Source organism: Amphibalanus amphitrite, unplaced genomic scaffold (assembly GCF_019059575.1).
Source record: "Amphibalanus amphitrite isolate SeventyFive unplaced genomic scaffold, NRLGWU_Aamphi_draft 000599F_arrow, whole genome shotgun sequence".
Taxonomy (NCBI): Eukaryota; Metazoa; Arthropoda; class Thecostraca; order Balanomorpha; family Balanidae; genus Amphibalanus; species Amphibalanus amphitrite.
The window spans coordinates 6,114-217,579 of NW_024882093.1; the positions used below are offsets into that span (position 1 = coordinate 6,114).

General features: G+C 49.8%; 5 protein-coding genes across 14 annotated transcripts; 2 read left to right on the forward strand and 3 right to left on the reverse strand.

Moving 5' to 3' along the window:
* Positions 1 to 489: 489 nt before the first annotated feature.
* LOC122394558 (transducin-like enhancer protein 4) lies at positions 490 to 21,016 on the forward strand (the record flags this gene model as incomplete). Its single annotated transcript, XM_043391515.1, has 10 exons — positions 490 to 603; positions 1,082 to 1,110; positions 2,904 to 3,002; positions 3,948 to 4,075; positions 4,546 to 4,697; positions 9,586 to 9,692; positions 13,759 to 13,820; positions 17,407 to 17,656; positions 17,959 to 18,582; positions 18,908 to 21,016. Coding segments are annotated over 10 exons (1,673 nt in total), but the record flags the coding sequence as incomplete, so codon positions are not given.
* Positions 21,017 to 35,858: 14,842 nt separating this feature from the next.
* LOC122394560 (protein groucho-like) lies at positions 35,859 to 151,497 on the reverse strand. Of its 8 annotated transcripts, none has more exons than XM_043391520.1 (13): positions 150,373 to 151,497; positions 89,810 to 89,910; positions 88,333 to 88,396; positions 88,043 to 88,087; positions 86,847 to 86,984; positions 83,279 to 83,530; positions 73,124 to 73,180; positions 59,358 to 59,474; positions 56,108 to 56,359; positions 51,047 to 51,235; positions 49,506 to 49,585; positions 37,617 to 38,490; positions 35,859 to 36,864 (listed from the first exon to the last, which is right to left on the reverse strand). In XM_043391520.1, exons 1-13 carry the CDS (start codon positions 151,006 to 151,008, stop codon positions 36,757 to 36,759), a joined length of 2,913 nt encoding a protein of 970 aa, XP_043247455.1. In that variant the 5' UTR covers positions 151,009 to 151,497; the 3' UTR covers positions 35,859 to 36,756. The 8 variants fall into 8 exon arrangements, with proteins under 8 accessions (XP_043247455.1, XP_043247454.1, XP_043247456.1 ...); XM_043391519.1 differs by having other exon boundaries at positions 51,047 to 51,244; positions 150,373 to 151,330; XM_043391521.1 differs by having other exon boundaries at positions 49,506 to 49,582; positions 150,373 to 151,326.
* A 3,317-nt stretch (positions 151,498 to 154,814) lies between these two features.
* Positions 154,815 to 158,736, reverse strand: LOC122394559 (macrophage mannose receptor 1-like). The gene is made up of 3 exons (XM_043391516.1): positions 158,544 to 158,736; positions 157,882 to 158,328; positions 154,815 to 155,602 (listed from the first exon to the last, which is right to left on the reverse strand). Exons 1-3 carry the CDS (start codon positions 158,676 to 158,678, stop codon positions 155,168 to 155,170), a joined length of 1,017 nt encoding a protein of 338 aa, XP_043247451.1. The 5' UTR covers positions 158,679 to 158,736; the 3' UTR covers positions 154,815 to 155,167.
* Positions 158,737 to 161,840: 3,104 nt separating this feature from the next.
* On the reverse strand, positions 161,841 to 174,044 carry LOC122394565. The gene is made up of 10 exons (XM_043391532.1): positions 173,715 to 174,044; positions 170,600 to 170,692; positions 169,844 to 170,357; positions 167,953 to 168,173; positions 167,427 to 167,563; positions 166,445 to 166,635; positions 163,742 to 163,863; positions 163,251 to 163,409; positions 162,584 to 162,701; positions 161,841 to 162,230 (listed from the first exon to the last, which is right to left on the reverse strand). Exons 1-10 carry the CDS (start codon positions 173,742 to 173,744, stop codon positions 162,025 to 162,027), a joined length of 1,791 nt encoding a protein of 596 aa, XP_043247467.1. The 5' UTR covers positions 173,745 to 174,044; the 3' UTR covers positions 161,841 to 162,024.
* A 3,945-nt stretch (positions 174,045 to 177,989) lies between these two features.
* On the forward strand, positions 177,990 to 198,206 carry LOC122394566. 3 transcript variants are annotated; one of them, XR_006258895.1, is made up of 3 exons: positions 183,441 to 183,565; positions 189,894 to 190,736; positions 196,060 to 198,206. XR_006258895.1 is itself a non-coding variant. In XM_043391533.1 (2 exons), the coding sequence occupies exon 1, from the start codon at positions 184,207 to 184,209 to the stop codon at positions 190,246 to 190,248; it is 6,042 nt and encodes a 2,013-aa protein (XP_043247468.1). In that variant the 5' UTR covers positions 183,947 to 184,206; the 3' UTR covers positions 190,249 to 190,736; positions 196,060 to 198,206. The 3 variants fall into 3 exon arrangements, 1 of the variants encoding a protein (XP_043247468.1); XR_006258894.1 differs by lacking the exons at positions 183,441 to 183,565; positions 189,894 to 190,736 and adding an exon at positions 177,990 to 178,574; XM_043391533.1 differs by lacking the exon at positions 183,441 to 183,565 and having other exon boundaries at positions 183,947 to 190,736.
* The last annotated feature ends 13,260 nt before the right edge of the window (positions 198,207 to 211,466 follow it).

The window sequence follows — 211,466 nt, forward strand, 5'->3', positions numbered from 1 at the left end:
ACTGATTTTTCCTATTGAAAACAATTTGACACATTTGTTTGAATCCTGATCGCCCTTTCTAGAACGATTGTGACAGGTGAAATTTGATCACCCTGTGGCCATGTGAAACCCAGGTCACACAGATTAACCCCGCCCTCTGATGACTGGAAACTGTTCCCACGCTGTTTCGATAAACTTCCGTTACGACCACTACCGTCACAATCAATAATATACGCTCGTTAGTGTGTGAGAGCTGGGAACAGTGATGTTAAAGTGTTGTGTCCTGATTTTTCCTCCAGTCTGTACTGACTCTTGGTGACCTTTGTGAACTTTGATGACCCTGGTGATCCCTGGTAGCCTAAGGTTTTAGTGAACCCTTCTAAGGGTCGTCATACCTATGTGTATGTAGGTCTAGTTATCCCTGGGGACCCTGATGACCCCCTGTGACCCCTTGTGACCCCTTATAACCCCTGGTAACTCCTTATGACCCCTGGTGACGGTTTGCCGCAGGTCTCCTGGGTCTGACCGGCCTGGCAGGAGGTCAGGCAGGTCACCCAGCGGCCCTCTCCAACCCGAAGCAGGACAGCAGTCGGGACGAGACAAAGACCTCTTCCACAGTGACAGGTGGGCGTGGCAGCGCCACTGGCTCAGGCGTCACATGAGACCATACAGTGATGATGACAAGTTTACTAAGCTTATGCCTATGCGGGATAAGACGGGTCTAAAAGAATGTAAAATGATATATGTTATAAATTTATGCATAGATGAGCCTTCACTCGATGCATTTTCAATGTCCCGACAAACGATCTCTCTAGTGTGTGTCATTAAAACGCAGGGGGTGTCCCATATCCATCCCAACCAGCTGACCCGACTCACTCCATAATCTTTATGATAACCTTTATGACTGGTACGCCGTCACTGTCATCTTGCTTCAAGATAACTGCGGCGCCAGCGACCGTGACGCGGCGTGTGTGACGCGTCGGATTCGTCACAACAGAAGCGCCACAAGTGTTGGGCTGAGTTACAGCCTGTGACTGATGTGTGTACCCGTCCCTGTGACCTTGAAAGTGAGTCTGACACCAGCCTCGGTTTTTGTCGGCAGGTGGTGGGCTGAATTCAGATGACAAAAACGTAAGTGCCTTCATGGTAATTGTGGGGTTGCTTGTTTCGGTTTAGCTCTATTTTGTGTTCATTGAGTTTTATTTTTTCGGGCTGGGTGTTTTTCTCGTGTGAAATGATACGGAAGAGGAAGTCTATGAAAACCGTTCAAACACAATCAGCATCACAGAGGCTGTTGTGTTTTATCATTCCATTATCATTATCCATTTGTTTTATCTCGATTCGAAACAAATTCACGCTAAGGGAATCCTCAGTTATAAATGCCTTCCGAACTAGCGAATGCCAGGCATTCTTCCATTATTTTTAAGCTCAAGAAGGTTCTACGAACATTGCACTGGAGTGTTCTTGACTGGAATGTTATGTGGTGTCAATTATTTCAAGAAAGTGAGAGCGATCGTCCTGAATCCACGGTTTGTGGTTTGCTTATTCTCACATACCTTGTGGGTATAGGGCCTGACGAGAATGATCTCGCAATGAACGAACGAAAAGAGATAGATGGCATTCTGCAGCAGGAAAGGTTATTTGCGGGATGAGGCTCGCTGTGTGGAATTGCTGTGTGTTGCTGGGAAGGAGCTATGCAGCCATTTTTAGTCTCGACACATAGCCCGTTTCCCTTGGCGACTGTTACGTTCGTGCCAAGAATATGGCAATTCTCAATATGGGGCCTCAGCCAATCCATAACCGTCATCTATTCGGCGGCTAGCCTCTATCTCCGAGCGGAATCCAATCTTCATCCCTCGATTCCCTCCCGGTCCATTCCTCTCAGACGTCCCGCCGCGACGCCATGCATCAATAAACACACGGTCCAGTATGATTTGCTGGCCTCATCTCCGCCGCGTCTCGGGCACACTTCGCGCCGCTCCCCGCCGCGCGCGCCGTGTTCGCCGCCACAGCGGATGCGGCGAGCGTGACGCACCCCGCTGCGCCACAAATGCCGCGCGCCGCGCCGCGGGCGCTGGCAGCCTCTAATGGCCGCTCCGTATTAATCCATTGAGCGCGGATCGTGCGTTAATCGTACGGCATCCCTCATGCGGAGCAGTCATCAATAACACACCCACCGCGCTCGGGACATGATTCAATTACGTGGCCGGCGGTGGTAAGGCTCGGGCTCAGTAAGAGTGCGACTCGGTATGGAGATCAAGAACGCTGGGGTGCCCGGAAAACCCGCTGCCGATGCACAAATTAACGAGGGGTGTGGGGTGAAAGTAAAAGGTCGCTGGGAGATTAAGTCTTTGATGGAACGACTCCGCGAGTAAGGATTGTAGACAATTCCATGGTTTACTTGGGTAGATACTTTTTATTTGTTACAGATACCCACCCACCCGCAAACAATTGCTGGAATTTCTTTTAACATAATTGTTGCTGATGCAATGCTAGTGGATGTGGTATCAACAATCGAAACTTAACACACTTTTATCAAGTTCAGTGGCCTACATCGCACCCTCGCTTTTACCGATGAGTAGCTCCTCGCCTCGAGTCCTTTGTGTCGGCATATGGGACCATAATACACACCCAGACGTGCTACGCGTCCCGGTGGCCTCACCAGCACTATCTATGGGCAGCGACGCAAACTAACCGCAATACCAGGGACGGGTGATGGTCTGAACTTGTCACAGCCTGTGTTGGAGTTGAAAGCCGTTTTAACCAAGCCAAAAACAAAGAGATGCTTTAGCTTAACAAAATCTACGTTCTTAGAGGCTCTTAGAAAGCTTTTAAAAACGGTCCTAGTCGACTATTTAGGCATGGATTAGCTACCAAATGTGCGTAGCATGTCTAATCCGTCATACGTTATTTGTGCTTTGCAGAGAAATCCTTCAGTGTCTCCGGCCACGCGGGATAAGTACCATCGTAATCGCAGCCCAGAGACAGACAACAAACGCATGAAGAAAGAAGAGAAAACCGAGGTAAGTAGAACTGCGAGCAATAATCATAAAAATACCAACATACGGGTGGCACCATAAAACATACGCATTATGTAGCTTATTCCCTATAACGTTTTGAATCAGACATGTGTTATGCAACTGGTAGGAATTCGAGGAGCCCAGAGAAAGCATAGAGAGGAAATACGAGATAAAACGAAACTTTTTTTTCTCCCGATTCTTAGACCTTCATGCATGTTTCTCGTCGCTGGCGCTGGTCGTTTGTTTACCATTATCGACAGGTGGTCGATTGCCGCTCACCACACCGCCCTGGCCGGACCAATTTCACCGCATGTCACCCCTGGAACCACTACACTTATCTACCCGCTTTAAAATCTACCTGTCTTTACACGCCAAACAGAGGCGATAGTGGGTGACTATCTAATCGGCCCTCACTTCGCGCCCTGAACAAATCCAAACAGACACCGCCGCCTGGCCGGGGTCGGCAAACGCGCCATAAATCACGGACATATAGCCGGACTTATGGGTCTTCGAGGATGTCCATAAAACGACCAGGATATGTGATGAATGGTTTGTCAAAGGTCGTATATGGTGCAGCGACTGTGACCCATGAACGTCAAACAAAGACAGGCGATAACAATACGCCACATTGGAGCATTTATGAAGTGGGCACTCACAGAGTTCGAGGGTTTGAGAATGGGCGCCGTCAGTCATCTTTGAAAACTTTGAGTGCTAGCCAGGCGCAAACTCGGTGGGTTATTTCGGTGATGAATATATTAACCAGCGTAAAGCAGATATTTTGAAGTCAGTCTGCAAAATCAAAGTTATGGTTCACAGTGGTAACATACCTTCCTATTTTTAGTATAACCCGGAACCTCATATTTGACAAGTTATCTTATTATTTTTAGGCACTTCCTTCTTCGCAACATGCCCTTGCCTGATGTAACCTGTGTGACCTTTCCCCCGCAGGGCAGCGAGGGCGATAAGAGTGACCTTGACCTGGTGGTGGATGACGCCAATGACGCCACCAGTGGGGGTGTGACGTCACCCAAAGAGAACGGCCTCGAGCGGCTGCACCCCAAACGAGAGCCTCAGAGGTCAGTCACTAGGTGGCAGCACTGAGGCATTGACACGAGAATGTTTTGCCTTTTTGTTAGCTTCGAAATGCTTCCCTTATCATTGTGTTTTTCAATAAACAGTCTCTGTTAGGGTACCTATTTTTATTGCAGCACATGCTCTCTCTCTCTCTCTCTTCTCTCTCTCTCTCTCCCTCTCTCTCTCTCTCTCTCTCTCTCTCTCTCTCTCTCTCTCTCTCTCTCTCTCAATTTCGAATCGTTGATCTGATAAATGCCAAACACGATGTCCTGTGAAGTTATCAACGCTTCGTGTGCATTATGCTTTGAGGAATTCGTCAACACCCTTGATTAGTCAAACACCATGTTAGAGATTCCTAACGTGTTTGATATTTGTTTAAGTGAAGATGTCCTGACTATCAACACTCGGAGAACAGTCCTGCTGAGCACTCCTAATAACAACGTGTGTCTCCCCCCCCCCTGTCTCTCTGCAGCCCCCACAGCGGCACGTCCTCCAACGCCAGCACTCCCTCGATGAGGAAGATGGAGGACAAGCCGACCACCCCCAACTCCTCCGCCTCCACTGGAGTGGCCCCCGCCGCCAGTCTGGTCAACGGAAAGCCGGTCGGCAAGGCGCCGCCCATAGGTGGGTCAGGGTACGGGCGGTCACAGAGCAAGTCACAGGGCGGGTCATAGGTCAGGGCACAGGTCAAGTAAGAACTTACTTGTCAGTTTACAGACTAGTGGATGGAAGAGCGCAATCGCAGGGATGTGCTTTGGATGCATTCACCTACATGTTCAGGATTCGTTTTGGTCGGATGATCTCCTGGTTAGGGCTGTGGATAACCTAGGGCTTGATAAATCCAGTGATCCATGAGTAGCCACCATAGTAACATGCAATGATGCGATGAGTTTGTCAGTTTCATTTCATTTTTACGAGACATCCATGAAAAGGCGATCGTGCTTTGAGTGTGTTACAAACCCATTTCACGAAAGGAGAAGACTACATACGCCAATGATGTTTACTCGTATGTGTATTATGAACTAGCGTGGATAAAGTCATCCCTGTACTGTTACCAGTTGCCGTAAGATATGTAGCTGCATGCTAACATAGTCCATAAATTCCCTCAATTTGCATGGACTCGGACATCTCTAAATCGTGTTGGTGTGTCAGCATTTCACATCCGTTGGACAAAGGTATCTCATTTGTAGACGTGCTATTCACCGGTGGGAGTGACAGGAAATTAGTTATGGACTAACCTGCATAATCATATTTGAACGTAGCCCATTGCTGCACATTATTCATAATACTGCACTTGTCAAAACTGTCGTGACGTTATGCGCGCGCCATACTATTTAATTCATAGTTCCATGTACCTCAGACAAAGTTCTGAGCTCACAATTACTGCAGACCCTAGTCGCTGAATACTTGATCAGACACCTCCTATGACTGCCCACTCCGGCACTGCCGAATGGAGCGCATGAGAAATGAAGGCCTGCATTTGCCAATACCACTGGCCCGCTCAGATTAAATGATTTAGTGAGGCACTCGTGTGGAGCGGCCGTATGCAGTCGCAAGAGCACGCCGTCCACGATGTCAGGGAAGTGGAGCGGTAATTTACAGCGAGTTTACTCGCAGTTACGGCTGCATAAGTCACATAATGATCGGCCGTATGTGCAGTGGCACGGCAACACTCGCACGCAAACACGGGTTCACTGCCCCCCCCCCCAACTCCAACCCCTAGCATAACCCCGGCGAGTGAGCGTATTGAACTGGCCGCTTAAAGAGGCGAGTTCCATGTTTATTGCTTCAGTTGCGTCTTGCTTAAATTGCTGTGCTGGAATTGCGGAGTACACACATTACCATGATGGCAGTAATTAAGGCTACGGAGGAGAAATGTTTGTTCAACATATGCATTATGCACGCTATTGGACAAAACAAAACCAGGCTTGTTTTCTGACACCGATTCACTTCGTTGAGTGATAAGTGATTTGGCATCAGTGTTGCAATTTATAACTAAAATATGTTATAATTTCAACCTAATTTGGCTGTCATAGTAGGCTATTCCTTTATTCACATGTAACAGCTCACTTTACGAGCAGAACACATGGAAATGATCCATTGGGACCGGTCTTTGAGCAGCACTCATGGCCACCCCATTGTCCCATATACGCTGACAGGGAAGCCGAAACACCAGCCCATCCGTTCAAGAGCTCTTGCATCTAACGTTTCCTACATGCCCTCTGGGACAGTTAATTTCACACCTAAACCCACTCGCTGACAAATGCAGGCGGTCCCAAGGTCCTCAAACTAAGGAATTAGTTCACTGCTCTATTTCACGCTGGGTAGAATCCATGACATGAGGGATCCCCGAAATGTCATCACTGAATTGGCTCCGGAACTTTGTGCTTTTATTGTGATGCATTGACGTGGAAGCAAGGCTTTGTGCCGTCTAACCAGGCCAAGTTCCACGCTTAACGTTGTTGCCGCGCTCCTTCCGCCTGTTTCCCATTAGACGCCATTACGCTCCACGAATGGACCATTAGCCCACCGCGTTAATGTTATCGTTAATGAGCGGTGACTTGGTTACAGTTGTGTTGCGTGTCGCAAATGGTTAGCCACCCCTGCTACCCCCCCCCCCCCTCCCCAGGCGCGATGACGTGTCTAAAGCCAGCTAGTCCGGAGTGGTGACACTAATGGACTGCACAAGGCTGCAATGGCCACTGCAACTGCAATGTCAATTTGTTTAAGGAGTATGCTGATTGCATGGCTGGCGATTGCAAACTTTGCCTTAGCCGCTCAATACCGGACAAAGTTGAAGTTCAAACTGAAGTGTTCAGCTATTTAACATCACTATTTTAAGTACCAAACTGTTGTATTTGCGTGCAAAACTGCTTAAGGGCAGGCTTGACGCCCACTACCAAATTCCTGGTAGGTTATGAAGTTGGTAAGTTAAATATTCACCCAAGTATTTAATATCACGTATATGAACTCATTACTATTAATGTCAACAAAGAGTTGAGTAAATAGTGCAAGGAACACACTCAACCAATATGGCGAAGCAAAGTAGTGACATCCCCCTGCACTCAACCCTCTCATAATCCACGCACCCAAATTATGGACGTTGTCATGGCAACCGGCCTGCGGCCGCGACGCTCCTGCCATCCGATGTCAGCTGACAGACCTGAGTGGCTCGTACTCCACAGTATTGGCTGGCTGACCTGAAATCAGCGCTGTTCGCTGGGGCTCGACGCGCCGAAATTAACTGCCAGACCACTAGCCGAGATCTGTGGTGCCACTGGGTACATTGGAGGCATTGGAGACAGGCTAGAGATGATGATAAAACGGTGCCGTTTAGTGTCAACTTATCACAGTATAGCTACTGACACATGACAATAAGTTTATATGCTTTATAACGCTTATCCACAAAGGTAGGATAAACATTTGCATTGCATTGCAGTCCTAGCAGAAACACTTACACAGCTGCTAGTTAACCCGCGACCGCCTGGGAGGGGGGGTCGGATACGACCCCCCCCCCCTCCGTTTTTCTTTAAAACTCATGAACCACTTTCGCTATCTACTTGAAACTTGGCATACCTTCTTCCCCATCAATTTGACGTCTCCTGTGCAATTTTTGAGAAGAAATTTCCAAATTTTTTTGAGATATATCGATTTTAGTGATGTAACTACATGGCGTTTTTAGTCAAAAAGTGGTAAATGTTTAAAAAAATCGCCAAAAATCAGGGTTTAAAGCAAATTGCAAATTAAGGACATGAAAAGACGCAGCTCAACGAGTTCTTTAAAATGGCTATCTCGGATTTTCCATAAAATGCGTTTTTCACCCCTAAAAATTCAAAAAACCACATTTCTTGGAAAACAGCTAATAAAATCCAAAATTTTGGGAATTTCCAAAAAACCGGAATATATGTTGTAGAGCTCTATTAGAACATTAGATGCCCCAAATTTCAACTTTCTATCTTGACTTTTGACCCCCAAATTGTAAAAAATAGCTCCAACATGCATAGGGCATGGTGACGTCATAAGCATTTTCGTGAATTAGAGGCACTTCTGAACATCGCATGTGAAAACAAATGGCACCACTAGATTCCTGGGACAAAGCTCGTCTAGAAAAGTGTATTTCTATGTCAAAAATAAAAAGTTGAAAAATTGACTTTTTTTCTTAGCCCTCCTTTAGTTATGTAGGGTATAAACGATTTTTTATGCTTTCAATGCACACTTATCACCAGCACAGTGACTTGGGGTCACATATAACCATTACCATCGGATTCGGCGTGAAAAATAAGCCATAAAACATGTGTCGCACGCCCATGTAGCAGAAATTGAAAACCGTGACCTTTCGTGACCTGACCTGACCTTGATCCGTACTTAGTATGACCCCTATACGCACATGGTACCTTCACTAGGCCTTTGAGGTCATTTTTGGTGAGTTTCGAGCAGCAGCTATCGATTCCGCTGTCCGTAAGCCTAATCATGCAAAACCCCTGAATTTGACCTTTGACCTGACCTTGACCCGAAAGTTGACCTCAATCTTAAAATCTTAAGAGTGCTTTGGGAAGGTCTCGTAGAGACCTTTCGAACGCCGCCTCGCGGGGCTCGATACGACCATTGGTTCTCGAGATAACAGGGGGGGGGGTCGGATCCGACCCCCCCCCCCCAGGCTGTCGTGGGTACGGAAATAGCCCAGGCGGTGCCGGGTTAAGCACGAATGGCAGCCTGTGTTTCCGTACAATGACACACAAGGCAATGACACATTAATGCCACCCACATCTGTAAATTCGTCATTTGTACTATTCACAAAGCCAGCGGCCTGACCGATATCGCAACGGCACCACGGCAGCCACTAAAATTGTCAATTATATATTGAATATTGATCCCAACTCGCCCTGATCAGACGTCCCAGGAACCACGATGACTAGCGAACGAGCAGCCTGTCGCCGACAATCTTCTGTCGCGGCCAAATATGTCGGCCCGCGGCGCCGCCCCAGGGGCAGGAAGTGACCGCTTCACTCAGCGAACACGGTGTCACCGGGCGCAGCGCGAGGTCACGGGGGCAGCACAGTCGGCGGCAGTTGTCTGCGCCCCGGGCGCCGGGTGCGGCCGGCCGGCTGACCTCTGTGACCTAGCTGACCCCTGCTGACCCCTGGCGGGTCCCAGTGACCCCAGTGGCTGAGGCGACAGCTCTTACGCGGTAATAGCGTCTGAATGAGTCGCTCAGCGATGGGACCTCGCTAATTAAGATGGACATGTTTCATGGAATAAACTCGTCACCATTCCCGCTTAATTACTGACATGAAAGTTAAGTGGTGGTCTAGTGGGATGCTGGTCCCTGAACCTTACTTCACTGATAATTAGCAATTATACCGTATCGTGCTGGGCTGATATTTAGTGGCATTATCTGATACTCGTAGATGAGTGGCAAAGTGCCATACTATCTTCCACTAACTTTATGATCACGGCGCTTCCAGTAACTCTATGATCACAGCGGTCTCGTAATTTTGCTACTTGTTCTCAGGTCCGTTCGGACCGTTCAACCTGCCCGGATCAGCGGCGGCCACCTCTGAACCGTACAACTTGGCCCCCCACGGAGCAGCGGCCGCCGCCAGCGCCTACCGCGCAAACGTGAGTACTGCAACCTGTCGTCCCTTGATCCTTCGTGTCGCCCCCCCCCCTCCCCCGGACTTAGACACACGGGTTGTTGCCGCCGGCGCCTACCGCGCAAACTTTAGGTAGATTTTTCCCTAGCGAGATGGGAACGGGGCAAGTAAGAACGTGTGATATCCTTATTTAGGTACTTCTTTATGGATGTAGCTGGGCAGCTTAGTGCGATGTCAACATCATCTTAAAGTGGTTCAGTGAATGCGTGACATCTGCCAGCAATAAAAGGACATCATGTGGGGACAGCATAGCCTGCACATTCCACTCCAGCGCGGATCACAGAATACGCGAGTAGAATCTTGTAATCCGTGATTTCAGAGCTCCCGAGTGAGCGGCGTGTGTGTCATTGACGGCCACGCTGATGACACACACGCCGAAAGAGAGACTCGTGTGTGTCATCAATGCAAGTATCGGTTCCAATTTCCAAAGAAGCGCTTGCGGCGCACTTATCAAATCCGCCCCTAGATGGCAGTGTGAAAAGCGCCTGAATGTAGACTGTGCCGCTGAACGCGTGTAGGTTCACAATCCTGCTCATAGGTGGCAGCAGCAGTAGACGCCTGCGTGATACTGTGCCGCATGGCCCGGCGGCGCGGGAAGTCGTGACGGATAACCGCTGCTTTCAGTGTTTTGTTAAATGGATTTGGGCCATGAAGGGAAATGTCAATTTGCTTAAAATAACTCGTCTTATTACTTACTTGTCGTTTTGTTATGTATAGTCGACTACAGAATGATGTTCCACTTTTCACAGGCAATTATTTGCCTGGAGTGGTAGGCTGTGCCGCATCACACGGGCTGAGTTCACAAATTATAGCTTTGTCCCAATGCTCACAATCGACACGCTTAATTGCGTGATAACGGCACAACTTAGCGCTCCGGTCAATTGATAGCTTCTGAGGAGTGGAACATCATTCTGTAGTCGACTATACTCAGCTATTCGGCAGCTCGTCGCTGAACTATTGAAATGAAGATAAGAAGTCAGAGTTTTTGTCGCAGATAGTAATAAGCCACCATGACTGGCCCCTGCATTGCATCAACCAGCTCCATCCTTCGACATATATATCTACCTCTGGTGGACTCTGTCTACCGTTTACCCCCTCCCCTCCCCTCCTCCCAGCCGGGTGAAGGGTGCGCAGCTACATCCAATCCGGCGGGCTAATTCAATTTGGGCGGCCGGAGCCGGCCAGCCATCGTCGGGCCCACTCCAGGGAGCAGTTGGAGCGACCCGGCGACCTGCTGTCTCCTCTCGCTCTGACACACCATGGCCCCTCTGCTCAACGGATGGTCCGTCCCTCTATCTCATGTCCCAGTACTATTCGTACCTCCAGTCTCCAGCACCAGGGATTTCCACTCTTTTCACACCGATGGATTATATCATCACCTTCTTCTGTGCTCTTCTGTGCTATTCTACTGTAATAACAAACGTTGCTTATATCGCACTCCCACATCCACTATCCTTTCTCCCTTCTTTCTTTCTTTCTTTTCTCTTTCTTCTTTCTTTCTTTCTTTCTTTCTTTCTTTCTTTCTTTCTTTCTTCTTTCTTTCTTTCTTTCTTTCTTTCTTCTTTCTTTCTTCTTCTTTCTTGCTCTCTTTCTTCATTCTGTCTCTCTCTTTCTGTCTCTCTGTCTATCTGTCTATCTGTCTCTGTCTCTCTGTCTCTCTCTCCCCGTCTCTGTCTCTCTTTCTGACTCTCTCTCTCTCTCTCTCTCTCTCTTCTCCTCTCTCTCTCTCTCTTCTCTCTCTCCTCTCTCTCTCTCTCTCTCTAACCTGTCTCTGCGACTTCTCTCGCTCTGTTTGGAGCTCACCCCGACCCTAATAGCCGGGACAATTCAGACGAGCTGTTCGGATAGGAAGTTGTTCGTTCGCCTGGCAATACCCCCGGGGGCCAGCAAGCAGGCAGATCCGCTCCGAAATGTCAACCAGAGCCGGCCATGGGCAGCGACATATCGCACGGACTCCTGGGTCTTGTTGTTTGGTTAAATTGGATAGAAGGTCGGTACATGTTGCATTTGCCGTAAATGGAAGAGCAAATACATAGAGCTCTCTTCAGGTCTTATTAGAGTGACCATTTAGCTTCCGTGCTGTGCAACGTAAAATAGCATATCGCATTTCCAATGGAAGCATCAAACGTATTGCAAATACCATTAACCCTCGCTCGCACATGCCATTTTCCCATCCTAGAACGCACATGGGGGGGGGGGGTGCCACCCTTAGAGCTTAGAGATAGAGCTTAGCGGTAAAGACAAAAAGATTCTTTGGGAAGAGACAAATCCAATGATACCCAGTTTTACCTTCTCAGGTCAGTCATTGACCTTCCAGGTCAGGTCAAACTAAAAAATGTTGCTGTTTGGGTCACCGTTGGATATCAAGTGCGCTGATTATCATATACCGATGACGATGCCGTTTTCTGGTGCCAAGCCAGCTAGAACCTCTTTGTCACTACCCGACCAGGTTTTTGCTGCTGAGGTCATTTCAGGTCAAGTTAGGTCAAGGTCAATTATATGTGTTTGTATGTCCGTGTGATATGATGTGTGCACCGATTGTTTATGTGTCCATATTACATGAAATCATGATCTGAGAAGCTTTTACCAAAAATGCAGTAAAAAAAAACTTCACAAAAGGTAATTTCCGCTTGCCTAAAACGCAATTATCTTAGATGACCTAGGTTGACCTTGACCTTGACCTTTACATCTGTACATCGTCGAACAACATGTTCCATGATAGGTTGGAAGTAAGACTGGCAAAAAAGGCCGAAATCAAGGTGTCAAAAGCTCACAAGGCCCATAGCCAACGCAAGATGTTGAGAATTGGCCATTTGGGTCATAACATGACTTGAAAAACAAGGTCATATCGCCGAAACCAAAAACCACAGAAACTTGAAATTTTCAGTGGACATCAAGAAAGGATAGAGGAGCAGCTATACGAAAAATCAGCTCTCTAGCTCTACAAATGTTGAGTGCAGAGCAGAGAGACTACCTGGGGGGGGGGGTGGCAACCCCCCCCCCATGTGCGGGCGAGAGTTAAGTGTATTAATTTCATTTGAGATTTGCTTTAGATTTGTATGTGGCCTTAAGAGCAAAACAAATTACAAAATACGCTTCAAGAGATTTTAGTTCCGTTTCCAAAAATAATGTTATTGTGCTTATAAGTTGCCCTTGCCTAAAGTCAGCTTTGCAGCAATGCTAGATAGACAGATATGCCTTGTTCATAACCGCAATCATGCAGTCACAAACCACCAAAGTCCGGTCATTTTCCGAGCCCATGAGCCGTCAATGGGCCGCGCCTGATTCAGACCGGTTCACTAGGGAACTGAGCCGGGTTCACGCTCTACCCACTGCCATGAACCGTGCGCCGCCGCTCTGATGACGGTTTGTAATGCGGCCCGTGTGTGTCAGAGTTAGAGAGAGCCACCGGTTCCCAGCGGCTGATGGGCTGTCATTAGGTGATTTGTAGTCGGCGTGGAACGGTTGGCCGGCTCGTTCTATCCGCTCGGCTGTGGGTGGGACTTGGTAGCATAGCAGGCACCGGTTTATAACCCCTCCAGTCGTTAATGTGCGGCGATGATGTATAATTTGCTCATCAAGCAAAGCTGACTGCCAGTGGCATCACACGGTTGGAGTAGCGCCACCCATTTCCGCGACTCGTTATGAGAGCTCTCCACGGCGTAATGCCATGCCTCCCTGCATAGCTCTAACACCAAAATAGGCATTGATCATTGCTATGTGATTAGTTTTATTTTTAGAACATGTTGGCTGCATGCAACTTCTTATGAATGGTTTCACAGCAAAGAATAAGCGCAATTCAGTGTACGTAATCTTTGCCTTTAACTTGCATCTTCTTTATCGATCTATGCTCTTTTTGTCCCCAACTATATATTAATTTTCACCGCGGATGGCAATCACAGAACTCTAATATGTGTATAAGATAACACGTTTTATTGACAGCAAGTTGCCACGCTTTCCCGCACAGGCTTCCCCGCATTCATGGACGATCATAGATGGAAAAAAAATCACAAATGTTTCTTTGTTTTCAGAATGATCTCAATTTCCACGCAAGAGGAGCGGGTCTAAGCGGCAACATACCGGGAGGAAAGCCGTAAGTGTGCTCTTATCCCATATCCTACAGCAATCCATTGTAAGTACGTACGTACGTCATACAGCCATCATCTCACTGACACGATTTCTGTGGTTGGTAATTGGTTTTGCATTGAATTTATTGCTGATTTGTTGATGACTTCTTTTCTACCCTTGCAAGACGTGACAACAGTCCTTCTTCGCTAGTCTAACTGCGAATATATCAATTTAGAATAAGATTACAAAGAAAATGCGATAAAACTCAGTGCCATGGTATGACAACCTTTTACCTGCGCCATTATTCTTGGGAGTTTGCTTGACGCATACATATGCTTTAATCGAAAATCATCCATCATATATGATAACTATAATGCAAACTAGCGAACAGACCGTTCCAAGCAGCATGCATCATACTAACATAATTGAAAAAGTCGAACACCCTGTCATTACTCTGGAGACCGTTGCTGATTGTAATTGATAAACGCAGCCCCAAATAAGTAGCAAAAACTCTCCGAGCACCTGCTCGTTAACTGCGGTGGGAGTCGATGAGCAGCCAATAGTCGTCCTGGCATCTCGAGCGTGCCCAATCAGACAGTTGGACTGATGCCCAAAGAATGAGCCGAGAATGTGCCAAGACCGGGCGCCGCGGGGCACTGGGGACGGTGACGGTGTCGTCGGGGGGCACACCCCCTGTCAGCCCCACGTACCGCCCTCAGTTTGTGTCGTCTGTGTGTCTGTCTGTCTGTCTGTCTGTCTGTCTGTCTGTCTGTCTGTCTGTCTGTTTGTCTGAGTGTTTGCACGAGTATGTCTAATGTCTGTGCCTCTCACTCTCACTTTCCATCTCCCTTTCTCTTTCCTCTCCCTCTCCCTCTCTCTCTCTCTTGTTTTCTCTCTTCTCTCTCTCCCTCCCCTCTCCCTCTCTCTCCCTCCCTCTCCCTCCTCCTCCCTCCCTCTCCCTCTCCTCTCTCTCCCTCTCCCTCTCCCTCTCCATCTCCTTCTCTTTCCTCCCCATCTCCCTTCCTCTCCCTCTCCTCTCCTCCCTCTCCCTCTCTCCCTCTCTCCCTCGCTACTGACCCCAGCTTCCTGAGCACCAATCCAATCGGTCCGACCAGCCAGGCCATGTTGTCCATGGTGCCTGGGGCGTTCCGGGCGGTCACCGCGCCACATTTGCCGTCGGCTGTCTGTAGGTGCGCCGGATTGGCTGCTCCGTCGCCAGATAGGTCGACGAATGGCGCAGTCGGTGACAGGGGGAGGCTGATGGGTTGGCACGGGGTGGATTCTTGGCCAGCTAATCTGTCTTCTGAGTAACTTACCGTGTTGCCAGGGAGGTTGGATAGCTGGTAGGATGTATTATCGTTGACTGTTGTTTGTCAGGCTGTTTACTGACTGGTTGTTGGGGTTTGGTTTTAGGCTGTGCACTACAAGGGTGATTTTTTTAACTGTTAAAAAGTAAACGTCAATGGTGGTCCCTAAATCGAAAAATCGCGTGCAAAAAAGCAATGCACGTGATAGATAAATCTGGGACATTTTGTATGGTGTCATCATTTGTCCCTTTTGACCGACGGCCTCGGCCCCAATGGAGCCTGAAAATGTCCCACCAATCGGGCACGCATGGTCCACCGCCGTTCAGTAAGGAACGACACAAAACGATGATTTTGAAGCATTGAGGCAGTTCGAAGCATACGATGATCAAGGAGATACCTCAGAAAGACGTTAAATAACGCATGAACAAGCTTGTAGTCATAAATAACCTTCAAACAGTCCATCTGGCGTATGAGCAGCTTTTGAAGAATCAGTCTTCAGGGAGAAATAAAAAACAGCGAATCAGACACCATCAGGGCCGCCAGTATCAAAATCCTCGACCTGCCCTCCCTAAACTTCTAGTTTTTGGGCCCAGCTATGGCAGATATAACAAGAAAACAGTGGAAATATCTGGCAGAGCTGAAAATGGGCGATAGGAGCCTTTTCAGTCCGCCTAATGAGTATGGGAGTCCATGGTGCTGTTCAACACGTGCTCAGGCGGGCTGATTCGTGTCGGTAACTTCAAGCACAAGTAAAATACACGATGGACGTTCCTTCGCATCGTGTCCGCATGAAATCAAAATGTCCCAGCATGCTTTTCATCCTGGTATATAATTTTGAAGATATATTTGCATTTTAACCCCACTAGACCTCATTACCTTTTAACAAGTAAAAAAATCACCCTGTATGTTTGGCGTTGTGATAGGCATAGGTACGACTTAAAACCTACTATAAGATCGAGCCAGGAAACTACTTAGCTGATCGAATCTTATTTTTCCTGCTTTCCGGCTGATCTAAATAATTTTAAGCAATCCTTCTATCCCGCCCCAAGCCATGTAATTTGATTTCAATTTCCCAAGTCTGTGTATCGTGGTCTCCTTTCACTAATACCCCTCCGGGGATGAACCGCCGGCTCGTCTCGCCTCAGATGCGCCATTCTCGTCTCGGCTGAACGCTCCTGTGACGTCACAGGCGTGTCCCTATGACGTCACTGACGGAAATATCCGGAGGGCGCTTGGCGCACCGGCGTCAGGCTGTTGACACGCGAGGAATTCTCTGTGGACGGGAGGGCCGTGCTTACGCTAATGATGAACTTTTTGTGGCGATAAGCCGGAAATAGAGCGGACGATGGGACACATGATCCTGAGTTACAGTGATAACTGGGGCAAAGAAACTAGCAAAAGAACACTTCTGTGAATGGAGTGAATGGATTTATGGCGATTCAGTGATATATTTACTACTTTTTTCTCTTTCGCTGCAAACCAAAAAGGAATCCGAAAGTTCGATTTGATGCACATAAGAACGAACCTACAACTATATACCTACTTATGGTACGTACATACCAGAAATCGTTAACAATGCGTGCATATTTGTATCTGTTCATAATCGCTAAATTACTAATCGTCGAACGGAAGAGAGCGGGGTTGTGGGAAAACCTGAACTAAACTTTTCCATTTACGCCGCTCCTTGAGGCTGCTCGTGGTGCTCATTGTAAGCTCCAGGGTGACTCACATCGAGCTAATTAGTGAGACTTTAGTGGCACAGGTTTTGGCCGACCGGCGTATAATTCGGTGATTTAGGTGATATGAAGCGCGAGCGAATCGAATGAGGCAGTGAGCGATGATGGCTCCGGAAATGGATGGCTGTCCCAATGAATAAGAACAATACCAAGCTAGTCATAGTTAATGGTCATTCTGAAATGTATACATATGATAGGTTTTTAATAACAGATACTCTCATTTGTGCTTTTTATATCGGCAAGCTTCAGCCTCTCGCAGCCATTATTCAGTGTCGTCTTCTTTCAAACCGTTTGAAAACTTGTTTCGATTTGAATCTTTTCGATTTATTTCATTCATGCGTTGATTCGTTCCATGTCCATCTATCAAAGAATATCCATTCGCTCCCCTCTATTCATCCGATCAGGACCTGCTTCTATTCATCTCTCCCTGCCCTGTAGTTATTAATTTCCATTCTTTTTACAAATCCTACTCCCCCGCCTCCATTTCCCTTTTTACTCTGCCATTTTTCACACCGCGTTTCCTTTACTCTGCCGTGCTGACAGTCTGTTTCCCGTTTCCCTCCCTCAGGGCGTACAGTTTCCATGTGTCGGCGGACGGTCAGATGATGCCCGTGCCGTTTCCCACGGACGCCCTGCTGGGCCCCGGCATCCCGCGCCACGCGCGCCAGATGAACACGCTCAGTCACGGAGAGGTGGTGTGCGCAGTCACCATCTCCAACCCCACCAAGTTCGTCTACACGGGCGGCAAGGGCTGCGTCAAGGTCTGGGACATCGGACAGTCCAACGCCAAGACGCCCGTCTCGCAGCTCGATTGCTTGGTGAGTACGATAACCTATGTCGCAGATGGGAAAAAGTGAAACACATTCCGTATTTCATTTACAACAACAAAAAAAAACAGAGGTATATTTTACTGTGGAATACCTCATACTGAAAAGTACCTTGGCTTCGAACGTTGCATAAACATTTATCTTATTTGTTGTTGAAAAAGTCAAATCGCTGCCAAACTTCTAACAGCAGCGCATCTGAAGTTACCTTTAGCTGATGCCTGACACCCTGTTGCTGAGACATACGAGTTGTACAGCGCTGACGGTAGAACGTTGCCACTGTTTCTCGTCTCCAGCAGCGGGATAACTACATCCGTTCGGTGAAGCTCCTACCGGACGGTCGAACTCTGATGGTTGGCGGCGAGGCCAGCACTCTCAGTATCTGGGACCTGGCCGGGCCGACTCCCCGAATCAAGTGCGAGCTGCCCTCATCTGCGCCGGCGTGCTACGCGCTGGCCATCTCTCCCGACTCGAAGGTGTGCTTCAGCTGCTGCAGCGACGGCAACATCGCCGTCTGGGACCTGCACAACCAGCAGCTGGTGCGCCAGTTCCAGGGGCACACGGACGGCGCCTCGTGCATTGACATCTCGTCCGACGGCAACAAGCTGTGGACGGGCGGTCTGGACAACACGGTGCGCTCGTGGGACCTGCGCGAAGGTCGCCAGCTGCAGCAGCACGACTTCAGCTCTCAGATCTTCTCGCTGGGCTTCTGTCCGACCGGCGAGTGGCTGGCCGTCGGCATGGAGAGCTCCAACGTCGAGGTGCTGCACGTCAACAAGCCCGACAAGTACCAGCTGCACCTGCACGAGAGCTGCGTGCTCTCGCTCAAGTTCGCTCAGTGCGGCAAGTGGTTCGTCTCCACCGGCAAGGACAACCTGCTCAACGCCTGGAGGACGCCCTATGGCGCATCAATATTCCAGGTATGTGTGGTGGTCATTACTAATTTTGCATGCGCTGCGCACGCCACACGAAGACGACATGAGCTGACTGATACGATTAAAAGTGGCTGCCATGTGTCGATTATTATAAATTTAATGATGTGTTCGCTTCTTGAATAAAACAATAACTTTGTCGAGCCACCACAAGTCCTAGGAAACGTCAGCCAGTTAGTTTTGTTTGAAGTTTCTCTAGGTTATCAATAATACAAGGACGACTAAATCTAGACAGTTATGAAATCATTCTTCATTAAGCATTTCCTTTTAATTATTTATTTTATCTAATTATAATTCTGACTCGCTTTCCCAGTCGAAGGAGTCGTCGTCGGTGTTGAGCTGCGACATTTCCGCCGACGATAAGTTCATCGTCACCGGCTCCGGAGACAAGAAGGCCACCGTCTACGAAGTGATATACTAAGACAATCGCCGCCGACAGCGCCTCTGGTGGCCGAGCGGCGAACCTCATAAGTGATAATGCGCGAGCCTGGTCTTCACTCTAGTCAGGACGTATATGTACAATTCTCACCGGGAAGGGATTCGAATCAAAATACGTCCTATTTTTGTGTGCTGGTGTCGCGGCGTCGCGGCGATTTCTCGGTATATGTGCGAGTGTGTGCGTTTGCGGGCGTGTATACTATGTGTGGTATACGTGTACGCGTGTATCGCACGTGCACGTGCGTTGGGAGACATTTCTCGTTATTTACCTTTCTCGACAATGATCGGTGCGTCGCTGTGTGTGTGTGGTGTGTGAAGGGTGGGGCCTGGTGTGGCCGAGTCAATTTTAGTCGCTACTCTGTGTGTGAACGGTGCCGCCATTTTGCGATTGGCACTGTGGTCAGGTCATGGAGCCGACTCGGTACAAAGACTGGCCGATTTCACATACATACACTAGGTGACTGCTGCTTGTCCGCGCGTGTACCCAAGTGTGTGCAGAGCACGGGCTAAAACGCGTGGCAAGTGAGTCTTCTAACTTGTTCCAAAGCACACCGAAACTGAGCGCATATGCCGGATCGATTAACAGTCAAAGATCGCATCCCGATTTTTGTTACGAGCTCGTGTCCGTGTGCGGCGGAACTGTATGCGTGTCTGTGGATGTAGTTCAGTGTGCCCTTGTCCGTCCTTCTCTCCCCGTCTCCCCAGCCCAGCACCCCCTCTCTCAGAAGTGGTGATCGTAGAAACAGTACAAACCCGATCAATCGCCGCGTTGAGCAGCAGCTGATTCGGTCCCTCTCTGCAGTGGCATTAGATACCATAGAGCGATGGCTCCGTATAAAGTAAGCAAGTCTGCCCAAAAGAGTCGTACCTTCGCTATTCGCGTTCTCGAAAACTGCAAACGCGGCAGCATCACATGCATTACGGCGTCATTGAAAAGGAGTGGTACATTAGCTTTATAAAGCAGTTCCTTGTGATGCTGATGGAAACATTCTGAGCGTCGATGTTGGCGGAAATGCGAGGAACATAATATTGATGCAGCATTAAGTACTGTCGGCTGCGAGAGTCATTTGGAGCTGTGCCCTTTGCCCAATGGACCTCGCAGTGTTTGAAATTATTGAAGTTGCTGAACAAAACTGCTAAAGATTCCTTCAAATAGTATAGAAAAGCAGCCGATATTGAAACGAATTCCAAGGTGTCTCTTTTGAGCTTGGAGAAGTTTGCTTGTGCCCCCTTGCAGCATCTCATATCACCTTTTTGGATTTGTCAAAGAACTTGCTGGAAAATTATGGTTTATTTTTTGTTGTGTTCTTCTGCAGAAGCATAGCCACGGCTATGCAGAAACTGGGGTTGTAAAGGTACTGAAACTGACAAGGTATGTACTTGCCATTTGGTTTGGCAATATTTACAGAGGGTAGGTAATATCGTTTTTTTTCAGCTGTAGTCCCGTCGTAACAATGCATATAATACCTTCCTCCAAATTACCTCCACGAATTACCTCCAGATTTAGCAACAATGCTGATCAATCGCGTTTTATTCAGCAACAAGTTTTCATCAGGTGAAACGTTTACAAAAGGTGCCATTTTTTGTTAATTAATCCCCACGATCTAGTGCGACGCCAATGATCTGAATGGTCCCTCATTACTGCATTATTTTCATTCATTCAAAACCGTCGCATCACTAATTGAGAGCGTTCATTACCGCGTCCTGTAAATAGCCCGAGAAGCAAGACCGACGGTCGTCTGTTACCTCCACTTTGCATAGAGGACGCCAGCTGCCATTGTCATTTGCCGAGCGGTCGCCCCCCTCCTCTCTCCTCTCCCATCCTCCTCCTCCCCTCCGGCGGTTGGTCGGTAAATATACCCTCCCCTCCCGCCCCCTGGTCCTGGCACCCCCCGCCCGCAGATTGTTGATGTTATTTTAGATGTGTCGCTGGCGGCTGCCAGCCGCGACTGGTCGGTGCCAATAAAACGGAGACACACCACAACGCCGGGCGTTTTCCGCGCTGAACGCAGGCGATGGCGGGCGATGGCGGGCGATGGATGAGCGATGGTGGGGAATTCGGAGCACCGGAGACGATCCTGGCGCGCCGCGCCGATCGCGCTCGAGGCTCCCGAGAACACAATCTTCATTCAGACGTGAGGGACTCGGATTGTGCTGAGGCGTCCCAGACGGGGGTTGGGGGGGGGGGGGGGGAGAATGTCACGGGTCATCGGTGGCACCAGCTTCAAATACCTACCGCGGACCCGTCTCTGAAGATTAGAACTCATCACACGTGGGTCATAGGGGTTGTTCCTGTATTAGCGCTCATTCGGCTCGATTGCTTCACTCTGTGACTGGGTGCATGAGCACGGATAACCAATCACAAATCGAATCACACCCCGGGCCAGTAATTATAAGCCGCCCTCAGTCGTCCGCCGTCGCTACACAATCGATACGGCAGGCGGGGCAGCGCCGGCGGGCCGGCCGGCGGTTAGGCCGGAAATTCACAGGCACGTGCCCGTCAGTCCAAATGGAGCTCGGGCCGCCCAGTGCCGGCTGCTTTGAATTGGTAAAAGGTTTCTTTTGATGGTCTGGTTGAGTTTGCAGAGCTGCGGCCAGCAGCGGCCAAACAGGCAGTCTCGGCGAACTGACTGGGCCAGCGCTCCGAGTGGCTCGAGCTGTCAGCGACAATCCTTTGTTCGCGGCCGGGCCGGGCCACCGACCACCGTCTCCAGCCGATCAATACCAGAGCGAACCGGGCCGGTCAGACGAGCTGACGCGACCAACAGCCATTGATTGGTTGCGTGCAACCATCTTTTTGGGTGTATTTGCGCAAAATGCTATTTATTTTGTTGACTTACACGGCCCACGTGGGTGTTACCAAAAGCGAGGCAGCTCATTGGTTGACCACCCCACGTGGGTTGCACCGATTGGCTGTCAGGAGAGCCAATGGGAGTTCGCCTAACATCTTCCGATAAACCCACGTGGGGTCTCTGCCTGAATCGTAAACGAATGGAGGAGAGGAAATTGGGAATCTAGCCGGGTGTATCTACGCAAAACTTGGCAGATGGAGGGTTCGTTCAGGAGAGCGGGTAGGCCAGCGGGAGGGGTCGGGTAAGAGAGAGGGAGGGAGGGAGAGAGGGGAGGGAGGAGCGCCAACGGCCCCGCGGCGGAAGCGCCGCCGGCGGTCCCTGGTGGCGTCTGCAGAGGCCCCGATTACCGGGGTGGCGACCGCCGAGGTGGCGCCACTGCCGGGACCGCCGAGACCACGAGGACCATTGGACGGTCCCAGTGTCACCGCTGAGACCCACACGCCGCCACCACCGCCACCACAGCCGCCACAGCAGCCACGGCCACTCCGGCGGCGGCGCCACGTGGGGCATTCCACGTCAAATCGAACAAAAATCGGCTGTTTTGCACCTTACCATCAGCGATTTCATTATAAATTTGTGAGCGAGTTCCTGTGTGGCTCCGGACATTACATTGATGTTTTTTGCACATTCTGACCACAGGTCTTCTAAATATAGGGCATCAAATTTTTACAAAATGTTGCATCTTTATATTTTTGAACGACCATAACTTTGGTTGTACTTGTTTGATTTGAATGAAATAAACCTTACTGTTTAGGTAATTTCTTAAGCATTTGTTTAGAACTGCACTAACTTAAATATATGACCTTGAAATTTGCTTAACTCTGTTCTTAAGCACAAATATTGAAATAGCAAAAAACACGTCACCTTCGATTTGGCTCATTTTCATATATTTTATTGCCTACTATATTCTTAACAACCTGTGAAAAAATTAGAGTGGGCCATTCATAAGTTTTGAAGAAAATTGCACATATGCAAACGTATGTTAGCACGCGCAGTGGAGGGGGAAGAACAAATTTCGCCCACCCCTCCTGTTTTTCGCCAATATCTCATAAGATTAATGCGAAATTAATTATGGCTACCTGTCAAGAATTGAATTGGGCATCTCATCGTGCAAGCAATAAGAAAATCGGTTCACAACTGTTCTAGTAATAGCGGTGTAAAGTGAACATCCTGTCGCCGCAGCAACGCGGCGGCTCGGCAGCCGGCGCCGACCGCTACACGCCGCCTGAATTGTAGACTGTGCCGGGACGGAACGGAACGGTTCCGTCTTTACATCGCGCTCCCTACCGCTGATTACCTTCGATTCGCGTCAAATTTTGTGAGAAGACTAAGAAATGTACAGGCAATCTTATGGCGAAAAAATTTTGAAAATCGGTTGGTAAACAATTGAAATATGAACGTGTAAACACAAAATTGTGATTGCTGCGTTTCCCGCATCGGCCGAGCCCGCCTCAGCCGGCGACATGTTACTCTTAGCAGGCCTCTAACTGCCATATTTATTATTGGATTAACTAGAAATTCCCCATACATACTAAAAAATGTATGTTCTTTCGTATAGTGGAGATCAAAAGACGTGAAAATATCGTAGCGTGATAATGTTTTCGTTGAATTTACTTCATGATGCATTTCCACACGGCTCAAAATTCACCGCAAAATACCGTTTGCCTGAGACACTTTTACTATGGAACGTGAATGCTTGACTACGATGACTATGCATTTCCATTCTCGCAGAGTTTGGGATATCGCTAATCAGCAATCATTCATTTCAGAAAGTGTACACAAGCAAGCATGTCTTGACTCTGTCTTTCAAGGTCACGCGCGGTTGCGTGATGTTGATGCATGAAAACGGCGTTTGCCGCGAAAGTTATGAATGGCCCACTCCAATTTTTTCACAGATGGTTAGGAACATTGTGACGGACATAATATGTAAAAATTACCCAAATCGAAGGGGACGTGTTTTTTGCTATTTAAATTTTTCTGTTTTAATTCAAGGTCAAATGCATTTCAAGGTCACTTCAATTTAATTTTATAATTAAAAATCAAAGCCTTATCAATTGCCTATAAGACCCTGTTAATATCATTTTGATACCAGAAAAGGAACCAGAGTTATAGCCATTTAAAAAATTGATGTGTGGCATTTTTCGCTATATTCGATGACCTATATCTCAGCGATACGTTATCAAATTTTGAAAATATTATACGTAACTCAGTTTTGAACCATGCCCAGTCTGCCTACAAATTTTCAGAAAAATCGAAGGGGATGACGGATTTCGGTGTTTGATTTGACGTGGAATGCCCCACGTATCTCCTCTGAACAGGCCTCGGTCGGCCTTTTTACGGCGGCTGCTCTCCGGTCGCCCGCACAGCGGTAACCACTCCGGAATGGCGGCGACGTTCCCGGCGGTTCAACACGCCTCAATCGCCACATCGCGCCGCCTGCGCCGCGATCGCTTCTCCAATCAGCTGACGCAGCGGCGGCGTTTGTGGCGCGCGGCGGGTGAAAGGAGGCGAGGAGCGGCGCGCCACGCCGTGAGCGCCCGATCTGACGACCATGAATCACGAACGAAGGGGGCGCCGGCGCCGGGCATTGTCGGAGCGTTTCGAGCGGGCCGGCTGACCTTCTAGCTCCTCCCCGGGCTTTTGGGGCCGCAGCGCTCCGCGCCAGTCATTCAATAGAATAGATACAGCGGCCATCAAAATACATTGCTAATTGGACTTTAGAGTCGGTCCCAACGTGTATGCCATAATAACATTAACCTCTCAGCGCCCCGTCGAGCACTATTTCTTTTCAGGCCGGCTCGTCGGGCGGAACAAAAACTCCGAGCGCTGATTGGGTGAGCGCCGACCAATGAGAGGGCTGCCCGGTGCACCCCACGTGGGGCAGGCCACACAACACGGTCCGCGTGAAATGATTCGGAATGGAGCTGAGGACCCCAGGGAGGACATGATTTATAATAGGGTCAGCTGACTAGTCTGGGCCGGGTGACGGGGAGGGGGGGAGCTGGGGTAAGAGGCAGGGGACCGCGCCGGCGTGGTGAGGGGGCGACGGTTTCCGGCTAGAGTACCGCGCTGAGCCACGCTCTCAGATCGATGAGCTGCTCCCGCCAACCGCCAGGTGGCAGGTCGACTGCCCTGCACGTGTCCTGGGTCATGTCCTGTCCGATTGATTACTTATTCTGCCCCTCCCTCCCGACATCGGGCGGGGAGACGCGTCTCCGGCTGGAACCGTCAGGGTGGCACCACGCATCGCCGCGGTCTGCGGTAGTGCGCCACAGACGCCACAACCGCGCCACAACCACCACCGCGCCACAACAGCCACGGGCGCGCCACCACTGCCGTCACAGGCGTCCGTCGATGCTCGCTTCCCACGCACAATAGCCGGAATAATGGCCTTTTTACTGGTGCACGCAGCGGCAATTTTCGAATCAGCCGGCCCGTGTAATAAGGATGGAGCGTGACGGTCGTTCTCGCGGCGCTCGCGGCGCTCGAGGCCTCGCCAGATCGTCGAGCCGGCCCGCTGCTCGGTGGAGCCAGCCCGAGGCGTTTTTGTGCGGCCAGAGCCATTTGTTTTTGCTGCCGACGGTCCAGAGGCCGGTCTGATGGTCGTTTGTTTTCGTTAGAGACCGGCCACCTCCAGTGGAGAGATTTACGGTGAGCGGGTCAGCGCGGGACATGGTCATCCAGTCATTGGCGAGGTTCGATGGTTTCCGTCTTGGTACTCGATAGTTTCCGGTCTACCGGTTCGTGGTTCGTGAGTGAAGTACGGAGTTTTGGACGAGATATGTTCAATCAACAGGCTCCGGAAGGGCATACAATCGGACAGAACGAACGAAAAAACCGGCGTGTAGCTGCTGCTGACGTAGAAAAGTCACCCCTGATGGATTTGATCGAGTGGACTCTTCGCGTGCTCGCCTCTCAGTTGAAGAAGTCCTCGAGCAGCCGGACGGACAGAGGCGCGTCGCGATCGAGTGAGTCCTACTCGAGTCGAGTTCAGAGTCCGCCGACTCACTCTGTTTGGTGAGTAAGCGGCGCGTAAGTTTGACCGGCCTCACCGGCGCCGAGTCATCATTGACCAGTCGTCTTTGAGCAGTAGATCTACCGCCCGGGGGCTCGACAATCGGTGACTCTGGGTGACGTGAATCCGAGAGTGATCGCTGACGGCGCCAGAAGGTATTAGCAGACCGATACTGGTGTGATATCTGCTCCGTGGCGGACAGTGCTCCAACTCAAATGCCTTGCTTGTCCAACGTCTGCCAAACAAAACATCGGTTAGGTTTTGTTGCCGGAGCGGCGGGACTGTTTGCTAGACGCAAAAATGCAGCAGCTGTGTTAACAGCATAGCTGAACGAAGAAACTGCAACGACTTTGATCTTCCGAAAATCTACCACCTGCACATTTCTGCCAAATTTTGACACATCCAGGCAAAGTGAGGTTGGCATGTTTTTGGAGTCGGGTACATTGTCTTTAGCAACGGAACAAAACGGGCCCGCTGCCCCGTTAGTTGTAAGGTGTTGTTAAACATGAGTGAGGCCACCAATGGTCTCGAACAGACCACATGTGTTGTCATAGGGGCCCAAGTGACTTTAGAGTGACCCGTGACATCTCAGAGTAGCACATGTGACCTCAGAGTAGCGCGTGTGACGTCAGAGGGACAACATGTGACGTCAGATTGACCTGGTAAGTGTCTCAAATTGACCGCGGGATACATTCAGCATTGTTGCACAGATTTGAAGTAAGTAGGGCTGTTAAATCGTGACAAACGAATCTACTGACAAATTTCTCAAGCAAACCTAGACACTCGAGGCATGCAAAATATGCTTGAGATTATAAAAAATGCACCGAACACAAACACAGTTACAAGCACCGCATAGCCGTTTTCCTTGAGAGTGATTGGGCACCGGAAAGGTGACATGAATTAGGAAAATTTTCAGCCTGTAAGCGACACTATGTTTACTTACTTTTCAGTCTGCGAAAACACTGTTAGTAAAAGATTGTTGGTCTTGGTACCTTTCGTTAAATACTACATTTAGGCATTACAGTCCACTGTTTTTAAATTTGAAGCGACGTATTGCGTGCACCTTAACGTTCACAAGCCGCTATGGCCGCGGCTTACATTGTTTCTGTTATCTGTTCAAATCCAGTCGAAATTAGCGTAATTTGATTCCATTCTGGCGTATTATGCAGCCTTTCCCCCACCAGTCGGAGATCATAAGCTCCCCTCGCCGCCGTCGTCGACTCCGTGGCGCGCGGGGCCGCCGCGAATGCCGACACGATCCGATTGTGTGCCGCTATGAATCAGGATTACCCGGTTGATCCGTCGGCGCCCGGCCACTGGCTGCCAGGCGGCTACTGAACGTCCGGTAAGGGCGCCGGTAAGGGCGCCATGTGAGGGCGCCAGCTGGGGGCGCCGATCGAGGGCGCCGATCTGCAGGGAGCGCCGTCGTCGGGCGAGAGAGAGAGAGAGAGAGAGAGAGAGAGAGAGAGAGAGAGAGAGAGAGAGAGAGAGAGAGAGAGAGAGAGAGAGAGAGAGAGAGAGAGAGAGAGAGAGAGAGAGAGAGAGAGAGAGAGAGAGAGAGAGAGAGAGAGAGAGAGAGAGAGAGAGAGAGAGAGAGAGAGAGAGAGAGAGAGAGAGAGAGAGAGAGAGAGAGAGAGAGAGAGAGAGAGAGAGAGAGAGAGAGAGAGAGAATTGGCAACAGAATTGAATTCGTCTAAGTCATCTTCGTCTTAGACCTTAGCCATTTTTACGTTAAACAATACGTTTAGGAGCAGTACGTTTACTGTTTAGTCATAGTCCTGGTGCTCACCATCTAGGAAGCTGCACTGCAGTAGAATCAGCAACAGAAAGCCATTCGTTAAACGAAATACGGACAGAAGTTTTTTCTTCAATTTCACAGCAAGAGTTATGCTTTCGTGCAACGTCATGCTTTCGGGAAACGATGCTTACCAACAGTTTCTTACAACTGGCAAACATGTTCGCAAATTACTTGAAATTCCCACCACTCATAAATTCGTTGAAATAGCATCTACCTAACATCGCACAGCTTCTGAAAACGTTGCGTTCGGTTGTCCTGGGGCCCTCTGGTACCGATGAAGGGCAGTGTTCAGTAGAGCTCCTTTCGTGTTCGCCTGGCGTGCAGTGAGCGGCAGTGAGGCTCTCACTCAGTGCGCCACCAGGCCTCAGCAGTTCCCGCAGCTTGTTTGATAAAGCCCAGGAGTGGGCTTGTAGACCAGTGCATTCTACAGCCACTTGAGGATTGCACGCAATCTTTGCATGGCGGATACACGTGCACTGCAAGAGGGTGACAGGCCCATCGAGACGCTTGCTCCCACTTGCTCAAGAGTACCGGCTACTTCTGGCCTGCAGATGTGAGCGAGGCACCTGACTAGCTGATGAATGTCTCCGCCGTGTCCTCAAACAGCTACCTGTGCCGGTACGGGCAGGCGTTCACTTCTGGTGGTTAAGCTGACGTGGTATTATAAAACACCGGTGCACGTAGGCTTAAACTGCACGCCAAAGGCGGCTGGGACGGCTCCTGTCAATAAGATGAATCTACCGACTCCAGAGGCTGCGGTCCTACCAGTGGCGTTAGTAGGTGCAGTGCGAATAGCCAGTGTCTCTCCACATGTTTCAGCATATTTACATTGTATTTAAAGACAAAAATAGCTCCTGAGCTTATTTCTCTTCATATGTATGATACAAGACTAAGGCCCCGCGGACAGACCTCGAGGCCGGCCGGGACTGACCGACACTCGTGGGCTTACCTCTCCAAACACGTGTGACGCCAGCACTCATCAGCGCGATAGACATTGTTTGCGCAGCGTTCTTGTCATTATAGAGCAGCGAATGCAAGCGCGCAGTCACACACACATGCACAAACACACATACCTAGGCACACAGGCACACAATGCATGCATACACAGCCACATGCATGCACAGGTATGTACCTACCCAAAACCTAAGAATATGCATGCATGCATTTGCACTCACGTTGCATCAGCAGCAAAACGCCCAAGCAGTCTTTAACTTGTCAAAACTGATCCGAAAAGACATAGGCATCCTGCCACTTGCGTCTCAGAGAAAAGCTTGTTTTATAGGTACTGACTGACATCCATGATTCGCCGCCTGCTGCATTAATCAGCGGGTGTCATGAGCCGGAGCTATGGGACAGGACGACAGGGCTGTTGAGTCAGTGAGTCGAAGCTTCAATATGTCACAGCTCAGTCATTGAGCTGATGATAGGACAGGCCTGTATACGCTAGATCCTGGGGACTTGGGGAGGTATTCGGGCACTTGCCACTCCCGAGGCAACCCAAAGCGATTTTTTATCAGAAAAGTTTGTTTTAAGATGTACAGCAACGTGCATAGGTACGAAAATGGATACTCCTTTGCGCACCGTTCTCACCTACACAGTTCGCACCGAATCAAACCTATTCACACTACCGAATGCTTAGTGACTATGTGACTGTATATAGGTACCTATAACTGACTATGCGCTATGCAACACTGATATACATCAGTAAAGAGTTTGAGATTTATATAATGCAGCTTGTGCAATGCACATTGTGCATCCGTGTGTAACACTGACATGTGGTAGTGCCTGGGTGGATCCCGTTATTCCATTAATAGCCGCCCACATAATCCCACGTGGATTGATGCAGTTTGGAATCATAGTGTTGAAGCACAACCATCAAGGAAAACGTTTTTATCGAATCGTTATCGACTACTGGATTTCGCTGCATCGAAACGACCAATTAAAATCAGCTTTAACAACCTAGTAACACCTGGGCTGAAGGTGATATCAGATCAGTGTCACCACCAGCCGACACACAATAGGTGCTCACACCAGCTCTCTGATCTCATAACTGCGATCGGAGATGTCAATCTTGCACACGCCGATGCTGATTTCGCAACATGGTCGCAAAACTATAATCAGTAATCACCGAGTAAAATGGCAGGGATGGCAGTGATCCAGGATCTGCTGAAAATGAAGTAGACTATTGATTTCGATGTCAAGGCATCGTTTCTCCAATCATCGTCTGATTCTGAGATGACGTCAAGATCATGTCGATCAAAACGTGAGTCATCATAACTCCATCGGTAGTCCTCACCGCTCCTGTTTTTTATTCATCCAGTATTTGTATTCCAGTCGAGCCGACTTTACTAAATGTGGCGTCTTCTACGCACACTCAGCCGTTCACATAAGCTCTGACTTTTTATGTGAAGTTGCCAAACCAGCCCTTCTGGCCTTAGCGCTCACTCCCGTGCTTACCTCCCAGCGATGCATGTCATCCATTTGGCCATTTGAGGCCTGCCCTCGGCGCCGCCTGCCCGGTGCCGGGCGACGGCTCCTGTCCTTACGTCCTCAAACACGAGGCAGTGCCGAGGGCAGACGGTAAAGGGGCCAGGGCCTCCTCTAAGGATTTTTCACTGGGTGGGCAAAATTTTCGCTACTTCCCCTGCCCAAGGGTGGATCCAGCCACTGTTTTGGGGTTCAACCAATTTCATAACCTGTTACCGGGGGGGGGGGGGGCGGGGGTGAGGCGAAATAAGCAGTGCCGTTATTGGAAATAAGATTATAGTTTGCAAAGTTAACGTTTGTCGTATGTTTTATGGTTAGCAATGCTCGAGCGATTCGTTCCAGAGTTACATGTACAGCCCTCTGCAAACTGCGTGGTAGGTAGGTATTCTTATTCGGTATTCTTGCTATTTTGACAATGCACCAGTTTTTGTGACCTTGTAACCTGACCTCGGGTCACTGGAACCTAAAACTCCAAGGCCAAGTGACAAACAGATGCTCCAAGTCGTGTCTTAAATTTGGTAGCGCTACGTGCTATAGAACTCACGCTATCAACGAAAAACTCTGGCATTCGGTTGCCGCTAAACTGTTAGTCCAATTTTCCCCTGACCTTGTACCGGGTTTGTGACCTGGTGACCTGACCTGAAAAGACTAGAGACCTGAAATTTTCAGGACAAGTGCCAAAAGGTTGCCCCAGAGGGTATGCGAAATTTGAGCGCCGCCGTTTTTACGTTATTTGTGAAAAACCTTAGGGGGGTGCATCAACCCCTCTCATCGGGCGAGGGCTAACTAACATAATACATTGTAGTAAAGGCTACCCGAACCGGTAATGATTCTTGCTTATTTGTTCAGCTCAGCCGTATTAGAGATTTAGCTGGCTTTGTCCATGAATAACAATATCGGCAGGGGCGTAGCCAAGGGGGAGGGGCCACGGGGGCAATGGCCCCCTCCCTTGAGCGCAAAACGCGCCATGGGAGGCCCCGGGATATTTTTTTCAAACACTGGATAAAACGTCTTTTACTCGGAAGAAAATTGATATCGAAGTTTCATTTCTCTGGCCTTCTGATGACCCAATGGGCCCCTGCACTCATCCGATGACCCCCGGTTTTCTGGGGCCCCTGGTCGCCTAGGGGGCCCCGGTCGCTTGAGGGCTAGTCGCCTGGGGGCCCCTGGTCGCCTGGGGGCCTGGTCGCCTGGCCCCTGCCCCCTGGTCGCCTGGAAGAACGTTTGTCACCTGCAGTGGCATAGCCAATGAGGGGGCCAAAGGGACCATGCCCCCCCTGGAAGCCAGGGGTCCTTATTCTATAGGGGCCCCTGGCTGACACAGTGGGCCCTTGGCGACGCAAAGGCCCCTGCGGCAGATCCTTTGACACAGCTGAGTAGTTATACTTTGGCCAAGAGAGCCCCAATTTTAGAGCCTTGGGGCCCTATTGAAACCAGGGGGCCAGTTGGATGGGATGGGTCCAACTTGGGTCCAACGGTGTGTAAACAGAATCAATGCGTTCCGACTGTTGGTCTGACCCTATATCGGTTTGAGGGAGCTCGGATCGGATCCACTGTCGATTTGAGAGGGCCCTATCGGTTTGAGAAAGCCCTCAAATGCCCTGAACGGGTCCTTAGTTTGTCTAAGAGAGCCCTCCGTCGGCATGACTGGGCCTCTGCAAGTGCAAGGAGGGCTTTTGTCGGTCTTAGTGGCCCTTAGGCGGCTTATATGACCCTCAGACGGCTTACGAGGCTCTCATGCGCTGTAGGGGCCTCTGACGGTCTGAAGAACCCTCATCCGACCTACGGGCCCTCAGACCGCCCTCAAAACCGACTGGCGACTCTATGAAGCTATTCGTGGGCCTATCTAACAGGGCCCATGGACTGCTCACCCCCTAAGTTCTAATATTTTTGTTAATAAATATTTTTTCCTATTTATTTGGGCCCCCTCCAAAAAATATTGGATGCAACCAGATGGCTTTTTGGATTTTGAGGGGGTTATCTTGGGCCCCTGTGCGTTTGGCCCCCTCCTTGAGGAAATCTTGGCTACGCCCCTGAATATCGGGCAACCAGAAAACTTTTTTGACCTTCAAACAGCATCCAGTTTGCTTAAGACCAGAAAGGTAGTACCGGACGTCCGGCCGGACCAGAATTTTTGCATTTGCTTCTGGGTGGGCAAATCGACGCCACTGGGTGGGCAATTGTGGTGACTGGGTGGGCATTTGCCCACCCAGTGGGTATGTTAGAGGAGGCCCTGAAAGGGGCAAGGAAAGGAATGTGAGACGAGGTTAGGTGGCATGATGGGGATGGGGGCGGGTCGCCTCACCGCACAGCGTCGTCTCCTCTCGCCCCCGCGCGGCGACTGACTCTCTGTGAGGCTCCGCGGTCAGCCCGCCTCCCCTGTTTGTCACTCTAGGGTGTTATCACTGCCGGCGGCCCGGCCGTGTGTACTTTACTGCCCCGTTCTCCTCTCCCGTCCCCTCCCCGCCCCAGCCTCCAACCCACGATGGTCGCTGCGCCGGCCTCCCGTCCGTTTCCCGCTGGCCAGAACCTCAGTTATCTTTGTGCGATAACTAACCGTTACGCATGGTCGAATCAATACGTAAAAAATTATGATGCTTTGACAGCTGAGTTCTAATGACATTTGCCTATGAGGTGCAGCATTTCGAAGGGTTCAACTGAACTTAGCCTGTTCTCCCGATAGCGGGCCTGGTAGCTGTTCGTATCCCGTGCAGTGTGCACCGAACCCTACACCTTGTACCCGGTCACACGTTTCAACACATCGGTGACACGTCTGTTGTCTATATCGAGAGGGACACATCAAAGGGGCCACCCGCGTCCCCTTTGACCCGACCCGGCGCGCGGTCAGCCGACATCCAGTGATCCTCTTACTGCGGCCGGCACTGTAACCAGAAACCCTCACAGCCGGCAGGAGCTGCTCAGCACGGGACCGCAGGCTGCCGGCTCAGCACTGCCGAGCTGAGCTGAATAGCTGAGACTGAGTAGGCGGCGCGACCAGTAAGACCGGTCTGCGGTGGAGCGCAGGGCAAACCGAGCATCCACTCTGAGCGCGGCTAATAGCGACCTGGGTGCCGACTACCCGATTAGATCATTTTAGGAAGTATGCCAGCTTTGCGGGCAAAAGAGAACACGCTAATCCCGCACAAGCTCAAGCGGTTTTAGCTTGGTTCGCCGCTGTAGTTATTTGAAGAAGTTTTTTTTTTTTATAAATTTTGTCCGAACCTTTTGATGGGAAGGATTCACAAGGACAGAGCCACCGCTAAGCGAAGCTTGTTGCGGTGACCCTGCCCTCTACCCTCCGATCGCGCAATTCCGATTCTATGGCAGAATTTAGAGTCCAAAGTTTAACGTGCGCACAAAGCCGCGCACGGCCGGTCCCCTCGCTGACTTCGCCTGGCTACGGCCTGCCACCAACCGCAACCATACCTGTCAGGAGGCCCATAAATGTCGAGCGCCCGTCGCGCTTCGAACCCGGACTGTTATAACCGGGAACGCGTGCTCTCACCACGCGGAGTCCAACGCTCTAACCAACTGAGCTACGGGACCGGCTGACGTGGCTGACAAGTTCATACGCAGTGACAAGTGGCTGACAAGTTGACGTGGCTGGTAAAAGGGTCATCAAGAACGGCTCGGAAAATGGACAAGGATGTTCCCCCGAATCAAACAATCGCAAACGTGCACACACGTCATATCGGTGCTTAAATGCTAACATAACAGCGATAGCAGCCGAACAGCATGCGCAACATGCTCCTTTAACATTTAATTGGCGTGCGGACACCTGAAAAATGCAACATTATCAGGATTGTTCCCTGTCAGTCTCTTTTAAACTTCGTATTAGTTACCAACTTGTTTTGAACCATGTTTAACAAGGAAACTGGCCGAACGAAAACAACCAACTATCCCTCCACGTTTCAAACGAATTCCACCTAATATGCCGTGGAATTTCGCAGGTAAACCTCAACAACATATAAATATCGCCTGAATAGACTTCACCGACACGATCTTGAAACACGAGACCCGGGTTTGTTTTTTGGCGCCGTGTGCTCGTGTGCCGATCAGTGGAGTGTGTTGAACACGTCTCACGACACCGTCGATAGGCCCGCGCGGCGCCGGACCATCGCTCTATTCAATACCGCGGCGGCATGGCTGCAGGCCGCGCCGGTCTGGGTTGCATGTGACACGCTAGTGGTGTACAACAATAGCACGTGTTCAGAGAACAATTCTACCAGGGAGACGCCGGTTCAGTTCTAGGAGCGGCTTATACCGCCGTACTGGAAGGTAGGACAAAGTACCAGCTACGTGCTGGAAGCTTTTTTCTTTTTTCTCTCTCCTTGAGTCGAGTCGCGACTCGTGCACTCTTCAGTTCTTGTCCCCGCCATCGCCACAGTCATATTCGCCCCAGATCCCCCACCCCCACCCCCGTTCGGGTCACATCGTTACACATATGGCCGCCCGCCAAAGGCGGCAGTCACCAGGGCCGTTATCCTCCGCGCGCCATTCACTCCCCCCCCCCCCCCTCTCGACAGGCGGCTGGGTCTTTTTGTGTCGCCGCCGCGGGCCCAGCCGTGGTAATCCTCCCTCACCGCCGTCCGGCGTCGCGCACTATGAATGACTACCGCTCCGATTAGAGGCAGTCATAATGGCTGCGTGTAATGGGAGAGCGTGTGGCGGCGGCGGCGGCTCCCAACTCTCACTAATGAACCGTGAAAATCCGCTCCGCGGCGCAGCGCCGGCAGATGCCGGACACGGCGCGTCACGGCCGGCGGCTACAACAAATAGAGGACGGTCTGGAGAGAGAGACCCGGCCGAGTCCGACCATCTGGTGAAGGGACGGGTGGGCGACCGCCAGCTGGGACAGGAGGGACGGCTGGGACAGTGGGATGGTGGGATGGTGGGACAGTGAGGCAGATGACAGTGGGACGGTCAGTGACAGATGGGCCTGGAGGGACAGACAGGACGAACAAAAGGACAGCTCAAGCAAATGACACTGGGATATTGAGACAGACAGCAACTGGAAGACTTCGAACATGCAGATATGGGAAGATGTGACATTGTGCCCATAGTGTAACAGTGCAGCGTGACGTGCCGACATAGCATGCTCACACATCCCACACAGCACGCCTGTTCTCTGAATGATGCAAGCCTGCACGGCGTCCTGTAGTCATTCCAACCTCGGTTCCAGGAGCAGGCCGCATATCTGGACATGGTTCCCGTCCAGTCGAACACCGAACACGGCTATTATCTCAGTGACCAGCGGCTGACACCCATTACCATATGTCGCTGACAGAAGCGACCACTGCCCAGAGACGGTCTGCAGCAGGCCGACACATCCCGAACGATCTGTTCAGTGTCCGACAGCGCTATTTAGGCGACCGGAAAGTCTGAGAGGGCAGGAGAGCCGTGTTCGAAGTTGTTCACTGACACGTCCTTCTACCCGCTGAAGTCAGTTGATAAGGAGTTCGGAGGCATGTTGTAACCGTAAGAGGACAGCCTACCAATCTCGACCACTGGTGCTAGCTGCAATCTTGCATCTGCAGTGCATGGATGTGATGTGATAACCATGTGATAATGATGTGATAATGATGTGATGTGAGCGATTCGACGCCCTTGTAGCGACCCCAGCCATGGGTTGGGAGGCAGAACAGGCCCGAGAGTCCCAATGGAGACAACAGCGTGACTATGTTCACGGTTTATTTACATTCGCTCGGAAACCAGCGCGCCTGCCTATGTCAACTGCCGTCAGGAGATCCAGCAGTCCCGTGCGCTGTGATACGCCCCCAAATAGCGCCGCCCAGACCTCTGTACATATACTTTACACCGGCGCTTACACCCCCAAACACACTCCCATTCTCACCGTCACCCGTCCGGGCAGACGCTCTCACATTCTCACAGCATTCGCTCACGTCGACATAGTTTGTACTAGCACTGAATGGGAAACAGGGCGTCAGGTTCGACCTAACCGGGTCGCTTCGACAACAGGTCGCACCCCGGTCCGACGGCTCTGGGTTCTCTGTGCATACAGCCTCTGACACGCCACCACACCAAACACCGCCCGTCCAGTAACCGATAAAACGTAATACCCAGACCATGGCACGATGCGAGAGACCGTCCCGCTCCTGGAGTCTCGCCTGGTTCCGTGGTCGTGTGTGCCGGCCGCAGTCAGACCAAAAAATCAACTGAGAGATGTCGAACCAATATGGTCCGAGCACAAGTGACACACAAACGGCACTCAGCGACCAGCCGGACACTCCGGGACACTCAACACTCTGGAACACTCCTCCAGAGACCTCCAGCACGGAGTGTCAAAAACCAATCGCAACTTCGCATCCGCGGAAAACTCTCCGAGCCATAAAGTTGTCGATAACACAGTGCTCAAACAGTACGTCAAGTGCTCCAAACATCAAAACCGTTGTGCTGGCACTTCCTCGCACACAATCACCCACCAGAGCCCACGTCACTTCACTGCCGGTCACAACGTCACAATATCGGTCATATGACGTCAGAGTATCAACGAGCCAGCGTCGGCTTTTGTGACGTCATCACACATTGTCCGTCGTTCGCCGCACGCAGTTTTAAAAGATCACTTCGTAGACGGTGGCCTTCTTGTCTCCAGAGCCGGTGACGATGAACTTATCGTCGGCGGAAATGTCGCAGCTCAACACCGACGACGACTCCTTCGACTGGGAAGAAGAGACACGAGGTTGTTAGATAAATGGCAACTGCGGTTGGATCTGAAAACCGCTACGTTGCACTTCCAAACAGATATTAAGAGGATTATACCCGCTGAGTCAACAATCAATCATCGCTGCACTTTCTCGGTGATAGCGCTAGTATTTAATTTCTCTGTAAACGATAGAGAAAAAACCCAGTAGTTCCCACCTAAACACAATACAGAGAGCAAACAGCCATTTCTGTTCATCAGTCGGCGTCAATTATTCGCCAGTTAACTCTTCCATTAGGCCGCGCTCGCTCGGTTTGGCCATAAGGCACACCAGATGTTAGCCGGCGGGACAGCAGCGGCGGCGCCAATTGACCAATCAGAGCCGTATCGGCCTCCAAATTGACCAATCAGGGTGCGCTATCACAGATTGATCGGCTGTGTTAATGCTCGCCGGCCGGCAGTGACGAGCCGTTTTAACGGCCGGCCGGCGCCACTGGCGGCGCGCCGCTCATTAGGTACAAGGTTTCGCCACCAGCAGCCACGGACAAAGGCACGCCAGACAAAGGTCGATTCAAAGAAAAACCGGAGCTCGATCGATGTTTTAGAGATATGAATCGACGTTATTAGAGGGGGAGGCATCCTCATTGAAATTCCTCTCGTGTAGAGGCATCGACTGGTTTGAATTAGGGGCGAGGATATTGTGTTCGATAGTGAATAAAAATGTAGCTATTTCAGAGATAAGCCTTTATAACAGGAAGCGCCGAGACTCACCTGGAAAATAGAAGTGCCATACGGCGTCCTCCAGGCGTTGAGCAGGTTGTCCTTGCCGGTGGAGACGAACCACTTGCCGCACTGGGCGAACTTGAGCGAGAGCACGCAGCTCTCGTGCAGGTGCAGCTGGTACTTGTCGGGCTTGTTGACGTGCAGCACCTCGACGTTGGAGCTCTCCATGCCGACGGCCAGCCACTCGCCGGTCGGACAGAAGCCCAGCGAGAAGATCTGAGAGCTGAAGTCGTGCTGCTGCAGCTGGCGACCTTCGCGCAGGTCCCACGAGCGCACCGTGTTGTCCAGACCGCCCGTCCACAGCTTGTTGCCGTCGGACGAAATGTCAATGCACGAGGCGCCGTCCGTGTGCCCCTGGAACTGGCGCACCAGCTGCTGGTTGTGCAGGTCCCAGACGGCGATGTTGCCGTCGCTGCAGCAGCTGAAGCACACCTTCGAGTCGGGAGAGATGGCCAGCGCGTAGCACGCCGGAGCCGAGGAGTTGAGTTCGGCCTTGATCCGGGGAGTGGGTGAGTTTAGATCCCAGATACTGAGAGTGCTGGCCTCACCACCGACAATCAGAGTACGTCCATCAGGTAGGAGCTTCACCGAGCGGATGTAGTTGTCCCTCTGCAGACACTCGAGCTGCGAAACGGGCGTCTTGGCGTTGGGCTGTCCGATGTCCCAGACCTTGACGCAGCCTTTGCCGCCCGTGTAGACGAACTTGGTGGGGTTGGAGATGGTGACTGCGCACACCACCTCTCCGTGACTGAGCGTGTTCATCTGGCGCGCGTGGCGCGGGATGCCGGGGCCCAGCAGGGCGTCCTGGGGGAATGTCACGGGCTGCAGTTGACCATCGGCTCCGACGTGGAAACTGTACGACCTGGCGACACAAGAAGACACGGCGTTACATGGGAGTCACACCACATAGCAACACAGTGTCACACGGCGTCACAGCAATGCGAGATGTGACAAGGCGCAGCGACACAGCACACTGCATCACGAGTGTCGTGACACAGCACACTGCATAGTGTCACATAGTGTCACGACGCATAACACGTCATCACAGCCTTACATACAGCGTCACACGGCGTCACATAGTGTCATGACACATAACACAGCTTCTCACAGTCCATCGTCACACTGCCGCCGGGGACGCATCAGAGCGTGACGGACTCCAAGCGTGACCACCACCGCCGCGCCGCCGCCGCGCCGCCCGGTGAGGTGACAAGGTCAGGAGCGGCCGCGACCGCCGCCGGGCAGCTTCCCGATCATTAGACTCCGCTACAGCCGCCAGCCGGTGGGCCGGAGCCCCGCGGCGGCGGCAGTTGTGGCGCGAAGGTTACAAAAGGTGGCGCACCATCCGACGTCCGGGAGGGTGGCCTCTCGGTCTGCTGGACGATATATTCGTGGACTGGGGACGGTGGCTGACATTGCCCTGAGAGCGGCCAGCAGGCCTATTGAGTTGGACTTGGACCGGAGGATGGCGATCAGCACAGCCCGTCGAGATCGGGCCGCGATACGGGCCTCGACCAGCCCGCCGAGCTCACGTGCTCCGAATACCTGACCGCCTCCCTCCCTCTCCCTACGCCCTCCCTCCCTCTGTCTCGGATATGTATCGTTTACGTCGCGCTGAATGCCAATTAGGCGGTACCAGTTCTGCTGTTCACTCACGGCCGGCGGCGGTCCAAACCCGCCCACGGTCTCACTGCCAGAGAGTGTACTTGAATTACGTCCGCGGCCGCATCTGCTCGGGAGCTCCCGTCGAGATATGAAGTTCCCAGTTCCCACAGCGGCGGCCCGCGGCGAGGCGGCAGCTGGCTCGCGGAGCTGGGCCGCTAACCGCTCTGGGGACCGCCCCGGGCGGAATTCAGGTCACGTCTGGAGCGGTGACCGTCTGACGAGGTCACCCAGAACCGCCCCGGGCGGTGATTATTGGAGGGAGGTCACCGCCGGGGTCAGGCCGCCGCCGACAGTGCCCGCAGGCAGCAGAGACAGACCACTCAGGTGGTGAACGCTGTGGTTACTGCGGTGGCTGCTGCGGGCGGAACCGTGCTTCCCAGGAAATCAAGCGGTGCTCTATTGGAGCATGGCTTCCGAACGAACGATATGACGGAGCACCAATTGGAAAACCCAGCACCAATTGGATTCAGCAACACGGAACTACTGTCAGACTCAGGTCCATGAGGTCAGTCTCATCTCACATGACCATTCATCAGACCTCCACCTAACAAAGTCGAGTCCAATTGCCACGTGGTCCATCCAGTCACTGAACTGCCTCCATTCGACACAGCCCACATCACGTGACCCGCCACACTGACCGCACCCCGGGTCACGTGACTAAACGGCGTCACACCGTGCACGTTACCTCATTTGTATTCATCTCGCTGTCTGAGCAGCACCAGGGCGGGGGCGGGGGCGGGGGCGGGGGCGGGGGCGGCGCTCAGCAGAGACGGCGCTAATTAAGTGCAATCATCGCGCGGTAATGGCTGGCGACTGGGACAGCGGGGTGGCAGAGACCGCCCGTGAGCTCCCTGGGGGAGGGAGAGAGCGCGAGAGGAAGAGCAAAAGAGGCCGGGAGGGAGAGCGAGGGATAGGGAGAGGGAGAGGGAGGGAAGAGCAGTGTTAAAAGCTTTGTACTTATTAATTATCAAAAATTACAGGCAATTAGGACGACAGCGCACGGAATGAACCGGCCATCCCCCTCCATTTGCTCCACTTTGTCACCGATGACGTCACGTTCACCAGCAATGACGTCACCTATTGGATGACCACCGACGACGGCGCTGACCTCAGAGCGCCCCTGGCAGCCGAGCTGCAGCGTTCATCCAATTAGCGACAGCCACGGCGGCTCGTCTAGGGACCGCGTCACCTCTCCCCACGTGGGGGGGGGGGGGGTCACGACCCCCCACTGGGAGTCGTCTGGAGGCCAGGCAGTCGCACCGCGACACATACACCATGATGCAATAGTTCGGCAAAGCGGGCAGCGGAGACCATGACAAAGTCAGCAACGTGATCAGCCGGGCAGAGCCGAACACGGAGCATGCTAAATAATTTTGCTTTTATTAATTGACTTCAATTAAAGAAATGAAAAACCGAGGGCAATACAAAATGACGAAATTATCGGGTAATAAAATTGTCAGATCAGTGGGGGCATTCCACGTCAAATCAAACACCGAAATCCGTCATCCCCTTCGATTTTTCTGAAAATTTGTAGGCAGACTGGGCATGGTTCAAAACTGAGTTACGTATAATATTTTCGAAATTTGATAAAGTATCGCTGAGATATAGGTCATCGAATATAGCCAAAAATGCCACACATCAATTTTTTAAATGTCTATAACTCTGGTTCCTTTTCTGGTATCGAAATGATATTAACAGGGTCTTATAGGCAATTGATAAGGCTTTGATTGTTAATTATAAAATTAAATTGAAGTGACCTTGAAATGCATTTGACCTTGAATTAAAACAGAAAAATTTAAATAGCAAAAAACACGTCACCTTCGATTCGGGTAATTTTTGCATATTATGTCCGTCACAATGTTCCTAACCATCTGTGAAAAAATTGGAGTGGGCCATTCATAACTCTCGCGGCAAACGCCGTTTTCATGCATCAACATCACGCAACCGCGCGTGACCTTGAAAGACAGAGTCAAGACATGCTTGCTTGTGTACACTTTCTGAAATGAATGATTGCTGATTAGTGATATCCCAAACTCTGCGAGAATGGAAATACATAGTCATCGTAGTCAAGCATTCAAGTTCCATAGTAAAAGTGTCTCAGGCAAACGGTATTTTGCGGTGAATTTTGAGCCGTGTGGAAATGCATCATGAAGCCAAAAATTCAACGAAAACATTATCACGCAACGATATCTTCGTCTTTTTATCTTCACTATACGAAAGAATATACATTTTTGAGTATGTATGGGGAATTTCTAGTTAATCAAATAATAAATATGGCAGTTAGAGACCTGCTAAGAGTAACATGTCGCCGGCTGAGGCGGGATCGGCCGACGCGGGAAACGCAGCAATCACAATTTTGTGTTTACACGTTCATATTTCAATTGTTAACCAACCGATTTTCAAAATTCTTACACCATAAGATTTCCTGTACATTTCTTAGTCTTCTCACAAAATTTGACGCGAATCGAACGTAATCAGCGGTAAGGAGCGCGATGTAAAGACGGAACCGTTCCGTTCCGTCCCGGCACAGTCTACAATTCAGGCGGCGGCTAGCGGTCGGCGCCGGCTGCCGAGTCGCCGCGGCGACAGGATGTTCACTTTACACCGCTATATTACTAGACCAGTTGTGAACCGATTTTCTTCTTGCTTGCACGATGAGATGTGCAATTCAATTTTGGACGGGCAGCTATAATTAATTTCGCATTAATACTATGAGATATTGGCGAAAAACAGGAGGGGTGGGGCGAAATTCACTCTTCCCCCTCCACTGCGCGTGCTAACATACGTTTGCATATGTGCCATTTTCTTCAAAACTTATGAATGGCCCACTCTAATTTTTTCACAGGTTGTTAAGAATATGGTAGGCAATAAAATATATGAAAATTAGCCAAATCGAAGGTGACGTGTTTTTTGCTATTTCAATTTTTGTGCTTAAGAACAGAGTTAAGCAAATTTCAAGGTCATATATTTAAGTAGGTGCAATTCTAAACAAATGCTTAAGAAATTACCTAAACAGTAAGGTTTATTTCATTCAAAACAAACAAGTACAACCAAAGTTATGGTCGTTTAAAAATATAAAGATGCAACATTTTGTAAAAATTCGATGCCCTATATTTAGAAGACCTGTGGTCAGAATGTGCAAAAAACATCAATGTAATGTTCGGGGCGACACAGGAACTCGCTCACAAATTTATAATGAAATCGCTGATGGTAAGGTGCAAAACAGCCGATTTTTGTTCGATTTGACGTGGAATGCCCCAGTGGGAACCGGGCGGTTTATGACCCTCAGCCTTCTACGAAAACCCTGATAAACAGGTGTTCTCACGGACGATTTAGCTAGGCCCGTTATGACGCGCGGCCGCAGGCTTGCAGACCACACTGTCAAGGTGGCCTGCAAATACCTCCCGATTGTGGCTTTATGCATAATACAATAACATTCATTAAAGTAATCCTACTGCGATAATCATGTGTTTATTTGCTAAAGATCCACCGAGCCTATTAGGGCTTACTACTACTAACAGCCCACAAGGGTAGACGAAATCCTTCAAAACCACGAAACACTAAACAGCAGACAGCAGCAATACGAAAAATACACTTTCAGCGAAATAAGCAGCATAAAAAGAAGTCGCAGAACCAAAAGCTGCCACAAAAGTAAACGCCAAGTAAATGTAGGCCCCTATTCAGCGTAATTATTTAGCTTCAATGCATGCTGAAATATACCGAATATCTACCAACTACATCATGTTGCAAAGAAGGTAATTCGCAGAAACCAACAAGTTGGTCAATGTATAAATCCTTAAAATAGGAAACCACATACCTACAGTTAGTTTCACATTCAATGGGACAATCTACAACCGCTTCAAAAGCTTATCATCTACATTTATGATAAACCGACTGAAAAATATGTCCATTTTTGTGAGGTCCAAGCGATGAACACGACTATAAACTCTTCACAACCTTTAACTGGCCAAATTTCACCACAAAATCCCCATTAACCCTCGAGTTGAAGACGGTATAACATTCCACGCCACAAGAGAAGGACGGTGTACCTATGCAGGAAACTCGGGGTCCACGTAACTTCTTGAGCGTTGAGGATCATAGGGAGGGCGCACTAAAAGTCCTGCAGTAGGGCAGAGGGCGGAAGGGGGGGGGGGGCGGAGCCAGAGGGGGCACAGGGGAAGCAGTTCGTGACGTGTTGTGATAACATCAACCTACCAGACGTCATTAGCAAGAGACGGCGCACGGCGACAAAAAACGCACCCCATTAGCATACAGAGTAGGTCCACCCCTCCCTAGGCGGCGCCGACCGGGGCGGCAGGGTCACGGGAGGGTCAGCCGCGCCGCCATATGTGGTCCAAAGGTCACTGATTGACAGTGAGGTCAGGTGCGCGACCACCAATCCCCCCCCCCCCCACACACACACAGCGGGTCCACACGGGACCAACGCTGCCATCGCGCGGCGGGCCCAGTCGTGGGGCAGGCGGGCTGCCGGGAAAAGTGTGGTTTACACCGCGGCTGTCGGCCGAACACGGTATGACAGGTGTTCACAGAGGCTCACAGCGCTAAAGACGTGTTCACATCTGTCCGCCAGGGACGGCGACGGGAACCAAGCCGAAAATCGTGAGACGCAGACGGCCCGGAGGTAGGAAAGGCACCTGCACCCCTGTTACGCGTTTTGTGTCACCCCGACGCCAAAACGGGGGACCCGACGCCAAAACGGAGACACTGACCATGACTCGGAAGCATACAATGACCACCCATTAGGTATATTTTAACCAGTCCACGCATGATCAGACAGCGCCATCTCAGCCACAGACTCACACTACAGACCGCAGAGCCACTACCTCATTCCACTCCCCATCTCCATCCCATTCTCCAGTAATCCACACTCTTCGAATATTCCATATCCATCCATCCGCGCGCGATCCTGTGCCAACTCCGAGGAATCTCGTCCCAATCTTCTTTTTGTCTTATCCCAGCTCTCACGCGGTGATCGGGTCGGCCCGGCTCTCTCAAACAATAGCGGACAGGGCTGGAGAGGAAGATAGTCCGAAGCACCATTGTTCGAGGGGCGGTTTGATGGTCCGGAGGCCCCACTGACCAATGACTGTCTGATTAGCGCCCCAGCTCAAAGTCTGAGGGCGGTAGGGGTTTGTGAGACTGACCGGGTGGGAAGGGAACCAGGAGCGGGGAAATAATGGAAAGGTATCGAGCCGAACGGACGAGGTAGGTAGCGGCAGCACCCGAGAATGTTGTTACTCTTTGTCCGGAGGCTAGAATCCAGAGGCTCAAAAGACAGGTGAAAGGAGAAACACCATGCGACAAAATGAAAAGAAATTGTGTCAAAAAAAAAAAAAAATCGAGCACGAATAGAAAATCAGGAAGGATGGGATCATGGGGATTTTTTTTTTTTGGCCAGCCACGCTGACAAGCTCTGCCTCTGCCTGAGACCTCGGTCCGATCCGAAGAAACCATAAGGACAAATAGAGACAGTCATTCATAGAAATAATAGAGAACCAAATAGACCAGACATCTGTCCATAGTGGTACAACAGGACAACTTCCACAGGCGGGTCTTAAGTAAATTCGGGCAAATATACCAGAGTGATCCTGAGGTCAGAGGTAAGGGAGAGATTCGGCCGCGTTAGATCCAAACAGGTAACACAATGCTTCGACCAGTCTTTCAGGTGTTTGCGAGCGACAGTGCTACTGAGAGGTCATCCAGTCCGAATTAGTGACGTCATCAGTTTCACAAACTTTCACTGCTGAATGCACACTACGGATGAACGAAGAAGGTGCACCCTCGTCGTCCTCTGAACCCCTCATGGGAGTTTCAGTCAATGGTGTGCTTAACCACATCACGATTTCCCTCTGAGATTCACCACAGCCATGCACCTCAAACAAGCTCCCGGCAGCTGGTTCCCTAAATATACCGGCAACTGTTAGTGGGTGGTGGGCTTCAGTAAAATCCCCGGTAGTCCAGAGCTAGCCGGCCGCGAAAAATACCAAAATCACGATAAGATACCGCGAGAACCAGAAAAAGATTCCCAACCGTTAGAAAAATAAACAAGGCTTCTAGCGGGAACGCAAACCACAGATCAAAATGACTATTTATTGAAGTTCTGTGGAGTTGTTTTTCACCCAGGAATAACAAAGCCTGGGAGATCTTCTATAGTTTCTTTTTAACATCAGAGCCGAGAGGATTGAATGCGAACTAACAACAGCCTAGATCGAAGTAGGAGCGTCGTTACGGATGTGATTATTTTCCACCAAAGCTGCAGTTTCCAAGAGCACTAAACTAAATGAGAATGAGTAGCCAACGCGGATGGACAAGAAACGTTTATGGACGACATTTCTGGCGGCAAACGAAGCCAGGTAGAACAAAAGAAAATAGAAAACAGACTGCTGATGCCAGGCAACGCTTGGCAAACATGAACAGTGCAAATGGTAGAGCCCAAGCGATAGCGACCAACAAGCAGCGAACAGCCTAAACATCACTCTAATAGCCCCGCGATAAGCTTGCATCGCGCATTGTCACCAGTGACGTCATCATCTGACACCACCGGACGAGCTGTGACGTCATTGGATAAGTGAATACTCAGTCGGTACACACTACACAGCAACACCGACAGACCGGTGTGGGTAGGAGCTATGAGCTGGGAGTGAGAAGACACACAGTGATCACCCAACATTCATAAAATACTGTCCTAAAATAGTACAACGGGCAACGGCAGACAGGGTCAGGGTTGTATACCAATCAAGTCGATTGAATTGATTGATTTGATTCAACGCGTATTTTGAGTTGATTGGATTGAGTCGATTGACTTTTCGAGATGACTGGTTGACTGACTCGTTTGACTTTAGCGACTGGTTGACTGATTTGATTCCCGAAAATTAGAGTGACTCGTATGATTGAGTCGATTGAATGGAAAGTTCAAATAAGTTTTAGTTGACGAAAAATAATGACACCAATTGATGACATCAAAGATCACAAAACTACACTGAAAACTGCTTGTCATCACAACTGCAATATGGGGTAGATGGCCAAATAAAGAACAGGGCCTAAACATGAACAGCCAACTTTGACTTTCAACTGCAATAACTGCTCCAATCCTGGTGATAGAACCTGGCGATGCACCTACCTACCTTTCTGCACTCAGCAGGAAACGCTTTTTTTAATCCAGATGATAAAGTGCAAGGCCCTATATAGGTACTGATAAAGTGTGATTAATTAATAATTCACATCTCCACATCTCCTCAGAAACAACCCACTGAACTCTATAAATATCTGAAACCCCTACAAAAATAACTGAAACAAAAGCGCCGTTTTCGTCTCGCTAATTACGTTTGCGTACCTAATTAATAGCTAATTTGCTGCATTGTTTAATTTGCAGCAGAACGTTTGTTGATCCTTTTCTCCCGGGAGCCTAAGCATAACATATTTAATATATTTCATTTTCCTTAAAATATTTTACCGAATATTATTAAGTGGTTTTATTTCAAATGAAATAATAATTAAAACGAAATTGGTGTTGTACAACCGATTTATTTTATGATGATCTACCATACTACATGATAATCAATGACGTCATCTTACCAAAAATCAAAAGACGTAGAATAAGGATTTATAAAAGCTTAGCATACTTATTGGCAAAACGTTTTCTTTGTTTTTTCGCAGTCGCACCGTGCCGTTTTCGCGTTTTAATTTTCCTTGTTCCTACTTCCTTTGTCCTTAACTTATCCTGTGGTTTCAGAGTCCCTGTCCTCTCCATTTCCTTTTAAATATATTTTTAATGCTCATCCCTATCCCCCAGTCCTAACAGTTTCAAATTGTATTGCAATAAAATGTTTTGAATTCTTCACATATAACCTATCTACCTTCGTTGGTACTGTTGGTAGCCAGTAACACATCTAGGCAGGTAAGTAGGTACCTACCTGCTTTCCTGCTGTCTTCATAAAGCATACCTAATGAAGTTGTCAAATTTTTAGCACATTTTCAACACTTTCATATGGTGTCAGTGTGGCATGAAACCTAGCTAGGTTCATTATGTTCAGGGTTCAATTCAGAAGAGCTCCGCATAACTCACATAAGAGACAGACAGGGGGCTTGTTCCAGCGCCTCCAGAAACCTCCAGAAAGCTCCAGAAAGCTCTAGAATCCTCCAGAGAGCGTTCCAGCGCCTCCAGAAAGCTCCAGAAAGCTCTCGCCAAAGCTCCAGAAACCTCCAGTAGCCTCCAGAGAGTTGGGAGGTCCAATTTTCTCTGGAGGCTCTGGTCTACAATTATGGCGCACATGTGACAATCCCGAATGTAAACAGAGGACTTTTGACTGATTATTTTACAACTTGAATGCAAAGAAAATTACATTGCTATAATTTTGTTAATGTTTCTAAATAAAATTGAAAACAAATTTTGCGTTTCAAGAAAGAACAATCATCATTCTTTTGGTATATGTGATGCCAATCTCCAGAAATCTCCAGATTGCGTTCCAGCGCCTCCAGTGAAACCTCTGGTAGAGCCTCCAGTCAAGAATTTCTACTGGAGGCGCTGGAACAGGCCCAGGGGCTTTACATGGGGTAGATGGCCTGATGACTTAGCTGGAATATGGCCAAAATTAAATTGACAACTTTTAGGTGAAAGGTGGTGAGTTGGGTTAAGGGGCGTTTGTTGAAGTCAACTACTGGGTTATTTTGCACCCATTAAATGAAACTTCTGCTCCAATTCTACCCATTGAACCTCAATATCATGATCCACCTGTCCATCACTAGGTATCCTTCCTTATTACATAGAAACTTTGAATGGCATGGCAATTTATAATTTTAAATGACAATATTTTTATGCTTCTTCTGTAGGTAGGTAGGTAGGTAGGTACACCAGACTGCTATGGACACTTTTCCAAGTTGGTGGGGCAAAAAAAAAAACCTAATGTATGTCTTGGTTTGAGTCGTTTGATTGAGTTGATTGATTCCTTTCATTGTCGCGTTTGAGTCGATTGAATCAATTCCCGAAAACTGCTCTGACTTGATTGATTTGATTGGTTTCCCAAATTTGTCGTGATTGAATTGATTGCTATTGATTGAGTCGTATACAACCCTGGACAGGGTGTCGACCCAATAACTATAGGTCAGAGATCAGTGATCCCAGCGTCTGTCGCCTGCAGAAAGGAGTAGCCATAACCAATACCAGCAGCATAAACCCTTGGAAGTACCAGAAACATTAGCTGCAGAGACAGGCGAATGGCAGCTCGACAGTGACTCAGGCTACGACTCATCACTAGCACAGTTGGGTTGCGTAAGAGTGGAGAGGATACATCGAATGCTCCTCTCCGGGCGGATAGGGGAGCGGCCAACAGCACGTTGCCATCAACAAAACAACGCGCGGAAACTGAAAAGGAAAGGCAGAGGAGCGGACGACTAAGGACAGAGGGAGGAGTCGCAGAAGAGCGGTGCAGAGACGGAGTGCAACGCACATCCTGATCTTGACGAATGCGGGTGGGGTCGGCCTGTGCACATTTCGGAGCCAAGTGCCAGTGCGAAGGGCGTACCCGGTTGGAGAAAAGAGGTGGGGAGGAGAGAGAGCGCTCGCCGCTGCAGACAGTCTCAGTTAGGCGGGGCGGACAGTCTCAGCCGCTGCAGACAGTCTCAGTTAGTCGGGCCCGGTATTGACGCGGCTGCAGTCTGCCGCTCCGTTTGTAAACACCATAATAAACCGGCCATCAGGTGAGATACGGTCTCGTTCTGTGTGTATCACACAAACCACTGCCACACACCAAACACACAGCAGAACGGAGCGCCCCCCCCCCCCCCCCCGGAGGCGGCGGCGGGGGAACGGCAGCGTCTACAGCTGGCTGTACGTGGGGTACAGTGCTGGCGGGATAACGTGCTGAACGTCGTAAAAGCGTGGTTTACAGGGGTGGTTTGACGACTAAAGTCAACACAGCTGTGCGGGGTGAGATCGTGTTGGCACAGGCATAGTGCCAACAGCCGCTGGTAGGCAAAGGATCGACTGCCATAAAAACAAGAAGACTAGGTCGAACAGCATAGAGGGATGAACGTTTGACGCATCTAAACAAACACACACCATCACAAAAGGAAAGTACAAGTGGCTGTCACCTTGCGCATATCTGACAACAAGCAGAGGCAGAAGTAGCAGAACAACCCCGCCAATACAGAGTCCAAGATAAAGACAAGCTAGCGATAAAGTTTGACTGCACTTACGGCTTTCCTCCGGGTCCGGTGTGGCCATTGGAGGGGATCGGAGGCGCGCGTACCGGTCCGTGGGCGTCGTAATTGACCTGCTGGGTCACAGAGGGGTCACCAGGTCAGTCGGGGTCACACACGGGGTCACACATCGAGCGCTGGTCATGACACACCACATTTAAACACACAAAAGCTAAAGCTACAAAACCTCCCCACAAACACGGTGGGGAGAATGACTGGTGAGAGGTCAGCGATCGGCAAATATTGCGAATGGTTCGTCCGTCCCCTTACAAAGGTTCATTTCATCGTTCCATTTTGCGTTCCTGACTTTTTTAAAACTCGCTCTTCCTCGCAGGGCTCCAGCGCGTGCGTTATTCTGAGCAACATTTTCGCGCGCGGCCGCGCATTTTCCCCGCCGTTTGGCCGAATTGGCGCGCTCCAACTCAATCTCTTCTGGGCCCTCGCGGGCACGCAAACAGCCGCCACGGCGCCGCCCCCGGCCATATTGGCGGCGCGCGGCCCCCAGGGTCCCGGGGCCATCGGCGGACCGGCACCGCCGGCAGAGCGCCCGCAGCCAGAGAGCAATCGATTCCACCCGCTAAGAACTCATTCTCCTGCCGCCCTCCTGGCTGCTAAGAAAGGCGACGAATTATTCATCAGGGAGCCGCTAGAGGCGAGGGAAAAATTGAATTTGGCGTGCAGATGAAGACGGCAAGATGGCGGATAGAGCTGCGGGAAATAAATGAGGCAGTGAGGAAGAGAAAGGGGAACGAGGGAAGCAGCCGCATCGCGCTTCCAATCTGGTGCCTCCGAGCTCTGACGGCTTTCCAAATGAGGTGCCACAGAGTAACTTATGAGAAAAGCGCCTGACGGGTAGCGCGGTTACTTGAGGAATAAGTATTACTGTCATCAAAACCTACAAAGACGTTTGTGACTCCCTGCAGCTATAAATGTCACAACACCATCAATCTTCCTCTAATATGCGCTGCAGCGCCACGGTTGTAAGCATTTGTTTAAACCAGCTCACTTGGCAAACATAGCACCGCTAGGGCTGCACACAAAGTGTTCCTAACGACACTGCATTCACCCGGGCGCCCTCCGAGGGTTCCATATTCCACCTCACCTACCGTCGGCGTCTAACAAACATCGTACTGGACCGGCACGTGAGGTTTCACTCTAATCACCCCCAAAGGACAAACACTCGCCTCCCTCAACACACACTTCACAGTCAAGGCGGCGCGGTGGAGCGAGGAGTGTAAAGCACGCTCTCAGCTATATGTATAGGACGTGAAAACCCGAAGCCTGGCAGCGGAACCGGCTTTGTGTCCGAAAGTATGCTAGCATGAATGTGGAAACGGCATGATTTTGCGAGAGAAAATCACTGAGTGTCACCATCAGACGCGATACCCGCTCTTCCCCCTCCACAGAAACCTCCATTCCTTGGGGTAACTCATCCTTACCCATCCTGGATCTTTTACTCCCCGGGTTCACAAAGATTACTGCAGTTAGTAAAGGATCGCTCTTACTCCCATAGCACTCTCCCTCGTGAGTTCACTTACCGGTGGTCCGCGCAGGTAGCCGGGTGCCATGGGCGGAAAGCCAGGCGCCGCGCCGGCCGGCAGGTCAGGTCGCTGTCCGGGCGCCATGTACGGAGGGTAGCCCACGCCCGGGGCGCCGGCCGCCGCCGCCTTCAGGCTGCCGTTGGGCGCCGATGTGGGCGTCAGGGACTTGCTCACCGGCGTGGTGGGCTTGTCGAGCTGAAACGGTGCCCACACACTGAGAGGGGACGGGCACGGAGCACGGACGTAGCGCGGGGGGGATAAACACTAAACAACCAGTTAATATCGTTACACAGAGTGAAGAAAGAGGGAGAGAGCCATAACGACCACCAGTCACGGCACACAGCTGATTGACACGAAAACAACGACACACGGTTAACCGCACGCGAAATATGACTGCCAAACACGACATATAATTCACTCTGTGAAAATCCCAAGATAGCCACATAATAAGCGCATCATAATTGGATTCATTGGTTTTTCCGCACGCCATTATTCAAATTGCCCGTGCGGAAAATAACGACGGCGGAGTGGCGGCGGTTTTCGCCACCACTCGACATTTCACAGGAAATATCGTCGCGCCACGGAAGAAATATGGGGCTCACCAAATGACTTGCTAAATCGATGCTACCGTTGCAAACGTCTCCAAATGCATTACTATAAGTGGCCGGGGCCGGTCGACCCCTATGGTGTACTCAGAGGCACTCGTTCACGGCAACTAGCCGCCACAGTTGAGCGGCCGACGGCGCGCTGAAGTTTGCACAAATGCGTCTCTGCCGTGCGAGGGTTGCTGGGGCCGGGCTGTGCAGCGCCCGGAAGCAGACTCGGGGTCCGAGTCACAGACCCAGGAGCTGGGACTGGTTTGGGTAGCAGTCTCGCCGAATGAATCGTCTAAAGAGAATGGATGATGTCCACCAGCGCATAAATTGTCCATCACTCACGAACAATATTCTTTGCTTGCGTTCAACTAGCACAGTGATAGCGTTACTTCTAATGCTTCATGCTTCAATCTATGCGCTCTTGTGCTGCAACATATGCCCCAATATGCGTGCTGTACCTATCTCTAATGTTTGGGAGGATTTTATATCAATGAGGCTCGAGCGTGAGCTGCTCGAGAAATGAAAAAAGATTTTTACTTGAAATAAAGGAGTCAACATGAAGTGTTAAACCGAACATGAAGTGTTAAGAGTGTTTAAACCGTTATTAAGTACTTAGCAATTTAAGCTGGTTTATTTATTAAGTATCACATTTATTTAAGATCTAAGATTACAAAACACAACGCGAGGATAGCAAAACTATAATAACATCTAATTTCACTTGCATCATCAAGCCCCCAGCTGGCCGGTATCGGTGAACCGCACAACAGGCGTTCCCCTGTTTAGCTTCCTCCCGCCCTCATCCAGTTATAGGGGTGTGTGGCGGGCGTGCGACACCAATTCCCACTTCCTGCACGAGTGGTGTGCGCGCTCCACGGCCTGGCCCCCCGTGGTGGGCACTGTGCACTGCAGCGGTGGCGGCAACAATGCACCATTGGCCCGACACGCCGTCGTGTTGAGCAGAACCGATCCGGAGGCACGAGCTGGTAAGGGCAGACAGGAAGGGGGAGAGGAAGCACCGAGCTCGATTTGGAACGGTTCGAGCTAGCGCCTGTTCAGGGAAATCAGAAAAAGGAAGTCGGAAGTTCGAGATGGAAAGGGATGGAGTTGATTTGGCAAGGAATAGACAATAGAAAGCGCGAAACTAAGATATTGTATAATAATTCAGAAGAAGGAGAAACTATGGTAGAGAGCTGGCACATGATCAGAGCAAAACACTGACATGGAAAACACCAATGGACGGCACTGACTTAGGGGTCAGGTCAATGAAGGTGTTGAACCGAAGACAAAGGTCAAGCCAAAGGTCGGACCATCGCCCTCACGACTACTGTGTGCCAGGTAGTTATCGCCAAACATATTCCCCTTTGTTTGTGTACGGGACCCGCGGTGTACACACTCTGTCGGCATGGCCGGCGCGGCGGGGCGTGGGTGCTGCATTTTTCAGGTAGACTAACGAGGCTCGCGCCGCTGCGTGTTTGGCGGCGGCAACCGGGATCAATAGGTCGGTCCCGCAGGGGGCACACCCACGCTTCAGCGCAGGGCACGATGTATACAGTCGAGGGTTCCTCCGAGAGACCAACGCGCGATCCGTGATGAAGGGATGGCGTGGCGAATGGAAGCGTCAATGGGTCAGCACCAGAGGGCGTTCGCCGGCGGCAGGCACAAAAACCCACGCTGTGTACTCTGATAACTACGCGTCAGCTCGGCAGGGTCCACGGTGTGACGTGTCCGTTTATTGCCGAAGTCCATTGGCACAGCGGCATAACGCTACCGAGTCAACACTGCAGGGGCAATCTTCGTCCGCTCTTTGCGTCAGCCACTTGGCGAGGTCGTTAGGCACACCCATCGCCGCATGTTGGCAGTGAAAATACGACCGGTCCCCCTCCCCCGGGCCATGGGCAGGTCGACGTCCACCACTCGCTGCGCCCATCAACCTCTTCGCCTATCGATTCGGCTTTGTTGGGGAGCGTCGGGAGGGGAACGTACTGCGTAGACCCTTCCCAAACATCATCACCGTCCGACGGGTGAGACACAGGGTTGTGTGTGTCCACAGAGCGACGCTATGTTCCTGACCACGCTCTTCCCTGAGACCAGGGGGCGGCTCGCTGGTCGCCAGCCCCGCTCCGACCGGCACAACAACCGACATCGATCGATGCCGAGGTCCCGAGAGGGCCGACCCGCCGCTGAGCACGGCCTATCGCCCTCGATCGCATTTCGCACTCTGCCACACCAGTTATCTGGCGGAGGAACACGCAGTGACGCGGCCCGGAGGCAGGGACGAGACGTCCGTCCGCGATGTTGGCGGGGTGAAACGATCGTTAAGCCGGATGACCCTCCTCGTCGAGGTCCGGCGGGCCGAGACGTCATGTGGACAGAGAGGTTTAGATCCTCGCTGTGATCCCGGGAAGGGAGAAGCACCTCAGAGGGCCGATACCGCGGAGAAGTACCTCGCGGGGCAGACATCAGTCAATCAGCTCTTCCCAAGGGCTGTCAGGACACTGTTTGACTTGACAAGAAAGCCATCAAAGCACCCTTACGGCAGGGAATTAGGGGTCTGGAATGGACGAGCACCGTCTGAGCTTATCCTTCTCGAGACGTTGGTCGGACATGTCTACCGTTCCATCAAGCCTTCAACTCCTTTAGCATACTACAGAGACATTATGCCACATAGCACACACATGAACTATCGTGTCCGACTCTCCAACCTCCGAGGAGTCCTGTTCGATCCCCTACCGGACTCAGCACAGCCAATATCGACACCTCTCTGTCCGTCACCGGGACGGTAACACACGGGGAACACGCCGCGCGGTGCTCCCTGGGGAACACCTCAGCCCCACCGGGTCCTGATGGTGATTGGGTCTACAGCGGCGGCCAACCCGACCACTCGCCGTAAACGTCACAGTGCGAAATCCGCCGGGTACGACCGCCATATCCGGCGCCGGCCGGTCGTAGGAAGGTGGCGGGGTCCAAACGGCGGCCGCCGGGGTCAGGCGGGGACTATTGGCTGCTCCAACAGAGACAGACTCCATTTGGAGGCTTTGTTGACCTGGTATTGAACGCCGGGAGGGAGGGTGTGCTCCCGGGGGTGGGGGTGGGTACCGACCCAATGCAATCACCCCCCCTCCTTCCCCCTGAGCAGGCCACACAGCAGGTGGTGTGTGCCCGGAGCGTTTTCATTAGTAAAACAGACCGTGGACGCCGCGTACACACGGGCTATCGCCTGTGGCGTGTGGTAATCGCCCGCACAAATAGCCCCGGGCGGTGTCCACACGGGGGGGGGGGAGGCACCTGCCGCAGGAGGGGAGGGGGGGGGGGTCACCAATCATGGTGACACCCGGCTGTATTCGCACCACGGCAGGTGACACACGCTTCCTTTGTCCATATCGACAGTGATTTGTGTGCCGTATTCATTAGAACATTTTTGATAATAGAAATGTGTGTCAAAGGCTGCTATAACCAAAATAATGGGACACATCTAGTTATACCCTAAATAATGAAAATGCAATACAACCCCAAATAAAGTATTATCAAAATCAAAACAAACTTTTATATGCAGCCAATAAGCAAGGATGCATGGCCACCAGGCTACCAATGCCACGAAAACAGGGCTGTGCACCCATTACAGAAAAGTGACGAATTGCCATCTGCAGCCGGCCGATGCAATGCCTCATCAACCCCACCCCGAAATCACTGCGCGTCCGGAGCGATTGTGGCCGCAGCCACCGTCGCTACCCTACAGCGCTGACTCGCGTTCCTAAGGGGACACGCGACGCCATTAAAGAACACTTATCGCCGACGGGTGGGTTAACACTGCGGCGATGGCACCCAACGGATTTACGAGTGTAGGGGAGCCCCGACTCTGATCTGGGAGTCAGAGCGACGGACAGATCAGACACAGAAGTGCTGTGTTCGACAGAAGGAAACGAACACGACAGACAATGTTGAACACGTTTGCAAGAACATCAACAAGCTCTGCTTATCACTTACACAGAGACAAGGACACGGCACAGACCAAGGTGCTGCATAAAAAGTTGAGCCGAGGATACAACCAAAGGAAACAAATCATACAAGTGATCGTAGGAGAAACATGTGATAATGTGCATATGAAGACAACAGCTAAAGATAGACCAAACTGCACAAGAAAACAGCTGCATAGGCGCCGGAAACCACAACTGAAACAAGTTCCTCAACACTGCCTCAGAAAGCAACGCTCGTGACTTTTCCTCAAGACCACCACAACTTCCTCTGGGTTGGCTTCCGTTGACAGATAGCGGCACAGCGACTATAAATGATACACTGCACAACCGGAGGTGTACACGGAGTCACAGGGGACGGTACACTAACCATCGGAAAGTGTGCGTTGTACCAGAGGAAGCGCGTACTGCATTACAGACCACACATCCCTTCCAGATATGCTCACCTCCCACCCCTCACCCCAACACCACCGTCCGGGGCCGCCACTTACCGACTCTTTGCGGCTGAGGCTGGGCGTGCTGCGGCTGCTGCTGCTCTGACTGGGAGGCCGCTCTCCTCCGGGAGGGGGCTTTCGGTCGTCGGAGGATCCAGCACCGGCCGCGCCGCCGCCGCCGCCGCCCGGTGCACCGTTCCGCAGGTCCGAGGGGCGAGGCTCACCGTTGTGACGTGGCGAGGTGTCGTCAGGTCCGGCGACGTCTACCACCAGATCTTGGTCGGACTTTTCGTTGTCGGACTCGTGATGCTGTCGGGGAGAGGGCGTGGTCAGAGAGGCGGTACGGGGGGACACGGGGAAGGAATTGTACCGCGCCAATGGGTTGTCAGTTCACCGCGTCAGCAGATAAAACGAAAGGTAGGGAGGGACAAAAAGACGTCACAGAAAGAGGCGAAAGCAAGACGACAGTTGGGAACGTAGACATCGTGCTCATCACAGCGAAATTGAAACCAGAGAATCCACCAGGATTTTATTGGTATTATGATGGGTATATATTTATATATTTATTTATTAAAATGCCACACTGGACAGTGTAACGGTAAATCCACAGCAAGGAGCACCTCATGCATCCTAAAACCTATGAACGATGGCTGAAAGGGCAAGCCACTCGCAACAGCACTCGTCAGCGTAAGTGCAGCTCCAAAGACGGTTCAACAGCAATACCATTACACTTATGTGGGTACGTACTACGTAGCTGGAGAACGCTATCAACATTTTACAAGACGTCTTTCAAATAAACCTTGTAAACATGAAAAGGATTTAGGAGTCATATGCATTACAACAAACAAGGTGGTGTGGGCTGGCAGCAAAGGAAATAAGCTCAAGGTACAGCGACAACAGGAAAAACGCAGCAACATGAACACGCTTGAAAAGCACGAACACGTGTTATCTACTTTTTACCAAACTTAGACACATAAAATGACATTGAAAACAACAAAATGTCACGTTTTATCCACTTAAGAAAGCTAAAAGATAGCCCAACACATGTACTGATAACTATGTCACATACATCACCTCACTGAATCGCTTCAACATCGGGCGTAAGATAGCAATGTCAGTCGGTTTGAATTCAAATTAATTGCCGCACTCTGACAGACAGAGACTGACAATCTCCAAGATCCAAATGCCTCACTCCTTCCAATCCGCCTGACATGCCACCCACCTCGCAATGTCACACTGGATAGACACAGCCATTTGTCTGGTTTAATCCGTGGCCTGTTTAACTTACGAGGTGCTGACCTTTGGAAGGCGCTCAGTGGAATACCATTTGTCTCATAAATGTCACGCGGCCGGTCTCACAAGTGGCGCTTTATCTGTCGCGCTGACAGACCGACATCGGGGCGAATCTGTCACACCACGCACACGCGATGACAGACGAACGCCAGCGAGAATCTGTCATTCTGACGCGCCGCGATGAGGCTCGATGACGTCCGATTAATGGCGACTTCATCTGCGCGACTCCTCGACGGAGTTTGATGGCCATCACTTTCAGCTCGACTGACGGGATATCGGCCCTCATATCACTGCCATCATGGCCGATACTTCAACTCTAATCCCGGCATTGATGACCCTTATCGACCGCTACCGTAAGATAGAGAGGCGTCACCACTTCAGCGCCTCTCGAAAGCCACCGCGCGGCGCCACCCATCTCGCACTCACCATGACATTTTCACATCGCTGGCGGATGAGCAAACAATCCCCGGGCCAAGGCTTCGTCACTCACCCCACGACCGCCTGGGCTTGTTTCATGTTTACCAAAGGCGTCTCAGCACATTTAAGCCGGCGGCCGACGGGCATTATCGGATACCGTCCGGTAAACATCGGTAACCCTACGCCGTCCAAATAATCCCCCCGTCGCGAGATCTCCAAGATAAACAGTAGCGCGTCCGCCGCGCGGCCGGTTAGCGCCGCGTGGTGCGGGCCGAACCCTCGGCTACTGACTCAGCGCACCACAGGCAAATGCGGCGCACTGGGTGACGTCACAGTCCACAGTACCGCAGCCAAACACGCAGAAGGGGTGGGCATTCCTCTAGCGGCCAGCGAGTCTCCCATTCCTCATCTGTCTTCCACTGACACGTAGACCGCGCGGTGCTCTCACATCAAACAGCTCGTATCTCAAGCAGAAGATGCTTCAATCTCCGCTGTGGCGTTACGCCCTCTTCAACTCTGAGCTCAAATCCCCACCATTCACAGGACGCCAGATGGGACGCCGGAGAATGGGAGCCATTCGCGGCTTCCAGCCGGAAAATGGATGCCGACAGCCCAATGACGTCACTGGGAAGCAGGCCGGCGCAGCGCTCAATGGACGCCGGTGTCACGTGACCAGACCTATGACGTCATAGGAGTCGAAAGAGATGAATACGCTCACGTCTGAGATGGTGGTATCCGCCCAATGGAATCGAAAATGAGAGACGGCTTCAGCTTTATGATTTGAAATGGACGTCATTGACGGATAATCTGACGTCTCGGCTGCCAAAAATTTCTCGAGAGATGATCTCTGTTCAAACTTCAGGCTTTACATTACAGTATAAACGAGCGAAAGCCAAGCCTTTCAATCAATCATTCTAAGCTAGCGATGGAATTACAATCGGCGATCTTCGAGTCTCAGCACACGTCTAAGCCCTCGTTGACGTTACAACGTGCATATGTTATGACCCCACGGTGCCACGCACACCTCCACCAGACAAGACAAGGTCACAGGTCACTGCCTAGTGCCTACGCTCCACTGGTCGCTGCCTACACTCTACTGGCCTACCGCGGGCGACCGCAGCATTCAGACGGTGGCCCCGCCGCCGCACTGACCACAGGAATGCGCCGTTCAGCCACAATGTGGCGCCTACAGCCTCTGAGACAGCCAGCTTCCCCGCCGCAGAGAGGTGGTTATACTTGGAGTAGGACCCTCGTCCGCAGTGTCGTGACTCAGGTCTACAAAGACACCCGTAGACGCCACAAAACACAGCAGTGGGTGACGTTACGTCAGGCTGGTGACGCCATAGTAGGAGATTAGGAGAATAGGTCCCCATGTCTGTGGTGCACCTAAAATCGCTGGCCGAATGGAAATCGATCACCAACTTGCAGACATTATGTGCTAGGCTAGCCCACCTGACTTTGTGTCCTTGTGTCGCCTAGTTTTGGGCATCAGATTCCAAGTGCGCCCGAAACAGACATTCACCCGTTTCCCACCATGACCTCTCCCAAACCTCTCCAGTCTATGCCCCACGCCTCCCAGCTCGGTGACACCACTGACCTCACGCTTGATGTTCTCCTTTCGCCGTTTGACCTCCGCATCCCGCTCGTCGGGGGTACGGGACCGCGGTCGGACGGGCTTTTCTCGGTCCCTGACGTCAGGGGACATGGATCTCCGCTGAAACAGGCAGAAAAAGAAGTCAGGCATGCCCACAGACATGCGGCGGCGACTGACCAACATCAGGGACAAGCGACTACTAAATCATGCAGATGTCACACGGCAATGAAAATTCGTGAAGTTCTGTAAATGATAAGCCGAAACTTATCCATTTGTGATGCAAACAAGTTATAACTAGCATAATTGAACCCTTATGGGATCAGTTATGATTTAATGATACGGACTGCGGATCACATCGCTAGGTAGGATGGGGGCGCAAGCAATTCAACGGCATGGAAGACTTCCTTGAGCTCGATTGAACAAGGAGCAGGTACATTCTGGACACAACGACCAAAAGACCAATAACATATGCAACGCCAATAGCCTGTGAGTTAAGCCAACAGCGTGAACCAGCCCTAATCGTTCTCATTCAAGAAACGCCACCTCCGGGTTCCCGCAGCACCTTCCACAAGGCCGACCCTCTAGGAATGGCTCCTGAAGAGCTCCTTCGCGGAAGTCATCATCCACAGCGACAGGGCTCCACTTTCGTGGCGCGGTGGCCGGCGACGCGGCTGTCTGGTTCCCAGTCGCGGTCGGCCCAATGGGTCAGCTCACGCAGGTCGACCACACGACCGCGGCTTTCGGCGCCGGCTCGTCACTCCCCGAGCGGTCGATCTGCGGTCGTCGACCACCCTTCGACGTGACGTGCACACAGACATCAGCGTTTCCGATGCGGTCGCGCTGTGGTCGCGTCACGGTTTCGGTCGCTCGAACGCCAATTACCGTTGGACATTTTCTGGGCGCCATCATGTGGTCGCGACGAGGTTGTTTGGCGGTTCATAGGCGGTTGTTTGGCGGTTCTCAGCAGCCACACGCCGCTCCATGCCGCTCACCGTTATTGCTTTGCACACGAAGTACCACGGTTACGGAGCATTCAGCTTGTCGATGGCCACCTCGACTACCCTGTCGGCCACAGAACGCCATCGACCCGAGCCGCTGACACTAATGTGCAGCCGCTGCCAACAGCTCGTTATTATTGACCACGCCCCGTAATGGGCGTGAGCTATTCAGCGTGGTCAGATGTTAATAGCGCCATAGACCGGGCGCGGAGCGGCGCCGCCAGCTCAGAGCTCATTAGCGGCACCGTGAGCTCCAGCGGTGCTCGGCCCGTGCGGTACCGGAGCGGCGGGATACTCCGCCCACAAAAACCCGACCCATCATCACAGCAAGCTATGGAGATCAGCCCGACCGGCGCACCAGTCGCAGGGCAGGGCCTCCCGAGAACCGACCCCGTCCCCGCCGGCAGCATTTCATACCACTTGTAGCAACACGGCACACATCTGTCGGCCTGCTCTGCCGCCATGTTCAACACGCCGCTGACGCCCTGCAGAGTCGTGTACCCATCAGCGCGCCGGGTCCGACCTCGCTCGGGGCATCTTGTACCCTCTCCCTGCACCGCAGAGCCGGTGTAGCTCGTTCGACCAGCTGTTCCCATCAGCGCGGTGCACCTCTCGGCTCAGATCTCAGCGTGCTGTGCAGCTGTTACAGTCATCGGAGAGCAACAGCCCGGGCCCGCACCGGTGCACCCGTCGAAAGCGCGATGTGCAACGCTACGTTACCACTGGGCGAGGTGCTACTGTCGTGTTACTAGCGCCGCCGCCGCGTTGCTCCAACCATACTCTCAGCACAGAGTGTGTTCCGGCCGTGTTCCCTGTATCTGTTGTGTTCTAACAGTAATCCTCAGCAACGGCTGAATTCTGGCTGTGCTCCCTGTGTTCAATCCGTGTTCCCCAGCCCCGGCTGTGCTCCAGCCGTGCTCTCTCAGCAACAGCCGAGTTCTAGCCCCTTTCCCATCGTCAGCTGTTCTCCAGCCGGCGTATTGCGACAGTATCCGTCTCAGTACCGAGGCCGGTTAGCTCTGAAAGCTGTCTCCCGACCGCCAACCGGTTCCCCGCGGCAGCTGCCGCCGCATCGGCCTCGAGCGGCCTCCAGAGGCCACGGAGGGCGCCCCGGCTGATAGCAGGTGAGCAGGCGCGGTGTCGGGGCGTCGCCGACATTCCACAGATTTTCCACAGAACGGCTGCGGGCCCCGCCGTCGCCGGCTCTGATGGTTCGGAGACGGCTACCCGCTGCCTCCTGACGCCGCCGCGCCTGACGATCGGCGAGACCCGCCAGTTCGGGCGACGGCTGCAGACTTCAGCATCACACTATGCTATTGGACACATTAACGCGCGCTCGCTGGCGCCCCGACTGAATGAGGTGTGTCATCTACTAGAGAGTGAGAGACTGCAGGTGCTCTGTATTTCGGAGAGCTGGCTGACGGATGATGTTCTCGACGGCGTTCTCCTCGTGCCTGGCTACCGGATTCACAGATGCGACCGATCTGGAGGCCGTCGAGGCGGTGGCGTCGCTATCCTTGTCTCCGAGGATCTCCGGGTGGCGCGACTGCACGACTCCAGCGACGGCGACACCGGCGTGGAGGCTCTGTGGCTGTCAGTCGGTGGTGCCGGCCGAGCTCAGGTTGTGGTCGGCGCCATCTACCGGCCACCGGGGGCGCTGACAGCCCGACTGCGTGATGTTCTGCGCGGACAGTTTGAGATGGCGCTCGCAGCGGGGAAGCCTGTATATATTCTCGGTGATTTTAATGTCAACCTTTTAGCCGGTGATTCAGCTGACTCTGTTCATTTTAACTCGCTTTTGCGTGATCTTAATATGTCTCAACTTATTACTGATCCGACACACCCACACCCAGTGCCCTCGCTTCTAGATCTAGTCATAACAAACGTCTCTTCTACCGACATGCAGGTCTCTGTCATGCCCCATCTCATTGCAGATCATTTCCCCATCGTCATTAGGCCCTTAGCTCCTAGACAGCGTCGTCCTCCTGTTAGCGTTAGCTCGCGCGCGTGGCATCGTGTTAACTGGCAAGCATTTTCTACCGATCTTTTACAAGCCAACTGGGGACCCTTTTACACTGCCGCTGACGTAAACGAGAAACTTGCGATTTTTGTACGTATATGGAACTCGGTAGCCGATGTGCATTGTCCTGTAGTGCAGAGAACCATGCGGCGTCCTGCCTGTCCCTGGCTGAGGGATGAGTTGGTCCGAGCGGCCATGGCGGAGCGGGACGAGGCGCGGCGAGCGTGGGCCGTCACACGCTCAGTTACTGATCATGACGTTTATAGGCGGCTCCGGAACCGAGCGAAGCTAGTTCTGTCTCGTGCGCGCAGGTCCTACTTAACAGAGTCTTTACACTGTGATGCGAAACATTTTTGGAATAGACTTAAGCGATTTGGTGCTAACCTATCTGCGAGAGGCTCTGCAGGCGCACAGCCACCAGACCGTGATGTGCTGAGCGCCGACCAGCTCAACGAGTATTTTGCCGGTGTCGGCGCTCGTGTGGCAGCTGAGGCCGCGCGGGCCGCGCAGGGGACCGAGACCCCCGCTGCCGGCCCGCGGCCTCCCAGGGTATGTGCGAGCGCCTTCGCCCCTCAATGCATAACGCTGCCAGACCTGATTCTGACCATCAGCCGGCTGAGTGCGTCGAGGGCTGTTGGGGTTGATGGCATTCCGATCGCTGCGATCAGAAGCTGTCTCCCTGCAGTCGGTCCGCCCATCCTTCACCTAATCAACTCATCCATATCCACCCTTACCTTCCCTGACGCATGGAAAGTTGCCATCGTCACACCAATCCACAAATCCGGTGACCCCAACCAGCCTGGCAACTACCGCCCCATATCCATCCTCCCATCTCTCTCCAAAATCCTTGAAAAGGTTGTGTGCTCTCAGCTCACCTCCTACCTCATCACTAACCACATCCTCTCCCCATCCCAGTATGCCTACCGCCCATCCCACTCCACTGAAGATGCCATACTCGACATTGTCGAATGGGCGGCTCGCAGGGTCGACGGTGGTGACGTTGCCGCGGTGACGTCAGTCGACCTGAGCAAGGCATTCGACAGTGTCGACCACTCGATGCTTCTGAACAAGCTCGAGTGGTATGGCATCTCATCCCGCTGGTTCAGCAGCTACCTCTCTGGCCGTTCCCAACTCATCCGCTCCTCAACGGCCCTCCCACTCTCCCACGGTGTTCCCCAGGGGTCCATCGTGGGTCCCATCCTCTTCCTCATCTTCGTCAACGACCTTACCTGCTTCCTCCCCCATGGCCGACTCATATCCTACGCGGATGACACCCAAATCCTGGACTCAGCACCCTCCAATCCCACTGGCATCCAAGTGCTGAAGTCCCGGGCCGAGGAGAACATTCAGCAACTTCAACGCTGGTTTAGCTTAAACAGTTTAAAAATGAATGGAGAGAAGACCTGCTTCACTCTTCTTGGCACTCAAAATTCAGTTGATAAAGTCAAAAACTTCACCCTTAACGTAGATGATGCAACTATTCGGCCAACAAAACACATCAAGGTGCTGGGTGTTCTCCTCGACCAAACCCTGAGCTGGGAGCCACATATATCCTCTATCGTTCGGCGGTCAAATGGAATCCTTATATCACTGTTCAAAATTCGCCATCACCTCTCCCCTGACATCCTTAAAATCCTCGTTCAAACCCACGTTTTTCCCCACCTCCAGTACTGCTCGTCAGTCTGGGGTGGTGCCTCCAAATCCCGCCTGCACCGGCTGCAGAGGACTATCCATCTCGCTGTACGGCTCGTCTCTGGTCTCCGCAAATTCGACCACATCACCCCCGCCCTCGGCGCGCTCGGCTGGCCCGGCATTGGTGAGGTCATCGCACGCCGTGACGCGGTGAACGTGCAACGCGCCTTGTACGCCGCCGGCGCCCCCGACTCGCTGCGGTCCATGTTTCGCCCGCGTGCCGCCGTCTCCAATAGAGTCACGCGGGCCACGGCTGCGGGCGCAGCTGTGCTCGACCTGCCGCGGGTTCGACTGGCGGCGACCAGGCGGCTGTTTTCGTATAGAGCCGCCGCTGCATGGAACGGCCTGCCGCCGGAGGTGAAGGCGACTGGTTCCAGGAGACAGCTGGTGCAGCACTTTAGATAGTGACTGACAAGTGACATGACTGATTTTAGATATTTTATGTATGCTTTTGCGGGTGTTGCTTTATATTGACGTGTATATTGTATGTATGTATATGTGTGTGTGTGTGTACCTATCATGTATTGACTGGGCCGTAATAGCCACTTGTGGACAAGCCCTAAATAAACGAAACAGACATCACACGGATGGCGCCCGGTGACGCCGCATGGTGCGACGGCGGACGGTGTGGACTGTCTCCGCGGGCGGGCCCACCCTGCCCAGCCGCGCGGGCCAACTACCGTGCGGATGCGGACACCTTGTCTAGACTAAAACGCAGACAAAATGTTCAAAGGCCGAGCTGAGATAATGGGCGGCGTGAAACCTTTGGAGTTTGGAGCAGTGCCTCTTCATCCGGCGAGTGCTAGTGAAGCCTCTCAGCTCACGTCAGCAGTGAGCACACCGACATGGGGTAGCACTGAACTCCTCGTCGGCCTCGGAACTAGAAGACATGCTGGAAAGATGTGAAGCTGAATTGCGAGCTAGAGTGAGTGGGAAAGGGCGGCTTCATACAGGGCCGGACGAGTGTGGTGCCCCTGCCGCTGCAGGTCGCCGTGAGACCCCAAATTCCACCGCCGGCCCTAACTGTCGCCACCGTCACGACTCTGACCGTGTCTCCATCGTTTGTGCCCGTTCACGGCACCGTTCACGCCGTCAGGTTTTACCGCCGTGACGGCCGACAATCGTGAAATCGCCAGGTGGCCACCGAGTGGCGAGTCGTGTTCAGACCGGCGCTCACAAGCGGTTTGCCAACGACGCCACAATTGCACATCAGGGACCCGGTGAGGGCTGAGTGGAATGACGTTCCCACGCGTTAGCGGCTACCGTGCGGTTCGCGCCGCCGGCTGATTTGTAGATAGCCGCCCCCGCCCCCGCCCCCGCCCGTCCGGCGGCCCGCCAGCGGAGCGTGACGTCACGGCTCACCGCACCGCTAATTGGCGCGTCGGAAGTGACGTCACCAAATAGTCTGACCCATGATGAACACACGCAGTCATTATACGTGAACACTGAACCATGCTTTACGCCCGACAGCTGGCATCATTATCATGCCAGGCGCGACACCTTCAAACGCCGGCTCATCTCGCCGGGAAAGCAAACGGGCCAGTAAGTCATTCAGACGATCATCACGGGAAGCAGCCGCGACGCCGGCAAATTTAGTGGTTTCCCAGAGCTCTCTGACGGGTGGCGAAAGCAGCCAATTGTGTCTGATGAGTGGCCTGCAAGAAAACGTGGCCACCGCGCCTGTGACAGAGCTCAAGTTCCGACACAGCGGAGGCTATTAATCTTGATAAGTCGCCGGCAGCGTTTGTGGCTGTCTCGTTAGCTATGGGCGGCGGCGGCGACTGCTGAGCAGAGATCCCGTGGTGACAGACCGCCGCAGTTCACGTGTGGTTGACAGACCGTCACAGGTCGTCCGTGGCTGACAGAATGCCTCTGGGCCGGCAGCTCAACAAACGAAGACAGCTTCTAAGACACACCTCGGCGGTGTACTCCTGCGGTCAAATTTCCGCCTCAGTGACCAGTAATTGGGGTGAATCCAGCCCGGCTAGGAGAGCATTGGTCTGAGTTCTGACCAACAGGCGGCAGGGAGCTAGGGCGAGATTTCAGCCTCAGTTGGCGATACCGTGAGAACCAGGCTTTCACAAACACCATTTTCACTCACACCATAGAGCAGGCCCCCCCCCGGGCACTCAGCCACTCAACTCATGACACTCCAGACCGGGCCACTCAGCAGTTGGCAGGCGGCTCTCCGAATCTGTATCGTTATCGTGTACAATTTTATAGCAGCGCGCTGGCCGGCCGGACGATTGGGGCCTGCAGTCGCGCTAGAGACCCGGACTCGACTCGAGTGGAGTCGAGCCGAATCGAGCAGAGTCGTGTCGCGGGGATTTGAAGAGGCTAGGTCACCAGATATCGAGAGGCGCACGCTCTGAGCGACAGAGCTGAGTGGTACTTTAAGTCCTGAAGAGACGTCCTCGCCGGTCGAGTCGACTCGGGCGGGACAATGTACACAAAAGCTGCACTGTTCTCGACGGCAAGGTTCCACAAAGTCGGTAATTGCCTCAGAATGACAAAAACTGAACAAAGGAAGAGGTTGAGTGATCGGGTGACTCAATGAAGAATTGTCGAAAGTAGGCATACAGTGAGAGCAACATAATTCTGCCTCAGAGCAGTAACCTATACCTACAAAAAGACTACACTAATGATAATGGAATACGAAATGCACATTACATATCAATGTAAATGGACGTTGAAACAGTAAATAAGGCTTCAGAAAACAAAATCGGAGCAGTCCACAAGTAACCCGTCTCGAGACCTTGGCTGTGACGTGTCGTCCTTCACGTCACGTCCAAACGCCACGTCAAATCACGTCACGTCATACACAGCCCGACCTGCACCAGCTGAGTGACAGTCTGCGCAACTGTCGGCGCCGCCACCACCCAAACAAACGGACCCAACATCGGCACCGCGGCGCCCGCGCCCTCCCCGCAGTGTAGGCTCCGACGCCGCGCCGGCGCGGGACACAGGCACAGGTGGTCGCTCACCCCCGACCCCTCCCCTCACCCCACCCCACCGGCTGAGGGGGGGGGGACGGAGCGCGGAAAAAAGGCGCCCCGCCGGCGCCGGAGGCCGGCAGCTGGCATCAGAGCAAACAACCGTCTGTCGCCGTCCCCCCTCTCCTGCGGTGCCGGGAGGGAGGACAGGGGGGGGGGGGGGGGTCACGCCCCGCGCGCACCAGGGACCCAGCTGTGACGAGCACCATACAGGCGGCTACAGATGGCTTGCGGTACCAGTTGGGCAAACTGCAGGGAGTTAATCTAAATATAGATTAATCAGAATTTAGATTATTCTATGCCCATATTTGGGCATTTGTGCAGTCCTCTGCAGAAACAGCTGTGTAGTGGCCAAGGAGTGACAGAATCACACCACTCTTTCACATAGCACAGTTAACATCTCAAACTGCCTCTGAAGCACCAAAACAGCTCTGAGAAAAAATTTGGGGTTCCTGAAATATGATGGGGAACATAATCTAAATTAAGATTAAAAATCCAGCCTCAATGGGTGAATAATCTATATTCAGATTATGTCATCAGCTGACTAATCTGTATTTAGATTACACAATCAGCTGACTAATCTGAAATTAGATTACATTCAGCTGGCCTAATCTAAATTAAGATTACATATCTAGCATCCAAGAGGGTAGGTATAAACATAAATGTTAAACCCTAGCATTATAATCTTTATCTGACAGTATAAGGCACTGGAACGTCACGTCCTGTGCAGGGAAATAGAGCCAGTCTAACGTAGAAAAGAAAAATACAGCACATTATCTGGCTTTCTGTAAGTATATTAAAGCTATTTTAGAAAATAAAACACAGAAATAAGCAAGCAATATTTATTTTTATTTAAGCTCAAGAGCCTATTCAAGGTATATAATGCCATGTGAATGTGGAATACCAATGACCTGGCCTAACAATGATATCGTCCCACGACTTTTCCTGTAACACTTCCCGCAACCACGGAGGCTACTCAGTTTTGGTATCCCTTGGGACCTACGGCACTTAAAGATAAAAAACTACCTAACTTGTTTGATTTCCGCAATGATGTCATGTATTGCAGCCCTGTTGGGCTCTGACTGGGGTTCCGGGGCTGGGGGCATGCAACTTTGAATAATTCATACTTCTGAGTTGCGGGTTAAAATACCCGTATAGCATTCAAAGCATTGAAAATATAAGCCAAAACTGCACCCCAAACCACAAACACACAGTCATTTCAAGGAAAAATATAAATAATCAAAATTCAGAATTATTTCTGGAAATATGACACCATAATACAATGTTTACATTTTCAGAGAAGTGTCGCGGCAACTCATTTCTACTCTCTCAGACAAAGGTTTATAATGAATTGGCACCAACGATTCAGAATGTGTTGATTGATGTCCTAAGTTGTCAAAATTAACAAAAACATGCCATGCCTGACAATATCTTGTAAAAAAAAACTAGGTTGAAATGACTCGGGGTGCAGCTGAGTCACCTTCATAACAAACGCACTCACCGGTTATGTACGCCAATAACGCATTAACGCCACACTTCTACCACCCAAATTTAATTTTGCTGGGTAAATAAGATGTTACCATTATTTTGGTACCACTTTGGCACCATTCCATCGAAAAATACGGGCGGGAAAAAAATTATTACTGAGAGGATACACGACGCCACGGACAGCGCTAGATCGCGGCCGTAAATCGCCGTAGCCGAAATGAAATAAATGCGTTGAATTATACGCATTTTTCGTAGTGGGATTGAATAATTGAATATTTCTTATCTCAGAACTGCCGAAAACACCTTTCTTAACATTTAATGAGTACGATAAAAAAGAATAAAAATAGATTAATGTATTAGCCCGTTCAGCGGTGACATTGACTATTCACGTCATAACTCCCAAAGTCCAATCTCAAATGTTCTGGCCAGTTCGCAATCTGTAGGATCGAGTTTTGTCTGTCACTCAACAAAAAAATATCGTGGTTATGAGCAGTTCTTCGATGGTTATGGGGGGTTTGAATGAGGACATGTCGGAAATATAATCTAAATATTGATTATCACTCCTTATATGGTCATCGCTCCGCCCATTTTGGTGACGTCATAATCTCAAATTAGATTAATCTTATTTTAGATTACCTCCCTGCAGTTTGCCCGACTGGTACGGTTCGATTCGGTCCAGTAAATAAAAAACACGTGGAATGATACGGTGTGAGCCAAATGATAAAGAATCCACAACAAGAGGCATTTTCCCAAACTATCTCAAGCATTTGTCAGAACCACATACTTCCAGGAATGTTCACGTCACGAACCCACTCACTTCGTGCGCATCACGAATCCCACGGAACTCACGGTCTCACTAAGACTCACACGGATTCCGAAAATTACAAGCTCATCTCACGCAACACACGCCACGGCAATTATAGACCAGGGACCCACGACCGGTCACCCTCCCGCACAATGACGAGTAATCACGTGCGATCACGTGCGATCACGTGCGTCCACGTGCAGTCACGTGCGGCAGGGCGTAAAGCATCCCCTAAATTCGCGCGCAGCGGCGGCGCGGCCGCCAGAGATCATTATGGCGCATATCGCCCCCTCGGGCCCGAGGGGAGGGGCAGCTGTTGGTAGAATCAGGATCGGTTGGGGTGCCGTTTGCCCTGGGTCCAATGGATCCAGTATCCGGGTCCAGGTGGCCAGACTGCTGGGGACTGGGCGGACGATGCATGGAGTATGGATGATAGGATCAAGAGGATTTAAAATAAATGAGCCCTTCGCCTAGAAATAGATCCAAACACCGATTACTGACGATAGTAAGCAGGGACGGTATTTCAATAAAGGAAACCGAAAGTTCGTGCGGTCATTTTCAATTTATAGACAGTGAGCGTTCTCAATTCTCAACCAGCAGCCAGTGAGAGTGCGCAGCACTGTGGCTTGCGCGGGAGGCGAGCCGAACGGAATACCCGTCTCCCGCTCCGCCCCGCCGACAGGGGACCGGATTCACGCTCGGGGCTCCCCGTTCCCCTCCCACCTCGGCATCCCCAGGGTTCCGTTCTGAGGGTGCCGTTCCGGCGCTGCGGTTCACGCCAAACATTGCTGCTCTCAACACGGCGACCGGGCCCGGCCGGAAACCCATGACACGCGCATCGCTCTGTGCAGTCACACCCGCCCGATCTACATATGTGGCATGCAGTCTTGCTGACTACAGAATGGTGTTATATCCCTTACAGGCCACCAGTTGAATGGAATGCCAGATATAACTCTTATCACATAATTGAGCGTGTCTCTGGTGAAAGTATGCACAAAAGGACAGGCTATGTCACTTAGCCTACGTGATAAGAGGCACATCCTAGCACTTCAGTCGACTGATGTTCTGCGAGTGTTAAAACATCACTCTGTAGTCATCTGTGCTGTAGCGAGGTCGAAAGACACCACCAGCCGCAGTAAGGCAGTGCCGACGGATCAGTGCGCCGCATTAGTCGACCCAGGGCGGGTCCGAAGAGCGGCGCCCGGTGCCGGCGTGCGGCTCCTTATCTGGAGTCCGGCAGGCCGGAGGCGAGTTCGCCGTCTTGTCGGGTAACATGTCCATCGTGTAGCCGGTAAAAGCGCCACAGTGTCGCCCGGCGATAACAAAACTGGTCTCCCCCCGCACCCCCCCCCCCCCGTCCGACAAACCGGTGACACACGGGTTCGGTTTCGGCCGATCGCGTTGTGTTACGTTCTGATCAGTACAACGCGAGTCTGGCTATTTTTGGCGGCGGACAGTGTCGCTAACACCGGTCAACACACGCCAGTCAATTACAAAGGGAGCACGAAATCGGTACAGGCGACGGCGTGCCGGCGAAAGTGGCGCGCTTTTTGCGCGGTTCGCCAGCTGATCGGGGCTGGTACAGCACGGTACTGTTTCGGTCTCTTCTGGCGCGCGCGCCTAGCCTCCCCTCAGCCCCCGTTTGTAGCGGCTTCTCATCTGTTATCACCCCTCTTTTTCTCCCTCGTCAGATTGTTGTGCCGTGCCTCGGTGAGCGGATTTGGTCGGGGCACCCGGTGATCCCCCTTCAAATCCCATCAGCCGCCGCCGCCGTATTCAGCCTCTGATCGGATGAAGCGTGCATCCGCTCCCCTCCTCTCCCCTCCCCAGAGGGGCGCCGTCCCGCTCCCACCGAGCTATCTCGTCCCTTTTTACACTTCACTTCAAAACTGATTTACAATGACCGGCGGGGGAGAGGGCAAACGGGAAAATTAGAATTATAGGGCAATTTATGCCGCACTAGCGGCCGGAGGGGAGGTCGCCGGCAGCGCGGGGGAGCCGAGGGGAGCCGAGGGGTGCGATACAGGGGAGGGTGAGGGGAGCCACCCCTCCCCTGACCCCTCTCCCCCGAGTGGCAGGGTGAACCGTTATCACGTTTCGTCAACACGACCCTTCCCTCAGCGGATCGAATCTCCCCAGAGCCGGGTATTAGGACAAATACGGCCGGAGGGGCGGCGGGGTGAGGGACAGAGAGGGAGGGGAGGAAAGGAGGGGAGGAGAGAGGGGTGTGCAGGTGAGACGGCACTTCACAATACCGTCCGCGCGAGGGTCCGGCCGGGGAGAGATTGGACACGGCTGCTCGGGGCGGGCTCGGTCCGGGAGGGGAGGGGAGGGGAGGGGAGGGGAGGGGAGACGGGGAGCGGTTTGTCACATGGCGCCGCCGAGGGACAGAGGGGACAGAGGGCAGGGACGGAGGGCGGTGGCAGCTGAGCAGACTGAGAGGCCTTCACGCCGCGCCGGCGCACACAAACACCGGCTATTATCTGTGCCCGGCGCCGAGCCGGGTCTCCCAGCCCCGCCACCAACCCGGGCCGGTCTCCCAGCGCCCGCCGCCGGCCGTAGCAGGGCCCACCTCCCCTCCCTCCCTCCCTCCCCGCTAATTACCCCCGCCAGGTGTCGCTCGGGACAGAGGCCGTTCCGCGACTCGGCCACTCACCAGCGCGAGCGATACCATCTCCGCCGGCGGCGCTGGCGGAGGTCCGTACCGGCCCGCCCCAGCCCGTATGTATGAATCCCACTCGGTAATAGAGCCCTCGAGCGCTCCGGCGGCGACCCTCAGCCGCTCGCCGCCCCTGCAATTAACCCGGCGGCCGCGGCGTTTACCGGCGCGCCGTTTTTGTGATCTCTTGGCGCGCCTGATGGATTGCGGCGGCCAGCGCCGGACGCCGCCGCTAGTTGCCGCGTCGGCCGCAGCGCGGCGCTGGCGTCGCGCCGGCCGGCCGGCCGGCTCTAATGGCCCGGTTTGTGGCTTGGTGGGGGTGCCGGGGAGGGGGAGGGGCGCGGGTAGCCCGCTGACCACTCGACGTGACTCATTTTACAGCATAGCCGGCCGCTGTTTTACACGGCTGAGCGGTGGGTGGCGGCCGGCGGCTCGAGACCGGAGGGGAGGGGGTGCGGACTCTGGTACGAGCACCGCATCGCTGACACCGCAGGGGGCTGGACGGAGTTCGAACGGCCTCCGCGGGGCGATGGAGGGGAGGGGTCAGTGGGGAGTCGGGTGGATCCGGCCGAGTGAGCATCCCTTCTCCGCCGGGAACCGCCGTGTTCTCTATGATCCCCCGCCCGGTAGCGCAAACAGACGGGTGAAAGCATCCGGCGCCATTGTGTCACAAAACGTTTCTTCATGACGCTCTCGAAGCGCGCGAGCGCCAAGAAGCGTCTCAGACTCTCGATAATCAGTCACTTTCACGGCTGTTTTCCCGCAGCCCGATCGGTCGCCTCCGCGACAGGCGCTGACGAAACACGTCGTCTGTGATCTAAATAACCATCTGCTGGTTCAGCGGCCACGCCGGCCGTGTGTTGACCACAGGACGCCGTGGCACCACGGGAAGGGGACAGTTGCGTCAGTGTCCAGTTCGGTGGTAGGACGGCCCGATGGCTCTGTATCTCGCCCCCGGCCACACCCAGAACACTGAGGACAAGGTGCGGACAGACTTCGGCCGTTCCAGCAGGAAGGGTGCACCCGGAGAGCAACTACCGCAGGGGTATCAACAATCTCTCACTCTCACTCACACTCAGGGGGGTACGAGTGAGTAGGGGTGGGTCACACTCACCACTGGTGCGGGACGGTAGCCGGCGGTGACGGCGGCCAGCCTAGCCGCGCTGCCAGACTGTGGGACAAACACAAATTGCACGTCAGCTGAGGCATACGCCAAGGGTCGATTGCTGCACGCTCACTTTTTGACGGCGCAGTTTGCCTACTATAGTTGTAAGCAGAACTTTCAGGTTGAACCAAGGATGATTGACTAACCAAATAATGAATACGCTCCACAAAAGACGGAATGATCCATTCTAACTGCAGAACCTGTGGTTAGCATGAACACTGAACAGTAAACATCATTGTAAAAAAAGGCACGATGAAATTCAAAGCGACAGTCACGACTTGTTACAGAGAAGCATTTCCAGAGCGTGCTCAATCGCTCATAGCTCATTGCATATCAGTTCGACATTCGTCTCGATTAATACTGGCATGAATTTGGTTACTTTCATCAGCCGAAGGACAGTTATAAACTGAAGTTAATCAACAGATCAGAGTCCCAGATGGAACATATTTACTGCCAAATCGCCATCCTGAGCAGCAATTAGGAGCCCAGAAAATCAAACACACGGTCATTTCCAAACTGTCATAGCTTCGACAGCGTGCTCATCCACCTGGGGACAGCGAGCCCGACCAGATGAATCCACAGACATCCCAACGCCGCCTAAGATGAGGACACCCGGGGACAGCCTAGCGTCCCCGCAGCTCGTCATGGATGAATTCACAGACATCCAACCCCGCCCAGACGGGGACACCCGAGCCCGCCTTCCCAGGGTACTGACGAGTGACGACGAAAGACACGCCTGTCGCCACTCGATTCCGAGGGAGCGTCCAACAGGCGTACACCAGACACCAGCCAAAGAAAACGGCCAGTAAGGGTCTCAGTACACGGAAAAAACTGGCGGCGAGACAGGGTTGAACCCACTCCGGGAGATGAAGGATCCAACACAGACCGTCCCACAAGAACTGTGACGGCCGTGGAAAAACAAACTCACCATCGGAAAGAGAGGCGTAAACGAGCCGAGAAAAACCTGGCGAGAAGCCCGGACGGGGGCAAAAGAGCAAACAGAGCATACAGAGTCGACACTGAACAGACGCCGCCCAACTGTGCACACAGCAGTCCTCCCTCCCCTCCCTCCACCTTCCGACCGGAGACACCGCCGGGTCGGGGGGTGGCACGGTCCGCCCAACTGACACACACGACACACGGACACTAGTCACGTGCACAAGGACCATGGTGGGTGACGTCAGCGACGACAGATGCCCGTCAACAAAGACGGACGAAAAAACGGCCGGCGGCCGGTGTCTGGTGTACCGGCGGCCGGCGGCCGGTGTCTGCTGCGCCGGCCGCCGGCACCACGTGGCTGTTCGCCAGCCGACGCCCCTTTGTCCGCGCCATCGGTCATTAATCACGCGCGTTCCCACATCTCGTCGGCAACAGGGGGCTCATTAAATCGGCCGACGGCCCCACGTCGGCCGGTCGGAGATCGGTTCGTTCGACGGAGCGGGGAGCCGGGCACCCCACCCTGAACGACCCAGGGCGCGCCGGAGCTGTTCCCGCCATCTGCGCGCTTCCCGGCGCGCCCACCAGGCGGCGCGCCGGTCGGCCGGCTGACGTCACGTCCCAAACAGGTCGGCCGCAGCGCCAGCCATGTTTATCAATTATTTTGTAGCGTGTGATTACGTGAGCTGAGCGGCGGCCAGAGCCCGCCCGCAGCGCCGCCGGCGGCTGGCGTTCAATTCCGGCGCACCGCACCAGAGCGTGACGCGGCGGTGACAGCGGCGGCGCGCGTGAAGACGGCCGCGCCGCCGGGCGTGACGCGTAACGCGGCCGTGACGGCTTCGGTGGTGGGCCGGCGCCGTGACCGGCCGCGCAGACACGCCGTGAGAGCGACTAATGAGACGTGCCGGGTGTCCCGGCGGCGACACGGAGCGGGGTCCAACGCTCGGCGCCGACCGAGACGTCAGGCTGAGGCCGCAGCCGCTGGACTGGCTACTGGCTAGACAGGTCAACAGGCTGACCAGTGACTAGGCCCCGATTCAAACCTACACTGCGCAGAAACGCGACGAGACTGCGCATAGTGGCGTTTTCCCACCCACGTTCAGGCTGAAAGCTTGGGACATCCCCTCCGCCACCTTGAGCCAGCGCCTTGCCAAGCGCCCCAGGGAACTTTTCTGCCGGCGAAACGAGCTCACCGGGGACTCGTTCATCACCCTGCCATTGAGCCCAAACATTCGCGGCGGCTCGGGTTTCTCTCACACCCTTCCAGTTCCACAGACGCCACCAGCAGAGGAACAGGATGCTAGGGGCAGAGTCGTTTAGCAGAGTCTGGTCGACGGCTCAGGCTGGTAACGCCCCATTCCACCCTTGCCTGACGTGCCGGATGTGAACGTTCATGTAGCCGTTCCTGCTTCATCTGAAGAGGTAATCAACCCGACGAATTATCCTCAATCTTCTTGCAGTTGCGCTGGCATTTGAGTCCCAGAGCATAGTGCTAAGTATTTCGTCCTTCGTTGATGCCTTTCTGCAGCCGTATGCTATGTAAAAGAGATACAAAAAGGAGCTTAAGGAGTTACCAAAACCACTTTCTTTTCTCATCCATTGGTCCTGAGCCCGTATGAATCTTCGCTCGAGCCAAAATGGTAAAGGCAATACGCTAGCCAAGCCAATATCACCAGTCCAGAGCCATGTCCTTTCCCAGAGCTGTCTTGGGTCACTTTCCCAGAATCCCTCCTGGTCTCAGCTGTCCATTGACATGGACCATCCCAAGTCCCGGGGGCGGTGGCTCGATCCACTTCCAAAGCCATCGCGTGTTCCCATCTAACGCGTGACCGAGAGTCTAACAAGACCCGGCGGCCGGCGGCGGCCCATCCTGCCTTTGTTTCCCGGCTCGGTGACCGTTTTCGTGTCGCCTTCTGACGGCCGACAGATGAGGGCGACATTCCGTGGGCGCAGCCGCCCGGCGGGACCATTCAGGGCGGCCTATCCGTCCCGTCGATCCCTCTCTCGATGGTGGCCGTCCGGGATATCAGTCGGAGATCGCGCGACGATGTCCTCGCGCGGACGGTCCAGTCATTTCTCTCCATCTCAGCCGGGCTGAGTCAGCATGAGGCATCATGTGGGTAGAGAGGGCAAAGTGGACGAGTCTAGTGACCAAGGACGGAACCTCGGCGCCGACCCAAGCTGTGGTCGGAGCGATGTCGGAAAGGGTCACCACTCACCACTCCGAAAGCTTTGTAAGGCTGTCGGGCGCACTGGAGGGAAGTAGCGATGACTCCGCACGGGAAACAAGGTCCGGCAGCCGCACGGCTAACGACAGGGTGGCCGGCCAGCGCACGGAGGGAGGTCCAGCGGGCCAGCGGGCGTGACTCTCCGCCACGGTCCGTGTGACGCTCCGTGACGGGCCGCGTGACGCTCCGTGACGGGCGCAGCGGAGCGTGACCACGCTGACGGCCGACCTTGGCTCGCCGCCCCCAGCGGCAAATTCGTGTAAATGATCACTTGATTAGGGCTTCTCGTCACGCGAATGAGCGAGGCTCGCTGCTCCTCCGGCCGCCGCGGTGAGAGCATGGGAGGGGAGCTGGAGCGGCACCATGCTCGAGTTACTTCGACACATGCTTCCCCTTCCCGCACCACTTCCAGCGGGGTCCCCGCCTTCCCACTCAGCTGACACCTGGTCTGTTTTCCGGGACATAAAGTGCCACCCTCGCGCCACCCCTCACCGACACCGGAGACGAGGACCTTCGCCCCACCGGGTCGGTCCCTTCCCGTCCCCAGAACCAGCTCCTCCCCCTGTAGTGGCGTCTTCCTTCCCTGAACCGCGTCTGGCGCCGGATGCCCTGCGCTGCCTCTCCGTCCCGACCGCGGGGTCCGCCACATTCCAACACCAGCGGCCTCAAACACCGGGGGAGCCGCCCGCCGCCATTCACGGTCCCGGGAAGAGTCGCGCGGACGGCTGGGCATCTGGAAGGCCTGGGGTCCCCTGCGTTGAGAGCACAGCAGACGGTGGGGAAGGGAGACGCTGATGGATCTGGGAAGGTTTACAAAGGGGAGGGCGACGGGCGGAGCAGGGAGGTCCCCAAGTAAAGAGAGAAGTCGCGAAACAGGAGAACAAGAGGGGACCAGAGGGGAAACCAACGGCAAAAGACGTGAGCTGTCAGACGCAAAGGGCGAGCCCCGTCGGGTGAGGGTGACGGGTCCCTTTCCGCTCCTCCATGGCCCCTCCCCTCGACCTCCGCCAGCCGGTCCGGCGCCGGCGCTCGGCCTGCCACAATGAAAGAGCTCCACCACACCGCTCCGGCACGGCGCGCCGGTGGCCGGAGACGGCGTTTTTGCTGAGCCACAGGTGTGCTATCAGGCGAATCCCCTGCGACGCCTGCCCATTGTCCGGTGCGACGCCACGGCCACCGCGGGCAAAAAGCAGCGCGGTTTTTCGGTGGGGCGCAGCGGGGCGGCCGACCGTATCGGTGGCACTAATCTACTTAGCGGTCTTCAGACGCGTCGTAGACGTGCACAGACGAATAGACGGGCGGACGGATCAGTTCGGGAGGAGGAGAGATGGGCACTGGGCAGCGAGTTAGGCAGGAAGACATTGATGTAGCTTTACACCGGATAAATAAGAAAGAAAAGATGAGTGAAGGAGATGATGCAGGGAAGAGTAGCAAGGGATAGTATTTGTTACAAAGTAAGGGATATTCTGTTGAAATGACACGATGAAAAGAAGAGAAATAAAGAAATGAAAAAGTAGCGAGGTAAGTATCGCGGCCTGTGAGTTGGGCGGAAGGATGGATGTTCTTGTAAAACAAGAAGGTACTTAACTTCTGTTGAAGAGTCCCGAGCCTCCATTCCAGAAGCTATAAATAAAAGAGGCACGGGTTCAACAAGGCAGTGACATTGTGGCAGCTCACAGCAGCTTCAGTTTTCCTAGCTCCCAACAACAGACTGTGTCCGTCACGCGCCTGCGCCTTGTGGCGAGAATAGAACATGGCTGTCATCAGTCAACCGTCTCTGAGTGACAGCCAGTGACAGGCGATGACAGATGACTCGATTTCCTACCGAGCGTCACCCGTCACGGCCCGCCCGTCACAGTCACCGGTATGACGCCTCTATACAAAGCCCCTGATAGCATCCATCAGACTCGTGACGGCCGGGAGCAGTCGGCTCACCGGCCGGTGCAGGGCACCAGCAGTTCGTGACCACGTGCCGGCGCACTTCGTGGCACACCGTGACAGTCCCCGCGCCAAAAAGGCGCGACACTGAACGGTCCACCACGTTCGGCGGACGCTCGCACAAAAGGCCATCGACTTCTGTGACAGCACGACAATCGGAGGCAATTCGCCCCACACACGACTGGCTCGGTCCTCGCCACTCGGGGCTGGAGAAGGGTCGGCGAACTTCACCAGCTCTACTTCAGGAATCTAGTTATCTGGTCGACTGTTTTCAACAGTACAGACTGGTTGGACAGCTCAAGTATCCATGCGTTCACTTTTCTTGCCTCTTTGTTTCTGTCCCTGTTTTTGCTCGGATCTACTTGCACGCGTAGTCATTCTCTTTTTGTCCTCTCACTTTTTGTTTCGAACACAGCCGTTGACGTAAGCCATATTAATCGGATTTGTTGTGGGTGGGTTGTAATCCTTTTGCAGCCACAGCAAGGCATGACTCAGGGTCATGCCACAGTGGACAGAGCCGTAGGTAAGCGCAGCAGTGGAGAAAAAAAAAACCCGCACCACACAATTAGAAATCATTCTTAAAATTATCATGAAGCGCATTGTCATCTTACTTAATAAATTATAAGTTGTCATCATCGCTGTGTCATGCCTTATGTGTCTTAAAGCGCCGGAACGGCGCCGCGTATCGACGTGAAATTTACTGGGCGCAAACTTTGGGTGGGGCGGACCATCGTATCAAAAGATGGGCGCAATCGGACCAGGGGTGCGCCGTCGGCACGTGCAAAAGGGCGCTTCCATAGGGATAACACGGGGCTGGCTGACATGCCGATCGGACGAAAATTGGGCCTGCAGCGCTCCTTTCTCGAGCTTATTACTCGGCGAAACGAGGTGGCAGAGACATGCGGTTGCCACCAATGGATAGAGGAGATATGGAACTAGCGTATTGACATGGTTTCATAGTATAGCACGCGTCACGTGCCAGGCAATACCTCCGGTTGTGAAAAAATGACCGATTTCGTGCATTACGGGAAGAAAATCGGTGCCGCTGGAAAACAGTTTGACGGAATGAAATCGGTGTGGTACCACTTTGCAGGTAAATGTACGTGCAATCAGAGGAAAGGAAATAAAAAGTGATGATCCGTACCATTTCCTTAATAATGAAAGATTTATTTGAAAATTTAATTCGCGTGGAGCGCGGTGTCCTTTACAACATCAAAACGTATTGAAAAAGCTTATAAATGGTTATGAAACCTACATATTCGGAAAGAGCATTCTTTTCTGACCAATATCCACCCAAAATATTATCAAAAAGTCAATAAACTTTTCTGAAAATGACTCAAGCATACGACCCTGTTTTGTTAACGTTACAGGTATTTTTCGACGAAATCCGATCGGTGGCTTATGGCCGGCAGGTCATTTAACTTTTGACAATAGCTATCAAACCATGGGCTGCAATGCACCACCCGCAAAGGGGAATTCCAAACACTGAAAATAAACGCCTACCAGTAAACAGCACATGATTGTACTAGGAATAACTCAGCTACTATTGGGCCGATTGCGCTGAAATTTGGACTGTGGGTGGATGGGGCGCTAACCTGAAGATGCATGGTCATTTGTAACAGGTAGGGTGGATCGATTGCACGTGCGCACGTGAGGGGTCCGCTTCTACATCTAGAGAACGGCTGGGCCGATTTCGCTCAAATTTTGTTCACTGTTGGGGACAATTTAGAAAGGTGGCTGGCACAAGTCATCTGGAGTCTCAGCTAGCACGTGCGCACGTGCAGCGGGCCAGTTTTATATTCTTACTTATATACCTACATGCCTACCATACAGCTAAATGAGGTAAGTAAACAAACTTAACCCTACTGGCATAAACATACAAGTTTTAACAACCAAACTAATAATCCCCTTAAACATATATCTCGAATCTATACAGTTATCGCGTAAACCTGTATTCTAGGCCGGCCGGCCGTGGTCACGCTTTTGCGAGGCTTATATCTCAGCAACCACTTGACCGATTTACATGCGGTAATTTTTGTAGTGTAGCTTCATTCTTTCTACCAAGTATTAGACTATTCCCGATGTACGTGGGTGACCACTTATGCACGTGCCACGTGCAAAACGAAGAGGTGCTGGTTTTGCAACAATTCCAATATCTCGGTAACTACTGGGCCGATTGCGCTGAAAGTTGGCATGTAGTCTTACTTAATAATGTGTCTCAATGCTTCTAAATCCTCTGCCGCTCATTCTCCGTCACTATCCACCCTAATCTGTGTTTTCATTTAAGAGTAGCGAACCAACTTTCAACACGGCATTACCGTACAGTATGCACTCAGGCGGCTATAACCGCCAGAAGCGACATTGCGGTACAGTATGCAATCAGGCGGTGATACGGCAGACGCGGCACTGCGGCACAGCGTCCATTCAGGCGCTTGATGCTCCTGCCATCTAGCGAGTAAAAAGGAATGTTTGGGCGGCTATGCGAGCTGCACTTATTGGGTAGGTATGCGCACTCGATTACCTACCTGGCAATCTTCAAGAGAACAACCTTTCACCATTTAAAGCATTAATAATATCCATGATATTGAAGAAACGAATGTGATAGAATACAATTAGAGTAGTTTACAGCGCTCATGTTAAGAACGTAGGTATGTTATGTTACGACTTACTGGTGGTTATAGGAATGCACTAGAGTAAGGTGGGCATAGAGCCTATGAGTAGGGTATGGGTAGGGGTGTATGTAGGGTATAGGTAGGGTAGGATATGTATATGGGTAAAATAGCGCTTTTTTGCGGCGTTCCCGATTGGCGGCGGGTGGGCGTGTGATGCGGGCGATTTTCATTTTTTGTGGCGTTTGCGGCTGGCGGCTGGCAGGCGGGCGATGCGGGCGATTTTCACTTTTTTGTGGCGTTTGCGGTTGGCGGCGGGGAGGCGGGCGCACGATGCGGGCGGTTTTAATTTTTTTCGAGGTGTTTGCGGTTGGCGGCGGTCGGGCGGGCGGTTTTCATTTTTGCGGCGTTTGTGGTTAGCGGCGGGCGGGCGTGCGATGCGGGCGGTTTTTATTTTTTGCGGCGTTTGTTGTTGGCGGCGTGCGGGCGTGCGATGCGGGCGGTTTTTGCTTTTTTGCGGCGTTCCCGATTGGCGGCGGTTGGGCGTGTGATGCGGGCGATTTTCATTTTTTTGTGGCGCTTGCGGCTGGCGGCTGGCGGGCGGGCGATGCGGGCGATTTTCACTTTTTGTGGCGTCTGCGGTTGGCGGCGGGCGGGCGGGCGCACGATGCGGGCGGTTTTCATTTTTTTTCGAGGCGTTTGCGGTTGGCAGCGGTCGGGCGGGCGGTTTTCATTTTTGCGGCGTTTGTGGTTGGCGGCGGCCGGGCGTGCGATGCGGGCGGTTTTTATTTTTTGCGGCGTTTGTGGTTGGCGGCGAGCGGGCGTGCGATGCGGGCGGTTTTTATTTTTTTGCGGCGTTTGCGGTTGGCGGCGGGCGGGCGCGCGATGCGGGCGGTTTTTATTTTTTGCGGCGTTTGCGGTGTTGTTTGCGGTTGGAGGCGGTCGTTTTTTATTTTTGCGGCGTTTGCGGTTGGCGGCGGGCGGGCGTGTTTTTTTAATGATTCCGTGTCCAAACTTTGGGATCCGTAGTGCTCCTCGAAAAACCATACCTACCTACTATACAATTAAATAAAGTATATATCAAACTCAACCCCACTTATATAAACATACAAGTTTTGACAACCCAACTAATGGCCCCATCAACAGTATCTATCCAAACGTACAGTTATCGCGTAAACCTGTATTCTAGTTTAATCCTTATAGACGAATTCTGAAATGTCATTCCAAACAAAACAAATCTGGTTCGCTTTCATGAATGAAATGACTAGCACAAATCGTGCTGTCAACATTCGCTCAGACCCGGTCAAAAGCAGCAATGTGTTGAATTTGACCATATCTTCTCAGCGACCATAAACTACAACCTCAATCAACAGTCAGCATCAAACAGCGGAAACTTAGAAACCGGCCTTCACATTTGCGCCGCCAGAATCTACATCGATAAATCTACAGCGGCACTACACCGCCCAACGCGGAAGAACTTTGTTCCCCTTCCGCTCGGGTGGGCTCGGGGCCGGAGCGGCCGTGCCGGGCTCGACGGGACTTGTTGCGGTGTCGGCATTGATCGGGGTCGGCCGAAAGGTCAGAGGTGAAGTCGGCCCGCCGCTAGGGCGACCGCCGGCACCACTCGACAAAGCAGCCTCGTGACCCGCCGCCACCAGCGGGATCTCCCGGGACTTCCTGACTAGGCGTCAGTGGGCGAGACGGGATGGGATATCGCTTCTGGAGGATGGTAGGTCACACTCGTGAGAGCTCTCGCGCGATTGCTCGGCTGTGCTGGCGATGATTAGTTGGACGAGGACTCGCTAAGAGCAAGATATGATGAAGTGGAAACTGAAGCAGGATGTTTGCGAAGAACAAATATTGACCACTCATCGTCTTGCGCCCAGGGCTGACTTGAGCAGCAAAACTTTTTCCCATTTTCTTGAAATTGTATCCAGATAAAAAAAAAAACACGAGGCAAACAAGTTTGAAAGATCATCACACTAAACGTTATTGCAGCAAACTTGTCTGAAAATGCATTCACCCAGATCCCTTCTTCGTCAGCACCAATCAGCATCGGTCGGGAAGACAAGCAACCTATAAAACAATGATGACTACCACCAGTCCCGCTTTTCATCCCACTAGGTCACCAACACCCAAACCCCCGCCACCTTCCAGCTACTGCTATGGGCAAAGATCCGTCATTCTGGACCACCCTCCCGCTCGGGGCCCGAACCCACCCAGTTCCCTTGACCCTCAACACCAGCTCAACATCCCCAGTCCCAAGCCCAATTTCCCTGACTCAAACCACCTTTCCTAGGCCCAAACCAGGCTCCCCAAACCCAAACCAACCCCCGAGGACCCAAGCCCAGTTTCTCCAGGCCCAAACCACCTTCACAGAGACCCAGACCCACCTGTCGTTCCTCCTCCTGTGCCAGCGCCGCCATCCTCTTGGCGGCCATCTCGGCCTCATGTCGCACAAACTCGGGCTTCATCAGCGGGTGTGTGGCGAAGCCGGGCAGCGAGGCGCTGCTCACGGCTGACTGCAGGAGTCCCGCCGAGGCCAGGCTGGTGGGCGGCAGGCCCGGCATCCCCGGCAGGCCGTGCGGCGGCACTGGCAGCGAGGGCGCGTGCGGGTTCAGCGCCTGCTGCGCGTGCATCTGTTGCTGTGGACAGAGAGGCGAAGGGGGAGGGTGAGAAGACGGCACGACGTTGCTTGCTGGTGATGGATGATGATTTCGCGCTTTGATGATCGGGTTCAACGGTGCAACAATCGCAAATCATGCAGCACTCTTGAGAGAGATGTCAAGCAGAAGTGACGACTGTAATAAGCGGTAACAGATGACACATTGTGAGAAGGAAAAGGAACAACGCAGTGAACCAAGGTGTGACAGGGACAGAAAGAGTCCGGGTGCGGACTAAGTGGACTTGATGAAGGGGCGGTCGCGAGAGCGCATTACAACACGACGATAATAGTTATAATAATTGGGAATTTCCCGCGCCACAACTACGTGACTTAATGACAACGCCCTGGGACGGGCAACAGTCATGGAACTTGATGGAAGAGGTACACGAAATCAGATGACGTTGCAAACATCATTGGACGTAATCAACTGCAACAGACCTTTCCGACAGACACCTTCGAATCTACAGTCCACAGCACCCTCGAATGCCAGCGCTCTGCTATATCCGGCAACGCCTAATCCGACTTCGGTGGTTTTGCACACAACGCAAACCAGCGCACATTCACGTCATTAGCCACACACGCACATCATCAAACATCATCCACCTCCGCACGTCATCAGCCGCCTGCAGTCCAGGTATGGAGCCGGGTAACTCCAGCTGGAACGGCCACAGTGCCAACGTGCGCGGGAGCTGGCGGGACTGCCAAGGGGCCGCGGTAGCTGACGTCTGAGGCCGCTCGGAGCGCGGCCAAAGACCACACCGGATACGCGGCGTTGTGCGCACACAGGAGATCGCTGACAGAACGCAGCACCGCTCTGCTGACGACCCCGGCCAGCCGGATGAGCGCACAACGCGCCACTGATAAATGCAAGGCAGCTGGCGCGGATGCTGCAGAGCCACAGATTGCATACGCCAGAAACGTGAATGGAGCCAAGGAAATGTGAATGAGGTACGTTCATCTGACAGTCGACTGGTAGCATACAATGAGTTCCTTGTTACCGATGTCTCTTGACTGCTCGGATATTTCAAGTATCACAGTGCAGATTACCCTAGTCTCAAGAGTAACAGCATCATCACTCATCCCTCCTCTAGGAATCCTGCCTTCTGGGGAAAACGGCTGGCCTATAACCAGAAGAATGACTAACTGCGATTTAATGTACTGGACGCTAGGATATCTCGCCCAATCGGATCTCAGCCGAACACGTCACATCATGTATTCCTCGCTGTCTTGTCTGGGACAGGGGAGAACCTGGACGTCCCTACACGAGGAGATGCCTATCTCCAGAAACACGAGATTCCAGTCCGGCGCTCCACATCTGAACAAAACCGGTGCGGCCAGCGCGGAAGAGCACCATCATCGCCTTGAATGTTATTTCAAGGCCGAGCGAAACCCTATCTGGTGTCTGATCGCACCCAATTCACACCACGTGAGCGCCTGTGAAGGCACTCCGACCCACTCCATTCCTCGAAGAGCCCGGGCGCTGTTACGTAGTTTAGTTCGTGACCGGCAAGTCGACGATCTGATTCAATCCTCGTAAGTAACTGCAAGCCGCCGCAAGCCGACAGAGATAACAGTGAAGAGGAAGACAGTTAGCACCAATAATGATTATCATTAGCTCACCGCCCCTCAAGGGCGGGAGGTACAAAGCGCGGACCTCATCGTACCTTTCCCACACCGTCAGATCAGCCTTCATTGCTCCAATACTCGCCATCGGCAGACATTTGACAGGCAGCTGCTAGGAAAACCGATACAATCTTGAGACGCCAGAACGCGCCGCAATTGCCACCGCCCTCGTAACCTCTGCGCCATAAGCGTCGCGATCGCAGCCGCATGCCGTCGTCGTTGGCCAGCGACAGGGAAAATGTCGATAATTAACATACGTTTCAACTGATAACCTGGTTTCGGCTCAGCCGGCGGCTGCTCGAGCGGTGCTGGGCCATTACGGGGCGGTTTACGACGCGGCGCGGCGCCGTAATCGCCGCTTATCTGGCCGCGACCAGCAGCGGCGGCGCGGCGGCTAATTCGGAGTGGCAGCGGCGGCGCAGCGCTGGATGTGCCGGCGTTATCGGTACGTATCGCCGGTGGTCGGGGCGCGGCCACACCCACCCGGGACAGGTCAATTGATGACCTGTCAGGCGAGGGGGAGGGGTGGGGAGGGCGGGCACAGCCAGACACATGCAGCCCGGCAGTGTGTACTTCTTTGGACAGCGCTACAGCGTTTGACATCAAGGCAAAGGAATGGCTCTAGGTTGCCGTGATGTTTGAACAGTTTTATGGGCTCTAGCGACACCACCTGCTAGCTCTGTTGTTAAACGTGTACTAACGAGCTTTGCAGTCTGCACGGCATCGTAACTTTGTTGTCGCCCGACTAGCAACATGCTCGTTGAGCTGCTATCCCTATGTTTCTCCCTCGGATCAGGCTAGCTCGTGTACCGCGCGCAACAATTTGTTCCGATCGATTTGCTTGACGCTAACCATTTACAAGCGCCGCTCCAAATGTCCGTGAATCACTTCAGACCCAATAATCCGTGACCACCAAGGACACCGAGGTATCAGGGGAGCGCAGAGCAGAGGGGGTAGAGCAGGGAGGAGAGGGGGAGGGAGGCGGCTCCGTCACGCTCTCAGTCACCAGCAGCCGCCCCAACAGTAGCAGATGCAAATCGGGCCGGCGTCCCTGGGGCCCTCATCATCCATCTAAACAGCGCGGCCCGCCAGCCGTCCCCCAGCTCATTGTTTCCGCTCGGCACGTCACCAGGAGGGGAGAGGGAGAGGGGGAGAGAGGAGGGGAGGCCACCCGATTGGTGGCCTTTAGTGAGAATGGTGCCGCCGCTGACAGGCAGTGCCGGAACCGACCGAACGGCCGACACTCGCCAGCCATTTGAATTGAGCACACATTGTTTATTTATCTAAACGGCCTGCGGTGTGCTGGACAGATCAACGCTTTTCCAATCATATCAACACGGATAAAGAGATGCCTAAGGCCTGTGGATGAACATTGTTCGCAGTCATAGAGGAAGAGGACAAACGAAGTCACAACTTACCAACTATTTGCCGGTGTGTTTTACACCTCCCATGACATCTCCCCTCCCCAAACACCCTCAACCACCCCACATAACCCTGTGACAGTCCGGACCGGTCGGCTCCGTCCACTTACGCCGATGATCTGGTCTCATACACCCCACATAACCCTATGATAGCCCGGACCGACCAATTCCGTCCACTTACGCCGATGATCTGGTCTCATACACCCCACACAACCCTGTGATAGCCCGGGCCGGTCGGCTCCGTCCACTTACGCCGATGATCTGGTTGAGTTCGGCCATGGTGACCTGCTTGGCCCGCTCCACCGCCGAGGCCACCTGCTGCTGATGGTCCTGGGACAGGAACGGGATCACCTGGGCCAGGATGGCGTTCAGCCGCTTGCAGATCTCCGTCTGAGGGAACAGAGACGGACAACGTCACACAGGGCAAACGTTACTGACGGGCAACATCGCAGACGGCTAACGTAAGAAAGGAAAACGTTACGAGGGCAAACGTGGCGAAGGGAAGTTACAAGGGCGAACGTCAAGAACCCAAATGTCACAGACAGGAGCAATCACGAGCTCCGGCGTCTGGGGCGCCCTTGCGCTGGGCTTTGGGCGCCCTGGAGCCGGGCTTTGGGCGCCCTGGAGCTGGGCGTCGGGCGCACCGGACCCGCGACAGCTGTGACGCCCCAGGCACCGAGCCTGCCCTCTCGGCAAGGTGGGTGTGTCAGGCCGGAGCTAATCGCCTCAGTCATTATTTCATTGGTAACTAACAGCCGCTTACTCGGACACGCTCGACGGTAAATAATTAAGTGGGCGGGTCGCTCGACAGACGACATGCATTATTGATACGGACAGGGCTACTGCACGCTGTAAAAGCTGCATACGGAGTCAATCCTCTCTGCAACTCACTGCATAATCTACGACTTCGCGGCGAGGTATTCACGACCACACGGGATAACCATTTCATCCTCATATGCTGCAGAAAAAGGAGCGGGGAGCCGTCCGAATGGTACGCTGAGCGCAGCATCCATCATAGCGCACTCAATGCCAACATACCTCGTATCTATGCAGGCCGCTGTCGAGCTCGCATGAGCTGACGCGCGTGCCGGTCATGCAAATTGGATCGACAACCGATCGACGATCGAGTTTCACCAAATAAAAACGGCCGTGATATCGATCACGGTGATGGGTTTTTCCGCCGCCGCTCCCTCCGCTGTGATGAAGTGGATCATGGGCTGGAGCGTTCCGAGGGGAGCGGGCCTGTCGAGGGGGAGGGGCAGGGGGGGGGGGCGGAAGGACGAGCCGCCGCCGCTCTGGTGCGTCTGTTGACCGCGCCGTCGGCTCGTGTTTGAGATAAATATTGACTGGACGCCGCCGGACGGTCGCGCGGGCGCGCCGCCCGTTTGCGCGCGACACACAGCGCGCCAGCGGTTTGCGCGCGACACACAGAGCGCGCCAGCACTCACCTGTTTGTGCATCTCGACGTTCAGGCCATAAGACATCTCGTAGTACTGAAACGGGCCGACAGATGGGGTTAGTGAACTGTGACACCGGCCATTTGTATTCGGGCGGCGTCCCGCGTCAGCACGGCTTTACGTCGTCGAGGAAACTGCTCTGGCACATCCAAACGTGAAAGTTTCGCACCGTCTCAGATAAGTGCTAGCGCCCACACGGAACTCGGTGTACGCGTGGCCTGTAGAAAAGTTTATTTTTAACCAAAACACAAATAAAAGGCGTCTGATGGCAAACAACTCACCATGACATAATGCCGCTGCATTTCCGTCTTCTCATTGGCCAGTTTTTCACATTCCAGCTTCAGCCTGCCGGGAACAATGATCAATTCAAAACAGGCGACTCATCGCGAGCCGCATTGACTCAGCAGACTACTCGCTATTCATTTTCAGCGAGTAAGATCAATGATCATGTAACTCTCAGCCACATGTACAGCCCTCTGCAAACTGCGTGGTAGGTATTCTTTTTTCGACAAGAACGAGAATAATGCGAATACTATGCTATCGGTCATTCGCAAATCGTAACAGGAAGACACGCGAGACTCCGCACCTTAGATTGGCATCATCACTGTATTCATTTTCCTTCTAGCTCGGCAACAAAATCCAAAAGTTATATTTGCCCCCAAAACAAACTTTTGCATTTTGTTGCCACACAAGGCGTATACTTTGTTTAGTGATACATCTAATCGAAGGAGTGGAGCATGGCGCATATATTTGCAGTGAGTTCTGACCGACTGATAGCATAGCCTCTGAGTTATTATCGGTTTTGTCGAAAAAAGAATACCTACCACACAGTCTGCTGAGGGCTGTACATACCTACAATGGACAGTGGATAGTGACCAGAACAAACGAGAAAGCCAAGCCACCGACACTACACACGAATCGACATCAAAAACCACGTGTTTGCATAACAAGAACTTCACACAATTTGGCGATTTTCGTGACAATTTTAGGTGCTGCGGCTGATTTAAGCACCATACGCACCTAACAAGCGCTACAGCCACGCCAGACTTAAGAAAATCAAACGACCCTAATTAGAAACCTTTCACTACCTCAGCCACTCCTCCCATTTCCCATGCCCAGCGTTCATAGGCTAATCGAACCCGTCTCCCACACACGCAGGAACCCGTCATTAGAGCCGCTCACCCCAGGAGTTGCCCATAGTCCCAGGAGTTACCCGCCAGTCCCAGGAGTTGGACATAGTCCCAGGAGTTACCCGCCAGTCCCAGGAGTTGTCCGTGGTCCCAGGAGTTATCCGTAGTCCCAGGAGTTGCCCGTAGTCCCAGGAGTTACCCGCCCGTCCTCAGGATTACCTACCCGTCATCCACAGGAGTGGGGCTGCCTGTCAGTCCCCGCCAGGAGTTACCCATAGTCCCAGTTGTCCGTAGTCCCAGGAGTTGCTCGCCCGTCCTCCTCAGGAGTTGTCCATTCGCCCCTGGAGTTACCCGCAGTTCCAGGACCTAGCCGCGCCCTAGCAGTTTTCCGCGCTAGGAGTTAGATAGGAGTTGTCTGCCCCGTCTACCCCGTTATTGCCCGTTCGCCCAGGAGCTGCCCACAGTCGGCCACACCACCCGAAATTCCGCAGCCCCAAGAGTTGCCCGCCACCTCCCCAACGCCCTTCTCAGGAGTTGCCCTCCACTTACCCCGAGAATTGCCCGCTCAACATCCCGGCCGTTTCCCGCCCACCGCCCTGGGTTTATCCGCCGTGGGACCGGTACTTACGCGTGGTACTGTGTCTGCAGAAAGTTGAACTCTTCCTTGATGCGGTCACATGTGTCGGATATGGTAAACTTGAGCTGGCTGGGCGGCTGGGGTGGCCCGCCCTGCGAACAGGGGCCACGTCGGACGCCGCCACTCAACACTCGACACTCGGCCGTCCACACTCCACACTCCACTGGACACTCAGAGGATCCACATCCCACAGCACTTCACCCCACTGCACTGGGTAATGTGGTTTCACCGCAGCGTGGCTGGTCAATAGAATACACGCACAGCGGTAGCATGACCGGAATCGGGGGTTAGCACTGGCATCACAAAATCTGGATAAAGTGGTTATCACAATCCCAAATACATCGGAAAAATCGTTCTGAGAAATATTATTCCTAACTGAAATACGCTCTAACGACCAGTAGGTACGGTTCGTCGACCGTTTGAAAACCGACGCCAAACGGAAACGGAAGCAGGGCCCAGCTGTTCCCACGGGCCCCAGAGCCATTCTCAGCGAGTTTGTGACTTACCGTTCCCGGAGGTCGAGGCGTCGCGTACATATCCACCGAGTTCCTCAGCACCTGTGAGTCGCACTCTCACTATCGCGCACTCGGGGCGCACCGTCACACGGAGCGACAGCGCACCGCACCACTCACCACGGCGTCGCTCGCAAGACTGGCGCTCCGTGCGCATTCCGGGCAACAGCTGACGGCCCGCCGCCGCTCGACCAATCAGCGCGCGCGGCGCCGGCCGTACCCCACGTGGGGCTACGACACACGGTATTTTTACATCTGGAAAGCGGCTTAGCACGGCGCTGTCGTGTCTGAGCGTTCCGAACTCTCAGCAGGAGGCCAACATGATCTGACAACCGACTACTTGTCCGTGGAGGGCAAATCAATTAATGACCGTTCGAACAGACTAACATGTACAGTAGGTCTACTAAAAAAGTCCCCCGCTCCAGAGGCGGCCGGCCGGCCGAACCCCCGGATTCCAGCCCCGACTCTATTGCGCAGGCCGCGGCAGCGACACGGGTCAGGTCGCGGCGCCCGGCGAGTGGGTCAGTTGGCGGCGGCCGGCCGTGGAGTGAGGACGCCGTGTGTGGGGCGCAGAGATGCCGCACTGCAGAGGAGGGGAAGATGATGACTCTGCACGATGCCGGAAATGATGCCTTTGTGATCTAAATTAGCAGTGCATATCCTCCTGCAAAAAACCTGCAGTGCATATCCTCCCTTGCCCCATTCCTATTTTATCATAATCCTTCAATAATCTGTAATGGCCATTCAGCGCAAGCAAGCAAACAAAACAATCCGTTTAGCGGCGACATCATCTCGGATAAAAAGCGACAGTGATGATTAGAATAGACTTAGCGCGAAGGCAAATCAAGGGGTATAACTATATGTATCAAATACCGAGTATTTATTCTCTTCCCATCTAGCGAATTAAGATTGGGGATCTTGTCCAACAAATCAGCGGCCGTTCTTGACACAGAATAATGCTTTGTTTTCGGTCACATCATTATCTGCAATAATTCGAAGCGAGGTTTAACCCTCGCCGGCCGAGAAGAAGGGGTGGATGCCGCCACCATGCATTCTTTTTGCGGTAGCTCAAAGCACGCTGATGATAGAAGGCTGACATTTCACATGCCTTACATTTCATTTAAGCCGGATCACTTGACATCAACCACGTTTTCAGGTCAGGTCACTTAACTATGAGGTCTTAGGTAAACCTCTGCACGGTTGTCAGTTATAAAATGATGCAATCCGCAATGCACTTAGTGTCGTATAAGCATAATGGGGAATTATGGAAACTGTTAATTTGGCGTCGGAAATGATCTGAAACTATACCTCAAGCACATGAAATCGTGACTTCATACATTCTTGGCAAGGTCTAATGCTTCACTTTTGCATTGTTCAGTGTTCACCTTGCATGACGTCATTTATGACGTCACTAGGGTCATAGGAGTGTTTCGTCAATAGCTCCAGATCAAAATGAGCTAGCCAGTCGGGACAGCCATCAATGGACTTTGCAAGACTTGCCGAATCAAATGTTATGCAACATGTCCTCCTTTCAACAGCTTCGTGACCTGCGTTGCCCTAACATGACATTGACCTGAGGTAAACATCCTAAATTGCTTCACCTAAACAAAAAAAGCATATAAATCGACGAGTCTGAGAACAGAAACACGATGTATCGAAATGACGATAATGCGTTTAGTTATTTACCCAGAACTGATCAAATGCCTTGGGGCCCTTGACCTGCCCTAAGAGGTCACTGATATTTTAAAATGGGGTGCCAGTCGCTGCGTCACGTAACGACACAAGCGCTAGTCGTTTTTTTCCGCGAGGCTCTAGCAGCTAACTCAATTATAGGAGCTAAACATGGGGTCGGGGAATCGCTCCCTTCTCACTCACTATTTGGCCGGGGTAGTGTTTGCAATTATTGTTAAAATCTAGCATTTTAAGATTTCAAATGACCCATTTTTCCCCGCTCAAGTCTTTCAATTCAAGGTCATAACATCAGGTTACGTCAAGTGACCTTACCTCAAGGAAAGTTCCTGTGCTCATCATATCTAAATACACCGACCAACCGATCGCTTCAGAACTTTCAGCGATTTTAATGGGCAACAGTATATGTATTTTAAACGTTTACTTTGCAAGTTTGACATTGTTGACAGAAAGGTCGGGTCAATTTTGAGATCGCTCAACTCTCAAGTCAATGGGAGAAAATTGAACAGCGCTTTTTTGGACGGAACGCATAATAAACACTCTGAAAACATGGGGTGCTTGATGAGATAAAATACTGAATGAGAAAATTGTTTGTTTTGTTAGGGGCCATCTTTTTCGGTCTGAAAAGGCCCTTGCAAAGCTATGACATAACTATGCTGTGGTGTAGTAATTGGGTTGTGAGTGCCAGCGACAGTGATCTGCGGAAGCGAGACTGTTCCCGTGGGACGATTGCCCTGTCAGGACGGTCCAGCCGCCTTCCAAACGAAGAGGATTATGTGTCCTGGAATGGATCCGACATCAACTACAGGTTGGCTGGTGGGGTGACCTCCAGTCCAGAGAGGGAAGCATGAAGACTAGGGGCGATGCGGATTTGGTTTTTCCTGAGGATAGCGAGGACGGAAGGAATCTAGCACCCTTGAACCTTCCTTATACTGAGTGTATCTCAGGCTGTTAATCTCCTAAGTGTTTTTCTCGACATCGTCAAGGTGTCATTAAAAAAATATGAAATTCGGGAGGATAAATTAATATAGAAATTGTGGCCGACAGAACATTATCAGTTGCGTTCAACATACTCGCAAGCATGTTCACACACCCAGCTTACATATGAGCCATGTAATAATTATTTTTGATAGACATGCTTAAGTTATGAAATCATCTGAAGTCTTTGTTAAGTTCCACGATACGGATCTAATATCCTGCTATGCATTATGACCATTTCTGGTCAGGTCATGTCTTTGAACATAGGCCAAATTTTTCAAATGACCTTTAACCCTCGCCGGCACAGGGCGGGGGGTTGATGCAGCCCCCTAAGGTTTTTCGCGAATAACTCGCGTAAAAAACGGCCGATCGCAACGAAACTTTCAGTACCCTCGCATTGATCAATTTTACACCTACCCTGAAAATTTCATGACCCTGACCCAAATGACCTTTGACCTGTGACCTCTTTTCCGAGACAATGTTTGGCCGGAAACGCGATTCGGCGTATGTCGGCTCGCATTAGCCGCGCGTTTGCAAGCTTTTCGTGGTTTCAAACGTTCAAACATGTGATTTGATGATAAGCGTTTAGGAAGGCCTTTAAATTAAATATTCATATGCTTTAAATTAAGAATAAAGTTAAAATTGAAAAAAATGATATATAGCCCATTTTTAGCTTTGTATTCTGATGAAGAGCTGTGCTCGAAATTATTAATAAACAAGTGTTTTGATCTAACTTTTTCAAACTACGAGGGTAAGGTCATTAATCATTAATCAAAATGCTTTAATATGATCCTCGCACAAGCACTGAGAAACTTAAAATGTTTCGAGGCTAGTTTTTGGAGCTGAATTCGAATTTAGCAACCATTTGAACATTTACGAAGTAGTTTTGGTGCCTTCGTAACATGTTACGAAGCTGTCAGAGGCGGTTGACACGTATTACGAATACCCGTCACAACCCCTACCGGTTGACCTGACCTGACCTGACCCGACCTGGTCTAAATGCTTAAAGACATCATCTGTGATCCAAACTAACACGATATTCGTGATTAGCACCCCGGAAAACCACATAGCAGCCACACTTTACTTGTGCCGTCGAAGGACGCAAAATGGCCTGTGCCGGCGAGGGTTAAAGATCAGCTTTTGATTCATTCGAAGCGTTTGATAAGAGGAACACGAGGCTGGTAAAATTAATTTCATGCAAGTTTTAAGCTAAAAACTTTAAAGTGTTTGTAGAAAAGCAATTGTTTTTCTCATAATACCGATGGTGGCAGTTGTTTTTATTTACATGCTAAGCCGTTGACCCTAATTAAATCTGACAATATTATTCAGATTTCAGACATAGCGGTAAACGAGCTGATTGTTGTGTTAGGTTAGGCTCTTTCGGTCGATTTCAGAGTGGGAAGGATGATAGGAATTAGGGGGAGACAGGGGGCCTGGGCGGGAGTCCTGGACTTCATGCTCCACTGGGGCCGAGCCCATCACGTGGGTTGGATTGCCCTGACACATGGATAGCCCTGGGCGGTGTTTCACGGCCCCGCGCTGCAGCACGCTGCGCTGCGCTGCTGCATTGTTGCGGCGGTTGATATGAATTCGGCTCCACGCTAGCGTTGCGAGTCATAGGCGCGAGAGCCGGGGGGGGGGGGGCAGTGGGGACAGCTTGCCCCCCCCCCCAACTCTGGGGCCGTGGGGGCGGTGCCCCCACAGCTTTGAGACGGAATACCACACTTTTTTGGAAATGTTTTCTTTTTTGTTGAAAAAAGCCGAGGGATGAAAAATAAGTGGCCTAAAACCGGTGAGAAAACTAGATTTGGGGGGACCCTAGGTTGATCTCTATTATGGTGTGCCCCCAGTCGGAAAGAAGTTCCCGCGCCCCTGTTGCGAGCTTCCGAGTCTGTTGATGTTTCCATGGAAATTGGAAAACCAATGCGCGCAACGCACCCTGTCTAAGCAAAATTTTACCATCGATGACCTCTAGTGACATGACCTCTGTTATGACCCGATCCAAAGTTGGCTGAAGTATTTTTTCTTCTTTTTGCTATTTTTGACGCTACTTCGAATATCACTTAAATGCCCAAAGCTGAGTTAAAAGAATGATGCTCAATCCCCATTTCCACTCCAACAGGGCGTGAGAGTCTAGGCATTCCTGTGGGGCACGGGCTAACAATGACTATCTCATAATCATTGTGGCCATGAACAGTCTGTCTTAAAAGTACCGCGCAAAGTGACGGTGGATCCATCGAGCCTGACGGAGAAAGGGCCTGCTTTAATTTGAAAGTCACCGACCAACTGACCTAGGGAATGGACGAGGATGTCAATTGCTTCGGTGACCCAAATTTAGCAGGCCCTTCCTCATTCAGGCTCGATGGATCCACCGTCACTTTGCGCGGTACTTTTAAGACAGACTGAACATCTACTGCCATTCTTTAACACCGGTTTCGCTGCGCTGAGCGGTGGCCGTCCCGTTTGTTGGATTCTACAGCTGGCTGTTGGAAAGCGTTACCGGCCGCCCGTCCACCGCCCGCGGGCCGGACCGAGCGGTCCCGCTGACCCTACCTGACCTGAGCCCGGCGCGATATGGGACAGGCAGACGGGGGTTCGGCTCAGCGAAGGCAGCGCCCTCTGGTGCTGGGGACTTTTTTAATAGACCTACTGTACGACTGGTAGCCAAGTCGAGGGACTTTTTTCGCCGGCGCAGCCACTAGAAACGCCTCCAACATGTTGGGCAATAGCGAGGGGGGGGGGGGTGAGCGGCCAACCGAACAGCCGGCACAGACAAGTGATAACAATTAACAACCGCCCTGCCTGTTCAATGCCAGCAATGCTTGAGTGAGCATACATGAAGCCAAGGGTCCGTCGTGTGATGACTTGTGTAGCTTCCCAGCACAGCATAGGTAGGTGCACATTGATAATTATTTATTTGCTGCTGATGCTGAGTCAGTTTGCGGATTAATTGGTGCCGTTTCCTTGTCGCTATCTTGACAACTCTTCTCACCACTTGGCAAAGGGCGCCTTTTGCGATCGAGGGCGGGCTGAGTCTGCCACCAAGTCCCAGCTTATTTTGCCTCAGGCAGATGTGCTACTGGCTGCTGCTGGTGTCCAGCTGCTGACAGACCAGCTTCTGGCTCATGCCACCATGCCACCAACACGTAGCCTTACCAGGGTTGTATACCAATCAAGTCGATTGAATTGATTGATTTGTTTCAACGCGTATTTTGAGTTGATTGGATTGAGTCGATTGACTTTTCGAGATGACTGGTTGACTGACTCGTTTGACTTTAGCGACTGGTTGACTGATTTGATTCCTGAAAATTAGTGACTCGTATGATTGAGTCGATTGGAAGGAAAGTTCAAATAACTTTTAGTTGACGAAAAATAATGACACCAATTGATGACATCAAAGATCACAAAACTACACTGAAAACTGCTTGTCATCACAACTGCAATATGGGGTAGATGGCCAAATAAAGAACAGGGCCTAAACATGAACAGCCAACTTTGACTTTCAACTGCAATAACGGCACCAATCCTGGTGATAGAACCTGGCGATGCACCTACCTACCTTTCTGCACTCAGCAGGAAACATTTTTTTTTTAATCGAGATGATAAAGTGCAAGGCCCTATATACTAATAAAGTGTGATTAATTAATAATTCACATCTCCACATCTCCTCAGCAGAAACAACCCACTGAACTCTATAAATATCTGAAACCCCTACAAAAATAACTGAAACAAAAGCGCCGTTTTCGTCTCGCTATTTTCGTTTACGTGCCTAATTAATAGCTAATTTGCTGCATTGTTTAATTTGCAGCAGAACGTTTGTTGATCCTTTTCTCCTGAGAGCCTAAGCATAACATATTTAATATATTTCATTTTCCTTGAAATTTTTACCGAATATTATTAAGTGGTTTTATTTCAAATAAAATAATAACTAAAAACGAAATTGGTGTTGTACAACCGATTTATTTTATGATGATCTACCATACTACATGATAATCAATGACGTCATCTTACCAAAAAATCAAAAGACGTAGAATAAGGATTTATAAAAGCTTAGCATACTTATTGGCAAAACGTTTTCATGCAGTCGCACCGTGCCGTTTTCGGGTTTTAATTTTCCTCGTTCCCACTTCCTTTGTCCTTAACTTATACTGTGGTTCCAGAGTCGTGGAGTCCTCTCCATTTCCTTTTAAATATATTTTTAATCCTCATCCCTATCCCCCAGTCCTAACAGTTTCAAATTGTATTGCAATAAAATTCAAACACAAATGTTTTGAATTCTTCACATAGGTACCTAACAATGCCACGTCCAGAGTCGTGGACCGCTAAATACTTCAAATATCTTCCTTCCCAATCTGACAACATCCCACGTCTCAAATGCACATTGTGTGGAAAGATTTTTCAGGCTGCCCGTCAGTCTCTGTCTAACCAAAACCGTCACATACAGGTAAGATATTTATTTCTATTTCCCTATGGTTAATATGTTATTGATGCATATATATAATCCATTGAAATAGACATGGTGTAGGGTAAATGGCCAAATCACGAACACTGCCAAAATCCGAGCAGCTAACTTTCAACTGCAATAGGTATCTGATATTTAGTGTAAATGGAGTTGGAATATGGCCAAAATTAAATTGACAACTTTTAGGTGAAAGGTGGTGATTTGGGTTAAGGGGCGAGTCAACTACTGGGTTATTTTGCACCCATTAAATGAAACTTCTGCTCCAATTCTACCCATTGAACCTCAATATCATGATCCACCTGTCCATCACAAGGTATCCTTCCTTATTACATAGAAACTTTGAATGGCATGGCAATTTATAATTTTAATTGACAATATTTTTTTATGTTTCTTCTGTAGGTAGGTAGGTAGGTAGGTACACCAGACTGCTATGGACACTTTTCCAAGTTGGTGGGGCAAAAAACCTAATGTATGTCTTGGTTTGAGTCGTTTGATTGAGTTGATTGATTCCTTTCATTGTCGCGTTTGAGTCGATTGAATCAATTCCCGAAAACTGCTCTGACTTGATTGATTTGATTGGTTTCCCAAATTTGTCGTGATTGAATTGATTGCTATTGACTGAGTCGTATACAACCCTGAGCCTTACTTCAAAACGAGAAACTGTACTCTCTTCTCTTCACTACCTAATTAGACAAAAACTATAAAATGAACCCGTCGGCGACTCGACTCTTACTTAGAGCAAGAGTCATTTCGCAAGGTCAGGTCACTGCTGAGTTGAGAGCAGATCCCAGTGGTATGCATTCATCCAACTTTCCAGCTTCTAGCATTAAAAAAGAGACTGTGCGAGGCGCGAGCAGATATGGCGAAAAAATAGATGTCCGTATAATTTCAGTACACCCTGTTGGTGCATTATAAAGTCTGAGAGCCTGCTTAGCTTGTCCCCATTTGCCTCCGGATGTTTCACTAGTCCGACCATCTCAGTACAGTAGCAAATGCAATATTCATTTGGCCTTATCAGGGTCGTATATCGCCTACAACTGCCCGAGCCACAATGCATGTCGCCAGTAAACTCTGATACGGTGCTGTCGCGCTGGTGTATACGAGATAGTTACTGCTGGGCTCTATATTACAGGCAGAGGTATTGTGGTATATGTAGCCCAGCAGGCAGATGATTATCAGCTGATAAATTGTACCTGCTAGGCCAGATACAACTGAGGTCACTTTAGGGTACAGTGCTGTGGACGAGTTAGCAACACCACGCTCTAGTACTTCATGACATGAATATATCCTGAGCTGAAAAATAAATAAGGGAAATAGACGATGAAGACACGAGTGACGGGTGTTTTAATGTGGCAAGTGAGTTGAAATTTGACACGGTGCGTCAAGATGGGTAATAGGCATGCGACGTTTAAAGATACGTTGGTACGGAGGCTAGTCTCGGGAACTTTGCACTCGTTCTTTTCGTAATTGGTTGTGCAGCTCTTTCTGAAAAATCAACGGCTTCACACAGTGCTAAGAATAGGAAATGATAAGGTATTTTATTACTTCTCTTATCTTAAAAATAAGTTTTTTTTTCTAAGTTCCGTACCATGTGCTGGGTTAAAAAACCACTGAAGATAAATTCGCAAAACTTGAAATAAACAGTAATAGCTTGTAATGTCTAATGTCTTAGAAATGCCTAAGCATTGGAACTAAACTTCTTTTATCCGTAGGCGTCATTCTGAGATGTATTTAATTGTTCGAGTAAGGATAGACATGGAAACTCTGCAACTATGTAGACGTAAGATGCTCTACATTCACTATGGATATTCCCTTAGATACCAATCACATTTAACCCGCGCCCAGATGGGGTCTGCCGAGCAACGCGGTCTGATGGGGGGGGGGGCATTTTGGCCCCCCCCCTCAGATCTCGAGAACCACGCAACATAGCGACAAGCGGTAAACGGTGTTGGATAGCCCCAACGGAGAACTACCTTGTGACCCAATTTCATTGACCTCGGTCAAACCGATGACGTCACAGGTCAGGTCAAAGGTCGAATTTTCACCGTTTACAGGCATTTCAAGAAATGCGTTGTAAAATCGTGTAAAATGCATTTCAATGAAAATCATCGATGGGGAAATGTTCTTCAAACACATATTTTGCTATTTGAGGTCACTGATACCAGGTCAGGTCACAGAGGTCAGGTCACTGGGGGGTCACAATATGAAAGTGTCGTGTGATACATGTTTTATGGTCCATTTTACATGACAAATGCGATTATGTGGGTCAGACAGACTTAAGGGCCAGCTTAGGTCACGTTTTGGTCAAGGTCAGGTCAAGGTCAGGTCAAGGTCAGGTCAAATTAGGTCAAATTTCAAAGTTGATATTTTTGCATAAACTGGGTATCGATTCGATGCAGCTCGTCACGGGGAGTTCAATGGTGGTCTCCGTTTTGCGCTACGAGGTCTAGAATTGCTAAAAATTGAGTTCAAAAATTTGACGTCATCAATTTTTAACAGTTTTTTCGCTATAACTTGGCCAAAAAAAGAGGTATCGATCTAAAATTTGGTATGTGTATCGAAGAGCGCAGGGACTATCACATATATTCCGGTTTTTTTCGAAATTCGAAAATTTTTTGGAAATTTTTTGAGTTTTTCTAAAAAATCAATTTTTTTGATTTTTGGGGGTCAAAATCCCAAAATTTCGAAAATCCGAGATAGCGGTTTTGTAGCGCCGTCTTTTGTCTACACAACCACATAAAGAACTTTAAAATTGCTTGTTAACTGTAGAATTGGTGAGCGTTTCAAGATGTCATGTTTTTTGCTCATTTTTACTCGAACATGACCTCAGTTTGACCTCAATAACTCCTGACCTGAGGTGACCTGTGATTTGAAATTTTGTGTGAAGGTGTCAAATTGATGTCCGGTAAGGTACCCAAAATTTGGCGGCGCTGCGCGCCGCCGTTTTCTCGCTATTTAAGAAAAACCACAGGGGGGGGCCAAAATGGCCCCCCCCCCATCAGGGCGCGGGTTAATGCTGCCTATCCCTTTTTAAGTTCAGGTCAGCATGTGTCAATTTATGTTCATGCCTCATATCATTGGCACTTCGCTACTTCTGCTGTCCATGCATTGTACTGCAGTCTGCTTTCTGCGGCGTATTAAATTCTGGTGAAATCACAGTGTTGCTGTTCCATCACAAGCAAAAACATAATTGAAAAAAAAATCCTTAATGAGTTCCTGTATAGTTGAGAATGTGAATTGTTCTCTGGAATTTTCAGGAGACATTGCACGACACGAGTGTTGTGTGAAGACGGTTGCATAAAACCATATATCCTGTTACAAACATATGCATGATCAAGCAAAGTAACGATTCACGTCTTGCATACACGCCGCAGACGTCTGAAACCATTTTAAGCACACTTGTACGGTAATTAAGCCATTTTTGTGGAGCTAATGTATTTTCCAGAAGAAACGGGTTCTAAGCATGAAGCGTTTATTAGGATGAAAATGATTCTTGAGTATGTTAGGTGAAATTGAAGTCAGGCACCAGATCATATTGAACGCACAGAAAACTAAATAATGTTTTATTTTGACAGAATTGGAAGCAGTAACAAGGTGAGGTCGGCAGGCATTGAAGTCTCAATGACGCCTGTATCTCGAGTCACTCCGTCAATGTGCTTCCACGAGTCACGACAAAGCACATATCCCTCCCGATTTGTGTTATCTATGACATCACTGATGCATACCTATGTTATGCAAAGGTACTCGTACTGCACTCTAGTGCAGCGGTGGCGCCTTTTCAAACGCTAGTCCGATGTGCCTGTTAACTAATACTATCTTCGCATCACATTTACTTTTTACCATGGGCTTATGCCTAAGTTTCATATTCATCGGTGCTATCAATAAAACGTTTCCACTAAACCTTTCCATTTTTCTAAATCATAAACAGTGGAGACAGACTGGCCCAGCCTAGAATAATGCAATTATCCCATTCCACTACAAGACTAAAACAATGCCGGAATGCATTTATCCAGTATGTACATCCAAGGTGCTATGTTTTCCATACCTCATCTGATAACTTCAGCCTTGAAACGAGTCAAACCTTCATTTGTTGATTCGTGACGGTGCCGGAGCATAGCTTCTTCTGTATATCGTTTACGATATGCGTAACAAGTGCGAGGGAAGTGCAATATACAGGGTGTCCCAGAAGTCTTGAAGCTTTTTTATTTTTATCGTGTGACCTTGCTATGCGACCGATGAAGGCGAATTATGCCTCAAACGAAAGAGAATGAACTTAAATTTTGTATTTTCATGCGTAGAGCACCACTTTAGTCAGGTGGCCCCCGTTGTGAGTCGCACAAGAACGAGCGCGAGAGATCACGTTCTTCGCTGCCGCCAAGATCTCCCGATTTGCGAAACACCGGTGTCGCCATGCCCGTTTCTTGTCAGCTTCAGAGTCTTATTCCCTGAAGCGAGCGACATAATATTAGCGACATATATTTGCGGCAGGCTTATATTTATTTTAGCACCATAATAATGCGACGAATCAAAGGATTACAACGGTGCTGTTGCTTAGCGCGCTCAAGCAGCTGAGCCTTATTTTCGTAATGGATGCGTGGAAACATGTCAGGAGACATTCTGATCAGTAAATCATTATGTTGCTAATGTATTCTCGCAGATCCAATACTCTGTTTCCTGGCTCGCTTCATGAAATAAGGCTCTGAAGCTGACCAGAAATGGCATGGCGACACCGGTGTTTCGCAAACCGGGAGATCTTGGCGGCAGCGAAGAACGTGATCTCTCGTGCTCAATCTTGTGCGACTCACAACGGGGGCCACCTGACTAAAGTGGTGCTCTACGCATGAAAATACAAAACTTCAGTTCATTCTCTTTCGTTTGAGGCGTCATTTGCCTTAATCAGTGGCATAGCAAGGTCACACGACAAAAATAAAAAAGCTTCAAGACTTCTGGGACACCCTATATTTATCGAGGGACATTGAACTATTTCATTTACCCGGACATAATAAGTCAGCTAATTATTACGTGGTCTTGCACGCATCCCGTGTGAATTTCTTATTTATACTTAACACTTAGACCCGCATGGCGCATTACTTTAACTTATATATCGGAACAGTTTTTCGTAGCTCAGTAGGTACCTTTCGTGATGCAGACACATTTTCATCATTCACTGACTGTGAAAACAGCTCTTGTCGACACGGACACAGGCATGCACTCTTGATTTTAGGTTATCAATGTGTCTCTTTAGGAGTATGACTTGACCAAAGGAATGCTGCCCGTACCTATTAAATACACCTGCACAGTGCACATATCTCACTGCTGTCACGTTATTGACAATAGTCATACGTCAGACAGTACGCAACGTGAGCTGTAAAACATCCCAAAAACCATTGAGCATGCATGTCTGAGCTTAGCAAATAGCAAGCCCGTTTTGAAATAGACACATTCTTTCCGTCATCATTTCTTGCCCAGATGTCGGGTATTATCAGTCCAAAGCAAGACATGCGGCGTTGCCACGCCTGTTCGAAAAAGTGAAGCCACAAAAGAGCTTTTTCCCTCTCCTGTGCAATTCCTCTTCCACTTGCAGTGTGCGTGGGCTCATTTTTGCAGCGACCGAGAGCCAGATCGGCACTGGCACTTTGTAATTGAAAATGACCTTTAAAACCCACTTAGCAATGGAGCATCTCAAGCGTCTCCATTAGCTAGAGAAACACCAAACAGCTACAGAAACACTAAAGACAAAAATAAATTGAGATGATCGCTTTGAAATATTATGCGAAAAATAAGACATTTCCGCAGAAACTCTTGAAAACTAATGCACTGAAATATTGTTGCCTATGAAAGGAACGCAAAGCACCGACCAAAGCATTTATTCAGCTAGCTTCATAGATACTTGAGCTCCTCAACCTAATGCGACATTCTGCATTTTGATGTAAAGGGAGAATATCCATGTTCTCCTGGCTTAACAGCCCTTCTCTAGGAATATTTTGCACTTGTAACCACGACAGGCTCATAACATGTCACTGCTTAGGTCTTAGGAATCAAAACTGCTGTCCTCCAAAAGGACGAGCACCCTGGTAAAAACGCTTGTTCTGATTAGCAGCAGGCTGGCACGGTCCGCCGACATCAAAACAACGGTGCGTCAGCTGATTATTGGTCCTCCGATTCAGGAGAAATTATTAACGCGGGAACGCCGGCGCTAAATAAAGGCGGTAGGATTCACGGCTTTGCATGATTGTGTGCAATATTTTTTATAGTATCAAGCGAGGGGTATTGCTGGAGTTTTGCAAATAAATATTTTATTCTCAGTTTGGCTATGCGATCGTGAACACTTTATTTTCATAGATACGATATGAAATAGTATAAACAGGCCAACCCAAGGCTATGTAGGCCAACCTTAGACTTCGCATAGCCATGGACATTGCGTAGGAAGGTACTCGCCGATCGTACCACGATACCACGGGCAAGATATCAGACTTTTGGGAGTTTTGTGTCGCTGAAATGTATTTTAAGTGCTAAGAAGGAAAATAATTCAATTTAATGTCATGTACAATGGACATTTAGCCATTCCAAGCATATAGTTTGCCTGGCTTCGCCAACCAGATAGCCAGGTTTATTCCAAGAGCTTCTAAAGAGGTAGTGGATTTAATATCGTTTCTATTACATTTATTTGATAATCCTACATATCAGTAAACCTGCCACGTTATCATTCTCGTCGAGCGATTACCGGCACATCGTACCAATTGGTACGATGTGCCGGTAATCGCTCGCCGAGGATGCCAATGCAGCGTCGAGCGTCCGATGGTTTACGATAGGAATTATAACAATAGTTTTAAACTAGCGCTTTTTAGAACCATGGTCCGAAATGGTAATTCAAAGAACCTCTTCCCCTTTCAACTCACCTGAAAAGGCTGCTTTCGTGTACCACCCAGCACCCGTTTCGTAGATATATCAAAATGATAACCGGAGGCGAAGCAAGCCCTCCGGTTATCATTTAATCGTGTGCTGTGCTCCACAATCATTGCGCCGCGCGCTCTTCCTTCTTATCGGCCCCCTTGAGATCGTATCCATCAATATCTATTTGCTTCAGTTCTAAGTTCTAATGACTTGTATTGTAGAGAAACAATTTTAGAGCGTTTAACAAAATAATTGCATAACCTATGAGCGATAGGAAAAGCCCAATCGTCCAACTCATAAAAAACATTGGGACACAAACAACTGGAAACTGATGGTAGTTGGTACTTTCGCGCATAGGCGGCGGAACGGGGAGGGCACCGGGGCACCGTGCCCCCCTTTGATTTTGGCATTTTAACATGGGCTCTATGGGCGTTACATGGAAAGAATGGGACCAAAAGTCGGCAGTGTGGAGAAGGAAATCATGGCCTCCCACTCCCCGATGGAGGCCCCAATTCCCTATCTTGTCTAGACTCTCTTTTTCTCCGTCTGGCTCACTTCTGTCTTCCGTCTGGGTGTCTGGGGCGCCCAGCAACACGGGACCGTCGGCTCTTGGCCGTCGGCCACCCGGTCACGTGACGGCGTCCCGACACCCCATAAAAACCTATGTTTCTGTAAATACACCACTCACTTCTCCGCCACCGTCTTTGCCGGACGCAGTGCCGGACCCGTCTCCGAGGGCGGCCTTTCGCCGTCCAACATTGGTGGCAGCGGTGGTGGAGACTTTCGGCAAAAGGTGAGTCCTTAGTTTAAAATTATAATTGGCTTGTACTTGATTGATATTTCTTTTGATTTGAACTTCGTTTTATTATCTGTTTAGTTCTTGACATATTTTTTTCAACAATGCCTGTCATGGAAAGTGCTTCTGGATCTGGATCGGCAATTACTTTCAATATTCACTCTTTGGCATCATTAGTCAACAACTATGACGGAAGCTATCCCATTCAGGACTTTTTACAAGAAATTCGTGAAACTGCTCATCTAGGATCTTGGCCTGATAAAATCACTTTGAAAGTCACAAAATCCAAGCTACAAGGGTCGATAGCCGAAATGGTGAGAAACCGACATGATTTAAACCATGCCGAAACTTTTGATGACTTTTCTACCCGTTTGATATCTGCCCTACACACTGATAGGCCTGTGTCAGTTCGACTGCAGGACCTAATGACCTGCGTACAACAACCTTCCGAAACAGTCGATGCATACGCAACTCGGATCCGACAAAAGTCTAAAGGCTTAACGGAATGGGACATTTCGACGGAAACAAAAGAATTGAAAAACAAAACAGTTACGGCGACATTCATCAAAGGTCTACAACCCAAAATCCGCCAACATGTGCTCCCTTTCAACCCTCCGGATTTCGAAAAAGCTATAACGCTAGCGCGATCGCAGGAGATCAGCGCCTCTTTGTCATCTGACCCCGTCGACAGCGCTGCATCAGCCGCAACTCAACCCAACCAAACCAACTCTTTTGACCAAAATATGGCGGACATCCATAAAAGAATTGCAAGCTTGGAACTGTCGGTAGCCCAAAATTTTTCACAAAACCGTGGCGGTAGAACTCAGCGTAGAGGTCGCGGTAGAGGCCGTCACCCTTCTCAGCAAAATTTTAGAAATCAACGGCCCTTCCATAGGAGGCATGAAAGCGACCCTCCATCATCAGACCGTCACCACCGCGACTCCTCTTGCCATGGACATCATTCGTGCTGTGATCGGCCAAGCCGGTCCTACTCTCGCTACCGCAACAGATCCCCGAGCTATTCGCGGTCCCCAAGAAACTACGACCGTAGAAACTCTCGATCTCCGAATCATTCGCGCTCACCGTCTCCCTCACCATCTAGGAGGTACCAGAGCCCAAAAGGGTACCGCTCACGACGCTAGGGGATACGTATGTGAGCGTTGCTTCAGATCGTAAGGCCCATGCAGCAAATCCCCCAGTTTTGCGAGACGTTTCGATATCAGATCACTCTTGTTCAGCCTTGTACGATACCGGCAGCAGCATCTGTTTGGTATCAGAAAAATTTTTGCGACAAAACAATTTGAAAGTAGATTACGAACCTCCAACTATTTCCATTCTTGGCGTTACTGGTGATCCAATTGACATAGTAGGTGAAGTTTATCTGAAAGTTAGCATTCTTGGTCAAACGGTGGAACATAAATTTTACATTTCAACAAAAGCTCTGTCATTCAACTGCGACATTATCCTTAGCATTGATTTCATCATTGCGCACAAATTAATTTACAACCCTTCAACTCGTTCTGTGAGCTTGCTAAAACCAATTCTTTCTTCAAATGCAGTCAAAAAGCATTCAAAGCGTTTGAGCCCAAAAAGACGCAAACGAGTACGTTTTCTCCTGTCCACAAAGGACGACGTAAATTCCGGTGAAGAAGATGCTTATTCTGACGAGACGACAAAATTGTTCACAACTGCGGAAAGACATGCATTAGTTATTCAGGACGAAAAGTCATATCCATTGTTCGTGAAACAAACTGTTGAAATTCCTGGTTATAGTGAACAATTTGTACGCGTAAAATTACCACGTTTTCTAGAGCCAAATGATTTTCCATATCTCATCCAAGCGCATTGTGATCAAAGTATCCGAGACATTCAGGTTGCCCGTTCTATCATTTTCTTGGAAAAAATCAGGCACGCTGGTACGTGTCATCAATTCGTCAAACAACCCAGTTATTTTGAGGAAAAATCTGCGGATCGCACAAGCCCACCCAACCAATCTTTCCCCCACGGGTCAGGTCACAGACCGACCCCTCCCCTCCAGACAGGACGCTGACCTTGCTCTGTCTGGTTCAGCAAGGGCCAACTGCCAAACAGTGCCGTCTGTTCCAACATCCGTCAGCGCCTCGTCGGAACAAAAAACGGTCGCTGGGCCGGACTTGGCTGCGTCAGACAAAAACAAACCGATGACCTCTGCTCAGAGGACGTCAGAATACAAGTCTGTCTCTGACATTGATTTGGAACATGTCCCGGAACCCTTTCGTTCTCAGCTCCGCGAGCTCATCAAAAAACATCGGCATGCTTTTGGAAACGACATCTCGGATATAAAACAGACAGATGTTTATAAACACCACATCGAATTAACAGATCACACTCCGGCTTATCAAAGACCATATCGTCTCCCATTCGCCCATCGAGAGATAGTCAAGAAAGAAATAGATCGTATGTTGGCAGCCAAAATTATAGAACCATCAATTTCACCGTACAATTCTCCAATCATTCTTGTGAAGAAATCAAATGGTGGCTATCGCCTTGTATCAGATTTACGTCTTCTCAGCTCAAAGATCAAAGATGACAAATTTCCTCATTCATTTGCATCTGATGTCATTGATCAACTTTCTGGGTGTGAAGTTTTCTCAACTTTAGATTTACTCAGTTCATTCCACCAAATTCCTTTGGATGAATCTTCTCGACATTATACTGCTTTTTCAGCTGGAGACGGAAAATATCATATGAATGTCGTACCAATGGGTCTTCGTTCAAGTTCTTCTGCTCTCAATAGAGCATTGCAAATTGCACTCAGTGGTCTTCAGGGTATAGATGCATTCTTATATGTAGACGATATTCTTATCGCTAGCAACACATACGACGAACATTTAGAAAAACTCGCCCGTGTATTCTCACGATTAGAAGAAACTCGTTTTGTACTAAATCCCGCGAAATGTGAATTCATGAAAACTCAGATCAAATATTTGGGTTTCATATTAGACAAACATGGAGTTCGTCCAGATATATCCAAATTACAAGCAGTTCAAGACTTTCCAACACCAAAAACTGTGAAAGATGTTCGTGCCTTTCTAGGCTTTGCAAATTACTATCGTAGGCACATTCCAAAAATGTCTGAACTTGCTGCTCCTTTAGTCCACTTGACAAAGAAAAATGTTGAATTTATTTGGTCTCAGGAATGCGAAGATGCATTCTCATCAATCAAAGAATCGTTAGTAAAGTATCCTGTGCTGAGATTCCCGAACTTTGAAAAAGATTTTTACTTATCTACAGATGCAAGTGACTTTGCCATTAGTGGCGTATTGGAACAAAAATATGGTGATCATTTTCACCCCATTGCTTTTATTAGTCGACAGCTCAACAAAGCTGAAAGAAATTATTCAACCACAGAAAAGGAGTGTCTTGCAATTACTTGGTCATTTGACAATTTGCGATGCTATCTCTTAGGTCATTTTACTCATATCATGACTGATCATTTACCATTGAAAGGTATTTTCAAGTCAACTAACCCTGGTGGTCGTCTAACCAGGTGGTCTTTAAAATTAACAGAGTACGATTTTGATGTCACTTATGTCCCAGGAAAGCTAAATGTCAAAGCAGATGTCTTGTCTCGTATCAAAATAGATTCACAAACCAAGACAGACTTTCTTGGTCATGTCGCGGCAAATGCCATAGAAAGTGAAGGCTGGACAAGAGAAAAGATCAAAGCAGAACAACGCAAAGACCCAGATCTGATACCGATCATCGACCGTCTCGTCAAACCGAAAGCTAAAGGCCCCGATCTGAAGCTACATGAACCTCTTTCAAATTTTTTCCTGAGTGCAGATGGTTTACTTTATCACGTAGCCACCCAAAACAACAAAACTCGACCATTTATGGATCAGCTCGTGGTCCCATCTGCTATGAAAAAGCTGATTGTTCAAAGATTCCATGATACCATTTGGTCGGGACACCTCAAATTTGAAAAGACTCTTTCCAAAATTCGACTTCAATTTTATTGGAGACACATGTACACTGATATCAAAAAGTACGTAGAATCATGTCGCTTGTGCATGGAAAGAAGCGCTCATAAATCCATCAAACGTGCGCCATTGCAACGCACAATGACACCTGAGCACCCCATGCACATCTGTAGTTTTGATATCGTTGGCCCACTAAAAACTAGCTATCGTGGTAATTCATACTATCTCTCTTGGATAGAACATTTTTCAAGATGGCCTGAGGCAATTCCATTGACCGCTACTGATACTACTACAGTGGCCAAAGCATTCGTTGAAGGAATCATTTCTCGACATGGCATCAGCAAATATTTACTTAGTGATCGTGGTTCCAATTTCACATCAAAGCTCATGAAAGAAATTTGCAAACTTTTAGGAACAAAACAACTTTTCACTACTCCCATTCACCCGATGGCCAATGGTCGTGTGGAAAGACTACATTCAACAATCGGCAACATCCTATCTCATTTTGTCGATGAAACTCAGAAAAATTGGGATGAAGTTTTGCCCTTAGCGCTTTTGGCGATTCGTAGTTCCGTGCATCGATCAACAGGTGATACACCTGCCCAAATTTTTACGGGTCGTGATATATCTTTGCCTTTTGACGTAGACTCCAAACTTCCTCATGACCCGTACCATTCGATAGACTCATATCGTGATCTTCTAATTCGGCATTTAACAACATTGCATGAAACTGTTCGTGAAAACAACGAATCTGCGATTCAAGCCCAAGAACGGTCACATCCCACACAGTCGAGTCCAATTACGTTCAAACCAGGGATGCTGGCCTATTTACATCACCCAAGTTTCAAACCAAATTTAACGCGAAAACTTCAAAAAGTTAACCGCGGCCCATATCGTATCCTCGACATGACGAGCCCAGTTAACGCCAAAATTCAACATTTGTCCAATATCGGAGACATCCAAACGGTCCATATCAATCGTCTTCGGAAATTTGAAGAAGACGACCCGTTTCACACCTGTGTCGACACACCATCTCTCAGTAATGACTCTACCATTCGTTCCGTGCGTAATGCCTCAGAGAGCAGTAATACCGGTGCGCGCCCGCCCGTTACACTGCCGGCAAAGCCAGGGACGTTGGAGGCTCCTTCTGACGAGAATGTGCTCGACCAGGGTGACATTGCCCGGCTGGAGGAGGACTGGCGTATTTATCAAGCAGACCGCCGTGAGGTTCCCCAGGCTGATCACCTGCGGTATAACCTCCGGCCTCGCACAAATATACGCCCTCCAGACCGCTATGGCAATCGATAAGCCAACTGATGGCTACATGGAGACTGAGATCCCATGAAAGTTGCTGCGCTATGAAGGTTGATTGCATATCCCTCGCGCCTATATATCCAGCGAAATGCTGAAGGCTACATGGTGACATGAAATCCCATGAAAGTTGTTGCGCTAGAAGGTTGATCGTATATCCCTCGCGCCTATACACCAGCGAAACGCTGAAGGTGTACTGGAGTACACAAGCAATTGCCCTTTTATATCTAGTAGCGCTACATCTGCATTGTATATATAAGCATCCACTGTACATAGTATGTCAGATGAATGAATCTTTGTATGATGATTACCAAAGAATATGTTGTTGCTTGCTGTTGTCATCAATTCTTTGCATATGTTGCCATGCCAAAAACGTCTTGATACTGACACATTAGCCTTGTTTCTTTTTCAGGTTCCTGATTTCTGTGGCGGAACGAGTGCAGCGTCAAGAAATACCCAAACAAGCATGCTTTTCGATTCCCCTGTCAATTAACACATACTTTACGAACTAACGGATAATCAAGTTCTATTTTCGTCATTAACTTTATAACATTAGTCCGTAAAATCTTGCCAATTCTGGTTAGTTAGCAAACGCAGAAAATATGAAAGTTAACAATTCCAGTGAATTGTACACAAGTATTCATCTATTTACGAATTACCAGCCGACACATAAGAAATATTGTTAATTGTATGCCCTCACAAGCACACAATTCCATGGGTATGACGCCACTAGGTGCACTCGTTCGCAAGACGCCACTCTTCAAAAGGACTTCAAAAATCTATTGATTATATTTTTCCCAACAACTTATCAGACCTAACACAATAGTTAGATTTTCCAATAATACTTAACACACTAACCTATTGGCCTCTTCAATTAATTCTTTAAAGTAAGTCACTTGGCAGTATTATTCGGAACCGGTCATTTTGCAAGTCATTGGCTCATTAGCCGCTATTTTTTCCTCGTTAAACTTTTATCATTAACGATCTCTCGATCGAATGACCGGAGGTATTGCCCGTTTTTAACAACAACGCAATGTTTTGCTATCAGCTGTGTCAAAAATGTCTTTTCTGTTCTTTCTGTCACACCGTCTTCCATGGTCTTCCGCCTCTACAAATGTATATTTCTATGTTACCATGAATGTTATACAACGCAACGGCAAATGTATATTGGTGACACAGCGATAGCACAACATAAAAAAAACTACATGTGTGTGGATGTGGATGTTCGTTTACAGACTTACGGAAAGTAGTTCTGACTGTTGACGGATCCAAATGTTTGTGACTATTGTAGTCAATGGGTCCGTGGCACACCTGGGTAATCAACACAACAGAGGTGTCGTACAGAGAGCTATCTTTCTCTCTCTCCCTCTGTTACCCAATACCCAGTGTTATGTACGTGCCTTTTGGTAAACATGTGTTGTATTATGCCGATGGATGACTGATTTGTTGTATGATGTATGTTTGTAGGGGGCATCGTTTTGGCATACTTTGATCCGTTTTTCTTTCGTTCACAGACCTTGCGTTTCTGTTACCCATCTGGGAGTGGCCACTATCCGACTCCCCGAGCAGCGACTTCGGAGAAAAGCCGATACGCATCACGGTCTGCAAAAGCTGGCTGATCATAGTCATGATGGGACTGGACGCTCTTCTCCGACCCGTCTGACTGTCTCAGTCGCTCTGCATCTGGTCCACGCATCATACACTGCAACAGCGGACGCCATCGCCAACTGCAACGGCTCAAACAGTGCCATGGGTCCACTGCCATCGCTTGGCTGACCCACATCGCCTGCGCGGTAACTCTATCTGCTCATCGTTCACCTGCTTCACCTGCTTCGTCTGCTCCATCTGCTCCATCTGCTCCATCTGCTCTGTCCATTCGTCTCGCCACTCTCGTCGGTGCCAGCCGCTCATAACCATGGCTGGGCACCCACCGTCGCCGACCCGTTGTCAGTCCACAACGAAGGCACCAACACCCTCGCTGGCGGTTTACCAATCTCGACAAGCTGACGACTTCCGGCATCCGTGCTGTGCGGCGGCAGCCAACGCCACGTTGACGGTTACGGCGCCCAACCGTCACGGCACTCCATGGCCGCTGCCCCTCACTATCAATGCGGATGTCATCAGCTTCCCGCAGCGGTGTCTGGCGCCTCACACCGACAACGGCTGACCACCACGGCGACGATGACAACAACGACGATGATGGCGAGACAACCAAGCAGCAGCAGTAGCAGCAGCAGCAGCAGCAGTCGCAGCAGCAGCAGCAGCAGTAGCAGCAGCCGCAGTAGCAGCAGCCGCAGTAGCAGCAGCCGCAGTAGCAGCAGCAGCAGCAGCAGCAGCAGTAGCAGCAGCCGCAGTAGCAGCAGCCGCAGTAGCAGCAGCAGCAGCAGCAGCAGCAGCAGCAGCAGCCGCAGCAGTTGTACTTGGCGTCCCGTGCGCGGTGTCATACGTGGATCAATGCAGTTTAGGACCGTGATTGCTTATTGGTCGCCTCCTCTTGTCGGCTTGTTGGGGGAGGAAAGATATGTGGAGAAGGAAATCATGGCCTCCCACTCCCCGATGGAGGCCCCAATTCCCTATCTTGTCTAGACTCTCTTTTTCTCCGTCTGGCTCACTTCTGTCTTCCGTCTGGGTGTCTGGGGCGCCCAGCAACACGGGACCGTCGGCTCTTGGCCGTCGGCCACCCGGTCACGTGACGGCGTCCCGACACCCCATAAAAACCTATGTTTCTGTAAATACACCACTCACTTCTCCGCCACCGTCTTTGCCGGACGCAGTGCCGGACCCGTCTCCGAGGGCGGCCTTTCGCCGTCCAACAGCAGTGCCCCCCCCCCCCTTCCCCAGTTGAGCTGGGCGCAGGTACTAAATAGCATCAAAGGAAATCCTATATTCATCTCGCCGCATTTAAGCGGACCAATCGAAAGACGACAGCGTGACCGCGCTGACAGGCAATCAACCTGGCCACATAAAACTAGCTAGTGCAAGGAAGATGTCTATATAAACCACTGAACCATGCAAAGCGTTCATCTAAATAAAATATGAGTAAAGATGACCCGTTTGAGGGCAGACTGGCCAAACAGTGACGTTACACGCGGATCTCAACACTGCACAACCCATTCATCAAAAAAGATCTCGTGGATCCCTATATACGTCATAACTAGCCCTAGTACGGGGGTATATAGCCATGGACGTAAATGGCCGGCTTAAGGCACAGAATCCCAATTGTCATCCCCATTACGTGGTCCCCAGAAGTCGCCAGGCCGAGAGCCAATGGCAGTTAAGCACATCTTACACGTGCCGACAAAGGTGACACAATGAATCAAATAATGAGTCCGTTAATAAGCCTGCCTAATTCTGCATGTAGACTGCTATTTACCACCACGGCGGAAGGCTAAAACGCATCCATACAGCTCAACATAGGTGTCAATTTCCGCCGGGTTGGGGGTGCTCAAGCTCTTTAAATTCCCCGCCGGCTCGGCTGGCTTGGCTTTGGAGCCCCAACAGACGGTGCGGGTCAAGGTCACCGCTGAGGCGGCGGCGGATTTGCTGCGCCCGGGCAGTGGGCACCCTCAATTCGGTGAAAATCGACACCCATGCAGCTCAACATGACAAAACGCTGCATACAAGCGCACGTCCTCGCATTTAATTGACGCATTTAACTGCGTCACTAACCTCGTACACTGTACAACACTGGTGAGATGACTGTCCGAAGGAAACTGCCGACTTTGGCTGGCAACATTCAGGGTTGGTGACTTATGTACTGAGTTCGGCTGGCTGACAGCGATGTGACTTCAGGACCGGTTGATGAACGGGCCATCCTAGCCCCATACTACAGGAGCCCAGCTGGTCTTGGCGAGCGGCGGCGACTGGACGAGGCTGGACCCCTACTACAGGAGCCCAGCTGGTGCTGACGAGCGGCGGTTACTGGACGAACGGGTCAGCCTGGACCCCTATTGCAGGAGTCCGGCTGGTCTTGGCGAGCGGCGACGACTGGACGAGGCTGGACTCCTACTGCAGGAGTCGAGCTGGTCCTGTCGAGGAAATAGTTCACCTTTAACATGGGATTTTAAACTGAGCAGTCTGATAGAGCAGATTTGTGTATGCCCTATATTTGAACCGTTTGAGATATTCACCATTTATCAGTGAATATTGGTGCTTAAATTCATGTTCTAGTGCTCATTTACAGCAAGCAGAAACCTCTTCAACACACACAGTGGCCAATCAGCGATGAGAGCACTTACAGGAGCAGAATCCCTTGCAGCTGATAGGTTGTTCAGCAGTTAGTGTTCATAACTCTAATCATTAAAATAATGAAATCCCTTTAGAAGAAGTGTGTAATTCCAAGTTAGAATACATTTAAATTTTATTCATCACATTTTTAACACATCTTTTTGAATTTTATTAATCAAATTACTCACAGAAGGTGAACTATTTCTTTTAACACTTACCTTGCTTCAATGGTGACATGTAGCTCTTGCAGCAGAGAAGGCACAGCATTTGGCTGCAACTTCAAATATTGACTTGTTGCTATCAATTATTCAGTTTTGAAATGCATACAGGTAGGTACAATGAATCTTGGGTTCTCCTGTAAGAATGCTGACCGCAGAAGCAGAAGTTCATCCAAAGCTTGTGCCTGAAAAAGGGCCAGGTTTAATATATGAGTGAAATGAAGACTTATAGGTAAGGTTTTGACTAGACCCCTGGGTCACAACAGGAGATGACCCCCGTGATTGGTGGGACCACCAGGCACCAGCACTGGCACAGTCCGTTCTGACCACCGCACACCTATCAGCCCGAGAGCACACTAAATTGCATGTTAAAGCTCCATTAATGCTTTTTTCAATTTTGGCCATCCATTTTGTTGGGTCCATCATGTCCATCACCAAGCCACATTTAAAATGCACTACACTACATCCCCCACCACCTGACCACACCAGGCCAAATCTGCACCGCGCTACACAAAATCCGCACTGCACCAAGCTAAATCCAACCCACACCAAATCCTCACTAGCCGGACAAGCCAGCACAGACGAGATCTTGTTGAAATTGCCATGCTTTGCAGAGTGCATACTGGCCTACCTGAACCTGACCTTACCCAACATATGAGCCTGACTGTCCTTAGCACTGGGAGCTCATTGAGACCAGGCCCCACAGGCCTAGTGGCCTCCTGAAACCTGATTTCCATATGGGGTGAGCTATTTAAGAAAGAATGGTGATCGGATATCGAACCCGAGACAAGACAGCAATGAGCAGTGGGCGGTTCATGCAACCATAATCATGTTTCCTTACCACAAGTATCAAAGCAAAAACAAAAATAGCTACCTATCGAATTCAAATTTCACTGGAACCTCACCTGCATGGATCTTAAGTGAAAGGTACATCTTGATACATCTGCACGAAAGATACATCTTGATCCACTCAAGGCCCTAAAGGATCCACTCATCTCAATCTTGTTTTTCTGCATCCAGGGCATGCAACACTTCTGGTCAAGGCCGTATATAGGATATCGCTTCTGGTATTTTTGGCACAACTTACTCGACTGCTGAGCTCAAATGCAAATTGCAATCACGGTCATAAAATACTGAATCAAGGCCATATTACTGAATATTGAATCGCAATGTATATTCAGTCGATGTACCCCTCGTTCGATGTCTCTCAGACGACGAAGATTGTACGTCGTCCGGCCAATCCTCTTCTAGGTCAACGGGGGCTCGGCTGCAATTATGGAATGTGATTGGCCAAACGGCGTAGAATCTTTGTCGTCCGAAAGACATCGAACAAGAGTAATGTCGCTACTGCGCCATTGTTGCATCGAATTCGCCCCATAGAAGCACGTGTTAACTCTCTCCCATAGGGCCCTGGGTAAACTCTTGTACACAATCAGCTGACGGCATGCCTCCCGCGTCCCCTGGCTTGAAGCTTCGGCTCCGTGTTACCTTAGTATTCAATGACCGTGATTAGCAGCGAAAACCATTGTTACACCGACCAAGACATGGTGACTACGCTCACACCTGGTTTTCCGTGCTTTTTTCCTCAGTTTGACCGACACCTCGTGCTGCGCTTTGAACAGGTACTTTTACAGAGCTGGTCGTGTCGGTCGGCCCGATAGCGATCAGCTGTCATCCAGCCGTGTCAGTCGGTGGACGCCTCGTTACACTCAAACGGCGACAAATCAGCGCTCGTCGGCCCGGTGCAGGCGGGACTGTGAGATGGAGGTCTGCACAGGGACTGAGATTCGTAATGCGAGTGAGATGGTGTCATGCGTTCATTGTTTATATAACTACTGTCCCCCGGCAAATTTCAGAGATTACCCTAAAGAAGACTTAATGGTGTATAGAATGCTTGCATATTCTAAGTTGAGCGTTATGCGCAGCTGTTTGAAGAGAGAGTTGAAATGTTGCTGCAGTTCAGTGCATAGAATGAGCTGGTTTGTTCGTAGCGTTTGAGAGTTGCCTTCATTTTTCCTGGCTGTCTGATGTGATAGAATGCTTCTATGCATAGATGAAACCGGTATGAACAATAACGTCTAAAGTGGAGCCTGTTTGGTAAGATAAATGAGTAGGTACTAAACAGCCTTAAGCATACGTTATGCACATACGAGTATAAATAAAGCGATTGCTTTTGTCCAAAACCACTGGTCAGAATATTCGACAACCCTTCGTGTGCGGCTGCGGACTGGAAAGGTATGATGGTGCTAGCGTGAATCGTTCCGCATACCGCCTGACCGCACGACATTCAGCATCAGCATTCAGCGTGCGGGTCTGAACACGACAGCCTCGGCGCACCGGCTGTCCCGAGCTGGATACAGCCAGTGTTAGATAGGAGTCACACTTCACGCAAAGAATGACAAGACAAGCGCTAACATCATACAAAAAATAAAAGCAGCTGCAGCAAGTAAGCATAAGTAAGAGCGCGCCTGTCATATGGCAAAAAATCACCTTTGCGGGGCGCATGTTTGTCGCACCCAAAACTCGGTCGGAACAACGTTGTTGCCGAGTTTTTAACTCGGCGTACAAATGTTTCAAACTCACGACTTCCGCAAATAACATTAAAGTTTGCAAAAATCGTGCATTTTTGCATGTCTACCGACCGCATGGCACATGTACTCCATTATTTTTGAAGATAGATGCACATTTAAAGCGTTGACAGTATAACAGTGGTGCCATTACATAAGGGAGGTTCGGTGACCGAGCCATCCAACTATAGGCCTATTAGTATTCTGAGCGTCGTTGGCAAACTTGTGGAGAAGGTGGTCAGCACGCAACTTTTAGAATATGTTTCCAGTCATCATATTTTAGCTGACTCACAATATGCATATCGTCCCAATCATTCTACCGAACACGCAGTGATAGACATAGTCAGTCATATTATAGCAACATCGACAGCGGCATGGTCACTGCAATTAGCTCCACTGATTTGTCCAAGGCTTTTGATTGCGTTAATCGTTCTGCTCTTTTATCGAAGCTCGAGTGCTACGGCATTTCCCCTCACTGGTTTGCCGACTACTTTACTGACCGCCACCAGATCGTAAAAGGCGGAAACGCACCGAGCCTCGAGGTTGCGTACGGCGTGGTCCAGGGCAGCATCGTGGGGCCTCTGATGTTTCTCCTGTTCACGAATGACATCCAGTGTTACGTATCTGCCGCGTGTAAACTTGTATCATATGCTGATGATATGCAACTTCTCCACACATCGCTCCCATCGGTCTGTGATCTAGCACGATTGCGCTCATGTGTCGAGACTGACCTGGCCACAGTCTCAGCATGGTTTCGTCACAACGGCATGAAAATTAATCCATCTAAAACAGAGTTCATTCTCATGGGCACACCCTCAAATACTCGTAAAGCTGCCGAACTGACCGTCACTTTTGGAGCTTCCCAGTTATCCTCCGCAGAGAGCATCAAAATTCTCGGAGTTCATATCGATAGAAACCTCACCTGGCAGCCACAGACATCTAACGTAGTTCAACGCAGTTTTGGCTGTCTCCTGGCAATCAACAAACTGAGACATGTGCTTCCCACTGCGACTTTAAAATCGCTAATCGAGTCACTTGTTTTTCCGCACATCAGATACTGTTTACCAGCCTGGGCTCCGATCACAGCAGCGCAACGTCAGCGCTTGGAAAAAGTTATCAACTTTGCAGTTAGAGTTGTCACCGGCCTTCGCAGGCGTGATCACGTGACTCCATCCCGAAGGCAGCTAAATTGGCTAAGCTTTGGTGAAACCGTCACCCTTCGGGACTGCACATGCGTGCATCGCATCATTAACGTGCCCGACGGACCGCAAGCTATGCGGAGTCTCATCAAACGCCGGTCTGAAATATCTCAGCAACGTACCAGGGCCACATGCGACGAAACCATGCTGCAGACTAGTGCAGAAAAACACCCCCGTCTAGAGTGTGTGAAAAAAGCATTTCCCTATCGGGCTGTAAAAGAGTGGAACTCTCTTCCCCCTGCCACTCGGCAGTGCAAGTCTCTCAATGACTTTAAGAAAAAGGTTCTGTCTTTCATTGTGTAGCTGATCTTAACCACTGACTCTATGACATCATTTTTATCGTTTTTCGCTTTTGCATGTGGGTTGTACTCGTACCCATGTGTTCATACCAAATGTGTTTTTGCGTGTACTTACCATTTTAATCACTATTCTTGTATTTTATTGTATGAAAAGTCTCGCCCATGTACTGACGCGGCGCTCTAAGAGCCACGATGTGGATATCGCCAAGAACCGCAATAAATAAATAAATAAATAAAAACTGTCAGTTTTATACAACATTCAATTTCACTTCTTTACCTTTGGATAAAATGCTACGTTTTGAAGTTGGTATGGCACAGGTGTCATGTTAATTCATTAAAACTCACTCAGGCGAGCCATTTACTTTCCATTAAAATTATTTCTTAAAACTACGACCAACTTTCACGCTATTGTAAGGTCACGCACACCTACCTAGATGTAAATAAAAGCCCATTGTTATGTTTGTTGGCTGTTGCCAATTGTAGGTGACCTTTCAACAGCAATTGATCACATACAACTGGTTGTGACGCTGTTTTAAATCATTCGATAGATGAGGTATATTTTATGAAAATAGGCATGCCGTTAGAAGACGTGTAACATGTAGTATTTTCAAAAAGTACCAGTATATTAAAAGTGAGCGAAAACCCCTGCGACTTCAAATGGGAAGCATGAGGAGAGGATGCTGCGCCTCCTCATTTTTTCTTCAAATTGGCATAATAACGAGCGAGCGAGCGCAGCGAGCGAAGCGAAGTCTTTTCAATATAACGGAAAAATCTCAGTATGAGCGGCCCGGCCCGGCCCGGCCTGTAACGCTTTTGAGAGGCTTGTATCTCAGCAACCGCTGGACTGGACCGATTGGCCTGCGGTCTTTTTTTGCTGGGTTGCCCCATTCCTTCTACCCCGTAATTGACTACTTTTGATACATCTCAGTGACCGCCGTGGCACGTGCCACGTGAAAAGTCAAGGGTGTTCAAGCAGTTTTGCAAAAGTAATGATTTTGAGAGGCCCATATCTCAGCAGCCGCTTGGGTGATTGTCTTGCGGTAATTTGTGGTAGGGCTGTTGCATCCCTTCTACCAAAGGTCGGATACTCTTGATCAGTGGCGCAGCCAGGATTTCGTTTCGGGGGGGTCATCGCTTCCAAAGCGGGCCCCCTAGTGTGCGGGCCCCCACCCATTTTTCAGAATCTCTCCATATTTCATAGGCATTCTGCTGGGCGGGCCCCCTTTACCTGCACGATAACCCTGAGCGAGTTTGAATAAGAAAATTTGCAAAGAATAGTAGCTCGGTAATCACCCGGTGTTCACTTTTTACGCAAATTGACCACGACAGAACATGTTACTATGACGTATGACTTCGTATCTTTCGAATCCGAAATGAGCCCCAATTCGGCAATATGCACAGCATATTATATGCAATTGGAACTGTTGCCTGCTTCTGTCGCACAAGATTTAAAAGTAGTCCCATGTGCCTGTCCTAAGTCATCTATTGGCTGCTGTAGTCGATTGTGCCTTTATTCTTCTTCATTACGTGAATTCGCTCGTAAGAAGTTTTAACCCTCGCCGGCACAGGGGGAGGGGTTGATGCAACCCCCTAAGGTTTTTTTCGCGAAGAACTCGCGTAAAAAAGCGGCTGATCGCGACGTAACTTCCATAGTGCGCTGAAATTCGCGCAACTTATAGAACAAGGATGGGTAACGTGCCTGTGAAGGGTCACAGCTCGATCGGGCCGGTGGTGAGCACATGGCGCGTGCTCAAAAAGTGCAAATTCGCGTCATAGACTTTACATGCATAAATCGGCTTGCAAAATTGGGCGACAATGGCTCAACTTGCCCGACACGGGTCCGGTCCCCGTGCAGTATCTCGGTAACCGTGGGTCCGATCGGCACGAGGAACACAGTATCGTGCATGAGAATCGAACGGACTATCGAATGGTGTGCGGTGCAGGGATGGCACGCGCCACGTGCACCCGTGAGGGCACTTATGCTGGAAAAATTGACGTTTTGGACGGATTTTGGACTTAATGCTATTTTTGGGTGACTGTCAGACGGAGCGGGTTCAAACAACGCTTGTTGGCAAGAGAAATGTACCTACCGCCTCTCATGGGAAAATTGTGAAAAGCTAATTGATCACAAACAAGGTGGAACAAATTGCTGGAGAAAATAACATTTGCTTATGACTTACTTTATTACAAGGGTTTTGCTACATAACCTGGTATGTTTGACAATTGAAATGGGCATAGATTGAGCATTCAATTGTGACCAAGGTCCAATCATCGCTTTTGCATGACGAGCAACAATATTCTTAAGAATATAAATGTTTCAAACCTCTACATAGTAATTCATCGATGGCTTTCACTCTTCAATAACCTACGCTAAATATGTCATGAAATACACTTGGCATGTTCTATAGTAGAACGCATGGTTATTATCAGACACGAGCACCTCGATGCGATGGATATTTTTCCCAAAACCAAAATGCTTAGCCGTCAAAAGGCAATCGACCGAAATGGATACATAACCCACAGACACAAGACCAACCAAACGCCCACCGATCGAAAATACCCCTTATTCGCGTTGCGAAGCAAGCGGGTCACCCTAGCGGGCCCCATTCACCCGGGGGCTCGGGCCCTATTCACATGGGGGACCAAGCCCTATCCATACGGGGGCCCGGGCCACGTTCACCTGGGCTCCGGGCCCCGTCCACCCGGGGCTCCGGGGCCCGCCCACCAGGGGGCCCGGGCCCCGCTCTCACGGGGCCCGGGCCCCATCCAGCCGGGGGTCCGGGCCCCGTCCACCCGAGGCCTGGGGTCCGTACTCCCGGGGGCCCGGACCCATCCATCGGGGGGCCCTGGCCCCATCTACCCGGGGGCCCGTGCCCCATCCACCTAAGGGGCCCGGGCCCGTTCTCCCGGGGCCCGGGCCCCATCCACCCGGGGGCCTGCGCCCAATCCACCCAGGGGCCCGTGCCCTATCCACCCAGGGGGCCCGGGCCCGTTCTCCCGGGGCCCGGGCCCCATCCAACCGGGGGGCCCGGGCCCGTTCTCTCGGAGCCTCGGGCCCCATCCACCCGAGGGGCCCGGACCCGTTCTCGCGGGACCCGGGGGTCCGGGCCCCGTCCACCCGGGGCCCGTTCTCCTGGTGGCTCGGATCCATCCACCGGGGGGCCCGGCCCCATCCACCGGGGGGCCCGGGCCCTATCCACCCGGGGGCCCGGACCCATCTACAGGGGGCCCGGGTCCCATCCACCCAGGGGGCCGGGCCCGTTCTCCTGGGGGCCCGGGCTCCATCCACCCGGGGCCCGGGCCCTGTCCACCTGGGGCCCCAGGCCGACCCCTCACCCGAGGTGTCGCAGTGGGCATTTCTCGAAGCGGGCTCGTCCGATTAGATTAGGACCTCTCTCTCTCTCTCTCTCTCTCTCTCTCTCTCTCTCTCTCTCTCTCTCTCTCTCTCTCTCTCTCTCTCTCTCTCTCTCTCTCTCTCTCTCTCTCTCTCTCTCTCTCTCTCTCTCTCTCTCTCTCTCTCTCTCTGTCTGTCTCTCTGTCTGTCTCTCTCTCTCTGTCTCTCTGTCTCTCTCTCTCTCTCTCTCTGTCTCTCTCTCTGTCTGTCTGTCTCTCTCTCTCTCTCTCTCTCTCTCTCTCTCTCTCTCTCTCTCTCTCTCTCTCTCTCTCTCTCTCTCTCTCTCTCTCTCTCTCGAGCGGGCCCCTGACAGAAATTTCGGGGGGGGGGGGTCAGCTGACCCTCTGACCCCCCCCCTGGCTGCGCCACTGCTCTTGATCTATGTGAGTGACCCCCACTGCACGTGCAAAATACAACAGTAAGAGGTGCCAAATTTGTTCCCATTTCAGCAACTCGGTAATTACTGGGGCGATTTCGCTGAAACTTGGCATACAGGTAGGCACCCACCAGGCAATGCATTCCCATGTGTTGCAGCAGTGGCGGATCCAGGATTTTCACTGGGGAGGGGCTGCAGGTCATAATTGGGCGCCACGCCCCGGATGGGCGCCATAGTCGCATCGTTTTGGCGCTGAAATATTGGCGCCCAGTGGCCCTGACAAGAGGCGCCCAGGATCAGTATGTACAGTGACACCACACGATTGGAAATATCGGTGCGGAGCGTACTGAAACGACGTTATTCGACTGATTTTTGCATCCTAGTCCTAGTATGCGGCACTCCGATGAGTTGCGAATTGAAAATTGGCGCCACTGCGCCTTCGGCGCAGTGGCGCCAGTTTTCCTTGGGTGGGGGCTGCCAGCCCCCGCAGCCCCCCCCCCTGGATCCGCCACTGTGTTGCAGTTAGGGTGCTACTGCACGTGCGCACGTGCAGAATGCCGCTTCCAGATCTCAGGAACGGCTGGGCCGATTGCGTTCAAATTTGGCACACGGCTAGCGACCGGTTAGAAGGGTGCTTTGCACAAGCCCGTTGGATGTACCCTCTCGCCCTTCCGCACGTGCAGGGCTCACTATCCCGCTCGCTCGTTCTTCGCCCAAAAGGCGTTTTACTGGTAAAATATAAGAAACGTATACAAGGACACCTTAAGACTAAAAAACTGTATGCAATGGCTAAAAAAAGTTGCCCTTTCCGGTGCTCTGACCGAACCCACCATCCCCACTGCCTCGACAAACTCAATACCCGACAACAGCGAACTAACTCACTTACAAACTCGTCCGTTTAGACCGGTTTGTTTCCGCCTGGCACCGCTGCTGGTAACATATTTGACCAGCAGCGCCTGCTGGTAACATATTTGACCAGCCGAGCGAGCGACGACGGCCGAGTCTCCGACACTGGCGGCTTGGCCGCTCCATTGAGAACGATGTCAGTCCGGCGATTTCACCGCCAATGTTGTGATTTATACCGGACGACGCGGCCATCGACGTGTTTTCAGGGAGTTTTTTTCCCCGCTGCATCATCGCCTTCTGTGTGCACGACGATAACACTGCAGGCATCTCTTGCAGTAAGGCATTTGACATTGTGTGATGCGGTTTAGTTTTCGTGATAGTTGCACAACGTTCTTTTTTTACTCCAACACTTTTAATCGCTCCCCAGAAAAGCATTCACCGAATTGATTCAAATAGCTTGATTCACGTGGCTTAGCCATGCAATGCTGACCTGGCTACTATTTTTGATTGCGAAGTTTTCCGTCCCTTGCCCAAAACGCAGGCATTGCGATGGTGCTGAACGTCTATCGGTCGTTTGGTGGTTGCTGCACCCAGTGGCATTAACTGTTGACGGAGGAACGACTGATGTAACGCCACCCATATAAGTAATTGACCCTGTAAGGTGTCGTTTGCTTACAGAATTCCTATTTACGATTGTCACGTAACATAAATATCATTTTATAGGATGCATTGCTTACGCATTTTTGTGTCTGCATAGAGCGGTTGTAAGTGTAAAAAGCCCACAAAACGACTAAAAAGAAACGGACTCGCCTGCAGTATAAGTGTAGCAGGGAAAGAACACGAAACATAACCAATCATGTTGTTGCAGGTTGCAAGCAATCGCCGCATCGCGCATTTAGTAATTATGCTAGTTTAATATAAGGTTGAATTGAGTGATCCATAAAGTGTGTGTACCCGGTGTGTATCCAACAATATCATGACCTCATTGAGGCGCTTGCTTTATTGGCCTCATTGGTAACATATTTGACCACTGCAGATTTAGAAGTTTCTTAGAAAAAAAAAACATTTAAAAGAAGCAGAAGTTTCAGAGGAGAAACCCAAATTGGTGCTTCTTTGGTGGGCGACGAGGAAAGCTGATACAAATTTATATTCACGTGCTATCTTATTTTTACACACCGACCCCAAAGCCGGTGTGCCTGGCTGACTGTAACTGGTGAAACCGGCGATAGGAGGCACAGGTGGCGGTACTATAGGGAAGATGGACCGAGTAGGTGGCGTCACCAGTTCCGATGGGTCGCCTATGTCGTTACTGGTAAACGTCAATGGTCAATTGTTCATACCATTGGTTATCCCGCGCATGACTGGGGTATTTTCCATGAGTGACTGGGAGGGGGGAGGGGCTCTACAGAGCCCCCTCTCCTATCTCCGAAACAACTGGGTCGATCGTCAAAATTCGAACGGCGTCTGATAGCCCTGGAAAAGCTGTCGAACGAAACCTAATGTTATTGACCTCGAGGTCACCGATGACGTCAAAGGTCAAGTTAAAATAGAAATTTTTAGCATTTTGTCTTGTTCACAATTAACCCGCGCCCCGTTGGGCTCTGCCGAGCAACGCGCCCCGTTGGGGGGGGGGGCAATTTGGCCCCCCCTAAGATCTCGAGAACCACGCAACGTAGCGACAAGCGGCAAACGGTGTTGGATAGCCCTATCAGGGAACTACCTTGTGACCCAATTTTATTGACCTAGGTCAAACCGATGACGTCACAGGTCAGGTCAAAGGTCCAATTTTCACCGTTTACAGGCATTTCAAGAAATGCGTTGTAAAATCGAGTAAAATGCATTTCATTGAAAATCATCGATGGGGAAATGTTCTTCAAACACATATTTTGCTATTTGAGGTCACTGATACCAGGTCAGGTCACTGAGGTCAGGTCACTGGGGGGTCACAATATGAAAGTGTCGTGTGATACATGTTTTATGGTCCATTTTACATGACAAATGCGATTATGTGGGTCAGGCAGCCTTTGGGGCCAGCTTAGGTCACGTTTTGGTCAAGGTCAGGTCAAGGTCAGGTCAAGGTCAGGTCAAATAAGGTCAAATTTCAAAGTTGATATTTTTGCATAAAATGGGTATCGAATCGATGCAGCTTGTCACGGGGAGTTCAATGGTGGTCTTTGTTTTGCCGTACGTGGTCTAGAATCGCTAAAAATGGAGTTCAAAAATTTGACGTCATCATTTTTGAACAGTTTTTTCACTATAACTTGGCCAAAAAACGAGATATCGATCTGAAATTTAGTATGTATATAGAAGAGCGCAGGGACTATCACATATATTCCATTTTTTCGAAATTCGGAAAAATTTTGGATTTTTTTTAGTTTTTCTAAAAAAAAATCAATTTTTTGAAATTTTTTGGGTCAAAAACCCAAAATTTTGCAAATCCGAGATAGCAGTTATGTAGCGCCGCTTTTTGTCTATTAGACCATATAAAGAACTTTGAAATTGCTTGATAACTGTAGATTTGGTGAGCGTTTCAAGATTGCATGTTTTTTGCTCATTTTTGCTCGAACATGACCTCAGTTTGACCTCAATAACTCCTGACCTAAGGTGACCTAAGACTTGAAATTTGGTGTGAAGGTGTCAAATTGATGCCCGGAAAGGTACTGAAAATTTGGCGGCGCTGCGCGCCGCCGTTTTCTTGCTATTCAGGAAAAACCACAGGGGGGCCAAAATGGCCCCCCCCCCAACGGGGCGAGGGTTAAGGCTCTGGCCGCCGGCTGACAAGTCCGATCAGCAGAGGTGCACAAACCTTCCTACTTGCCTACAATGTAGGAGACAGGAAAGAGCCGAAGAGGGTAGCCGCGAGACAGATTTCAGTCTGTGTTTTCTGTACAAAAATGACTATAAAAACAACTAACTGGTAGCAATTGGTCGGTACAAACAGCTGTCAACGGCATTTGGTCATTACATTTCTTTACGTGTCTTCAAAAACAGCTCCTACAAATCTCCTCCATGAGACACCCACGAGACAGTTCCCATTGGATTAACATTGTGTCTCATGAGACACCGTGTAGGTAAAATGTAGGAAGAAAAACTGCGAAAGTGGTGGGCTTGTTTCGAAAAACGGCGCACAGATTCTTTAGGCGCCTATCAGTTAAAACAAAACTCCTGTTCGAAAATGGGTTCTGTAAAGTTTCGTCAGCTGGTTTCCATAGCAACCGCCATTCGTGGGACAAGCTGACGCCATTTGCTAGCGCGTTGCGTGGTAACCAGCTATCGGTGTCAGTTGAATTTGAAAGATAATTGTAACAGTGAACAGCTCGCTTCAGTTGCTGTACTGTGCTCTGGATGTGTGTCTTGTGCAGTGTAAGCAAAGTGTAAGGACTTTCACATTATATTTTGTGATGGTGATGTAATAGAAGGTCGTGAGCCCCAAGGAATTGCCAAAGAAATGAAAACTCTGCATGGACTGGAAATCTGCAGCCTGCACTTCTAAACTCTTCATAAGAGGTTCGTGGCAGGGGGCATTTTGGGGAGCGATTACTCGGAGGTGCTGGTAAGTAGGTATTAAAGGTACCCAACCTAATTGGCTTGGTGAGAACTGAAACTGGGTAGATCCATGCTAAGAACTGAAAACTGGGTATCCATGCTAAAAATCGTGTGTCCTTATGTCACATGTTCCTGTAGATATTAGAAGAGCCAATTGATTCATTTCTCTGCAGTTATATTGGAAAAATAGTGTGACAAGTGCAATTGAAGTGGCCTTCAGAAACAACTACAAAATTGTGAAGGATGATTAACTGAATTGTGAAATTGCTTTAGGTACCTATCCTATCTGATCACTTCAACTTATTTTTTTAAGTTTCCATTCATTTTGATTGATAAAGAACAACATTGAAAGATGCTAGCATGCAGGCAACTACCTACCTACCTCTAATGTAAAAAGGTAATAATTTCCTTCAAAAGAATATATGGCTCTTCAAGGTACTGGAGTTTTAGTAATTGAAGGCATCTCACTTCATTTTGAACATTACCTAGATAGTTATAACTTCCCTAAGCTGCATGACAAATTTTCAATTTCCATGTTGTACCTAACACCAATACCACAAACATTCATCTGGGCACAAGGCTCACAACATCAAATTATTCATGTTTTATAGACAGGTATACCTATACAGCAAAAATGCAACAGAGATATGTGATTTTGTTCAACATATGCTTTGTGTTCAGTTGTGTATATGTTACAGGCAAAGTGAAAACTCGGGCATTTTGCAAAATGCCTAGGCAATTTGCAAAATGCCTGACCGGCTAGGCATTTTGCAAAATGCCCAGGCAATTTGCAAAATGCCTGACCGCCAGGCATTTTGCGAAATGCCTAGGCAGTTTGCAAACTGCCTGACCCACCAGGCATTTTGCAAACTGCCTAGGCAGTTTACAAAATGCCTGGCGGGTCAGGCATTTTGCAAAATGCCTGAGTTGTGATTGATTTATTTTACCGTTTTTGTTTACCACAGGGGTTGACCATGTGTCGCTCCCATGTGCCTGAGCCCCAAACACATTCAATATTTACGGATATACCCACGTCTTGCGCCACTTCCGTCGAGATGGAACCACTACTGAATGGTGTAGATTGAGCCAACGTCTCCCTATAATTTTCGTATACGGAGTTGTAGCCGTTCGTGTGTAGGAATGCTGCGATGGGGCGCGGAGCATGGCACAGAGAAACATGGCCGCGGAAAAAACGCGGCGACCGGTCGAATATTGACCGGTGACCCGACATTCTTCGCTTCCCGTGCTTATTTACATCACGGCAAGAGAGGGCCGCAGCGACACGGGGTTGCCAGCGATCGATAGAACAGAGACAAGCGTATCCAATAAACATTTTTGTTAATCACGTGTCACGTGGAAAGAAATAGTCTATATCTTGAGAAATCAGCCATTTTTGGTACATTTCAGGAAAAACAGCATTTAAAAAACAATGGCAATGCATTGGAATGAGATGAGATACATTCCATAGACAACAAGAACATGTGGCTTTTCCGCTTTTCCAGAAAAGCAAGTTTTTGGTCATCCACGACCCACGTGCACAGTGCACACCTTTGTAATAAAAAGACGCTTATAGGCCTTAGAAATTACAAGTTTTACATGCAACGGGCATGTTCATCTTTACACAGTCACAATGCATTAATAATGTAGACGTGTGGCTCGCCAACCAAGCTACCATACATCGCAAGAACATTCTTTTCTGATCAATATCCACACAAAGTATTTCCAGAGTCATCAAGGCTCTTAGAAACATAACCGTGTTTAACGCGTGTTTACCGATAAAACCGCGCCGGGCGCCCGGTAGCCGGCGCAGCAGCCGGGCCGCTCGCGCTGCCTGGGGCTCATGTGACCTTGAACTCGGCAGCGCTACGCTACCCGGAGAATGTCTCACTGTGTGTCCTCCCACTTGGTGCGTATCGCTTGTGATTAACCCCTGTTGGCGGCACTTACAATGATGCTTACGCATCGTCGCTGGTGTGAGTTCGATGTCAGGCATTTTGCAAACTGCCTGAGAAAATAATTTCAGGCAGTTTGCAAAATGCCTGGTGGGCCAGGCAGTTTGCAAACTGCCTAGGCATTTTGCAAAATGCCTGGCCGATCAGGCATTTTGCAAATTGCCTGGGCATTTTGCAAAATGCCTAGCCGGTCAGGCATTTTGCAAATTGCCTAGGCATTTTGCAAAATGCCCGAGTTTTCACTTTGCCTGTAACATATATAATAATTTTGTGGGTGGAAAATGTGTCATGAATTGTCTAGGTACAGGTCTGTGTAGAATTGTCATTAATATTATTATAGAAAAAGGTAAATGGTCAGTTAAGTAGTCAACATGTTAACTCAATATCAAGATATGCTGACATGGAGTTTGCTCATGAGTTTGCTCAAAAGCCTTTCAGTTAGTGTGGGAAGCATAGCAATTTGAAGCATAAGCTTATAAAATTGATTTGTAATGGGGTTTGTGAAGTTCTCCATGAATTTCACATATAGCAATGTACCTACCTATGCATTGCATTATTTTAAAATGAGGGAGACCATACAAGTGGTCAGGTAGGCTTTGACATTGATTTCAAGATAAAACATTTAGGTGATCTGTGCTTTTTGCTTATAACTTGTCCTCATTCTCTGACTAAAGGAGTGGCAATACAATCTGACTTGTTCTATTTTCCTCTTGCCCTGCCATTTTTGACATAATCCTTGCCCAGGCTATATGTAGGTATGATGAAGGTCAATCAGATGACATATTTCAAATATTACAGTCATGATTTCAGTTGAATTTGCCTAACTTTATTTAAACAATATAAGATTAGACATTGCATAGCTGTAACAGGATATATGAGCCACCACTGGCATAGAAATTAATAGGTTACAAAACATTACTCAGCAAAACGTTTATCAGTCATTGACAGTGGAAACACATCTTGATTTGACAAATTACTATTGATTATTCTTCTACCATTCATGTTGGCATTTAGTAATAATTCAAATGGATACTAAGTGCATTTTTCTAAAGATTTTAAGCACATGAGATCCATCCAAAGGCACAGACTCAGAACAAAGGCTGTGTTATTAACAAGGATATTACACCTTTTTTGGTATTTTAACATGTTGTTATATTCCGACATCATAAGAAAAATAATATGGCCATCTGCCCTGCTTCATATGATACGTATCGATGAGTAATTGGATGTTGCGGGAATGCAGTTAGTTTTCCGGCAGTTGTCTCCAGCAGCGACAAAGTGGCCGCTTACTTTCTGTCAAACATTTGCTTTCATATGGCTTAGTACATTAATTTCACTTAGTCTAACTTTGTCTAGCAAATCTCCAGTTTTACTTCGGAAAAACCGGCAGCGTGTTCCACATTGGTGATCCAGCCGGGCGAGGCAATTCCGTCGGCCGTCGATGTCCTTCGGTCATATAACCCCTAATAAAACTAGCGCGTCGAACGATCGGCAGCATGGATGGACTCACACCATCCATGGCATGGACCGACCTCACAGAGCCACACAGAAAACAGCAATATCGGATTTAAAAACTGCAATGCATGAATGCGTCGTGAAAATTCTACAAGACAGCTGAGGTTTACTAAATAAGAAAACTTAGACCAGGATCCATGTATGTATTAGCGAAGAGATTAGCGATGCACGTGAAATGTGTATATGTTACAGGGAGTATGCGATTTCAGTTAGTTTGCAACGACCCTAGGGTGGTTGTAACCTCCCTGAACGATCAGTTTGTTTGCAACGACCCTAGGGACGTTACAAAATAACTGCTCGTTCCGGGACGTTGTAACGAAACTAGGGTCGTTGCAAACTCCCTAGTTAGTATGCAACGAACCTAGGGTTGTTACAAAATAACTAGGGAGTTTAAGAATTCATCGAGTCTCGTTTCACAGGAGGGCCGTCAACAATCTTTTCCAATGAAAATCTTGTTCAATCTAGTTCAGCTTAAGAGAAAAGGAGAACACAATTTGAACATTCAGCTCAGGAGTATATGTGGTGCCCGGGACAAGGTACTTACGTAACTGTGATAATTTTGGCTGCATTATATCGCCAGCATATGCTTACATGTAGAAAATAGAGTTACTGGGGTAGGTGTGATGGATATCCGTCGCTCTCCGTGTGCGGGTTATCCCTCACACTTTTAGGGGTGCGGGTCGGATAAAACCCCTCGTTTTTTTTCGCGATTATCTCGCGCTAAAAGCGACCGATCGTGACGAAACTTTGAGTGTCCTCGAACTTATCTACGTTACTGGTTACACATTCCCTATACAGTACATGATCCTGAAACCAATGACCTTTGACCTTTGATCTGATTTCTGAGACCATGGCAGACCGAAATGATTTGCCGTTTATGTTAGCGCACACTAAATTGCGTTTCCAGACTTCTATTGTGATTACATATAAACGTGCCAACATATGAACTGATGGTTGTCCCATGCATCACGATGGGTTTCAAGTTGACTTGTCAGTTGTCGGCCAGGTCAAGGTCATTGACGTTTGGTGACTTCGGGTGACTGCTCCAAATTGTACGATTTTAAGGATTTTTTTTTAGCTTATTTCGAATCCAGCATTCGTTGAGACATTTGAGAAGTACGTATAGTTGTGGTGCCAATGTAACTTGCTACGAAGCTGTCGCTGGTGGTTTAGGTGCAGCTGCTATAAATAGGTGGTGCGGGTGGGACGCCTATAACTACTTGACCCAAACTTACCCAAACCAGCCTAAATAGCTTAATCCTCGCCCCCTAGTTTTTTTTCGCGATAGCTCCGAACACGCCAGCAACTGAGAGCTGAAACTAGGCATACCTGACCTTTGATTCAAGCCGGATCTTGTGACACCAACCAGATTTTCAGGTCAGGTCAGGTTACTGACCTATGACGTCATAAGTGGACGGTCCTCAGATGCCGCAACTTCGCAACGCCCTCAGTCCCAGAGGAGCTTTTACAGGGGATGAAATTTACAGAACGTGCATCTCCTATGTAGAAGTCTCACTACTTGTACCCAGGGTTGTATACGACTCAGTCAATAGCAATCAATTCAATCACGACAAATTTGGGAAACCAATCAAATCAATCAAGTCAGAGCAGTTTTCGGGAATTGATTCAATCGACTCAAACGCGACAATGAAAGGAATGAATCAACTCAATCAAACGACTCAAACCAAGACATACATTAGGTTTTTTGCCCACCAACTTGGAAAAGTGTCCATAGCAGTCTGGTGTACCTACCTACCTACCTACCTACAGAAGAAACATAAAAATATTGTCATTTAAAATTATAAATTGCCATGCCATTCAAAGTTTCTATGTAATAAGGAAGGATACCTAGTGATGGACAGGTGGATCATGATATTGAGGTTCAATGGGTAGAATTGGAGCAGAAGTTTCATTTAATGGGTGCAAAATAACCCAGTAGTTGACTTGCCCCTTAACCCAAATCACCAACTTTCACCTAAAAGTTGTCAATTTAATTTTGGCCATATTCCAACTCCATTTACACTAAATATCAGATATTGCAGTTGAAAGTTGGCTGCTCGGATTTTGGCAGTGTTCGTGATTTGGCCATTTACCCTACACCATGTCTATTTCAATGGATTATATGCATCAATAACATATTAACCATAGGGAAATAGAAATATCTTACCTGTATGTGACGGTTTTGGTTAGACAGAGACTGACGGGCAGCCTGAAAAATCTTTCCACACAATGTGCATTTGAGACGTGGGATGTTGTCAGATTGGGAAGGAAGAGATTTGAAGTATTTAGTGGTCCACGACTCTGGACGTGGCATGTCAATGTTAGGTACCTATGTGAAGAATTCAAAACATTTGTGTTTGAATTTTATTGCAATACAATTTGAAACTGTTAGGACTGGGGGATAGGGATGAGGGTTAAAAAATATATTTAAAAGGAAATGGAGAGGACAGGAACTCTGGAACCACAGTATAAGTTAAAGACAAAGGAAGTGGGAACGAGGAAAATTAAAACGCGAAAACGGGGACGACGGTGAAAACAGGGCGCCTTGGGCGATTTGACCAAGGTTGGTGAAATTTACACGTGACGTTTAGCATGTAGAAGACCCACGAATGGGGGAGCACTTCCAAATGTCACGTGACTAATATGCCCTCCGGCGCCCTGTTTTCACCGGCGTCCGAAAACGGCACGGTGCGACTGCATGAAAACGTTTTGCAAATAAGTATGCTAAGCTTTTATAAATCCTTATTCTACGTCTTTTGATTTTTTGGTAAGATGACGTCATTGATTATCATGTAGTATGGTAGATCATCATAAAATAAATCGGTTATACAACACCAATTTCGTTTTAGTTATTATTTTATTTGAAATAAAACCACTTAATAATATTCGGTAAAATATTTCAAGGAAAATGAAATATATTAAATATGTTATGCTTAGGCTCTCAGGAGAAAAGGATCAACAAACGTTCTGCTGCAAATTAAACAATGCAGCAAATTAGCTATTAATTAGGCACGTAAACGTAAATAGCGAGACGAAAACGGCGCTTTTGTTTCAGTTATTTTTGTAGGGGTTTCAGATATTTATAGAGTTCAGTGAGTTGTTTCTGAGGAGATGTGGAGATGTGAATTATTAATTAATCACACTTTATTAGTATATAGGGCCTTGCACTTTATCATCTGGATTAGAAAAACGTTTCCTGCTGAGTGCAGAAAGGTAGGTAGGTGCATCGCCAGGTTCTATCACCAGGATTGGTGCAGTTATTGCAGTTGAAAGTCAAAGTTGGCTGTTCATGTTTAGGCCCTGTTCTTTATTTGGCCATCTACCCCATATTGCAGTTGTGATGACAAGCAGTTTTCAGTGTAGTTTTGTGATCTTTGATGTCATCAATTGGTGTCATTATTTTTCGTCAACTAAAAGTTATTTGAACTCTCCTTTCAATCGACTCAATCATACGAGTCACTCTAATTTTCAGGAATCAAATCAGTCAACCAGTCGCTAAAGTCAAACGAGTCAGTCAACCAGTCATCTCGAAAAGTCAATCGACTCAATCCAATCAACTCAAAATACGCGTTGAAACAAATCAATCAATTCAATCGACTTGATTGGTATACAACCCTGCTTGTACCTCTAGGATTTTTTCCTAAAGATCACATGAGGTCAGGTCGGTCACGTGACCTCAACACTATAAGTCAATTGAGAAAAATGAAAACTGCTATTCTGGCGCCGGGAGCAATCTCAAACTATTGCAAGCACACGGATCGTGATTTCATGCACTCCTTGCAAAAGTTAGATGCTTCAATTTTGCATTGTTGACGTTGCGTGATTATGACGTCACTAGGGTCATACGAGCTTTTCGTCAATAACTCCTGATCAAACTGAGCTAGCGAGTCGGTCAAGCCACCAATGGACTGAGGAAGACCTGCCGAATCGAATAAAATGCAACATGGCCTCTTTTGACCAATTTCACGACCTAGGGGTCTCTGACCTGACCTTGACCCGAGGTCAACACCTCAAGTTGACCTCATCCGAACAAAAAGTATACCATTCGACACGCCTGAGCAAGGCGAGCACGTTTATGCAAAAATCGCGCTCTGCAACTATTTTTTAAAAAAGTTATTGATCAAAAACCGAACCCGTGTCTTGGGTCACATGACCCGACCTCAGAGGTCACCAGTTGACCTGAGACCTTAAAATCGGGTACTAGCTGCTGTGTCTCCTAACGGCACACACGCTCGTTTTTTTCCGCGGCGCTCTAAATCCAACGGGGGCGAAAAACGACGAGGGGGTCGTACCAGCCCTCCCCCCGGCCGGCGCGTATGTAGAAAACCAACAGGTCCTGCGGGGTTAACTCTCGCCCTTATTGGTGCTTTACTAGCTGCAAACGCACAGGGCGGGGTTAGGTTATTGGTTGACCTTCCAGGTCAGGCCAGAGACTCAAAAGTCGGGAAAATCGGGACCTATGACCTTTAACAGGTCATACTTTGGAGAGTTAGTTGATACGAGGTTTTTCGGGGCGCTGATCACGAATTTCATGTTAGCTTTGATCACCGATGATGTCTTGATGCTTTTAGGCCAGGTCGGGTCAGGTCAGGTCAGGTCAACCAGTAGGCGTCTTGCCAGCTGTCCATAATAGGTGTCAACCAACACTGACAGCTTCGTGACATTGTAGGAAGGCGCCAAAATTACTTCGTAAATGTTCAAATGGGTGCTAAATTCGAAATCAGCTCGAAAAACTAGCCTAAAAATATATGAGCCCAGAAGAAGTGAACTAAGGTCATCTAAGGTCAATGACCTTGACCTGATATTCACGTGACCTTGACACCCACCATAATGCATGGGACCACCATCATTTCACATGTTTGAACGTTTACGATCACAAAAAGACTGGAAACGAGCGGATAATGGCCGTTTTTACGAAGGGCTTCCTGGCGAATGTCCATCTAATTTGAACAAATCTGTACCAAATGTGCACCTAATCTGCACAAAATGTGTACTATAGATGGCCGTTGTGAAATACTCCTGAGCTGAATGTTCAAATTTTGTTCCCCTTTTCTTTTTACATGAGCTAGATTGAACAAGATTTTCATTGGACAAGATTGTTGACGGCCCTCCTGTGAAACGAGACTCGATGAATTCTTAAACTCCCTAGTTATTTTGTAACAACCCTAGGTTCGTTGCATACTAACTAGGGAGGTTGCAACGACCCTAGTTTCGTTACAACGTCCCGGAACGAGCAGTTATTTTGTAACGTCCCTAGCGTCGTTGCAAACAAACTGATCGTTCAGGGAGGTTACAACCACCCTAGGGTCGTTGCAAACTAACTGAAATCGCATACTCCCTGTTACAGGGAGTATGCGATTTCAGTTAGTTTGCAACGACCCTAGGGTGGTTGTAACCTCCCTGAACGATCAGTTTGTTTGCAACGACCCTAGGGACGTTACAAAATAACTGCTCGTTCCGGGACGTTGTAACGAAACTAGGGTCGTTGCAACCTCCCTAGTTAGTATGCAACGAACCTAGGGTTGTTACAAAATAACTAGGGAGTTTAAGAATTCATCGAATCTTGTTTCACAGGAGGGCCGACAACAATCTTGTCCAATGAAAATATTGTTCAGTCTAGTTCAGTTTAAAATAAAAGGAGAACAAAATTTGAACTTCAGCTCAGGAGTATATGTGGTGCCCGGGACAAAGCACGTAACTGTGATAATTTTGGCTGCATTATATCGCTGGTGGTTTAGGTACACCTGCTATAAATAGGTGGTGCGGGTGGGACCCCTACTACTTGATCCAAACTACCCTACTCAGTACTCAGCCTAGCTTAATCCTCGCCCCCCCCCCACGTTTTTTTTCGCGATAGCTCCGAACACGCCAGCAACAGAGCTGAAACTAGGATACCTGACCTTTAATTAAAGCCGGATCTTGTGACACCAACCAGATTTTCAGGTCAGGTCAGGTTACTGACCTATGACGTCATAAGTGGACGGTCCTCAGATGCCGCAACTTCGCAACGCCCTCAGTCCCAGAGAAGCTTTTACAGGGGGATGAAACGTACAGTACGTGCATCTTCTAGAAGTCTCACAACTTCTAAGTACCTCTAGGATTTTTCCTAAAGATCACGAGAGGTCAGGTCGGTCACGTGACCTCACCGCTATAAGTCAATTGAGAAAAATGAAAACTGCTATTCTGGCGCCGGGAACGATCTCAAACTATCGAAAGTACACGGATCGTGATTTCATGCACTCCTTGCAAGGTTAGATGCTTCAATTTTGCATTGTTGACGTTGCGTGACGTCATTTATGACGTCACTAGGGTCATACGAGCTTTTCGTCAATAACTCCCGATCAAACTGAGATAGCGAGTCGGTCAAGCCACCACCAATGGACTGAGGAAGACGTGCCGAATCGAATAATATGCAACATGACCTCCTTTGACCAATGTCGCGACCTAGGGGTCTCTGACTTGACCTTGACCCGAGGTCAACACCTCAAGTTGACCTCACCCGAACAAAAAGTATATACCATTCGACGCGCCTGAGCAAGGCGAGCACGTTGATGCTAAAATCGCGCTCTGCGACTGTTTTTTAAGAAGTTATTAATAAAAAACCGAATCCGTGTCTTGGGTCACAATTGACCTGTCCTCAGAGGTCACCGGTTGACCTGAGACCTTAAAATCGGGTACTAGTTGCTGTGTCTCCTAACGGCACACACGCTCGTTTTTCTGCGACGCTCTAGCTCCATCAGGGGCGAAAACCGACGAGGGGGTCGTACCAACCCTCTTCCCGGCCGGCGCGTATGTAGAAAACCAACAGGTCCTGCGGGGTTAACTCTCGCCCTTATTTGTGTTTTGCTAGCCGCAAACGCACAGGGCGGGGCTAAGTTATTGGTTGACCTTCCAGGTCAGGTCAGTGACTTAACCCGCGCCCCACTGGGGGGGGCTATTTATAGCCCCCCCCCCTCCCGTTTTTCTGCAATAACTTCCAAACCGCTTGACGGATCGACGCCAAACTTTCAGTACCTTCGGCTGCATCAATTTGACACCTTGTGTCAAAATTAGAACTTCGTAGCTACCATAGGTCGGCCGGAAATGACGTCAGAGTGACGTCATGTTCGTCCGATTTCGACGCAAAACATTGAACCACGGCAATCGCTCCCAAGAGCTCAGTTTTTAAGCTAGATCCAATTTCTTTGCATGAAAGAACTCAGAATTGACCGCGCTATCAAACTGCTATCTCGGATTTTCAAAATTTTGAAAATTTCGAAAACTTTATATAATAATATTCAAAATTTATATTTTTATATTTTTTTCAAAAAGTTTTTGACTTTTCGAAAAAACCGGAATATATGTGACAGAACGCATGATTATGACTAACTCTAGCAAGTTTTAGCTAAATATCTTCAAAAATGGCCAAGTTATACGCATTATTGCAAAAAATTCACAATTATTAATTTTTCAAATCAATTTTTCAGTACGTATTTGGCATCGTACACCAATATAAATGGCACCATCGTGTTCCTGAGCTCAAACTGCATCCAATAGACACATTTTTTGTTGAAAAATTTCAACTTCAAAATTTGACCTTTTTTGACCTGAAAGTGACCTGACCTAAGCTAAATTCGACTCAAATTGACCTCGAATGACATAGACGACATCAAATTCGAAATCTATGGCCTAAATGGACCATAAAACATGTGTCACGTGACCGACGCATGATATAATATTTTCGTGACCTGTGATGACCTGACCCTGACCTGAAAATCAAAGTACAAGTTTGGTACCCTCAAGGTATCTAGAGCATCTGTTCACGAGTGTGGAAACCAAAAATGAGCCTGATCTGACTTGTAAGACGGCGGCCAGAGCCCAAAATGTGAACAAGCCAAAGTGCTAATAATTTTTACTTTGACCTGACCTGTGACGTCATCGGTGACCTCGAGGTCAATGAAATTAGGTTTCGCTCGACAGTTTTTCCGGGGCTATCAGACGCCGTTTGAATTTTGACGATCGGCCCAGTAGTTTCGGAGTTAGGAGGGGGGGCTATGAATAGCCCCCCCCCCCCCAGTAGGGCGTGTTATACACAGACCCCAGTGGGGCGCGGGTTAAAAGTCGGGAAAATCGGGACCTGTCAAAACTTTGGAGAGTTAGGTTGTTACGGTTTTTCGGGGGCGCTGATCACGAATTTCATGTTAGCTTTGACCACCGACGATGTCTTGATGTTTTTAGGCCAGGTCGGGTCAGGTCAGGTCAGGTCAACCAGAAGGCGTCTTGCTAGCTGTCCATAGTAGATGTCAACCAGTCACCACTGACAGCCTCGTGACGTGGCACGAAGGCGCCAAGATTACTTCGTAAATGTTCAAATGGGGGCTAAATTCGAAATCAGCTCCAAAAACTAGCCTAAAAATATCTGAACCCAGAAGAAGTGAAGTAAGGTTGTTACCGGTCGCGTGTGTGTTCTTTCCGGTTTCCAGCTCGAGAGTCTCGATTAACGGCAAAAACTGTATTGCCAATCACACGGCGACAACATCCCCCCGCGGGTTCCCAAGCTCGACTGCCTTCCCGCCGCGTCTCTCGCCGCGCCGCGTCGCGCGGCGTCGCCATGGCAACAGACAGTGGAGATGCAAACTCCGACACAAGATATCTATGGGCGCGCGGCGCAGGGCGGCTTGGCGACAAAGAACCAAACACGTTTACTCTGTTACATCTCCCCCCGCCAGCCAACGCCGCCTCTCAACACATACAACGAAGCATCAAAACACATACGGTATGTACAGTGAACACTACACGCACAGACGAGTCCCTGAATACGCCTCACATTTCGTAGTCACTTAGCCACTGCGGCGGCCGTCGAGTCCGCGAAGATCTGCGCAGACCATCGTCGGAAGGCTCGGTGGAGGCTGGCAGCTGGAATCGTACCTGCCGCGGCGGAGATCCTTCAGCGCGTGGCCGTGGCGTTCCCTGGGTCTCCTGTTCGCTACCCTGTCGTGGGGACCGCAGGCAGGGTCGAGGTGGTGACACTTCACACGGCGCTGTCGTTTCGTATTCAACTGTATCACTTGGCATCGCCGCCTGCGTCGTCACTTCATGTCTCGTTATCCCGGGCTGTGTCGACTGCGGTACCAGGCCACACGGCACGTGAAGGTTGACGGAGGCGGTCCGTTCTGCCTCGTCTGGTGGCTCCGGTTCGTCGTTCGTCCAGTGAAAGAGCCGACGTACGCGCGGAGATGCTCGTTGGATGTACGCTGGCGGGTTCTTCCATGGTCTCAGCTGCGCGTGGTGGGCTCGCTGTGAGTGCCCTCTCTGGTCGCTGACCTCGTAGGTCACGCCGTTGTCGTTCACTCGCGTCACTGTCAGCGGGCCAGCGTAGCGAGGTCCGAGCTTGCTGGCCAGCAGGTTGCCAGGGCGTTCGATCGCCTTCTTGACCTGTTCGCCAACACGGAAAGGCGCGAAGCTCGGATGCCCCGGACTCCATGTACGCTGTGTCGTCAACGGGACTCGCGGAACATCGCTGATCTCGTGCGCGCGCCCCAGTAGGTACTGAGCTGGCGACACGTCCAGTTCGGAGTGCAAGGTCGAGTTGTACGTTGACACGGCTCGGGGAAGGCGTAGGTCCCAGTCGCCAGGTGCACCGTCCAACATACGCAGGGACTGACCAAGCGTACGGTTCAAGCGTTCCACCGCGCCGTGACCTTGTGCGCGCAGTGGCGTGGACAGAACGTGGATGATGCCCCATCGCTCCAGCACGGCCTCGAACTCGGCCCCGCAGAACTCTCCGCCGTTATCCGTCAGACAACGGGCCGCTGGACGAAGGAGTGCCGGCAGCACCCGCTGTTCGAATGCCGTAGCAACCGCTGGCGACGACTTGGACCGAATCGGCACCGCGATACCAAACTTAGAGGCATGGTCGACCACCACAAGACACCCGATGTGGCCGCGTCCGCTGCGGGGAAGCATCACCAGGTCTGCCTCGATCAGTTCGAACGGTGCGCTGGCGGTGATCCGTATGGTCGGAGGAGTCTTCACGTGAGAAGACGGCTTGAAGAGCTGGCATTTCTTGCATGCGCCAACCACGTCCGCCACGATGTTGGCCGCCCCGGGACAGAATACCTGCTGGGTCACCATGTCGATTAGCTTGTCGCGACCGGCGTGAGCCGACTCTTCGTGCATGGTCCCAACCAGTTCCACAAGCCAGTCTCGGGACACCACCGGCACGTGTCTGTGCTCATCGAACTGATACACCACCAGTCCTTCGACCATGGCAACTCGATCCCAGTGCTTGCGGAAGTGACGAAGAGATCGTGGCAGCATTGCCCTGCTTGTCTTCCGCCGCACATGATAAGCGAGAGAGCGGATCGCCCGGCTGTGCTGCTGGTGTTCACGTACAGCTGGGAGTTCTGGCACGCGTTGCACCTGAGTCAGTCCGACCCAGGCGTCACCATCTGGCACATGCCGCTGCTCCAACAGGGGACTCACGCGATTCCCACAGGTCACCTCTCGCCGTTCCACGTCGATGATCGCGCCAGCTTCGTGCAGGAAGTTCACACCCAGCAGCAGGCAGTGACCGAACGAGCTGCTTCGTTCGATCACCAACGGCACGCGAACTGTCTTCATCTCAGGCGTAAGTGTGACTTCAGCTTCAACGTACTCGGTTCCGAACGTCAATCCAGCGAGTCCCTGCAGTGCAACATTGCTCCGTCGAATGTCGGAATCTCTGAAGCCGAGGCGCCCCAGCGAGTCAGCACTGCACAAGCTGACGGCCGCGCCGCTATCCAGCAGCGCGCAGGCCGCCTGTCCATTGCAGATCGCTGCTGCCGAGCAGCGCGAACTGAACAGATGGCCACATGCAGGACCCCTTGTCTCCTCTGCCTCGTTCTGCAGATTCTTCACTTGGGCTTCCGGACTGTGTCGCCGAGACAGTCCCTGATCCGAGCCGTCACGAGCTCGCTCCTCGTTCACGATGTACGCTGAGAGCACGGGGTTCTGCTCATCTAGCGCGCCGGTCTCCGCGAGGAGGTTAAAGTGGATGCCCGCCAGACAGTGCAGGTGAATGTTACCCCGTTTCGAGTGGCGCGCACTGCAGAAGGTCATGGGATGATCAGGTCCGAAGTGCACCAGGACTCTCACGTCGAACAGGCAGGCGAAAACCGCAAGCAGCTCCACAGCCAGCGGCTGTCCGGGCAGGCGCATCAACCGCAAGGCCTGGCGCACAGACCGGTCGAGTTTCAGTCCATATCTTCCTGGTGAGCGAAGAGCCTCGTCGATCAGCTTCGCACGGAGCTCGCGGTTGACAGCTGGCTGAAGCGCGTTGGTGCTCATCCACTCGCAGAGGCACTCTACCAGGCTGTCCCCTCCCCCCTCCGGCCGATGCGAGAGGATGAGACCGGGAGGGAGACTCGTGTCGGCGGGAGTCTCGGGCGCAGGCGGCGCGCCGTCTGGGGCTCCCACGCGGGACAGCATGTCAGCGGCAGCGTTCAGGCGGCCGGGGACGTGTCGGATCTCCATGTCATAGGCCGCCAGCTCTTCCACGGTCCTCGCGACCCGGTGGTTAATCAACCGCAGTGAGTGCAGGTGAACGAGGGCCTGATGGTCGGTGTACGCGATGAAATGAACCCCAGCCAGGAACGAATGAAAAGTTTTCACGCCCCATCGGAGCGCCGCGAGTTCCCGACCAGTCGCTGAATAGCCACGCTGGGCGTTCGTGAAGGACATCGAGGCGAACGCGATGGCGCGATCCCGCCCGTCCTGACGCTGAGTGAGGCACGCGCCAGCCCCATAAGCCGAAGCGTCGACCCAGAGACAGAGAGGGTTGGCGGTGTCGCTGTAGTCTGGAAAGGCAAGCATGACGTCGCGGGCGATCTCATACTTCAGTTGTTCGAACGAGTCAGTCATTTCGGGTGTCCAGGTAAGCGCAGTGGAGCCAGACTGGCCGGTGAGCTCAGACAGAGGACGAGCGACCTCCGAGCAGCGGGGAACGAACTTCCGCTGGAAGTTCACGAGGCCGAGGAACCGGCGCAGCTCCTGAACAGTCTGCGGCCGCGGGAAGCTCTGAACTTTCTCGATGTACTCAGGGGCCTTGCGCAGTCCAGCTGCCGAGAGCTGATGTCCGAGAAACTTTACTTCATGCTGAAACCAGTGACACTTCGCTGTGTTAAGCGTGATCCCGTGCGCCTCCAGCGCCGACAGAACAGCATCCACGAGCTGCAGATGGCCGGAGAACGACGATTCCATCAGGAGCAGGTCATCCAGATACACCACAAGCTGCTGACGTGAGAATCCCGCGAAAATGGCCTGCATTTCGCGCTGGAAGACAGCAGGAGCGTTTTTCAGTCCGAAACTGAGACATCGGAACCGGTAGTGGGACCGCTGCGTGCTGAACGCGGTGAAATCCCGCGACTCTTCTGCGATTGGAAGCTGGTAGTAGGCTCGTTGAATGTCCAGCGCGCTGAACCAGCGCATATCATGCGCGCTGTAGACGGAATCTGCTACATCTGTCATCGGGAAACGCTCTGTGACAGTGCGGCGGTTCAGGCGGCGGTAGTCGATGCATAGGCGAAGCGAACCATCGCGCTTCCGGATCGGCACGATTGGTGCATTCCATGCCGAGTTGCAGCGTTCGATGATCCCCAGACGTTCAAGCTCCAGACATTGACGCTCGACATCTTCGGCGATCGGTGGAGACATCCGTCGGGGTCGCACGTAGATCGGGGTGTCATCCATTAGTTCAATTCGGTGCGCGGTCAGAGCAGCCCGCGGGATGTCAGCGTCACCACCCCCGAACACTCTCGAGTGCCGGTCGAAGATTTCCTGCACGGCGTCGCGCTGTTCACGTGAGAGGCCAGGTATCTCGTCAGCGGACGGCGGGCGACTGACCTGTTCGTCAGCGGCGTCCGACGAAGCGGCAAGGACTTCCACGGGGGGATCGCAGTCAAACATGCTGTCCGAGGCAGTGTACAGCTGGCCGATCAGTGCACCTTTCCGGACAGTGGTTGGTACAAAGCCTCGGTTGCAAACCAGCACACAGGGCTCGGACAGATCCACAATTCCATCAACAGGTTGCAAGCAGGGCGCACTGGCGACGTCCCCAGTGAACACATACGAGCGGGAGGGCGCATCACAAACGTCGCAGGTAGGCTGGGAACTGATCAGGCAGGGGAGGGTCACAGAGTCACCAGGCGCAACTGTGACGTCTCGAGTCGCGCGACAGGGCACTGCGCGGGCGAAATACGCACAGGCGGAGTTGCGATCCCCATCAGGCAGGTACAGCGTCCACTGCGAACCATCCACATGTCGGCCAGTGACCGCTCGGCGAGAGACATCGATACACAGTCTGTGTCGTTCCAGCGCGTCACAGCCGATAATCAGATCAGTTACGGCGCGGTCCGAGTCGAGCACCAGACAGTCTGTGAGCTGAAGCGGCACCCCGTGCAGAACAACGGAGACCTCTGCACGTCCTACCGGATGTAGCGTGCGGCCGCCGATCGCGTGAACAACCTCGGAACACGGTCGAATCACAGCATCATCAACCAAGTGTCGCGCGATCATGGAGCGGTCAGAGCCAGTGTCTATCACGCCCGTCACATTCTCAGAGCACCCAGCCACAGTAAACTTCGCGTGAAGGGCTGGCTGCGGTCGGGCAGACGAGGCGAAGACAGCTTCCGCAAGCAGGGGAAGCGCGGGGCTAGAATCGGTCGTAGCGGCTGGCCCCGCCGCGGCAGTACGACCATCTAGTTTTCCGTCTGACTGAGTGCTGGGGCACGCCGGCCGCGGCGGAGGGCTCGAGAAGCCCCACGCTCCGCATGCACTACAGCCGGGTTTGGCGGGTCTTCTCGGGACCTGTCCAGCGGGAGTGGCGAGCTGGGGCGGCGCGCGCGACCTGGGGCTGAGGGGACAGGCCCATCGTCGTGAGAGGTGCGGCAGTCACGCGCAAAGTGGCCAGAGGCGCCGCACGTGAAACACAGGTCATTGGCACGCCGGCACTCGTCCGCGGTGTGACCACGGCGGCGGCAGAAATCGCAGCGCAGAGGGTTCCTTTGACGGTCGCGGGTTGGCGAGTGTGCCGGCTGCACGGCGGTCGGTGCGCGGTGTCCGCGGGCTGACGCACCACGTGACTTAAATGCACCGCGCGGGACGCTGACGGAACGATGAGAGCAATCCGAGTCGCTGTCTGACTCGTCAGCGGACAAACGGAGGTCGTGGTGCGCAGGGCGTGACCGTGGTGACGTTGTCCGGGGGCGGGAGCTTTTGCACGACCGGCGCGCGGCCGTTGACTGACTGCCGTGCTCCGCTGAAGCACGTGCATATAACGAGTCGTGTGTGCCATCAGCCTCCGACTCGAATCGTTCACATTCCAGGTATGACACCAACCCATCCCACCTGAGCGTGGTATCATGATTAATCAGCGCATAACGCAGCTGCCGGCGGAGAAAGTCAGCGGCACACGTGGGCAGCGTTGACAGCAGTTTACGTCGGAGATCATTGCTCACCTGTTTGTCCGCCTCAGGGTACGCATCTTCGAACAGCGCAGCCAGCCGGAACGCATACACTGCCAGAGATTCTCCCGGCCGGCGCGCGGCGTCCCGATATGCGTCCGTCGCAGTCGTCTCCTCGTAGCCGCGCTGACGAGCGGCCCACTCCAACATTCGGCGCTTGATCACTGGGTACGGGCTGCGGGGTCCGTTAGCATCGAATATTTCCAGAACGCGGCCCGACAGCTTTGAACGGAGCAGCGGCAGCGCGTCTTCCATTGTACCGCGGTATTCAGACGTACAGTACCTTTCAAACCGGGAGAAGAATTCGTCCATGGGCTCTGCTGGGTCTTCACGAAACGGGAGCAGGTCGTGAGAGCGAGTCGGATGACTCTGGACCGTCTCACGGCTCACTGGAGGCCCGACGGGGGCGACGGCATCGTTTGTAGCGGCGCCATTGTCGCCCGCCGGAGCCGCCCTGACAGATACGGCCTGCTGTAGCGCTGTTATCTGCCTGTCTTGATTTCGCATATGCTGCCGCATTTCTTCCATGAATGCGAGCATAGCTGTCGGTTTCGCCTCCGTGATGGCGTCAGCTGGCGGCTGTGGTGAATCACTAGCCGGCGCGGGGTCAGAGGCCGACATGGCGTCGGAAAATTACAAAGTTACGTTATAAAAAAAGAATACTAACGGCACGGTACTGAGTCTCGCTGGACTAGGGACGCAGCGGACGAGCCCCCAATGTTACCGGTCGCGTGTTCTTTCCGGTTTCCAGCTCGAGAGTCTCGATTAACGGCAAAAACTGTATTGCCAATCACACGGCGACAACATCCCCCCGCGGGTTCCCAAGCTCGACTGCCTTCCCGCCGCGTCTCTCGCCGCGCCGCGTCGCGCGGCGTCGCCATGGCAACAGACAGTGGAGATGCAAACTCCGACACAAGATATCTATGGGCGCGCGGCGCAGGGCGGCTTGGCGACAAAGAACCAAACACGTTTACTCTGTTACAAGGTCATCAAAGGTCAATGACCCTGACCTGACCTTCACGTGACCTTGACACCCACCATAATGCATGGGACCACCATCATTTCACATGTTTGAACGTTTACAATCACAGAAAGACTGGAAACGAGCGGATAATAGCCGTTTTTTTCGAAGGGCTTCATCTAATTTGAACAAATCTGCACAAAATGTATACTTGATGGCCGTCGTGAAATACTCCTGAGCTGAATGTTCAAATTTTGTTCTCCTTTTCTTTTTAACCCTAGAACGCCTAGGGGGGGGGGGTTGTATCAACCCCCCCCCCTGAGGTTTTTTCGAAGTGCACGCTTAACGGCTTGTTGTAGCGGGCTGAAATTTTCAATACCCTATGGGGCAACCTTTGCGCATCTTTTGCCGAAAAAAATTGATCGGGTCATGTCAGGTCACGGAGTTATGACGTCATAAGAGGTACAGCCTCCGGCCGGATTTTCACAAACTGAGTGCCAACGCCCGAGGTTTCCTGCCGGTGGTACGGACATCGGTTGATGGATCGTGATGAAACTTCCCATGCATGTTGGGGCAAGTATTGGCTATCATATGGTATAAGGAATTTGACCGGGTCAGGTCAGGTCACGGAGCTATGACGTCACAAGAGGAACAGCGTCCGGTACTATTTTTGAAAAGCGCCCGAACCACTATTTTGCTAATTCTTGTCACCTCAATGGGAATATGCAGCAATATTAGCTTCTATAGGGAGCAAATGGACCTCCCAAATCCAAAAATACAATCAGATTTCAAAAATTTAAATTTTGATTTTTCGAATTTCTGCCGCCGACTGTGACCTTGCCGACTTCCGGCGCTCCCAACGCGCCATTTTTAGAGCTAGGGAAACGAAATACATACCAAACGATAGAGAATTGATCAAGGAACACGATAGTGAAGGTTTCAAGTCGATATCTCCCACCGTTTTGCCGCAAACGCCGCCGAAAGTTGAAAAAAGTCTATTTTTCCGAAAATTTGACCTTTGACCGGTCAAAAGTAGGTCAAATGTTGACCTAGGACCAAAAAATATACCACCAATCGCGAGATCTCGTTGAGAGCAATCCGTTGGTTTTTTCCTCTAAGCTCTACGACCTTCCGTTTCGAAACGCCAGGGGGGGTCGTAACAACCCCCCCCCCCCCCTGGTCGTTCGTGTTATGAGAAATGGCCTGGTCGTGCGAGGGTTAAATCAACTAGATTGAACAAGATTTTCATTGGACAAGATTGTTGACGGCCCTCCTGTGAAACAAGATTCGATGAATTCTTAAACTCCCTAGTTATTTTGTAACAACCCTAGGTTCGTTGCATACTAACTAGGGAGGTTGCAACGACCCTAGTTTCGTTACAACGTCCCGGAACGAGCAGTTATTTTGTAACGTCCCTAGGGTCGTTGCAAACAAACTGATCGTTCAGGGAGGTTACAACCACCCTAGGGTCGTTGCAAACTAACTGAAATCGCATACTCCCTGTAACATATATACAGTCGTCCTCAAAATTATTCATACCCTTGTTAATTTACGACATATTTTGCTTTTTTGATGAAAAGAAAACATTTTGTCGAGCTTATTTATGATTTATATATGACCAACAGGGGAATGAATAACAGCAACATACAACTGACAAAATATTCAGTTTCAGGTCTGTTTTATTCATGAATCTTTGAAAACACTCATGTTCAAAAATATTCATACCCTTGGTTTTCAGAGTTCAGTGTCTTTCTTCAGTAGTCGATAGCATATCCTTTGTTCCTTATTACTGCTTCTAGTCGGTTCCTGTAGGTGCTCACAAGCTTGCCACACGTTTCCTGTGGGATTTTGGCCCATTCTTCCCTGGCAAAAGCCTCCGACTGGGTCAGGCTAGTCGGTTTCCTGGCCGTCACTCGGGTCTTCAAGTCCCGCCATAGATTCTCTATGGGATTCAGATCAGGACTCTGACTAGGCCACTCGAGGACGCTGATATCATTGTCCTCGAACCATTCCTTGACTACTTTAGCCGTGTGTTTGGGATCATTGTCTTGCTGGAACTTCCAGTTGTTGCCGAGTTCCAGCTTCTCTGCAGATTCCTTCAGGTTTTCGTCCAGAATTTGGATATAGTCCTCCTTTCTCATGGTGCCCTGGATCCTGACGAGGTTTCCTGTGCCGCGGGAAGAGAAGCATCCCCACAACATGATGTTTCCGCCACCGTGCTTGACGGTTGGCACCGTGTTCTTGGGATTGTAGGCCTCTCCTTTACCCCTCCAAACATATGCAGCATCCATGTGCCCAAACAACTCCAACTTCGTCTCATCAGACCACAGGATGTTTGCCCAGAAGTTGGAATCTTGCTGCATATTGCCTCTAGCAAGGCTCACCTGGCCTTTGCTTGAGGCAATATGCAGCAAGATTCCAACTTCTGGGCAAACATCCTGTGGTCTGATGAGACGAAGTTGGAGTTGTTTGGGCACATGGATGCTGCATATGTTTGGAGGAGTAAAGGAGAGGCCTACAATCCCAAGAACACGGTGCCAACCGTCAAGCACGGTGGCGGAAACATCATGTTGTGGGGATGCTTCTCTTCCTGCGGCACAGGAAACCTCGTCAGGATCCAGGGCACCATGAGAAAGGAGGACTATATCCAAATTCTGGACGAAAACCTGAAGGAATCTGCAGAGAAGCTGGAACTCGGCAACAACTGGAAGTTCCAGCAAGACAATGATCCCAAACACACGGCTAAAGTAGTCAAGGAATGGTTCGAGGACAATGATATCAGCGTCCTCGAGTGGCCTAGTCAGAGTCTTGATCTGAATCCCATAGAGAATCTATGGCGGGACTTGAAGACCCGAGTGACGGCCAGGAAACCGACTAGCCTGACCCAGCTGGAGGCTTTCGCCAGGGAAGAATGGGCCAAAATCCCACAGGAAACGTGTGGCATGCTTGTGAGCACCTACAGGAACCGACTAGAAGCAGTAATAAGGAACAAAGGATATGCTATCGACTACCGAAGAAAGACACTGAACTATGAAAACCAAGGGTATGAATATTTTTGAACATGAGTGTTTTCAAAGATTCATGAATAAAACAGACCTGAAACTGAATATTTTGTCAGTTGTATGTTGCTGTTATTCATTCCACTGTTGGTCATATATAAATCATAAATAAGCTCGACAAAATGTTTTCTTTTCTTCAAAAAAGCAAAATATGTCGTAAATTAACCCTCGCCGGACCTATTGGTTTTCTACATACGCGCCGGCCGAGGGGGGGGGGGGGGGCGGGTACGATCCCCCCCTCGCCGTTTCGCCCCTGGTGGAGCTAGCGCGTCGCGGAAAAAACGAGCGTGTGCGCCGTTACGAGACGCAGAGATTGGTACCCGATTTTAAGGTCCTAGGTCAACCGGTGACCTCTGAGGTCAGGTCAAGTGCCCCAAGGTACGGTTCAGTTTTTGGTGAATAACTTCGCAAAAAACGGCCGCAGAGCGCCGATTTTGGCAGCATCGTGTTCGCCTCGCTCAGGCGCGTCGAATGATATACTTTTTGTCCGGGTCAGGTCAACTTGGGGTGTTGACCTCAGGTCAAGGTCAGGTCAGCACCCCCAGGTCACGAAGTTGGTCGAAAGAGGTCATGTCGCATATCATTCGATTCGGCAGGCCTTCCTGAGTCTATTGGTGGCTTTCCCGACTCGCTAGCTCAATTTGATCAAGAGTTATTGACGAAAAACTAATATGACCTTGATGACGTCATAAATGACGTCACGCAAGGTCAACATTGCAAAAGTGACGCATCTAACCTTGCAAGGAGTGCATCAAATCACGATTCTGTGTGCTTGAGATAGTTGGAGATCGCTCCCGGCGCCAGAATAGCAGTTTTCATTTTTCCCCATTGACTTATAATGGTGAGGTCACGAAAATGACCTGACCTCATATGACCTTTAGGAAAAATCCGAGATATACAAGTTGTGGGACTCATAATGGATACTAGATCCTGCAAGTTTCATTTCCCTGTGACATCTCCTCTAGCAGTGAGGGCGTAGCGAAGTTGCGACATCTGAAGACCGTGCAGAGGTTCACTTATGACGTCATAGGTCAGTGACCTGACCTGACCCAAAAATGCGGTTGGTGTCAAAAGATGCGGCTTGGATCAAAGGTCAGGTATGCCAAGTTTCAGCTCTCTATCGCCAGCGTGTTCGGAGCTATCGCGAAAAAACCCTATGGGGGGGGGGCGGCACCCGCCCCCCCCCCTCGGCCGGCGAGGGTTAACAAGGGTATGAATAATTTTGAGTATTATGTCTAGTTGGAGATATTGTCTGCCGACCTTGCCTTTGTCGAGAGGGGGATGGGGATCACCGATCTGAGCTGCTCTCACCTGTTTCGGCGGCTGCAGGGTGCTTATACACGACGAACAGATGCCGCTCACTGACGCCGCTGAAGAAGTTGCTGTCCCCGACGTGGCCGTTGATACGGTGGTGGGCGCGTGGGAGCGGTGGGTGCCTGCCCTCTCCGTGTCAGCAGATGTCCCAGTCGCCGCCGCCGAGCACGCTGGGGTCACTGGGCCTGGGCGAACTGCTATCGGCCGAACTGGGGCAGGGACAGATGTAGCCAGGGTCTTTACAGTCGCCAACAAGCCGGTATTCTGTCCAACTCCCGGGCTATTGCCAGCCCAGGGTGTCAGACCTGCGCCGTTTGGAGCGGGCTGAGCGGCAGTGCCCGCCCAAGAGAACAGACCATTCACTGCGGCCTGCGCGAACATCATCTGCGCCGCCAGTTGCGGGTTGTTGACGAAGCTGCCGCTCGTCTGGGACCTCGCCAAGTGTTGGCCTGCCGACAACTGAGAACTCGTCTCGAGATGGGCTGCTGGCCGCTTTTCCGTGTCTCGTTTGGTCGTTTTTCCTTGCCTTTCCGCTTTGTCGTTGTCGTGCCTTTTGTTTTGTCGCGTCACCCACCGGGGGAGGGGCGTAGAGAGAGGGGAGCAGCTCCACTCCTGTTCCGGCCGGTCCGGCATCGCTCCCACCGCCGCTGACCGCTCAGCTGTCAGCAGCAGCAGCAGCAGCAGCAGCAGCAGCAGCAGCAGCCGTCAGCAGCAGCAGCCCAGGGTAAACAAGCAGCAGCAGAGGTCACACACTATTTTGTCAGCCACTTTTCACCATGAAGTTCTATCACTTGTGTAAACCAAAAGTCAAGTGCACTGCTACAGTACGCCACGTGTTGTATCTCCACTCCTCACTTGCTCCTCACCACAGGTGCTGAACCCAAACTAAACAGGCACAGCACCGACCCCTCTCCGCCCCACGCGCGCCACTGACGGCGACCTCGGAGCTGCGGCCCCGACAGCCCAGCGCGCCCCCTCACAGCTCTCACTCAGCTGACGGGTCAGGGCGCCGCGCAGTGGCGTCTCCAGTGTCACGGCCAGGGGGGTCTTATCGCTGCTCACTGTGGTGCGTGGTCGACTGCCTTCTTACTGCGTGGACTTTCACTAGTCTGTTGGATGCACTGCATACAGAGTCTTCATAGTTGGCTGCACTTGAAGGTAGTTATTTTCACTACCAATCGTGAATACAATAATAATATTATGAGGATATGATTGATAATTACTTCTCAGATGAGCCAAGTAATTGATACTTCTCTACACAGTACCTACAAAATGCATAATATATTCACATAATGCTTACAAAAGTGTGGCCGGCAAAAGTCAGTTGGAGGTCTTTCTCTCAAAACTTTCGCACGTGGGCCCACTGTCTTGCTCGCTCGTTTGTCACCCCAAATGCGTTCTACATGACTGGTGTGTAGGTGATGTGCGTGATAACGAACAGCAGCAACAGCCTTGGATGCCACAGGGTGACATTTTGCCTATGGAGCCGAGACTGGGCTCAAGCGAGCCATTCACCGAATGGCCTTTGTCGCCCTTGTCCCAAAACCCATTTTATCCGTTTTCACAACGGAATAGCTAGCGGGTACCTAATAGATGCCTGTTTGGTCCGTTTATAACTCAGGAATTTTAGTAGTTCTTTACCCGCGCCATGCTGGACGGGGTTTTTACGCCCCCTCCTCACGTTTTTCGCGCATATCTAAAAAACGGCGGCGCAGAGCGCCGTTTTTTTTTTTTTTTTTGTTCTGTCCATGCATCATTCCCACACATCTCAGGTCATGTTCGGTCAACAGCAGTATTGTTCGCTATAACTTTTGATTGAGACGTGCTAGAGTGGTGTGAAAACACGCCAGATGTGTTCAGCTCGACAATACGGATCGACTGATATGCAACATGACCCTTTCCGGTCAGGTCGTGACCTTGACCTGTGGTCAAGGTGACCTGACCTTGACCTGTGGTCAAGGTGACCTGACCTTGACCTGTGGTCAAGGTCAAAAATTCAAGGTTTGTCAGAATATAGTTTAAAGCAAATGAATATTTTATTTTCGTTTAGTGCTCGCTGAATGTAAGGCATTTAAATCGTTTAAATGTTTTCGAATTACCTCCCTACAAAATTATACTTTTCATTCATGTATTTTTTGTTTTAGATGAATTTTTGGCCAGGACCATTATCTCATCGATGCCAAAATATAAGTATATTTGGGGACAAGACACAAATACAAATACAAATACAAATACAAATACATATACAAATACAAAACTACAATTTGTATTTTATATTCCAATATTTTTTGCATTCTTTTTATTCTTTTTCGTATTCCAATATTCTTATATTTTGGCATTGATGTGATCATCGCTCGTGGCCGAAAATTCATCTAAAACAAAAAACACATGAATGAAAAGCATCATTTTGTAAAGAGGTCATTCAAAAACAATTTAAAAATGCATATTTTATTGAAAGGCCTTTCTAAACACTAATCAACACGTATATTGCTATGTCTATGTGTGTATCAGGCTTCCTCATTACTGCGATGCGACTATTGAATTATAAATCCAATGATACCCTTCCTTAGGTACTTATTGTGACTGAAGTTCGTGTGATCACTGATGAATAGGGTTTGTATATTTATTTAAATTGTTGGTCTTCCAACGTGTACCCAAGTAACACAAAGTACCCGTGTACTAGGTACTCTGTCTTGGATTTGACGTTCTTTCGGACGTCGCTTATTGCATGTCGCCACATGGTCCAACATACGTTATTACGAGTAACGGCCCATTCTGCACTATACGTTTTTCTGCGTGCCCTTTATTTTGCGAGTTTACGTGTTTTGCCTAATATCGTTCTATAAAAAAGTTATAAATGATATAGCCTTGGCATTGTTATATACACAGGTTTATATAACTATTACCTATATAAATTAACCCAGCACCGCCTGGGCTATTTCCGTACGCACGACAGCCTGGGGGGGGGTCGGATTCGACCCCCCTGTTATCTCGAGAACCAATGGTCCTATCGAGGCCCGCGAGGCGGCGTTCGAAAGGTCTCTACGAGACCTTCCCAAAGTACTCTTAAGATTTTAAGATTGAGGTCAACTTTCGGGTCAAGGTCAGGTCAAAGGTCAAATTCTGGGATTTTGCATGATTAGGCTTAGGGACAGCGGAATCGATAGCTGCTGCTCAAAACTCACCAAAAATGACCTCAAAGACCTAGAAAAGGTACCATGTGCGTATAGGGGTCATACTAAGTACGGGTCAAGGTCAGGTCAGGTCACCAAAGGTCACGGTTTTCACTTTCTGCTACATGGGCGTGCGACACAGTTTTATGGCTTATTTTTTCACGCCAAATCCGATGGTAATGGTTATATGTGACCCCAAGTCACTGTGCTGGTAATAAGTGTACATTGAATGCATAAAAAACGTTTATACCAATACATAACTAAACGAGGGCTGAGAAAAAAGTCAAATTTTCATATTTTTATTTTTGACATAAAAATGCACTTTTCTAGACAAGCTTTGTCCCAGGAATCTAGTGGCGCCATTTGTTTTCACATGCGATGTTCAGAAGTGCCTCTAATTCACGAAAATGATTATGACGTTACCATGCCTTATGCATGTTGGAGCTATTTTTTTACAATTTGGGGGTCAAAAATCAAGATGGAAAGTTTAAATTTGGGACATTTAATGTTCTTATAGAGCTCTATAACACATATTCCGTTTTTTGGAAATTCTTTTTTGGATTTATTTGCTGTTTTCCAAAAATATAGTTTTTTTTTGAATTTTTGGGGGTGAAAAACGCATTTTATGGAACATCCGAGATAGCCATTTTAAAGAAGTCGTTAAGCTGCGTCTATTCATGTCATTAATTTGCAATTTGCTTTAAACCTTGATTTTTGGTGATTTTTTTTTTAATATTTACCACTTTTGACTGAAAACACCATGTAGTTACATCACTAAAATCAATATATCTCAAAAAGTTTTGGATTTTTTTTCTTACAAATTACACAGAAGACGTCAAATTAATGGGGGAGAAGGTATGCAAAGTTTCAAGTTGATAGCGTAAGCGGCTCATGAGTTATTCAAGAAAAACGGAGGGGGTCGGATCCGCCCCCCGCCCCCCCCCCAGGCGGTCGCGGGTTAACTATAATTTAACATTAAAACATATACAAAACGTAATATCGTTTTTTTTCTAGAACAATATTATGCAAACTGCGCAAATCCGCAAAAAAAAACACACGCAGAAAACGCATCGTGTAGCCAGGCCTTAACAGAGGCGTAAAATTTTTATCCGCCTATACTCCTTCTCTTTGTCCCTTTGCCGCAGGACATAACCAGCGACAAACACTGGTTACTTGTTTGTGTTAGTTGTAGGTACATAGTGTGTTCAGATATCTACTCTACTGTTTCAGCAATCCATCCTGGCTGTCGGTTAAGGCACACGAAAATTCGAAACAAAGTATTTATTTTCAAACATCACTTGCCAATGAACGCCTTTTTAGCATCAAAAGAAGTGTAAACATGCTATAACAACCTGTTACGAATTCAAGAGAAAATGCGTTTAAAACAGACAACCGCGAAAAGCCTGTGAATACCATACGATATGAAGAAAACGATTTTTTTTTGCCGCAAAAAAGTCAGACCATCAATTACGGAAATGCAATCACCTATTCGCAGTCCATAGATTATCTCAGTTCCTACAGACACTAGGGATCCATAGATACCGTACCTACAGATATCTACAAATCTCTAGTATCTACAGATACCACACCTCACACCTGCATCCGACCGATACTGCGTCTTACGGGTGCATCTCGCAGAGATACTGCGTCTTAAAGCTGCAGTCGACGTCGGCCCATTCCCCAACAGTGTAAACATCCATTGAGTTGACCCCGTTCACCGCCACGCAGAGCTCGTTCCTCTCCGGCGGACCGTTGGGCTCCACGCTGACAATTTGCTGCCAGTTGGCGTTGACCACCTGGGGTTTCCCTGGGCTGCTCCAGCGCAGAACTCCGTCCGAGCCCGGCGTGGATCGCAGGGCGACCCAGAACGCCACACTGTCCTTCACCACCCGGGAGTCCGCGGGCAGCTCGAAGTCGATGACTGCCAGACGAGAGGACGGGATGGTGGAAGCACAGGCGTCCCTCGCTGCCTGCCAGCTCTTGAAGTCATCTATAGAGGAGAGTCGGAAGCAGCGGCCGTTCAGAAGTTCCCAGCCCTCTGCGCATGCGCCGTCCTGTGAATGAGCAGACCAGTTAAGATACCGGCGAGATAGCTAAGAGTATGGAAACTACACCTTTTTTCCTTCAGTTTTAAGAAGTTGAAGCTCAGGTTGAAAACGGATGCACCTCCGTTTGAAAAAGATGCCATTCAAATTGGATTACATTTTTTTCTAATTAAAACGCATCTTTTAAAAATTGAACTTCAGCTTTTTCAAACAGAGGCCTGTTTCACTAAAAACTTGCGATTACAAGTGTTTGAACTTTACAATTCATAAGTATTTTTGCAAACTATGTAAAATCGGGTTTCACTAAACTTCATCACCAGCGGCACCTCCGATAAAAAGAGTTGGTAAATAAACTTGTAAACAATAAAATTGTTTTTAATCAAGAACTTCACCATGTTACAGATATTGCTTCTTTTTATCAAACTATGTCTAGTTTTCATGTCAGAAATTACAGGAATAAGTTAAAAATAATGATGCTGTTTCTGAGTGGTATAAATGATAGTTCACAATATCTTATTATTGAATGAAAATAACACGTAAAAACATTTGACAGCAGAAGACTGTTGAATGCAATTATGGCGCGCAAATGACAAAACATGACGATATTCATTTATTGCTCGTAGCTGGTTCGTAGGGAATGTGCTAAGTGAAAAAGAGCATATAATGACTCAGCATATCATATTTGTTTTAAATAATTGATTGCTTTGCATCATTGCACAAAAAGTATCAAAATTCCGAACGTCAGGACCACTGGAATTTCAGGTTTGTAATTGCGATGTTTTCTTTCAAGTTTCTGGTCTTCGTGAAACAGAAAGTTTGCGATTCCCGTGTTTTCTAGCAAACTTTTTCTTGTAAAAAAGTTTGCAAATTTTAAACTCAAAATTCATGGCCGAAGGTTTCGTGAAATCCAAATTTCAAATGTTGGTAATGATTTCTTTTAAACTCAAGTTTTTTCTTTGTAATTACACACTTTATTTGTTAGTGAAACAGGCCTCTGAGGTCAGTAGCTGCGGAACACCTTCAATTTAAGGGGGGCACTGCCGATTTTTGGTCCCATTCTTGCCATGCAACGCCCATAGGGCTCATAATGTTAAAATGCCAAAATCAAAGGGGGGCATGGTGTCCCGGTGCCCTCCCCGTTCCTCCGCCTATGACAGAGGCCTGTTTCACTAACAAATATAGCTTGCAATTACAAAAAAAAACTTGAGTGTACAAGTAAAGATTAACAACATTTGACTTTTGGACTTCACGATACCTCCGACCATGAATTTGAGTTTACAATTTACGAACCTCTTACAGGATATGTTATTGAGTGCTCTCGCGAGTAACTTCTTGTAATATTATAGAATGATTGTTACTGACCTTTTCCTCGAATATATGTTAAATGTCGAATATGATGTATTAGAGTTGAGTGAATTTTCGCCCACAGAGCATCGTCAGACAGGCAATCAGCCCTGTGGGCGAAAATTCACGACAATCCTGAAACAGACTCTTTCCGCAGTCAAAAAATCGCAGGCGAGAGCTTATTCAAATACATGGAAGCACGCTCTCAATCGCACGCACCTCCCGCATGCAATTGATGCGGGAAGAATGATAATGTATTTGAATAGGCTCTCGCATGCGATTTCCTGAATGCAGGAAGAGTCTGTTTCAGCCTTAACCCCGCCGGGTCCGGGGGGAGGGGGGGGTTGATGCAACCCCCATACGGTTTTTCGCAAGTCACCAGGTCACCAAAACCGGTACAATGTCAGGGTAAAATTGGACTATAATAGCGGCAACGGAATCGCTTGGTTTATCGTTTATAGCGTAAAAACCATTAGACTTAGCGGCACCAAAATTCAGACACAACTTGGGGCATCCATTTGACATATGATTTTGGAGTTTTGTGTTGCAGTGGCCTCGGGTCAGGTCACAAGGTCACAAAAAAACGGTACATAGAAGCCGTTTTCACGACCACTTTCTATGCAAAAAGTTTAGGTGTCCTCTAGCCGGCTGGGATTTTCTCATACTTACGGTATACTGTTGCACCGTAGAAGCTGCCCACTGCCCAGCTTTGAACGTATCTTTATCACATCCAAACTACCCTCTCGCTTTCTTCAATTTATTTTATCATCTTTTTATGTTCTTGATTTCCTTTTTGGGGATTATATTAGTTCTTGACCCCCCCCCCCCATTGCATGTGTTCCTATTACCTTGTGACTTTGTTCTTACCTTGAACCCCCTATCATTCTATGTCTTTCTCCCACCTTGTAGCCCTCCCTCCTCCTCCTGTTCTAGCCGTCTCTCACCTCCTGTTCAGTCTCGCAGACATAGGACAGGGTGCTGTCGCAGTGCGTATCGGCCCAGACGCCCGGCGGCTGAAATTCGGTTCCTGCACCGGCTCCCGACATGAGGACACAGTCGTCGTTGGAGCTAGCAGCGCCGTCGGGCTCCTGAGCCTTGATGACCTCCCAGTTGGTATAATCGATGTCAGTCTCAAACTCCGTGTCCTGGTTCCACTTGGTGTACGGCGAGCGAAGGCCGATCCAGTAATAGGAGCCCTTTCGGATGTCGCTCTGCTTGGAAAGGAAGGCCTTGTTGTCGTAGGTGATGGCCGCGAGGTGAGCGCCCTCATGCTGGCTCTGACACCCGGTGGCGTTGGCGCCGTCCCAGTTCAGCGCTTTGTCCGTGACGAGTTTGTAACAGGTGCCGCGGTGGGGGCCCACCCATCCTGAGGGGCAGTCCTGATGGCGCGGCTGAGGAGAGGGAAGAGGGGAATGTGCGTGACAAATTAGCGACACTGTGCACACTTTGGGATCGTAGCACAATGAAAACGAACACTGACGCTTACTTCAGAATGTGTGGCTTCAGCAAGGTAACTATACAGATACAGAAACTATGGTATACCATAATTATCTGCCCAAAGTTACACCATGCGCCAAGGACAAGTTTTTACAGGTGCAGGCCTTACCTCGATGTCTTCATTTTGTACCAAGCGAAAGGTCCCGGCGTGCTTTGAAGCTCTTCCAGATCGAAATGTTATGCCTGTTCCGAAAGAGACCGCAACCAATAAAAAGAGTAAATGACAGAAAAGCTGAGCCGCCATGCTGCGAACGTGGCACTAGCTGACTTTGTGCAAGCGACTAGCCTTAGTGGTGATGATCTATCCAAAGCTCGGTTTATGTACGCGAAGGTTCAAGGCGCCATTCTACATGGCGACTCGCTATTGGCTGGTGGAAGTGAGAGAGCACGTGCCACGTTTGCGTTCGATAGGCGCCAGCCAGTGACCACATGTGAAAACATAGAAGAGCTAGGTACGTGTGCCGATAGTTGACACACGTGAACTTCGTGATTAAACAAAAACACACGAGAACTTCAAATGTGGAGTCGGATAGCGAGGGCGAGGGCATGACCGGCGTATCAACATCGGTCTCGCAACAGATCGGGGATGTCAAATTCAGAGCGCTTGAACTGGAAAACTACATAGAAGCCAAGTGCAAACCATCTCCATACAATTTACCGAAGAGTTACCGGGTATATGGAAACATCACAGCTTTTACCGAATTCAAGGCAGGTGAACCCTTGCCGGGTCTGCCTTTTTCTTGTGTACATACATGGGTGATTTTTTTACTTGTTAAAAAGTAATGAGGTTTAGTGGCGTTAAAATGCAAATACATATTGTAAAATTATATACCAGCATGACGAGCATTCTGGGACATTTTGATTTCATGCAGACACGATGTGAAGGAACGTCCATCGTGTATTTTACTTGTGCTTGAAGTTACCCCCTCTCTCACCGACACGAATCAGCCCGCCTGAGCATATGTTAAACAGCACCATGGACTCCCATACTCATTAGGCGGACTGAAAAGGCTCCTATCACCCATTTTCAGCTCTGCCAGATATTTCCAATGTTTTCTTGTTATATCTGCCATACCTGGGTCCAAAAACTAGAAGTCTAGAAAGGGCAGGTCGAGGATTTTGCTACTGGCGGCCCTGGTGGTGTCTGATTCGCTGTTTTTGTTTCTCCCTGAAGACTGATTCTTCAGAGGCTGCACATACGCCAGATGGACCGTTTGAAGGTTATTTATGAATACAAGCTCGTTCGTGCATTATTTAACGTCTTTCTGAGGTATCTCCTTGATGATCGTATGCTTCGAACTGCCTCAATGCTTCAAAATCATCGTTTTGTGTCGTTCCTTACTGAACGGCGGTGGACCATGCGTGCCCGATTGGTGGGACATTTTCAGGCTCCATTGGGGCCGAGGCCTTCGGTTAAAAGGGACAAATCATGACACCATACAAAATGTCCCAGATTCATCTATCACGTGCATTGCTTTTTTGCACAAGATTTTTCGATTTAGGGACTACCATTGACGTTTACTTTTTAACAGTTAAAAAAATCACCCTGTATAAGCCCTAGCCGAAAGGGGAGGACACAAGCTTTTGGCATTTCACTCCTAGTTATCCTGCGCGCCGCTGCAGCGGGGCGAGGACATTGCGCCGATGCATCGGCACAATGTTTTGCTCCCACACCTGTACCTTCCGGTTCAGAGCCCGAAGTCCTGGACCAGGCCGCTGCCAGGCTCCCGCTGCTGAGGCCGGCAATGCTCTTGATTGCCACACCCAGCCTCCGAAGCAGCCCTACTGGGCTCTAAAGGAGCCCTAAGCTAGTTTCCGAGTTCCCCAAACGGACCCCCGCCACCATCTGAACGTCTCATACACTGAGAAAATTTAAAAACGGGGTGGGGTGTTTTTGCAGTGTATGGTGAGTGTCAGACACTTTTAAATGTGTACTGTGACACTTATTACAGTGTCATGAAGCCTGTCATACACGGTTAAAGGTGTCAAACGCTCCCTGAACACCCATTATTTATAAAAAAAACTCCCTTTGGTATGCAGAATAACCACTTACCCAGTTAACGGCGTTCAATTTTTTTTTCAGTGTATCGACCGTTGAGGACAACTCCCGTCTCCCAATTACTGATTCTGACGGCAAACGCAGATAGTCATTTTGCAGGCCTTCAATGATCTTTATCGGCCTCAAAGACTCCATTCCAGCCTATGAAGGTCCTATCAGTGTCCAGGGGCCAATGCCAGTCAATGAGGGCCCATGTCGACCTTTGGTACCCCCCCCCCCGCTACGCAGTTGTTTGGGTTCTTTGAAGGTTCACATGAGTTTTTAGGGTGCCTATGAAGGTTTCAGAGACCCCAACCGTGACAGTGACATGGATTCGCATTGACCGGTGGGTGCCAATTCAGATGCCAAATGTCAGCGTAATCCCTCAAGCAATTGCCGAGTTATTGTAATGGGAATAAACTTGACACCTCTTCATTTTGCATTTAGCACCTGCAGTAGAGGTCACCCACATGCATCGAGAGTAGTCCGGATGCTTGGTAAAAGGGATGCAACTACTCAGGCCCATGTCACTGCACTTTTGATGACATGCTAAGGGGGCCTCGCCATCAGGACGATAATGGCGCGGTGCGCCACAATCGCTTCCAAGCTACTTGCCAACAGCTGCCATTTTTGAAAATATTATTTGGAAATAAAGTTACAAATATTCTTTTTTGTAATTAAGTTGTTAAACCTTATCTAAAACCTCACTGAAAAATGATTTCTTCATAGTAAAAATATACGCTGGTTGCATTTTTACGCTCTTTTCCTGCTACTGCAGAGGGTTTTTAAATCGCATATTTCTTCGAACCGGCCATTTCTTAGCATATTGCTATTTTCTTGTCGCTAGAAAATTAATTGGGCTTTCCATTGACATCAACGGCTGAGCGGTATGTGTAGAGTGCCATCTGAACTCTTGAGAGCAATTGCCGTAATCAATGTTTTGCGTCGAAATCGTCCGAACATGACGTCACTATGACGTCATTTCCGGACGACCTATGGCAGCTACGAAGTTCATATTTTGACACAAGGTGTCAAATTGATGCAGCCAAAGGTACCAAATAGTAAAAAAAAAAAATAGCCTCACTCTCATTCTTCCCAAAAGTAAAATCCGGATTCGAAATAAAACAACTTAAAAAACAACTTTTAAAAACCGGATTCGAAACACTTTTATTTCGAATCCGGAATTTATCATACTATCAATATTATAATAGTACTGTAACATTAACTGCTTGAATCTATGTAGATCTGACTCCACGTATGTACTTCCAGATTGTATTAGATGTCCTCGCAGGGCAATCTTATCGGATGTCTGAGAGGGATGTCTGGCGAAGTTCCTTCTCGAGCTTCTTTCGAGTAAAATAAAAGCACTTTTAGTTATTAATTCATTACAGCCAATACAAGCTATTGAAAGTAAATATCACACACTTGTCACACACGCATAAAAGCGCCTCCCGCATTCTACGTTTACAAAAACAGACGTAATAAAACAAGTAATGAAACACACAAACATCATTGCATAATGCCATTCTTACAGCCACAAGCGACGATCATATTATTTACACTTTTCTTCAAGCACTTCAAAATCATTTCTGAAGCGAGGTTTCAAAAAAGCCTCTCTCAAGCTCTTGAGGGTGTTACGCATCGTGGCTAGCGTCAACAGCAGCGAAACAAAGGTTGACAGGGCGAGAACAGCAGATAATGCCAGAAGAGCCGCTGGATAGAAGAATTCGAGACCAACAGGCGAGCTTATCGGCAACTCTGGAAACAAAATGATTGAGCCAAGGTAGGTCGACATGCATCATTGTTTTTCTGTTAGCTTTTCATGCAAAAGGTCGTCAACTGATTGTTCTGTTACCCTATTTTTATGTTATATATGCGTCGGAACTCGAACATATACGTTCAAGTAATACAATTTACTTATCTAAGTATTACTGCGGTAATAATGTGTGTGACATTACAATGCCGTTCATAGCACTGACAGTTTTATATGGGTAGGTACCTACCTAACTGCAGTTGCACAATGCTATAAAGAGGGCGCAGTGCGTTACGGGAGCTCTATGTATATGCCTACATTCCCGCAGCGGTGTCCCACCACCCAGAACTGTACCTACCTTCCCCCACGGCGTGTGCCACCACCCGGAAGTGGGACTGGCGGCTGCTACTCAGCGCTGCTGGCTCCGAATCTACGCTGCGCCTCACTCGTGTAGAGGTGCCGGGCCCACAGACCGGCTGCGAATGGATACAGTTAGTGGCACGGACAATAGTCGCGTTTACATAACATTTTTGACGAGGCTCTAGTCTAGGTCATTTATTTTGCGATAATTTCGATGCAGTGATCTTTGCATATTTAGAGGGGATAATTTTGTAAATTGTAACGCACCATCGCCATTTTTTGCAACATAATGGGCGGAGCTATAAGCTTGCAACAATCCCTATGTAAACGGGGCTAATGTTAGGGGCATCACCAGTCACCTGCATTAGGGAACGTTGGCTGATCCGTATTCCGTACTTAATAATGGAAAATGATTAGGTACGAGAAGCTTCAAAATAAAAACCGAATAATCTCAACGTTATAGTTCGCTTAAGACCAATGCATCATAAAAACATTCATTCTTTCATCACTACGTGAAAACTATTTTTTTTTTGCATGCGCTAATTCAGAAAAGAAAGCAAAGCAACCCAATTTCTAAGCAACAATCAAGTGTGAGCCGTGCATTGGAAAGCTAGACGTCTACTTTGAGGCAAAAAAAAAGCCACAAAAAAACTGCGATATCTCACTGGTCTACAGTCGGGCTCGTAGTATCTGCAGGCGGCAATCCGGACTGTGACCCTGATCAGGTCATCCGAGGTCACTCCCTGGAAGGAGAATGCCCGGAACGAGAACCGGACCACCAGAGGATCATTCTCAAACCACGAAGGGTTCTCAGGTGCCAGTAGCTGGAAAAGATTAGGGGCAGGTAATGCATCTTGTGTGTTCTTGCTGCTGATCTGCAAGGCACATGAATAAGTGAGGAATAACTTTCAGCAAATTCTCCAACGAAGGTTACGGGTATGTAGCATGCACCATGCAGAAGGATGAAACGTTTTTTCCTACACGAAAAATATGTTATAATTGTATGCATAATTTTCCCCTTGCTAGTGAATACATTGACCTCTGAATGAACAGCACCAGGCAATATGTTTAGTGCAGGCCCATGGCATGGCAGGTCAAACAACTTTCAACGCTATCGACCGTGTTTGCATCGACGTGGGCGGCAGCTCCACGGTACCTTGTACTCTCGGTTGGCACACCCGTCGCTGAGCACCAGCGGTACAATGTCGCTGGGTTGTACCTCGCCATCGGGCGGTACACGCTCCAGTACCAGTCCCGTCAGACGGCTGTACCGCCAGCCTGCCGAAAACGCAGTCAGGGCCGCTGTAAGACTCGATAATATCGAGCATGGAGAGAGGCGCAAAAATCACAAAGAGGTTCTTAAAACCCATTTACGCCCTTCGTTGCGTTTTCGCAACACAAGCAAGCGTCGACGTGATCAAATCTTGAGAAGCGTGTAATGGCGTCTTACCGATGAGACAAGTTTCAGCGCGTTTAGTATGGTTGTGCGCATGATGCTACGCAGTTACAAGTCTGTGCGGCCGGTAACTTACCGTCCAGAGCTCCCAGAGGGAAGTCGAAGGTCCCGTCAGTGATGACGTCACGAAAACCAAAATAAGTAGATTAAGTGATTAATTATATCGTAATGAATAATGTGTGAACATATTCTGCAGAGTCCCTACAATAGCTAGAATATGCATTTTATTAACAAATTATGCTGCAAATAGGGTTTGTGACTATTTTCAAATATGACTACAGTCGTGTTGCGGTAACGCAACGTTGGGCACATCGGAAAGACAGGGGTGTTGCGAAAACGCAACGAGGGGCAAATTGGCAGTGCAGCGGAAGTATAGGAACATCAAATAGACTTCACTTGTGGTACGCTGTGGGTTCTTTCCTTCTCTCTCCAATCTTCCTCCCTCTCTTCCACGCTTCCCCAACTCTCTCTCCTTCCCTCCCTCTCTCCCTCCCTACCCCCCTCTCTCTCTCTCTCTCTCTCTCTCTCTCTCTCTCTCTCTCTCTCGTTTTGTAGTCGTGAGGGACGTGTAGGTATGTAAAGTGCAAGGTGCATTTGCACGTGAATGTTGCGACACGTTTCACATTAACTCACTTAAACAGCTATCAAACACTCATTTCTTTTTCTCTCGCAGATTATCAGGCTGTTCACTAACTGCAATGGGTTTTCGAGCATCTGAAAATCGCATGGTAGGAAAAGGACCTGCATCAAACGGTCGGCGATGCTAACGGAGCTGAGAGATAGCGAGGTACTTTGAAAATTGGATCTACTATGTACTAAATAATGGGGACGTAGTCTGGTATCAGACGACAGATAGACATTGTCATTCTCTGGATACAATCCGCTGACCCTTACGTTAGAAAAGATAACTCCCAAGTCCCAGAGTCGGTAAATGTGGGATATGCCCCCTCGGGGGGGGGGGGGGGGCAACAGACCCCTTTGGCAGGGGTGATGAGGGCGTATGGGAAAATAATAGTTTATTTTTAGAATTCATGGTTTGCACGGATTGATAAAGTGGTTGCCGTTGATGTGAAGCATTGCTTGTTTGTTTACTGAGGGTAGGCCTGTCTAATCAGACCATTTTAGATCTAGAAGCGTTATTGGAAATAGGGAAAACATTGGTCTGAGCGGGCATGGTGAATCGTCGAGGCTGAGCCCATCCATCCAGACCACCCATGAACCAGCCCCACCCCCCTTCCCAAGCACTTACTGCATCCGGCTACAGACCTGTGCTCCTATGGGAGCTGCTCGAATGCGATATAGTTGCCCGTCCAGCTCGAAACAGGGGTTGAGGCATGGAGGAGAAGGATTCTACTATCCTGAAGATGGAAAGGACGGATTAACGGAACACTTGGAAAGTGTGAACTGCGTCGAATCAATGGTCTGCCCTGGCATTGTCTCGAGAGAGAGGTTACAAGTGAAGGTAGCTGAGAGTGGGACAATGACAATTTTGTATTAGGTGTAAAAGTGATAAAATGGGTCCTGGGAGACACTTAAAGCCGAGTTGTTATGACGCGCTACGCCTTACGCGGGTAATTTGTGAAAGCCGGATAGGTTCTTTTTTTTTGCTAAGAGTAGGCATGACTACCCTGCATTTGAATTTAACTTTACTCCTAGGAGGGTGGTTTACAATGGTATTGCGGATAGGCGCTTAGGCGAGGCACAGATTGACTCCCAATCCTCGGTTAAATTGTTTTATGTTTGGGGTTCTCATATGAGAGGGTAATGGGCTAATGGCTCTGTCTAGCTTCCAAAAAGAAAGCACCGCCCAGGGTACGTGCCAACCACTAGGTACTTTAGATGGACAATGGTTGTTGATAATGACCGTTTGTTGCCATCTCCCCGTTCGCGAACCTTTAAGTTATGCTCCCTCATTGAGGCTCTTAGGCGGGTAATAAGGCATGAGGGATGTGGGTTCCGCATTCTCCAGCAATATTTGTCAACAGTTGGTGAATTATATGTTAAAACAAACTAGCATATACGGCGGTTTAGTGTACTTTATGTCCGTCTGATGTGCCCTTCGTTGCGTTTTCGCAACGCTGATGGCGCCCGGTGTGCCCTTCGTTGCGATTTCGCAACGCACGTTTTTTACGTTTTTCTCGAAAAACTTTTGCTGCCGGCAAAAATTATTTTCGATTCCATGCAAGGCCCTGGTAGAAGCGTAACATATCTTGATTTCATCGATTTTCATGATGGTCAATATTCCTGGGCATAAATGGGTTAATTATGTTGTGTCTCTGGCAAAGTGAGATCGAAGCTTACTGATTACCAACCTGCCGTTCCTCTTGCCCCAAAGTCTGAAGTTTCTACGTTATGTATTCAGAGTACCTATAGGATCGGGGATAAGAGATTCGCTCCACTCACCGTCTCTGTCTCTGACGGTCGTTCTCAGTTCCATCTCGTCGCCCAGGTGCACGCTGTCGTAACCGGTGTGGACCGGTGTGAACCGGAACTGGCCCCGACCGCGGTGCAGTAGCTGAACGTCAAATTCGGGGAGGCCGGACTCGGAGGCCTCCGTCGCCCCAGAGTAGGACGCTATTGGTAAGCGGTCCAGCCTGGCATGGGAGCACGAGAGAGAGAGAGAGAGAGAGAGAGAGAGAGAGAGAGAGAGAGAGAGAGAGAGAGAGAGAGAGAGAGAGAGAGAGAGAGAGAGAGAGAGAGAGAGAGAGAGAGAGAGAGAGAGAGAGAGAGAGAGAGAGAGAGAGAGAGAGAGAGAGAGAGAGAGAGAGAGAGAGAGAGAGAGACAGAGACAGAGACAGAGACAGAGACAGAGACAGAGAGAGACAGAGACAGAGACAGAGAGACAGAGAGACAGAGACAGAGACAGAGACAGAGACAGAGACAGAGACAGAGACAGAGACAGAGACAGAGACAGAGACAGAGATAGAGACAGAGACAGAGACAGAGACAGAGACAGAGACAGAGACAGAGACAGAGACAGAGACAGAGACAGAGACAGAGACAGAGACAGAGACAGAGAGAGAGAAAAAAGAGAGAGCGCATCATCAGTATCTAGCCAACTCGTGAGCTGGAGCAATTCTATTTAGATTGCAAATGATTACGCATGCACAATTTACTGGGTACGCAGCATTTGCGGTATTTAGCTGGACCCAGGCAGTCAAATTTTGTCGGGGCCTTACACCTGCGACAAACATGTCTGCTCTACGGCAACAAGTTCCACGCAGTCGGCAGTGTGTGTACAATACATACATCGTCCGGGCCCTTGCAGCCACCGCCAATTTTGAGTAGATTTATACAATAAACGTTTACATCCGATCTAAAGCCTACTAGCTCGCTCTCAGCCAATCATCTAGCTTTCTCTCAACGTCAGACGCTGCCGGTATACCTCGGCGCCTGCAGGGTGAGCTGCTTCTCGAGGGCGTGTCTGCGCTCTTTGGGCAGACAGCGGAGCCGGACCACGCTATCCTCCAGAAGACGCAGACCAGCCAGTCTCGGGAACCGCACAGTGACGCAGAGCCAGCGCTGCGAGCGGCAGAACAGTCGGGTAAATCCATTGTCAGGTGCGGTCAGAATAGAAAATACACCAACTTCGTTTATCCTACTTCACACGATCTTCGCCGTTCATGGAAGCCGGCTTCATTCACTAAAAATCTGTCATTCAGCCATGAGCCACTCCATACCCACCTGTCCTTTTATCGCCTTTCCCTCGCCTCTCTGTCACCTCTCCCTTACGTCTCTCTCGCCTCTTCGTTGCTTCTCCCTTTCCTCTCCCTCCACCTATCACATCTCTCCTTCGCCTGTCCTTACACTCACTCACTCACCCTCCACCTTTTCACTCTCTCAAATCTCCTTTCATACACCCTCACTCCTCACTCATTGCCTCTCCCCTCACACTCTCTCTCCCTCCTCACCTCTCCCTTCACACACTCCTCCACTCCGCAGGCCCCAAACTCCCTGACGGTCAGCCTCAGCGACGGCCAGTCTCCCACGGCTGATTTCAGCGAGCACCGCGCTGATGTCAGCAGGTTAATGTCGGGCCGCTGGTCGATCAGCGGCGGCGCGATCGGTGCTCCGTCCATCAGCAGGGTGGCGGTCAGCAGCTCCTCGCTCGCTGACCGGATGCAGCTGATGTCTGACGGACGACGGAGCACCAGGGAGAGCACGTCAGAATGTGACTAAGTCCACAGGATTACACTGAGGATGTGGGTAGTGGGTGCCACCAGGGAGAGCACGTCAGAATGGGACTCAAGTCCACAGGAATGGGACTCACCCACTACCCACTGGGGATGTGGGTAGTGGGAGCCTGTAACACATAGGTAGCAGGCACTCTATGTCTTTGTGAGATATGATATTTCCAGCATCAAGTGTTCTGTGTAATACAAATGCGTTTATGCCCCTATGGCAGAGGTGTATGTCTCTTCGTGCCGAGTTCTGTCTCCAATTCGGACTCAGCTATTAACCCGCGACCTGGTGGGGGGGGGGGCTATTTTTTGCCCCCCCCCCTCCAGACTTTTCTATATATCTCCAGAACCGCTGCGCTGATCGTCACCAAACTTTCAGTACCCTCCCGGACATCAATTTTACACATTGTGACCAATTTTTTTTTTCAAAGGCTATGATAGGTTGGCCGGAAATGACGACAGAGTGACGTCATGTTCTGCCGTTTTCGACCCAAAAAAGGGTTTCGCGGGAAGAGCTGTCAGGCCTATAGCTTTGCAAATACAGAAAAATGATAAGACATAAAAGCTGTAGAATGTACAGGGCTACAAAACTGCTATCTCAGATTTTTGAAATTTTTGGATTTTGACCCCAAAAAATCAAAAAATATTTTTTTTTTTTATATAATAATCGAAAAATCCAAAAAAATTTTGAATTTCGCAAAAACCGGAATATATGTGATAGTCCTTACCGCCTTCCATCCACATACCAAATTTGAGATTGATAACTCTTTTCTGGCGAAGTTATAGCGAAAAACTGTTCAAAATTGATGACGTTAAATTTTCAAACTCAATTTTTAGCAATTCTAGACCCCGTAGCGCAAAACAAAGACCACCATTAGACTCCCCGTGACGAGCTGCATCGAATCAATACCCATTTTATGCAAAACTATCAACTTTAAAATTTGACCTTTTTTGGCCTGACCTTGACCTGACCTTGACCTGCACTTCACCAAAAAGTGACCTAAGCCGTACCTGATAGTCTTATAACCAACACCATTGAGTTGGAAATGAAAAATTGGCCATAAAACATGCATCACACAACCTTAGTAAAGTTGGGCTCATGTGACCTGACCCGTGACCCTTGGTGACCTGACCTGTGACCTGACCTGGTATTGTCAGTGACCTCTAATAGCAACATATCTACTAGGCAACTGACGCCCTATCGCTGATTCTCGACAAAATGCGTTTTCCTCGGTGTTATAGCGCATTCCCTAGAAGACCCGTGAACGGTGAAACATTTCATCTTTGACCTGACCTGTGACGTCATCGGTGACCCGAGGTCAATGAAATTTGGTTTCCTTCGACAAATTTGACAGGCCTTTCGAACGCCGTTTGAATTTTGCGGATCCGTCCAGTAGTGTCGGAGATACGAGGGGGGGGGGGGGCAAAAAATAGCCCCCCCCCCCACCAGGTCGCGTTATAAACAGACCCCACCAGGGCGCGGGTTAAGCGGTTCACATGAGCTGATAAAGTCAGCTGGAAGACAGCCCAGCATGTGTGACTTCTAAAAAGCTGTAACTTGAGCTAACCATCACCTAGTGACCTGCGCTATAGTTGGCGTAGATAATGGGTCATACCATACCTGCAGCCCGCACGCTGTGTGCCGCCGGTGCCGGGAGTGTAGAGCCTGGTCCCGGCGGCGCAGGTGGCGCTATGGTCGGCGGTGCAGGTGGCGCTGCCGTCGGCGGAGCTGGCGGTGCCGGACGCGTCCCGGGAGGGCTGGGCGGGCCCGTGGGCGGGGCCGGAGGGAGACGTCGGGCAGTCTGGGGAACGCGGTGCTGGCCCACCCTGCAGCTACATTCGTAAGGGTGAGGTCGGCAGGTGCACGGGTACGCCCCCTGAGCCGCTCTTCTACTCCGCCTCGTCTCGAACTCCGGCGGAAGCAGCGCCCGAGCGGCGCCGGTCGCCGAAAGGGTGGCTCCCGGCGGCGGCGCTGGTGGGCCCAGCACCAGACCGGGAGGCGGCGCTGGCGGTCCTATAGGGAGGGTCTCTATGGGGGGAGCGGGCGGCCGGACCGGGACAGCGCTGGGAGCTGTCGGTGCAGGTACAGTACCTCCTGGAGGGGCTGGAAACACCGCCCGCGGCCGCCGCCAGCCCTGCGGTAAAACGGCGGAGTAGCACGTCAAAAACTGAGGTGCAGTAGCCTTAGCCACATTGAAAGCGAAATTGATTACAGAGTTTTTGTGAGTTGTTACTCTACCGATCGATATTCATCTCTAGGGAGAGGTTTATCTATGCATAAATAATGTATAAACAACGTTTACGTAAATATTATGTCATACTGTTTCCGTCATTAATAATGTTTATTTTGTGCAGCACTCATTAGTGCAGTGCTCACCTGTCCATATTTCGTTGACAGCGACTGGGAAGGCTGCCATGTTGGTGATCCGATGACGTAAGTATCCGGAAAATAAATCACCAAATGCAGACACTAAAAAAATCAGCATGCCATCAGTCTCGAAATATGTGATGCCTAAATTGGAAGCTTAAATGGTTCAAAAAGGCGAGCTTGTGCCTTTATGAATGCCTGATGCCTTTATGAATAAGAAAATAATAGATATATCTCAACTATACTAACCAAATAGACGATTTCAATTTTCATATATCTAACGTATACGTAGAACGGTAAAACATAACTTAGCGTATGAAAAGGTTTTCTTTGGAACGTCGCCAATGGTACAATTTGGGTACAATAGCGATTTGTAAAAATCGCAAAAAAAACATGGGCGGCAACTAGCAGGACGCAGCACATTTATCGCATATAAGCAGTGCACCATGAACATTGAGCAACTCTGTCGTAATGCTCTCACTCAATGGTCTCAAACCTCAAAGGTCGCTGACCTCTGCCATAGCTGCGACAACGGAACAGCCGGGCGCGATAGTGGCCCCCTTCCTGTGTTCCAAGTCCGCCCTCGCTTCCCCGGTATACGGCGGCGGGCCGAGACTCGGAGGTGTGCTTACGCCAAACAATGACCTCCGGTGGGAGTCCGACACTCACGACACGACCGAATGGTATCAGATCGGCGTCCGCAGCTCATTATCATCGAACACGTGGTGGATAATACTGATCACAGTGGCGGATAACACCGACCACTGTGGTGGGTCACAGCGACCAAACGGCGGATAGTGGAGGCAAAGAGCACAATGGCATCACGGGATGATACCATCCCAGGGATCACTCAAAGGTTATCGCCGTTTACCATGATAAATTCCTATTGATTTCCATGAGCAGTAAGCAGGATGCCCTCAATGGGTGTTCGCTGGTCCCCCACCAACATACATCTCTGCCTTTCCACAGCACATGCTGTGAACACGTCTGCATGCAAAGACTTCATCAACAAGCAACTATTTATGCACTCAGTGTCATCGCTCTGCCAGCGATAATCCCCCAAAGGCGAGCAATGTCGTCTGGAAACAACGCCAGCCTTCTGTGTTCGGTCGGAACTGGTTCATATTCAACACACGCCGTGGCGCCGGCCCAGACTGAGAACTCCCTCTGCGCAGGAGCATGCAGCCGCAGGGCGGATGTCACACCCGGGAACTCATGCGCGGTCACAGCGGTGCGCGCTTGTTTAGTGACGTGGTCCGACGTGGTAGCTGGGGGCCAGCCAGCGCGGTGGGGCCGCAGTGAGACGTATTTCAAACGCACATTTACATAGGATGGCGGTCAGCTACGCGTCTTATAAGGGAGCGCGCATAAGCTTCTGATTCGTATTTATTGGAGCCAAGGTGGTCAACGAGCTCGCTCTGTGACGATTCACTGAAGCCTGTTTTGATAAAAGCTCCAAAAGATATCCGAAAACGTTTAATAATTGTAAAATGTCGATATTCGCGAAGTGTATGCCCGTAATTTATCAATTTCGCCTCACTTTCGGCACTTTTCCATGATTCATTTGCACCACTAATGCCCCATGGCTAATGCCCCATGGAAACGATAAATAAACAGTGCAAATGGATTTGCATTAACTTTCAGATAATTTTCTAGCAATGTGATTCAATGTGTTTGTCTGTGACTCTTCATTAAGCTTACTTGCAGGGGCGTCGCCACGGATTTTTGACTGGGGGGGACGGATTGGCTGACTAAAAACCCAAAAGCTAGTTACCGTACAATTTCAGGCCTATGCACTACTTATAACGCATACACAATACACATGTTCTCATGTTCTCGCGTGGAGGCGTTATTAGTCACACTCTTTTCTATCTGTGCATGAATTGGCGGCGCGAAGCGCCGCGAAAATTGGCAAAAACTCTTGGCAAAACAGTCCCAAAACGCATAAATTTTGCATCCCGAGTAATAAGTTTGATACCAGGACAGTTAGGATCTGGTCACCAAGTCCAGCAGCCCTGCCTCTAAAAAATCGTGTGGTCCTCTGTCAACCATAGGTACAGCTTATTTCCAAGAAGTTTGAAACTCTGTGCAGTGTAGCTGCAGGACCGCGGGGTCGGAGTCGACTTCGGTCGTAGTCGACGGTTTTGGTCGGATACGGAGTTGGAGTCACCAAAGTCGTACCAGACTTCAACTCTGAAGTCAGAGTCAACGTCATCCCCGAGGATGGGTCGGATAAAAGCTGGAGATTCTGTTGGCTGTGGTGATTGAAGGCCGGGTCATGGTAAGACCAATGTAGGACCATACTGAGTATTACATCCTCCTGGGCTCTCTCAGACCAGGACGAGGTCCTCTCACCCTCAAGCATCAAGCGTTCAAAGGACATGGTGAGACCTTCTGCTGTCGGATGGCCTTGAACGGGAAGAGGGCCGTTTGAGAGTGAGCTGAAGGTCTTGACTATTACGAATATCCTACATAAAATGTGTGGTCTTTGCAAGCTTGAGACTTTGGGACAGATCTTCAGCCCTTGTTGAATATGGTCGCCCCTACAACTGGAGCTTTGGCTCCCTATCGAGGACCTGGGACGGACAGTCCAGAGCTGCACCTCGTAGGTAATGTTATCTTTTAACGTGCCAAGAAATGTTCAAAGAGACAAAAGCATCACATCACATGTTTTTCACTCCGATGCGGGCCGAGGGATGCCGTGATCGGAGATGGGGTGGGGACTCCGAGCGATTTTTTAAAAGCCGGAGTCAGAGCTACCAAAATCAATCTACTCCGCAGCCCTGCAAGCAAGTGCAGTGTCAGCAATTCGCATGATTCAATTTGTATACGAGTAGGTATCCGCAATTTCATCCCAAAACGACAATACACCAATTTCGTTGATCACTTTTTTAATCATTCATGAGGATATTTTTGCGGGGGACGTCCCCCCCGGATTCCTCGACTGGGGGGGACGCGTCCCCCCCCGTCCCCCCCGGTTTCGACGCCCATGCTTACTTGCGAAGGCTGCACTGCTTCAATGCACTCAATGAATAATTTGCTTTTGATTTAGCCAATTCCGCTGAGAAAACGGTAGCTCAGTATCGCGACCCATATGAACACTAACAGCATCACAATGAATCACCAGGTACAGTAGAATCTGCGACAGCATCATTGGAGCCAAACGGGTGACGGCCACCGTTCGCGCTCTCGCCTTTTATGACACCACTTCCCAGGGCAGCACTGTAGCCGGTGGTAGCACCGTTCCGCTCTCCTCGGCAACCTCCTCTAAAGTCGCGGCTCTGACGACCTTTTGCTGCCGTCATCAAGTGCTGATGAGCCATTGCCGGCACTGCATTCCGATTGGCTGCCGGTCTCAGCAGTCTGACCAATCACCGATCAGAGCGATCGGTTGTTGAACTCAAACTCCAGAGGCTTAGCTGTCCATCTCCATAGTACTGGATACAATAGTGTTCAGATCTCAGAAGCTGCTGCGGGATGCAAAGGAGGTATTGAAATGAACCAATCAGATAGCACATCTCATGTTCATAACTGACATGCTGTGAATAACTGCTAAATGAACTGAGAGCTAAACCCAGGTAAGTGTAAAATATCGCACAGGCGATCCATGAAAACCGGCGTCTTTTCAAGTATCAATTCAAATTGTATTCGAACGCTCAGAAGAAATCCAGTTTTGTGCTGAAAAAAGATCACCGAAAATGGCCGCAGGGCACCGATTTAAGCACGTATAGAACGATATACGTTTTGTTTGGGTGAGATAAACATAGGGTAGTGGCTTCAGGTCAATGTCAATTTAAACTTCAGTCACTCAAAATTTCTAGGTCATGAAGTTGATCCAACGAAGTTATGCAGCATATCATTCCATTCAAAAGGTCTTTCTGAGCATATCGGTAGCTTCGCGACTCGTTATCTCGATCTGAATTTTCATCTGAATTATAATTGATGAAAATCTCTGGTGACTTTATTGACGTCATATATGAAATAATGGACGTCATATATTGCGTCACGCAAAGTCAACAATGCTAAATTTAAGCATTGGACCTTTCCAAAGTAGCGTATGTAATCAATATTTAAGGTGCTTTCGATACCCTTAGTTCATTTTTGGCCCCAAAATAGCAATTTTCATATTCCTCATTGACATATAATAGTGGTGAGATCACGTGACTCAAATGACCTCATATGACCTTTATGGAAAATTCGAGATATAGGTAGCAGTTCCGAGTGCTCGTAACTCGGAAGCTTACTATTTACTAAGCTTTTTTGAAGATCATCTGGTTTTGAGGGCATTGCGAACATACGACATTTTATCACCGTGCAGAGGTTCACTTATGTCATAGGTCAATGACCTGATCGAACTTGACCTGACCAGAAAATGCGATTGGCTTCACAATATCCTGCTAAAAACAAAGATAAGGTGTGTGAATTTTAAGTTCAACAAGTCCAGGACGTTCTGAGCCACTTCGAATAAAAACATCTGAGGTGTACCCTTACCACCCGCTTCTCCCTGCCGGCCAAGGAGATTTGAGGGTCCAAACTCCAAACTTGATCTTTCATGAATGGCTGGAATAAAATGATCTAATTGAGATTCAGCGTCAGCTTCATCCGGATTTGGTCGATCTCTGACCGCCGGAAAATCCCTCCACTCACAGTCACTCCCACACCCACACCCACTCACAGACACTCACAGACACTCTCACACTCACGCACTTACCAAGGTGACAATGCACGTGAAATGCTCCACTCAACGGGTCGAGAGGTGATGATGAGCCCCTCGGTTCCCGACGCGTCTATCTGAGGTCTTGTCGCGTCATCGTTGCTGGTTCAGTGGCCTTAGAGCCACAGCATATTCACCGGCAGTGGCTTATGTGTGACATTGTGACATTGAGGCTACCCCCTGACAGGTCAATAGGCTACGGTGATGGCCAGGTTCCTTGTGTAATGAAATAAACTTATCACTTAGATATACGGCTATCCACCTTTGGCTTCCTAAGAGGGCCCAACACTTCCTGGGTCAAAGGGGTGGTGAGAGACGTACCATTTCTATTTATTTAAACCTTTTGTCAAAAGGTAAACCTTATCTCGTAAACCTCTTGTTTGTTTGTTTGTTTGCGGATGCCATTTCCAATCCCGACTGGATTTACCGGGTGGCCCAGAAAAAAACGTTCCGAACATTGGAGGCCCATATATCAAATACGAGTACAAATAACGAGCCAAAATTCTTATCAAGTTTGCGTCATTTTTTTGCGCATTGGTATGCCAAATTATAACACTATACCATCATTTTCAAGCTGGCAATCTTGAGTTGAATTAAGCAAGACGCTTTTTTTGCCGATGTCAAACGATAGTGATGATTGGGTTAGACATCCCATGTTATAAAAAAGAATAAAAAATAGAGCAGGTGAATGAAGCCAACACGTATGTTCTTATCTAAAATATTTTTGTCTCACTTATGTGCCAAATATTCAAATACTGAGCCAAAATAGTGCTCATGGATGTCATTCGTTTCAACACCAAATCATGTTTCGAGGAGGAGTGGCACGGTGCATGGATTACTGCTGATTACCCTCTGTTAATTGTTATAAACTTAAAATCTCTTTTGAGGCCGATGCATTGTATTTAAAAGGTATGCCCCGTCAAAATTAAAAACAAAAAACACAATGCCTACATTTTTAGACAACAACAACTTTCTTTCGTTTTGTTCTACATTTCGAAATAAGATAAAACACGTGCTGCACGAACTCGGTAGCCTAGGGAGCCACCATATCGACAATACCCTATTATCTATAATACATGTAAGCTTTGTTCGTAACAGCCTCCCCATAATTCGACCCAGCTCCGTTTACGAATTATCACTTCGACATCGAACAAAGCATGCACGCAGGCAAACAAACATGGACATTTAAAAGACCATTGTCACTAGATGCTTTGATAGGACTTGCATCAACCGCCTGAGCTGCGCGTGTTTTACTTCCGTCCGTTGGCAGTCTTCCAGCAGGCACAGACGGACAGTTGGACGTGCGTACCTACATCCCGCTGACCGCCTCGATTTCGCCGGTCCCATAAATCGGGTGGACAGCTCGCCTCCCCGCTGCAACATAGCGGGCAGCCATCTCTGCCGGCGGTCGCTGTCCTCTGTTGCGTCATCTGTGAGGGCGGCACGTGAGTATCGGGCGGTTTGGCGTCCGGTCGGCTCCAGTACAGACCCGTGTCGTGATGCCTGCCTCTCACTAGATCGGTTTCGAGCAGCCGGGGCGCCGCCTCCTCCAGTACCAACTTCCCCGGCAGCGAGCTGAACTGGATTTCGTCTGGTTCCGTCGTCAGGAGCTGTCCCACCGGAGCGCGCAGAGCGTCATCACCTGGTGCACGGACATGGTGAACCAGCAGCGTGTCATCTCGGTGGAGCGCCGGCAGCCGGCCGGTGGCTATCCATCCTAGCCGCGTGCGCACCGCGGACGGGCTCCCCGGTGGGCCCTCTCGGACCTCTCGTGGCACGATCAGACCGAATACATCGGCTCCGAGCAGGACTTCAACTACCTCCGAGGTCGCTTCGCAGAGGTCGATGTCTGCCAGATGTGGCCACTTCAACTTCTCCAGCGGCCAGTTCACCGCCCGTCCGGATACGTTCAGCGTTGGAGTTGCTTGTGCGTTCGTCACTTCGTAGAGCTCGCCTGACCCCATAGGCTGCACGCTAAACGTAACTCGTCGTGACGGCCTGGCCGTGATGCGATCGACCGTAGCGATCCGCAGTGGCTGTACTGGCCCTGTCAGTCCCAACTGACCCGCCAGCTTCTCCGTTACCAGCGATATCTGGCTTCCCAGATCTAACAGGGCATTCACCCGGCGGCTACCTCCCGGCCCGTGAGCAGTTACCGGCACCACCTGCAGGATCAGCTGGGTCCTGCCGGCTGCCGGCGCTCCGTCAGCTCCGGTGACGGTCTGTGTGCCCACAACGGTCGTCAAGTTAGATGTAAGTGAATCCTAATCTATAATCTAAGATTCGGAATCAGGTGAGCCCCTACGATTTGGACCAAACTTGGTCAGTGGATAGTACGTAACGTCCTGATTACGATGCACCCAAAATCTAAGCTCGGCCCGCCATATTTACGAAGTTACGGATGTTTGAATTTCAAGGTCATTCGGGAGAGCCCCTACGATTTCCGTCAAAATTTGTGTATGGACACTCTAGATGCTCCTCATTACGAATATCACAAAATTTAAGCTCGGCCCGCCATATTTACGAAGTTACGGAGGTTTGAATTTCAAGGTCATTTGGGTGAGCCCCTACGATTTCCGTCAAAATTTGTGTACGGATACTCCAGACGCTCCTCATTACGAATATCGCAAAATTTAAGCTCGGCCCGCCATATTTACGAAGTTACGGCGTTGGGAATGTATTAATTCCGTGGACAATTTAGAGTTCCCGCCTGAATTTCATGGACATTATGGGATTCATGGACATCGTCATGTCCACGAATTTATTTCTGTAGTTTCGCTTCGCTCCGTGGACAATGGTTTGCATGACGTATGGACAGACTTTTCATGGACATGATGTCGTGTCCATAAATTCACACCTATTTTAGCCCGCTCAAAGATGTCATAGCTTTTTTTAACACCACGTGGCGCCCCAATCGACCGAGTATGTTACTCTGCCTCTGATTGGTCAGCTTGTGCAAGGTCGTTTTTGATTGGTTGTTGAAGTCGTGTCCACGCAGTGCTCTTGTTCTGCTAACTTTGTCCATGCAATGTTAGGAATATTTACAAATTTTGTGACGTCATAGCAGACAGCTGGCTTATTGTTCGCGAAACGACATGTGGGAGACGTTGAGACGACGCCGGCCATGCGCCATTTCAATTTCAGTTATTGTGCAAGGCCGAGTTTCTTAGTGTTTTTTGACACAGCATTGGTGTATGTTGAAGTCGGCATTTTCGCTGGAGTGAAGATTAGTGAGTTTTGATTTCGTTGGAGAGGAATATGAAAAGAAAGGTAAGTTGTGAACTTGCACATCTGTATGATCTCAATATTGGGGGCAAAGTGATAGGTAACGCAACAGAAATGTCCAGGCCAGCTACCCACCAGGCTGAAACAAATGGGCTGCAAGAAGGAAAATAGTTGAAAATACCCATTCACCTGGTAGTGTCTGTACTGTTGGTAGTGTTGATGGTAGTGTTTTGACAGGATTTTGGCAGAAAATGTTGCTAGAACAATGGATGAATACCATTCGTACCTATGATGCGATTGAAGGGATGGTACCTAAACCAGCAGGCAATGTAGGTCAGAAGTTAGGTAATTTAATTACAGACATTTTCAAATGCCTAGGTTTCAACTTTCCTTGATACCCTGTTTTGGGCAACAAGAACATGCCTGGTGTGCGGACAGACATGGAACGGGGGCGGCGAAGGCAGTTGCTCCCCAACTTTGAAAGCGGGGGGGGGGGGGGGGAGCAATGATCACCAACTTGGGCAAAAAATAAATAATTTGCTGGTAGAAAGTCAATGAAAAATCTAGAAGTTTTCAGAATTTGTCTCAAAATGCAAATTGTCACACCCATGGGAACAGCGATGCAGCTGGGCGCTGGCCCTCCGACTTTGAAAGCACGGGGCAGTGCACTCCCAACTTCAAGAGAACATTTGGTAGTTGATGTTGAAATTGTCAAAGTTTGGGTGGTGTACCTGTGTTTTCACACATTCCTCTGCTGGTAACGAGTGACCTTGCCTGCCGTCTGCACCTGTACTCAACATTTTTCCGAGTAGACTGTTTATCATTGTCTTGGTGACCACACTTTCAACTAACTTGAAAATCGTTCTTATGTCACTGTGTGCAGAAAACACCTTGTGCCCGCGACTCGATATTATTTGGTTGCGGTGATCGTCGTCGTGGCGGCGGCGAGAGTCGGCGCGGCGCTGGGCGAGAGTCGGCGCGGAGCTGGGCGCCGCCGTAAGCGTATTTACAAATTGCAACCGAGCTCCGCCGTAGGGTATTTTATTTCCGCCGTAGTGTATTTCACTTGGGGTATTTTCTACCATACATCTGCCTGAGCTTGGGGTAATTGCAATTTGTCGGCGACGTTCAAAAATGATGCACCTTTTTTCGCAGTATAGGTTATCGCATGTGCATATTTTTGCCTTTTTGGTTGCGCTTTTCCCTCGCCCGTATAGAAGGAGGCGTTGAACGGACCACATCGGTTTTTCGTTAGTAACTCAAGTAAAAACTGTCCGATCGCGACGAAACTTTCAATACCCCCGATTTTATCAATTTTACACCTACCCTGAAAATTTCATGACCGTGACCCAAATGACATTTGACCTGTGACCTATTTCTCGAGACCATGTTTGGCCCGAATCGCGATTCGGCGTATGTCGGCTCGCATTAGCCGCGCGTTTGCAGTCTTTACGTGGTTTCAAGCGTTGAAACATGTGATATGATGCTGGTCCTCTGCATGAGGGTGGGTGTCAAGGTCACCTGAAGGTCAGGTCAGCTCAATGACCTTTGTTGACCTCGGTTCACTTTTTCGAGTTTCACATGTTTCTAGGCTAGTTTTTGGAGCTGATTTCGAATTTAGCAACCATTTGAACATTACAGGGGGTGTAACGAAATTATCGGGCACCTTTCTTCCCGCTGTAATTAAAAAGCAAAACATTCTGGTACTTTTTCTTTTAACTGAGCATGTAGCCACCTTTCATAAAAACACAGTGGCGAATGTTCTGGAGCATTTCAGCCACTGGATTCTCCAGCACACTGGCTTTGATGCGGACCAACGCCGTCTAAAGCTGTGCCTGCGGTTGGGCGGTGCTTGTGGCGGGCGTCTCTTCAGTCACCTGCTGAACAAGAGCCCACAGTTTTCGATTGAATTGGGATCGCGACTTTTTCCAAGTCATAAGCGTTAGCCCAGAATAATTGAAGGTTCTATCGGCATCACTGCCCGTTCTTTTAGGGACTTTTAAGTAGCACGCCGCGCATGAAGACAGCGTGGCTTGAATCAGGCATCAGTGCGCGTTCAGAAACCGAGCCCTCCTATACCGTCTGGTTGAGCGGCTCCAACCATTCATTGGCCAGTATGTTGCTCCCGTAATGCTTGACGTTGATGGCGGTATTATGTGACACTGTCCTATTGGAGCATCGCTAGGCAGCTGAACATGCTCCAGTTCTGGATATTGTCCGGATGTTTGACGGCGGCAAAGGCCAGCAAGTTCGAGCGGCTGGGCGCCCATACATGTCCGATTTGACGGTTCAAAGGATAATACAGCTCGAACGGCTACCCATCCAACCAGACCACCTCACCATTATCTTTGTTCAACCAGTGGACGCGATCTGGCGTGAGGCGAAAGGTGGTGAACTGGTTGTTTTCCCCGTCAGTTTCGTTGTCTTTTTCGGTTTGAAGGGCACTAGAACCAAGTTAAAGGGCGGGTAGCGGTAAACCATGATATGGGACTCTTATTATCTGACTTGGTAAGAATTCGAGTCAATTTGCGGATTGATTGGTGGCATTTCCTTGCCGCTATCTTGACTCTCCTCACCACTTGACAAAGGGCGGCTTTTGTGGTCACGACCGGGCTGAGTCTGCTATCGAAGTCCCAGCTTACCACGCCTCAGGCAGATGTGCAATTGGCTGCTGCTGATGTCCAGCTGCTGGCAGACCAGCTTCTGGCTCATGACGCCGTGGGTGCCGCCATGCAATTTTACCACGAAAGGAGAGATTGTATCCCTTTCTCGCAACTGGCTTGGACAAAAACTACCATGTGAACCCGTCTGTGAATCGACTCCTAGTCAGAGCAACAGTCACATGACAAGGTCAGGTCACTGCTGAGTTAAAAACCGATAGCAGAGGCACGTATTCATCCAGTATTCCCACTTCTAACATCAGAAAGGATTAGGAAACTGCGAACAGATATGGCGAAAAAATAGATGTGGCCGGATAATTTCGTTACACTCTGTAGGTACTGAAGTAGTTTTAGTGCCTTCGTAACATGTTACGAAGCTGTCAGAGAAAAAATAGCGTTATGCCCCTCCAACTTTTGCTTATTTGTAGAACTTCGTTGCTTAGTAAACCACCATGTTGTTCGCATTGAGGAGCTTTGAAATGTATGTATAATTCAAAATGTTCTGTAATTAAAAGAATTGATTCAGTGTTGCACATAATCTGAACCATAATCTGAGTTGCACCGAGCATTGCAGGTTTGACGGCTTTTTGCCCCACCACCTTCCCTGGAAAAGCTCCACCCTTGCCTATGGGGCAAAACATAAGGGACAAAAACACAAAACAAGACAGATAAAAAACAAAACAAAATGAACTCATTACCTAATGAAGTTCATTCTGGAGCAAAAACATAGGTAATAATAGGTATCTATGTCAAATTAGAATGAAAGATTAAAATCAGCCTGACCAGGCCTTACGGTCTGACCTGGTCCTAACCGTCTTACTTCACCTAACTTAGCCCAATTCAACCTAACCTATCACAACACCTGCTGCAGAGGTACCTTCCTGGAAAAATGATGCCCAGGGACAGGGAGGTGTCCAACTTATTGGAATATTACCATGATTGCTTGTCAAAATGTGAGTCATCATGCTCTTGTTTGACGAGTGATGTATAATAAATGTGACATTCAAAAATGGTCTCCTGACTGTTGACTGTTGAGTGATCAGAATATTCAAATAATCAGGGTACAATGTTGTGCATCATAGTGCACACTAATAATGTTGTTTTTGTGTAGGCCCTCCGCACATTATTGTGTACACTGCTATGTAAGGAAAAAAAGTGACTGGTGGTGCATGACAAAGGGTTGAGCAACTGTGAAGTTCATGCCCTTGGTCTTGCTGGTGCCAAATGCCTATAGCTATAGCAGGATCAGTGAGGGTTGTAGACATGCTACATACACTGTGCATTGAAGATATTTGCACAAAGTTCATCCATAATTACTATGCTTAACACCTAATGTAAGAAGCAACATAAATGCCCAGATGATACGGCTCTCTGGTCAACATCACACAAATTTATTGACATACTTTGCAGGTACATATTTACATTCATAGCAAATAGGTACTTTCGATTTGATTCAAAAACTAGGTGCTAGTAGGAGCGTGCATTTTTGTAGGCACAACAATAACCATATATTAAATCATTAAAAACCTTCTCGTGGCATTCATCACATACCTTTTTACCCAACAAGTACCTATCTAGGTACCATGCAATGATTCTAAATTTTGTCCGCAATCCACCTATATCTCAACTGACACATCAAAATTGAAATACCCTAACAAAACCTAGAACTGTACATAAGAAGAATGCAATACTACAAGAACTATGAAGTTCTGAAGTTGTTCTCACATGCCGGAATGTAGATACTCTACTTTTTGTTTTGTCATCCATTTCCACGTTTGATTGAGCCATCATATAACTGTTTTTGCTCTTCAGTCATGAGCTTTTATACAAATCTTGAATTTTTAAACATCATCTTGAACCATGCTCCAGTCTTTCCAACAAGGTACTATGGAACATCAAAACAATTTTGATTTGTTACAACAGCTTCAGATCATGATAGGCTTGAAGTTTGTTACACCATTTGCCAGACAAACCTCTACAAAATGTGTATCAATTCCCAAACTAAGCAATTGATTATATCATTATTTGCAGTTTCCACACAATGTTTCATAATATTATTCGATTTTTATAGCAAGAAACTCAAATAATCCACAAATTGTTATTGAAACACTCCCACTTCAAGAGCTCACAGCAATAACAATACAAGTTCAGAAGCAAACAAACATTGCGCCAGATTTCGTATGAAACGCGCCATCATCCCGAAGTTTCTACCACAGACGGTAGTTCAACCGCAGCCGTAGTGCGAAAACTGGCGAAAACCCCTGCCCACCTTACCCCACGGCGGAGCTCGGTTGCAATTTGTAAATACGCCCGCCGTAATGGGTGATGCCCGATACTGATACACGTGGACCGCGCCAGACAGAAAGAGAGGAAAGAGTATGTTATGATTTAATTGATATTTATGGTTCAGTTATGACCTAAATAATGTATTGTTGTGTTACTGCATTCTTTTGTTACTGATTTATATTTATTTATCGTAACTTTGGCTGTGATATTTAGTGTGCTTTTTATGAATGAGCGCCATGATTGTAGTATCTCATGTGTTTACTCGACTGATTGTGTTATTTTTGTGTATTTTCAGTTTTTACGTAACCACCATTGGGCGAACATTAGAATATACCTGTAGGCAGCACTGAATCTTCTTTTGTGAGCCAGAACAGTAAAAATCTTCCTCTCTTTTGCGTGGTAGTAAAAATCTTCCTCTCTTTTGCGTGGCAGTAAAGGTCTCTTTCTCCTGCGTGGCACAGTGAAATGTTTCTTTCTTGTGGCTCAGTAAAATAGTGAAAAGTAGATTGAATGACAATGACTTTCCATGATGGATGTGCCACATTACTTTGTAGATAGAATATGCCATTCCACAATGCAACTCGTAGATTCTACCTACCTATGTTTCGTAGATTTGGTGTAGTTGATATCTCATGATAATACTGCCCATACTAACTTCATGAATTGAATCCATACATTTTCATCCTTGCCCAATTTACAACTGTCCTGAGTTCTCAACCCGCATTGTTACCATGGCTGATTCGGAGAAGGGTACTGATGACTGTGGGCCAGAGACGAGGTCATCACATGAATTGCGGCTGACTGAGAAAGGTAGAGAGTACCAAACCACCATGAAGGTCAAAGTGTTTAAGCAGGTGTTGGGAAAACTGGAAAAGGAAGGCACGTCCCTGGTTGATGACCTTACAAGCCAAGATGACGATGAGCAGGATGAAGAAAAAATGACCAAGAGGATTGCCAAATGGAGGCACAACTACGTGATGCTTCGTCAGACCCATGAAGATCTGCGCTCCTTGTTGGGAGCTGAATTTGAAGCTCACAGATTGATGTATGATGACAGACTCACCAAACTGGACACCACAAGAGCAATGATTGAGTCATTGACGCCACAAGAACTGACGTGCAAACAGAAGAAGAAGAGTCGGGGAGCACGCTCGTCGGTAACCCAGACAAGCAGATCATCTTCGAGTACTGACATGAAAGCCCAGCTTTTCATGATGAAGGTTCAAGAGAACACTCAGGCAGCTGAGACGAAAGCAAAAGCTGATGCACTGGAAGAAAGACAGGAATTGGAAAGGGAGATAAAGATCATGGAGTCCAAGATGCAAGAGCTGAAGTGGAAAGAAGAAAAGCATCAAATAGAAACAGAAAGAAGGATCCATAAAGCAAAAGAAGAGGTGATTGAAAGGATGGAGCAGCAAGTTGAATCGCTGATGATGTCACCAAGACAGCAGGCGGCTGACATGGAGATGGAGTCACATGGGACGAAACGGGTAGACACTGATGCACAACCTACTGACTGTCATGAAGCTGTTAATGACATGACTGATTATGCTGTGCCACCGCCTACTGTACCCATTTCCGCCCATTGTCAGGCTCCTGCCCCTGCTCACCCTCAGTCCACTGAGTCTGCTCCAACACAAGTTACTGCTGCTACTCTGGCTGACATTCTTTCCCTACAGGCGCAGAGATGTCAGCTACCTCCTACAGAACCAGGTGTGTTCAAAGGCGATCACACCACCTTCCGCATCTGGCTGAACGCCTTCGAGACGTACATTGAGACCAGATGCTCTTCATCCAGCGAAAGGCTACACTACCTGGGCTACTACACAGCTGGAGAAGCAAGGAACGCGATCACTGGCTTCCTGCAGATGGGAACGGCTGATGCCTACCAGCAAGCCAAGAAGCGCCTCACCGACAGGTATGGCAATGCATTTGTCACCATGAATGAGATGAAGAGGCGCCTTCAGAGATGGCCAGATGTGCGAGCTGGTGATAGTAAGTCATTCACTGAGCTTTCAGACTATCTAGAGCTTTGTCTGGCCAGTTCGAATGCAATGGGTGATGTGAAGATGTTCGGTGGTCCATCAGAGATTGATGCCATCCTCAAGAAGTTGCCCAGATACCTGTCTGACAGCTGGAGAAGAATCGTTGACAGGTGGATCTATGAACCCGAAGAAGGTTCTGTCTCGCAGTACCCACCGTTCGCACACTTTGTGCAGTTCATGAGCAGAGAGGCCAGGGTGGCCTCTGGTCCAGTGCTACCCAGAAGTGGCGAGGAAGACAAGCGAGTGCAACCGAAGCAAAGAAATGCACGAGTTCTCCTCACTTCTGCACCAACCGATCAGAAGCCTCAAGACAGCAGAGCAGGCGGCCGGGTGAATCAGCAGCACCACTGTGTGGCATGCAAGAATGATCATCCGCTGGACCGTTGCTCGACATTCACCAAGATGTCCCTGAAGGGCAGACAGGAGCTGGTCCGACAGCATGGTCTCTGCGGAGGGTGCCTAAGGAAGGGGCACAGATGGAAGGAGTGTCGAAGGAAACAGCGATGCACAAAGTGTAGCAGGCTGCACCCTACCCTGCTCCATGACGATTCTCTTTCCCTCAGAGTGGACAAGACAACAACCCAAGGCACCCAGACTAGTGCTGCGGTATCCCTCCATGTGTCCTGTGACAAGGTAGCTGAGTCTCCCAAGTGTACTCACTCCATGCTGGTACCTGTGAACCTGACACACCGAGATCTTCCCCACAGAAGCATGACCGTGTACGCACTGCTCGATCCTCAATCTGACACATGTTTTGTGAAAGAGTCTGTGCTACAGGAGTTGGATCTGCGCGGTGAGGACGTCACCCTCGAGGTGAGCACGATCGCAGGCAGGACCAGGACACAGAGCCAGGTCGTACATGGTCTGGTGGTGAAGGATCACAAGGGCGAGACAGAGTTCGAGCTACCTCCTACGTACTCCAAGGCGGACATCCCTGCCGAGCGCCAACTGATCCCGAGACGCGACACAACAGCTGAATGGCCCCATCTGCAGGAGGTGGCCGGACAGCTGCCGGAGTACGTCCCCGACGCTGAAGTGGGAATACTGATCGGCATCAACTGCCCCAGAGCTCTGAAGCCACTCGAAGTGGTCACCGGTGGCGACAATGACCCCTGGGCGATTCGCACCAGCCTCGGATGGAGTGTGATCGGATTCATGGGTCAGCCATCCAACGGTGCCGGTGCAGCGTGTCTCTACGTGACTGGTCGAGCCGAACAGGAGGGAGTTCGACACTTCGCGTTCCGAGTCCGTGCTCGTGAGGTACCTCCTGAGCAGCTGGCCAGACTCTTCGACTCTGACTTCACTTCACAGCCAGGGGGAACGATGGTGTCACAAGATGACCTGCAGTTCATCGAGATCATGAAGACAAGCATGCACCAGCGTCCAGACGGCCGCTTTGAAGCTCCCCTCCCCCTCAGGGATCAGAACATGTCTCTTCCAGACAACTTTCACCAGGCTCAGGCTCGACTTCAGTCCCTGAAGAGGAAGCTGTTGAAGGACAGCAGCTACAGGGAAGCCTACATCACGGCAATCAAAGACTTGTTGGATAAGGGCTATGCCGAGCCCGTCCCGCAAGCTGAACTGGAAGCTAATGACGGACGAGTGTGGTATGTTCCCCATCACGGCGTCGTCCAGCCGAAAAAAGGGAAACTACGAGTAGTCTTCGACTGCAGTGTGGAGTTTCGTGGACGATGTCTAAACCACGAGCTACTTCAAGGCCCAAACGTGTCAAACAACCTCGTCGGGATCCTGGCAAGATTCCGAAAGGAACCTGTGGCTCTGACATGTGACATAGAAGCCATGTTTAACCGCGTCGCGGTTACTGCAAGTGACAGGAACCTGCTCAGGTTCCTCTGGTGGCCAAGAGACGACGTCAACCAGGAAGCAGTCTGTTACAGGATGACGACACACCTCTTCGGAGCCGTCTCCTCACCCGCGTGCGCGATGCACGCACTGAATCTGACTGCCGAGCTCTATGAGCCCAAGTATGGGAAAGAAGCAGCCAACTTCGTCAAGAACGACTTCTACGTCGACGACGGACTGACTTCGACGCCAGATGCTGGTACTGCAGCGACTCTGATCGAGAAGACGACCGAGCTGTGCGCCGAAGGTGGGTTTAAACTCACGAAGTTCGCCTGCAACGACTTTGATGTCATGCAAACTGTCCCAATCTATTCGAGATCTAAGACGCTGGTGGGTTTGACGTTCGAGGAGAACTCCCAGGTGTGTGAACAGGCACTGGGTGTCAGATGGGACCTTGGTTCTGATACCATTCAGTTCCGAGCAGAGCTCCCTGATCGGCCTGCCACCAGGCGAGGCATCCTTTCAGGGGTGAGTTCCCTGTACGACCCACTTGGACTCATCTCGCCAGTGATTCTTAAAGGAAAGATGATCGTCAAGGAGCTCTGTGGACGTGATTGCTCCTGGGATGACCCGGTTCCCGAGGAGCTGAAGGAGCAGTGGCTGACTTGGAAGGCGGCGCTACCAGATCTGTCTAAAGTGAAGATCCCAAGACAGTACGGCTCGATACTCGACTCTGACGGCTCGCCTGCAACTTTCGAGCTTCATCACTTCTCTGATGCGTCCACAGCAGGATACGGAACCTGTAGCTACCTACGCGTCATCAAGGATGGTGAAGTGTCCTCGGATCTCGTGCTGTCGAAGGCCAGGGTGACGCCGAAGAAGACCGTCACAGTTCCACGCTTGGAACTCGCAGCAGCAGTGCTGGCGACAGAAGTCGGTGAGTTTCTGCAGCAAAATCTGAACATATCCCCGATCCAGCATCACTATTGGTGCGACAGTCGCGTGGTTCTTGGATACATACGGAACAACGTGCGCAGGTTTCATGTGTATGTGGCCAACAGAGTGCAGACGATCCTGAATCGCACGACACCGAGTCAGTGGCACTTTGTCCCATCAGAGCAGAACCCAAGTGATCTAGCCTCACGGGGCTGTCTGATCGAAGAGCTCATCGAAAACGACCTGTGGTGGCACGGCCCTCCATTCTTGTCGTGTCAAACGGATCTGCCTCTCGAAGATAACGAAGACGTTGTCGATCAACAAGATCCTGAAGTGAAGAAAGGAGTGACCATGATGGCGAGCAGTGAACCAGCCACAGAACACGCGACGCTGCTGCAACGGCTGGAACGCTTCTCGACTTGGTTTGCTGCCAAGACTGCGGTGGCGAACTGCCGAAGATACATAAGGAAACTCAAGGAAGCGTGCAGAAGAAGACGCGGTGAAGAGTGCAGTGAAATGACGAACGAACAATTGACGGTCCAAGATCTGGTCGAGGCTGAAACCGTGATCGTCAAGGCACTGCAAAAGGAAGCGTTTGCCGACGAACTGCGTCACCAAAGTGGAGCTGATGCCTCCATCAAGAAGTCGTGCACAGAAGATGGGAGTGGCCGAAGCAGCCATCCCGATCCGCGGGAGAAGAGCAGTCTGAAGAAGCTGGATCCTCTGACGAGAAGTGGAATTCTCTGCGTCGGAGGCAGAATCAGACGCGCAAACCTGCCAAGAGAAGTCACGAATCCAGTGATTCTCCCAAAGAAGAGCCATGTCGGTACATTGATCATTCGTCAGTGTCACGAGAGGACGGGACACGCAGGAAGAGAGATGACTCTCGGCGAACTTCGGCAGCAGGGCTACTGGATCCTGCACGGACGCTCTGCTGTCTCCAGTTACATCAACAGCTGCGTGACGTGCAGAAAGCTACGTGGTCCCCCCGGGGAACAGAAAATGGCTGATCTGCCAGTCGAGCGCCTTGAGCCGTCACCTCCTTTCACCTACTGTGGCATGGACTGTTTCGGCCCGTTCTACGTGAAAGAACGACGAAGCCAACTAAAGAGGTGGGGCATTGTCTTCATCTGCCTCGCCTCCAGAGCCGTACACCTGGAGACACTGAACTCGATGACAACCGACGCATTCCTGAATGCGTACCGAAGATTTGTGTGCAGACGAGGTCCCGTGAGAGGTCTCTTCTGCGACAACGGCACGAACTTTGTGGGAGGTCAGAACGCGTTGAAGGCTGCTCTCGCTGAGATGGATGAAGAGAAGATCAAGAACAGTCTACTGAAGGACCAGTGTGACTTCATCAACTTCACGTTTAACCCTCCCCACGCCAGCCACATGGGTGGGGTTTGGGAGCGACTGATACGCTGCGCTCGGTCAGTTCTGACCAGCCTGTTGGTCGCGAATGGAGAACAGCTGGACGATGAGTTGTTGCGAACGTTGATGTGCGAGGTTGAGGACATCCTTAACAGCCGTCCCATCTCCATAGCTGACATGTCCCCAACTAACCAGCTCGAGGCTCTCAGCCCGAGTTCCCTCCTGACCCAGAAGTGTAGAGTAGTCTTACCTTTTCCTGGTAGGTTCGCGACGGCGGACGTGTACGCCCGCCAGCGGTGGAGGCGAGTTCAGCATCTCGCGAACGTCTTCTGGAACCGCTGGAGGAAAGAGGTCGTCCTCGCTGCGCAGGAGCGCCGCAAGTGGACGAAAATGACGGAGAACGTCGAGGTCGGTGACGTCGTCCTCGTCATGGATGACGAGCGCCCACGCTCTCAGTGGCCGTTGGCGCGAGTCGTCAACACGTATCCGGGCAGTGACGGCCTGGTACGCAAGGTGCGCGTCCTGATGAACGGCTCGGAGCACAGAAGACCGGTTCACCGGCTGGTGACCCTGCTCCGTGCGGCACCTGGAGGCTCAGCTACGTGCACCGCCGAGTGACTGTGCACCGCCGAGTGACTGTTCCGTGCACCGCCGAGTGACCGTTCCGTGCACCGCCGAGTGACTGTTCCGTGCACCGCCGAGTGACTGTTCCGTGCACCGCCGAGTGACTGCTCTGTGCACCGCCGAGTGACTTTGCCCCGTTCACTGCGGCGTGACATTGCCCCGTGCACTATCGTGTGACTGCTCGGTGCACTGTCGGGCTACGGACCCGGCAGGTGATCACGTGTGCTTATGGTACTGTGATGAATTGAGCGCAAGATTCCCCGTCAAGGGAGCCAGAAGGACAAATTTGGTTGAATGTCCCAAATTTGGGGGAGCCATGTGCCCGCGACTCGATATTATTTGGTTGCGGTGATCGTCGTCGTGGCGGCGGCGAGAGTCGGCGCGGCGCTGGGCGAGAGTCGGCGCGGAGCTGGGCGCCGCCGTAATGGGTGATGCCCGATACTGATACACGTGGACCGCGCCAGACAGAAAGAGAGGAAAGAGTATGTTATGATTTAATTGATATTTATGGTTCAGTTATGACCTAAATAATGTATTGTTGTGTTACTGCATTCTTTTGTTACTGATTTATATTTATTTATCGTAACTTTGGCTGTGATATTTAGTGTGCTTTTTATGAATGAGCGCCATGATTGTAGTATCTCATGTGTTTACTCGACTGATTGTGTTATTTTTGTGTATTTTCAGTTTTTACGTAACCACCATTGGGCGAACATTAGAATATACCTGTAGGCAGCACTGAATCTTCTTTTGTGAGCCAGAACACACCTGGATAGAATATCTAACCTCCTTAGACAAAACATTGATTCTTATGTGTCAAAGGCACATGTGAACTGTGTAGGGATTGCATGGCCTGTAATTTGAATTGATATTCATTTGTAATTGAGATGTTCTTGGAATATGTTGTAGCTCATACAATTGTGAGAAGAATACTTTCTCAATCTTTGCCTAATATTACTTAACAGAGACAATTATACCTGGGCAGCTGGAGTTTTGAACACATGGAACTGTGGCGAGCTTGTGGTATTGAGTGTTGAAAAAAAACTTCTGGAAATGTTAGTTCATTATATTTTTTTTTTTAGCACATTAGCAGGGGAGCACAAATATGAAAGCAGAACTGAAGTTGTTCAACTAGTTTCCAAGTAAGGTCCCAAAAACCATTCTCTGAAGCGACATGGCTCGGCTGACCACCTATTGGCTTGAGGTTATTCTATTTAGCTGGGTTTTGTTCTTAGCATTTTGCTATGGCTATTTTTCATCCTGAATCCAATTATGAAGTTACCTTTTTATTTGCTCAATCACTGGTGAAAATAACTAAGTAGGTGGGGACTTGCAGCCTGCAAAAAGTAAAGAGTGGGGATATGAAAAAATTGGTGCTTACCTAATATGGATTTTTAGTACCTACCTACTATTCTTGCTACTCATGAACATAGAAGGATGAATCTGAAAGCGGAATTGGAATTGGTCAGTAGTTTTCAAGTAAAGTCCCCCAAACCAAGGCCGTATAAGAGAGGTAGAATCATCCCGCAACATCCAATGGACCGGTCGCTGAGCATTAGCGTGACGTCACTGGTGGAGACCGCGCGGCGGCCGGCTCCAGGCAGTAGGTACGGCGAGTACGTGTGGCATAGTAATTATTATTACTAAACGTAACAACAAATGGTTCTTAATTGCTTTTTACGCTCCTACAGTTGATTTCCTTGTCGGCATGTTGCCGACCCAGGTCCCAGGGTTGACAACTATGGGCTATGGATCGAATGGGTCACCTTGCGACGGGAGCAGGAACAATTGCATTGTGTTCCGCGACGCCAATTGCATTCTCTTTGCACCCAGTGGCGTAGCCAGGGGCAGGGGCACGTGCCCCATCGGATTCAGAGGGCTCCTCGGGCCCGAGAGGCATCGCGACGCCAATTGGCCGCTGAGGGTCCACGTTTGCAATCTTCCGTCTCAGAAGGGTCCATTGTTGGAATTGTCGTTTTCGGTTCTGGTCCTGGATAATTAAATCTGCCCGGAGAACCGGCCAGCTTTTTAAACTATCAACCGCAGCACCGGATGGTTACGTTACAGATGACCCTAAGTTGACCTCTGTAACCTGATGTCCCAATTGACCTTTGTGACCTCCAATAGAGCTCTGTGATGACGCCAAGTTGACCTCTGTGACCTGACGTGCCCCAGATGACATCCGTCACCTCCAATTGAGCTCTCAAATGACCCCAAGTTGACCTCTGTCACCTGACGTGTCCCAGACGACCTCCAATTGAGCTCTGTGATGACCCCAAGTTGACCTCTGTAATCCGACGTGTCCCAGATGACTTACGTGACCTCCAATAGAGCTCTGTGATGACCCCAAGCTAACCTCTGTGACCTGACGTGTCCCAGATGACCTCCGTGACCTCCAATAGAGCTCTTTGATGACCCCAAGTTGACCTCTGTGACCTGACGTGTCCCAGATGCCCCACATGACCTTCAATTGAGCTCGGTGATGACCCCAAGTTGACCTCTGTGACTTGACGTATTCCAGATGACCTCCGTGACCTCCAGTTGAGCTCTTTGATGACCCCAAGCTGACCTCTGTGACCTGACGTGTCCCAGATGCCCCACATGACCTTCAATTGAGCTCTGTGATGACCCCAAGTTGACCTCTGTGACTTGACGTGTCCCAGATGACCCCCATGACCTCCAATAGAGCTCTGTGATGACTCCAAGTTGACCTCTGTGACCTGACGTGTCCCAGATGACCTCCGTGACCTCCAATTGAGCTCTTTGATGACCCCAAGCTGATCTCTGTGACCTGACGTGTCCCGGATGATCCCCAATTGAGCTCTATGATGACCCCAAGTTGACCTCTGTGACCTGACGTGTCTCAGATTACCTCCGTGGTCTCCAATTGAGCTTTGTGATGACCCCAAGTTGACCTCTGTGACCTGACGTGTCCCAGATGACCTCTGTAACCTCCAGTTGTGAACCCCATTTCCAACTCACTTACCTCTCTGTGACCTCAAACTCTCTGAACTCATTTCTCCTAAAGCACCGCTTCTGGATACCCTATAGCCACGCATCTCCTGTGATCGATCCCAAATTTTATGCCAAATCACGTGAGCGTTAGCAACCACAACTCACCCAGTTGATACAAAGCTTCAGAATCAGGGAACATGCTTGACCTGGCTGTCTCATAAGCTCGCAAACCAGAAGGGCGAATGGTCCTTTATGCCTGATAAAGAGTTTCGACCTTACTGACGTTTACTACGGGATCAGCTGATCGTGTAGCATTTTAAATTCTTGAGTAAAGCGGGTATTTAAGCCTTGTCGCAGCTACGTTCTGTCGTATCCTCCGACAGGCGACAAGCCCCTCTTTCCTCAACATCCCTCCTTTTTCGCTACGACACATTTTGCGACGGAACACGTTTAGTTTTGTATTTAAATAAAAAATAAATATTTTACTTAAAAAATGACTGAAAAAGTGGGAGCCATGGCCGGCCGCCCCCCCCCCCCCCTGTTCCTATGCCTATGTGACAACACAACTTATAAAATGTGTTACTCTGACACGTTTCAAATGTCATGACTCATGATAGCAGTTTTTCATGACACAGGCTGGAAAGCTTAAAAGGTTTCGGGCGCCGGAGTACAAGTTTGTAAAGGAGAACAAAATCTTTTGGACCCGACTGGGACCAGAAAAAGGCCTCATTCACCGCTGTCTTTCACACAGGGCTCGCAAGAGCACCTCATGGGCTCGTAAATAGCCACACTAATCTGCATAAGAGCCCCACACCGGCTTCTTAGAGCCCTTTGTCGGCCTCTGAGGGCCCCTTGGCGGCCTTTGAGGGCCCCTTGGCGGCCTCTCAGGGCCCCTTGGTGACCCCTGAGGCCTGAGGGCACCTTGGCGGCTTCTGAGGGCTCTTTGCAGGCCTCCGTGGGCCCCTTACCGGCCTCTCAGGGCACTTACCAGCCTCTTAGGGTCCTTACTGGCCTATTAGGGGTCAGCAGCTTCAAGGGTCCCACACCCGCCTGTGGCCTCACACCAGTTTCTATGAAGGCCCCATAACGGCCACTGTGAAGGCTCCACACGGTGCCTCTAAGGGCCCCACACTACCACCTCTGAGAGCCCAACACTGGCACCCCTGAGGGCCCAACTAACAGTGTTTCTGAAGGTTACAAATCGGCGGCTCTGAGGGCTCAACACCGGCGCCTCTGAGGGTTCCTCACCTGCGCATCTGACGGCCACCCACCGGTGACTTGAGGGCCCCACACCGACGACTCTGAATTTTCATCAATTTGGCAACATATTCAGATTCAGATTGATATTCGATATTAAAGTGACCATCCCACCTTAACATTAGTTTTGAGTTGAGATAGCCTAGTTTGCGGCCAGGTTCAGAAACCACCATCTATCCTGGTCGCAACCCCCGCAGCTTCGTGGTGTTGAAGAAATTTGTTCCATTCAGTTGCAGAGTGGGACTAGCTTGTCCCTATCTCTTAACCATTAACAGACTCTGATGACGTCATGAGCCCTTTGAACGCGCCCTATGCTTTCAAGCAAAAATAAAAGTCTTATGTCAAAAAAAAACGGGTGAATATTTTTGGGTGAAACTTGGTAGATGTTTATTTTCGCTCTTTCTGATTCACGGTATATCACTTTTATGTCAATTCATTAACTTTTATGAAGGTGGGAGGGTCCCTTTAATGGTCTGCGGACTATTTAGAATTACTTAAAAACAATTTGACTATACAATTTGACCTTCCCAATTCAATGAGCATAAAATCTAAGCGCGGCACGGTCAATTTGCAGAGCGTTCCTTAGGTCAAAGTTAAGTGGGTCATGTACTGCGGACTATTTAGATTCCTTCAAAAATGATTTTGACTTCATTAATTTTAATTTCTAGCATAACTTATGCCAATGTTAAGCGCGGCACGCCCATAGGCGCGGGAGCCGGGGGGCAGTGGGGGCAGTTTGCCCCCCCAACTCTGGGGCCGTGGGGGCGGTGCCCCCACAGCTTTGAGACGGAATACCACACTTTTTTGCAAATGTTTTCTTTTTTTGTTGAAAAAGCCGAGGGGTGAAAAATAAGTGGTGAAAAATAAAAATAATAATAAAAAATAATAATAAAAAATAAAAATAAGTTCTCACCTAAAACCGGTGAGAAAACTAGATTTGGGGGTACCCTAGGTTGATCTCTATTATGGTGTGCCCCCCCAGTCGGAAAGAAGTTCCCGCGCCCCTGCCGCACGCCTCACCAGCGAAGTTTTCGTTGACTTCAAATACAAGTTCATTAGCACTTTACAGTTTAGGGACTATCTCAAATTTCGTAAAAATGATTTTGGTTATACCATTTTGCTATTAAGTCAATAAAAATAAAATGTTAGCCTGCCTCTGTCTTTCTGCCTCTGTCTGCCCTTCTCTGCCCTGCCCTGCCCTTCCCTTCCACTCCTGTCAGCTCCTGTCAGCTCTGCTCGCTAAGTCAGCTCTGCTTTGTCTGCTCTGCTCTGCTCTGCTCTGTCTGTCCTGCCCTTTATCATTCTTATTTATTCATGCCCTGCCTTTTTCCTTTGCATACCGTTCGCCGCCCGCTCTGTGGACGGCGCCCGGCTGCTGGGGCTCACCGAATGGGCTATGGAAGACGAACCCGGCGTCGTCGAGAGATTCGCCTTGTTAGCTGTGAAGGTGGATGTAACTCTATTTTTTATTGTTAACCTGATTTATTTAGATTTATTTATTTATATAAATCGTATTGCCATCATTAACGTGACTCATGGCTCGTGATTGTGGTTGCCTCAGTTGTAAGTCTTAAGTGTATCGCATTTTGACAGGTCTCGACGTGGCTCAACTTTGGAGCCAGCGTGTTGGGTCCCGGCTTCCCGCCATTCACCGGCGGACCGTTCCGCTTCGTGGACCGCATCGGCCCCGCACAGCTGGTCAAGGGCATTAAGCGCTTTGTCGCTGTCTACAGCGTCGGATTCGAGCTGGTCGGGCACAAGTCGCGCTCTCCACGTGACCGAGCCCGCCCTTAGGCGACCGATGCCCGCCAACCGGCCGCCGCGCGGACGGAGGTGACGCTGCCGGCCATCGAGCGGCTCATCGAGGCGGGCAACGCTCGGATCATCGAGACACTGGAAAAGAGACTCGCCCAGCAGGAGCGGAGAATAGAGATCCTCGAGGCAGAATGTCAGGAGACAGATGTCATGATGATCCGCCGGGAAATGACATCCCAGAAAGAGGAGACCAGGGAGCTTAAGGAAAAGGTCGACGGAATCAACAGAAACCGGCGCATGTCCTCACTTATCATCACGTGTGAGGAATTCGGTGACAGGAAGCCCGGGGAGGACATTGAGCTCATGACGGTGCAAGCGCTCAACAAGCGTTTCCCTGACTTGAAATTAACGACAGGTGACATCCAGGTCGCCCATCGTCTTCAGGGGAATGGTAAAGTGATCGCCAAGTTTGTCAAACGGACAGTGAGGGACGAACTGTTTGAGCAACGGTTCGAGCTGGCCGGACGGAGGGGCGGTGCCCGACCGGGCAGGTGGAGTGCGTCAGGTGGCTGGGAGATGGAAGCACTTTACCTCAGCGAGTCTCTGACACCCGAGTCCCAGCGCATGTACAATCTGCTACTCACTGCGCGTAAACAAGAATGAGGATCCAAGGTGGCATCAGTTTTTACCAGGAGAGGCTACGTTTACTGCAGGAAGGTGAAAGGCGGCGAGAACATCCGGATACAGGACTGGTGTCACCTTCAGCGCATCGTGCACACTGCATAGCAGTCCGGGTGGGTCGCCGGTGGCGGCGGAGGCGGCTGGCGCGCCGGGCGGCGGGCGGCCGGGCGGCCCGCCCGCCCGGGATCGGGCGGTGCCGCGCGGTTCCCGGCCTGCCCGTGAGGAGCGGAGCGCCGCCCGGCCGGGACCGGCGCCGCCGCTCTCCCCGGGCGGAGCTGCGGGGGAGCCGAGCCGGCGCACGGTAGCTGCTGGTGCACCTGCACCGGGTACAGGGCCGGAGGCGAGCAGCAGTGATCCGGTAGGTGCGACACGTGACCGATGTACGGCCGAGCGGACGGGTCGGGCGGGGGCGGGGCCGAGCTCGGTCGGGGGCTCCGGCTCCGGCTCCGGCTCCGGCTCTGGCTCTGGCCCTGGGCCGGCTCTGGACACTGTCCGGGACGACTGTCAGAGCTGTCCCCCGCTGAGCCGAGTAGAGTCTGGCTGTGATCCCCTCGCCACGGGGTGAATTTGAATGTATCGGGAAGTATTCACTCTAGAGAGGGGGCGAGTACACTCATGTCCGTTCGCTGTGTGATAAATGACGGCACTTCAGGTGCGTTCCTTGTCTGGCGGGGAGGTGTGCGGGATAACCGTGAGGTTTTGGGGCAGGGTTGATTAGTGTCACTTATAAGTGGGATAAGGGTGGCAAAATCGGCTGAGTGGGGAAGAAAGACTATGATCAGGGATTTGCCCTTACATGATAAATAAGTGAGAAAGTGCATTTAAAGTTATTACACGAATGAAAGTTTTGAACACCGTGCAATGTGCATTGTTAGTAGAAGTTTTCTCTTTCTTTTTCTCTTTCTGTTGCCGGCTACTCGTGCGGTCGGCTTGAACTGATTAAAGGTATGCACTTTCATTACAGCTATTCAAGCCAGCATAAAGTGTCCCGGAGAATCGAGATGGTAACGAGAATCGAGTTGGTAACGTTGATCGCCTTAGGAAATGACCAGTGGCTCATGCAGGTACCGGTAAATGTCTATTATCATTTGATTGTTCACCTGGAGAACGGTGACGTGTCACCCCGCAGACACTTGATGATGTGGGAAGCTTGAGAGAGCAGCGGTCTCGCCGCTTGCCGCCCGTGGCCCGCCCTTTGTGTGGCCCACATGTGATACTACCGAAAGGGTATGCATGGGAAGCAGCTCCGCGTGTGTGCCAGTGCTATGCGTATTCAGAGAAAAATATATATTCTGGGTGGTCAAGCTAGAGTTTTTGAAGAGGTATCTTAAGGGATCAATATGTTCCAATACTCGTTCTAATACTCCGAACACCCGTATGTGGTCCAAGAGTTGAGTTAGAGTGGGGAGGGGGGGGGGTGTTCACAGTTAAGCAGCCCCTCCAGCAGTGGTGCGTCCCGAGCGGGGGCGGTACAGACGCAGCTCGCCGCCCAGAAAACCGGAGACCACCACACCGGCCGGGCCGCCGAACGACAGACACGACACCGACTCCTCGTGGCCATGCAGCGTGCTGCCGGCGAGAGGTCACGGGCAGGTCAGCTCATAATGTACACGCAGACAAGACGGAGCAGACAGCAGAGCGGAGCAGAGCTAACAGGAGAGCGGAGCAGAGCTAACAGAGCAGAGTAGTGTAGAGCAGAGCTGACAGAGCAGAGCAGGGCAGAGCAGAGCTGACTTAGAGAGATGACTAACAGAGCAGAGGGCTGACAGAAGACAAGACACGCAGACAAGACAGCAGACAGAGCAGACAGAGCAGAGCGGAGCAGAGCCAACAGAGCAGAGCAGTGAAAAGCAGAGCTGACAGAGCAGAGCAGAGCACGGTATGGCAGGGCAGAGCAGAGCAGAGCAGAGCAGACTTAGATGACTTACAGAGCTGACAGGAGCTGACAGTCGACAGAGCTGACAGACAGAGCAGAGCAGACTTAGATAGATGACTTACAGAGCTGACAGGAGCTGACGTCGCCTTGGCACCGGCATCGAAGTTCCAGATCGCGTTGTGAACACAGTGTTAGTCCGAATGACTGGAAACTTTCAGTACCTATATGATACGAGTACAGGTATGGAAACCTGCAAAACTTTTATCTCAGATTTCTCCTTTTCGTGACCGCGGGTCAGGTCAATTTTTGACCCGCTCCCATGATAAGCCAATGGTAATTTTTTTTTGCACATAACAATCAGTGTAATACACGAATGAAAACGGCACCAATATGCTTTTCTCGTCACTCCGGATAGAATGATATGCAACATGACCTACTTTGACCTGACCTGACCACTGACTTGAAGTCAAACTGATATTAATCCTTGAAGGTCAAGTATTTTCGTAAAGTTATTTGTTAGCTCCACCGATAACCTCATACCACAAATGTCTTTACATAATCAGCAACTTTTAATAGTGTTCGTTCTGTTCGATTTGATGAGTAAAACATCGAAAGCTTTTTGCAAAATAGAATGTAGTTGGGTATGGGTTAGGCAAACAACACGAAGCAGATAGCCTCGGTTTCCTTTCTCTCTCGATCCGAGCATCGGTTCTTAGCAGATTGTCCCGTCAGTAAAATATCAACCTTTCTAAGCCCGGTATAAGCCCGATCCGCCGGAAACGCTTTGTAAGCATTCTGACCTTGAGTCATCTTGTCCGATGACCTAGGTAGTTATTTCACCACGGAGGGGCGTGTAAAATAGAAAGGCGTTGATGTCCACAAAATATCAAGAAACTTTAAAACCCAGGGCCTCGTCTAAGAGATTTTCACTGGGGGGGCCAGAGACTCGAGGAGCCAAACCTAGGGTACCCCAAATTCACTGTAAAAAAATCTTACAAGCCCCTTGTAGGAAAACCGCTGGCGCAAAAATGAGCATGCAGCGACGTGTAAAAATCGCCTCATATTTAGCTAGTAAGAGGGTACAAGCTTGTTTCGTTAGTAAATGACAAGCCCACGCCTCATAAACCGAGCGCCCCCGTGCCAGCCCCTCGTTTCCTTATTCGGTACCTCGTTTGAAAACGAGGGCAAAACCAGCAGATCGGTACGCCGATTAGGCTCCTTAGCAGGAATTGCCTGGTAACCCAACCAGCTAGCGCCTGCTATTGCTGCCCAGTAGTAATACTAGCTCAATTGCGTCACCCCCCCCCCCCCTCCTTCTCCCCAGCCGCCCCTCCGACTGGTGGACGACCCGGCCAACGACAGCCACGACAGCGTGCCAGCCACGTTACAAAAAAAAAACATACACAAAAATAACGTTTATTACTTATTAGCATACGATACAAAATATCTAAATATATACATATTACAATATCATAGCGGAGTGGTGCAAAAGCTGATTCGAGTCACCACCAATAACATTCACAAAATAATACGGTTGCATGAGACACGATCGGGCACTTCCACGGGCTTTGACGCAACGGCACTTACAACAGGCGAGTGAGCAAGTTGATCCTGCCATGCCAGGTACATTGTGCACTGTGCAGTCCATCAAATATTTGCCATACTTTGCAGATTCAAGCAAGTTTTTTTTTTCTGGGCGAGGCTTACCAACAGAAATATCGCTGGCTTCCGGTATACCTTCATGCCTCAGTCTCCCACAGCTTTAAGCAACTCTGCAAACAGAAAAGAAAATTAACTACTGATTTTAAAATATCAGTGAGGATGGCTTTATTATCTACATCAACTGACTTTTGTATAAGATAAATCAATGTGAGGCAATATATGTAGCTTACACATTTGGAAAAAAAAAGGCTAGACAGCAACTGAAAGAAAGTCCGTCTTCCAACAGTCGGAATTCAAACGAAACAGTGGCCCACAACGGTCAAGGGGTGAATTCTATGACGCAACATGTGTTCAGAATATTACAAAATAAATAAAATGTCCCCCATTGCTACGTAAATATCATACAATATAACGTACCTTCGAAATATCCCAGCCCGAGAACTTCACAACGCACCGTGCCACAACACAACCGCACCAACCGCCGGCAGCCGCAGAACTGAACAATGGCGGCCGGAAATGACGGCCCCGCGCCGGAAGTGAAGGACGCGTTTTAGAAGCAGTCTCAGACTCGTCGATGCTCACCGTAGCAGGGATTTATGAGGCACTACCGAATCAAAGTCGTTTCGCCTCATTCGGCAACACGAAAACCCTACCAGGACTAGTCCGATGATGAGTTTCCGACTAGGTGGCGTGTGCGCAGGATTATATTTAAAGCACGTGCAGGGCGGTGCCTCATTAGCCGACATAATAATAATATGACACGATAATGAAACACGCATGTAACTAGCATGCAACAAGCTTCTGGCGGATTTAATTATGAGACTATGCGTAGTTTTCCGACACAGCGCGAAATCTGTTGATAAGCAGGAAGGGGTGTTAGAGAAGCATTTAAGTTATTAGGTTACCGTTTGTAACCAATTGTTTCACGAGGCTACTCTTTAACTAACAACCCTCAGGCTGATAATGTCCCTATATATAACAGCAAGGTACAATGGACGACCGTGTAACCCACTCCTTGTCATAGAATTGGCTCGTGACATTTTTTACAGTGTTCAGTTTTCTCACCGGATTTAGGCCACTTATTTTTCATCACTGCCAGGGCCTCGTCTAAGAGATTTTCACTGGGGGGGGGGGCCAGAGACTCGAGGAGCCAAACCTAGGGTACCCCAAATTCAGTTTTCTCACCGGATTTAGGCCACTTATTTTTCATCACTGCCCTGAAAACTGATGAACTTTTTTTAACGCTAAATAAAAAAAAAATATAGTAGACCATCCGACTCATGCCTCTGCACTAGCTTATAACCCCCTCACATTGCCCCACCAGACAGTAATAATGATACAAAGAATGAAACCTTAGTTTTGGACCCGCTACACCTTTTTTAAGTCGGTCATTTGTTTACGATTTCAGCCTCTCATGAATGCATTACTGTTCGTAGGAGTTCAAATTTAACGACTTATTCCCGTTTATCTAAGAATCTTGCTACCGTTATGGCTATAAGGGAGCCATCACACATTTGTATGCGCTCCTGCTCCTCTGTTCGTGCAAGGTAGAGTTAAGAACGTTGAAATCAAGGAAATCAAATATTTTCTGAGAATAATCGAGCGAAATGGACAATTGACGCCCTCGAATGACCTGAACATTGATCTTATCTTAGCAATTTATTACGACAACATCGGCTTCTAATGGGCCCCGCCGGCTTATGAGCGTCAGGTGCCGAGCTCTGATGGCCATTGCCAGCTTCTGGACCCACGTTGGCCTCTGGTAGCCCACACTGGTCTTTCCGGTCCCCAGAGACAGACCACCAGGCTGAGCTTACGATCACCCAGAATGGGAGCCTGCTTCATTACTATAAGGATCTACTCTTACCGCACACCGCGCGGTGACCGTCCAGCCAGAAGTTCGACGTCGCGTAGTGAGGACGACGATAGGTAGAAAGAAACAACAGATTGACGCCCCGAGGACAGAAACAACAGGAGAATACGTGAAAGAGAATATGCGGACATGGAGTTAGGCCGCCTGAAAACCCGAAATGTAGCTATTGCTGAGCGAAAAAAGCAATGGTATCAGGTAAACAAAATGAACACGTGAAAACAGTGAGAGGTAATCGGGTATATCAATGTGCTCTGCAATGCATTGCATCCATGTTTCGTTTACGCATTTGTTTTCATGTGCACTGATGCCTTGCAGTAAAAATTCGTTTGCCTTTTCGCTTTTGCCGGCCCCCCCAGTAGTGACATTTTTATCCTGACTGGGGGGGCCAGGCCGGTGACTGCGGGGGCTTGGCCCCCCCAGTTAACATGTTAGACGAGGCCTTGTTAAAACCTGTAGGTAGTAGTTGGATAAACGTGGACAAATTAGGCTCCGCCCACTTGTCCACAAAATGTTCCTTTGTACCCGACCTCTGTCCATGGAATGATAAAAAATTCTTCTTTGTTATTTGAAGAGATTTGTGCACTCCTTTGGCATCAAAGTGTGGCCCATACTTCATTTAATGTACCATAGTAATATCTAGGGTCTCCTGAAAGGGGTTAGGGAAATATGCATGTAATTCTAAATGTCCATAAAATAACAAAAAATGCTTATGTCCACAAAATGTAAGAATACCAGTATGAGTGAGTCACAAAGTTACGGAATTTCAAGGTCATTCGGAGAGCCCCTCCGATTTTCGTCAAAATTTGTATGCGGACACATTACATGCTCCTCATTACGAATATCATAAAAGCTAAGCTCGGCCCGCACTATTTCAAAAGTTAGAGATGTTTGAATTTCAGTGAGTTTCAAACGTCAGTAACTTTTGAAATAGTGCGGGCCGAGCTTAGCTTTTACTATATTCGTAATGAGGAGCATGTAATGTGTCCGCATACAAATTTTGACGAAAATCGGAGGGGCTCTCCGAATGACCTTGAAATTCCGTAACTTTGTGACTCCGTAACTTCGTAAATATGGCGGGCCGAGCTTAAATTTTGCGATATTCGTAATGAGGAGCGTCTGGAGTGTCCGTACACAAATTTTGACGGAAATCGTAGGGGCTCACCCAAATGACCTTGAAATTCAAACCTCCGTAACTTCGTAAATATGGCGGGCCGAGCTTAAATTTTGTGATATTCGTAATGAGGAGCATCTAGAGTGTCCGTACACAAATTTTGACGGAAATCGTAGGGGCTCTCCCGAATGACCTTGAAATTCAAACATCCGTAACTTCGTAAATATGGCGGGCCGAGCTTAGATTTTGGGTGCATCGTAATCAGGACGTTACGTACTATCCACTGACCAAGTTTGGTCCAAATCGTAGGGGCTCACCTGATTCCGAATCTTAGATTATAGATTAGGATTCACTTACATCTAACTTGACGACCGTGTGCCCACACGGGCGACTGAGTCCACTGTCCCGTGACATCGGACGGGTGCACGCTGAGACTTATCACAAACGGCGCCAGGAACACTCGGGGCGGGCGCCGCAGCACTGTGAAGAAGATGGTGATGGTACCGGCCACACCCGTTCACAGTACATTTTCTTCTCAGCTTGCAGTTGCGTGCGACGTGGCCAATCGCTAGGCACGAGAAGCTCGCTCGTGCCTGCGTGACAATGCACATTCGGTCGCTCAGACTCATGCGCAACAGCTCCTTACATGAGTCTAGCCCGTGGCCGCCGCCACAACAGCCACACGGGAGAGAAGGTGCCGACACGACAGCAGACACACCCGCCATACGGGATACAACAGCCTCCCCGGTCATTCTGTCCCCATCTCCATCTCTACTGTTGCTGCTGAGGCTGTCTTGACAGACGTCTCGGCGGTCATCCTGCACTGCACGCGCAGCCAGCGCCTGTCTCCGTAGCCATCTGTCTAAGTCGCCAAGAGTCGGCCGCACAGGTCTCTTTGCCAGAACTTCCTCTCCCCACTTCCAGGCGAGTGACAAAGGCAGCTTTGAGACGACTGCTGCGATATTGGAGGTGGCTGCGAGGTCAGCGTGGTAGCCCATCGACCGCAGCACGCTGACGGCGGCGTGCAGGGCGCGGGACAGCTCTGCTAGACCAGTCAGGCTGTGTTCCGTCACAGGAGGCAGCTGTAGCACCTGACGAATGCTGGACCTCACAACCGCTGTCGGATCACCAAACTGCTCCTGTAGCTCGCGGAGAGCTTCTCCGTAGAGGGAGCCGTCACACAGGAGGCCACTGACGGCGTCTCGTGCCGGCCCTTCGAGACACGTCTGAAGGTGAGTCAGTCGCTCTGCGTCAGACAGCTCGCTTCGATCGTGGACTAACGACTTGAACAGAGCGCTCCACCTGGGCCACTGCAGCGGGTCACCGTGAAACTTCTCCAGCGCCAGTCTCGGTAGAGGAGAGGGTGCTGCAGCCGTGCGCTGTCCCGGCTTAACCATCTCTGGGCTGGTGGAGGGAAGCAGCTGGTCGATCCAGGAGCCAAGCGGCGTTCTCTCCGGGGAGCAGGCCCGGCTCCCCAGCTCACTGATCCAGCGGCTGGTGCGATCGGCGGCAGTCACCGGTGCCGCGTCACACGGCGGCTGATGATCCGTGACAGCAGTGGGAGGCGGCTGTCCGGCTGCCGCGGTCGACTGCACTCTGGAGTCGCCGCCGCCACGCACACGCTCGTCATCACCATGGCCATCACTACCATCCCGCTCGTCTTGTTCAATGAGGTTCGCCTCCGCTTCGAGAAGCTCGACCTCATGAGCAAGCGCGGACTCTTTCAATCGCCTTTCAGCCTCCTGAAGCTGTCGCTCCAGCTCGCTTCGTTGTCGCTGCTGTGACAGACGAAGCTTGGCCAGCTCTGCCTCACGCCTTACCGTGGAACTTCTCGACGAAGCCGACACGGCACTGCGGGTTTTCAATGATTCCGTAGGCATTTTACATATTTACATTTTACATAGGTATACGTAGTCATCATACTCATCATCTTACACGTATATCATTCCAAAAAAGAATGAAATCCGGATCCATTAGAATTACTGATTACTAAAGATCCGGCCCGGAGGACCATGTTAATTGTTATAAAATTAAAATCTCTTTTGAGGCTGATGCATTGTATTTAAAAGGTATGCCCCGTCAAAATTAAAAACAAAATACACAATGTCTACATTTTTAGACAACAACAACTTTCTTTCGTTTTGTTCTACATTTCGAAATAAAATAAAACACGTGCTGCACGAACTCGGTAGCCTAGGGAGCCACCATATCGACAATACCCTATTATCAGGGGCGTCGCCACGGATTTTTGAGTGGGGGGGTCGGGTTTCCGGTCTTCGTCTTGATGGGTAGGGGTGTTTTTAGCCACACTTCCGGTTTTTTTTTCGTGTGCCCGGAGAAAACCCTCGGCGCGCAGCGCCGCGAAAGCAGCGGTATATCTTATTGTACATCAATTTTGCATCGTGCATAAAAATCAAGCAGAGGTCACTTGAGGTCAGGTCACAATGTCATGTCAAGTTCAGTTTTAATGCCTCTTAAAACTGCAATCTTGTCATTCCTATAGATTATCTCCTGACTCCTATAAGTCTGAAATTTGGTGTAATGAATGGGATTATAAGTGACAACAGTTCATGAATCTGGGATTTTCCATCTGAGAAGCGAAGTCAGGTCAAATAGGTGTGTGACCTCACCAATCATAAGATATGGGAAAAAGCACGATGCCCTCTGCTTTGAAAGAATATGCTAAAAACGCTAGATAGGGGAAGCCGGGGGAAGCCCGGCATAGTAAGCTCTTTTTCATTTTTATTACATACCATACGTGCTGTATAAAATGTTGATATCCTGCTAGCTAACTAAGTTCATTGGCCGTGTTTTCCCAAAAATTCGGTTTCGTGGAATAAGTATAAGGCTGAGAAAATCGAGTTTTAAAAAAGTGTTGATTTTTCTGGGGTAAGCCCGGCATAGGGGTAACGCCGGCCACCTCCCCAGCGCTTTACAACGAGTTGATGAAACCATTATCTGTTTTCCAAATATTAACGGAAAGTGAAATATTAAGGTACTGATTAGCTCTGGACATCTTAGGGTTTATGTCACTACTGGTATTTTAGCTAGCGTCTACTACATATACAGTACCTACAGGTCGATGAAAATCGTGATGCAAAATTGACAAAAATGCGTATTTCAAAATTCCTTAAAATTTATTTTTATTTTTACCTTAATGCATCATATTGCATATCATTCGAGTCGGCTGATGAAGAAGAACACAACGACACCATTTTTGAAGCTCTAGCTTCATTGTCTGTCGCGTTATCTGCAAAAACGTAGTTTGACCCTAGTTGACCTTCAGTGACATGACTGGCTTTGTCTATGATAACATGTTTATTTTCGAAATTTATCTTTGATCTTGGTGTAAACCAAACCTGCTCAGTACCTATTATCTCATGGAAAACAGTGGTTTAGTGGCATTGCTCTCGGTTAGGGGTAAGCTTGGCCACTCGCCCGGGGTTACCCCAATGTGCTAATTTTTATTTTAGAACAGCGATATTCGAAAAAATGTCATACTAAAGCCAGCCTGCCTCGTCACCCCTCACTACAAACACTTAAACGGTCCTTACATAACATTCGTATAAATATTAGTACTGTATGGTATAACATTAACAGTGCAAGATATCTCACTTTTTAGCTAAAAACCCTTAAAATATCATTTTTGCGCTATAACTTTAACAATATGCAATTTTTGTCAGCCTTAACTTTTTTGCTAGCGTTACCTTAGCTGCCACGCTGAAAGGACAAACAGTTGAGCATTTTATTGTGAATAATTTAGCCGGAAACGGGGTGGCCGGGCTTCCCCCGCGCCCGGGCTTCCCCCGGCTTCCCCTACTTTTGTAGCCATGGCACCTTGTTCATTTTAGAGATAAGGTGCAGCTAATAGCCAGTGGTGACTGAAATGGTCAGTCATTAGGTCATCAAAGGTCTCTAACACATTTTCGACAACAACTTTTGATGGAGACGTTGTAGAGCGATGACAGCACCTGGAGTGTGTTCAGCTCAGTAACACAGATCGATCCATATGCAGCAGGTTCTTTTCCGGTCAGGTCATGACCTTTACCTGATGTCAAGTTTTCTATTCAAGTTTTTAAGTTCAAATTGTAAGCCATGCGACGTGTTTCGACGAAACAAAAACGATGGTGATAACATGAATATCATACACATTCACTGAATCATAGGTTGTTACAGAACAAATGTTTCGGCAAAATCCGTCCGTTTAGCTGTTTGGACTCTATGGTACACAAGCCATAGACCCGAAGTCATATCTGAGGCGAAGTTGGCGAAAGAACTTTAAAAAGCTATTGAATACGCTTTCTGTGTTGCTGTAGCTCTTATTCGTATTTTGCGGGTCGCTAACGTAAAACGTTTACCAACGTAACGCATAAGGCATGCTTTCGGCCCCTGACCGAGGTAGAGTTTCGCGGAAGAGCGAAAATGCTGCCCGTGATGAGAGAAAGCCGATGATGCCCAATTTCAAGGTCTTGGCCGGGTCATCTTAGGTCAACGCCCAAAAGTAGGAAAAATCTGGCCGCCTGCTAGAACTTAGTGAGCCGTAGCTGTTATCGGGGTCCCGAGTACGAGTTCGATGTTAGTCTTGAACAAAGATGATGACTCCATGCATTTGGGACAGATCGGGTCGGGTCAGGTCAGGTCGACCAGCAGGCTTCCTGCCGGCCATCTAGAGTGGGTGACTGACAACCACCAACGATAGCTTCGTAACATGTTACATAACCATCATTTATCAAAACTTCTTCAAACGGTTCAAACGGACGCTAAACTCGAAATCAGCCCCAAAAACCACACTTGTAGGTGGAAGCAAATAAAACTCAAAAAAGTTAACCAAGGTCATCCATATTCGAATCAGGGCCAATTTTTTTAGAATAGGTGTAAAATTCATTAACTCGAGATCACTGGAAGTTTCGTTGCAATATACTCCTTTTTGCGCGTCTTACCTATTAGGAAAGCCCCAGAGGGATCCACCATCTGACCCCATTTCCCCTATGCAGGCAGGTCCGAGGGTAGCAGGGCTGAGGCTAGCCAGGTACCTCGTAGTTACTGATAAGTGATACGTCATCCGACGAATCGACTGCAACCATTATTTTGGCAATCAGACGAACGCTTGGGTCAGTTTTGAGTCTTTGACGCGCTCGCTCATTTGAGGGATAAAAAGGGACTAAAATCATATTGTCATGCTGATGTTCTAGCCCACAGCTTATTGACCTATAAGCAATAGGGACTAGGGAGCTCTTGAAGCGATTCTGAATCTGACGTTGTATTTGTTGATGTTGCTGACACCAACTTCCCTGACATGATAGCTAAAAAAAGCATACTCAGCATCGCCAAAAGTGGGGGGGTCGACCCCCCCGGTTCTGACGAGTGGGGGGGTCGCGACCCCCCCCCCCGACCCCCCCGTCGGCGACGCCCCTGCCTATTATCTACTAGAGGTACAGGTTTACGCGATAACTGTATGTTTTGATTTATGTTATGTTACGGGTGCATTTGTTTGGGTGATTGACTTGCATTTTTAGATGTATTATTTGGATAGATTTGGGCAGCTGTTTTTAATTAAACTGTAAGGGTTGGTGATAGGTGCGGAGTGTTCAAGTGTTTTGTATGTTAGGCACTTTTTGAACTTAACCCTACCCCTACCCTACCCTACCCTACCCTACACTACCCTACCCCTACCCTACCCTACCCCTACCCCTACCCCTACCCTACCCTACCCTACCCTACCCTACCCTTACACTACCCTACCCTACCCTACCCTACCCTACCCTACCCTACCCTACCCTACCCTACCCCTACACTACCCTACCATACCCTACCCTACAATGCCCTACCCTACCCTACCCTACCCCTACACTACCCTACCCTACCCCTACACTATTCTACCCTATCTCTACCCTACCCTACTCTACCCTACCCTACGCTACCCTACAATCCCCTACCCTACCCTATCCTACCCTATCCTACCCTACAATCCCCTACCCTACCCTACCCTACACTACCCTAACCTACCCTACCCTTCCCTACCCTACCCTACCCTACCCTACCCCTACCCCTACACTACCCTACCCTACCCTACCCTACCATACACTGCCACCGACAATCCAAGTTTCAGCTAAATCGGCCCAGAAACGGCTGAGATATTGCAAGAACAAATTTATTGTATTTACTGGCGAATCCCCTTGGCGAGCGGTGCCTTGTGTCGGCCTTCGTTGTCAAAGGTCAATGACCTGCCGGCTCTGATGCTTTTCACTGTTTTGGAAGCGAACAACTGAGCCTAAAGCACGTGCGTTCTGCTCGGCGCCGGTCGCGGCCGCACCACGTGCACACCGCTGAACCCACACCCTCGAAAATTTAATACGACAATTGAGTGCACGCGTCCGACTTACAGCGAAAATTTCAGCCCCGTAGCCCTTACCGTTCCCGAGCAATAGCCTGTTGCCGATTCTAGTGTAAACCCTATGGCACACCACGTGAGCACGCGCCACGGGCGCACCCCTGGCCGCATCGTGCCTAAAGTTTAATACATGTTGAATGACGTGACCCACGAGCCGTGAAAATTTCACCCCCCTGCGTCAATCGACGGCGCCGCTATAAGCGTTTTTGGGCGTTACCCCGACGGCGGATTTTTTAGGATTTATAATATAGATAATACATGTAAGCTTTGTTCGTAACACCCTCCTTTCAGTAGATCAAACAGTAAATCGACCGGATAAGGAAAACAAACTAAAGCAGACTGGTTCCTGTGCCAGAAGACCACAGAATAGCTTATGAAAAACAACATTGCCAGCAGATGACAAAAACAAAAAAAAAACTGGTTGAACAGCTACCTTTTCCCAGGAATGTCAGCCAGGAAAGCGTTTGAGCCACAAAGATGGTTAGAAAACTGGAAACTTCTTTCGATGCCGCTGGCACAGAGCCATCGTGGTTGTCTGAGGGAATGTGTCATCCTGAGACCCGAACCATCAATGAGACTAGCTGCCAGTAGAAGTCATGGCTCTAGGCCGCGGTGCCGCGGGGTGAAAGTGACCCGTTCACTCACATTTTTTAGTAAACATCGGAGCAAAAAAGTAATATTTACATGGCATGCTTGAAACACGAACCGTTTAAAAAGTTATTTACCGAACACCATGAAAATCACACCATTTACTGAAATTGTGTGCCGCATTGACTATTCGAAGTTTCAATGTTGTATCTTTATCACTTTCTGAGAAATATTGATTTAAAGTTGGGAACGTTTTTTCTGGGCCACCCGGTATATCATCAACCTTTCCCGACCGTTACCGTTACGAATAACTATAGGGCTTCCCGAATTGGGCGAAAGCTTTGCGATTATTTCTACATACATACGCCCCGGATGAGGGTTCCCTCACCGTTTTGCACCTATAATTGAGCTAGACCTGAAAAAGTGTGTGCACCGTTACACGATCAGCGGCTGGTTCATATTTCTAAGTCCTCAGGTCAACCCGCCGGTCACCTCTGAGGTCAGCTCAAATATCACAAGGCACGGACTTGCTTTTTGTTAAATAATTTCATCATAAATAGTCACATGACCACAATTTTGGCACCATCATTTCCCTGCGCTCAGGCGCGTCGGATGACATAATTTTGGTTTAGGTGAGTTCAACGCATAGTGTTGACCTCATGTCATGGTCGCTCAGGTCACGAAGCTGATCAAAGGAGGTCATGGTGCATGTAATTCGATTTGCCACTTCTTTTTTAGTCCAATACCGACTTTCCGAAACCTTTTCCGTCTTCGACCGAGTGTTATCTTGCTGAACGTATTGCATAATTTTTTTGTATACCTATCTCTTTCCTGTTAGTAGTTTTAGCTAATGTCTCAAAAATGCCGGCTAGTTACAATGCACAAATAATTATTCTCTCTTTAGGCACCGAAAATTCAACACGAGTGGTGCACGTGACTCAGCAAAACGGTAGACAATCCCCATCACACAATCACACATTCCATTCCGTGGCGTCGTCGGCGCCCACGTCGGCGCCGTGACTCACCGATGACGTCACAGTGTGCAGTGTATGACGTCACCGGC

Coding starts and splice junctions, on each gene's coding strand:
- LOC122394559 (XM_043391516.1), bottom strand. CDS start 158,678: ATGGCGGCTCAGCTTTTCTGTCATTTACTCTTTTTATTGGTTGCGGTC. Junction 158,329..158,543: donor TACAAAATGAAGACATCGAG/GTAAGGCCTGCA, acceptor CCCTCTCCTCAG/CCGCGCCATCAGGACTGCCC. Junction 155,603..157,881: donor TCTGCGAGACTGAACAGGAG/GTGAGAGACGGC, acceptor GCTCATTCACAG/GACGGCGCATGCGCAGAGGG.
- LOC122394566 (XM_043391533.1), top strand. CDS start 184,207: ATGGCTGATTCGGAGAAGGGTACTGATGACTGTGGGCCAGAGACGAGG.
- LOC122394560 (XM_043391519.1), bottom strand. CDS start 151,008: ATGCCGGACCGGCCGGAACAGGAGTGGAGCTGCTCCCCTCTCTCTACG. Junction 86,985..88,042: donor ACGTCGAGATGCACAAACAG/GTGAGTGCTGGC, acceptor CTGTTCCCTCAG/ACGGAGATCTGCAAGCGGCT. Junction 49,586..51,046: donor GCTACCTGCGCGGACCACCG/GTAAGTGAACTC, acceptor TCTGTGACCCAG/CAGGTCAATTACGACGCCCA.
- LOC122394565 (XM_043391532.1), bottom strand. CDS start 173,744: ATGATGCTGTCGCAGATTCTACTGTACCTG. Junction 163,410..163,741: donor GTGCCAACCGAGAGTACAAG/GTACCGTGGAGC, acceptor AATCTTTTCCAG/CTACTGGCACCTGAGAACCC. Junction 162,702..163,250: donor ACGAGCCCGACTGTAGACCA/GTGAGATATCGC, acceptor ATCCATTCGCAG/CCGGTCTGTGGGCCCGGCAC.